This window comes from Echiichthys vipera, assembly GCF_963691815.1.
Source record: "Echiichthys vipera genome assembly, chromosome: 9".
NCBI classification, from domain to species: domain Eukaryota; kingdom Metazoa; phylum Chordata; class Actinopteri; order Perciformes; family Trachinidae; genus Echiichthys; species Echiichthys vipera.
In genome coordinates, this window is record NC_139834.1 from 24,666,401 (window position 1) to 24,954,758 (window position 288,358).

The 288,358-nt window shown below is 40.5% G+C and overlaps 7 protein-coding genes across 10 annotated transcripts in view; 4 read left to right on the plus strand and 3 right to left on the minus strand.

Annotated features, from left to right (window-relative positions):
* Positions 1-26,275: 26,275 nt before the first annotated feature.
* Positions 26,276-108,746, minus strand: LOC310951179 (transmembrane protein 26; the record flags this gene model as incomplete). The annotated part of the gene is made up of 4 exons (XM_083919302.1): positions 26,276-26,412; positions 105,105-105,753; positions 106,382-106,526; positions 108,553-108,746. 4 exons carry the CDS (start codon positions 108,744-108,746, stop codon positions 26,276-26,278), a joined length of 1,125 nt encoding a protein of 374 aa, XP_083775428.1.
* Positions 108,747-114,069: 5,323 nt separating this feature from the next.
* Positions 114,070-133,865, minus strand: gabrd (gamma-aminobutyric acid type A receptor subunit delta; the record flags this gene model as incomplete). Its single annotated transcript, XM_083920622.1, has 9 exons — positions 114,070-114,393; positions 114,914-115,125; positions 115,863-116,018; positions 116,738-116,875; positions 117,036-117,118; positions 117,925-118,145; positions 119,020-119,087; positions 121,723-121,838; positions 133,798-133,865. 9 exons carry the CDS (start codon positions 133,863-133,865, stop codon positions 114,070-114,072), a joined length of 1,386 nt encoding a protein of 461 aa, XP_083776748.1.
* Positions 133,866-140,213: 6,348 nt separating this feature from the next.
* cfap74 (cilia and flagella associated protein 74) lies at positions 140,214-191,674 on the plus strand (the record flags this gene model as incomplete). Its single annotated transcript, XM_083919303.1, has 38 exons — positions 140,214-140,307; positions 140,466-140,547; positions 140,902-141,066; positions 141,895-141,993; positions 142,068-142,172; positions 143,260-143,433; positions 143,807-143,917; positions 144,525-144,627; positions 145,648-145,805; positions 145,972-146,170; positions 146,444-146,596; positions 151,534-151,689; positions 151,821-151,939; positions 159,366-159,432; positions 160,532-160,621; positions 161,048-161,233; positions 161,332-161,452; positions 163,093-163,208; positions 165,113-165,235; positions 165,353-165,474; positions 169,983-170,111; positions 176,102-176,189; positions 178,133-178,306; positions 179,672-179,805; positions 179,959-180,211; positions 181,074-181,187; positions 181,528-181,661; positions 183,070-183,201; positions 184,358-184,467; positions 184,562-184,617; positions 185,785-185,904; positions 186,137-186,292; positions 186,433-186,559; positions 187,864-188,018; positions 188,109-188,241; positions 190,671-190,804; positions 191,138-191,272; positions 191,570-191,674. The coding sequence occupies 38 exons, from the start codon at positions 140,214-140,216 to the stop codon at positions 191,672-191,674; spliced, it is 4,932 nt and encodes a 1,643-aa protein (XP_083775429.1).
* A 6,682-nt stretch (positions 191,675-198,356) lies between these two features.
* gnb1a (guanine nucleotide binding protein (G protein), beta polypeptide 1a) lies at positions 198,357-237,885 on the plus strand. The gene is made up of 11 exons (XM_083920969.1): positions 198,357-198,718; positions 219,912-220,018; positions 221,570-221,608; positions 221,855-221,961; positions 225,437-225,500; positions 225,994-226,156; positions 227,870-227,936; positions 230,158-230,359; positions 231,044-231,260; positions 234,479-234,594; positions 235,719-237,885. The coding sequence occupies exons 2-10, from the start codon at positions 219,962-219,964 to the stop codon at positions 234,583-234,585; spliced, it is 1,023 nt and encodes a 340-aa protein (XP_083777095.1). The 5' UTR covers positions 198,357-198,718; positions 219,912-219,961; the 3' UTR covers positions 234,586-234,594; positions 235,719-237,885.
* Positions 237,886-242,997: 5,112 nt separating this feature from the next.
* Positions 242,998-266,102, plus strand: nadka (NAD kinase a). 2 transcript variants are annotated; one of them, XM_083920716.1, is made up of 12 exons: positions 242,998-243,136; positions 244,105-244,281; positions 246,349-246,432; positions 256,332-256,461; positions 256,564-256,672; positions 256,761-256,846; positions 256,950-257,052; positions 257,178-257,320; positions 258,326-258,425; positions 262,331-262,488; positions 263,402-263,484; positions 263,924-266,102. In XM_083920716.1, exons 2-12 carry the CDS (start codon positions 244,130-244,132, stop codon positions 264,069-264,071), a joined length of 1,296 nt encoding a protein of 431 aa, XP_083776842.1. In that variant the 5' UTR covers positions 242,998-243,136; positions 244,105-244,129; the 3' UTR covers positions 264,072-266,102. The 2 variants fall into 2 exon arrangements, with proteins under 2 accessions (XP_083776842.1, XP_083776843.1); XM_083920717.1 differs by lacking the exons at positions 242,998-243,136; positions 244,105-244,281; positions 246,349-246,432 and adding an exon at positions 252,060-252,310.
* Positions 266,103-267,959: 1,857 nt separating this feature from the next.
* On the minus strand, positions 267,960-277,036 carry LOC310951959 (uncharacterized protein). 2 transcript variants are annotated; one of them, XM_083920446.1, is made up of 9 exons: positions 276,898-277,036; positions 275,066-275,174; positions 274,623-274,797; positions 273,215-273,360; positions 271,756-271,908; positions 270,473-270,589; positions 270,258-270,344; positions 268,679-268,826; positions 267,960-268,434 (listed from the first exon to the last, which is right to left on the minus strand). In XM_083920446.1, the coding sequence occupies exons 1-9, from the start codon at positions 276,909-276,911 to the stop codon at positions 268,415-268,417; spliced, it is 969 nt and encodes a 322-aa protein (XP_083776572.1). In that variant the 5' UTR covers positions 276,912-277,036; the 3' UTR covers positions 267,960-268,414. The 2 variants fall into 2 exon arrangements, with proteins under 2 accessions (XP_083776572.1, XP_083776571.1); XM_083920445.1 differs by having other exon boundaries at positions 271,732-271,908.
* A 3,639-nt stretch (positions 277,037-280,675) lies between these two features.
* Positions 280,676-288,358, plus strand: part of LOC310952243 (solute carrier family 35 member E2A) — a 9,722-nt gene continuing 2,039 nt past the window's right edge. The window contains exons 1-9 of one of the 2 annotated variants that reach the window (XM_083920803.1): positions 280,676-280,922; positions 282,249-282,721; positions 283,611-283,746; positions 283,903-284,030; positions 284,539-284,659; positions 284,737-284,863; positions 285,753-285,898; positions 287,418-287,686; positions 288,284-288,358. The exon at positions 288,284-288,358 is cut by the window's right edge and continues 2,039 nt beyond it. In XM_083920803.1, the coding sequence (XP_083776929.1) occupies positions 282,442-282,721; positions 283,611-283,746; positions 283,903-284,030; positions 284,539-284,659; positions 284,737-284,863; positions 285,753-285,898; positions 287,418-287,646 (1,167 nt within the window). In that variant the 5' untranslated portion in view covers positions 280,676-280,922; positions 282,249-282,441 and the 3' untranslated portion in view covers positions 287,647-287,686; positions 288,284-288,358. Of the gene's footprint in view, positions 280,923-282,248; positions 282,722-283,610; positions 283,747-283,902; positions 284,031-284,538; positions 284,660-284,736; positions 284,864-285,752; positions 285,899-287,417 lie in introns of both variants that reach the window. The other variant, XM_083920802.1, reaches the window with a different exon arrangement.

Sequence of the window (288,358 nt, forward strand, 5' to 3'; positions counted from 1 at the left end):
TGGCAGGGGGTCCTCATTATCCGCTCACATCTCTGGGGTGGGGAGGGGAGGGTTGAGCGGTGGCTTTAGATAAAGTAAAATAAAAATCAAATAAAAATAGGTGCAACTGAAAGAAGGAAGAGGCGAAAGACGGAGGAGAATCCTGAGGCTGAGAGTTGTTCCAGAGGAGTTGGAGAGAGACAGAGACAGAGACAGAGGGGGGAATGAGAGTTAGCTGTCTCCTGCCGCTGCTCTTCTCTCAGACTGACGAACGACCTGCCTGCCGAGCGCCACGCTGCTCTGACGTCATTTTAAAGACAAATTTGTCATGTGCTGGAGTGTCTCACGTCACTTCAATCCCACACTCATGAAGCATGACAGGGGGCAGAACAGCACGAGTGAATGGCCAGATGAGTGAAGAGAGAAAACATAGAGCATAACGAAGTCACATGAGCTGGTAATCAGCACCCTTTGTCTAATGATGCATAATGTAACCTTTTGTTTTAGGCTCCTGACAATGTGGGGATGTTATGTGCTGTGCAATAAGGTTCAAAATAATAACCACGATAAGTAGAATACGACTCCCTCACTCCCAAAAACTAATTAAGCCTTATTATAATATATCAGATTATGGCAAATTATAGGCTACTCTCATTAGCAGCAAAACAAAGCAGTATAAAAGGTGTTTAAAATGTGCTTCCACTTTAAGATATAACAGGAAATCAATTAATCACTCTAACAAAGTAAATTAAAGCCCCACTGCTGATTTTTTTTAATTAAATGCTGCCATAAATTCTTCTGATTGCACACAGGTTTGTGTTTTTAAGTAGGCCCAGCGCTATCCAGCGAATCCAATTGAGAGTTAAAAGCGACGATGTCATTGGTACGTTGCAAAATCTCTTACGTTTTAGGTATTTATCGCTGCAGGGATATTATTTGATTGAAATAAGAGTGAAAATGGTGAGCAAAGAACGTGTTTATCCAGGTGTATTCAAAGACGGGCTAGTCACGTGTATTAAGAAACAGCCAGTAGGCCAGTTGAGTGGAGCGTCCTCCTCTGGCCAAGTGGTGCAATAACAACAACCATGTATGTCATGCGACAGAGCCAAAACAAGTTTTCTCATTGACTTATTGAAGCGATGTTTGCGCGATGTTTGCGATACATTTTTTGTGCATCACAACCTCAACAAAATGGTTCGTTTCAACATCAGAATTTGATCCATTATGTCCAGTGACATTTGGGAAGTCTAGAAGAGCAGCGTGATTTTCCTACGCTGCGCCTGCGACCTGGAACCAGCTCCAGCAGAGGCTGAAGCTGTCCAGCTTTATTTCTTTAGGGGACTTCAAACTGCTTGTAGGAAGGCTGTTGAGACAGTCTGTGGGGGTCTGCACTTGTACATAATTTAACTTGAACTTATCTTGTTCTTTGCCTTTTGCACTTTGTACTATAATATTTTACTGTTTTACTGTTTGTGTTCTGTGTTGTGTCTCCTGTGTGTTCAGTTAGTCTGTAACTTTGTGTTTTGCTGCTGCCGACATGAACAGGTTTCTCTTGCAAATGAGACCCTGGGTCTCAATGAGATTTTACCTGTATAAATAAAGGTTAATAAAAAAAAAAAAATCATTTAATCCCCATCCAAGTTAGCAGAGAGTTGTACTGTAAGTTTCTAGTGCACCTGCTCTATGGGCCCATGAGTGTGGAAGTAGTGCTGATCATCCGGGTGTTTTTAAACGTGGCAGTTGAAGTTCTTTGGCTTCATGCTCCACTGAGCAGCTTTCATAGGGATGAAAGGGGCCCCCGCCACCAGCGTTGTATGCACTCTCTTTATACATGCATGATAGAAATGCCCTGTAATTCTGCAGCTCTCTGAGGCAGTACTGAGGCACAGTGGTGCTTCGAGATGCATGCTAACATCCTGATGTTTAACAGGTATAATGTTTACCATGTAACTATCTCACTTCAACATGTAAGCAGACAAACATTTGCTATTTAGTTTTGACCTGATAATAAGATTAAATGAGATAAGATGAGAACTTTATTGATCCCACAAGTATGAGCTGAACTATGCTCCGATTGTAAATCCCCCTGAGGCATATTTGTGATTTGTGGTATGGGGCTGTATTAATAAAATTGACTTGACTTGCCGAGCATTTTCTCTCAGAAACAAAACTGCCAACCTCACGGAAGGAAATCAGGGTATCAGCAAAGGATTCTCATTATTATTAGGAATCATCTTCTGGGGACCATGAGCTTCAACTTCTCTGGAGAAAAATGTTTGTTACATATTGTAAAATGATTACAGATTCAGATTTTGCCTGTAGCCTTGAAGCTGGTTGAGATATATTTACTCTATACAGATTCTCACTGCTTCTTATCAAAAAAAAGTCATGATCTGCCAAGAGCTATGAACATAAAATCTGCTGTGGGATGGGAAAGGAGAATGCATTGTGTATATACTGTATGTCAGAAGTCAATGTCAGATGTCAGGATCCACCGTATCATGAGCTACAGAGAACTGGCAATTCCCTCAACTTAGGTTAACAGTGTTTTCTGGTAATATTTATCATCTGAATGCCGAAGCGAAAGGTACTTTCTTCCATCTTTACAATGTGACATGAATACAGCATTAAACTGTCATCCTGGAGGCTTTTTACACACCTGTACAAACATGTCAGTGGTAGGCAAAATCCATTTACATTAGAATCAACGTGCCGATTTGACCGCACAGCAGGGTCTGGGAAAATATTACCCATGACAAGATCAACTCTTGCGTGAGAAAAATAGACAATGTGGCGGCCTTTCATGTACACCTCGGGGTCAGAGTGTCAAACCAATGAACACATCACACCTGCTTTAGCCTTTGCGACTGCTCTAGCCTTTCCTGGGCAAAACATTACAGGGCTCAACTGTTTATGCTCGCTGTATTTAGAGTGTTTTGTGCACAAAACAAAATGTGTACTGGAGAAATTAATATTTTGAATCTGCAAAAAATGTGCTCCCCTTTAGCTCAGGTGTGCTATTGAAGCTCTGTCGGGCCTTGATCAGCATACTGTTGTAAGAAACGCAGACGCTCTCCTCCTCATCAGATGGATTGCAGCTGTTTATAAAAATGACTGCTCCAAATATAATTGTTGCCTTAAAGTACACTTGTGTCAAATACCCTCATTACTGCATTAGTGTGTATACATACATACTGATCCGAGTACCTCCGTCTGAGGGAAGCATCAGCAGCTCCCCAGCTGATGGAAGCCGTCGTTGCTCTCTATCACATTCTCCATCTCTTCTCTACCGACCCTCTCTCTGTCTCTGTCTCTCTCTCTCTCTGTCTCTCTCTCTCTCTGTCTCTCTCTCTCTCTCTCTCTCTCTCTGTCTCTTTCTCTGTCTCTCTCTCTCTGTGTGTCTCTCTCTCTGTCTCTGTCTCTCTCTCTCTCTCTCTTCCATGTTGCATGCTTGTGCCTGAACTTGCATGTGTTTGTTTCTGTTGCTTCCTGCAAGCAACAGAAGTGTGATTCAGTGCGAGCAGGCTTGTTTCCCCACAGAGGCACAGTCACAGGTTGTCATGCATGTCTAAGACCGTGGGTGGCTTCAGCTCACATGGACCTGAACGCAGCATACTAAACATCTGTTGTGTAAGCCATTAACACCCCACCACCAGAGTGTGAATTAAAAGGAAGAGGGATTTGAGTATTGCTGTTTATCTGCTAAGCTGGATTGAGTCATTCTTAAGTGTGCAGAGGGGGTTTATGGCTGTGGTCTTGCAGACAGTTGAGTCTGTTATTCCCAGTGAAGGGGTTGTCACGAAACTATATTTTTTTCAAAAAACATTTTTTCTTACCTGAGGGAACAGTTGGTTATGCTCACTGCAGCTGTCTGAAGTTTTATTCTGAACTGAAATCTGAAGTATTAAACTCAGAACACTCTGTTACATGGAACATGTAGATATAATAATATTCTATAATGATGATAATAATTTTAATATTAGATTAATTCACAACAGATTAAGCTAAACCGTTAATTGTCTTGTTCATCCATTGTCAGCTTAATAATAATGTTTAGAAATATTATTTTGTATTTTTTTTAAATGCATCTTATTTCAGCCTAAGGGTCAGAGTGTGGACACTGATGCTTTACTGTTATAGGTGCTTTAAATTAAAAAACCTTGTAGAACAGGCAGATGATAATGGTCTTTGGGTTTGCTTCTATACTTGACAAATCACATTACACCGTGTCATTTAATCCATTGTTAATGTAAAACTATTGATCAGTGTAGCTTTAAAGCTCAGGGACTGTCTATTCAGTGATAGGGTAGTTAGCCCAATCAGTAGGAGACAAACTTGATTTAGTACATTATTTATTTATATTAGAAACTTTAATTTCTACTTAATTACAATGCTCAATTTGTTTTATTTATTCATTTATTGCCAAGACTTTGATGTTATGGAGGGGGAAGAAGAAGAAGTTTAGAGAACAGTGATCTACAGTAGGTATTCTCTTACTGGGGACTAAACAAATGATAAACACAACCTCCTAAATGTTTACCATTATCTACAGACATACATTACCACACAGTTCAGAGCAATGTTATTGAAACTTACCAAACGGCTCTGTAATGCACAGATAGATCCTGAGATGTCTTTATGTTTAAAATGTAATTACAATAACTGAGCAGGGCTCATTCTTCTAATCTTCTGTTATAGAGCTGCTGCAGGACTATTATACTGCATAATGTTATAGGCTGTCCTCATACACTGTTTCTACTTAGACCTACGAAAATGAATGCATGATTCATATATTACCCACATAGCCATGAGCCAGGATGTGCACGGCTGCCTCTAAGGAGGAATTCAGGTGATGTAGTATAAAGATCAACGAAGTCTGTGTAGAGAGGAGGTCGGCATGGATGAGGCGGCCGCTGTTTGTGTCCCATTGGAATCCAAAAGTCATTGTGGACTTGTTTTATTGAAAGCACTTTGAATTGCCCTGTTGCTGAAATTTCTTATATAAATAAACTTTCCTTTCCTCATTATAACTGACTTTTGCTGCATAACCTACGTACGCAAGTTGCATAACAAACATACTTATTTTAATTCAAACCATAATCTTTTCCTGAACCTTACTTAGCAGTTTTGTTCACTAAACAGTTTCAGCAATGCAAGGGATGCAGGAGCACAGATCCCATGTGCATAGCTTTTTGTAATACATCATCCGAACCGCTGTAGGTGGATTGGTCGTAATTGGGGGTAGTGCTATCCAATAGCATGCAGTGATATTGTGGAATGCATGCGTGAGTTGGGAAGGTCTATCGCTCATTGCCAGACCCTATGTCTGGATAGATGTGGGTCCGGCCCCACAGCCTTATATGCAATGCTTAATGCAGACTCTCACCTTACTAACTAGAATATATCATAACTGTGCACCCCCCCACACACACACACATACACACACACACACACACACACACACACACACTGTGAATTTAAATTAATACTAAAACTACTTTCTTTAAAACATATTTATCCTTTATTATTACACTTCAGTATTGAACACAAATTTAAAAAATACAGCTCTTCCAGTTGTCAAGTCCTTTTGTGATCAGTTTGTTTCTGAGAGTAGAGCTGGCGGCAAAAGCTCAGCTTCTTCTCATTTACCCACCAATTATCAGTTCCATGAAAGTTGTGGTAGTGGCAACTCCTTCCATCCTTCTTTAGGAAAAGTCAAATTCTCTTTTCACTCATAGGGACCTATGCTGACACACTCTTTTCTCACCTTATCTGACATGGCCAATCAGCAGGGTCAATAGGTGCTGCCTGGACTAACTTGTTGCAGGCTGTGCTCTAGCTGTCCATCATGTAGAGGTGAATGTTTCTCCATCAGGAACTAATGTGGAAGGTGAACATGTGGTTGGTGGTGTCAGACATGCATGCACATAGTTATATACCCACTGTGTATGTTGCTCAGAAATATAACAGATTTTAATGATTATAAATAAGTATGCAACTGTGATCTGCAGTGATAATTACCGAACTCAGTTTCACAGTAAACAAACCAACTTGACTAGACGCACCTGCTGCAGGCAGCAGATGAAAAGTCTATACTTTGCCTACGTTCTCTCTTCTCAGTAGAGTCACCAGGCTGTGCAGTGTCAGGTTGTGGCTGCCCCAGATATTTTCATAAGCATCTAGAAAATAATGTAACAGTAATAATGTAACTTGTTAGCCAAAAACAAGTATATATGCACTAGATTAATTTAAAAACACACTGCAAAATGTATCACAATTTAATTTAAAACTATAAACCTTGTTTACCCTATAAAGTTGCACAAAATGATTTTATGTCCATTGGTGTAATTTATCATGTTCGACAGGTAAACAGATGTCACTGTGTTTTCTGTCAAATTTACACACATTTTAATTTCTAAAAATAATAAAAATGAAAAACAGTAGTTTGGGGTGGGGGGTTGTAGTTATAGTCCCCATATAGCAAAACTATGGCCCTGCACATTGTGCTGATGTTATTGTTGATTGATGTTATAATATAAGTTGATGTTTTAAGATTGTGACGAAAAGTCGTTTCTCATTTGTTGATAATGGTTTATTTTCACAGGTTGGTAGGTAATTTTTAAATTTTTGGGATATTACTATTAGAGTTTTTATTACTAAAGGTTTTTTGTACCAAAAATGATTGGGTATAAGCAGGAAGCTTTTTCAGATTTCATGCTAGACTATGTGGTGTGCTGTTAAATCACTGGATTAATTGAGCATACTCAGAATATAAAATATATTGTAATCTTAATTCTTGTCAAGTGATAGCACTACAACAGGTCTGTTCATATGCTTCTATTAGAAAAATCAATCAATCCTGTGTTTTGGCAGCTTTTCAGTTTAGCGTTTGCTAAACAACAGCTATCGACACTGTTTGTGTATGCAAAGACCCATTTATCCAGATATTAATACAAGGTGTATTTACACATGTATAACACTCTGCAGAATGTATAATAAAGCTCATGCTTTAAAGGGAGGGACAGGTCAGCCTGTATTTCTGAACAACTTCTTCTCAAAGCAAGAAAGCTAAATTCAAACTATATTTGAAAGAACAAGAGACAAATAAACATGAAATAGCTACACGCAGCATATCCTACGATCCTCCCACTGCACATCAAAATGATTCTGCCCCCTGTGATGGGCCCCTTGCAAAAAGTTATGAAGAACTGACTGAGAGAATTTTTTCTCAGGTTTCCAGATTTCAAAGTCATTGCTAGTGGGAATTTCAAACTGAAATTACAAGCACAGACAAAATATATTGCAGAGGCTGCAATATGGGCATTTGTTGGTTTCAGCTTCATGCTCCTGGTGGGTAAAGTGGGGCCAATCACAGGCTTCTCAGACTTCTCCCTGAAGCCCCAAAATGATGCAAGGAAAATAGTTACTGTCATGGGAGTCTCAACTTTTTACAGCACAAAAAAACTACTTCTGAAAATATAGTGTAAGAGACAAAAATGTCATATTCAGGTAGATTTACTGTGACTTTCCTAAAATGTAATGGAAGTCATTTGGATTCATTTCAAGCAAATATAGAACATTTACAACATTTACAGTAACGGCAGAGTTTTATTTTTCCTGGCAGACCACTGTGCCCACAGCTGTCAATGGTGGGATGAATGCTTCGAGAACAAAGTGAGAGAAAGTTTGTTGTGGGTCTATTATGTGTTTCTGGTGAAGGCTGGCTTGTGTAATTCCTTAGAAATGATATGCTTACTGCAGGATTTCTCCAAAGTGCTGATGAAAACAAACACATCAAGAGAGAAAGAGAAAGTGTTACAGATGACCTTTCTAGGTTTCCATTTAATTTGATATACTACATTATTTTGTGAGGTGCCACACTGAATAATGGCCTCTTATAGATTTGTGTTGCGTTGCACACCTTTAGTGTTCCAGGGGGGGGCGGATAAGCAGGGCAGCAGATTGTTAACTTAAATTGTTAGACTGCTATATACTGCTACACTTGATATTTACCATGGCAACCAAACAGCGTGCGGTTCTGACATAATCACACTATTTGATGCACCAAAAACTGTGGCGCATGTGTCTAAGAAAGCTGATGTGTTACCATGGCAACATAATTTGGATGAACAGCTCAGTGGCAGCTGCGATGAACAGTCTGACTCTCTAGAAATCATATTGGGGGTTTTTTCAACACATGACTTTTGGACAGAAGAGCCATGTTTCAGTCAACATGTTGAGATGCTGTTGCATATATGAAATCGATATTGTTTGGACAGAAATCATCTAGACAGGAAACTCAAAAGTGGCTTTGCATCCTCACTTTCTATCGACCTTTAGACAAGCGTCTTTAGGGTAAAATCTGCATGCATATGGTGACGCAAAAGTGAGTGTAATTCAATGTAGTTTGCAAATCTGGTGGCTAGGTGGTACTGTGAAGCACTGCCACACAACACCACCAAGAGCTGGCGCATGCGTAGAAACTTCCTTCTACTTCTCTCCCTAGTAGCGGAGAAGCAGGAAGCCATACAGTGTGACAGGAAGCCATACAGTGTGACAGGGATCTGCAGCCTTCCATCCAGACAACTTGACTGATGGAAATAGTCCAACATTTGTTATTTGCCTGTATTGCACATGGTCATGGCCAGCGTGAACAGATCAGAGCCCACTTTTGCCCTTTAGACAAAAACGCAACAGTGAAGCATTTTTAAGATCTCCATTCTGGAAGGTGGTTTACCTTTAAGGCCCCAAAAACTGTCACCGTCTAAATGAAACGCACATAGATAAAAATGTCATTTTCACCCGCAAGCGTTGTCATGTCAACAAGGCCTTAGACATGACTGAGGGAATTCTTTCTACACTTCTTCATACTGTGTACTGAGTTGTCTGTTAGCTAATTATTAAATGAGTCAGGACTTCTACTTTCACATCAACTGAGAGGAGACATTACCTGCATCATCTGCTGCCCACTCACTGTTGTGTGAGAGACTTAATGGATCTTACTGACAGTCTAGTCAGGAAGACCACTTCATGTTGGATGTTTTTTTTCTAATACTCCCTTTAAGCAATGCCTCCTGGCTCCTATTCACTCATATATTGCAATTTACTTTTGAAGTCCTGTCAGAGGACAGTTTAGAAGGCAGCTCCCTCTTGGTGGACGCCATCAAATCAAATAACCAAAGCTACAATGGTCTTTTTTAACCAGGAGCCACAGCATTACTGACCCATTGTGTATGGGAGATTAGAAATACTGAAACTAAAATCAATGAGACAAAGGAAAGTAAGTGAAATACAATACACTGTTTTAAGTATTTCCTTTTATATTTGCATTTGCTGTGTCATAACAAAAAATATTATTTATCCTTTTGTCTTTATTAGATGAATTAATAGACAATAGACAACTCACAAGAGTTGCAGGGGAGATTTTTCTTTAAATAAAATTTAAATGCAACATTGATGCCAAAATAAATCAAGCAACTGTCCAATCACAGCTTGGGTGGCGGAACAGCAAGCGTATCATTGCTGACCTTAACTTATGATAGTCCTGAAAGATGGCCTTTCACATTAATGTGGACAATATTTCCCTTATTTTCTTTATTCAATTTGTTCTTCTTCATAAAAGTATTTTAAAATGATTATGTATATAATATTAATATTAATATTAATAATTTTAAATCTTCCTCATTTGTGACACTGCCGCATGGATCCATCATCTTCAACGGCTTGTCCGTAACGGCTTTTGGATAGAGCCGATCCCAGCTGACATCGGGCATGAGGCGGGGTCCACCCTGGACAGGACTCCAGTCTATCACAGGGCACATGGAGACAGACAACCATTCACACTCACATTCACACCTACGGGCAATTTAGAGTCATCAATTAACCTAGTCTTTTGAGTGTGGGAGGAAGCTGGAGAACCCGGAGAAAACCCACGCAGACATGGGGAGAACATTCAAACTCTACACAGAAGGGCCCCAGCCCGGCTTCGAACAAAGAACCCTGTTGCTGTGAGGCGACAGTGCTAACCACCACACCAATAATGTGGAGTCAACAGGGCAAACAAGCTGTACAATGATCGGCAGGCAGTGAGTGATGATAAACAGGAATAGCTCAAGTGCTACGCTATAGTTCCGCAACATACACAATCAGGCCAGTGCATGTGAGACTGTCTCTGGATCTACACTACACAGGAGCTAACGAGCAAGCGAGGAACAGCTGTGCAGGGTGATGCATTCAGGTGAATCTGTAGTGGACGGATGGGGTACAGCAGGAAACACAATAAGGACAAGAGAAAGAAGAAGAAGCACAAGAGTGGGCTCACAGAGAAAATACAGATCTGATGATTATACTGTAAGTGGAATGAGTAAGTCAGCGTTTGAAAAGTAAATGTTGGCAAGGGCTCTGGAGGAGTCGTGTCAGTTTTGAAAAAATTGGAGAGAGCTTGTGTGACAAACTGGGCTGTGTAGTTTGAAGGATATGAGCTTTTAGGCACAAAGGGGCTAAGTGATGCATGGATGTATTAAGAGAACTGTATGCTGTGTTCCATGATTGTGCAGCGTTCATTCCAATGAAAATTGCTCACTGAGTGCAAACAATCAAAACCTTTTTCAGGCTTCCTCGGGCTTTCACACTTTTGGGCTCATAGAGCATGATTATGAGTTTCTTTCACTGGCTGAGAAGGTTAACTTCCTGCTGCTCAAGGCAAACATAAATGAAAATAATTTACTGATATGACTCTTTGAGAGTTTTATTGGCTCAAATTGTGATTATACAAAGAGTCATCTCAGGGTGTTTGTGATGCTCAAGTGTGCGTGGTGTTAAGCCACTATATTCAGATTGCCTCACAGTCCAAGTTCCTCCAAGCCTGAATTTAAGTTGCATCAATGGAAATGTTTGAGCCAGTGTTTTTGGAGCTCAACCCACATTTATGATGTGTTTACCGGCTCCAAAGCAAATCAGGTTGTTTTACTCGCACAAGTTTGATTGGGGGGTCATATTTGTAGTATTTGTGTTTACTAGCATTACTCACGCTGGTGCAGAGCTGCAGGCACCAACAACATTTCTATATCGTCAACCCTGGCAAGAATAACCACTATTGATGCTTTGTATCTGTTGTGGATGTTGCCAAAATTAATCAAGCAACTGTCCAATCACAGCTTGGGTGGCAGAACCACTAGTTATCATTGCTGACCTTAACTTATGTTAGTCCTGAAAGATGGCCTTTCACATTAATGTGGACAATATTTCACTTAATTTCTTCATTAAATTTGTTGTACTTCATAAAAGTATTTTAAAATTATAATGTGGATGTTTTCTGAATGTAGTTTGAATCGATCAGAGCTATGCTCACACTGTACAAATTAACCCACATTTTCTGACAAATTGTAATGATCGGACTAAATTTTTCAGCAAAAAATTCAGTGTAATTTAAAATTCTATTGAATGCACAAAATGTCCTCAGTTGTCCGCCTTCGCTTAGGCTGACATTGTTACTGTGACATTATTGTTCACAGGTTTGGTGAGTGTGGAGATAAAAGGATGACCATAGTGTGAGCAGGGCGGCCAATAGAGTGAGTGGATGAGCTACCTCCATCGATCCCCTGCCATCCAGAGCTGTGGTACTCGACACTCCCCAACAAGCTGGACATGCACTTATTCTGTCTCTTATTAAATACAGGCGCGCGCGCACACACACACACACACACACACACACACACACACACACACACACACACATACAGAAACAAAGCTTCCCTGTCCTCACACTGGGCCTTTGGCCAATGCCGCTCAACTAAAATAGCAGATTTTCAGTTCACATTCACCTTAGTGCACATGCAGAATTTGGCATGGAAAGGAAAACAAAGCATTTTTTAAGGCCTGAAAGAGACCTGGCAGTTTATGTCTTTACAGAAATCTTGGAGATGACTGCTGAAGGAGGAGGGGAGCAATTACACACTTACAAAATGTACCTGAGTGTTCACCTGCTCCGTCTGTCTGAAACAACTACTGTCGACTTGATACACTACTTTCTGCTCTCTCGCGTGCACACACACAGCTGCGGAGGAGTCAAACACATTTTTCACGTGTCAGCCGGAGAGGCGAACAAGTTCACACTGATGCCCTAGAGTTGCTGATGATGCAAACAACATATTTAACAAGGTGGATGCTCAGATGAAATCAAGCTAATTTTAATGAATGCAAAAAAAAAGGGAAAGGGAAAAGTTGAGTTTGAGGAGACTGTGAAATTGAGCATAACAATTTCTGTGTTTAAGCCATTAGCATATGCTCTCCAAAGAAAACAGACTGGGGTTCTTTTCATTTGGCATCTATGGATAGCCATAGACATATGCCTAGAACAAGCGAAGAAAGGAAACAACAAAGTGACTCGATCCATTTCACACGCTGTGCAGTCCTTGCTGGAAGTGGGAAAGATTGGCACGTGATAAATCACCACAGTGCTTGAGTGTTTTGCATGATTAGATGGTGTAGGGAACATTAAATCAAGCACGATTTGCTAATTGACTTTCTGCAAGACCCTTATCCCTGTGCATTTTCGCTGCAAGTATTTTCCAAGCATAAATGAAAATGATTGTCCAAAAAAATTATGCACACTGCCAAAAGTCTCCTATCAAGAGCTTATTGTTGTAATGCATGGCTTTGGAGGCTGTTGTGTGTAGCAGCACGTCTCTCCTGCTCCAGCTCTACGCTGTCTCTTTATATTTTGTCATTTTGTTGAATAATACAAAGGCAGCCAGATCAATCAGTTAAAACGTCAGCAAAGCCGGTGGAACGGGGGGCAGTGATGTGAAATGTGAGGAGCTGACCTTGGACAAATGTTCAATTTGTATTTGCGGTGGGGGCTAAATTCTGGTCAAACAGCGTATTCTCCGGGTTCAGAGGATGCCAAATATGACAATGGGAAAATTTGAGATGACATGATCATGCAACAAAAGCACAACTATTCATAGAAACATAATGTTGTGCTCGATTTTTATCATGTGTACAGTAAAAACATCCACCCCAGTCTGTTTCCACTTCTTTAACCCTTTTTTTTCATCTTAACACACAGAGACAAAAGTCTAAATTCGCTCTGGCATGTCGAATTTTAATGCCTGAGCCTTTCAACGGGATATCAATGAACATTTATTGGAGCACACTCAAGGACAATTGACTTGCTGCTAGAATATCTCTCTTTAGTCTAGCAGAGGAGCTGTAATGATGAGAAATTCTTCAGTGAAGCATTGTCACCCCAGCAGTGCCTACCTCGAAGTAGAGCGTGTGGGAGCATGGGAGTCATTGCTATGGAAACAAGCATAACGCTGAGAGAAAAGAGGCATACACAGGGCATATCTTAAAAGCAGGAACTGCGCTGCGGAGGATAGAATGCTCTAATTGATTGGTTGATAGCGCCGAAGAACGTGCAGAGAAAACCCTTATTCCATTTTCGCAGGTAACACATGTGCAGTGCATTCATCCCCATGTCTAGGCGGAAGAAAAGTTGTTGTAACAAATGGCGACACTGCTGTACAGAGACAAGCCTGGAGGGAGGAGCACTGTCTGTACAGGAGCTTGGAGCTGGAGGAATATGAATTAAGGACGTCAGGGGAGCTTGAATTCCTTTTTGCACAACAAAATATTAGAAAGTCATATCTCTTCTTTAATAAATACAGCACAGGCCTCTTTTTTACCCTAGAGAATTTGGTGAAAAAAAGCTCCTCGCCTCCATCTTGAGAGACAGAGCATTATGACCAGCGTGACCACCAGGGTAATTTGATTTATTTCAACTCACTTCTCTGCCCCTGTCATTTAGAAAAATGCTATCCTCTTGTAAGAAATTTGAGAGAATAACCATGGTTTCCTGACTACCGGTGAAGCAAAATAGTGCTGGAGTGCAGTGGATGGATCATGCCCATTGGAAAGCCAGCAGAGCCAATATCACACATGGTTGGCTTTGGTATTAAGTAGGATGAGATATCTATGGAGAGCGAGGGAGGAAGCAGAAGTGGACAGACCAGAGTACCAGTAGTAGGAAAGTCGATAAAGGACTGGCTTTAACTTAAAGAAAATGGTCCAGACTATAGAGAGATATGACCAACATTAAGAAAAATACATTTGTAGCTACTAAATCTTAAAGAAATTATTAGAGGAAGTAGTTGCACATCTTAGAAATGGATCTTTGAAGCTGCCCTGGGAACAATTTGTATGTCAAAAGGAATCATCCTCGTGGACAAACAGCGAGACTGTAACAGAATCAATCAGTCTCAAAACCTTCTATTAGTCTGATGATGATTTAACCTTTAGGGGCAACGGCTGATATTTGAGAGCTTTTGATACAGCCAGCAGATATCTGGATAACGGATATCCAGGCCAAAACTGTCTCTTCCGTGCAATGGGTCCGATTAGCAACTTGAACCTAATGGAGTTGGAGTTGTCTTCTATACAAACAGATATCTTCATAAATTATGTATTGATAAATTTGAACAGTAAATTGAAAATAACAATCAGGCCACAATGACTGTTTAGTAGCTGTTCCAGAGCTTATCTTTTATATGTATCACAGGAACCTTATCAGCACGGAGTTTGCTATCACGGAATTGAACATTTATTTTTTTTAACGACTTCTCATCGCTTTCGAAATGCCGATAAAAATTGTGTGCTTTTATTGAAAGCTCCAGAAAATTTGCTAAATTGATGCTGTGCTGCATTTGTTTTCTCAGTTTCTGTTTCTGAGGTTAAGAATGTACCTCAGTTATTAAGTCAACAAAACAATCTCACTGATATCAAACTACAGGATTCTGGCCTTTACACAACATGACACATAATGCGAAGATTTGAGAAACGCTTGCCTGCTTATATGACTGTACTCCATGGGGTGAAATGTCAGAAAACTGGACTTCTTGATATTCACACATTCTGCGCGAAAGTCCTCATGACAAAAACATCAATCCAGATAAATATAATGTTTTATAGTACCAAATATTGTCATGCCTGCTTGTTGTTCGTATTTTGACAGTAATCACTTTGCTACTTTGGGACACTGGGCTTTGTGCTACAGACACACGCTTCACTGCTGGCCACTTGAGCAGTGAGGTGATCAGAAGGAATGGGTTTACCCAGTGTGAGAGGTTTGTCACTGAAACTGAATTAGGGCAAATTGATGGTATTGCTCCTCAGGCTGCACTACCAGGATGGTGTAAATCACTTCGCTGCGGAGCAATAAAAAATGTCAGCCAATGGATTAAAGACACTCTGGCTATGAACTTTTCTTTACTCTTCTCAAGCTACGCAAATATGACATTTGGAAAGAACAAGACCCTCGAAGCAAAAGTAGCAATCATCCTTGTAAGATATCGGCCATACCATACCACCACTATTGTCTGCCAGGAGCTGAATAACAGTATGTTTAGATAAGAGCTTGTGTGCCACCAGCGTATTATGAGGCAGTTAATAGGTTTTACTTGCTTTCATCTGCAATTCAAAGGATTTTTCGGTACGAACATAATAATTTGCTTTTTCTGTCCTAATGCCCCCGTTCTGTCATATGTAAATGCAGATTTAACGCACATTCAGTCATTCTGGATTTTCACAGGGGGGCATTCAAGGTTGTGTTATTTGTTTGATCTCGTCTTGCCCCTCATCTCCACACCTATTTTCTTCTTTAACACTCCCCTGCCTCTGTGGGTTATGGCATTGCTGCACAAATCCAATAAGATTCATCACAGGCTCAAATCAGATTAGTTTAATCCAGTGTAAAGCAGGAGCCAAATGTACTACCTCTCAATGTGGAGCATCAGAACTCTAACAGAACAATAACGGCACATAATGGCAACTTGTTATGGAAAAGCCTGAGCATATACAGTAAATGTATAAAAAGTCTAGAAATATATGCAGTTTTTAAGGCATGGTTTAACATTAATACTCAGCTCACTCATCATTTGGAGAGAGGCATAACAAGTGTTTGAGAATTATGTTTAAAGGAACCAGCGAGAGTCACTTTTGTGCTGACACACGAGTCCAACAGCATGTAGAACAGGTTTTACCAGAAGCTTTACAAATACTTAACTGTAAAAGCTGAAATCGGCACATTCTGAAAAAAAAGAACTTCCTCAACAAATCAGAGCTGAAAGATAGTCTCCTGCCCTTTTCTCTTACACCCCTGTTTCTCCTTGTTCGCTAGCCTCCCAGTGTAGCAATTCACAGAGACACTGATTTAATCACCTTGTAATATTGCCTCAGTTCAGCTCCCTCTTCCTCCACTTATTCATTCCCCTCTCTGCGCCATTTAATTTATCCTCGATGCATCGATTTAAGATCAAGAGTGCAGCCAGCCTCTAACGATTCTCCCAAAATTATTCATATGTTTATTGAGAGGCTTGTAAAGCTCACTCAGACTGCCCTAATGCCGCTGCTGCTGCCACACTGCCATCGCCACCACCACCACCACTTTCCCATTCCACACCCGGTGATAAATTCCTGCAAGGTTTCTAGACAGGTGATTTGAATGATTTATATGTTCCTTTACTTACACATGGCTTTAGTTTCCTTGTTAATGTAAAACACTTTGGTGTACCCTGGCACTTTGCTGATTGGGGATCCACTTCTGCTGAATACCTTTGCTGTGGTCGCGTTTGTGGGTTATATTTTACCATTTGCTAATTGGCAACGGAATAACTACGAACTTTGAGAAGGCTGCGTGGCTGCTTGTGTCCTCTTTGCATGATAATGTCATTTGATGATCCATAAAAATGCCTTTGGTTATGACTTAAATGTCATGTTTGTATGTACTGATGATGATATGGCATGCTAGGACCAGTCACCACAGTAGTGCAGTAGCAGTGAGCGTGGCATACAGTAACATTAGTTTTGTCCTTTTCCTCTCTGGTACCATGACCTCAGGGCTTCCTTTGTATTTGTCTCACATAGGGTCCAGTTATCCGAAGGATGGCAGACATACGGTAATGATACACAGACAGGGTTTGGTAAGTGGTCAGACAGCTGCGAACTGCAAAGCAGATGGACTGATGTACCCTTTACTGAGCTGAATGTCATTGGCTGGCATTTCCCACCATGCCTCATGGATAAGACTGCTGAAAATGACCTCGAACAAGAAGGAAAGGCCCACCTCAGACTAAAGTACAGGGTTGTGATCAGATGCTTTACAATTACATTACACAATGATCATACATTTATTTATAATAACTTTGGAATACAACTGTTGCATATGTTGAAAATGCTGCTGGCTATTTAATGTGACTAATGAATCTCTAAAATGCAGTTGATTGTGCTGTGTGTATGGAATGGAATTATATTTTGGAGTAGGTTATTTTTATTTGCTCACAGTCGGTCATTGTGGTTGTTCATGGGATCTTTCTTGGCTGAATCCGAATGAGCAGACGTGTCGTGCAGTTGCAGATTTATGGACATGAGGGATGCATATCTGTGGTGTCCTGAGTGCCAAGGACCTTAAAATCCACAATTTGTAAAATCTGTATTTGGCCATCTGGACTTCCTGCAAACGTTCTGGAGAGTCTGCTATGGGTACTGACTGCACCACATGTGATCAGGAAGGTCAACCATAATTCATACCTATATGGCTGTGTCAATGTATCATTGCTCTTAAAGGAGATCTCCAATCCAACCTGGACCATATTTCCCCACGTATTTCTGTGTAAGTGACAAATGGCAACAACTTTTTTTTAAATTGGCCCAGTATTGAGTGCGAGCACTACAGTCTGACCACTGCAAACCGCACTGTAATGTAATCAAATGGAGCATTTCTGCACCATCAATATAAGTCCACTAAAAGTGATTGGTTTTGTATTTTCTTATTAAACAAATAAATGAATTTCTGATTACAGTGATTACTATTCATCTTGAGGGGAACGTGAATGCCCTAACCAAACTTCATGGCATTCCATCCAACAGTTGTTGAGATATTTCACTGAAAGCAAATGTGAACCTCATGGTGGCACTGGAGGAAAAGTCAGTTGGGTATAGAATCTAATGTATCCAATGGATGTTGAAATATTGAACCCATGTGTGAATACAACTGCACTTTTTCCAGTGTATTCACGATGATGACGTCTCTAGTCACTACTGGAAGAAAACAAAACAGGGTGAAGAAGAAGGGTGATTTACTCTGCGGGTGATTTACATGAAGACAGGAGGGATGACGAGATCTAGGAACATCTGTCGTAAGGACGCTGAAATCATCAGACAAACTCAGGGAGGAGCAAGAGACTCGGTTGTTTATGGCCAAAACGTTACCGCAGTGTAATCTGCATCTTGTCCTGCCAGACACCACCCCTCGTCTAAAGTATTTTCCAGTAAGTTGAGAACATGTTTGACACAGACGATCTCTTTTTGTGCACTACGAGTTAGAAAGGGAAACTCCAGACAATCTCCACACCTTATGCTCCTGACATTGTTCAGAGTTCATATGAGAAAACAGCTTTAGTGAAAACTTTAAACTGCTGGTGGTGGTACAGTAGAATAAAAGTTGGGGGATCCCTAAGGTTAATAGGATTCATTCTCTAGATTCCATGAACATGTTTACCAAGTTTCATCAATCTGATCTACCCAACAGTTGCTGAGATATTTCAGTCTGATTTGAAGTGATCGACCGACATGAACATAGCTATGAATCTCATCCCAAAGTCACTGGGCTCTACTACAGCTTTCGACTAAATGTCTTGTGGTTCAAAGCTCCCAGAAAAATCTAGAATTTCCGTCAACACAAATGCGCCATATTAAGTTGATATATTAACTGACTTTCTTTTCTTTTTCATATTGATCTGTGTAGTGAGGCAAATTCCAATGTGCCATTTTCCATTCAGAACATCAGTTATAATCCTGGCAACGATTGAGGTCTAAAGTCCTTGTAACGCAAGCAATTCCCTCATGCTTGCTCTCTCTTGCAGACTTAAGACACGTCAAAGTATGAATGACTAAACTCTGGAAGTGAGTTGGAGTCTGGTGGGTGGACATTTGAAATTCATAACTTCTCTTTGCCCATATTTGGATTTTTATGGCCTCATGACTGGCTGAGTTGGTGGTGAGTGGTATTCCAAAATCCAAGCTTTAAAATGTTCCTCCAGCAACCATTGGCCAAAAAGAGGAGTCAATAAGCTCTACCTCTTCTCATTCAGAAATTTTAAGCCAAGGACATTCAAAATAACGTCACCTGCAAGCTCTGTCTGTAACACCGAAAAATAAAAGTGTTCATAACGAAGGGTAGTGGAGGGACGATAAGGTCTAACTGTTTTTTATCCTCCTCCCTACTTTAATTTGGAGACTGCCGTTGGCAGTAGCAATAACTGTAGATTAGCAGTAGGGGGATTTCTCTGGGGAGAGAGGCTACTGAGGAAATCGTTCCAGGCCGTTCCTCAGCAAATGTTTTTCTTTCCAAAGGCCAGAACTCTCTGCTTCATTGTCTTTGCAGCCCCCGTATTTCCCCCAGTTTTACAGCTCTTCCGAGGGACAATTTGTGTGTTGGGCCCTGGTTTTATTTGTTGGTGCTCGGCGAAGGGTAGGAGAGGATGTCAAATGAAACCCATTAATCACCTCACAGGCTATAAGAGATAATTGTGAAGGGAAAGATAGAAAGACATTGAGAGAGGGGGAATGAGTGAGCGAGAAAGGGGATGTAAGCGAGGGAAAGAGTCAAGGGAGGGGAAACAAAATAAATCAGCAAGTGTGGTGTGGGGATTCTTACATATAACAGCCTTTGCCTTCAATTTCCTCACTCACTCTTTCTCCCACAGCGCTGCGAGATGCTTGATTGAGTGCAACAGAAAAAGTGTAATATTAGAGTAAATACATGACTTTTTAAGCCCCCATGATGCTCTATTTCTGAGGCCATGTACCATTTGTTTAAATTACACAGCAGCGTTGAAGCTAAATTTAGAGCCAGCTGACATGGCACAGACACGCACTTTAAGAATGAGTTGTGAATCTGTGGACTGACTCTGAAACAAAGCAACAATAAAGATGTCACCTGCTGGGAAAGATACTTACTCTTTGGGACAATCAATTACAATTATGGTCAAACAGCCATAACTCCCTAGATTATAATATACACATATATGTGGCACACATAGCTTTTTCCTGTTGACAATTTTCAAGTTTTGCGGCTTAGGGTAATGATGAATGGAATGGATTTATATAGTGCCTTTCTCAGTACTCAAGGCGCTTTACAATGTCCAGGTTCCATTCATTCACACAGACATACATAGTGTTGGTAAACTACGATAGTAGTCACAAACGTAGTGATGAAAGCGTGGCTGCTAATCAGTGCCTACGGCCCCTCGACAACCTCCTCAAACATACAGCAGTCATTCACATTCACACGAGGCAAGGTGAGTGAAGTGTCTTGCCCAAGGACACAATGACAATGACACAAGTTCAGCAGGGCGGGGATCGAACCGCTGACCCTTCAGACATTGGCTGACCAGCTCTACCAAGGATTATCAAGATTGTTTTGGTCAATATTGAGATCACAATTATTTAATACAGTCTACCCCAAAGTTGGGGTGAAGGCCTAAAATGGCCCTATTTTATTGTGTGAGTAAAATGTATAACAATGCCGTGATATGTGAATTTATTTTTCCTGATTCAAATAGAAGAAGAGCTATGCTAGTCTCTTCAGGTCTGATGCTGTGTGTTGGACTGTTTACACCCAACAGTCCAAACAGTTTGCACAGAAAATTTTGGGTACCCCTTATTCAACATGGTTACTTGCTGACTTTGAATACATCATACATTTTTTGAACTTTTAACAGTGATTTTCTTGAACTTTAATTATAATTCATATGAAAAACTAAAATAAAATAAAAAATAATACATTCAAATAAGAATATAGACATTCAAATTAATATTATAGAAATAATGCATTACAAAGAAATAAGACCAACAAATATAGTAGTACATGGCCACAACCTATTGAAAACTACTAAACATACAGTATATTTGACATTTCTGTAAACTGTATTCAACATATTCCAGTCAGTGAAAATACTTACTTTTGGTTTCACACAGGACACGAAAACTGTTCTCGCAGGTGAAAGGTCTTTGCTTGACCCATCCATCACCCCAGAATTCCCCCTTCATATGTAAAGTTTTCAGTCTTTGCAGTTGAGCAGTTGCTCTCAGCGTCTAAATAATAAACACCATTCTATTTTTTTTTATCTTTTTTCTTTATTACATAGGATATCTAAAGTTTCAATGCATTAAGCTGACTGTGGTGACTGTGAAGGCCTCACGATTTACTAGATTTTTATAGTCTTTAAATCACTCAGTGACCTTTGTCTCTACCCAAATATCCATGTTTTTACTAGTCACCTTAGCTACAAACTCAAAGCTCACACCGCTTCTTGAAGTGTCCACAGAATACAAAGTATCCTAGATCAGCGGTCCCCGGACCTGCACCGGTCGGCAAAGCATTTTCTGCTGGGCTGCAAGAACACAATATTATTTGACAAAAAATTATGAATACATGAATAATAAACATAATTTTCAGCTATTTTCAGCTATTTACATCTTTCTGCGCTGACCCTGTCACACCCACAACACAACTACTGTGCATGTGTCAAGTGTCATCACCCTTGACCTACTACATGTGCAGTGCAACTACTGTAGCTAGCTAGTAAAGACAAAAGGCAAAAGACATGAAGAAGGGGAGGAGATAAAAAGAGACCGAAGACTGCGAGTCTGCTAAAAAGCAAGAAATCTCCCTTCAATAGGAAATACAATGAGTTATACATAAAACATGGCTTTAATGATGCCAGTGATTTGCATGCTCCAAGCCCCTTGTGTGTGATGTGTGGAGACACACTCAATAAAGCATTGAAGCCCTCAAAACTGCTCCGGCACCTCGAGTCCAAGTACCCGGCACTTAAAGACAAACCTTTCGAGTTTTTTAAAAACAAAAGGCGCAAGCTAGCGGGACAGAAGCAATTGCAGAGAACCACCATCTCCAGAAAATGCTGCAGCCCTAAGAGTGTACTTGATGGCTGATCGTATTGTTAAGGCTAAGAAGCCCTTCACTATTGGTGAATACTTGATTCTGCCTGCCATCAAGGACATGTGCCATGAACTTCTGGTAGAATCTGCAGCTAAGAATGTGGCACACATTCTTATTTCAGCTTCCATGGTTTCAAGGAGAATTTATATTTTAGCGGAGATCAAAGCTCAGCTGTTGGAGCGGCTAAACGAGTCACCATGGTATGCTGTCCAGGTCGATGAGTCTACCTATGTTGAAAACAAGGCAATACTGCTGGTATATGTGTGCTATATATTTCAAGAGGATGTGCATGAGGATATGTTGCATGTGCTGTCACTGCCAATCAACACAACTGTGGCAGCAACAATATTGTGAATATTGAAGTGGTCCGTAGTGCAAAAAAGGCTGCCCTAGATGAATCCTTAAACCAATCTGATGCTTTACACTAAAATGAGAGAATTCTTGTTTGAGAAAAGTATTACATTTCTATATGAATTGAAGTTAAAATATTCAGGTTGGCGCTCTGCTGCTATGTCTTCTGGGGCAGAGTGCAGAGTACGCTTTGCCGCTCTGAGAGTGTGGTGCTCTGAATAACCGAATAGTAACCAAATGGTACATCCGTATTTAAAAAAGGTCCAGTTTGTGCTCTGGTGCTCGAAATGACTAAAGGCACCGCAGACGTGGATGAGATGAGGAGGGGCCGTGCTGTTTGAGCCATTTTACATTGTTTGCTTGCCTGTGCAAAAGATATACTATAACACCAGCTCTACAAACTCCCTCCATCCTTTAAAGGCTTAAGCAATGTCACTATGCACCTTAGACAAACAGGACAGATAGCTCAGGGGTCTGAGAGTATGGACCAGAATAACTGCACTGCCAGACCAGCACTGCCTGTTTAGAACATTTTAAATCTTAGCAGCAATTGGGGTAATAGGAAACCCTTCCTTGGCAGCTCTTGCAGTAAAAGCCACTTATTTTGTGCAAAGAGCCAGTAAAATATGACTAATTGCACCTTTAATAATTGTACTGAATTTATTGGGTCACTGTTCGAACTGAACTGAACATCATCCTTTTTATGCTCTTTATGATCTGCTCTTTTAAGGAGGGCAGGCTCATTCACTGAGTACCTGCACACTGCCTGTGTTTAACACATTGTTCTGTTTAAAGCTTCACAATGCTTGACTGGTGTTGATCATTCTGCATATGAGTCAATGTCGGTGTTATTTCGTGATATAAGAGTCTCCCACTTACCGTGCATTGTGCCAGCCCTCAGCATTCACGAAACACACATTTGATTTAGACAAGAGATGTTTCTCAACAGAATTAGAAGGTTGTCAGTGGCTGCCAAACTTTTGCAATAGGATATGCAAATGTACCGATGAGCTTGAGGAAAAGAGGTGGATATGATCTCCAAATACAACACTCTGAAGCAAAATAAGTGTGAACTGTCACAGCTCGTTTCAAGAGTCCCTGTTCCCATGTTACTCCCATCATTCCAATTGGCTAGAGCATCAGCGTTTTTTGCCACTTTTATGATGTCTATTTATTGTTGGCTGTTGAATCATTTTAATGATCCACCCTCTAGATATGTAGCCTTTTTCACTGTGAGGCTTTTGATTTAAGGCTAATTAACACAAAAGCATGTTTATAACTCTGTGCATCAATGATGCATTGACTTATGGCTCAATTGGATGTTTACTGTTGCCTCATAGTGTACTGTATACATACTGTAGTACAGAAGCATTCTGCAAACTGGACCAAGACCAAATCAGGGGTATTTTCTCGTATTTATGGCTTTTTCTGTATCTTCATTTGAATTTATCATCAAATTTAAAAAAAAGTAAATTTACCATAATTATGAAATGCCTACATTAATGTTAACAACATCAAAAAAAACAGTTTTGTAAGCATTTCAAGAGGAAACATTCAGACATCCGGACTAGCCAAACTTATAAGAGAAAATTATTGTGAATTGAATAGATATTTGTCTATTGTAATAATACATCACACTTGACTTGACTACAGATGCGGTCCTGGTTTGACGGTACCATCGTATGACTTTTATTTGCCTGGATAAAGTGTTTAACTTGTTTATTGTCTACCTGTGGCCTGGTTGTTCCCTTGTACTTCAGTCAGAACCGTGTTATGACAAACCAGAATCACATTTAAGCCGCAGTGTCAGCAGGGCAGGGTCCTGTGCAGGTGTGCTTAAACTGCAGTATGCTGCAATTGGCCAGCTGTGAGGAGGTGAGAAAAGACAAGGGTTTGAACTTCTCTCTCTAGTCCTTCATTATTCACAGCTTTGTCCTCTCACCTTTTATGTGAACAATCAAGTGTAACACTTCTAATGCGTTCCCAGAGAGTCTGTCTGAAATTATGTGCTGTTATCCCTTTATTGAAACTCGAGGTTTGGGTAAAAAAAAAAAAAACACTTCTTGGATGCATCACAATTCTCTCTTGAATTAAGTCAAAAATCAAAAATTTAAACAAAATAAACGGAAAGTCAAGTCTTTCCAGCCCTGGCATTCAGGCAGCCTCCCATTGCAGATTTGGACCGTGCCAAAGGGTTTATCGCTGCATTTATGCAATCACACTCACATATACTGACTCACATATACTGACTCACATATACTGGCATAGAGAAATGCCGTAGAGAAATGAAAGCATATGGTCATAGTGCTTAAACCCGGCTAAAATGTGCCTTCACTTTAGTATGTCTATTGTGCCTGCCCTGTATAAACACGCGCAAGCTGCAGATCAGGAATTATCAACAGGTCAGAGTCATATGATGGAGCATTACTGATGTTTATTTCTTTCTTATTGACAGTGTGCCAACATTTGAGTGCCTTAACTCATACAGTAAGATTTTTGAGCCACCGCTGGATGTTTGATCTTTTTTCTTTTTAAATAAATGAAAATCGAATTTTTCAAAATAAAATTAGGCGAAACCTCAAATCTTTAACTGTTCTACAATTGACATGCAGTGTGGCTGCTCCGTCCTGTTAACATGGATGCCGGAAGAAAAGCAACAGGTTCGTTTTGAGCATCGCCTGACACTTACTGCTTTGGTTCACATGATGTGTGTGGCAGTGGGGTGTGGTTAAGGTGTCGACTGCTGAAGGAGAGGGAGGAGTGGCTCGGCCGGTGATCAGACAGCTGGACAGAATCAGGTAATCAGTCAGCTATATAAGCACGTTTGTAACCTGGTTCTGTCTCTTGCAGTAGACTGGGTCCTATGGGAGGACCAGAGCGGGGACCGAATAGAGAGGCAGCAGACACCGGACCACGGCCGTCAGAGGGACGGCCGCTCGTCCGTACAACGTGAAAGACGCTGAGTCACGTTTGGGGGGGGGAGAAGAAGCGGAAAATAAACAGTTAACCGCTGACAAACGCTGTGTCTCTCATTGTCCGTCTGTCCGGTGAGCAGGGAGGCTCACATCTGGCGCCTGAACAAGGACATGTCGCAAGCCCAAAGCCCGCTGGCGCTGGCCCTCCAGCACCTCGCCGCGATGCAGGACAGCACCACCGCTCTCCAGCAGCAGCAGTCCCGTGCCCTGGCCGACATCGCGGCGGCCCAGAGGGAAGATCGTGCTCTCCTGCAGGGGCTGCTGCAGCGCCCGGCCACCCAGCCCGACCCGGAGCCCAGTCGCGGCCGGCCTCCGCCTGTTGCCCTTCAACGGATGACAGCAGAGGATGATCCGGAGGCATTTCTGGACATCTTCGAGGGCACGGCGGAGGCGTGCGGGTGGTCGGAGGAGGAGAGGGCGGTCCGGCTTCTCCCCCTGCTTACCGGCGTGGCGCAGCTGGCCGCACACAGCCTGCCGGCGGCCTCTCGCCATGACTTTGCCCACCTGAAGAGAGCCATCCTGGACCGGCTGGGCAGTACGCCAGAGGGACACCGGCGGCGGTTCAGGGTGCTCTCTTTTGAGGAAGCCGGCCGCCCCTTCGCCTTCGCGCAGCGGCCCCTCGACGCAGCGAGGCGCTGGCTCCAGCCGGGGACCCACTCCGCCGAGGACGTCGTTGGACAGGTGGCGCTGGAGCAGTTTATCGCCGGCTTACCCTCGTCCACCGCCAACTGGGTCCAGTGCCACCGTCCCCCCACCATCGAGGCAGCGATCGCCCTCGCGGAGGACCATCTCTCCCTTCCCCGGCGGAGCATGAGGGAGGAGGCCAGGCCAGCGGCGATCCCTGCGGGCCGTCCCACCCCGGCCCCGAGGAGGAGATTCCCGGCGGCCGCTGCACCGCACCCTGCCCCGCATACGCCCACACACCCGGAACCCGCCCCGCTCTGGTCCACTAGTAACGCACTGCCTTCTGTTCCGCAGGGCCCAGCCTACGTGTCTGATCGACCGGCACCCCGGGGGGCTCCTCAGACGCCAGGGCAGGGGTGCTGGCGGTGTGGGCAGCCCGGCCATCTCCGGGCGGAGTGCCCCCTCATGGAGGTGGGACAAGTGGTGCGGGTTGCGGGACCGCCAGCTCCCTCCCCCGGTCCGGAAGGGACGTACCGTATACCGGTATGTATACAGGGGGGTACACACCAAGCTCTGCTGGACTCTGGTTGTGAACAGACCATGATCCACCAGCGCTTGGTTCGACCGGGGGCTTTGCTAGAGGCATCGTGGGTGAAGGTGAGGTGTGTGCATGGGGATATTCACGATTATCCGGTGGTGGCTCTAGAAATTCTTTTTAAAGGGAAAAAGCATAGAGTTAGGGCTGGAGTTAGTACTCGCCTCACGCACCCTCTAATCTTGGGCACGAATTGGCCGGGGTTTGCTAGCTTAGCGGGGGAAACTATGAGGGTGCGGTCACGTACGTCAGGGGAATGCGAGTGGTGTGCCGTGCTTAGTGGTGAGACGGGGGTGCCGCATCCCGACGCCGTCGGGGGGGGGGGCGTGGGGCCGGCGGGGCCAGCACGGCTGGCTCCGGGGGCCCTGCAGATAGCCCCCATGGAAGATTTTCCACTTGAGCAGTCTCGGGATGAGACCCTCCGTCATGCCTTTAATCAAGTGATGAAAATTGATGGGTGCCAGGTCCACCCTAACACAGCACTCACTCACCCATATTTTGTTGTCATTAGGGACAGGTTATACAGAGCGAGTCGTGACGCTCGGACAGGCGAAGAACTCACCCAGTTGTTGGTGCCCAAAAGCCGCCGGGAAACAATTTTCCAGGCGGCTCATCATAACCCCATGGCGGGCCACCTAGGCTATGAAAAAACATTGAACCGGATCATGGCCCGATTTTATTGGCCGGGCATTCGCGCAGATGTAAGTCGGTGGTGTGCATCCTGCCGCGAATGTCAGTTAGTCAATCCGCCGGCCACCCCAAAAGCGCCGTTGCGCCCACTACCACTAATGGAGGTCCCATTTGATAGAATTGCCATGGACCTCATCGGGCCATTAGACCGGAGTGCACGGGGATATCGCTTTGTGTTAGTCCTAGTGGACTATGCAACCCGATATCCCGAGGCGGTGCCTCTGCGCAATATCTCTGCAAAGAGTGTTGCACAGGCACTGTTTCAAGTTATCTCCCGAGTTGGGATCCCGAAAGAGATCCTGACGGATCAGGGCACATCCTTTATGTCACGTACACTACGCGAACTATACGAATTACTGGGCATCCGTTCAATCCGGACTAGTGTGTACCATCCCCAGACCGACGGCCTGGTGGAGCGGTTTAACAAAACACTAAAGAACATGATTCGTAAGTTCGTGCACGAGGATAGCCGTAATTGGGATAAATGGTTGGACCCTCTGTTGTTTGCAGTGCGGGAGGTTCCCCAGGCCTCCACGGGATTTTCTCCCTTCGAACTCCTGTTCGGCCGAAAACCGCGGGGTGTCTTGGACCTGGTTAAGGAAAACTGGGAGGCGGGTCCAAGCACCAGCAAGAGCGAGGTGCAGCACGTCCTGGACCTGCGAGCAAAACTCCACTCACTGGGTCAGTTATCACGGGAGAATTTGCTCCAGGCCCAGGAACGTCAACAGCGTCTGTACAACAGAGGGGCAAAACTTAGACAGTTTTCACCGGGAGATAAAGTGCTTGTATTGCTACCATCATCTAGCTCCAAATTGCTCGCCAAGTGGCAAGGGCCCTTTGTGGTCACACGGCGAGTGGGGGATGTTGACTATGAGGTTGTACGTTCAGACAGGGGCGGAGCCACACAGGTTTACCACCTCAACCTCCTTAAAGCCTGGAGGGAGGTGACTGCTGTTTCTCTGGCTACTACGGTGATCGAGAGAGATGAGTTGGGGCCGGAGGTGGCAAAATCGAACTATTCAGCACCGGTCCCCTTTGATGACCATCTCTCACCGAGCCAGATAGCAGATGTGGCCTCGTTGCAGCAGGGTTTTGCGGATGTGTTCTCGCCCCTGCCAGGACGCACAAGCCTCATACACCACCACATAGAAACAACCCCAGGGGTGACCGTGCGTTCACGACCCTATCGGTTGCCAGAACACAAGAGGAAAATGGTTCTGGCAGAGCTTCAGGCCATGTTGGAGATGGGGGTAATAGAAGAGTCCAACAGTGACTGGTGTTGCCCCATTGTGCTGGTTCGCAAGTCTGATGGGTCAATACGGTTCTGTGTGGACTATCGCAGGGTCAATGAGGTGTCCAAATTCGATGCCTACCCAATGCCCCGGGTCGACGAACTCCTGGATCGGCTGGGCACGGCTCGCTTTTTCACGACACTGGATCTGACCAAGGGCTACTGGCAGATTCCCCTGTCGCCGGAGTCCAGGGAAAAGACGGCCTTCTCCACTCCGTACGGTTTGTACCAGTTTGTCACACTTCCGTTCGGGCTGTTCGGGACCCCAGCTACTTTCCAGCGCCTCATGGACCGGGTACTGCGGCCTCACTCTGCATATGCTGCGGCCTACTTGGATATTGTAATCATTCATAGTGAGTCCTGGGAGCAGCATATGCAGCAGGTGGGAGCGGTGCTCGAGTCTCTGAGGAAGGCGGGGCTCACGGCCAACCCGAAGAAGTGTGCGGTTGGACGGAGGGAGGTACGGTATTTGGGGTACCACTTGGGGGGCGGGCAGGTGCGGCCACAGGTGCAAAAGACCGCAGCAGTGGCGGCCTGCCCGACACCCAAGACAAAAAAGGAGGTCAGGAGGTTTCTGGGGCTGGCCGGTTACTATAGGAGGTTCATTCCGGCCTTTTCGGAGCTGACCAGCCCCCTCACCGACCTGACCCGAAAGGGTGCCTCAGATCCGGTCCAGTGGACGGAGCCGTGTCAGCTGGCGTTTGAGAGGGTGAAGCGAGCCCTCTGTGGGAAGCCACTCTTGTACACCCCTAACTTTTCTCTCCCTTTCATCCTGCAGACCGATGCCTCGAACAGTGGGCTGGGGGCCGTTTTGTCCCAGGAGGTGGAGGGGATCGACCGCCCCGTACTGTACATTAGCCGAAAGCTGGCTCAGCGGGAGGTGAACTACAGTACGGTGGAAAAGGAGTGCCTCGCCATACGGTGGGCGGTCGGGGCCCTCCGCTACTACCTCCTGGGGCGCTCATTCACCCTCTGGTCGGACCATGCCCCGCTCCAATGGCTCCACCGCATGAAAGATGCCAACGCGCGGATCACTCGCTGGTATCTGGCATTACAGCCGTTCCGGTTCAAGGTGATCCATAGGCCGGGTAACCGCATGGTCCTGGCTGACTTTCTCTCCCGCTCCGCGGAGGGGGGGGGGGGTGGGCTTGCGGCCGGTGGGATCCCGGCCTAAGTCGGGCGGTGGGGGTATGTGGCAGTGGGGTGTGGTTAAGGTGTCGACTGCTGGAGGAGAGGGAGGAGTGGCTCGGCCGGTGATCAGACAGCTGGACAGAATCAGGTAATCAGTCAGCTATATAAGCACGTTTGTAACCTGGTTCTGTCTCTTGCAGTAGACTGGGTCCTATGGGAGGACCAGAGCGGGGACCGAATAGAGAGGCAGCAGACACCGGACCACGGCCGTCAGAGGGACGGCCGCTCGTCCGTACAACGTGAAAGACGTTGAGTCACGTTTGGGGGGGGGAGAAGAAGCGGAAAATAAACAGTTAACCGCTGACAAACGCTGTGTCTCTCATTGTCCGTCTGTCCGGTGAGCAGGGAGGCTCACAATGTGTAAGCTAAATATCAACTGAACAAAACACTTTGTCGCATAGACCATTTCATTGACAATTTTATTTCAGTTTGGCGGTTGAAGCAGGTTGCAGTTCTAGATAATAATTGCCTCCTCTTTCTTTTAGAATTGTATCCACACACAAATCTAACACTTGTGCATTGTACATCCATCTCATGAAGGGAAGACAGCATATCCAATTAAAGCCACGCATAGATGACAGTGCATCAGTGTGCCCCAGTGAAACTAACTAATACATGAAAGCAGCTTGGATGTGTAACTGTAGTCCAGCATTGCCCTTGTTGAGCCTACCGGCTGACTTCCTTAAAGACCCCGGTCATTACTTAAAAAATTACTTTGGCACTGGGAGATTGTCCTTTAATATGCTTATGAGCCATCACTCCTCAAGAAAGTCTTTACAATTCTAAAAGTGGGCAAATGGTGAAGTCTGTCCTCCTTGTAATGAGCACACCACAGACATTATTCTCTTATGAATATAGCTCTCAGGCTGCCTGACCTGTGCAAAAATAATGGTCATAGATTGATGGTAATGAGTGAATTTAATCACAGCTTTCGGCCTTTTACAAAACACGTGATATAAATTTTAAAACGAGCCACTGCCACATCCTGGGAGTATGCAGGAGTGGAGCAAAACTGAAATAAACTGAAATCCTACTCAACTTCCCCAAAGCCAGACAAACAATGAAAACACATCTACATATTCAAAAGCAGTACATTTTGTTTTAGTTGCTAGTTAATGCAAATGTAACCCCACACACACCGAATACCTGAGTAGGAGAAAGAGAAGAAGGAGGAGCACCGGTGTGGGTCCCTGTGTGTTGACAAGCATGATGCTCTGATGCCATCCTAATCCGCTTCTAGACACCTGAAATATTTTCATTCCCCCACTAGGCCGCTACTTTTTAAACGTATTTATTTATTGATATATTGATGAGTGTTTTCTGTAGAGAAAGCTACAATTTTAGCCTCTGAAATAATGTAGTTACTGTTCTGCATGCGTGTACCGCACATTTTGGAGAATGTAATTAATATTTTCCTCATTTATGATGTATTATTTCACCTATATGCTATTCAGTAGAATACTAATTTCTATTACCCGACCGACTCGATCTGTGGATAAATCACAGTATGTGCATCACTGCTCTTACTTTCTAAACAATGCACCCTTTACATGGCAGGAAAATACTCTACCTTTGACTTCAGACTAGGCTTTGAATGGTCAATGGCAATCACTTTCTGTTGCCTCAAGATAGCAATGTACCTACATGGTTAAATCTTATTTTAAGACTAGCACAACCATAGGTGCAGAGACCATGGGTGTAAGTACATTTCTCTGATGTTGATTTGCACAAAGAGTAGAGTGTGACATGGACAATCTCCTGTTGTGCTGCATGTGAGTAAGGGCTTCGAGATTTGTTAATAAATCTCAGTGCTCCACAGTGGACAGTATCCAGCATCTGTAGTCATTTTTAAGGATGCATGCATGTATAAAACACCGCCATAGTCCAGCACAGACAGAAAAGTGCAATAGTTCTGTTTCTGGCCTCTGGAAAGCAAGACTCATTTCTATAAAATGATCCAATTTCAGCTGTAGTTGGCGATCTGGATTGGCCCAGCACAGGTCACTATGGACATGAAATGTGGTTGTGGTCCCTACTAGATGATTATAAATTATGTTGGTGATCATTTATTGAGTGATCCTGTCAAATACAAATTTACACCAACCATAAAAAAATACCAACATCTAATTGCCGCATTAAATTTTGCTTTCGAGAAGGAGTTTGTCTTTCACCCATACATTTTAGGGAACATCTGTCCCTCTTCAGATGTTCGCTATATCAAAGTGCAGATCTCTTTCATTCTGACCACAAAGACAGGAGACACAAGGTTTATCGCCCTATCTGTCTTAAGACCTCTGAATGATGCTCTGGACAAGAACCTGTTGGCAGTAAACTAGTAAAGCTGGCCGGCACATATATCACCGTCGTGACCTTGTGCTGCCACAAATCATGGGTGTGGAGGGGACACCAGATATTTCACTGCAGTAAGAGGACATTAGATTTATCACAACACAAACCTTGTCTGACAGTAGAAGGGAAACCCCTCTTTTGCTGTCAGTTTAACCCATATACAGTACCCCCCCCACCACCACCACCACCACCACCACCAATACATGTCTATTTAACTATATCTTGTTTTCTCACTTCTCCATTGACACTGAGGTTAAAGCCATTAGCCAATACAGAGCGAGGTATGTGGCAAGAGTTTGATTCAATAATCAATCTCAAGTGTTATCAGAGTATGAGTTGACCTGGTCTGTATGCTGACAGCCTAAATGAGCTCAGTGGCTTGGAAGAAAGTGTTCAGCCTCACTGGATAGCAGGTCTCTGGTCAGAGCAGCCAGATATACACACATTGGAATTGTATAAACTGTGTGGAATATCGTACATACATTGTTCAAGAGACGCTCTGTACCAAATTTGGTTATGATTGCTCAAAGTTTGAAGGAGGAGGAGTGAAAAAAAGATTTGGAAACAATTCAAAACGCTGGAACATCTATCCAGACGCAAATGGACGTGGCTTTTATGGATTCTGTTTCTAATACTTAATTCAAAAGTTCCAACATAAAAAAATATTGTTTGCTGTTTAAGTGCAACCATCTGACTTAACACAAAGCATTTCAGTGGATCTCTATACACCTGCCAGGTGGGAAGACGATGGGATGGACGGTTTCAAGATTTGCAAATTATACACAAACACGAACAAAAAAAAAATGTACTTGTTTTTTAGTTATACTGAACCAATGATAATGCTGACTTGATGGCAACAGTAGAAACGTGAAGGGCTCACACTTCATCCTATGGGGAACTAAATGTTTTCACAGTTTCACAGTAATAATATTTTTTTATTCTAACGTTACAGGCTGGAAAACCAAAACAATACACTAAAAAAATGTTAAAAATGCTTGATAGAGCTGAAGTTATTTATGCTTCACTGTGTTGTAAATGTATTAAGTGATACATTGATCTAGGTTTCATTTTATTGTGTATTGTTTATGTTACTATCATTTATTATCACGGTCTGTGAAGTACCACATATGATTTATTTTAATCGTACCATCTGGCAAGTTGTTATATTCTGTATATGCCAGCCGCTTGTGAAATTGTGCTGCGATGTTAACATGAGTTTGAATCAACAAAAGACAGCAACTGTATCTGATTTCTGTCAGAATGCTGTCATTCTGCCTCTCTCCAAGTCTGTCTGAAGTAGCAGCAGCTTGTTTCGTGTTGCTACAATGAAAAGTTGCAATGCATTTAGGAAAGCCTTCAAACATGTTATCATACATTTTTGATATCGTATGCGGACAGAAAAATTGCAAGAACTCGGTCTGAAGTTGTTTCTGTTTTTGTCTTCTTTGTTCCAGAGCGACTGATGTTGTTTAATTTTGCAGAGTTTGATGAGAGCAGTCAGATCTGGGGTACGATAGCTCCAAAACCTCCACTTAAAACCTACTGGAATATTCATGAGTTTGGAGGAAACGTGGACATTAAATATAAACACTTGTCTAATAGGCTGAAATGGATTGAAAGCCAAACAATATACCTCTAAAAAGCCTTAATGAGCCAGATAAAAATTGATTCTGTCCTCTAAGGTTGACTTGATTATGTATTATCTGTAGAGCAGTTTATTGATTTGCTTGTGTATTTGGTTTGATGTGTTGTATAAGCACATGTGAACTGAACGTTTCCACTTGCACCTAATAACACTGAATTTCCGGCACTTGTCACCTGTTTGGGTTTAACTAGTGACTTGACTATGAGCAACTACAGCACATTCAGCTGAGCAGGCTGCTCTCATTCACTTTTCGTACTTATATAACAATGAAAAGCAATGCGCAGTCATTTTTGTATTTCACATATTCATTTTGTGTGTATTTCACATGTTTGTAACTTATAATACACTGTACAGTCATTTGTGTTTATTTAACATATTTATTTTGTGGGTATTCCATGCATTAAAAGTGCGGGACGTAGTATTTGACCACTAATCTTAGCTTAAAGTGGCAGGTTCAAGTGAATGGGTCCCACAACACAGGACTTCCACTCGGGCAATAGAGGTACCATAGGTGTTCATTTCTCGAAGTACTAAGCCAAACCACAACATTTTTTTTCTAATCTTAACCAAGTCACCGTCACCTTTGGTTCCCTAAACTTAACCAGTCACGTAACTGTAGTTTTGGTGGCTTAACCTAACCGACTTCTAATGTAACCACCTCAGCCAACCTCCGGTCGGTCGCAGACGGTTTCCAGTCGCCGTTTGAAAAGATATCATACAAATTTTTGTGCCGGACTTTTCATATGATACCATACCAACCTGTTGAGGAGATTACCTGAGCTGAGTCACCAGTTAACACCGGCAGTTGTTAAACCCAAACACCAACTTGGCGAGTACAACCGGCAATTCAGATTCAATTCAATTCAATAAACTGTATTTGTCTCCGAGGGGCAATTCAAGGGAACATAGGGCAGTTGAATACACACAAAACAGAACAAAAAAGGCAACAGCAGCAAGAAGTAAAAGTAAAAAAGTAAAAAAAAAAAAAAAAAAAAAAAAAAAACGAGGCGAACGGCTGAACAGAATAAATGAAATGATGCAAGCATCAGTTCAAAATGATTACCATAACATAGTTTAAGGTGCAGGTATGTACAAAAAAAGAACTGTAGTAAAGTGTTAGGCACATTGTGGGCAGAAAATGAACTGGGTGAGCTGGATAGTGGAGAGTGCAAGGGTTGCTAGGAGCTGAGCAGCTGAACAGTTTTAGGGACAAAGGTTGCCCTTCTCCTCTGTGCCCTGCAGTTCAGGCAGCGGAGCCTGTGTCTTGAGGGGAGCCACTCAAAAGCAGGGAACAGAGCATGGGAGGGGTCCTGTACAATCCTGCTCACTGTCCTCAGAGGTTTGCTTGCACATTGTAGAGAGTGCTCTGACAAGGAGTCAAATAAGTTTGCAGCACGCTTTGATTGTGGCCTGCAGACGGTTTCTGCGTTTTAGACTGAGGGAGTGGAACCAGCAGGTTATGGAGAATGCATTCGATTAATGATTAATAGAAAGGGATGAGAATGTGATTTTTGACTCCAAAAGAGTTGAGCTTCCTCAGGAGATACTGCCTTTGTTGACACTTCCTGAAGATCTCTGTGTTGGAGGCAAACTTGAGATAATGGTTGAAGATTGTGCCCAGGTACTTATACTCCTTAACTATCTCGACCGGTTTTCCCTGGATCGAGATGATAACAGCGATGCAGGTGATGCAGCTACCATTACTGCTCAAGCCACTTGACATGAATATTTATAAGAAGTTAATGAACCAATCGGAACCGATTTTAAGAAGAAAGGGAATTAGAATTGTGTTGTCTGTATGTCTGTATTGTTAACATCCATGTTCATCCATGTTCGTCCATCCAAGCCTTCTGCACTGCCATATGCTGGTGCATGTTTTTGCACATAACCGCAGCCAACTGTTCTTTAATGAAACACATTAAACCTTTTGCACGGATGTGTATCATGTCTTTGTGTCCTAGTGCACATGCACAAGATACAAACACAATGGGGATCTGCTTGTAAAAACATAGCTCAACAGGATTCCTTTAGCTGTGTGTGTAACAAAAAAAGGCCCAGGCATGCATACACATATTCATGTTAAATAGATCTTGATTAAACCTTTTGCAGCATGTACTTACAGTATAATGTTACTTTGCCAACTGCACTACTACTCATGGTCCTGGGGTTTGGTTTAGGTTGTTTCCTGCTTTATTTTTAAAGTTACTCTCCTCTTTTTTCATGTCTTATTTTATTATCCTGTCTTTGTGTTTTCCCACCTGTTTTCCACCCCACCTGTGTTAAATTAGTTAAATAGCACCTTGTGTATTTTACTCTCATTAGTTCCAGTTTGTTGTTTTCCTCCCCGGTGTTTGCAGCCAGTTCTGTTTTTGCCTTTGTCTGCCCAAAGCTTTGTAATGAATCATCACTTTCTTTAGTTCCTGTTCCTTTTGCACCTGTACCTGTACCTAAAAAGTTAAGTAACCTTTCTGTGAGTAAGTTCTCTTATGAGAAGTGAGAAGACCTCTTACTTTTGGTTTGTGTTGAAAACACATTAATATTCTGCCCTTGCCACATATCTTATACAGTACTTGCACAATGATAATTCCCCCGACTGATTGGTGTTGGCTGTTCTGTCCAAATTGATTTTGTCCTCTTTTCCCATCAGAAAGATAATTTATTTGACTCTATGGCGTCACCTTTTTCATCCGCAGCTTTGACAAAGCTGCTTTGTCAATAGTTCATGTAAAGACTCAGACAACAGATCTCTGTGTACTCTGTCTCCCCTGCCAGCTGACCTGAAAACAGACCAAACTGAAGGTCATGATGATATATGTCAAGTCTTATCTCTCATATTGATACCCATTGTTGTTTGCCCCGACGTCTCGTGAAAGTTGGCATGTTGAAACGTCCTGAAATCACCTTTGTCAGGTTTGTGGCCACTTTGTGCTTGTTTAGATGATCTCTGTTTTGTTATCACAAAAAAACAGAAATCAGTAATAGAATGAGGACACCCTTTTCTAACAACTTCCCCCTGTTTTGGAGGAGAGATAAAATCTAATTAGCCAATACAGATCGCTGTAGTCTTGCTACCTGCTTCTAAGAGAACAGAAGAAGAAGGCAGCACCGGCTCTCTGAGGCCCACATCTCTTGTCTGGTTAATTAGGGAAATGTGTTTTCTGTTCAAATAATTTCAGCTACCAAGATGAGTTGACACTGAAATACAGAGAAGCACACACTTCAGACAGAGACTTTGCTTAAAGAGTAATTGAAGATCGCAACTGGGTTATATTTTGTGTTTTTCATCAGTATACTTAAAACTGAAGAGTATGTTTATATATAAAATGATGCTAATCTCTTTGAGAGAAAAGAAAGTTAAAATGAATCCGGGTACTTTTACTTTAATATATTCTCAAATATGAATCAAGATTCTGTTACTGCATAGTCTATTACTCGCCTCAAATGCTTTCAGAAACTTCGTTATTTTACAGCTGATCTCACTCCAACATACTTCCAAAAGGAAATTCCTGTATTGTCAGTTCCATTTTGTGTACAGCATCTGAAGGCAGCAGGACTGATGTGTGGATAAATCTTCAGCCTCTGAGAAGTGTTGCACTAGAGTGCAGTGCCATTACACACAGCCATTCACTGTATTTACTTTATTAAAGTGCCTAAAAGCTGCTATAACATACACACCTCGACACACATCAGTCGGTTATAACTTAACATTCTGCTTTTTTTATTAAAGAGATGTTTGGTTACAGGGGCTCATGAGAACCTCTGTTCCTTTGGCCAAAGTAGCATCTCATGTTTTATCGTTGAAACACTACAGTACAAACAATGAGACCATGTACATGCATAGCTACAGTTGTACATTAGAATTATTGTTAAAATATATAATCATATAGACTGTTACACAAACAATTTTCCTTATTTCTTATTTATATCTTTATGGGAAATCATAGTCCATCTGTCTTAGGGTTAAGATTTGTGGGGATGCGTTCATGTTGTGTCGCTCTGAAGCATCCAGACATTTCCTGAGGTAAAGCTTTCTGTTTGCTGAGCTGTCGTTATTACATTTATCTGATTGGCTCCGCTGTTTAGGAGCTATGACCAGAGATGTGCCTGAGAGTGTTTAATAATCACCATACCTGCTGATCTATATTCACCTTCAACCAGCCCTTTGCACATTGCACTGATTGATTGTATGTAAATAAAAATAGACCATGTGCAGATGCCCCAACAGTCTGTGTGCCTAAGACCCAGCATCTTGTGCTTGGCATTTATTATTCAAATTTCAATTGAGGAGGCAATATATTAAACTGCGGGTGCAATGCATGCTTTTCCCCCTCATAGATCCAGGCATGAGCAGGGCCTTGCAACCCACCCTGTGACAGCCCTGCTTCAATCTCATCTAGACACACATGCTTCTGATAATGGGTCCATGTCATCAAACCAGTTTTAATTATTTTAACTATTCAGAGGAATCATGTATCTGCATTGTCATTTGGGCATGGCTCTAAATACTACAATACCCATGAGCCTCTGTTGCCATTGGGAAGAAGCCAGTCAGAGTCGCATATCAGAGTTGTGGCAAAAAAGCGTCAAGGAAGCGCCAGTAGGTGATTTGAGGGGGTGTTGGCAAAATTATCAAAATGCATCTTAATCTGCCAACCCCCTCTACATCCCCCACCAGCAGAGTGGGTGCAGTGCAGAGGGGTTGTTCAGTCTGTCTGTCCCATTGATCCTTTATCTGACTGAGGTTTGTTGAAAGAAGAATCTATGGCCCTGACCATGGCCCTGAAATACCAGCAGCTTAACTATGCCATGATGAATCCATAGGGCTGTCTTTGGTGCTGAAGAAGCAGTAGAACAAAACTCCATAGTTAATGAATACAGCAAAAATTAAACCCAGAGGGAACTGGTTCCAGCTGCAATTTTAAACTCCAGACCAGAATTTTATGCTCAGTAATAAAACCTTGCTTGTAGAAATGCAACGCAGGAGTTAATTAACTTTTGTTCCAAAATTGTATGTAGACAACCTTGTGCCTCCACTGTTTTTTAATCAAAGAACCAGATCTTTTGTTGCATAGTTATTAATCTTTTGGACTGATGAATGTTTTGTCATTTAAGACATGAAAGTGCTTGAGCTGTGCGTCATGTAACATTGTCTGTGTAAAAATGTCTTTGACTTCTGGAACAGCGTAAGTAGGCTCCCTGCCTGATAGGCTACGTATAAAACACGTCATATCAAGACATTAAAAAACACACCATATCTTAAATATTGCTTACATGTTAATGCATCAGTATCATATAATAATTTATCATTAGGATGTGTCCTAATACTAGCACTGACTGGGGCCAGTCGGGCTGCTTTATTTTAGTATTTTTACTTTTGACCCAGTGAAATAAAAAATACATTTTCCTAGTTTTAATCCTGCGCCCCTGTTTTAATTGTTCATTTATATGGTATATTCATATATGCCAAACAATCATGATCAGAGTATTGTAATCTGTCTTGTCTCTTCCTGTAAAACAAAGTTAAATGTTGGATGACTCATGCTTCACTCAGGGGCATTTACTAAAGTCCATCCAATCAAATGAGACTTTGGATAATTAGCTAGCCACACCGGTCATATAAAACCTCACTTTACCATTGTTTTGGATTGTAGAAGCTGACAGAGCAATGGGTGATGTGCATTTGGATATCAACAGCCAATCAAATGCGAGATTCAATACCAATCTGTCTTGTAACTGCCCATATATTCAGTTTATGGTATGGTAGAGACTTCACTGTACAGAAGCTAAAGATTTTCAAACATATCTCTGATAGTAGTTGGTATTTTCCAGGATTAAGGTATAATCCGGTTCTGTGTGTTGTGTTACTGCATGCCAACAGATGTATGTTATGCATAAGGAGCACAATTGCTGCTGTATTTACTGCATTAAATCCCATCAAAGAGACAGCAAAAGGAGGATGTGTTTAAAAACTATGCATTTAATAATGAGCAAATAAAACCATTGTGACAGAGGAATTCAAATACCCTTATTAGCAGAAGATTATCTTCAAGCAGACAACATTCAAATAGTTTCAGAGTGATGCAACAACAACCACAGGCAAGCTATTAAAACCCTGATACACGTTTTAGCTCCACAAATGCTACCAGGCGAGGGAATGAGGAAATTCATTCTCCTGTTATTGCAAAATTATTCAAATGAGAATACCGTCAATAATAAGATTCCCACAGAGAAAATCCCCCATAACAGGTCCAGTGGGATGAGAGATCTGATAAGAGGCCACGTCCCGCTGGCACAACATAATAAAAGGCTTTTTGCAGCCCAATGGGTTCAGAGTCATAGATGCTCGAGTCCATGATGGATGCTTGCCCTTCTTTCTATGTTTTTTAATGGAGGTTTTAATGACGCCACAGCACCAAATGGGGTTATTCACTAACCTGCCCTAATTTTTTCCTTACCTCTACAGGACGCAGTGACAACCCAATTTTCATTAAATATAATCTGGCAGTTTAACATTTGCCATAAAACCCAATGGGGCAGAGACAGGTATGGTGCGGGTTTTAATTATCTCACGATAGCCTCCAACAGCTGCTGTGTGTTTATTTCTCTTAGCACTTAAAGGAATGCTCTCTATTCTCCTGAATCACAAACAGTTTTCCCTATAGACACCCCACTGTCATGTTGTGTGGACTTTCTTAGATTATTCTTGCCTGTTTTGTTACTTTATCCTGTGAAATAAATTAGACAGAGCCATTACGATCATCATGCTCAGCTTGCGACTGACCTCATTGTATCACATTGTCCGGGCTGCAGGCAGGATTGAAGGGAATTGCAATACTGAATTGAAGATTGTGTTGTTGCAGCTTTTAATTGGTGTGAAATTACTTTTTTGGTGAAGGCTCAAGTATCTGACTGCGTTGGGAATAATTGAGTTTGATATGGTTGACAGAAACCCCCATGAAAGTTGTGCACAGTTTGATAGTGGTGTCGGCCCGACATAAACAAAGAAATGTCATAGGATTCCAGCAGAGGCGCCATGAGGAGACAAGGCGATGGTCGCTCACCCAGATGGGCCGTCACCTCGCCTCATGTGTCCTGTTACATGTGTTGGTAATAAGCCAGTCTTTGCAGCTCGCCACTGCAGTCATAAATACTTCATTATGGATTCACCTCTTGCGTACAATAATATCTAATTCCAGAATGAGAGAAGAGAGGTTGATTTGATTGATCTGTAAGAGTCTTGTAGAAATCTGCCCTTACGGTTAGATCATGACATCAGTGTGATGTCTAAGATGGTTGTCTTCTGTTTGCAATGAATACGAGAGAAAAAAGCCATACACTGACCTTCACTGCACATGAACAGAGCTGTACGAAAGCCCAATTTGACTTGAATTGCTTCTTTAGAGCCTGTCATTTTATTACACTGGATTATGGAAGGTTCTTGACCTACAGTATTGAATCAGTCTGAACACTTTGACAGTGCACTAACACTTCTTCTTCTCTGAGAATATTAAACCACTTTGCTTGCGGTTTGGCGCTTAATTGAAAAAACCCACTAAACAGCAATAACAACAATCAATTCATTAAACGGGATTCTTTCTTGAGCAGAAGATATGTACATTAAATATTATTTTACCGGGAGGTGTTGACACCCTTGGCTTCCAAAGCTCATCCCGCTCAGGTCTTTATTGATAGAATTGAAAATGTGTCCTTGTAAAGCTCTCATGTACAGAAAAGACACAAAACACCAGGTGCGAGGTTGTGTTCTTCAGATGGATACAAGAAAATCTTTCATGTGAGGCTCATGATTATTTTATTGTACTTTTTTTCAATTTTTGGTGCATAAAATTGAGACAGGATTGTTTTATCAGAGACACAAAGTGAGGCGGTGTACCCCCATGATGGCGTTTGCATAGATTTTTATTGTCAGAATAATGGAGTAGCCTGCAGAGACTGAAATAGAGCGAGGCATCGAGGGAAGCCACCTGGAGGTCTGCCGCTGCGTATCACAACATTAACGACAAGAGAAAACACAAAGCCGCTAATCAAACACCCGGTCCAGGTGGTCAAATGTAGGTTACATTTACAATCCTGTAAATCTTTGACACCTTTGAATAGCACTAAAGTAGTGATATATAGTGAGTACTCCCCCATGGGCTTTTACTTGAGCTTATTTTTTTATGTGTTTTCACAATGGGATTCATGTTTTAAATATGAATGCCTTTTTTATCAGGACACAACTAAAAAAGTCCCAATAGAGGCCCCTATAGACTGGAATATTCATTATAATATGCAATACAAAAATCCACAACCAACATGAACCTTTGGGATTAAGCTTTGTCCTGGGGTTGACATTCGATGAAAAGGTTTGACAAACATACATTTTATTTTCTCAGTTTCCCCGTGATAACAAGATCATTTTCTTTTTTACAAGATATTTAATTTGATAGATAATGAATGAAACTTGATAGGCCTGAGCTTTTCATCATCCCTGACATGTCATGCTTCATATCTTCAGCCTTCAGAGATATGTGATGGGTATCGATATTCTCCTGCTCCTTCTGATATTGCTACACTGAATGATGTTTCCTGCACTATTACTATACTATACTATATACTATAAACTATTGTTTTGTTTTCTCCAGATCCCAAATAATTATCTTGTTATCATAGGAAAACGGATCAAAATTATCTCGTTATCATGGGAGAACAGAGGAAAATGTATGTAATCTATGACCCTTTAGGGCTTCCATAAATATTTACTCATGTAATACGTAAAAAACGTTTTAAACCAGAATCAGAAAGGAGTTCAAGCGTGCCAAGCGTGTTTTCGCATACAAGGAATTTACCTTGGCGTTCAGTGCACACAATAAATACAAAGAAATAAACATCAGGAATGTCAGCAGTGCTACCTGGCCTTGTAGATCAGACTAGCGGCAAACTGTTGATGTAGAGGTCCTGGAGGGATGGCAGATTGCAGTCAATCACCTACTAATGCTGACTCAAGTGACATCGGTTGGTTAGTCAGGACTGAAAACAGGTTTGAAAATAATTCTGGGGGTGTGGAGTCAGAAATAAGTGAGCTGAGGCCTCTGTAGCCTGCTCTAGGCTATTGGCTACATTATCCACAACTAGCATTACACACCCAAATCCCTTGCCAAACAGTCAGTGGTTAAATTGCATTGTTGGTAATGTACTCTAGGTGCCAGGTTTTGACAATGAAGAAGAATGCATGAAAGAAAGTCTCTGGATCTGCTGCAATTTTAATCATTATTTTAATTGACCATTGTGACTGACCGGTGGAGTACCAAAACAAAGCAAAGATTTTTTATTTTTTTTGTCAAGTAGATGTAGCTGAAAATGAGGTAAATTGTACCAAATAGGACACACACTTACCATTCAGGGCCCCATTTAATGACTGTAGTTTGACTTTAATATGTTAGTAAAACTAAACATTGTCAAAATGTTGCTGTCAGCATTCAATGTCCATTAGCAGGACTTCATCTGAGCCATGGTGATTGACACTTCATTGAACCACATCACACCTATTTATTTATCACTTATATAACTGGCCCATCATTTAAATCTAGTGTTGATGCCACTGAACTACCAGCAACAGTGCAGAACAGACCTGGCATATACCTATTTAGCGAAGCCTTTTATCTGTGTCCAATCAAAAATAATTGCCTCCTCCTTCCAGATCAAGCCACCTATACAGAGGAGCCTTAAAAAACCCCAGCAGTTGGAAGCACATATCTGAATATGAATATGTCAATGTTAAATGGCTGCTAGAGATTAAATGCACACACACACACACACACACACACACACACACACATAAACAAAGAGGTCCACCTCCTCACACCCACTCCAGCATGGATTCCTTTATAAACAACATGAGTCAGTCAGGTTGGCTTTTTATTACAGCTGTAGTTCTCCACATTCCCGTCCTTGGATCAGACTAAGCCAATCACGCCTGCAGGAGGGAGGAAGATGGAAGCAAGCCGCAGTCATCAACAGCTGACTAGAAATGGGCTGTGGACAGTCTGACCAGGGGCTGTGTTTCTCTCTGGTAATTGGCTCAGTTTTAGATCTTAATACATTCAACAGATGTTTTGCCTGAGCCCTGAGCCATGGAACAGCCAACTGTGGAGGAATTTGCCCTCTGTGCTGTGGTGTCCTTGTTTTCTGCAGCTCTGGTGCCTTTCTCTCTGCTTGACTCAATTGCAGTGTATACAATGTACCATACATCACAGTCGAATTCGGCTGCATGTAAGTTGGAGCAAAATAAAACGCTTTGTCATTTCTCAACAAAAACAGACTGTTATAACAGTGGGGTCCTGGACTTTCCAGAGGTTGAGTAGAATTTAGTGTAAATATTACACTAAAATGCATAAGCACTAAACTGTTCATATATAGCTATAGCTAATTGTGGTCAATGACCCTTATTCACTGCAGTCTGTAACATGTTTTTTTATATATGCATTGGGTTTGTTTTATGGTACTGGACAGCATCAAATCTCCATCTTAATCAAAGTTAACTTGAATCAAGAAACTTAGACTTACTTAGCCCTATAAGCTTAAATGGTAGCTGTGAAAAGTTTTCGCTCAGTCCTTGGAGGATGGCAGCTGTAGTCAGCTTGGATTCACAACAGTTACACCTGATTACAATAGAGTCTTGCAGTTACTGCCAGAGAAAAGTGTCATAACTTATCAAAATGTCCCAAGAAACTACTTAAACCACTCATGCAACACAATCCACTTCTCTGTTGTTTATCTGTATGCTTAATTTGTTCTATATAATCAGTGCTTGTAGTAAATGGCTAAATGTACCACTGCCGGAAACAGCTACATTTAAATATACTTTTGTGTACATTTAGTACAGAGCTGTTTTCCATTGACTAGGCCCTTTAGTGCTACAGAATAAAATGATATCCCAGACATCAGTGTGCTTCCCACTTCCCAAGGTCCTCTCCCTTTCCAATAAAGCAATGCTCCCAGGCACAAAGCGATCTCCATTCAACTCCTTAAGGATGAACTGTAACATTGAAAGATCACAGTTTGGATTAAAATTACTACTTTTTTAAAGTCAACCTTCGTTGCCATGGTTACAATAATTACTATGTGCTTAATCCTGGGGTAGGCAGTATATTAATCGTGATGTTGGGTTGAAAATCCATAATTATCTTTCATCATGAATTTCATTTCAGTGTTCTGAGAGAGAATTAAACAACTGTACCTCTTTTTCGCTCCATTTTCAGGCTTTAGAGGATCTAGCTGTTATGGGAGAGCTTCAGGAATTGGTCTCACTCTTCTTCAAATTCTGTTTGTTTTATTGTTTTTTGTTGGTATTTACCTACTACCGCTATAAGGATAGGGAACAATCATGGCCGTTGTTTAAAGAAACCAAAGTTGAAAGTAGGTATGAAACTCCAGGTGGTCTCATAATTCCTATAGCCCTCTCGTGGCTGTCGTTTCAATGTAAACTTGGTTTTGTGAGACTGATCCTGTTGTCTTTCTTTGGAGGACAGTCTGGAACACACAGATTAACAGGTTAGATGTGGCTTAGGCTGTGGAGTGGTTTGAAAAGTTTTTGTAGCCATTGCTCTGATCCAAGCTGATGGCAGGTGCCATCCTCTGCAAAAGGGCAAGCTGTAAACTCTCACTCTCATATTTTATACTATGAGTGAGCTTTAAAAAATATTAAGAAACATGAATGTCAGGTTGCTTTAAATTATTGCAGCTCATTGTAGACTAGTGCCCTGACTTAAGTATCCTTGAAGAACCTTTCTTTATCTGTGTGCAAGGCGGTTGGTAATGAAGTGACAAACTCTAGATAAGGGTGGCCGCTGTTAAAAGCATGACTCTTTTAAAGCCCTATAAACACTCTCCTACCAACAAAAGACATAGTTGCCTGGTGTGTTTTTTTCGAGCATGGCCTTCTCTGTAGTGGGTGGTAATTAATTCTTCATGAACAACAAATTTTTATCAGTCCCACAAGATCCATTAAACAGAGCCACGCAAATGGATTTCTGTTATCAAAAGAGCTTGCTTATTTCTTGGCTATAATGCGTATTTTAATGACGAGAAACAATATCTCACTCCTTGCACAGGCACTCACCTCGATCATCTTTGATTTCTTTGAAGTCCACTTGGTTACAGTCTCCTTTCATTCTCTCCTAAGCCTTTTGCCCAATGTTCTCTCATGACCTTGACAATGTATTTTCCATCATATCAGCATATTCCACATCTCCTTATCACATTGTGATGCTTTGGTATGACAGTTGCAATTGTGTTTCCTCATAATTGCTTCAAGACTGTTAACCTCTTTTATTATTGGTGACTACATTTTCAGTGAAGCTGGTCTCCGAGGGTCACTTTTATTGAATCGTCTGTTTGAATCTCTGTCTGCTCTAAATGGAAATGCATTCAGCATATTTCATTTATCATAAGCCTATAGTCTCTGGTCGTCTCCGGTCGTCTCCACTTTCCCTCCCATCGCTCATAAAGAATTGAACAAATCATTTTATCTTCAGGAGGGTTATGTTAGCTGGAACAAGAGTGGGCTGCAATTTAACTGCATTATTTAAGATACAATTAAATACTTAAATTTAATTACACAATATATGTGACATTTTTAAAGCAAGCAGAGCTGTTTTGGATGCTACCCTTTATATTCAGGAACCCTAGGTTTTTATTACTATATGTCTTTTACTTGTATATATTGTCTAGGGTTCAGCTAATGTGCTGCAGCTCAAAATATTTTTTAACTAATAAATATTAAGAGCTCTTTGTTGGGAGGATATTAAATGTTTTATATTTTCATTGTGCATATTGAAACAAAAAATGTTCTCATTCTTGTGTTAAAAATCCATTTTTTCCAATGCAGATTTTATCTCATAGGCTCCTTAGGCTGCATTGAAACTGAGAACATCCCATTCTTCATTTTTAGCTGTTGTAGATGTTCCTTATGGTTATTATGTTGGTATCAGATGTGGTAACTGAGGGGATTTTTCTTGGCTGTCAGGAATTCATAAATTCGAACTTCAGTGCAAAATGCTTAGAGTTATTCCGATCACCACTTCCACAACATCAGCCAATAAGGAGTAGACTTTAGGTCTGAGAGGTTCACATTTTACTTATGTAACTAATGTGCATTTCTAGGTAGAGAGGTCACCATAATCCAAGCTTAAGCATTAGCACCGATGTCCACTCAAAGGCAAATATAATGTTTACCATGTTCAGCATTTTAGATTAGCGTGTTAGTATGCTAACTTTGCTTATTAGCATAAAGTGCAACTGCAGCTAATGGGAATGTCAATCGTTTTGCAGGTATAAATATCCTTTAGAGAGTGGTATCCTTCACTCTGCCTTTCCCGCCAATGAGTCAGTATGCAACATTAGATTTCAGCATTTGTTCTGATGGTGACACTACAGCTGAGCTCACCGGTATTTGAAAATACAAATGGTTCATCCTCTGGGAAACATAAATGTGCACATTCGATTTCATGGCAATTTGTCATCATGGTTTTAATTTATTTTTAGTTAAGGGAAACCTTTAGCTGAATGGTGATGGTGAAATTGTTTAGGATCAACCTATGGTGGCAGTTAACAGTATTCTCTCCAGCATAAGTCAAGATCTTTTTGCCTGGATCAAAGTTACACACAAGTGGACAGGCTGACTGACCCTGCCGCTGGCAGAGTAAAAGGGATAGATTGATTACACACTAGCACTCCCTTTCTGTACTAGAGAAGAAAACATCCAGACTTTGTCAAACATCTGTGAATGAATCCAGTGAACCTAAAACAAGAATATCTAATACGTTGCATTCTGGTCAGTGGAAAAAATAATTGGATAGAGCGATCCATTTTATAGCAAATCACTGTTACCCAGTCAGGTGCAGGTTACATGGAGGTGAAAGTTTCCCAGTTGAATTGCGGCCCAGGATTTATCACTGTACCTCTATAATCTGTATTTAACTATCCATTCCTCACCATGACCATTATGGCATTAAGATCAGAGAATTACTCTGCAATCCCCTTCGCAAGAGAGAAACTTTGACATTATGAAGGACTGAAGGCATTCAGCCATGCTTTTGAGCAACTTCTAATGGTATCAACTTCTCCAGAGTGACCAATTTTCATTTTACCTTTAAAGTCTTTCAAATCATCTAATGATTCCTAATCAAGTTTTAAGGTAATTCTTAAATGTTACTCAGGGGAATGTAATTACCATTTCTTAATATAGTAAAAGTTATATATTTGAAATTTTTCTTCACCAGGCTTTAACTGTATGTGCCAATCAGTCAATTTAATTCCAGGAATTATTTTGTTCAAGTATTTGTCAGTAAAAAAAACTCAATTATCATGCACAGTGGACATGGAAAGCTGTGAGTGTACCCGGTGGCTTGCTCATGCGAGGAGGTTGGAGGAAAACAAATCATAATGGGCCTACAACTCCACGATTAATGCCCGCCCTTCTGGGTATAACTGCTGCGCCACACATCTTGCATGAGCAGTGTGTGGGTCATTGTAACCTGTTGCATTTTTCTTCAGCGCCCATGTTGACAAGTTTGAGCAGCCACCCTGCCTGTCACATGGTTGAGACCTGGTTGGGCTACGTGTTGGTTGAAGTACATCTAGAGATTCAAGGTTCCAGTCACACTTTCTATTTATGTTACATTTGCAATGAAATAGAAGAAAAGAAAAAAGAAACATTATAGTACTTATGGACATTATCATAGGCAAACTGTTGAAAGGTGTCTATCTGCTATCTGTTAATACCACATGCATATGTAAGCACTAGCTTTAGCACATTGGGAAATATATATGTTCAAGTGCTTAATCAAGGTACTTCGTTCCGCCTTGCTTCCGCCTCGACTCCACCTAGCTCCACTCAACCATCTGGGATCGCTCCATAGGAAAGTCATTTCAGGTGGTCGAGCAAATCAGGACAGCTTGGCAGGGGTTTTATAGATGGCACGTAGCCGGGAAGCGACTGTTGTGATTTAGACAACAATGGCGGCTCACATTGAGGTCAACATCAATGCTGCTATTTCATTCATGTTGTCCAATCTAGCGAATATTTCTTCTTTCAAAGAACACCAGAGAACAGCTCTGATGGCTTTTGTTGGTGGAAACAATGTTTTCTCCCTTCTCCCGACCGGGTTTGGCTTTTCCCTGCGTCACTCATCAGCGTCACAGCTTGGTTTCGATGTGAGTGGTTGAAGTAGCACGTCAAAAGGTTTATCCAATCATATGCAAGGATTTTTGATAAGATGTATCAGTGAAGCAAGGTGGAACGAAAGTCATCTTGCAAGAGCCAAGTTACCGTTACTGCCCCCTACTGTACTTAAACTAGCTACTGCAGAATGGGAAAAAACTGGGATAAGGTCACGCTGATTAGTGGAGGGCTACACATGCAGGCTGTAGTAGTTTCAGGGATATAGCCATCAGGCACTGCTGACGCAGGATGAGCGGCTTGGGTTTGTATTTTAACGCTCTTAGTTTAACTTTGTCAAGTTGTTTGTGTGTAGGCATTTGGTGGAGTATTAGCTTTCTGAAGGCCAGTCCGGATAGCTTGCGATTTACGGCCAAAATACATGGGGCGCAGACCTGGTGTGACACATCTCTTGTAGCATGCCTGCGTGTCCTTTAAAATCAACTAAAGCTGCTACATGGACCACGGAAGCCTGACTCACTGGCATGGGTGTCGCGACTCTTCTGTAGTTTTATCTCACTTGTCTTATTTGTTTCTATATGTGCTGCTAGGCAACCCCCCAATGGTTATAAACCACACAGAACTGTGTGAGAAAAAAACGTTCCATTTACAGATGATTTAGGGCGCGCTCACACTATCCTCCCGGACCGAGACCCGGACTTTAGGGTACTTGTCCCCCCTCCCTCTCCCCCCCGCGCCCCAGCCCCGTTTGTACTCACACTACCAGGGCCTCGGCCAATGCTTCTTGCTGTCCATACGCCTTCAAGCCGTAACACGTCACACGCATTGATCGCGTGTGTGTGGCTTTGTTTACAAATCTTTCCATAGACCTCGGAGTTTTTGTGCGTCTTGTCGACTGTTTTTGAATATTTTCATCCGACCAAATCTGCAGTAAACACTCCACCTCCGCACCACACCAACATGAACCTTTCACCACCATTGTTGTTGTTGTTAAATGTCCGCGCATGGTCCGTCCTTTTATTTACATGTCCGAACAGGCGGACATAACGCTACTGCCGTAGGGCTCGTGCGCGTGCGCATGCACGTGCGCACGCTCGTGCTCGTACATGTGCAAACGGCTCCGCTAAAGCCCACCTCTTTCAAGCGGGCCGTGGAGGGCCAGCTGGCCCCCACTACTTAAAGGTACTAGACTTTAGCTGAAAAACCGGTTTTGGCCGCGGCCAAAAGGATAGTGTGATCACGCTCTTAGATAAATACAAAATTTCACCAGAGGCAGAAGAGCAACCTTGTATGTGTTTTTACATTTCACATTAAAATAAATAAACCAAATCATTGTGTATCCATGATCCGGTAGATGAAACGATCCAGTTAATTAAATCAGTAGCACTTTATATAGTCTACACCTCCAAACCCTGCATAGCCAATTGCATAATCACTTGGCAAAACTCAACGAACACAGTGAAGCTGTCAGCAGACACACGCTACAAAGAGGGAGTCTGTCTGGCAGGTATAAAGATGTGGTTCGCCATTCCAGCCGTTAGTCTTGAACCTCTGAGATCGTTTTTCAATTTTCAAGGGATTTTATCATCAACCGTAGACCAAAACGTCTCTGCACAACTGGATATACCTACAATCAATCAGAGCAAAGAAATATATGACGCTTTCAGAAGTATGTGGGGGGTTTTGTCTTATTTGTGCAGGTTTAGTGTCAGTAAGAGCTGCACAATCCTTTTGTGACCTGTTGTGTATTATCTCTTCAGCTGAGCTTTGTGTAATGGCACGTGTTGTTCAGTAACAAAATGTGAAACGTGTCAGTGTTCCCTACAACGATTCACCAGTGGAGCTATGCTAAATCCTAATCTGCAGCTTGAGGCATTGGATGGGAAACTGCGTATGATCTGTTGAGGCAAAATATCCTAATGCACGTCACAAAACAATATAGTGTCAACTTAACGATGGGTCCCCAGAATCATTTTTCTGTAAGTTTGAGTTAAAATTTGGTATGTACCTACAGTATTTGTGCTTGATATGCGTGGGGGTTTTCCTTTTCTTAGTGTGTGGGTGGGTGATAGTTAAATTAGGGGAATAAACAATAACACTGCCAACTGATAACTGAAAAAACGTCATGCTCACTTCAACTCAAGCCCTAATGGAACAAGAGGAGCTACAGCAAATATAGAAAGCCATGCTGCTCATGCAACCCACAAAAGTGACATGTGACAGATCCTGCATTCACATGAGCTTTACATATTAATAAAGCTGCTCTGGAAAGGAACATGCCTTCTCCATCAACATGTTTGGCCTTGTTTCCAAGCTTCATCGAAGGATTGTTTTGCCTCCTGTTCAAGATAGTTACAACATAGTTATTGCAAAGAAATAGTAGTGGGCAAACTTGAGGGAATAATATTCATCTTATCAGCTGTTAACTGCTGCAAAAATGAAATGGAACAGCAATCAAACATGAGAAACGCCTGCCTACAGCCAGACATCACACATGCTTTATCTTGCGCTGTTTGCAACCTGGAGCTGCATCACTGACATTGACTGAGCTGTGTTGATTTATTGAGCTTTTGTTTTTTGGTTTGTTATTTTCATACCGCATGGGCTTCATTTTAGAGAGATAACTGAACCGATTGAGAAAAAAGGACCCATTATCCCCCCCTGTTTATTCTCATTGGAGTATTGCTGAAGGACCTCTTTTTTCTCGTTACTGACTGAGCAGGAAGGAAGTGAATGCTTACCAAAATAAATGGAGCACTCTGAGGCCACTGGAAAAAGTATCAAACATGGTTAATACAATGCAGTAGGTGTATATGTCAACTCTGGTTTACTTCAGTTGACTTCAGTTACCATTCACCTCTGTCTTTAATATAGACGTCAGAGGTCAATGTAATCGGTCAGTCATTACTGCTACAGCTATGTCCATATGTTATGTCCATGAAGGTAATAGTATGTCCTGAAGCTCTGTGTTGCTGTTATAACGTAGAGCATTGCAGTGAACAAGTGGTTGGTCACATGATGACTGTACAGATGAATGCATGATTTGAGCGAATGAAACACAATTACCCTTGCATCTCCCTGAGCACTTAACAAGGTCAAGCACCCCTGCATGAAAGCTACCAGCTCTCATCAATAAGTGGCTGTTCCAAAATAAATTTAAAAAAACTAGGACTGTAGTTTAGATTGGTTGCCCCTGTATGGTAATTAATGACTGGGGGATTTTCAATATACTGGTCCACTGAACATTTTTTCCCCATTAATACCAACTTGAAGGAGAAACTTGAAGGCGGGTAGAAGAAGCTAATAGATGAGGAGCCTCTCCAATCAGAAAAGCAAATCATCTTGATTAATGGAACAGTATGGTATCTTGCCTAGAGTCATATTCTATAAGAAGAACAGTCAACCATGTTTGTCAGAAGGTGAAACAAAACAAAACAACAACGCAATATGCCTTAAATTAAGCCTAAAGTTTCTCAAGGCTTAATTCATCCTTAGCTGAGGGTGTGTTGTACAGAAACCCTCCCAAGGTTTTTAGTTAAGGAAAATGTTGAGGCATTTAGTGCATTGAAAGTGATTACACAAAAGTAAAAATCTACCATTGGCCTTTATTCTATTTGTTGTATTTACGTAAATGTGTACTGGAGTTGTCTATAAGTTGAAAATGACTAGATCAGCTGGAGAATGACAGGATAGGGGGGAAAGAGAGGAGATGCCATGCAGCAAAGGGCCACAGGGTGGATTCGCACCCAGGCCAATGCTAAGGACTCAGCCTTCAGGGGGCAAATGTTCTACCAAGTGAGCTAGAGGTCACCCCATCCTCTTCCCCTTGTTTGGACGGAGGCTTCACCTCAGTGAAACCTCAATTTGAAATTTAAACCCTTAGGTGCAAGCTTAAATTGGTACATCACTAATCCATGAACCAATCACTGTTTAATATGGGGCAACAACGGGGGAACTACTTCAACACAACATCGGCAAAGAATTCTGAAACCTCCACTGCAGAGCGGACTGTCAGAGAGAAAATGCACTGCCATCAGAGCTGTCAGCCACTGACAGTTAAAAGCTAACAAGCTTACAAACAACAGAAACTAATTAAAGATGCTAACTACACTTACCATTTTGATACATCTGCTAGTCAACGATTTATAACATATTTCTCATCTGAGTCTGGGTCTGATTGACACCGGGTTCAGGACGCCCAAACTAGAACTTAGTTGCAGATTGCTAACGTTAGCTCCACAGACAGGCAGCTTGGACTCCATTCACCTGTAGGGCTCCAGGAGTTGCACCTGCCATACTGCGAGTCACATTCCCAAATCTGAAGCCAACTTAAACATGTAAGCCTATGATATTAATTTTATTTTACAATTCAAATTGAGTTTTTATACATTATATGTGGGAAATCCCTGTTAAATAAATTACTTGTCATTTTCACAGTATTCACTTCAGTTTGTGAATACTTTAACACATGTCTGGAGTGGGACTTTAACTTGAACTTAAACTTTGGGAAAATTCTTTACATAAGGTGTTTTGTGAAACCAGGCAATGGTGAACATCCTCTGTTAAACCTAAAAGTGTAACATCACTGTCTCTATAATATTCTGTCATCCATCTCCATGCCTTTCACATCTCCTTGAATGCCTCCTGTTTGAAATATGGACAACTTTGACATTTTTAGGTTTTTTAAAAAGATTTTTTTTGTGCTTTTTACGCCTTTACTTGACAAGACAGCTGAAGGTCAGACAGGAAAAGTGGGAGAAAGAGAGGAAGGGCTGACATGCAACAAAGGGCCGCAGGTCGGAGTCAAAACCCTGCAGGCCAGTGCAGCAAGGACTCAGTCCCTGTATTTAGATGCCTTTCCACCAGATGAGGTAGTGGTTGCCCCACTTTGACATTTTTTATCATCTAACTTTTGTGCTCCTTATGAAACGCCTGAAATGGCGACCTGCTTATATGTGTCAGACAGCAGGATTTGAAGCGCAGGGGTTTCAAGTTCTTTTACTATGTGACATTTTTGTGAATGAAACTGGTTACCTTGTATATCAATGGGGTAGATTATGCTAATGATCGTGGGCAGGTGGCATTCATCTCACATGCTTGCACAGTTCAAAGGGTTTGATGAATCAGAATGTGAATAGTTGCTTTACGAGCTTTAGTGTGAAAAAGTAACAGAGAATAAAAATATGAACATTTTCCTTCCTGAGGCCCATTGTTCTTTCAGAAACAATTCCATATGGTTGCCCAAACAGACACAATTTTAGAGTGAAAGCATGAATAGGATTTGAAGTATGTCCCCTTAAAGAATATTTTAAATCAATCCCATATACACCGTGCTTCTGCTTTAAATACTAGTACTCATACTAGTGCACTTAATGCATATTATTCCACGGCGAAAATCCCATTTAAATTCACTATTCCTGCCTGTTTGAAATAACGTTTGCTAAGAAACAACAGTTTCCAGATGTTTAAAGAACACACGCATGATTTATATACAGTTTATTGGAGATGTATATGCTTGCAATGTTTTTGTTTTTTCTTTCCACGGCAGTGTTTCTTTAAGAGGTTTAGAGCACATTTTCTTTTCTGTTTGTGCTTTCTCTCATGAGGTTTGTTTGTCCTTGGAGTCACTGCAGCTACATTGTTGAAGTCTCTCAAAGCAAAGAAGACAGGCACACACGAAGCTAACTATGAAATAAATGAATAGTATGTCAGTCAATCAATTTGTCAGATTGCATACAGGATAATTGTCTTTCAACAACAGCGATACACAGTTTGACTATTTATCCTCATTAGGTTGTCCACCCCTTACTAACTGACCAACTGCCCTCTTTGCTGTCTGTATTCAGCACTGTACTGGGATGGTAAACCATTTAGTCACACTGCATTTTGGAGGAAAAATGTACGCTATTAGCGTTCAGTTGTCCGTTGAAACTTAACCACATATTGCACCTCATAACTACCTTAAATAGAAGGAGAGCAGCAACACATTTGGGCCTCCTCTGTGTTCTTGTTTGGGAAGAAAAATTTTGGATCCAAGCCTGTTCTTAAAATAGCTATGTGCATACTGTACCTACACTCTTTAGTCATTGGAACTATAAAAGGAAGCAGAGATATGCAGGTGAACACAAATCAGAAGTGTACGTCATCCTGGTGGATACAGGCCAATTTAGTCAGTTTAAAGTCATCCATGCTGGACTTTTAATTGTAAACTGTATAAAAAGCTTCTCAGTCTTCATGAATCATACAAAGAACTGACCAATAGTGTCCTCCATGTGATTTTGCTGAATGTTTTACATGCATAATGACTGGATGTGCAATATTTGAAAATGTGACAAACTTCATTACCCATCGCTCTATAATAAGGTGACATCAGTGAACTCAATTACAACTCAAATTCCAACTCTGGACTAGCCAAACTGATTTCAACTGCACGGACATATCTACATATACAGTATATCAGCTAATAAGGAGCAATACACTGCAGTGAAGAAATGTCCAAGTTATATTTGAGGTCATTTGAAAATGGTGTCATCATTACATAGTTTGACCACAAGAGAGCACTGACAAGTTTATTTATACTTGGATGGCTCTATATATGGCTTTGGTAATTCAGTCCATGTTTTCGGTCCAGATTGACATTACTCGACAACTTTTGGATGGAATGCAAGTACATTTTGTACAGACATTCATGCTAGGAGGAATCCTACTGACTTTGGTGATACTCTGACTTTTCCTCTTGCCATGAGATGAGTATTTATGGCTTGGACTGGTATATAGTTAAATGTATTGCCCTGAAGTTTCGTGAAAACACAGTTATGTTGCCCTCTGGATTATTTTTAATAACTTTGATGATTCCCTCAATTTTCATCTACAACTTGAACAGGGAAAGCAAACAAATCTGTCCATATAATTTACTCTGAAAGTCCTGGCCTTTGGACCAATCACAACCATTTACCTCACATTTGCAAATTAGTCTGGTAATGCCAGGCAATCAACTACTGACTTCCCTATTAATTTTAGTAGTGCTTATTCGCAAATGTTAGCGTGCTAACACAGTAAACTTAGACAGAGAACATTGTTTGCATAACTGCAACACCTTGGCACATTAATATTGTCATTGTGAGCATGTTACTGTGTAGTGTGTAGCCTCAGAGAACCACTAGCATGACTGGAGACTGTGTCTACACTTACACTATTGTTTATGTTCGGTGTTATTTTGATTGATCAATGTGCTGTTATCATATTTTTGAACTCTCATATATTGATGGTCAAACAGCTTCAAAAGTTCAGCATTGGTTATTATTCATCTACGAGGACCAAGAGTAAAAACAATGCCCTTAAAATGAGAAGAGATGGTTTATGTCAGGTATTAGCCAGTCCCTAGGATGGTAAACAGAGCAGTCACCACTAAGACATTCATGTACACCCAACACCATTATAGCCTCTATTGCACCAACAATTCTACAGACAGATCAACAAGTGCACAACAATAACAGCAGCACATTCAAATCAGTACAGCAATGACAACTACAACATTAATTACTCAAACTTGAATCACAGTAAGAATGAATGTCAATATGACCATGGGAAAAAGAATGAGAGTCTGTGCAAGTTTTAAGATAATCCCAATGTTTGATGGAGGTAAATGAAAAAGCAGATTGTGCAAAGGCAGTCTGCCATAGTGGGATGTTTAAGCCTGAGTTTAGAGCAGATGGAGAGGTTCTGAAAATAGCTCTTCAGTGGTGGGGAAGTAGCACAAATTATCTTGTATACCAATTGATCTTCTGAAAACAGCAATGAGATTTTCAAAACATAATTGGTTTTATGTCAATACTATGTTACATTGATGGTGGTCAAATTATTTCCTATCAAGAACTTTTAAGGCTTGTTTTAAAATAATCTCAGTTGGTTTGAGTACAGTCTTACTGGCCTGGGACCAGCAGAAGCATACAGTATACAGTCATCAAGATTATAGACACTTCTCTGGACGGACTGGACAGACTCGATGGACTTCCACAGTGATTCCCAAGATGATTGAAGAAATAAAAACAAGACAAGGCGTTTTTTCGCCCAATCCCAGAATAATAAACCGGTGTAGCTAGACTGCAGGGCTATTTAATTATATTGTTCAGGGGACCACAAAAGTTAAGAGCCCTGGGCTGGATATTTTCCCTGAGCTGTTATTCTCATTACACTTGACACAACTTGTCACCACATTTTCAGTAATAATTAGGGATTAGGGTTTAATCAAGTGAGATTAGTCAAGTGAGATATTGCATTTATATAGTTCTGTATAAACTGAGAAATATCTCCATGGAAACTGATCTCAAATATCAGTAAAATAACATAACATATTCCTGACATCCCAATACTGAGTGAAGTTAAGAAAGAATAAAGAACACAGACAACAGTCAGCATCAGTCCTCCGTTTGATGAGCAGCTGTGGGTAATGCCAGCGGTAGGGGTGAAAAACAAGAGACGCAAAACAAGAAACCAGTCAGTCAGTCTTATTTCGAAGAACGCTCAGTTTGGCTCACATGGTCTTCTGAGGATTCGGCCTTCATTGACTACTATTGCTCATGTCCAGCTCTCAACAGAGATGGGAAATCAGCAAGAAGGCTCACTTCTTCGATAGTTTCATACACTATGACTCTGTAGTTTACCTATTTTTGTCATATATCAGATTAATGTGTGCTGGGCCACCAATTGAAAAGGCCTGTCATACCACAACACAGGGCTGTGGAGGTCTGGCTTTATACGACTAGTAAAATGATAATCCATAGATCAAATTACTAATGGATTAAAACTAAAATACATCACTTACTGCATTCCAGAAGAGGCGTTTTTTTCTGGTGGAAAATGTGTTTTCCCTAAGGGGATTATTAGGGGGGAAGATTGACTTTGATAAGTAACAAATAACCTGACAACTTCCTAAAAGAATTCATGTTTTGTTACTTAAAACATTACATACGATCAACACCAAGAAGGGTCATTTCTGACCATCGAGAGACAAGATACGTATTTGTATTCATGAAATGCTGTTTCAAAAGCAATCAATAAGGAAATAAAAACATTAATTGATGTCATTTCTTGCCTGGTGTGAAATTGAGAAGACAACCCAGGGGTGAAGCATTTATAGGCAAAACACTGTGAATCAGCTGTTAGACAGCAAGTATTCACAGCTGCAAGTGTGGAAACTTTTATGAACTGTGTGTGCTGTGCCGCTAGGTCAGACTTTGTTAGTATGCACTCCATCGGTCTCATGAGTGGAATAAGAAAGCTGCAGGCATTGAGAATAAACAGTGTACAGAATAAAATGGGAGTCTCTCACGATCTACACAGGAGGGACAGCACTCAAGCAAAAAGCCATTTATCTGCTAAACACACCCTCTGGATTATTTATGGCTGTTGTACATGGCACCTATCCGCTGGAATCTCCATGTCCTCCCAGCTGGCTGCTCTGCTCAGGTAAATCAAAGTGACTGTTTCACTGAATGAGGTATGTTAAACCATTAGGGCAAATTGCAGGAACCAACAGGGGCTGCTGCATTCCCCACGTTCTGCTGAGAGAAGAGAGAAGCTGTGGGCGTTGTGTGTCACAAGAGACACATCAGCTCCGAAGGGTGAGTTCATGCTGTTGAGGTCGCTTGTCACATAGGATGCTTTGTATTAATGTGAGAATTCTCAGGAGAGGCCTGACTAATGGCCTTATATCAATGCAAAACCACATGCCTTGTTTCACTGTGACCTTTAAGTGTTAATCCCATATGCCATGGCTGCTGGAGCATCATGCATACTTCTGGTTATTTAAGGAGTGGCATGGATGGTTCCTGTGTCTGTGGGTTTGAATAAATTTTAACCTGTAATATTACTTTACCTGAGCAGGTGCTGTTGTTAATTAATTTACTGTAGATTTTAAGCCAGTGCAGGGTGCGCAGGAGAGGTGTAGTGCAGGAAAACTAGGCTAGGTTGAAGGCCGGCATCGCCACTGCATTCTATGAGTTGCAGATCCGACAAGCCACAAGGGAGTTGCAGTATTCTAGACACGAGATGACAAGACCCTGAACCAAAACATGCATTGGCTTCTGAGTGAGGAATGGACGTATCCCCCGGGTATTGTGAAGCACGAAACTACAGGAGCAGTGTTGTTGACAACAAAGGCCAGCTGGTCATCCAGTTTCAACCCAGGTTCATTGCAGTCTAAGCTGCAGACACCAAAGTTCCCGATGTTGATAAAGAGGTCAACATCCACTGAAAGATGACATGCAGCGATTTGTGCTGGCACCTGGGTTTCAGACTGAGGAAAGGAAAGAATCTATAGACTGTCAATTGCATAGATGTGCTAGGAAAAGCCATGTGAGTGAATGACAGAGTACAGTGTCTGGGTGTGCAGAGAGAAGAGGACGGGACCCAGACCAGAGCCTTGAGGGACACCAGTAGTGAGGTTAGAAGGTTCAGACACAGATCATCTCCATGGAACCCAGTAAGGGTGGTCTTTGAGGTAGGATGTAAACCTCAGACTCCCAGTTCTTGGAGGGCAGAGAGGTGGTTCACTGTGTCAAAGGCTGCTGAGAGGTCCAGAAGGATGACAACAGAGGAGAGGGAGGCTGTTCTAGCAGTGTGATTCTTTCTGTTACTGCAAAGAGGTCAGTCTCTGTTGAGGGTTCTGCTTTGACTCAAGGCTGGTGAGAGTGGAGAAGGTTTTTCTGCTGGAGATATGCAGACACTTGAGTGAAGATGGCACGCTCAAGGGTTTTCTCAAGGGTGAAAGAAATGGTAGAAGAGAGATCGGTCTGTAATTCTTAGCTCCATGCCGGTACGGGTCTCTAAAGCCGAGAAAATAATTAATTTGATTAGGGGGGCGGGTAACGGGGGGTGGTTGGTGGGTGGCGTTGGTATTAGAGCTGTCCACAGTGTCATGATACAGAGTTGCATTAAGTGAAATATTGAATGCATGAGTTGTGGTGACACTGTGGTGATGCTTTTTTAACTGCTGTAAAATAATTTCCAAACTTCTTCCACAACGGCATACAGGGCATGAGGGCTTCCTCAGTGGTCTGATGAGTATGAAAATGATGTGAGTGATATGCTGTGGACTTCACAGTCACCAGACCTCAAGTTGTTCATCTATGGGAGATTTTGGAGCACACAGTGCTCTCAACCTTCATTGCTAAAACACTAAATGCAGGAATATCTTTTGACAGAATAGTGTTAAAATGTGTGCTTACTTTTGAATAGAACCTACCAAAAAGTGCAGTAAGTCCAAACCATGGCAGACAGGCCTTTCTTTAAAGCAAAAGAAAAGTGAAAAGTGTTTATTCACTGTTTTACTGGGGATTATGTGCAGAACCATATCTCGGCTCGCTCGCAGTTACCTGGAGGTTTGATATATAACCCACAGTGAAATGGCAAACTGTCATTTTTGCACTTTGTTTTTTGTATGGATTAAACAAGATATATTGTGTTAATTACTGAGCTTTAAAACTGTCGGTAGATGGATTTTGTTAACATCTGACAGAGCAGGATATCATTTCCTATTTCGTGTGTTTGTGCTGAGCTAAAATAACAATATAGTTATTCCTAAGTGACAAACAGAAGAGTGACAACAATCTTCCTATCTACTGTAACTCCCAGCCAGAAAGCAAAACAATGTGTATAATGATAATAATAATAATAATACATTTTATTTGTATAGATTAACAATTGGAGTATTTTTCAGCCCATATGATAGCCGATAATTACTTACTTTGCATGGCCAATACCATACCTCTGACCTAAGGGCCTGTGTTCATAAAATGTTTTTCTCTGGCAGAAAGGTGCTGGCAGACAGCTGGGGAGTGCTTCCACCAAGCACTTCAAAGCGTTTCCCGACATTAATACTACACTTAATGTTATGTTAGCAGAGGGACTACACGACCAACAACAAGCTTTCACTGCTGGGTCCAGCGTCTTTTTGCTAGGTGGCCACCAAGGGAACAATTGAAAAAAGATGCTAGCGCAAAGAAAAAAAACAACAAATAACAATAATTTATCCTTACTTATATTGTGCATACCTATCCCAAAAGTGCCCGATATAAAAAAGAAAACGTAAAGCATAAAAACATTAAAAACCGCAGGCACAGACAGTGACAGACAATGATAGACAGTGATAGACAACAGGATTTCCAGCAGTAGCAGTTGTTGTTAAAAGCATGTTCAAAAAGTTGTATCTTAATAACTTTCTTAAACTGAAGAGACTGGTGCAGGACAGAGCCTTCCAGAGGACAGTGAGGGCGCTGCAACAGAAGGCTCTGTCGGGCCATAGTTCAGCTTGTACCGGGGTTGGTGGAGAATGGAAGGGTGTGTACGTCTGAAGAAGGTCACAGAGATAATGAGGATCTACAAACAGCTTTGTAAAGTAGATTAATGTGAGGATTTTGTATTCAATGCAGACGTGAACAGGAAGCCAGTGTTAGCTAAGTAAAATCTGAGTATATGTTAATGTGGGGAGGTGCATGTGAGAATACAGGCAGCACAGGTTACCAGTGATAAATGATTGGAGACTGAAGAACAAAGCATTGCAGTAATCTACTCTGGAGGTTATGAAGGTGTGCACCAAATTTTCAAGATGGTGGTGACTAGAACAGTTTAATTTCAGTTTTAAGTTCAGAAGGAACAGTATCAGTTAACAGGGAGTTGTTGTTGATGGTGGTAATGTGTGGGCTAACTGTAGGTAAGCAATTCGAGTAATGAAGTGGGAACAGGTGGTGGCTCTCATTGTAAAGGCGAGTTTGGAGTTGTAATTAACAGTAATTGTATTGAAACTGGATACTGGAGGGAGGGCAGCATTTGGGGAAATCAATGGACGACAGGAACAGAGCTTATGCTGCTATTAATTTCTGCAATTAAAAAAGTTCAAAATGTATTGCATTGCTCTGTAGACAGTGATACTGAGGGGCTGCTGTCCGACTTTTTGATTGTTGAGAATATAGATTCGGGGTAACCATTAAAGTAGTATGATGACTGTGCCGTTTTCAAAGCATTATTGTAGTTGATCTGACTTTGGTCATATATTTGGAAATGGATGGTTAGTCTGGATTTTCTGTCTTGATATATACCAAAATGGTGAACTGTTCCTTTAAGGTTTTATCTACTTCATTTTCAATATTTCTTCACATGACCTGAAGGGTGGATAGCACAATATGAAATGAATCAATATATGTTGCACCAAGGAAGATGATTTGTAACATGCTATCGTGTGGATCAATATGCCATTACTTACATTGAAACACTAATATCTTTAATCCAATACAGGAAAAGTAACACGATTACAGTACAATAGGTCTTTATTGATTAAAAATGGTCAAACATCTAGATTGTTCCTTCTTTCGGTCTTTCTTTCTTTCTTTCTTTCTTTCTTCATTAAGTCAACTGGTGCTTTAGTCTCCATCTTTGCACCAACAAAGTCGCATTTAAAGAGATTCACTGTTAGCTTCTCCTTCTATTTGTACTGTAAGTTTTGACTAATGCCAAAGTTGATCTGACAGACAGGCTGTGTCCTATAAATGCCCTCTCCTCTCTGCCCAAGTAAAAACTCACAGATACAGGCACATTATGTCGTGTGGAGCGGCCTGTGCTGGGACATTTTTCAGATGTGGACATTCACTCACACTGCTCGTCATATGGAAGAATTGAAAACTTCAAATCTTAACCCAATGTGTTTCCAATCAGGTCTCCAAGTGTCTGGCCCTATTTTCTTATTTTATTCTTAGTTGATGCTAATTCTGTCCCAATAGCAGAAGTAGGTTAATGACTTAGTTGTCAATAAGTTACCCTCAAGTTTCTTTCTGCATGCATCTCAGCCAATGATACTGATGCAACAGGTTCCTTTTAAAATCAGGTAGGTTTCATCCATCTCCTACTTTATCTATAACTGTTACCTAACTTCCATTTTATTTTGAAGGTTGAAGTAAATTGAAATAAACAAAATGCAGTAAACTGGAACTGTTCCTATTACTTGTATTTCTGGTTGGTTGTGCTCAGAACTAGGACAGGCAGAGGTTTACATGTCTTTGTTGCATTTCTGTTTTTTTTTTTGGTGGGTTTTTCATGGCTACCTGTCACATCTACTTAGACTGAAACGAGGTGGGGTGCTTTCTGAACCAAAGTGCCCTTCTGCTCGGGCAAGTACTCCCTGGGAATAAAACCAAAACCACAGGCTTCCACTCCATGAAACAATTCTCTCTGCCACTCCTCAGAGATCTGCCACTACAATCTATTGAATTTCAAAACAGACTGGCAGGGAGACAAAAGTTCAGGCCCTGATGCAACGTGTTTATTCTGGGTAATGAAATCTAGACTGTGGTGAGGTCTTTAGCCCTTTAATCAATCCACTGAGAGATGGGGCTGTCCGCACATTTAGGTTCACCCCACGGGGGTGCAAACCCAGAGAAGCTGCTGACAGTTGAAGGGAATGAGAGTAGTCACCAGTTGCCTTTTGGCCATTTTGGGGCTTTAGGCCTTCTCACGCTGACCCAGAACACACCACTCAAAATAAAGCTGTACTCATGAAGTAGAGCATCCAGACACGGAGAATTATATTGGAATATGTGACGCAATCAGCTAAAAAATATATTGAACAACAGTAAATAACAACAGCTCCCTTCGAAGGAGACCCGTTACTTTAACTATTATGTTGTGAAAAAGCATGAGCATGTATGAAAAAGGGTGCTCCTGCAATCCATGCACTGTACAATTCCCATGTATCAGATAAGGCACGAGTGAGAATGAGACATGCAGTTCCCTAACAAACATGGCATGCACTGGCGGGCTGCGGAGGCCAAATCTGACTGGAGGAGATGAAGGGGTGAATCCACACTGTGGTTCTCTTCAGCGGTGCAGTGGTTCTCTGACTGCCTAATGAGGCCTTATTAATTCAGATCAGGGTGAATGATTACCTCATCATTCCCATTCTCCAGAGAGCTCTCTCACCCTCTGTACTCTCTCCAGTAAATTTACAGCACGGTAATCCAGCGAGACTTTTATGTGGCAAACGACATGAGCTAGGATAGAGCTCTAATATGTACAAGTCATACATGTTCCTGTGGAATTCAGCAATTACTTAGGAACGTTTTATGTCTGCACTAATGCCTGTTATGTGTTTCAACTATTTTATTATCTAGACTCTTTTTGGAGAGGCTGCACTCCCACCAGCAGCAGATCTCTGACAGTAAACACTGAACACCCTCCCCATCTCTGTGCAGGGACTAGTTGCCTAGCAATGAAGTGTCTGATTTTATGGTCTGTGAGGCTAACGAACGCAAGAAAAGGAAAAAAAATCCATCAGGATTAGATTTGGAGTACTGTAACAACCAGGCTCTTACTGTGTTTTATGTTTATGTGGACAATATCAGGCGGCATTTCTTTAGATATTGACAACAGAAAGAGGACAGCAAACAATGCCGCATGAGCAAACTGAAGCTTAATCCTCAGCGAGTGACACATCACTCATTGATCCGACTCCATGGGAGACAGGGCCCTCCCCGTCTTCTGACAGAGTTGATGAAATATTAAACAAAACTTAATCTCCGAGGCCAGCACATGGTTTGTTGTTAATCAAATTTTCAGTGATTGAATTCAGAGCTTCAGAGAGGAAAAGAGAGACACTGCTCTGTCTATAATTTCCCACACCATCTCAGTTGATGTTAACATTTTCATGGTGCTAGTTGTTTACAATATAATGGCTGTATGTGTGATTCATTGGTCCGTTAATTTCAGTGCTCCTGTGAATATGCTACAACTATCACAGAAACAGATTCCAGGAGACAGTGATCATTTGTTCATATCTTGTTCATATTTATCTAACAGAGACCTCTTCTGCCCTTTCACATTTTCCCTTTTGCATCTCAGAAGGAGCGGTAGAAATAGCCTGATGTTGTTACAAGTAGTTCTTATTTAAATATGACCTATTGTGCTTTTCTTCATTTCTTCATACACTCTGAGAAATAAAGGTGCTAACTCGAACCATATAAGGTTCGTTGACTTGTCCACATTGGAGAACCCCTTTTGCTTCCTGGTAGAACCTTTTCATTATGGTTCCCCCTTGAACCCTTTCAGACGGTTCTACCTAGAACAAAACATAAAGGGTTCTACCTAGAACCATATATTAAAAGGTTCCACCTGGAACCCCCAATGAAAGGTTCTACAGAGAACTCTATGGCATAATGGTTTTACCCAGAACCCAATCCAGAAGGGGTTCCATCCAAGACATTTCTACTTTTTAATAATGCTAACAAGAACCAACCTGGACAGAGGGTGAAGACAGATGACAAAAAGTTTCATTAGCATCCACAAAGCAGTGCAAGGGGAAAAAACAAAGGCACACCAATGACAGCCTTTAGTTGTTCAAACAGAATAATGTTTCAACATCCGTATGTTATGAATGTTAGCAGCCTATAGAGCTCACACAGAGTTAACAAAATTATACAAACATGGCTTATTGATCAAGAGTAACCATTGACCAGAGTTCCAGTCCACTTAGAATGCTACGAGCATCCTCTGTACAAACCGAGGGAGAGGTCAGATTGTTAGTTACCAATAACAATTCAGCAGTAAACAAGTTAGCTAATTTACCAGCCTGCGTTGTTGTTTTTAGTCTAATCAGGAGAGCATACCTACATATTTGGGTCATTCATAAAATGACCATAAAATCTGTGTCACTCTGTCCAAATGGTCTGATTGAATTAATAAATGCACCCATATAACTTTATTGGGAAAGTTGCAGCTACGATGAAGCCACCCACTCCTCCCTCTACTACCCACTTGCTGGTCCAAGCCAAAGACAAGCCCAAAGCCCCTTCATGATTATGAGCCAGAGAGAGAGTGACTGTGGAGAGGTTGAATAAGCACCACCTAGCTGTGGCCCGGTTTATATTGAAAGGCCTACACCCCTGCACAACAGGGTAGCGAAAAAAAACTGGAGCCAAGCAAGATTTTAGCTGTTAAAAACGTTGGCAATTTAGAAGTTTCTTTCAAGTGGCTACACATCATTCAAAAAAAATTTGTTTGTTTTTTACACAATGACCATAAACTGCAAACCTCCGTGAAATGTCAGGATGGTTTAAAGGTATGATACCACCCAAGAATATGGGTGACGCAATTTTAATAAATAAATACTGGGAAAAATAAAGAGTTAATGGATTTCAGAAGGAAGAAGGGGGTCTGCCTAGTGATTTAGAATCAGCAGATAGAAATTGTCCAATGACGCAGAAGGTCTTATGTTCCAGCAGCTGTCAGATTATTTCATGAGTTTTAAGGTCTTTTCAGATGGGGTCAATCGACGCGCCTAGTAATTCATTTTCAATGAAAGGCACTTACCGTATGAAGCCCATTAGTGGTGTGGTGTAGATGTCCTTTTTTAGACATTTCAGCTTTTGATCATGTCTCAAATGGCTCTTTATGATGGTATGTATTTGTTGTTATTGTTGTGTACTTTGAAAGTAATTTCTATGTTGTCCCGAAGTTTATTAAAACCTCCCCCTTGAACTGAACTTCAGTGCATTTGGAAATCAACTTGAATGGAAGACCTGTCAACATGGACCTACTGGTGGGATACAGACTTGTGAAACAATCTTTTTTAATAAACACGCTAACAATGCCATAAACTTATTTGACATTCTAACAAAAAAAAGTACTCTCAAGTTTTCTCGATGCCACCAGAAAGAACAGACGACAGCGAGTGCGGTCAGCGAGTGCGGTCAGCTTGTAACGCCCAATGAGTACAGCGATGATTTGAAAATGCACTTTATATGACACATAACAGAGAGAGCGTGAGAGCGCCTGCTTCAAGAAAAGAGTCTGCCGATGTTCTCCTGCATTTTTAATTAATTTCATCCTTACACTTCACCCCCGCTGCATCTCCCAGTTGCCAAAGCTCTTTAGCAAAAGAACCACTGGGAGAGATATCTTCATCACATGCTGCTGAAAGAGCTGCAAGGTGACACAGCCTTTTACACTGGAACCATAGATAGTGTGTGTGTGTGTGTGTGTGTGTGTGTGTGTGTGTGTGTGTGTGTGTGTGTGTGTGTGTGTGTGTGTGTGTGTGTTAGTGTGTGTGTGTGTGTGTGTGTGTGTGTGTGTGTGTGTGTGTGTGTGTGTGTGTGTGTGTGTGTGTGTGTGTGTGTGTGTGTGTGATAAAATACTGTAAAAGTCTACACATTATTTTATAGAAGTGATGAGCAGCACGTCCCTCACTGTAGGAAAATACAGCTCTTTTTACTAGTTAAGAGATAGCTCTCTACACAGAGCAAATGTTGCCTTCTTTTCTCCTCCTTGTGGTCTATTTCTGTTGACAGCATGTCTTTAGCTGTTTGAGCACAGACTTTTGGGTAATTCTCCAAAGCATACTGTGAGCTGTTAGATTGATCCTTCCAGGTAGCCCAAAAAAATCATATACAGTATATATATTTTTTTTACCTTTTCTTCATCTTCAAAGGTCCATGCAGTCCAGTTGGAATGATTAAATAAGTATCTGGTTCAAACCAATATTTTAAATTATAACATTATTGTGTTGGATTCAAACATTTTTCTGTAATGTTACTGAAACCACATCTCCACTTTTTTTTTTTTTTTGCTGTAAAGTTTGTCTACTGTCCCGGTTCATTGGCAACTACTGTACCTGCCACACAGCTCTGACATGGCAAAGTTTGTTAAGAAATGGGATTTGAAAAATTGGATTTCATAATTTAAGATGAAGACATTTGTGAATTCACAGACTTGAAGATGCTGGCAACATAGGTAAATATGAGCTTTACACTAAGGGGACTGAATCATGGAGTTACGTCCTGCCACCAACCTCCCAGGTAGCCACTGGTATCACTTCATTTCAGTACAGAATGTATGCCTTGAGCATTTCTTGAAATAAATTGGAACATTACTTTGTATCATTTTTTTAATAACACTTCTGATCTAACTGATCTGACTTCAGTAGCTACACGCAAACATGTAGTTTTGTTGGGCAGTCATTTTCCTGAAGTATGTGGACACAAAGGTGAGAATAATAGGAATGATGTATTTTAGATGATTGAGTTTCTTTCTTTGTTTTCTTTTTTTTGACTGGGTCATTGGTCTTTGAAAGACCACTTAATTGTTTAATCATGACACAAGTTGTCATTGCCCTAATCCCTAATTTAAGAACCTTGTTTCATAAAGATCAACTGAGAAAGCCATGAACGAATCTGTCTCTTAATCCTGTTCCATGACCAGTAGACAAAATGTTATGAGATGTTAGAATTAATGTCTGAGCACACTGAATCTGTATTTTTCATATACTTTTTTAATCCGTCATCTGAAAAAAATAGTTATGCACAGAAATATTTTACATACTATCCATTGCGAGATAGATAGATTGCAAGTGAGTTTTCTCCAGCTGATAATGGAGCTGCGCCATTTCCAGGACAGCGAGTGAGGTTAAGATTTCTTGAGACAATACAAAGTTTATCGAGCCAGTCAACCCATGTCCAACGTGACCGTGTTTGGTGCAACAAATTCACAACTCCCTGCTCCAACATCGGCCAAATCTATTTTTGTCGGAGAAGCTTGAATTTGTGTAGTGGTATGTTTGCTTGTTAAAGTAAATTAAATCCTGTATTTACATTTTGGATGTAAGGTGGTCAAGCGACTCTTTAAGGGCGCAGAAAAATGCAGAAAATCCAAACTGTTCTGGAAACTTTAATGATGTCCGCAAGTTTTGGTGTCCTTTTTGAGGTATATGTTTTTAAACATGCAACAATTCCAGATGAAAAATAGAGATTTGATGTGCAAAGATCTTCAGGCATGTGAAATAAGTAGAATATGTGGGGTCATCCCTATGTTCCCTTGGTCCTATGTTCTCCGTCCCATAAGCCTATGTCTTTACTGATTTAATTCAGCATTTGAGAAATTCGGCACTGATTGTGGAAAAAATAAAAAACAAATGTTCCCTGCTTTTCCCAAAAAGGGTCCTATGTTCCCTGGTCACATACAACGGCAGGAAACATATCTACGCTCCACATGATAACAGTGAGGGGGCGGCATGTCACAGATATCAGAATAAAAGGTTAGCTGCATGTGTGTGTGTGTGTGTGTGTGTGTGTGTGTGTGTGTGTGTGTGTGTGTGTGTGTGTGTGTGTGTGTGTGTGTGTGTGTGTGTGTGTGTGTGTGTGTGTGTGTGTGTGTGTGTGTGTGTGTGTGTGTGAAGAGACAATATAATGTCAAGTGAGAGTGATAGAGCATGTATCTTGTCTTTACACTGCAGTAGATCTCATTTCCCCTTGTGGTGAAGTGATGTGCAGAGCTAACAGTGCGTGTAAAATCGACCATGAAAGACGCTCAATTCAGATCAAAGTCAATCCAGCCCCTCTTGCCTGTTCAATAGAGTCAGTGTATTAGAGGTCAAGGCTCAGAGGGCTTTCTCCCCTCTCCAAACTCCAGATGAAGGCCCCTGTGCTTCTATAAAAATAGATGAGATGGAGGGGTACATACATATAGATAAACAGTACATAAAAGATTTATCGCACATGAACAGACATTCAAGCCCAACCATTTGTGACATTATTACATAAGATGAGCCTTTATTGATCCCCAGAGGAGAAATTTCAGCAGCTCAAAGACAGAAATGAACACAGGCAAATACAGAAAGTTAAAAGAAAACAAATTATAAGTATATAAAATAAAAAAAATAGTATACATAGAAACTTTACAAGAGCAATTAAACAATAGAATTGAAGGCAAAATAGTAGAATATGTTTAGTACACACTTAAATCAGTGCAATACTTTCTCAGGCAAAGTGACTTCATAGCGTGATTAGATCAAAGTCATGTAGAATAATATGATACCATCAACAGTGTACACCAGAATAGTATATAATAAGTCTAAGTAATTCAAGTTGAATGTATGAATATAGAAATATGATGTAGTAGTAGAAGCATCTTGACCTGTTAAGATAGGATGGATCCATGCTTTCATGTTGTTTACGTCAAATTCTGACCCTCTCAAACCAAGACTCAGATAAACCACTACATTAAACGGAAATATGGGTCATAATAAACTGCTTGTACAAACAACCTATAAAGGTTTTTTTCCAAGCCCCCACATCTCCAGCAGTCTCCAACACTGAAGTGCAAAAAACTGCAGTTCTTCAAACAGCCACTTGAGGTTGGCTCTAAAAGCCAGTCAATCCCCATAGATGTTAAAAAAAAGTCAAACTTTACAGCAGAAATAAACAGCCTGGTACAAAAAAATATGTATTAGGCTTAAAGTTCAGGCTTCATTCGACCTGCATCAGCTCCAGCCACGCTCCATCTCTTTGCCCAGTTTTGGATTAGCCAGGAATTAGGCAGCATCAGGCACTGCCAAGATGGTGACAGTCGGAGCCACTGGCTTTGTTATTAAATGTTGAAGGATTCAGAGGATTTATTGGCAGACATTATGGATGTCCTTTTGTCCTTTATAGGTGGTTTGGTTGTTTGTTATCAAAGAAAATGCCAGTATTTGTCATGATCTGTTCCATGCTGACCTTGCTTGTTTAGTATACAGTGTGTGTTCAGCTGTCATTCAAAGCTAACAACACCGTCCTTTTTCACACTGCATCCTATTTCATCCTGAAGTGCTATGTTTGCTGAAAGCAAAAGTTCACTTTGAACTCAATCACCTGAACATCAGGGAACCTTTTTTATCTATTTTTCTGAATGAGTGATGGGAAATAAAACATCGTTTAGGAAACATTTGTGAGTTTTTATAAAATCTGCCAAACTGTGGCCACAAGAGCTACTGTATGTATTAAAATGTTAAACTTCCGTCTGAATCCTGTCAAGGCACTTAAATTACATTTACAAGAAGACTCACTAAGAAAGAATGGAGGAAGAACAAAAACAGCAATCAACAAATTATATATACGTATATATGTGTGTGTATGTGCATATGAGTAATCGCTTCAGTGATGTTCTGATATATATATATTCTGGACCTGTAGCAACATTATTTAATTTTAACCTTCAACTTGAATGTTCATTACACACAGGATAACAAAAGTTACCCACTAGTAAGATTGTAGCAAAACTTTTTGTTGGTTTAAAGTACCCCTCCAGACTTGTGTTAAAGAATTTACAAACTACTCTGCTGTGATTAATATTTTGTTAATAATGGATTTCCCACATAGATAGTAAAATAAACTCAGAGATGGAGCTGGAAGCACATCTACTCTTTATCCCTCACTGAAAGTTTTTGTATCTGGCTTTGCTCCGCCCTCTGAAGCCTGAGCTCGCACCCCTGCGCATACTTGTGGTAGCTTGAGACTCTTCAGTAGCTATGTTCTAGCTTTTACCAGTGATTGACGAGCAGTCCAGAGGTTAAAGCATGCAAACGGCTCATCAAGATCACTAAACACATCAGAGAGAATCAGCCATAGGCCGACATGTTTGAGCCAGCTTTAATCAGGAGGTGGCTCTCGAGTGGGATCGCTGACTCGCGGTATGGCAGGTGCAACTGCTGGAACCCTACAGGGGGATGGATGTACACGGAGCCTAAGCTGCCTGCCCATGGAGCTAACATTAGAGATCTGCAACTAAGTTATAGTTTGGGCGTCCTGAACCCAGTGTCAGCCAGACCTAGACTCAGATGAGGAGTATGTTATGCAACAAAATCAGTAACTAGCAGACATATCAAAAGGGTAAGTGTAGTTAGCATCTTTTACTAGTGTCTGTTGTTTATTAGCTTGTTAGTGGCTGACAGCTATGATGGCAGTGTGTTTTCTCTGTACTGACAGTCTGCTCTGAGCTGAAGGTTTCAGATTTCCTTGCCAGCGTTGTGTCAAAGTCATTCCACTGTCGAATAGTCTTTCACATATTAGACAGCGATTGGTTTGCGGATTAGTGAGGTACCAACTAAAGGTTGTCCAGAACTTGAATTTCACATTGCAGAAAAGTGCACAGACATAATCTCCTTCAGGTGTAACGTGAAAATACCTCACTGGTTACAGAATTCGCTCAAATACGAGTCTCTATAGTCAATGTCAAAGGATATGAATGATACACACTGAATATGCATAGAAATGTTGACACCTTAAATTAATACTTCTCCCTCAAAATAGCCATCCTGAATTTACCTTACTTATCTATTTCTTCTGTTTGCCTTCCTGTATCTGTCGTGTCCAGACATAGAAGAACATATGAGTTTGTTTTTTATCCATTATGCCTTGATTATTGAATTGACTGGAGGACGGTCAGACATTGAGTAGCTTAAAAGATGCCCCCTGAACAGGCCATGAATGACAACTGACACACTGAATCCCTTGTGTTGAACAGTGCTTGATGTAAAAATCAAAGTGAATATTTTAGAAATATAAATATTTATCTACAACTCTACAAAGACACTTGGCTTTTTAATTAAAACATGAGGAGCTATAGAGCGATTTTAGTCGGCCGGATTAAAAAATGCTTTTATTGCAAAAGACTAAAAATCACAAAATATCCCTCAGGGTAACAGAATCACTTTAGAAAATTACATGAAAGCTGTTAACATTCATGAATGTCTGAAAGGCTGGATGAGACTAAAGGAGTGTCATTGTGAAAATAGAAGTGGCATGTTAGGCTCAGTAAAAAGCACGGTGCCGAACGTGAAGTCGTCATAATTTATTTGAAAGCTTTCTGCTCTCTGTATTCAGCTGGAATCTGTCCAGGTTGCTGCAGCTGACTGTTTTTGTCTTTTTTCCATAAAACATGAGCTGAGACACTTCTTAACTCCTCTCAAGCAATTAAAACACAGAGCAATATAATTTGTGTCCCCTTAATTGCCTGAAACATTTTTGTTTGAGGATAATGTTCTAAATATCAGGAAATATTTAAATTGCATTTGGCTGGCTAATTAATGTGAACGGTTAAAAAAGCTCATTTATAACAGTGTTGATACAACTTACTAAATTATGCCTGACTTCAGTAGACCTTAGAGAACTTTTCCACAAAAGCACGACTGCAATGCCTCACTGGTTTCACTTCTCTGTGCATCCAACAAACTTCAGTTCCACATCCCTGACTTAATCAGCATTTTGTTTGTTTCCACTGTCCAGAACATTAAACAGGAGGCCAGATTGATTAATGGCATTTCATTTTTCCCAGCATGCATCGTGAGAAACCCTAGAGTGTTCTGAGATATGTCCTCTAATTAGAGCGAGCCAGCTAATGAGCCTCGTTTGGGCTCGGAAAACTAATAAATAAAATCTAACACAGAGGTGATGCTCTGTTGCAATTAAATAAGTTACCAGACAAGCACTATTTTTCAGAGCCCTTCTGTGGGGCTTCAACAGAAGGAAAACACTGTTAAGTGTCTTCATCACCTGAGATGAATTTATCCGTTAAAGTTCATAATTGATCAAGATTGATTGGTCTAAAGACACTTGTGCCAGCTAGTGTGGCTTACTCATAAACGCTGTCAGATTGCTGTTGTGGACATTTGCTTATTTAAAAAAAAAGATAAATTCAACAACCTCTGTCACCACCCTTTTTTTTGTTGTGTGAAATATTTCTGCTCGGACCACAGACTGTATATAAAGTTAGAAGTGTCTCCACTTCCTCCCACTGGACAAAAGTGAAGCCAAAATATCCTGGATACAGGGAATTTTGTTGTAGTTTTGCAGTAATTTTGCAGTAGTGATTGGCTATCATCGAAGTCCCGCCCCTACACTCGCCCAACCCAATCCCAAGTGTGCCAGACCTTGAGGCCAATTTGTTATAGTGGTCAAACAGCGGGATGACAACTTCCATGTCATGTGATGCTATTGGGTCCAAAAAAAAATGTCATTGATTTACAGGGGGAAAGAGACATCTGAGCATCACACCCATAGATGTATAAAAAAATGTTTGTAGCATATTCGTCGAGGTTTGTTCTCTCAACTGCACCTCATTTCCTCTTACCAAAAAAGGGCATGTATGTGACGTTTAGGGGACGGGTATACATTCATCTGGCTGACCTCCGAGGAGAAGTGAGGGCCAGTGGCTAGATGTCAATCGAGAGACCACGCCCCTAATTATTCATAAACTTTAACCTCCAATAAAATAAAAACTTGCCTGGTACAAATTCACCCCTCTCAGTGTTGTCATGGAGATATAACCTAAACAAAGACTGTGATGTTTTATCCACCAGGCCTTAGAAATAGGTTTAATTATGCTGTGAAAACGGTTATTTACCATGGGAGTCGATGAGAAACTGTTCTATTATGAAACCTGCCCCTAGTGGATACTCAGAGAACTGCAGTTCTCGGCACTTCCTTATTGGATCAGCCAGGAAGTCGCTGTGGTGGGGGCTTGATCCCAACCCACAAAATGACTCATGTTAATATCAGAATTTAATCTGTGCAGTGTGATAAGATTTCTAAAGTCTAGAAAAAATTTAATTTTAAAATAATTTATTGGGCTTCATGAGCCACTGAGCAACTTTCATGGGAATAAACTGGGCTCCGCCTTCATTATTTCATTCTTTATTTCTTTTTTGGATGAATAAAAACCTGATTGTGATAGTTCCCCTGGGTCTCCTCATGCCTGCCAGGTTGTTCCAGAGGCATTGGTCATTCACTCATCATTCAGTGTGATATAGTGTTCATGTTAGCCTTTATCTGTTTTGGAAGGGAGGTAGTGACTGACATATCCGTCCTGTCATTGTCATTTTTAGTTAACAGTGAAGCGCCAGTAGCAGTTGCTGGGAGCAGTTAGCTTTTGTCATGTCGATCAGATAAATGTGACAGTTGTTGTTTCTGTAACTTGCATTACAACAAATCCAGGCCCACTGGGCTACAGGGAGAATTCCAGACGTTCATTCATTGTGTGGAGTGCGCGTGGCTGAGCAGTGTGGGGAATAAATGGACAGCACAGGAGAAAGAGAGGAGGAGAAAAGATTAAGCTGAGAAGGAGCACACTACTGTAAAATGAAAAAAAGGCGCCTGAGGCTTTGGAGAAAAATGCAGCTAAATGCTGCAAAGTTATATTTTCACAAAGCAAGGGACATTTTTAGTGTTTTAAAGTAACCAGCTAACCAGCAGCTACACGCCATATCAAAAATACATCAACACATATTTTTGTTATGTTGGATAGCAGGAGATACATATACATGGAAATAATATTGAAAATAAAGACTCATACATATATTATTTTCTGTGAGATGAAAATGCCTCCTCTTAAGATAGGTGTCCACAGGGACTGTCATTTCCCCGCTTGCCATCCTTTGTCTTAGTGAGCAGCCGTTAATGCATTGTGGTAGAGTGGCTGCAAGTTTGGATAAATGTGATCCTTATTTGCATAAAAGTGAGGTCCATAAAGACAATATGTATGGTTTATTTCTTGTCAAAAATGTGTGCGGAGACACATTGCGGTCAACTATGAAGAGAAAGTTTCCAATCCAGCTTCCATGTTGGTCCAGTCAGCCCAACAGTGAAAATGTTTGTCCAATCAGGTGCAGCCATTGCAGTTGTAGTAGCAGGGTTTAGTCAGGGTTTTGCTAGTGGTAATGGAAGAGAAAGTTATAACTGCTAGTGACAAGCCCATCATGCGTTGAGTGCTAGGATGCGGTGCAACCCCTCGTGTCCAAAAACGTGTGAAAATGTACCATTACTTAGAGATACCAGGGCCTGAAGTGCAAAACAAAGACTCCAAAGTGCCCAAAATTATATGAATATTTGTTTCTGTAGCCTTATCATACACTTGGCCTTTTGTAACTGACACCGATTTTTTTGAGGCAGTTTTGTGTGTTAAAACTACAAGATACTGGCATAAACAGAAAGAATTTCAACAAAATGGTGCTGTACATGTAGTCTGCTGTAAACGTGTGGAAATTGTGCTGGGCTGAGGTTAGATTCCCGGCCTGAAGAAGTCCTGAAAAAGTTTAGTGCTTCTCTGCCACTACTGTGTGACTTATGCTTCTCTAACAGATACAGTAAATATTTGCACAGTTCCAAGAGGTCCTCGTCTTGTAAAATGTAAACATTTTATGTGCTTGACCAAATTAACAATTCTGTCATTTTTTGACAATGTCAGACAATATGAGATACTCGATAAAGCAACAGGACTCTGGTGTGACACTTAAAGGATTAGCATCACAGCAAAGGCAGCTCTATGTGGCATCAGCAGAACAGGCCAGGAAGAGGTTGATGCTAAAGCATCCTGAACTGATTGCTTCAGGGCTCACTGCTGCTCAGCCGATGGCAGCGAGGGACAACATAATCCTCTCAGTGTTGAATGACTCAGTTCATACCTCTAAATGTGTTTGAGTCATAAAAAATAATGGATACAATGTACAGTCTTCTGTGGTGTTCTGTTTCTTTTGCTCTAGGGCACAATATGCTGAAGAAATGCTGACTTCTCCCAGAACCGTGTTTTTGTTCATCCTCAGAGCAATCACAGTAGTTCCATAATTTCTCCACATCTGTTCCTCATGCTGCAAAACAATATGAAAAGGCTTGGGGGGGGGGATCACTGGGGTGTGGACATTTAAAGGATATGAGAGATCATACAAGCTCATTGACACAACAGTGTAGTACAGAACGAAGAACAAATGATCATGACAATGGGATCTAATGAACCCATTTACCGCATGTTGGTCCAGGAGACAAAATGTGCATTTCATTTCAATCAGTGTCCATAATACTGGGAGTTCTATGGCATGTGTGGCACAGCTTGCCCCATTGTAAGACTAAGCTATGAGATTTGCAGAGGTCAAAGGAGCCACTGCACCGATATTTCACATCAAAGTCTTAATACAAGTCTAACAAGTACTACTCCACATATTCCTCCAGAGGGAGCTGCACAAAATCTGCTAAATTCACTAAAGTATGGTCACTTAAAGCAGCCTTGGTTGAAGCCGAAGACTGGTTGCAAAAAGTTTGAGAAGTTAAAAAAAAAGCTCTTTACATGGGGCGACTGCTCTAACAACTCAGTCACCGACTGCCCGTGCAGTGCGAGGAAGTAGAAGAATGCGAGGAGGGAAAACGATGAGGTTTCCGCTTCTGTTGCATCGATTTTGATCCAAGAAGAAGATTTTGTCTCCTGGACCAAGGAGGATCAAAATCGAGTGTGTCAAAAAAGTAAAAGGCTAAATCAGTGGAGGGCGCTTTTAATACAGCAAGACAGCTTTTGAGTAAAGCTAAAAGACTTAGTCATGTTCCGCCCTTAAAGTTGCATTAATAATTTTTTTGTACACTAGTGGGGGGCAGACAAATGTCAAAACAAACTGAAAGACATGAGTCCATCTCTTTACAGGGCAACAACAATTTTCCAGCAGTTCATAAACCAACACCGGTGTTAACGATTTCTTGTCTGGCTTTTGCTTTGTGGCCCATTTTGGCAGCTGCAGGGTTGAGACAGGAGGTGGAAGCACCACAAAGCCCATTTGTGAAGTGGAATGCTCCCTTTTCATTTCGACGTCAGTCAATCTGCGGAGCTGAACAGACTTACAGCAATCTTTTCAGCGATTTGTGTTAGTACTAATCCTACCAGAATTGATATGAGTCCTGTCAGTTATCAGTGTGTGTCAAGACCATAGACTGTATAAAAAGATGGACGTAGTTATTGTGACGTCACCCACTGGTCTGTGGACTACCGTTTTGAACCCTTGAGTGTGGCATTTGGGCCGTGGCCATCATCAAACCGGACATGACCATATTTGGGCGAGAGGGTGGAGCTAAGCATAAAGTCAGTGTTGTTCTAATGGCTCTGCGCTAAGCCAAAAGATAAAGAGGGAAAGTGATGATTACAACAAGCTGATGTAAGTCATGTCATCCAGCAGACTATTACAGTACCAACAGGTGAGCAGGGAGCTCTGGGTGTTGGTGTTGTGTTCATCTGTTTGTACTGCAGTGACACACAGGTTGTTGAAAATCAGCAGTTTCCCTTAACACCATGTCCCAAGAGCATGCAGGTGTCAGACTATCGGGTCGCATCAAGGCACTCTGTCCACACTTGATCATAGAATTTGTGGAACAAGCTGTAAAATATGTGCTGTGTCGCTAGCGGACAGTTAGGACATTCCAATAGAAAACAATGTAATCCAAGTGATTTTATCGCTGACACTTGCTGTTAGTACAAGACATTAGTTACCAGCTAATGCTAATGCTAGCTAGGTAACAGTAGCTTTGTGGTGTAACCAAAATGCCGAACAACACATAGTTGGGTGACAAAAATGTTACGATTAACTTTATTGAAGGGAAAACACACTGAGAGAGTTTCAAAGTGCTCCGATTTAATTGACAGGTTGCTGTGGAGCCATGCCATAAAGCATACCCAACTTTATGGTCTTTTCTACTCTAAATAGGACCATTACATACAAAATTAATATCATACTGTATCGAAGAAGACTTGGCAATTGAGAACATAAATAACTGATTAAAGAACACAACAGATTGTGAACTGGAATTGTTACTAAGCTGTTGCTTGTCAATTTTGTTTTGTTTTTTTCTGTACACAACATAGCACTAAAATCACTTGTACCAGATCTCGATCCATTTTAAGATTGTGAATATAATTAGATTAAGACATTGAAACAACCCCCTACATCAGAATTTTGGATTGCCAGTATGACACTATATATAATGTAGCATATAAAATCTTTCTAGCGCACGTTATGTCAACACCAATATTTAATGCTATTTAAATGCTTATGGATTAAGTACCTAATAAACTTCTGATTATGCAATTTATAATGCACAGATGAAATAACAATGATTTGAATGACTCCTGAAATGAGATAATTAATGCACTAGACGGTGGTTGTGGCTCTAATCTTGCGTAAGAACACACCAATGAATTAAACAAATACGTGTATGAGTATTGTGCAGAAGATAAAATGAATTACATGTAATGTATTCATGTTTAACTAATAAGGACTCTGGTCATAATTTAATAATAATGGTATTAGTGTGATTAAAGCTCATTACCCTTAAAAGTAATCACTGATGGTCTGGTGAATTCCATTATAATTAATTGTTCGTGATGTAGCCAGCTCTCCCAGTGTCAGTGTAAACAGGCCAGACACATACTGTAGGTACCAGCAGTGAACTGCACTACTTTTGTGTTAATAGCTCAGAAAAAAAGGAAAAACAGATCTCCGTTTTATATCGGTGGATGGAGCCTACACACTCAGAGCTGAGCACCACGCTGTGGTTTTGTTTTGCGGTTGCCAGGCGACTGCAGAAGAGCTGATGATCTGCTGTCAGTCACACGGCCAGCTGTTGTTTATTGTGCTGGCGCTGTGTGATTTGGCAACACAAGTATTATATAAAACAGGAAAATGGTTACAAAACAGCTTTTATTTGCTTACAAGCTGCTGTAGTCCCCCCAGAAGGCCCATCTCTGCATTAATACCACCAGTGAACAGAGGAGAGAAAAACAAAAACAATGGATTTGTTTCAACTCGGGAGGCTCACGGCACTCCTCCAAAAATACAAGGTGCCTATACAGCAGAGAAGTGCTAGATGCAGAGCAGCCAGGGGCAAACACATTTTATATGAGGCCCACCTTACCTTCTGTTACTCAACACTTTACCTTTCACACCTGTTTTGCTGCAGGTTTTCACTGTGCTTTGCTGTGCGGCAAAGGTTCAACAGTTTTCTTGTATTTCATCAGTTAGAACAGAAATATTTTGTCATTGGAGACAGCCCTAATGAAGGCACCTCAAACTGTCAGTGACTGAAATTGATGTACATGTTTATCTTGTTCACCTTCAGCATTACTGAGCTGAAATGCAAACTGGACTAGTAAGTAATCATCACATAGGAAAGAGGAGTTTCCATCATAATGTTCATCATCATCATTATCATAATCAAGAACGCAAGGCTAATGCCACTGAACTAATAACACATCTTGTTCCAGCAGCAGGTTGCTCTTTAATTTACTGCAGATAAAACAGAACTGGGGGCATTCATACGCTCCAGGCTTTATTACAGAAACTGCCTATCTTAACTTAAGACTTAGGATTGGAAGTTTCTTTAATATGGCTAATTCCTAAAGCAAATCCTAACTTTAGGAATTCTATTCTCTGGTTAGAAAAACATAAAAACTCAACCTAACATGGGATATCAACTTCTATGTCTGTAACCTAGCAACCAATGCTACTTTGCCAAGCTAATACAAATGCTTAACAACTTTGTAACCATGTTTCTTAAAAAAAAAAAAACAACAACAGAGAAGTCAAAAGATGTTCTTTGTCCACTCACGTTGAATAAATAATATATATAACCCTGCTGTTGCCACCTCTGCATGACATAGCAGACAGGGATACTTTTGCTAAGTTGGCGACTTAATTCTGAAAATCTCCTTTGCGAAAAGAAATTAAGTGCATTCATCAATTCGCCCTGTGTCGCTGCATCAGCCTCCCCAAAGCTGTTGCACAGCTAAATGCAGGATCATGGGTGATCTATGAAACAAGCCTCTCACTAAATATGTTCTGCCACATTTTACTGGCAATTTTTATTTCTCTTTGTTTGGTCCCTTATGTTCTTCTTTCTTTTCTATACTGTATGTCTTGTGGGCTGTTTTCATATGAAGTGGGTTTGGTTTAGGCTGTGAATGATAAAATGCATCACTGCCAGAGCGTAAAGCTGTTAGAACTGGCCTGTCATGTAAACACTTCACAGCGACCCTTGCTGGGGTGGACGCTTTTTAGACTAAACCACATTTTCACAACATTTCAGCCCATGATCACTCAGTAAACATTATTCTAATGAGTGTATGCTCTCAATAACTAGTTTTAAGTGAGTCATATTATGCTTTTCCTTAGTTTCTGTCAAATACAGTATATCTTGTTATAATGTTGACCAAAGTCTCAACTAATGAGGTAAACATGTGTATGGGTAACCAGTCTAACCCCCCATGAGCAGATCTGCTCAGGATTCAGACAACTGTCAATTCCTTCTTTCAGACAGTTTTTTCAACTTTCTCTGCGGTCTGACATCAAGCTATCTCAGATTTTCAAATAAGGTAATTTGCTCCAAGGTGCTGCTGAACGGAACATGCTGCTTTTTACTACATGTAGCTTAATGCTAGCAGCAAAGAAGGCTTTAATATGTATTGCTGGTGTGGCGCCACCAGATTTATAGGTTTTTAAAGCCAGTAGGTTAATACTGAATTTGCAGTTTCCTTCTTTAGCGTTTGGCTTAGCACAGCATCCTTTAAAACGATAGCGGAGAATAGCTGTAGCTACTTAGTTTTCCTCCCCAGCTCCTCCTTCTTGTCCAAATATGGTCATGTCCAGTTTCAAAAAACAAGGATGGCAACGGTCCAATTCCACTTGGTTTGTAGTCCACAAACCAATTGGCGATGTCAGGGTAAATACGTCCATCTCTTTTATACAGTCTATGGTCTCGAATAATCAGTCTCGGATTATTAGTCCACGCTGCAGGCATATATATAGGTAGGTAGTAGTGAGTAACATTTGACCCATTACGTGTACTCAAGTAACTTTTTCATTGGTCATTGTTTACAGTCCAATTACCCAGACGCAAGAATGGAGTTGGGGTTGAGAGACGGTGTCTCAATAAACATGACTGCAGATAAAAAATGACAAAAAGCTAATGTAAAACTAAATAATGATCAGACAATAACAGATTCTGAGATTGCATTTTGGCCAATGCGTTCCACCTTACTTTTTTTACTTGCTTACAACCAAAGCTTTCTCAAACATGACTGGTCACTACTTGGGCTTCAACCGAAAACCAGACTGTTTCAATACCCAAATCTTGTCCCGTTGCCTATAGATCGTACATTTATATGCATATCTGTTGTTGCGATATTTTAAAATCTGGGGCATCAAATAAAATATGGGAAAAGACTGTAGTGTGCCAGTGTTTTTTCTTTGTTAGTTTTTCCTTGAATACAAAAACATGGCTGTGCAGTAAAAGTCTCCGGACCATTACCAAAGATGCATTCAAGTGTACAGCAAAGTTATACACACCTACAGTATATATGATCCCAGTTCCTAAATTCAGTTCCAACGTGTGCTGTAGTCTTTCACAAGAATCAGAATGTGCAGATGGCTATGGAGGTGTATCTCTGCCATGTCTTGTGTAAAACCAACTTATCCCCACAAACTGAGAAGATTGCAGCATTATATTAGTCAACGTGAGTTTATCTTGTAGCAAAGTGATTTATTCCACCATGTCAAAGAGCGCTCCAAATAACAAGGATGAGTGAAGAGAGTGGATGCAGAAATGATATTACTACCCTGTAGGAGTCGTTCACTTAAATTGTCCTCTGTTTTAAGCTCAGGCTGTCAGCAGAAAAATGCTGGAATATATCTGCTTTAGATATTGCAGACTGAATAATTAAAAACCAGAGCTTCACACGTCAAGAGAGGTTGATGTGTACATCGCTTTGAACAACCAACAGAGAAAAGGAATAAATACATAAATTCTGTGCGTCTGTGTGTGTTTGCGCAGCACGCAAGCAAGGAAGCCACCGAATTTAAATTACACCATTGGAAGAAAGTGAGAGGTAATTTTAACTTAAAGCATGAACTGTCAGAAAAGCATTTTAACTCTTCAACAGTCAGCTCGTTTAGGCAGAGCATTGGTGAATGATAGAAAACCCCAAACAAACTCTTGAGTTTGGTGGTTTCCTTTTATAACTTCACAAATAACATTTGACTGCATGCTAACACCCATATTAAGATGATTAATTTCTATAGCAGCAAGTGAATAAATATACAGATGTCAGTGGTGTCAAGGGCAGCTATTTGCACCCCAGACTGATTAAAAGTGTGCGTAGTTTGAAGAGCTGAAGCTGTTCCACTAAAAAAAGAGCTGAACTTAATAACACTCTGAAACACTGACAGAGCTTCTGTTTCACACTTCAACCTGGAAACCGCTTTGTCTATGTGTGTGCGTCAGTGTGTGCGTTGATGCATGTTGTTGCAGTCATTTCTCTCAGCAGCAGATCGCGCTCTGTTTGCTTTTTCCTGAAACTTTCCCTCTCTAATTGCTCGCATTTGAACTTCGTTGTAGAAGGCAGTTTGTTCTCCACAGGTTGAAGTTTCTTCGATAATAACAAACTCTTTCTTTCAGAAAGGAAACAAATTGCACCGTGACAACTTCCCCTTTAAGTTTCTGTACACTCAGAAATCAAAAAGGGTAAAGTTTGAAGACGAACAAACTTTTCTTGAATTATGTTTCTGTAGAATTATCCATTACAATGTTAAAATGTTTTAATATGAAAAGATATCAGAAACTCAAGCACCATCAGCAGAAAATGACAAGCGAATGACATCACAGTTTTCAAAGTTTGATTGATGAAAAGTTAGTTCTGGGATACGAACACTGCAAGGTGTTGTGGGGTTCGTATGATATCTTACAAATCGGTGAACAGAAGTGGAACGAGAGACAATGAATGACCGGAAGTGGACCACAACTAAGGTATTAGTTTGGCGATGCCCATGCATTACAGCTGTTGGATGTCAGGCCCCTTCTGCTATCAACACTACCTGTTTTGTAATGGCAACGCTGTTGCATTCGGGACATAGCGCCACCCAAGACGAGTGTGATTGGTTTAAAGAAATGCAAACAGGCCAGAATGATAACATGTGCAGCCAGACCATAGTGCTTGTGTATGGACTGGCTAATGCAAGACTAGTTTTGTCATAAACCAAAGTACTGAACTCATGGTGTTGCTGGGGGGTTGATGATTGTCTGTACTTCACAGTAGTCCATTCACCCATTGTTGAGATATTTCATTCAAAATCAAAAATATCAAACTCATGGTGGTGCTGGAGGAAAAGTAGGAGGTAAGGACAAGTGAAAAGTTTGATCTGCGCTAGAGGAGAAGTAATCCATTCTCAGGAGACCATGGAGCTGCTTACAAAGATTCAATCCATCTAATAGTTGATGAGATAATTCAGTCTGGACCAACACAAACACTGCCATAAAGCCTGGCTAAAAACGATTTGCCCTTTTCATGACCTAGAAAATTCTGTGTTAAGATTCTTAGTCAGCAAAATCCCCCAAAATGTTCAGATCATGCATTGTGCATAAATGAATTTGTTGTAAATGTATTTTTCAAGTTAATTGGTGAGACACTGCTAAAAAGAATCAGTTTATACATTCTTTGTACAGTGCCTATGGAAAGTCATGATATCCTTTTGAAATATTTTTTTTGTTTTACAGCGATAATACATAAACGATAACACATAAAATATATATTTTCCAACATGATTTACACAGTTTTTCTTACTACATTCAAGTGATTATTTTTTTCAAAATTTCTGAAAATTAATAGAAAATGAAAAACTAGAATAGCAGGGTTAGAAAAGTGATGAGTCCCCAGATGTAATACTTTGTCGAGGCACCTTTTCCTTGAATTACAACCATCAGTCTGTTTGTATATATCGCTACCAGCTTTGTGCACCTAGATTGGGAAATATCACCTCATTCTTCCTGCTGAACTGTTCGAGTTCAGTTGATTTCTGTGGTGAGCAGCGATGGACTGCACTCTTCAAGTCCATTCACTTTAGGATTTAGGTCAGGGCTCTGACTAGGCCACTATAGGACATTTACCTCCCTGTCTTTTAGCCACTGACTTGTTTTTATGCCGGTGTATTTTGGGTCATTGTCATGCTGGAAGGTGAACCACCTGCCCATTTTCAAGTATCTAGCAGAGGGCTGCAGATTTTACTCAAGAATTTGGGTGTACTTGGCAGCATCCATTTTCCCTTCAATCCTGACCAATTGCCCAGACTCTGCTGAAGAGAAACAAGCCCACAACATAATGCTGCCACCACCATGCTTCACTGTAGGTATGGTGTGATTTTGGTAGTGTGCTGTATTTGGTTTCTGCCACACATAGGGCTTAGAGTTCAGCCAAAAAAGTTCAATTTTGGTCTCATCTGACCATATAACCTCTTGCCACATGAAATCATGGTATACTGTAAACAAGACTCAGTGTGACGTTTTCTCAGAAGAGGCCCTTTCTTGCCACCCTGCCTTGTTACATATAAAGATCAACCAACCGCTGCCATTTAGACTTGTAACTCCTTCAAGGTCACCATGGGCCTCTTGGTAGCTTCCCAGATCAATCTTTTCCTGGCTCGGTCATCCAGTTTGGTGGGGCGACCCGATCTAGGCAAGGTCTGGGTGGTGCCGTATGCCTTCCACTTCTGCACAATAGTCTGGACGGTACTCAGAGAGATAGTTAAAGCCTTTGAAATCTTTTTATATCCTTCTCCTAACTTTTGCCTATCCAAAACTTTGCTCTTTTGAAAGCATCTTTCCAACTATGGTGAATTATTTGTGTCACCATGCACTACTAGGAGTGAAATCCTCAAGCTGAACATCAGATTTTATTCTGAAGTAAAATCAAAAACACCACCATTGATGTCAGGTGGAGGTCAACTAACTTGGTGTGGAATTTGAAAGGGGATTGATTATACCTGAGAATGTTTATATTGGTTACTCTAAAGGGACTTATCACTTTCCAACACTGCTATTTTTGAGTTTTTCATTTTTTTATTCATTTTCAGAAATTTAGAAAAAAAAAATTCACTTGAATGTTTTTTTTAGGTATTATCATTTCAGGCTGTAAAACAAGAAGTGACTATTTAAAAAGGATATTATGACTTTGTATAGGCACTGTACAATTAAAAAAAACTATGATACTTCCTAAAAGCCTGCAATTAGCAGTTTTTCCCCCTCAATTGGCGGCAGCAGCGAACACATCATTGACATAGTAGCACCCGTTAAGTTGATATTGTGAACTTGTTAACAAAGCTTATTTAGCTTATTTTCAAATTTAGATGTCTGACCGTCAACTTTAATCCAGGAGGATACTCACGAACACGAAAGACAGCTGACTGAAAATCGTGTTAATGTCACATCCACAAAACTTGATAACGTCACATTGTCACTGTTTCTTAGATTGAGTATGTATGCGTGGCTTGGTCACACAGAAGTAACACAGAAGCTATTTAGTTTTGTAAGCCTGTGAATGTTCTCATATGTCCAGGTCATCGTTATCCAATGTTTAGTTTTGTAGTTTTTAACCATTATTTCACAATAACTTTTTAGATTCATGTCATTTTAACTACATATTTTAACTGAGGAAAATGTTTTAGTCATCAGTCTTATCTCCCCTCCCTGCTTTGGTAACGTGAAGTACAGTCGTATTCACCATCTACACAGCTGGCTGCAACAATGTCAACATCATTTATGTAGACAATTTTGCTTGTTTTCTTAACAGAAAGCTAAAGTGGTCGAAACAAAGTCAAGTAGCACAACAAGGTTGGCAAAACATTTTTAAGACCCCGGTCTTCATGGGGAATCTCGAGAGTCAGTAACGTCCCTGTTTCACCAACATTTAAGTATTAAACAGTTATGTCTGTTAAGTTATCATTATGTTAGCACCTTGATATAAAAAATGCTATTGAGTATCGAGTATTTTCCTGGGTTTCGATATCGACTTCTAGTATTCTGACAACTCTACTCTACGGTTTAGTCGAGAGTTTTCTCTTCTCCAAATTAATGCTAGGATGGATACTACACACTTTTTAATATTGTAGCTCCTATCTTAAACAACTCCCAGCAGATTTATTTCATGTAACCTACTCTCAAAGAGCTTACTCCTGCTAACGAAAAGGGCAACATGACACCTCATATAAGACAACTCCAGCCAACTAAGAAACTGTTACTTCTGATTCTTTTTAATTCCACCTTGTTTGAGCAGGTATCTCAAGGCCAGGGGGTTGTCTCTAACAATGTAGCAGACCTGTCACTCATTTCCTGCATCAGTGGGGTTCCCTTCACCCATGAGCCCACCTCCTTCCATTAGGCTGAGTAAATGAGGTGCCAATCAGGCAGTTGAGATTTTGACTCTGCACAGAGCCCATAAGTGCCCCTGTCTGCTTTCTGGTTATAGTGAAATGTTGGTGAGGACAGGCAGGGGGATTCACTTCACTCTTAATGCATTGTGGGAGTCACAAACAGAAGCACTCACAGTTGTTACAGGCGGGGATTTGGGTGTCTGGTTATTTTCAGGGTGAAATGGATTCAGAACTGCAAGAGAAAGATAAAAAAGAGTAGACAAAAGGGAAGAGAATGGAAGAAAAAGGCCACAGCTATGACATGTCCCACACAAAGAGTTCTATGCTAACCCTAACCTTCTGTGCCAATATATGTGCTTTTAAATATGTTTGAGATGTATCATTTATTCCCTCAAAAATTTCAGACAATCAAAATCAGAGGTGTTTGCCAGGGTCTGCAAAGCTGGAGGAAATGGTCATGGTTAAAATAAACCAGGCATGGCTGTTGATAGGAGATTGGATATTTTTTTCTGCAGTCGAGTTTTGATTTGACTGTACCGAGGATGAAGTTTCTGTATATGATATTGAGAGCATTCATATAGCAGTAAACCAATATTTGTCATGCAAAGATAGAGTGAAGTAATGGCGTCCTGAACAGATAATGATGTCACTATCTGAGTTTCTCTGTTCTTTGTTATGGTAAACACACATGCATGTTAGTGCATATGAGTAACCCCCTTTGGCATCTGCATTTGGCGACCTTGGATGGGTTGTTGAAGCTATGGGCTCCTCCCATCATGTTTATGTCTAGCTAGCTGGCTAATCGCTGGTGACTTGCTGACACTCTGCACTGATGCTACAGGAGACTGGAGCTCATACAGAGGTTACCTGGTTAATGTTACCACTGTCCAAGACCTCCTGATCAAGGCCTTATCCTAATAACTTCCGCCCGCCCAACCACCTGCCCCCTTGACCCCATCCCCTCTTCTGTCTATTGCGCCTGACAATCTTCCTTTTCTCACCTATCTTCTTAACACGTCTTTATCTACTAGCTGCTTCCCTAACTATCTTAAAGAGTGAATCCTCTCCTCAAAAAACCCACCCTCTACCAATCTTAAGGAAATAACTACAGACCTTGAGCGTGCTGTCTTCAACCAACTCTCTTCCTATCTCCAACTGAACAAGAAAGCAGCACAGGTTCTAGTCCAGGCTCTTTCCATCTCACTTCTCAACTACCGCAAGTCCCCTCTGGCTGGTCTGCCCGCACGTGCCATCCAAGCTCTGCAGCTCGTCCAGAATGCAGCAGTGCGACTGGTCCTTAACCTACCTAAGTTCTCTCACATTATGGATCAGGCCTACCTTAAATCCAGAACATCGTCACCTCCGCTCTGCATCAGCCAATCGGTTTGCTGCTTCCAAACTATCACTCAACAAAATCATGACTGTTTGCTGTCCTGTCTCCCAAATGGTCTAACGAGCTCCCCATCGACATCCGGACAGCAGAAAATCTATACATCTTCCGCTACAGGCAAAAAACGCATCTCTATCTACTGCACCTTGGCTAAAAAGATAATGACTTATATAAACCAAAAAAAATAGTTGCCTACACTTATTTGAAGCACTCTGTAGTTTGGCTTATTTGAAGCTAATGCACTTACTTAATTCTTGCTGTTCTAGGTCTGTACCGTTATGGTTGAATGCAGTTATTGGATGTCGCTTTGGATAAAAGCGTTGGCTTAATGAAATGTAATACAATGCAATGTATTGCTGTTGAAAAACCCTCTCCAGCAAAAGCCAGGTGGTACAGGTGAGTCCGAACTAACCATGGAGCCAACTAATGCTCTGTTTGCATTGTAGCTTTTAGCTCTATTAGCGCCAACCTCTCCCTTCATGATTCCCTGATCAGCAGTAACCTCCTTATGCCCCGATCTCCCACATCAATTAGCGAGGCAGTAGGAGTACTATTGCCATTGTTAGCTCACAGCTAGCAGCCATTAAGGTTTAGCAAGCTCTATGTTTGCTTGTCACGTTTGACAAGTTTGTTCACGTCAGTATTTTGAGGAAAAAATGGATCTCTAGTTAATTGGCAAAAGAAAGTGAATCAATGTGTTACCATCCACTATTAAAACATCTAATATTGTTGTTGCTGAGTTTGGCTCAGTCAGGTGTCTTTAATCCATGCAGAAGAAGAGTGTGCAGCGAGATGACGTGACTAAAAGAGCAGCAGTCAAACCCTAATGGAAATATGGCATTTATTTTTGTTCCATGTATTATTTTGACAGTCTAGTCATCAGTCCAAACATACCTGATATATTCTGGCAGTGATGTTCAAGTTGAATGTTTCATAAGTGTCATGATTTATGATTACTGTCCCATTTTCACAGTTCCCATTGCACTTTATTTTTATCGATACACCAACTGTCACCTTTTTGTGATAACAGAATTTCCAGCTGTTTTTTATGCATAAATTGAAAATGCACATAAAATTGATATTCCAGAGAGTTTCTAATAGCAGGCAAATAAAAAAGGATAATGAAATGCAGTGCATAAATCACAGGATACAAGTCAGACCAAAGCCCCAAGCATGGGACAGTGCTCCAGACGTGCCTCTTCTCTGTGCTGTCATGTATAGACACTGATAACCCTCCTGAGTTTCCCTACTCTTTCCTCAGGAAACATGGCAGACATGCGAAAGACATACTGTATCAGCTTAAAAAAGCCCTCTTTGGGCAGATGATGACTCACTGCTATAAATTGTGTGACAACAGATCAACCAAATGTGTGTCTTTGTTATGCTATATGGTACTAATTCCAGCTAAATTCCAGCAAGTACAATAATACCTTAAATCCCCTATTCTTAACATAGAGATGGTAAGATAATCTCATGTCAGACAGTAGGACAAAACTTTATAGCAAGGTGACAGAGGGAAGTCATGCGGGGTGGTGGGACGCGCTATCGACTGGCCTCTGGCCTGCTCAGGTGTTAATTCATGAAAAGCCCTGTTGAGCTCTTCCCTTCCACAAGTGGCGGAGGCTGCTCGCCGAGCGAGATAGACCAACAGAGATTAATGTGGTTATAAAACCAGTTGGCTAACTTTTAAGTGTTACACTAGATCATCCAGTGAGGGAGCTCCACCATGTGCACTGGAGCGACAAAGAACTGGGAGCTGTGAGAAGTGCATCGGAAACAAGTCTCTCATCAAACTTTGATGTAAGAAAAACTTCTCTGTCGTCTGACCTAGCTATGAAAATCTTTATTGCCCCTGAAATAGTGTGCTACTGAAGTAATATTTACTGTCCATCATACAGCTGCTGTTGTTAAATTATATCTTTAATTAGTATTTTATTTTAAAGGGGCAATAAGTTAGAATAAGACACAATACGGCCGTAATATATGTGTGAGGAAATCACAATCGAACCCTCAACCTCACATTTACAAAAGCTCAACAACAGACAAGAGTCTTTAATGTGTGAAGGCTAAAATAGCAAATTCAGAACCCAACAAAGCAAATACATTAGTTATACTCCCAGTTTTCCTCTTTTAGCTGCACCAAATAAAATTCTAATGGGCTGTCAATCATCAACTACACATTTTTGAACGCATTATGGTGTGACATCCATATCTGGACAGGACTCTATGTCCTCTCTCTGCAGGACTCTGGACATTGGTTTCAGGTGGTCAGGGAGGTTCACTTCACCTAGACAATCAAAGTATATTCTCAAATTTCATCTGAACAAGACTCATTATACCTCCTTTCCTGTGTAACATGTGGAAAACTCAACACAGTGACAGACACTGGTCGAGGCTGAGCTGCTGTGACCACCTTTCTTCTGTAACCGTGCATTCACACCAGAAGCGATGAAGGCGATTAAATCATCTGGAATGCAAGTATCACGTCAATTGCTCACATTTGTCACATTTTTGATCATCGCTTCATCGCCTCAATTCCAGGTAGCAGCCAAGGCGACTATCTAACTGAAGCTTACCCCCCGCTCAGGCTACTCTGCTGTTTTGCTAGTGCTAACCAAGGGCCTGAATGCTTTTTAAAAAAAAAAAAAAAAAAACAGAAATGGGCTCTCAGATGAAGTGTGTGGCTCTTAAAAGAGCCATTGTGTTGTAGTGAGATCAGGCCATAGCTGATAACCATGGATGTTTCACGGACAACTTCGATGACGCCTACCGCAATCTCAAAGCTGATTGTCTGTCGTGACACAAGCAATGGGCGATGGACGCTTCATCGCATCGCTCTTAGCGCTCGGAACGCGCCCCAAAGCATCATTTATTTTGAATGGCAGCTTGATGCTTTCATCGCCTCGATCGCTTCTGGTGTGAATGCACAATAAGAACAAGGATTTATGTAGCTACTGTAATGCTGCAAGTGATACGGTAAACACAAAAATGCAAAATGCTTGCCTGCCGATATTCATACTGGATTGGCCTGCCAGATTGGCTCAACAGTTATAGTCTAGGGCTTTTATTGTTAAAGGTAGGAACAGAAGGAGTGCATCTGGTAGGTCCAGCCTAAAAAATGCACCAAAAACACTGTGTGGGTGTAAAGGCCTTAATACTGGAAAGCATTAATTAAATACAGTATATAGACTTTAAATACTGTACATATATAATGGCTCTCTCAAGCCATGTCTAAACAACTTTGGGTACATTAGAAAAGTGGAGCTTTGCTATCAGAATGTGTAAATGTTAATTATCTGCAGATATTTGCCTTTTGTTCATGGCCTCTGATACTGAACAGCAGTTGGCAAACAGTGAGAACAAAAAAGCAGGGAGCTGTTGCACCTGGTCATGCAACTATCAGCAGGTACACAGGTTCCAGTTAGAAGAGTCTGTTTGAGAACAAGCGAGAAATCAAAAGAGGCAGGAAAAAATATCTTCAAGGCATTTTATTGCATTGCACTCTGCTAAACACAAAAGCTGTAGGCCATGAAGGTGGGTCCTACAGAACACTTGAAAGCCAACCAAGTCTGTCTCCTTTTCAAGTGAGAAATCCTTCACTGAGACACAAACTGGTGCTCCTTATCACCTTATAAAGACCTATTTTTGTGGAATAGTATTACCTGGGGGCCTCTAGTTATTTGTAATAATTTCATCAGTCATCTAGGATCTTAATCTGCCATGTCCATGTAAAAATTCCACCTCAAATTACATACAATATTTCACCAAACACAGAGGTGATGCTATAATAAGTCCCATGTGACTTTGCATCTCAGTGATTTGGGGTCGTATTGGTTGCTTTGTTGTTCTTAAATCTGAGTAAAATACAGACTCCTTTTCATTATCCTGTGCAAATTTCCAAACCACATGAGGTTCCCTGGTAACACCAGTCCTGTGCAAATATGGTTTTAAGTCAATTATTTCAAAGTTGATTATAAGAATATTGGAGTATACCTGTAGATAATGGATGAATCGAAGAGTATAAATCTCACTTTAACAAATCATGGACAAATTAAGGAAATATTGTCTATTAGTTTGCATTTATCAAGAACTGGAACCAGTTTTCAATTGACCACTATAGGTCTTGCAGCTGACTTTGAGGTTTAATTTGAGGCTGTAGTCCTAAACTGTTCACTCATCATGTGAAGGCCTGCTGAAGGTCACTACTTTATCCTCATCGTCAATATTTCACTTCCAATCCAAAGCGCTGAGCCAAAACAATGAAAAACACTGCATCACTGTCCTAATCCTCACACACTGCACTATAGATATTGAATATAGTTTTGGAGTTGACTTATCATTTGAGGTTCAGTGGGTTTCTGGTTAGACCGCAATTCAATTAATGGACATGTTAGTAGAGATGTTCCGATATTAATATTATTTATTTTCTTATTATGGATGTGATTTGATTCCTATGATTTATACAGGACATACATATACTGTAATTAATACAACATTATTTCCTTTTACTATCTAGTTTGACAATCATTCCAAATGGAAAAAGTATATGAATAAACTGTTTTAAGGTCGATATCTTTCTGGACAAAATGAAATGGTATCAAATCACTGCAGACTTGCATTCTCAAAGATACTGATAACTGCATTTTAGGCAGTGGAGGCATTTCAGATACTGATATAGGTATCGGATCAACTTTGCATGGTAAAGCTAAACCCTGCTCGTTTATTTTTTCTGTCTCTACTCTAATATACATCTAATTGGGACAAAACGAATCGCCTATCACAGACACACCGTTCTGTATTGGCATGTTTATGTGGTATATGAAATTTTTTTTACAGAACATCTAAGGCAGAAAATGGTACTGATACTGAGCATGTACAGATGTTTATTTAGCTCTTTATTTAATATAGTATAGTTAATATAGCTTTATTTTTTGAGCGTTCATTTAAAGTTATTAAAGTCCCTACATTTGCTGCCATATCCGTAATAACTCTCCGTCCCTTTAAAATCAGTCTTAAAAATCCCATATCAGTCGGACTCTGAAAAAAACTAGCACTGCTGATGATTGTGCTGTATATTTTGACAGTGGATTCACATTCATATAGATCCAACTCTTCTGCATCTTTCTGTATTCATATCAGCCCCGAAGCGTTAAAAAGGCAAGTACAATTATTTGTTCGAATATAAAGGATCAGCTGTTCTGGATTAAGCAATCTTTTATTTAGCTGTGGGGTGAACCTCATAGCATGTATACATGATAAACAATTCACTTTGTAAGTGAAGCTTAGATGCTGTTTTCCTGCTTCTTGTTCGTGCAGCTTGCATATTCTTCTAAATACATTGTGCTGTGCAGGTTTATTCCCCGTATATATAGAGGAGCAGTGACACACTGGTACACACATGCACTTCGAACCTCTCCGCTTGTTATCCAATGCCAAGCAATCTGTTTGAACAAAGTCTCTCGCTGCTGTACATATTGGATTCATGTGGGCCAGTATTGACAGTGACATATGAGGCCTGGTAGTTGTTTTTTTGTGTGGAGAGCTGTAGCTGGAGTGGGGGATAGATGGGAGGTGAGCCACATTACTGAATCTCCTTTCCTTCGTGTTTCTGCGCTCCATTCCTGGAAGAACACAGGGGGATGTTCGAGGATCTGCCTTCAAAGGATTTTTTAGCATGTACCTGCTGTACATCAAAGCCAGTCTATCAATTATAATTTAAGTAACAAATATTAATATGCGTTTACATACAGACACACATACACACACACACACAAATGGTTAACTAATATGTACAGATGCATGCATGTTATATAAATCTCGGCGTAGACCACAAGCCCCTCAAATCCATCTGCTTGTCAAATTGTTTTTGACTGGCTTTGATTCAGCTTTTATCCTTGTCTGTCGCTCGGCAAGAGTGAGGCGAGGCTGTTATCATGCAGTGGAAATGGAAATCAGGTCTTAGCCCAGAGTACAATTGCATGGGAGGCTCTTTGAGTGGGACATAACAAAGAATACGCTTTATCAATTCACTGTAAGTGGGTTTCAAGGACAAGTCCAATAATACTCCAGCAGCACATTAAGAATGCTATGACTGAATTAATGTACATAGATTATTTGGGTGTTACATCACAAGGACTTCAATCTCAACATAATTTGAGTTCATTTGATGGTTGCCTGGCTTAATGAACTGCACAGGAAGTTTTTTGGACTCCAAATATAAGGAGTGTGTGTAAGGAGTGTTGTGAGTCTAACATTTTGGGAAATACATTTTTCAAGATATGCTTCTTGTCCAGGTAAGGATAGTGATCTCAATCCTTTTTTTGTGCATTGAGTAGCTGGGTTCTGTTTAGCCCAGCTTAGTATAAAGCCTAGAAGCAGGGGGAAAATAGTTTGCTTAGTGTTCTGTCTATGTGGTCTCATACAGGCATGGTGGTACTAAACAGGGAGACCTCACTGTGACGACAAGACTTCAGGCTGTTTACGGTCGAGCACTTGTTCGCTAAGAAATCAGTCCAATACGTCACCCATTATGTCATAAAGTGCATGTCGAAAAGAGTGCATAAAAACATTTACTGTAGTACTGGATTCATAACAGTTCAGATGGAATTGTTGTCCTTTTCACTCCACTACATTTGTGGTTAATGGTTACCAGTGTATTTGTCATGTGATGCTTTACATGAAAGCAGTGTCCAATTGCAAACCTGTCTCCTGTAGAAGTCCAATTGATAAAGCACAAACTGATATCCCAATTACATTGTGGTGATAAACGTAATCACTGTCCAGATTACATTCAGAGGCGACCAGTGATGATACTTCACATTGGATCAAACTGTCCTAAATGCATTTAGAGTGATTACAACTAGCTTCATATCATCCAGTTATGATAGTACAATGCAACTTACAGTATGTATCCTATTAACCTCTCGATATGCCGAGGTGGCCATTTTAAAACATTCTAGTTTTTTAAGTATTTCTCATGAACCCACTGAGAATGAATCTTGCATTTTGGATGTTATCATTATACTGTCTGCGATGTATTGGCGTTTTTGTTCCATTACTCTGCGCAGATCTGACCCCCGCCCGCCTGTCTCTTTACTCCCGTAAGCTACGGTGGCCTGGCAAAGACGACAGGTCCTCGGGACAGCTGGTAGATAATATCCTTATTTTTACATTCATATTTGACAGGATTCACAAATATATAGGATATTACTGCATATTTTTACATCTCAATGTCTGCTGTTACAGCTGGTCTGATTCTGACCAGAAGCCAGCAAGTTTGGTCAAGTAGTCTATGGAGGGACGTGCAGAAGCACAAGCCCTACACGGCATGATGTGCATTTCACATATACATTCGTTCCTTTAATTTCACATAAGGAAAAGTAATGACTATACTTCCATTTCAAGAAGGCTAATTTTTGGCATTACCTGGGCTCGCTGTTGCTGTTGTTGCTGTTGACTCAGGCTGCGTCCACAAGAAACCATTGAAACCGACCCAAAACGTTGTCGTACACATGCCGCACCTCTATGTGTCACTGTAACTCTGCCACCGAAATACACCAACAACAGAGAAGAAGAAACACTTTTGTCATTGTTTGTGCAACCATGCCTGCTTTTGTCAAGTAACACTGTTATTTTTTTGATTTATCACTGTTACATAGGTCAACTTTAGAGGTGTTGTGCATTTTTTCACATAGGACTGAGAAAAACTTTAAGCTAAGTTAAGTTACTAATAATGTCCAGCCTCCAGACCTCAGTCTTCCCAAGTTTGCAACTTTTTCTTCATTTCTTCATGCTGTAATTGTTTAATTGAATCCAAAGGATTGAGCTACTATTAGTGGAAGTTGTAGATAATTACATCACTGCATGCTACTAAACTATTTTCCACATGGGTGAATATAATGCATGACATACATTTACAGCAGTAAACATACAGTGTATTAGTGTTACTCAGAGATGTGATATGGTTTATCTCACTATCTACAGACTCAGGGACACCAGAGGCTGCATGGTGCAATAACAAATATCTTAATGTGTAAAATATGTGTTTATTCTCTGAATCAAGCCTCTTCCCCTCACCACTAACCCACTTCCTGAAATAGATCTGCTCCATTCACTCTCTGAAGTCTTCCAAAGAGAAAAAGCGCTTCTGGCTGCCCATGTCCTACATAATGTAATTATATAAACCCATCCAAGAAAAAGAACCCGCACACAACACAATCTACCGCGCAATCAATGGCAGATAATCATTGCGAGAGCTATAAATGTGCAGAAATGTATTGAAGCATACCACAGTTCTGGTTGAATAAGGTGCTTCTGTTCTCATCCTGATGAAGGATACCGGGGTATTAGCTGGTATACAGATAGTATTCATTAAAAATGTATCTTTATGGATGAAAGAATTCAATGTTTCTTCTTCAGTGTGTAGTATTGAGTGGCATCTAGTGCACACTACCAGCTCCGTACGGGAAACTCGATTTGTTTTTAACCTATCCCCTGACCAATGGGCTATCCTGACCCTAACCATTCAACGTCAATGCCTGACCTCACAATATATTCTCATCAACAGGTTCGTTGGATATTGTACGAAAAGATCCGCACAAAAATTATTCTCTTGCGAAACGACGAACAGAAGTCAACCGCAAAAACGAAGACCTTTGCTTTTGCTGTCGGTTAGGTTTAGGCATCAAAATTATCGCTATGTGACCAGCCTTTCAATTTATTGCAATTTTGCACGAAAGGCACTATAAAAAATAAATGAGGATTAAGTTTAAGATCCCTCTAAACCCTACTCACTGCTGTTCTTAAGTGTAAATGTAAGAGAGCTCTCCAGTGTGTCTTCCCTGACAGCTGATTGCTTTCTCAAGACCAAAATGACAACGGCTATTTTCTGTCTGTTCAACAAAACAATTTGGTGGCTCAATCTTCATGAAATGCCCCGTGAAAGAATTGCTTGTCATCTTGTGTATAGGCAATGGGCTGCTGCCATAATATTCTGACACACACACACACACGCAAATGTATCCCACTGATGTTTTGTAAATTGCAGGCCAAACAGAACAGTTGTCACACTGACCACTTTAAATGTGGACAGAAGACAGAGCTGAGGCAGGGAGAGAGAAGACAATAGTACTTTACAGCTTTGTATGTCTTATCTGTATTACAGCACGTGTGTAACACAGCTCATTGGTCCAACCATTTAAAGAACAGACTCTCCTCTCTCAGATCCATTGATTATATTGACTCACTTGCCATTACAGCCTTGTTCATTCTGCAAGTGACTACGGCAGTCATTTGCTTTCTCTTTTTTTTTTAAGTGCAGGGTTACACAGAGCCTATTGGTGCCATTACAACCGGGGGCATTTTCCTCAGCTAAGCCTGTCAGGTCAGTGACAATACACATAAAGTGAAGTGAAAGCCCTCCCTTTGACACATTATATGTTCACATAACAGATCATGTCAGAGCCTCACCTCCTATACAGGCTATGTAACTCTCTCTTGGTATTTTTTCAAAAGATGTTGACACTTGAGTGAGTGAGAAAGGGATCCAAAGGATAATGTGTTATGTACATATACTGTATATATAATGTATATCTATCTAACATATATATATATATAGAAACACCATTGAGGCTGGACTACCGTTTCATAAACTCCCAGGAGCATTCTCATCTAATACCCACGTTGTTTCCAAGAAAACTGACTGAACTGAAGTGACAAAGAAAACTCTTTCTCTGTCAGGTTGGATTCTCAACAGCTAAATGTCACATCTAATATGTGTCTCGACTCGTTACTTTTAAAACATTTGTTATATTTAAAAGGATATCTGAAATGTGTAGGGACGATCTATGGAATAGATTGGTAGCCCACACTGGCAATGGACTTGTACTTATATAGCACCTTTCTTGTCTTCAAAATACTCAAGGCGCTATACACTATTAGTCACATTCACCCATTTACACAGACATTGATGGCACGGGACATCTACATACCATCTATTCTAATCTAACAATTCACACCACATTCACACACCCATGTGCAGCACAGGGATTCAGTGTCTTGTGGACCAGAGGAGCCGGGGATTGAACCGCCGATCCCACGGATGGTGCTGAACCGCTGGGGCACGGCCGCCCCTGAGTCACTGGTCAAGTCAATATCAGTGGCGCATGTCACTGCCAGAGTTAAAAGCTGTGGTAAATCAAATCCGACTGTTGTTGTTCCCCGTAGGGGTTTTATGACCAGTAACACACTGATAGCAGAAGGTGAATGGCCGGACGTCAGGTTTTATGGGCTGTTGATTGACTGTTTGACTGACAGGTCTCTCAACAGGTCACAGTCAAGCTTCCTGGCTATAGCTCACTTTTATGCCCTCTTTTATTTTTTTCAGATTTCAGGCCCCTCTTCAGAAGCCTTTTCTTTTTTAGTCTTAAGGTCTTACATTTTATATACCGTATGTGTTTACAAAAAAGAACAGAATAATAGTAATGACAGTGAACTAGATTGGAATACATTCTCCATTATTTAAGTTTTAGTTCAACTTAGAACCAATGTTTTATATAATGCACTTTGCATTTGGCAGCCACAGTGAATTTTACATGAAGGTACCAGTCTTTCAACAACACAAACCTTTTGGGCTGCATCGGTTAGATTAGTGCAAATGAGTAAGGAGCATCCAGTCCCCTTGTGTGGAGGACAGAATTAGGACATGGCCATCACACTGCAGGGATATCACCAAGCATATGGCTCAAACAACACTTGAGCTACATTCGAAAATGTGTTTGTTCATCGAGTGCTCTGAACTGTCCTAATTATGTCGTTCAGTCAGACAGTTGACTGTATTCCCTGATTAGAACTGGTGTCCCGAAGTGGCCTCGGCCTCTATGACCAGAGGCCATGATGTAGATTGGAAGAGGGTAAAGTGGTAGCTCTCCCAGCTCAGAGGAACTGGGGGATGGCAAAGGAGGCGGCCAATTAATATTTCAACAATACATCCTCTGTGGCCAAAGATTGACTGACTAAACTGTTAACTGTCAGAGCTGTTATCTCCAAAGCTGCCATGTGGAATTCAGAATGCTCTGCTTATAAAGGGATTTCATATTCATTGCTCACTTTTGCATTTCGCATAGAATTGGTTACAGAAGCAATTAACAGTGGAGGAAAATGAAATGAATATAAATAAGGATGAGAGACAACAAGTCAAAGTTATCAGACACCTGAGAAGCTAATACACCCCAACTTTGGTTTGTCTTTGAATCAGCAGTAAAACTCAGCAGACCTATTCAGAATATGAGATGATGCACTAACCAACAACTGTCAATATGGGTCTTTTTCCAATGTTGATTATTGAGCCCTTTTCTCATTTGAACTCCAGACAATGTCCAATGAATCAGGTCGGGACACAGTAGATTCCCTGTGTCAGACTTATTCTCACTTATTGGAAATAATGTGTTGGGTTTAGGTGAGGGGTGACACCTGGGTAGAGTGTGCAGGAGGCAGGACATGACGCAGATTACATCACAGTCACAACATTGATGGATTACTGAACAGGCCTACCCCGCACAGGCCTAAAGTATCAGGGGCACCCTTGGCCTTCACCTTGAAAAATTCCTTCAAAGAGACACGTACCATCGACGAAGAGGTGCAAAATGACCACAAAGAAGCCTAACAATAACAAAAATCCCAAGGGCCTATCATCTCGCTTATGGGTCACGTAGCTGGTTCATGATCGAAAGAAGTTCTTGAATCTTTTTGTCTCTCCAGTTAGACATTTCTGTTGGCATATTTGTGTAAATCCCCTTCTTCTTCACCCTCTGAGGTTTGTTTTCTTCCAGTTTCACACGAGCCACATGGTAGAAATGTTATCAAGACCCAGTCGCTCACTGTGAATGCTCTGGATAATGAACTGCTCATTTACACATGCTCAATCAGATATTACGCAGGGAAAAGTCTGTTTAATGTCTGGTCCAGCTGATTCGGACATTTGTCTTCTCACATACAGCTCCTCCGGGTAATCTCCAGAAAAGTTCAGGGTTGCAGTGCATCTGTCAGACGCCTAGCAAAACAGAAAGCAGAGCAACTGGCAAGAAAACAATTGGAATAGCATATCCTTTAGTTGAAAGGACTTGATGGATCTAGCACTACAGCTTGGGCTTTTTTGTTGTTCCACAGGTCTATCACCCTGATATTCAACCAACAGGGTTGAATTCAGCTCTACCTTTGGTAGTTACACCTACCAGAGTCTCATATTATGAGTAAGAAGACTGTTCTTGTTCCTAGAGCCTGATCTCTGATGTGCATTAGAGTAAAGTTGTCACAACATTAGCATTTTAAACTTTTATACAATACTGAGTGTGATGACATTGGGATTAAGAAATTCAAAAAGGTATCTTTCTGTTTTAAACCTAATATTTAGACTTCCCATTGCTATTAAAGGATTTCACATACATTATCTTATAATAAAAAGATGAAATGTCTTCTCTCTGTAGGACATCTGAACTCTTCAGGGTAGAAACAGTGTTGTTCCTCATTAAAAGAAAGAGCTGACTGAGAGGACATATGTTTGTCTGCACTGGTCCACGGAGGTATCATAATAATAATATGTCCAGAGAAGTTTAAATATTATCAATTGACATAAGTTTAGGTATACATGATACGGTATGTCACACTGTCACAATACTATGTGAGAACAAGACATGTTACATATCCCTGATTCACAACCAGTGAAGTAAAGCTCATTATTTTGCCCTCCCTGGCGTTACATGAGGCAGTTTGAGAAGGATCCTCAGCTGCCTGTCAGAAAGTTGTAGAGTTCATTTGAAGTTTGCTTTTGTTTTTCCTCTTCCTGTAACATTTCAGCGGCATGTTGACAGGCTTATCTGTGGGATTGGAGGCTGATGAGGCACACCTTGGTATGTTTGGACTTCCTGATTAGTTGACACAAAATAGGGAAATTGTGGCATGTGGTGAAAACACTCCACGCTGTCATGGGAATGCACCTGCTCAGGTTGAGCGAATTTCTTTCATTTCATTGTAACTTCTGCAGCCTTCAGGTTCTCTTGGAAATATCAACACCACGTTTCCTTGGAAAATATAATGAAGTGGTATGTCTAAAGCAATTATCTTCTTTTATTCAAGACACCTAATTTGAAGCTTGGAGCATAACTTGCTATTTATATTGTGTTAATATATAATCAGTGTCAGCTATTTGACATCGCTAACATAGACAGGGCTGGATTAAAAATTGACCCCAGAGCCTCAAGGGCCCCAAAAGGAATCGCATTCACTGTGTGGCCATTAGTTTGTGGCAATTTGCTTCATAGTTTATTTCAGAGTGAACATTCATTTTTGACCTTGCAAACAGCAGCTGGACAAAAAGATCCACTTAACAGCCTTATCAGGAGTTTTTACCACATCACACGGTATTCAACAGTTTGAGAAAGCACATCACTTGTCTTTATCAAGGTTTTGTGAAATTCAAAATTTGTTAGGGAATATAAACCAAAAATTGTGTTTGAAATCCAATTTCAATACTTTTCCGTTTATTCAGTGGACATTGTGCCTATATGGTGCACATCATAAATAAATTTGTGCTGAATCAAATTATCACACACTGGGCGCTTTGGGCGAAGTGTATAACCCAGTGCAGTCTGCTGCGTGCACTGTACCTAACAGGTACCTAAATGTAACAGGAAAGTTACACACAGCGAGCAGCTCAGTTTTGCCCTGGGGTGGTTTGGGAACTTACCATTGGCCCAAGTCCCAATATTCTGAAACGCTAGTAGTCTAACAAATGTCCCATCGGACCTAAAGCCCATTAGTCTGACTGGTTGTTATTCTTGCCCTCTCCAAAGTCCTGTTGGTCCAGAAATACACACTGGGGTTGTTGGAGTCCAGTCACTGCCGGCTGCACCACTGTCCAGACTCCATTAACATATTTTTCACTTTAACCGATCTGAGTTCCCTGTTACACAGATGATACTCCTAAATTAAAATGTATTAGTAATATGTATGGCTCCTAAAGACTTCTCAACTTGGCTGATGTTTAATCTAACAGCTCTTTTGTGAACTGAATTAAATAAACTAGGTATGTAAGTACCTAGTAGGATGTGTAACATTACCGTTTGACATCCCACAACTCCACCAGTCAGCAAGTCCATGCAATTTTGTTTACAACATGTGTTTTCATGAAATCAGAGTTCTGTTTTTTGTAACATGACAGATGTATCAGAATAACTTGCGAATAGTCAGTTTGATAAGTGGATTCCCAGTGTCGTTGACAAATGTCGCCAAGAGGTCGACTGCAGCCGTCAGACAAATTAATGGCATGCTTTAACTGATATCTGCTACCGTACAACAATAAAAGTGGGAACATTTAGACATTTTTTGTTTCCAAAGAAAACTGGAATGTGCAACAAGTATCACTATCTATTGCAGACACACAAGTCTAAACTTTGATCTCGGCTTGGGAGAACAGCAATCAAACTAAATCTGTCCAAGCAACATACTGTAACTAAAACTATAAGAGCTTCAGTATGACTAATACTCATCTCTCCAACCAAATGATATGTTGTCAGTGATCAGTCATTCCACTTTATCCTCAGAAACATGATCAAATAAGGAGGCTTGACAGAATTAGTATGCATGCTTTGCTTTGCTTAATGAATTGATCCAAACAGAGATGAACTTGTAGCAGCTTTTAAGCAGCACCTGGAGGCAGCATCACTCTTTTTCTGTGTGAGCAGATATTTTTCAGTTGAGGGCTTGTGAGGGTTGATTTTATTTATTTATTTATTTATTTTTACATCCATGTGCAGTGGAGTTGCAGGCTTTGAGTTTCCACGCTCTCTTCCTCTCTATCTATGTAGGGCAGCCCGTGGATCAGCTGACATCCCCATCCTCCCACATGCCCACACAATCTTGTTAAAGCATGCAGTTAATCTGAAGAGGAAAAGGACTCTCTTCACAAGCAAGCAGCTCTTTCATCACCCTCTTGTATTGCCCACATCACATTGACACGCCATTATCGGATTCTCCCAAAACTCAGGTGCTTAAAGAAGCAGCGCCCTCGTCTCAGCTCTGCGTGATGTCATTTGCCTGGGAGTGACTGTGTAAATTGGGCATTATCTCGCACTCCATGAGCCCAGACAGCGTCATGTTGCTGAAAGAACCAACATCTCAATGGGGACTCTCCATTAAGTTTTTTCTTCTTTCTCTTACAAGTTGGCTCCACCATCAATAATTTAGACCCAAGATGAAATAAAGTAGTGCTCTCCAGCAAATTTAAATCCACTGGAGGAAGTCTACAGTTGTCGATTTATGTTCTATGCATTTTCATAATCAAGTACATACAACAGAAGAAAAAAATGCTCTCTACTCTCTGGCTCATTGTGTTTCCGCCTTTCTTTCATTGGCAGCTTATTGAAAACAAAGAGTTGCTCTTGTTCAGAGCCTCAGCTGCTTTTGTCATCTTGCAGGCCAAGTAAAGTTCAGCAATCTGATGGACACAGGATAGCACAAGAAAGGCGTCTGATTGAATTGCCACTAGCTACCGTGACTGATCTTCATCCCAAGCCTGCCCAGCACGGTGTAAGAGACAGAATGAGAGGGTCATCCATAAATGCAGGAGGGTTCTTTGACAGGAGGGGTATTGTCTGGATGGAGGTGAGGGTGGACTGTGCTGCTGCTGCTGCTGCTGCTGCTGCTGCTGCTGTTTGTCGCCACTGTGAAGTGGCTCGAAATCTTGAGACCCAGAGCTTCAGCTCAAGCATTTATCTGTCCTTGTGGGCTCTCAACGAGTCTCCTGCTTTTATAGGATGTGAAGGAATATCTCAAAAGCACCTTCCATCTCTCAAAAGAGAGAAAGTGAGAGCAAATCATGTTGAACTTGAACAACTCCTACATAATCACGAGTGCACTTTTTCAGACATAATAAAAATGCACAGAGCTCTCAAACAGCTCTCCATGGGCTGATTGTGCTCAAGAGGAAAATGAAGCAAACCTCTTCACTCTCCTCCTACTTGTTATACAGTTTGAGGTGTCTCTAAATTGCCTACATCAGACTATTCATCACATAAATGCTGCCTGAAGGTGAATAACCCTTTTTAAATACTTTTATTACACGCCTTATTCTTATTCACTGGATTATCAGGTCTTAGAAAGAGATTCATAAAGCAGATGTCCATTCCTAGAACCAACAAATGATGAAGCCCAACACTGTCACTTTGCTACTGTGTTGCTGTCTCACAGTTAGTTTTTTTTTCTGTGAAACTGGCATACATGTTCCAGTCAAGTAAACACTGTGTTCTTATGTGTTGCTTTGGTTGACTTGGCAACACTGCCATCTCATGGTGATCAGAGTAAAAAAAAAACTTGAGAAAAACAGCACAGTGCTTTTCTGAAGCATCTTTATTAGAAAAGGTTTATTAATTAAGACATGTGATCACCATCTTCTTCTGCCATATTAATTTAATCCAAATATTGTCTCCTGTCAGAGCCGTCATTCATTACCATCATTTTATTAAAAATGCACATGCACAACATAATGAAATGATATCGCAATAAGCTGCTGCTAATTAAAACAAATGTGTCGCAGTCAAAAGCACAAAGCTATGCTGATTTTGTTAATTCTCTCATAGATCACAGATTGACAGTTGATGTTAAACTTGCTGCACTGGTTTTCCTCAGTGGAGAAACCTCCTCTAACTGAAACACTGTGCACTTTTTGGAAAAAGGTTTTATCAAAGGGGGTTGCATAAATTCCACTCTAATCTTTTCAGTGGGGACTTTCTTCTCTTGTGGTCTATTTCTAGTCACTGAACCTCCAGAGAGCCGAAACTGTCTCTGAGCGAGGCTAAGATGCAAGAGATGGCAGATGGGTTCGACTTTTCTCTTGGTGTGTGAAAGCTGTCCTCGCCCCCCGAGGGCCTAAGCCATGCCTCACGGCATTTTGAGCCTTTCTATACCTGGACACCTCTGATCTTCCTCCCTCTCAGTGCACCTCTCTGTGTCTGTGTGACAGCTCTGCTGCTCTCCACCTGCTTCCTCCTCCACCTTCTCCTCCTCTTCCTCCTCATCCTTCTGGGTTCGACACGGGAGCACTAAAGCAGCACACCTCTCCAACCCTGATTCTCCAACTGGCTGCTCGCACTGCACCACAAAGATTCTGTAAAGCTCCAAGAGGACAATGAGGATGTTCTTGCAGGTGAAGAAGATCATCAGCTGGTTCAGTACCTGCTCTTGGATCATGAGGTAGAGCCGGTAAAGCAGAAATGGGCCATCTTGCAGTCCCACCGTAAGAAGCAAGCTCCACACTTCACTAGAGCAGCAGGAGGCAAAGGATGATGCATCACCAGGGCAGCAAGAGAGACCATCCTTCCTCTGTGGAGGCTCACCGATTGGGAGTTGGGTCTGGGTCAGCACCAGAGGAAACTGCATGAGTGCCCAAGAGAAGAGGCCCAGGCCCATGATGACAATTGCTCGGTTGGTTTTGACCTCAGGTTCCTTGAAGGTGTCGAAGATGTCCAGGATGTCAGCACCCAGTCCCACATAGACCATGAGGAGCTGGGAGAGCTGGTCGCGGGACATGTCCCCTTTGGGCATCAGCCAGCGACCCAGAACCAACACTATTAGCATTGTCTGTTCCAGGCCAGCCACCCAGTTCTCTGGGTCCAGCTCCACGATGCCCTGGGTGCAGGAAAACAGCACAGTCTGGTTACTTTAAAAGCATTCGCTATTCATTTTTCACCGTTTGTGTTACAGAGTAGAGAATCTCCTTTGAATTCTCACCGGCTTTCCCTGATATTGAAATCATGTTTCCTTTATACCATAAAGATATTATAATGTATCTTGGTAAATGAAAAAGTTACCCATGTAATCAATGAAACACGTTCAATAAAGCCTCTCTATTCTCAATTTAATCCTGATGACTTGCGAGTTAGCTCCAGATTGTGTCGGGGTTCATTGAGTTTATCCTGAGAGCACCCCTTGACATTTCACAATGTTTCTGAAACACTACGTCTTTAAGTTTCAAAAGCTGCCACCCAGCCTCGAGCACAGCCAAGGGGCAAAAAAGTTCCCAAATCCTACATGAAAGAAGCTGCACTAAAACCACCCAGGAGGGTAGAGATCTGACAGTTTTTCTTGCAGGAGACTATCTGGACTTCATCTCAATGTGTCTATTACACATTTCCTGCGACTAATAGTTTATCCACCCCCTTGCTAGATTTGAATCTTATCTGTTATCAGGTGTTGCTTTAATGTTGCTGTTGTGGAGGGTGAGGCGGGGAGGGCAGTTTTGTGCTCGACCGCCTACCGTTGTGATCGGGATGCGAGCCAGCAAATGAAGCTCAGGGCCGGAGGAGTTGTTGACAGGAAGCTTGGACTGCAGCAGGCTCAGCTCCAGGAACCAAATGGACGGGATGACAGTGCTGAGGTAGAGGAACACCATGGGGGAGAACCTAAAAGGGGACCGCCAACGGAGTAGGGAGGGTGGAGGGGGAACGGTGGGGGGAGGTTATTTTTAGTGACGTGCTTTTTTTTTGCCACCTGCTAAAGAAGAAAGAGCGCTCTTTTCCCCCCAAAAGAAGCATTGAATTTCAGACAGGCAATTATTCTCATCATATATGCAAATCCCTCTTGACAGTGCAAAGCCTTCTCCATGAGCAGAGAACTTCAAAGTAAGACTCAGTGAGAAAGAGAGAAGCCTGAAGAAAGCTTCATCTGAGGATGTGCATGAGAGCTAGAGCTTTTGAATGAAACGCAGCTTGATGTTGAATGAGGTGAGACACTAAATGCTCATATCCTTTGGAGACTCATGTAATAAAGGTTGGTGTCGGTTTACATTTTTACTGGTCAGAAATTACTTGAGCCAGCAGCAGACATTTTTTCCCACGAATCGATGGGGCCGACTGTGACAGAGGCGTGAGTTCAGGGAGAGATGGAGCAATAACACAGCAGAGGAATAGATTTGTTTTTGATAGACAGCGAAAGGGAGAAGAGCAGCAGAGGATAACAGAGAATATTACACAAGCTGCCTCTCATGCACCACCCTGGGTAGATGGGTTGTAAAGTGTTCACACAGTTACAAGTTCAGAAGTTATTTACTCCCCGCAAAAAACAAGTTTACAAAGCCTGTCTGTAACTGCTCAGTCCTCTCTTTAAGAGCAGAAGCAGGAGGTTTGAACATTATCACAGCTGATGTTATATTAATGAGTTCATTATTGTTGTTTAATAATTAAAAGTGCACTGAGGAAGTTTAACACACCAAGATAAGGTCCTCCTTCACTGCTCAGCCCGTGAAAGGAGTGTGTCTCTGAAATGAACCCTGATGATGTCATCGGTATAACAGTATGTTCTCATGTCAGATTTATAGGGATGATAAGGCCAGTCCACCACACAGTCCGCCAGATCCACCACTTTTATCCAGGCATTGATAGACGGCTGCATTCACACCAAATGAGCGCACTGTTGTGCAGCGGTGTGGAACTATCACTTAAATGATCCATTCGTGTCTACAATGGGTTTTGTCTGATCGCTGGGGAGGTTACATGATTGGCAACTTCCATCTGACAACAGGTTACATTTCTGGAAAAAAAAAGATCCAAATCATTGACATCAATGTACGTATTCAGTGTCCAAATGAAAAAATTAACTAAAAACATTTATGCAAAAACTGGTTCTGTTTCAACTTTTTGCCTTAGGTCTCTGCAACTCCCCCAGGTTCTCTTGCATATCAGCTGGATTCTGGTGATATCATGGATCACCGATCACGGGATCACATATCACATGAAAATCCATCTTGTCAGGCTTCAATTGATGTGTTTGTGTTTGAGCCACCATGGACCAATCAGCTGAGGGGGCTGACAACAACATGGAGAGGTAGTGGCAATTTTCTTGATGGAAAATATGTATTCACCCTTCACTGACTGACTTCAGCAGATACGCAGATGGTTCATCCATTCACCTGCCAGGTATTTTATGAAAGTGCCCGCTCCTTTCGGAACTGTTTCCAAGGATGGTTTCTCAGATGGTTCTGTGTCAAAAATCATCTGACATGTCAGGGTAGCAGTCCCCACCACTGCAGCCTTAAGGCACTACCCCTATTAAAATGTATAGGAGGACTGGCATTTTTGCAACGTCTGATTTGGTGCGAATGCAGCCTATTGACTTTGGTAAGTCTGGCTTTTCTTCTTTTTAATACATGCTAAACTAATGACATCATCAGCCTCAACTATACTTTGTGCTTAGTGTTTAACAGCTGCAAGCAAGCTCACATTTGAAGATATTATGATCAACATACCTGCTAAATATTGGTGTTAGCATTGTCAGTTTAAGCATCAATTAGCATGCTGATATTAGCATTTAGCACAAGGCACTCCTGTACCTACGTGCAGCCCCACAGAGCTGTTAGCATGTTAGAGACGGTAAAGGTCCAACATTAGCTCCAATCGTCAGTACTGTTTGTGTTTTGTGACCTATTGTTACCATTTCCACTCCGCATGTCTAGTGCACTTCAGAGTGACAGCCATTTCCACGCCGAGCAGAGCCACACCTGTCAGCAGCAGCCAATAGAGCGGCTCCGCTTTAACGGCCACCACTCGCCACACTGTCACCACCCCGTGGACTGCAAACAGGAAGCGACTCAGCAAAGCCAGCAGGACGTTCAGGAGACGACACATCGTGCACCACAGGAAAAACCTGCAGAGGACAGTTTTATTATGTCTGAGTAGGATTTATAAGGCCAACTGTCACTTACTCTAAATGATGGAAATGTGTTTTTAAATCAAAATAAGAGCGTGAAGTGAGTTTAGGCAGATTTACTGTACCAGCTAGTGCGTGGTGTGCATCCCTGGATTTTCCTCCAAAGCTATTACTAGATTGTTTGGGGTTGTTTGATCGTGCCTGATTTACAGGATGTCAGATACTGGGACAAGCAGTAATACTAAATGAATATGGGGAAAATCCTATGTGTGTGCCATATTTGCTTTTCAACAGATCATTCATGCAAGGTTGATGAGTTGAGGCTTATTCAGCGTTTTGTTAATGTCTCAAAAGTTGCATCAGTAAAGGCCTTTTTTTGTTTTGAATCTCATATAGTTCTACTACAACATTACAAGGCCACTTCAATTTGAAACCAAACCAACCATGAAAAATTAGTCAACACTTATGTAAGGGCGTGCATCATTACACATCATGCCCCCAGTCCAGTGTTCATTATCAATAACTATTGCATGATGTCAGTGTGCAGAGAGTCCTCGCTGTCAATTAGTCAGCTCAGGATAAAAGCTTCTGAGCTTTTGGGGGAACTCAAAGCAAGCAGTGATTAGTGAGCTAGAGTTAGAGAAACTCATCTGCAGCTGATATTAAAGGACTCCATGAGGCTTTGCAGGAGTTTGCTCAACTACTCTGATCTCTGGATCTCTGTGGATTATTGTGATGACTTGAAAGTGGTTGCCTATAAAGATGAGTACCATGTAACACAAGTCAGATCCTTCTCTTATTCCCCGTGTTTCCTGTTTGTATCTAACTCTCAGCATGAAATAAGGATTAAAAGGGATCGAAATGTGTGGCGCTAAATAACAACAACTTTTTGGGTTGCTAGGTTGTAAAAGATTTCTGTCTGTAGCTACAAAAGTTAACAAGTCATTAAAAGAGGGTTGTGTTTTTCTTGCTTTACAGGAGGCCCAGGGTGGGGGGGCGGGCTCATTACAGAAAAAATATCCTAACAAAGTAATAAAAATTTAACTCATCGCTGCCTCCTCTCCTATCTCAAACCTTGCAACTTAAGAAATCCAACTATAACTGTAAATGTGATTATTCAATCAACAGTCATTATGTCAAGTCTGTATCTAGTTGCACAGGACTCCCTGCATTTTTTTACTAGAGACTCCAGATGGACAGACAGCTCTCACTTATCACCGGCTAGCTATTATGGACAAAATAAGACCTCTGTCACAACCCAATGCCTCCTCTCTAGAGCCGGAAGTAGATATATATCCATTAATACATGGTCCAGGAAATGGAGCACGTCATCATACCATTTGAGAAGCCTTCTTTAAATCATTATATTTTCATGTTATTCCCATCTTCATTGTCATTGTCATAAGAGTTAAAGCTATGTACACTAAAATAAAATACAATAAAATATATACACTATAAACACTTTCCATTTATACTCACACAGATACGCACATGCAGGATGCGCAGGAAAGATTGTGTTGCACCAATAATTGTTATACACACTGTGTGTAGCTTGATACACGGAGGACACATAATGTAACCTAATTACATAAGATATAGACAGGAAACTACCATACAGACCTGACAACAGTATGGCTGTTATTTTGAATTTAGGACAGGGTATGTACATCTAACGTAGTCCTATCCTCAGCTCAGATTGGATTTTTCCAAAATGCAGTTAGGAAACAATTTTCTGTAATATCAACGATCCTGCACTGAGATAAAATGTGATTCTGTGGTGAGGCCTCAGTTCTCTCACTACCAGTGGGTATTGTTTTTGCAAGATTTGTAATAAATGACATATACAGTATTGTCAGTGAGCATTTTACTAATACGTTCATACACAACATTTACTCATTATGGACAACAAAAGATAATCCAGTCTGCATTATGCTCCCTTCATAATAAATTTGCTGTTGCACATTAGCTGTATATGAATGTGATTTCCTGGAAACAGGGCTGCCACCCACAACGGAGCATTCACCATTCGATGCTGCCTTTTATGAAATCACATTAATATTAATTTCTTACACTGCATGGTAACTTTTATTCTTGTATTTTATACCTGTCTTATTGGCTTGTTTTTATCTTATATTCTTGTTAATTACTGTTTTTAAATTTTTTATACTGTCTCCTTTATATTTTCTCTAAAGCACTTTGTATTGCCTTGTTGCTGAAATGTGCTATATGGGGTAAATACAATTGCCTTACCTTGGCTTGAAGATAAAGCATTTTTATTGGACAGTGATGAAATCTTATTAAGTCATTAATAAATTGTCACAGGATTCTCACTTTCTAACAAGCCAACAGCAAGAGTCAGTAACAACCCATTGGACATTTTAACAGCCTGGCAACCCAAATTGTGTTGTTATTAAATGTTATAATAACGCACTAGGAAACAACTTGTTTATGACTGTTTTTAACGGGTCTGTTGCCTTTAACAGAAGTCATGCAGTATGTATGTTGCAGTACAAACCTGCAGTGTGAACCGGAGTCCTTGCTCAGATCAGATTTCCCAAAATTCTCAGATGCTGTTCCAGAGAAAATGGACACAAAGTGACCGGGCAGGTTTAAATGACAGCCGCCTAGACCTGCTGGATGTGTAGGCATGTGAGAGGTGTGTGTGTGTGTGTGTGTGTGTGTGTGTGTGTGTGTGTGTGTGTGTGTGTGTGTGTGTGTGTGTAGGTGTGGGTGTGTGTGTGTATGTTTAATGCCTGCTGTGCAAGTCCAACGGAGTATCAGTGTGTTCCACAAGTGTATAAGTGTGTGTCTCAGTCCCCTTGGTGCCACTGCAGGAGATAATGCTTCCTGCTCCCTGCACCCACATCTTCATCGCCATCCGTCATGATGTCATCTCTCCTGGCCCAGAACAAAGTTATCTCCCTGGGAGAAGAGAGCACCCAGCCCTGCTCTGCTCCCACCCATGTCTGCTCTGCCCCTGTGCTGCTTGCCCTGATAACAGCCTCGCTCCCCGGCCTTTGCACTCGTATTAAACATGGAGCAACAAGAGGGGATGGAGACGCCGACGCTGAGCCGCCACTACAGTAGTGTGTGTTACTGCATCACAATGAGGAGGCGGCATGGGTCGAGGTTTTCCAGGAATTTAAAACCCACTAAACCTAAAAAGTGGAACAAAGACAGACAGCTGACGAGATTCTTTATATTATTTGATGTTTGAGTTTGTAAAATCTGTAGAGTGGTCAGATATCTGGTGGTATATTTGCCTCAGAACCAGAGAGATGTTGGTTTGAGCCATTGTGACTTGGACTCAAGTCACTGTTTTTGATGACTTGCAGCTTGACTTGGCTTGATTTCATTTATTTCACTGAATATCAATCATTTTTAATTCAAACTCAATTCATTTCCATGCTTTTTGAACAGGTTTGACAGATATAATCTGCATTAGCAATTTGTTTTGTATACTTTCGGGTAGTGGAAACAGGCTACAAGAGCACTAATCTCAAAACTCACCAGCTGTCTGTCTGATGACAAATTATAGGCTTTAGAGGCATCATGACTACATGTAAAGTCAATGCTTGGATGTGAACAGACAAGTATTTGTTTTTGAGGCAAAGACATGTCAGTGAGAGTTGAAAATGATTCAACTTGAGAGAAAAATTCACATTCTAACTTGAGGCTTTATGCAGCTGATGTATGAACATTGAAAAGGAGCAGATTGTATGGTAGCATTACAGAAAAAAGCTTGAAGATCAGTCAGAGTCTGAGCTGTCACATCAATGTGTTGTGTTGATGTTGAAAACCATGTGGTTGAAGTGTATACGAGCAGCTAACAGAAGAATGAATCCTAGATTTGTCCTGAGCCCCAGACCTTTTCTGTAGTCCCACTGTGAGGTCAAGACTTTTCTTTGACCAAGATCATGTCCATGGAAAGCTGCTCTGATAACTTTTTTTTATTTATGTGAATATTAATGGTATCAGAATCCTGATGTTTTTGACCTTTCCTGACACCACAAGGAAAGAAATGTCCCCTTGTACACAAGAAATATCACAATCTATTGGACAGTTTGCTGTGAATCCTATATGGCGCCTCCTCTGAGCAAACTTTAGCTCTGTCAGACCAGATGACGTTTTTAAAATAGCATCACACCCATATTCCTGGTGGATGTAGCTTTAGACTTTCAAAGTGGTTTGTGATACATTATATAATACCTCCTAATTAAATTTCTAACAATGTTTGCTTAAACCCTAAAAGATCCAATTAGACTGTGGTAAGACAAGACACCTGAGAGTCAGTGATTATCATACTGTAGGGGCGATGCCGTGATGTTGAATCTAATAAGAAAACTAGGTCATTCTTTAACTGGAAGCAGAAGTGCTTTCTCATCCCTAACTTTACTGAAATCAATTTCCAAGACAAAGGACAGACAAGAGTCTGAAATTATTCATTAAGCACAACTCTTGACTTCTGTCTGTGCTCAATTATTCATAATCTCTCACATTCCAGTCTTTTTTGAGCCTTCTTGTTGAAATAATATTCACTGCGGGTAATGTTTTTGCATTTGCCAGAAGGCTTTTTCAGCATTTCTTTTCTTTTAATCATATTTCGATTTTAGGTTCAAGTGACCATTTGAAGCCTGGAAACACACACATACACACACACACACACACACTCACACACACACAGGTAGTAGAGGAAGTACTTTAATGTTGAGGAAACAGGCAGAACTGGCAGAAGGAGATAAGACACCCCCAGACGGCGTCCTGAACGAAAAATGAATTGAAAACAAAATGGGTGGAGGGCCAAAGGAGAGAGAGGAAGAAAGGGGGAGGCGATGCCACGGGAAGAGGGTGAGTGAGTTATCAGCCATGCAGAATAGCAGTACACCTCATCATGTTATCCTCTAGTTTGGGCGGCGCTTTTGCTTTTCCAGATAACAGGCGGTCACTCCAGATAGTTGCTTTGAGTTAGTTAAGATAACTATGCTTATTTGTGAGCTTGTGGTCAGTGCTGAAGGGACCTCCGACAGGCAACACAGTCCTTTGCCTTTACATATCTCATTTCTACATATGTTTGTATTGAAATATATAAAGTCCTGTTATATTTAAACTCATAACTACTTCCATTAATTACCATATTTTCATACTCAAAGGCCGTAACACTTCATTTCTTCTGAAGTTTTATACCTGCAGTATACTGTATTTCAGCTGCATCAGTCTGCCAGCACTAGAGTGGCACAGCTCCAGCAGTTTCTTATATACAGCCTGAATGGCAGCCATTTGCACAGAGCTGCCACCTCCTCTTCACATGGTGTACGCCACCCAGTAGATCACGTTCACCACAGCGAATGTGAAAGGGAACACGGCCCTGGCGTAGATGTCGATGGTGTCGGCATCAATGGGCTTGCAGACGCACTTGGAACAGCACTTCTTCTCCTCCGTGCTCTCCTCTGTCTGCCGGGATCTTCTCCTCCTCGGCTCCGCCTCCTCGCTGCCACCCTCCCCGGGGATTTCACTGCTGGAACGCTGGGGCCGCCCGTGTCGGTTGGAAATCATCACGCCCTGGTTCATGCCGGTGACTGATAGCGAAAACAGAACCATAGCCTGTTTGCCGTTCTTCACAATGGACTGAAGGGAGACAGAGAGACAGATCTCTCTTACTTATCATAGAAGTACTTGTGTGTTAATGAAACATTACAGTCCAGAACTACTCCTGAACCACAGATTATTGATTATCAAACAAAAATATATTTTATTCTATCTTGGGATGTCATTGTATTTTACCTCACATCAACAATGCGCAACACTAAGATTCAATGTCACTGACTTCAGTCGTCTTGCCTCGTCTTTGTTCTCTCTTGTGTTATCAGCACGTTTACCATTTCTTTTATTTCATCTGAATGATCAATTTACCTAAGATACCATAAACAGACACATAACAATGGCGAGAATCATCCCCTGAAGGGAAATCTTTCTATGTATTTTTCCATCATGCTCTACAGAGATTCACTGTGGTGCTGAAGGTCAGTGGGATGGATGCCTGTATGAAAGTCTATGTTTGAAAGGCGTGCTCATTACCCACAACATACCCTAGAGCTCTACCTTGTTATGTTCTGATGGGAGGACACGACAGGAGTGATTTCCTCACCTCAGAGCTGAGCTTGTTGGCCTTCACCTTGGCCTTCTCTTTGAGTCGGTAGTCAGCATTGTAATGAGCGAAGGCGTACTCAATGAGTGCCGCGAACACAAACACGTAACAGATCCAGAAGTAGACGTCTAACGCCTTGATGGCTGACGCTCGAGGCAGGGAGGAGCGGGCGCTCACCATCAGCGTGGTCATGGTGAGAACAGTAGTGATCCCTGTGAAAAGAAAAGATTGGATCTGTGGCTTTTGAGCAATGCAAACAAAATATCGAAATTCTCCATCTTGGGGTTTTGGAGCCAGAGGGGATCATATTTAGACAAGAGGGTTGAGAAGGATGGAACTGGGTGGAGCTGGGGGAGTGTTTAGTCGCTGTTGTTTCAATGGTACTCTGTAAGCTACATAAATGCTAAAGAGCTAAACTTTTACAAAGCATCCCCTGCATTATGGTCTATTTTATTCTAAATGGGACCAAAATTTACTAAATGAAGATAGTGCTTTATTGAAGAAGACTTGAAATTAGAGGATGAGACCATAAACTTATATAATGACTGTACTTGATAAACATGTAAACAAGTACAGTCATTTTCCCATTGACTCCTACACAATTGGACTTCTTTTTTGATGCCCACTGCTGGACATTTGAAAGTATACAGGTTTGACACGTCACCATTGGCTTCACTTTTCTATGTCCATTATTTTTTTACAGTCCATGGGTGACTTTTAAAAAAGCCACAGGGACTGGGCTTGCTTCAGGCACACTTTCCCAAGCCAAGGATGTAGTTAAAATGCCTTTATTCGTTTAAGGCATAATGAAGTATAAAATCACAGAGGCGAACGCCAAACTGGTAGGGATGATTTATTGTATTCATCTACTCTAGATGTGTAGTCTTATCTGCCTATCAAGCTGTACCGAAACAAAAAGTTAAAACAGACCTCATCAAACCATACCAACCTAATGATACACGAGCAGGGACTGCTGATTGGCTGATCCAAAAGGAAACCCAGGACATGGCTACCAGTAATATGGAAGGCATGTATGACTGGATGATGTAGACGCCTCGATTACGTCTCAGCTCGAAGCGAAGGCTGAGCCTTGGAAATCGTCCCGCTGGGAAGCAGAAAACAGTGTTTAAATGCTTTCAGAAGCAACTAATTGTCCAATTGAACCTTGTAGACATTGACTTTGTTTACATGTGCAAAATGTTCTGTTTTTTGCCCTCATTCTGAAAAAGATAATATCCCTACTTTACTAAGCTGTTTAGATGGCTAAATATTCCAATGCTATTGCAGTACATGCAGTAGATATATAGGTAGGTATATTCTGAATGTCCTGTATACATGGCCAACAAATCTCCTAAAACTTGAATAACATTGAAATATCCCACATGCCTTAATATTAAAATGCTACATACAGAATGAGGCCTTATTCAGAATATCTAAACAGAATATGTTGTTTACAAGACCTGTATCAAATTCTAAAAATTGTCATATTGAGAAAAATATTGGAATATTAGTGTGCATAAACATTGTCACGCTGGTGGCAAAGATTCAAAGTGTTAGACATAAAGAAGTATTGCATAGTAGTATAGCACATGTATGTTCCCAGCAGCAACTCCTAAAGCTCCTGCCAGAATCAGCAGCAAGCGTGACTTGATACATTCCTTCTATGCTTGGAAAATAACCACAGAAGGGCCTGGAGTTAAAAAAAAAAAAAGTCCCGAACTCAAAGTGGTACATAATGCATAAAACGCTCAATCTTTCAAACCAGCTCTGCTGGAGCTTACAACAAGACAACAAGAAGAACAAGAAAACACAGTGGAAGCTCACCAGATTTGAAGTTCATCATCTCAGTGACAAACCGATAGTCTGTGATGGTGAACTGGGATAGCTCCAGTTTGTCCAGGCCGTGGATATGTTTTTGACTCTCCGACCAGTGGTACACAATGTCCTCTGAGGAGTAGCCGTCTAATGAACAGACAACAAGATGTTTTATTAGTCCAGCCTGCAGAGATGCAGTACTGTGAGGAGAGCAGTAGTAGCTTAATGGAGAAAGCTTGTAACAGTGTAACCTTTCCTTGGTGTCACTTTACTTTGGCATGAACACGGTGAGTGAATACCAACTTACAGCTTTCCAGATCCAACATACACTCCTGTTCATCCATGGGATACTTGGTCAGGTCCATATCACACGCCACTGTCGAAGTGATTCTAGGAACAAAACACCCCAATTAATCCAAATGTAATGTTCACCATTAGAGTTGAATGAACAACTTTGTTAAACAGATATAACGTATATATATATATATATATAACACATAACGTGCCTTGTTGAACTGGTCAAGATGTCCCTGGCTGCTGATTCAGGATCAGTTGTACAGAAGGTTGCCTAAATTCTATGATTGATTAGTTTGATGTTTATGAATCCATATGTAATCACTATATTAGCATCAGAAGACACTATGCCCATTATTTTCTGGACTCAGTCTTGACTCGGACTCTGGTCTTGGACTTGTCCTGGACTCGATTAAGCATGGAGATATGTTTGTGTTAGGTTGGAGGAGCAATAGAACGTTTTTTAAAATGCCATGTATATAGCCAGTAGTAATTAGTAAGCCCTGTTTAACTCTTTTGGTGATTCTCCTGAATCCACTTTACTTTCACCTTACCATATCCCCCTACTGTACGCTCCCTGTGCATCAGTCTTGTATAAGCAGGAGCACATCAGACATCAGAGAAGCTTATGAAGTCACCACAGAGAAATCAGTTTAGTCTATGATCATGGTATGGATCATGACGGATTTTAATTCCCAATTACAGCAAATAAGAAATAGTGCTCTCATATGCTTTCTGAAGGCATGAATCATGAAAAAAAATCATAGAAAATGCTAAAATATTGCATTGCTAAGATAAGAAACATGCAACTTTTTAATTTAAAGAAGAAGGTCAGCATACTGTCTCGCTGGTTGTGTTGTCTGACTGTGTGACTATACAGAAAATAGTCAGTGTGCTCGTACCGGCTGCTGTAGAGAATGACTCCGTTTGGCTGCAGGCGAATCAGCTTGTTTTCCACAGTGACATCGTGGAACCAAGCAGATTTGGCATTGACGATGAATGTGTCGGGCACCCACAGCTTGTCCACGAATCGACTGTCCAACCCCAGCGTCTTGTTGGTGTGATTGTATGACAGGCGGTCATCATGCCAGCTCTGGCGCAGGAACACGGTCATGGTGTAGTCCTGCCAGGAACAACACACACAGACACAAACATTAAGGCGTAAGGAAACACTCTACTGAAAGAAACAGCTCTGACGCTACAGTATTGGGGAAAAAAAGACTCACTTTGTGTAAAGAATGAAAACAAAACCAATTCAAATGTGTATGGTTCGATGTCAGATAGACTGAAGACAGAATTACAGCATTAAATACAAATGCATTTAAACCTTGAGATGTAGATCAGCTGAGTTATGAGCAGAATTAAACATTTGAATACTGTATTTTGTGGCTGAGTTTTCGGCACCTCTGAGGAAAAACTGCATATGGGGAAATGTAGTATTCTGTGGTTTTGGAGCTTGACCACCAAATGTTCAAATGTTAGTTGGGCCAGACATTAAGCAGAATTTAAAAGGACAGATGTCGACTCAGAAATGTGTCACTTATGAACTAGATTTTAAGTCTAGATTAGTTAACACTTAAAATCAAACAGATGCTGTCAGAAATAACCTACCATTTCAGGTTTTAAGATTTAACATCAACATGGAACATGTTCTATAACTGCTCTGAATACTGATCCTAATGTCATTTCTACTCTACGTCTGTATCCAACCTATTGATTACTATTTGTAAGAAAAAAATATTTTGGCAAGTCTTTATTTGTAGGTGGATTTTCAACTTTTGAAGAGGTATTTGTTTGGCAAAGGATCTTCCCAATAGATTTGGTTCTTACCATACAAAATCCCTGAAAGTATCAAATGATCTAAGAACTCATCCAACATGACATGTTCACACTGAGTACTTCAAACCCTCGAGTGGGATAAATCAGGATTATGCAAAATAGCAAATCTTTGATCTCGTTGAGGGATGACAGAGAATCTCAGTGACTGTATACTTTACCATGTTGGCTTCGGAGATGTGGTCGATGCTGGCCACTTCTATAGCCATGGACACATTCACTGGTGGACCTGTGGGGGGAGGACGTAAGAAAGGAAAGCAAACACCCACAAACACACCGTCTCTACTCATTCTGAACGCATCCGTCCCTCCCATCCTCACCCCATCACTCCATCACCCATCTGTTTCCATCCCACCTCCCATCCTCCCACTACTCAAACACTCCCACAGTGCATAAAGATTAAGCTTCATCCGATCTAACCATGCTAAGTGGCACATCATACTCTCTCTCACACACACACACACACACACACACACACACACACACACACACACACACACACACACACACACACACACACACTCAACAGTTTGTTGTATGATTAGCATGGAGTGTGTCTCTGTGATCTGAATGCTGGAGGGCAGAAACTACAGAGGAGCTCACTGATGCACAACAGAAAGGCTATTTACACTGAACATTAAGGAATCATACATTACCATTTCCCACCATTCAACACCTTCCCATAACAATCATGATCGTTCTGCCACACACTGGATGTATACTGAGGTGACTTACAATGACATGTTTATTGCACATCAAGGTCAGTAGCAGCCATTTTAGAGGTGATGCAATAACGGGCATGTTTCACACAGTATCCTCCAGTGGATCTGCACACATTTATAATGCATTTCAAAGACATACACTACATACAGATGTATGTTTACTAATATTTACATAGACAATTTTGCCATAAAAATACTGCAACATTTATGTGGCATTCATTTTGTATCATAAAACGTCAAATTAATAACATGAATCTTACACCAACAGTGTTTGGCTTGTTGCTAAAAAAATGTAATTTGTTACGTTTTGCTCTCCTCAACAGTAACGTTATTACTTTATTTATTACTCCCTGCCAAGAGTAATTATTCATTTTGTCACCTTTTGTTTCTTGAACTTAACCGTCATGGTAGGCATTAAATAGAACGTCATATTTTGTAAGATATTATACAACTTGTTGTGCATAAGTTTTCACCAGCAATTTTTTTGCAGCCTAAAAGGCCAAATTACATTTCTGATCTTCTGCTACGGTATGAGCCATCCAGACCTCTGAGGTGGCCTGGGACAGGTCTGCTTTCTGTCCCCAGAGTCACAACCAAACATGGAAAAACAGCAGTTTTTATGCACCACATATCTGGAACAAACTCCCAGAAAACTGCAGGTCTGCTGCAACTCACAGTTCACAGTTCTTTTAAATCAAGGGGGAAAACTGTTATATTTATAATAATAATTAATTTCTTACACAACTTCTTCTTATTCTATTTAAGATTATTTTGTTTTTTTATTGAATTAAATGTCTTTTATGTGAAGCACTTTGTATTGTGTTGTGTGCTATATTAACAAACTTGCCTTGCTCATGAATCCATAAAAGTTACAGTTAGATAAAAGCACAGCTGGCTTAAACTGAATGAATCCTGGGATGTGACTGGACGTTTGCGGTGACAACAAAGGAAAGGTTTTACTAAGCTTTTTGGGGGGATAACTGTAAAATGATAACTAGTTGTATTATTAGGTTGTTACAGAACTTGTTACTGGTGAAAGTAATATTGTTGCTGTAACGCGTTGCTAGTAACTAGTGACTGCGCAACACTGTACGCAAATTCACTGAGATTCACAAAGAATCACAAATGCATATTACAAATTCAATAAAGTTGCAAATAATGTCCACAAATACTGTATTTTTGGAACTCTAGAAACTGATATATATATATACTGCATCCAAGAGAGCTCAAAAGAGAAGATATAGTTTAGTCTACTCTGTGTACTTGTTCTTGTTTGCACTTTCATAACCAGAGGATTATAAATTATGTTTGTGCATCACCTCACGCGGGAATTCTTTTGAAGTCATATTTGTGAATTCAAGGCATTCAAGAAGCAAAATACACGTACTATAATACAATATAAATCCTGTTTTTAATTTGTGGAAATTTCATATTTTATTAGACATATTTATTTGATTGTGTAATGACACAAACATGACTCCATAAAGAAAGGCTATGGGGTGTAAGCTGAATGATGGGAATGACTCTCAATAACACTCATGATTCCTCAGTGGTCAAAAACTGCCTGTCCTTTTATAACATCACATAAAAAGGAACGCAGTCACCACACGATGATGTGTATTACAGCATGATGGTGTGTGTGTGTGTGTGTGTGGTGCACAGGGCGATGTATGGTGATGCTCCTGCTCCACATTTTCACCTCAGCTCATCTGAGTTAAGCTGTGAGATTGAGAAATCTATCGCTGTGGTCATTGGATGTTTCACATCTTGCAGCCATTCTTAGCACAGTCTCTGAGCAGTGCTCATTGTTTGCACCACCCGTCTCCCTCTCGTCCTTGAAGGGCATCGTCCTCGATAATCCCCTCGGCAAAGCTTCTCTTCACCTTCATGCTTTTTTTTTTGTGTGTGTCCTTAACAAATGATTTGCCTAACTGAAGAGCCAAAGCAAGTATTTACATAAATACAGCTTTGTTCTGATGTAGTATATGAAAAACCAAAGACAGCTCTCAGGATAATGGAATTGGAAAATGAAATGTGAACGTCCATGTTGCTGTAACTTTGGGTGGGTGATGCTAAGGATGGCTGTAAATGTGAGGGGGTGAAGAGCAACCCAACACCACGAGCAGTAGATCTCATACTCACCTCCTATCCCAGGGCGAAAATTTCTGGCATAGCCCTTCATTAACTCATCCAGATTAGGTAACCAGGAGATTTGAATGTCTGTACCTACATAGTCCCCAATGTCACTCAGCATGGCCCTAAAGGAGACAAACAGCAAACACAGCAGCCTTCACACCACAGAAAGCCTGCAGAGCCTCACATACAGTCGGAGAAAAACAAACTTCCGGATGAGAGACAACTGTTACAAGAAACAAAAATTAAGTCCCCAAACTTTTCTAGTGCCTGCATGACCTCATCTTTAGGTTAAACCATCAACACATCATGAACCAAGAGTCCTCGGGTTGTCCTTTGAAGCTGCATCAGAGTCCTGCATCGGGTCGGGTACCCATCATAACCTGCAAAAAAGTATATTTTCGTGTGGTATTTTGCTTAATTTGATTCCCGGGTTCGGTTCTAGGTAGAAGAAATAACATGGGGGTCCGATCATGGCGGGTGTTGGATATATGTGTACAATTATTGCATTAATAACTTTTACTGTGTTTTATTGATATAATTGATTGAATCAAATGTCAAACACGAGGGCTAGCGAACAAACTTACTCTTGTGCAGTACAAGTTTAAAGCGACATGAAATGGAATAGAAAAGAATAGAATATAAATACTTTATTGATCCCATGCTGGGAAAATGGAAACCCCCAAAGTATGGTACCTCAAAAATGGTGCAGCACTTGAGTAAATGTTATATTCTAACACTGCCCTCAACATGTGATACAACAACACAATATTTGCTGTGTTATTGTTAATAAACAAACTGAATGATTATTGTGATCACCAAACAAAACATAAAATATTAAGTTATAAGCTGTGTTGGTAATTTTTGCGGAAATACAAACAAGTAAACATACCATTTATGTATCTTTGCCACACACTGTAAATCCAAGTTTTCTAAATCTGTGAATTATTATATTATTAAATTTGGGGATAGTCTCTCAAACTTACAAAAACAATAAAAATGTGTACATATAAGTATTTAAAGAGTGAAGCAAAGAGAGGGAAAAGATCAAATTCTACTGATACTGAATGTCAGAACAAAACACCAGCTGTCAGCTGTATCCTCTCAAACACTACCATACTTGTATTAGTGTCGGTTAAAACCTGTATTCATAAGCAATAATTCTTGGTTCCGATGCATTTATGCACAAGGCTAATCCACATCTACCAGCTCAAACTGAATATCATGTTGTGCCTCCACACCTTTGCAAATCTGAATCAAAAAAGGTTCTCATTAGATTACATATCCACATTTAATAAGGCTTTTAAATTAGCACCTCATCACATTGCTGTCATTAGTTAGGGGAAGAAGAACGCCTCAATTCAAGCTGACCTCATGCCTTTCCCATTCCTCTAACCACTCAAGAGGGGAATAATTATCAAATAAAAACCATTAGTTGGTATAAAAGGATTCCTCTGAGGCGCCTGGAACCCTTGGGGACCGCTGGAGGACCCGGAGCCCATACTGACACACTGCCTGGGTGGAGGATTTAACAAGAGCAGCACAGCTCAGATTCCACCAGGTGGCACTTTTGCATTCTGAAACAGAGCCTGTAAACAGACGACATGCACAGATATGCAGATACCATGCAGATAGGGTTTGAGTTGAAGTCAGGTCAGTCACAGCCTGTCATGAGAGACATTTACAACACAGGCATAGCTTTAACATTTTTATTTACACACTGGGGTACAGTATCAGATTTTAGTCAGAGTTGAAAGAGCTGACTGATGATCAATTAGTTGGATAAAATTATATAACCTTTATTCAACCAGGTAAAAGTCTCATTGAGATAAAAATCTCTTTTACAAGAGTGACCTGGCCAAGACGCCGACATAAACATTGTTACAACAGGAAACACAAACAATACAGATGGCCACACACTATATATCAGTACAAAATCCAGTTAAAATGCAATATAAGGAAACTGTCACAAAGCATTTAGGTGCCAATTTTAAATGGTTTCGGCAGAGGGAAAACTGAATGTCGGGTTCTTCTGTACATTATTCCAGTAAGAGGAGGCAGCGTATTTAAATCATTTTTCTCTTCTAGCTTTGGGGACCAACATCTGGATTACGAGAGAACAGGCCCTAGTGATTTTTGTTTATTACACATGCATGTACAAAGGAACCTGACCTGAAGATCTGCAGACTTGCAGAGAGGGTTGTGTGGCAACATATAGAGTACAGTGTTGTACGAGGTTTCCACAGCCAGTAATGAAACATAAAGCACATTGGCATCTAACTTCTTCAGGCACTGCTCAGGTGCATACATAAAGAGCAGATCACCATTATCCAATAAAGGTAAAAATGTCACTGAATCAAAAGTTTCCTTGCCTGGAGGAAGAAACAGGACTTTTTTTTTTTCCTAATTAAAGGTTTCACTGATATTCAAAGTCACACAGGCCGGTGGTGGCTTTGACAGGGAAATGGATCGAAGACGTAATTATTGATCAACAACAAAAAGCCATCAGTGACCTTTGAAATGAAGCTGACATTTGAAGAGAGTCGACTTCCTAGAGAGCGACGCATTACACTCACGCCTCCGCAGCAAAACAACATGAACAATCATCCAAAAAGGAAAGAAAACAGGATTTCTGCTGTGCCGTGAACATTTCACTCATGAATCCATTTCATAGTGGCAGAGGCAGTATTTTTAGTCTGGCAATCACTGTCATGTGTGAAATAAATGGGAGCACCGAGTGAATTAATTACCACTGTGTGACTCCTGGATTTCTGCACTAATTGGTACTTTCTAAATTTGGAAATAAAGAGCTTTTGCTTCAAGAAATCCGTTAACACACCAAGGTCAAACAGGCCTGCTCACACGGAGGGACGAGACAAATCCTGTCGCCTGTTTATTGTAACTTCAAATGGCTGCATGGTGATGACGAGTTTATATTAGTGTTAGTATTATATCCCTGTTTCACTTCACCTTTAAAAAGCCTGTACTAATCACACTTTTATTCTTGTGTGAGGTGTATTTATAGCGACAGATGACAAATGAAAGATTACCCTGTGTCAGAGACCAGTAACATCTCTTTTCTTGGCCGTCTTGTTGATGAATTTTTGATCTGCTAATACAAAGCACTACTTCTGTTGATTCTAAAATCAGGTGTGTGCCACTTCCTGTGTAAGACTTGGCAGACTTTCACTTATAATGTGAAAGCTTTGATGGAAACCTGCAAAAAAGGTTTAATTAAATGTGTCTGACTATGTAAATTGATGATGTTGGAGTGCTTGATTTCCTGACCTGATGTAGGACTTTAATGACCACAAAAAGCCAAACAGAAAAGAAAGAAAGAAACATCACTGTGCGCTGTTAAAAGACATGTAAAGGGCTGAGCATTTCATTGCTCTCTATGGACATTCACTCACGATTGCACCTCTCTATTTTCTCAGCCCCCCATCCATGACAAACAGTGGAGAGAGTATAACCAGACGCTTCTGTATTTCACTCTCATTAAACGTCTCTCCCGAGGTCTGGGTCTGTTTATGAGCTAACATTAAACAGATGGGGAGAGGAGACGACAAAGAGCAGCCGCCTCGCTCAAATTTATGGCGTCTTTTGGTGAACATAATGTGCAGCGTGGACTAACAAGCCTAATTAGTTTTATATACTGACACTGCTAGCTACCTGAGCACGAGCCGAGAGCCAGCTCCATGATCCTAACTCTCACTCTCTTCATTTGTTTTATTGATGTGAGGTCAAATATGAGCATTGGACCAATTGGACAAATAATAATTACTGTTATGACTGTTTCTTATCTGTGTGTGAGTTTGCCGCATTAACTGACAGTAACAAGTAGAAAGAGATTGCTTTTCATTCAGCAAACACATCAATTTATGGACTATTACTGTGTTTAAATGATGGGCTAAATAAGAGGTCAGTGACCTTAACTATTAAAATCCAATCCATTTTATTTATAAAGCACAATTTTAAATAAACACAAAGGTTACCAAAGTGCTTTACAGTAAAATAAAAACCATAAAAAATAATAAAGGGGCAAAATAGATAGAAGACAGAATACACAATAAAACAAAATGGAAATATCTTGCGCACGTAAAATCAGCAACCTAAAGGAAAAGAGCCATTCATACATACATTCGTACATATTTAACATATGCGTGACTCATGACATGATATGAAATCACTCTCTTTGTCTCAACCTCAGCTTGATACATTTGAGCTGGTTCTATCAATATTTGTTCTTTTTTTTTTTGCTATTTTTTTCACTGCAGATCAAGCATATTGATAAGCCAGCAGCTTTGGCGGTGAAACCAGATTAATCTGCCCATGGACTATCAAATTCTCCATATTCCTCCAAGACCTCTCTTCTTTGGATTTTGCAATCCACGCCTAGTCTCTGGAAAAATAAGGAGGATAAGGCACTGAGCCATAGGTATACATGTACATAGGCTATGACGCACAATGTTATGTAAATGCAATAATCACTTTATGTCTGGAACAATGAGTGGAAATTAAAATGTTAAAACAAAATAAACTAAAATAATTCACTTCCATATCATTCTTTGTCGATTCCACAGGGAGCGACTGGAGTGAGGCTAAAGAACAGGCTAAATACCCTGTTCTAAATGACTACTACATTTTTCATCTGGTCACTAAAGTAATCTTTCACGGTTTCTTTTTTTTATTATTCCTTATTCTTGATGTCTTTGATCCAGGTACATTAAATGTGTCTGCAGCACATCAGGACAGAGTCACTGCCAATCTCCCAACACCTTTTCATCCTACATCTCAACTCTTACTGAAAAAAAAGTGCCGTAGCACTGAATATGCTTTGAATTATTTGTTTAGAAGGGATATCTTCATGTCTAGGTTCCCCACACCCTTCTTATCATCAAAAGAAACTAACTGGAAATGTGGGAAGATTCAAATGTCTGCTAAGTAAACTAACTGTACACTGATCAAGGACAGGTGCTGAGCCTTGCTAGGCAGTGACCTCTGGTGGCCATAATAAAGTCAAAGACAGGGGAAGGAAGGGGAAGCAGGGGAATGACGGTCCTTTGGAGCGCATACCCTTAGATTCTGCTTTCAGTCTTTTAGTTGTGTCTAGAACTTAACCCAAGATTTGTGAAAGTCTCCTGAGATGGTTGAGGTTAGATGGTTAAGGTTAGGCATTAACCTCGAATGGTAGAGGTTAGATGGTTAAGGTTGGGCATTAACCGTGAATGGTAGAGGTTAGATGGTTAAGGTTAGGCATTAACCTCGAATGGTAGAGGTTAGATGGTTAAGGTTGGGCATTAACCGTGAATGGTAGAGGTTAGATGGTTGAGCTGAGGCACTGAACCCCGCTGTTGTTGCTCTTTATCTTACAGCGCTGCAGTTGGGTAGTTGAGAAAATGGGGGCTCCAGCTTACCAATAGAATAGATAACAGCCTATACTGAGCCAACTATAGGATTGAGCAGGGCCATGCCCCTCATATCTATGGCAGAGATAACAACTGATAACAGCCATTGAATCAGCTGACGACTTTAGTACCAAATGTTCCCTAAATTGGTCAGAATGGACAGAGACACTCCCTTTCCTGCTTGGGACATGATTTGATTTACATGAGGCCTTGATTTCTACCTGATAAAGATGATTTTTACTTTCAGTATTGTGATTATGGGATGAAATATGTTCACATACTGGATTTCACAGCACTCGAGAAGCTGATATATTCTGAAGGACTTTCTTCATCTTCAGTTAAAGAAGACATGGATGGTCCTGTCTGTCAATTATTCAATCAACAGAAAAGTAATTTGTTGAATTTGAAAACAGCATTTAACATGTCAAATATGAGCTGCTTTTCTGTTTTATACCCAAATGCAAAAGTGATGGTTTTTGTTTTTTGACTGTTGGTTGGACAATCACTTTACATGTGATGAGATCTTATTTTTTAACAAAGGAATTAACTGTTTAATTTGACCAGTCAGAAAAAAATCTACACTCTGAAATGTTCATTCTTATTCTTTCTCCACCTACTTTTTTAGTACTAGAATTATTCATCATTGTGACTCCCCTTTTTGTCTGTTTCTACTGGGTGTATACAATACAAAGCATGATTGCAGACATATTATATGTTATATAAATATAATGGGCATTTTGTTGTTTGTACTGTTTTATGAATTTATTGCAATAAAAGCATTAACAAAAATAAATCAATATTATTAACCAACATTAAGATGAAATGCTATCAGAGCCTTTTCCACACTAACATGAATTCGATTCTGAAGGAAAATATTAAAACTTTTATTGTATTCCGTCCAATTTTGATAAAAACACATTTAATAACAGTTATATGTGCTGATAATAGTTGATTCATCACATAAAACATCTTTCAAGTTCTTAATTTTAGAATGAATACACCTGTTCAAATTTCCCAAAAAAATAAAACCGACCTTAGTGTCCTCACTTTTAGCTACAACCTACAGTGTTGTTTAATGAACTCAATGACAAAAATAGATAATTCTATGTATTTATGTTTAGTGTGTGATTCACTGTATTAAAGTCCAAATAGTTTTGGCATATCATTTTCAGATATGGTTGTCAGAACTGTTGTGCTCCTTGAGGGATTTTAGATATGTTATTTATTTATTTTTAAGAAAAGAAAATCCTAAATAAATTAATTATGTATTTGATAATCATATGTTTGACGTGAGCGTGTGAGTGTGAGGCTTTCAGTGGAGGTGTCCCTCCAGAGGCCCGCCCTGCTACTGATGTAAGCCAGGCTTATAGAGCCAGTGCATGCAGTCAGAGGAACATGATCAAATCACTGTGTTATTGGGAAATGTTCTCCTCAGGACAGGAGGGGGGATTTAACTGCTGACTCAGCCTCTTACACAGATTGGTTAGGAGCGCTGTGTCACTGGAGCGCACGTTTAAGGACGAGTGTGACAGGCCAGATTAAATCCTGATGACACATCACGCTAAACGATCTCATGTGTACACATCAAAACAAAATGTCCTCTGTTTGAAAGTGCTTAAACATGCTACTGTGCATTTCTGTCCAAATTGTACGATTCATTTTTGGACTGGAATATTAAAATATGCTAAAAATTTTCAAGCAAAGCATTCAACAACTACAGCTACCATGCAGGGCTCCTATTGACCCTGAATCCTCCCACTCTCCGTGTACTGTGTATGCATAGTATCTTATCCACATTAGACATTCATAGCTTGATTTTTATTCCATATTTTTGCAGAGAGCCCAGGAAAACAACCGTATGTCATGGAATACGTGCACTGCCACACTTGTTTCATCTATGCTGGTCATTTGATGCCATATTTAAATGAAAAAGTATTTCACTTCTAATGTTATCCAACTGCAGGCAATACCAAACCATTGTTGGCGCATCCATACATTATCAGTAGCTGACATTGAGAGAGAGGCATGGGTACACCCTGGACAGGTGCCATACAATCACAGGGCTGACACATAGAGACAGACAACCATTAACCCTTGCATTCACACCTACATATGGGCAACAATTTACCTAACCTGCTTGTCTTTATAATGAGTAAGGAAGACAGAGAACCCGGAGAAAACCCACGCTGCCACGTACAAACTCTGCACAGAAGGGCCCGAGCTGGGCAGCAAGTTCAAACCCCTGAAGCAGAGACAGTGCTAATAATGCACCAGCGTGCTGCCCTCTGTTAGCGTATTTCATCAGAACTGGTCAAGTTATAAATATTGCAAGGGAGGATTGTTCTGACATGTTGATATGTTATAGCAGGAAAGGCACAAGTATAATAACATGACTGCAACTAAATGGAACAGAGCAATAGTTAATATCATTAGTGACACCTTGAACAGGTCACACTGTTTGCAGTGACAAAGGTCTGTTGACACTTAAGTACAAGCCGGGTGATGTTATTCTATATTTTTTCTTTAAACAAATTTCTTTAAACAAAGTCACTCCCTATTTACCATATTATCCCCGTCATCCATTTTATTTTTGTCAGAATTTTTGACGTTGAATTGATGCACAATATAGAGCGTATGTGACATGTACACTGTTTTTTTTTTTTGCAATCCCACAATGCAATACGTTGCATTTTATTGATTCGAAAATTACAGTCTTGCAGAGTTGTAAATGCAGGCAGCGCAGGCAGTGCGGTTGCACCATGGCCTGTGGAGTGGAGATGGGGGTGTGGCGTAAAAAGAGAGGGTAATACTCATGACTGGGACTTTATTGGATGGGGTTTATGCAGACTTTGTGTAACTGGCCAGTTTTTGGAACATGTTGCTGTTTGTTTTGTATTGCAGCTCTCTTCTGTCTCACCATGCGCTTTATTTTGCTCTCATCTTTTGCTTTAATATCAATATCACACTTGTGAGGTTATTGCATCAAAAACTGTTTTGTTCAAGTGTGTGGTCATTTCAGCACCACAGTGAAATAGACAGCTCCTGCTTTCACATGACTCATTGATGTATTGTATACATAACGTAGATGCTGTATCTGGCCTGTCAGATGGGTCTCAGCGGCTGCCATCTTGCTTCCAGGTTCAGACTTCTTTTGACTATAGACCATATGTTAGGACTCATAGAAAACAACTGTTGTGCTGCTTTTGGATGTTCTAATGAATAAAATACCAAAAATGAGCAACATCGAAGAACATTTCACAGATTCAACCAACCTGTTGAATTTGCTATATCACATGAGGGAGGTCCTAATTCTTCTGTAAAGCTGACATAAAGTTAAATTGAGTGTCCTGACTCCTGATACTAAATGAAGCTAACACTAGCTTATGGTATTTGGTAATTAGTAATATATCAGTAAGATACTGTAAATGATGTGATGTTGCGGCAACCTCTGGGCTGAACTGCAGGTCCTTGAACAGCCACTTTTAACAAAAATTATATTAATTCTTAAAGCCTAATGGTTTTTTTTCAGCATCTTTTTTCAATTGTTCCCTGAGAGCATATGTAGCCACCTAGAGCAAAGCACTGGGTGCAGCATTTTTTTTCAGAGCGCTCCGCTTTTTTCTTGCGACTGCTCCTAAAGCTAACTTGACTCCGCCAGATGGATTGATTCGCATAATTAACATTTGCTCAGCATATCCATCTGGGAACTCTCGGCTGGAGATCTTTTGGGAAGAGGCAGAAATACTGGTTGCTGATTGGATAAATCATATCACCACCAATGTTGGTGGTTCGCAGGCCAAATCAACCAATCAGATCAAACAAGCGTATGACGTAATAACAGAGCGTCAAGGCAAAGTAAACAACATGTCGGTAAAGGGTATTTGCCGTTTTTGTGACATGAATTTACGGATAAATGCACAATGTCAGGTGTCCAGTCCATATTCCAGCAGAAGGATTCAAGAGAAAAAAGCATTAGCGAGCGGCTTGCTCGATAGCTGTGCTCATCTCATCCACAGAAGCCACCATGTTGTTTACATTGAACAGTTGCTTCTCGTTGCGTCACACTTCGAGATGCCTCAAAACCAACGCTGATTGCTTCAGTTGCTTGGGCAACCTTCTCCAAGTTTTCTCTGCCGCAAGTTACCAGACTGATCTGCGAGTAAAATACAATGGAACTATCCTAATGCTTCTTGTTGGAAAATCTCTCTTCAGGAAGCCTCTGGTGTAGTCACTGTCAATCAACACAACAAACGACAGAAGAGCCCATGTGTGGGAGTAGACTGGCTGGACACAGAATATGGCTAAGCTTGTTGCTACCTGTGTAGTCACGTAATGTAACAGAGCATTAAGACAACTGTCAGTTAGGGACTTAAATCTAAATGTACTGTGATGAAGCGCTCCACAGCACCCTTGCCAGCGTCTTTCTCCCAGAGAAAAACAATATATATGGACACACACCCAATTACTAACTAGCATGCAATGGTGTCAGCCGTAACTACTGTACGCCACTGTGCTTGTTTGACACCTGCTACACCTATCAGCTAGGGTCTTAAATCTAAATGTACTGTAAAATAACGTATCTAATAAAAGAGTAGTTGGTTCCAACTGAAGAAATAACTTTTTAAAAATAGGTCAACATGTAGTTTGTTTTTGCAAACGTATTATCCTAGATCAGCTGGGAACTGTAGTTTCTTACTGAAATGGGTCATCAGTGCATTTGCTGTGAACTATTTTCAGCCTTAATGTACATTTGGATTGCTGATACTGTAACCATTTGCAGCATCGCGATCGTGTTTATAGGAATAGTTTTCAGACAACAATTAAGGCACAGAGGAATACCGATTTGGCTCCATATAGGCAGGAAGCATCACTTTAATGTGACTTTGGTCATTTTATAAGATTTGTTAGAAATATATAAAACATCAAAAACTGTATTCCTTCAGTTATCGTTGTATTAAACTTAAACTCCAGACAAGGATGTTGTTTGCTGTTAGTTAAATATTATGACTCCATTAAGCTCTCATTTATAGCTCTACCTCCAAAAACTTCACCCTACAAAACACCTTGACTCTCATCCACTGAGGTTCAAACAACCAATGATATTCTGTGTCACCAAGAGACCGATTCAATCTGTGTACAGTGTGTTGGTTTGTTCCATATTCTCAACACTCTGGTCTATAGGCTACAGTATTTATAGCCCATACCTTGTTGTCTCTGCTGCAGATATCTGTTAGTCTGATATCAATTAGATGCAAATTGTGTTAGGTGAAGTGAAGGGTAAGTGCCACTTCAGCTGGAAAGAAAAGCTGTGAACACCACACCAAAGGTGGCAAGGCAAAACTTAACTAAGCAACTTTGTGAAAAGGATAAACGAGGAGCTAAAAAGAGAACTGGAGTGATTGTGTTCAGAGCGGGGAGCGAGGGAAGGAAGCAGTTTGCAACTTCCAACCACCACAGGCATAACAGCAACGTGTGTGTGCGTGTGTGTGAGAGGGAGAGTGAGCTGACACATAATGAGGTGTAAGAAAAAAGCCTACACTCTACATTGTATTGAGAAGACAATAATAATAACGGCAGTGGCTAGTGGCAGAAAATCCCATTACAATAGCTGTTACTCCATCTGCTGGTGGACAGCCAGGAGGGACAATAAAAGCGATTTGTCCAAAATTCTCCCAAAGCTTAAGTAGCTTTACCCTTTGCCCTTTCCAGCCGAGGCACTTGCCAGAATACAGGCTTTGGGGGAAAGTGGGCGCAGCGGTGGACGCTGGTTATCCTCAGAATTAGAGGTTGTAAAAGCTTGTGCTGCACACAGATCAGATGAATCTACCGTAGGCCTCTACTGAAAACATATATAAAGACTAAAGCACTAAAACTCACCATCTGGTTTAGCCATCTGACAGACGCACACTGTTCTGTATTCAGGAAGGCTGTGTAAGAAGGTCGTTTATGACACTGACAATCAGAGGTCATGCATTTCAATGTGAACACTTTAAATTGCTTCTGCAGGGTTTAACCTGCTCCTCTCACCTCGCTTTAGGTCCACAGTTGAGTGAATGATTCGCTTCTTAAGGCTAATTTTAGCTAAATGTGCACAAAACAGGAGATGTTGTGAGTCTAATTCAGTGTGATAGCATGCTGTCCATCTGTAAATGATCTCCTTGTTCTTTAAACTGTTTGTTATACTGTATATTAGAGGAGCTGCACTGTTATAATGCACTTCTTCACGGAGAGGCCTGTTCAGATCTGTGTGCACCGAACAGGACTCACCCACTCTCCTCCCTTCACCTTCATCTCCATAAAAAACATCATCACCTCGTCCGATGCATATGCATAATGCAAATGTCATCAAGTCCATATAGCCTGAAGTAAAACAGACTTCAGGTCGTGGGTGTGGAGAAGTGTAGAGGGTAAAGCAGCTGTAAGCGTTCTGCACATTAATAAGGTAAAGTCGTGGGAGGCGATACACAGCGAGGAGGATCAGACTAATTTTAGCTTCATTAATGTTGATTTTTCTCAAGTATAATGTTAATTCACCTTGTTCTGCGTATGTGTTCTTTTGCCTTTTCTGATCACACTTTAGGTTTGCGTTTTATCCAACTTTGTATTCACATATCTAAAAAAAAACACGCTGTAGTAAGTATACCTGCAAGAAGTAAAAAAGCAAAGCTGATCTCACCAGGTGAAAAGATCCCCTCCGAGGGAGATCAGAGCCACACTCGCCAGCAGGAAAGTTGGGAACTCCATTCCGCGCGTTTAGTGTAAATAATTAAGTTAAAAAAATAAATAAATAAAAGTTTCCCGGAATGGAAATCGACGACGAAGCCACAGAGTTTTATTTCAGCGCGTACTCCTCGTGACCCGGCGCTGCAGAGAAGAAAGTAAAGTGTGGTGCTGATGCTGCTGATGATGATGGTGGTGGTGGTGGTGATGGTGACCCCATGATCATGGTCCCCAATTCCTCCCCGTCCAGGAGCGCACAGGAGCAGAGCGCACCGAGGAGACGGAGAACGACCGCACCAACGAGCCGATCCAACGATGCTGCTGCCGCCGCTGCCTGTCCCCCAGCAACATGAGAGAGAGAGAGAGAGAGAGAGAGAGAGAGAGAGAGAGAGAGAGAGAGAGAGAGAGAGAGAGAGAGAGAGAGAGAGAGAGAGAGAGAGAGAGAGAGAGAGAGAGAGAGAGAGAGAGAGAGAGAGACGCTAATCTGTCATTTTCCTCAGTTGCTTAAACGTTAGATTCAATCTGGCGGGGTGGAGGAGTGGGGGCGGCAGGAATGCATGTCACGAACACAGGACTTCAGTAGTATGTTATGTAATGTTTGACACATATGAAGCCCATCCATTAGCTAATTACTATCTCAAATAAAGTCGTGTTTCACTATGGTGGGGAAAGGACAAGCAGCAGAGGCTGTCATAGGCGGAAGACCTCCCCCATTAAACAAGAAAGTGAGGGTCTTTCACCAAGATGCTTAACTGGTATCAGACTGACTTACATTGCATGTAGGCCTGTATGCTCATTGGGAAGTTCTCTAAAATGAAACAATTCCTTACCCTAAATCACTTAAAATGAAACAAATGTACGCTCACATTTCACATTCTTCCCATTTTAGTTTCACATCTAAACAAAATGATTGAAATGGTGGAACAAATAATGTTTGACAAATATATTTCTGACTCCACATTCCATCTCTGCTCTCCTCCACTACAATGCAAATGAAGGGGTTGTTTCTTACCCAGATGCTGATGATCAGCAGGCTTTAAAAAAAAGTGCTTCATATTTTCATAAAGTAGTCCCACACACTGGGAGAAAAGGAATATGTTGAGAAGAATCGGGTGTGAGGAGACATTACATGCCCGAGACCCTTAAAATCAGGATTTACTAATGTAACAGTTAAGTTAGCAGTGACACGCTCTGTTGGTTGTTTAGGACAAATAAACAAGAAAGGTCAGCACAGTAAATTATTCCATGTGCAGTACTTTTTAAATGATATGGCGAGTCTCTACGAAGTGGTGATTTATGGTGGAAATGTGTGAGTTCATACAGTCAAAAAAATATTATCCTAACTACCAATCCTGACCTCAGATCTGCACCCCTTAAAACTAGGCTACCTTAAATTATAGAAACCATCTTTTGGAAAAATGTATTTGAGGTGTACTTTGTACTTTTTAGTTTGGCCTGTTCACAAACATGGAAGGGGTGGGACTTATACCTATAGCCTACTGCCAGGTTCAGGTTCACGATCAGGTTCAGGTTATTTATTTATGCCCTTCGTTAAATTTGGTTTGCAGTACATATGGAGAAGAAAAAGGCATCCATTTAAACAAACATCTGAAAAATACACAAACAATACAGAAACAGTACAGAAGAGCTCTAGCCTCAGAACAGGGTCGGTATTATATTTTATTTATGCAGTAACATCCTATTCATATGAGCGAATGCCGTGGGAACAAAACTGGGACATTTTGGGACCGTGAACTTCCGTCCAGAGGGTGCTGAAATTCACCACGTAAAGGGTGTGAGACGTCATCTATAATTAAGGTGGTTAACCGCTGTACCTCTCCAATGTACAGGAGCTCCAAGTTCATCTGTGTCTCACCAATTCACTTACCAGCCAATCTTACAATCTGGTTCAAGGAGGTTTGGTTTTTCAAAGACAAATTCCCAAACCATGACACCAAAGAAAAGGATTAAATTGACTCAGTAAAAGCATGATAAAACAGGTTCCTCATGGTTTTGTCAATCTGAAAAGAGAACAGTTTGTGCTGGTGACTCTTGTTGCACACTGCTTGGCACGACGATCAAGACTCTGTGGCTTCTTTTGGGGAGCTGTACATCTTTAGCCTATATACAATCTATAGTTGACACCATGGTCCACACTGAATCAAGTAAGCATTATTGCACTTCCTGTTCCCTGATCTCAAAGTCCCTCTTGAGTCTCGTCATTTTGAATTGGTTTTCAGTTAGATACCTCATATAATGTGGTAAACACAGGCTCAAGAGATTTGAATGGCTAAATGACCCACTGAATTTTGAAACTTGTACACGTCTTAAAAAAGGCGGTTGCTAAGAAGTAGTTAAATGAAACTACAAACGTCATCATGCCGTACATGCAAAATCCTTTGGATGTGAGTGGGTGTTGTAGTTCATATATAACCTAACGTTAGCTTTTTGCTTCTGGTGATGGCATTTAGGCTATATGCTTCAAAAATAATAAAAGTGGTGCTCATTTGTGAAGATTTCAAACTTTTTCCACAAAGCTTGTTTTCTGCAATTATCCAAAATCCAGTGCAGAAATCCCACTGGCTTTTTGTTGAGGGAACCAGAGTGATAAAGTCAAGGTGTCAAGCTCAACTCAGTCAAACGCCAACAAGAAGAGGTGGTTCTTAAAGGTTTCTGCTCCGTCACCACTGTTTTTGTGTCTGTCATCCAGGAGCATCTGATTGGCAGACTTCACTAACTTGAGTATGTAGATAATGTGAACCCATTTTCTTTGGGAAGCGAGGAGTGTGAGGTTTCAGCTCAACATCTGCACCCCAGACTGCTGTATCTTTCTGTTCTAATGCACAGTCATATTTCTCATTTCAGGCTCTATTATTGCAGCACAGAGGTGATTACACTTGAGGATTAACTTCATATTGTACTTTCAGAATGTGTGTGGAGAGACAGATGTTTTAAAAGTCAAAACTGATGCAGATGAAAAAAAGCCTCTTGGCCTATTCTGGCATTATGACTCTTCTAAAATAAAATCATCTGAAACTGAGTATGCAGTTATGGCAATACAGATCGAGATCAAGGAAACCAAATAATCAAAATCAATATATAATAAAAATAATAACAAATATAGCTTTATTTGAATAGCTCCTTTAAATACATTTTCAAGTGCTTTGACAGGCAGAGCGAAGACAAAAGCACTTAGAAATCCATACATAGAGTATATGCACATCAACAGGGGGAGATAAACAGTAGGACGCTTTTAATAACAGTAAAAACAATAGATCTCATCTCATCTCCTCTTCAACCGCTGATCCGGGGTCGGGTCGCGGGGGCAGCAGCTTTAGCAGGGGACCCCCAAACTTCCCTTTCCCGGGCCACATTAACCAGCTCTAACTGGGGGATCCCGAGGCGTTCCCAGGCCAGTATGGAGAAATAATCTCTCCACCTAGTCCTGGGTCTTCCCCGAGGCCTCCTCCCAAAACAATAGTTGAACAAGAAAAATAACATTAACAGATGATAAGGTAAGAGGACAGCAAAAAGACCATGAAATAATAAAATGAATAAGTAAAAGTCTCAAAAAAGTATTTTAAAAGAAGTCACTGATTCAGAAAGCCTTAACTCCTCGGGCAAGTTGTGCCTGAGTCGAGGGGCCCTGGGGGAGAAGGCACCAGCACCTCTGGTTTTGAGCCTCGACTTTGGAACAGTTACAATAGAAAATCTATAAACCAATAAAACATAAATCATTAGATAAATAAACATCTGTAATGATCACCAGACACCATTTACATAAATACTAGATGCAATTTTAGGAACAAAGACAGCAAAATATCTGAAATGTCTAAAACTGATGCAGTAATTTGTTCTGAGTGGTGCACCTTCAGCAGATGACTTCTGTTAGTCATTTCGTTGATTTGAACACTTCAAGTGTTGACTGTTGTCTGACTGGGTGTATTCACATAATTGGCCACAGTGTTTATGATCAGTTGAATTATATTCACGTCCTTTTCCATGAGGTCTTCACATTATCTTGTCTATAAGGTCACCAGAAGCCCTGACATGTAAAGTTACAACACATGAATTATTAGTTTTTTACCTTGAATTTGTATGGTTTGTTGGTTTGGCAACCTCAGCATAGTCAACTAAAATAGACAAAAGACTGACTTGAATGATATTGCATGTTTATCGAGTTTGAGCTTATCAGAGGGCAAAGGCATCCAATGCTGCCATCAAGGAGGAGGTACACATTCCGTCAGAGGGCAAAACACACATATAACTGAAATCATTTGTTCCCTCTACTTTGGGGTTTTAAACAGCCTAAAGTTTGCCATGCTTTATATAGGGCTGATGAAATCTCTGTGCTTTTATAGCTCTTTGCAATCTTGTTACGATGACTTCTACATTGTATATTTATGTCTTCATGTTTTGCATGATGTGTATTTGTTGTGTTGACCATTCAAATAATCTGGAGTCTTTGTTTCCATCCAAGTCATTCTGCTCTGTCTTTATTTCTGCAACAAAACCTGCCCTCTATCCTACATCACAGGCACACATGCACACTCATATTATTTATTCATTCATGGTGATGGAAAAATATTCCTATACAGTAGGAGACAGTCTTCTTTCCTTCCCCTTCCTCTAGATTACTCTTCAACAATATGGTGGAATGAACGACTGCTCTATTGGGTCAAATAAAAGATAAGTTTTCCAGCAAAAAGCCTATTGTTCCAGTGCAATAATGATCAACTACAAATTAACATTTTTCTTCAGGGTAAATCAGATAGGGCCATACGGTATATTCCATGCTTGACAAAGCAATTTGCACATCTCACAGATTTAACATTGTTTCTGAACCAGCTGAGAGATTTTCTGCTGAGTGTGTTGACTGATATCAGCCAGAAGAAGTAAACCAGTGTTACAACAGAAAGTCACAAAAGATCACTGTCTGCATGTAAAATAAAATGTCTGCGCAGTGTTCATTTAGTATTAGAAAATACTTTTAATCAGTGCTCAGATTGGAAGAACAGTAGGCTACTATACATTAGATTGTATAAGTGATTTCTCCTTTACCAGACAGCAGCCTATACTTTGCTGCCATAAACATTTATTTTACATTTAACATTTACTATACTTTTTTGTTTGTCTGTAGATTTCTCCTGAATTCACCAAAAGTTAGCATTAGGTAATACATTATTCGGGTATTTAAACATAACATTTCAGAAAACTTGTTTTAGAGAAAACAAATTGTCTTATTGTATGCTACAAGTAGGCTAAGTAACTGGGAAATAGTCAAATATTATTTTGAAGGTTTTTACAGAGGGCTTTTTCTCATATGAATCATTCATAACCTGATTTATACGACATTTTATTCTCAAAAACATGAAGAATGAATTTATTTATTCTTTGCCACTCAGTGTTTTCTGATTTATGGGATAATAAAAAATAGATATCCCTCTGTAAAAACCTTTGACTCTAATGTCAGCAAAATAAAACAGACATTTGGAACTTGGCCTAATGTTCACATCTCTGTTCTGTAAATAAATGCAAAGTAGCACATATTTAATAAGTAAAACACTAATTTACATGTATAAGCTTAGAATATTCTCCATTTAATGTCTTATTGGGTAATTTCGGCGGTCCTTGTGGGTCATAATGACAAAAAAATATTACATTACATAACCTTTAAAGTTATAAAAATAAAAAAAAATACGTATTATTACATATTAGAGTATTTATGCTTATCAGCCGGAAGCAGGTGTCAGTGTTTTCAGTTGACAAAGCCCCGCCCCTTGCGTCCCGTCTCCTTGGAAACAACAACAAACATGGCGGAGTAACTTTATTTGTCAGAAAGTCATTTGAGAAGACGAGACAAGAGAAGAAAAGCATAGCTCAGCAAGGTAACGGCTCAGTGTTCCTTAAATTGAGCTTTTAACTTTTTTTACACGACCTACATTCAGCATTAATTGTGCATTAACGAAGTTGCCGAGCTTTCTATCTTTCTAAGCTAAGCTGGCCCCTGTCGAGAAACGACACGCCGAAGTCCATTCAGAAATGTGGTGATTGAATGTTAATCTTAATTAGTGGCAATGTCACGCACACCTCAAAAATACGAATAAACATGTGCTCTGTTAAATAAGAGCCCAGCTTTGAGTCGGCAGATCTATAATCCATCAAACGACAAAATGACATTTCAACTTTTTAAATGAGTCCTATGGCTGCTGGAATAACGCTATGTCTGCCAATTGAGAGAGGTGGCTTCAAACGGTTCAGTAAGCACGTTTGTTAGCCTTCAGCAGATTCTCGGGACAATGTTAAAGTTATAGCTATAAGGTAAAGGTTTGTCTAATGATATACACCTGTGTTATTCATAAATAGGGTGAAATGGACGTCGAAGACAGAGAAAGTTCATTGTATGTGGCGTCAGACAGGTGTGGACTTCTGGGTCTCCACCTCAGCAGTGATGAGGAGAATGAAGGCGAGTGACTACAACTGTAGTCTCTATATTCTCTTAAATTCACAGTCACACATGACAATATCCTTTTGTTTTAAATGAGTTTATTAATTATATCTCACAGAGGTGTATGTATATATATATTTACTGTATACATACATCTAATTAATATTATCTTTCAGAAGATTCTACAGACCAACAGGCCTTTACAGATGAAGAACCAGCCCTTCCTCCTGATTTGAAGTGGTTAGAAGAGGTTTATGAGTGAGTGATTTTGTTTTTCTGCTGATCTCATCAAATAAAAAAATTAAAATGTCCATGTATTAATCCTTAAACCCATATCCTTAATTATGTTGCCTCCCTCTCAGTATTTAAAACCTCAACTCACTGTCATTCTCAATATGATGTTTTTATAAAAAAAATGACAAAACTCAATATCTTTTATTATTTTTTACAGAATAGATTATTATTTTCTCTACATCCTAAAACATCAGCTTAGTACAAACACATCCAGGCATAATAGTGGTATACTATTTTGTATGTACATAATGCATAGTCAGATTTTACAACATCTAAACATGAGATGTTTCCTAAATGTAGTTGTCCATCTGCCCGAAGAGAGGATGATGGTGAAGGTGATGGTGATGGTGACCTTGCGGGTGTGGCCGTCAATAGTAAGAGGAGGAGTTATGCCGAGACAGCACGGATGTTCAAGCTGAGACGAAACCTGGACCAGCTGGACTGCTATCACCGACAGAAGGAGCATGGCGTGCTGCAAGCCAGGTCTGGACCTGGCATCAACAGATCCTCTAGAGCCAAAGTCACATCATATAGAGATCCCTATGCCTTTCTAGACTCTACAGGAACCTGTATACGTGATGGCAAACCTGGAATTTTTTTGTTTTTGTCAACGGTTGTTGCATTGCCGAGAAAAAAACACAATCTTTTCAGTTTCACTTTTTTCCCAGAACTTCCCAGATCTCTCCCCTCTCGCCCTCTTTACACAGGGGGCAATCATTTCTGTACCAATTGTTTCATCTATTTGCAGGAAATCGTTTCAGCTGAAGAGAGAACATTTGCCATAATGTCCTCTCTTGCTACCTTTCCTTCCCCTTTTTATTTGTCCGCACTGCGAGCCATTAGGCACCCGATGAACTGTGATGTGGTCCCCAGCAAAAATGGCATTGGCATGTAATTTTCCTTTGGCTCAAAACATCAGAGGTCACAGTTGAGCTGTACTGTGCTCTGATCTAACATGAGTTTAATGGAACCCAAGCACACCTGGCTTTTAATCAATCTACAGCTTTTACAGTACCATGTGCCACAATTTTCTTTTTATGACAGTCTTTTCCCCAGTCACAGATTGTCCTGTTGCAGACCATTAAACTGCAAAAAGAACATTTGGCAATTCAAAGTAGTTGAGGGGTGTGTGTGCGTGTGTGTCCACTCTCCGCTTTTCAATATCTTCATTAGATCATCAATGGCCAAAAGAAAAGTCATTAGCCTGGTGCTCTGAGCACATTGCACACAATGTTCCTTGTGATTGGCTTTGATCTGGGATGTTTCTATGTGTCAACACTTGAACTTATTTCTCTTGTTTCTTTTTTCCAGAGAAGAGCTCAATTTCTGTCGTCAGAACATTGAACATTTGGTGGAGCAGAGAGAGAACTTGGAGGAAGAGATAGAGCGACAGAAAGCTGCAGACAACAGGTGACCTGTCTGTACTTTGTATTCATATTCAGATGTTTCTGTACCTTCCACTCTTTGTTTATTTGACTCTGCAGTGTGGCAGTGTTTCGACTGCGAGCCCAGCATAAGCATCTGTGTGAAAAGCTGCAGAGTGAGGAGGAGCTGGAGGGCCACATCAACACCGAGCTGAAGCAACAAGAGTGAGTCCACAGTTGAGAGTAAGGTCTTGTTCTTACAGGCATTTGTACTGCAGCCCCCTCATTTATTTCACACCAGGGGAGCAAACAAAAAATGGTCATCCATCCAAAAAGTTTAACCTGCCCAAACTTTGGCCGCGACAGTTTGTGACATCATCCAAAAACAAAGCCAATCGGAAGGGCCCATTCTACTATGATTACTGTCTGTACTAAAATAGTGTTACAAGCCACTGTTAAGGCGTCTGATGAACCTTGGCTGAATCCAAAAGTCTGTGAAGCAAACCTTCTACCGACTTCCAGAGAGTCCACTCGCGGTGCAGGCTTCACCAGATTTCAATGATTTAGTAACCCACAGTTGATTGCAATACAGACGCAACATTGTAGTTTTTCTAAATGCCAATTATTTTTTGCCTCCTATACTATATCTCAATCACTGTGACTGTTTATATGATATCCTACCTCTTTTTAAGTACAATAATGCAAATATTTTCATCCACTGTGAATGCTAATTAATTGTCTTACGTCTTTTAAATGCAATAATGCAATTATCTCACTCAATGTGACTGTCTGTTTCCTCTTACCCATTTTCATGTGCAATAGCATTGCTATGCAGTAACTTTTCAACCATGCTGGCTCCACTACTGGCTCCACTTACTTCTGGCAGTAGACACTTTATTATTTTATTCTGTGTATACACATTATTCATTTTTTTTTAAATAAATCTTATTTTTTATATTTTTTTGTATTTAGTACTCACTGTTAAGCTTGTATAGTGTTATATTTATTGTTTCATCCTTACTGTAATGGCATCTACAGGCTTACTCCTGAAACAACATTTTATTTTTCTTTGAGCGAGGACTAGAAAGTAATGCAAGTCCATTTACCATTTAGCATTTAACATTTACTGTTACTTGACTTGACAATAAAGGTGTATTATTTTATCTCTTAGACCAATGGATGTAGTTGATTGGTCTGATCTTAATCATGATTTAAATAAATGGTCTATCGTCTCACTGCTACAGTCAGTGAATGTGCTGGTAGATAATATACACCATCAGTCAGCATGTTAAACTTCCTCTTTGCTCCTCAGACTGGAGCTGAGTGAGGTGGAGGTGGAGCTTGGCAGGTTCTCCTCGCTCCGACAGGAGGTGCAGGAGGAGGAGCGGGTCTTCCGGGCCCTTAAGAACCAGAAGGCAGCGACAAGACTGCAGCAGGAAAGGAAAGCCAGCCAGAACCTGCAGCTTAAGATGCAGCATCTTAGGGAGTAGGAAAAACAACCATGGTTTACATTCACTGTGTATTCTTTTTGTGCGTGTATGTACTACCGCTCTGTTGGACATACAAAATTATTCATCTCAATGAATAAACAAGGCAGTAGAAGATGTGACATTAACGTAACTGAAATAATGCTTACAGTACAGTATATGCACTTCCTAAAGGATGATAAATTATTCATTTTAGCACTGAAATGAGATCAAATACAAGCGCCTTAAAGTATATCCAGCGTATCACTCCCCCTGTGAAAGTATTGTTTTTATTGGTTCTTTTTGTGAGAAGCCTGTTTAGGGAGTCAGATATATCAACCTTCAATATCCAGACTGATATGTGTATAAATGTTTGTGAATGTGTCCTGACAGTAAACAGGCAGCCATGCTGAAGGAAGAGGAGGCTGAACGTCAGAAGAAAATTGAAGAAAGCCAAGCAAGCCACAAAAGAGCTGCCAAGTACTTGAAAGAAACCATCAAAAGGTAATGAGCTTTTAAGCCAATAAACAGGGCTTGGACTAGAAAAAGAATCTGGTTTATGTATCTCAGAGGACTCGTCCTTCTGGCCACTTAGTCATATATTACCAGCAAAATAAGTTGTGTTTTGTCCACAACCCAAAGATATTCCGATTTATGTCGTTGAGAAGTAGAAAAAACAGAAAATATTCACATTTAAGAAGGTTTAACCAGAGAATTTGGTCATTTAAAAAAAAAAAATACTCAAAACCATTAATTAATAATCAAAATAGTTTAAATCAACAGTTACCGAAATCATTTAATCTAATTTACATGATTGCAGCTCTTATAACCGCCATAGTTGTAGGTAGAGTCCCCCTTGTCTCATAACTCCATCCACCCTCATACATTTTGTTTACCCAAAAAGAATATTTATAAAAAAAATGTTGCCTGTCAGTGTTTACCACCTAAAAGCTATAGTGAATGGTATTTTCTTATGGTTATAGACAAAGCTTTTCTCTGAATCATTGTTGTTCAGCTCCTGGACGTTTCAGTCCAGGGCAGTATCGGCACATTCATTTTTCTCTCTGTACTGTATTTGATCATTCCCATGCTTTGTCCCCGTTTCATTCAGGATGCATCAGCAGGTGGCTGAGAAGGAGCAGCAGAATCAGGAGTTCCTGGAGAAGAGGATGCAGGCTGTCAAGTCATTGAAATCTAACATAGCAGCCACGCAAGTGAGCAGCATCACCCACCCATACTGATAGTGGACCAGCATTATGGTTGTTGTTTTACCACTGATGAGAAACACTACGTATTATTAACAACATTTTATATATATCTACCCTGCAATATAAGATCATTCCAAAGTGATCAAGTGTACAACCCTTTAAATGAAAACCATACCATATTTATGATGCATTATATTCTCATAAACCTTTAAAGACATAGTGATACAACTTTGCCCCGTGTGATTTGTGCTACAATGGCACACATGTAACTGTATATGAAAATGCATGTAATAACTGTGTCGAGTGACGATTAGTTGACTAGTCAGTTACTTTTCAGCTTTTCAAACTAACTGGCAACTATTTTGATAACTGATTAGTTGTTTTGAGTCATATTTTAAGAAAAAAAAAGTCAAAGTTCTTTTCAGCTTTTTAAATGTGAAGATTTCTTTCCTCTGAACTTACAGAAACTGAGTATCTGTAAGTTGTGGACAAAGCAAGATTTGAGGACGTCAAATTAGCCTCAAAGCTAAAAATAAATAAATAAAAAGCAACTCTCTGCCCACAGATGAGTTATTTGTGAATTACTGCAGCTGAATTACTACTTGAATTACTGTTTGTGTGAACAGCGCATAATACTCAACTATAATTGTTAGCAGGCTTTTTTTTTACATGTTTAGGGGAAATCTAACTGCATCTAAACTGTAGATTTCATTTAGATAATTGTGTCAGCTGTTTGATTTTCACTGCAGTAACATCCGGCTTCACAGATGTTTATGACTAACAGCAGCCAAAGAATCAGAATCAGAATCATTACTTTAATAATCCCAGGGGGAAATTGTTCAAAGCTGGACAGTTCTACTGAAACAGCCAATGTAGCATCACAACTGTATAAACATGAGTGATAATCAATGGTACCAATGTTAATGCAGAATTTTTATACCATCCACTGTGACCAAATTCTCTTCCAAGCTGGGTCAGATGTCTTTTAACTTTCATGGCTTCATTAATCTCATGTTGTTTCTTTAGGAGAGCTTACGGATCCATCAGAGCCGAGCCAAAGCAAACAGCCAGAAGAAAGAGCAGCGACAGAGACAGCAGAGAGAATCCCTTCAGGCCCAAGGAATCAACAGCATCAGGCATTTTTACCAAGAGAAACAACGAGAGGAGATAAAACGAAAGGAAGAGTACGTCCCCTCTCTCTCCTTTCCTCTCCTCTCCTCTCCTCTCCCACATGCATGTCCTCCACTCCCACTCCATGCAGCAGTGTGTGGGTGTTTTCACTCGCTGTGTGCTGATGAATACATGACCGCATTTCAGTATAATGCAGTGTTGTTGATTTGCCTTTCTCAGGGAATTGGAGGAGAGGCAGAAGTCAAAGAGAGTGGAAATTGTAGAAAAGCTCCTTCAGGAGGAGCAGCTGGTAAATAGCAGAAAGAAGCCTAAACCCTCAACCACTAACAAGTTCCCATCTCTGGGGAAAGCACGAGAGAAGCTCTTGCACCACCTGGATCACTGCCTCCCCTCATCCACCGGGGAGGGAGCCACAGTCGTGAGTGGTTCAATACATCTGAGAGGATATTTGTGAAATTACTGTGTAAAGAGATTAACAATTATAACCTAACTGTGTGTGTGAATGTGTGTGTGTGTGTGTGTGTGTGTGTGTGTGTGTGTGTGTGTGTGTGTGTGTGTGTGTGTGTGTGTGTGTGTGTGTGTGTGTGTGTGTGTGTGTGTGTGTGTGTGTGTGTGTGTGTGTGTGTGTGTGTGTGTGTGTGTGTGTGTGTGTGTGTGTGTGTGTGTGTGTGTGTGTACATTTGTCCAGCAGTCAATACAGTTCAGTGGCAGCAGCAGCTCATCGTCAGCCTCTTCTGATGTCGAGGACCTGGAGCACACTATGCAGCAGGAAGTGGACCACCAAAGCCTGGCTGACAGCCTAGCTGAGCCTGAGTTCTCCGGTCTGTGGGACCTGAACTATAAGGTGCACTAAAACAACACTGCCAATGCCAACCAAAAGCAAATCCCTGCAAGCTGCTAAATTTAAACCCTCATAAATCACAGCAGCCACATCGTTTCTCTATGGATGTGCTTATTGCATATTTTTCAACAGCTGCCCACCTGCAAACTGAAGCATGTGCATACACTGGAGATCAAAATTAGAGAACAAAGTATTAATACTTGATTTATTCTGAAATTCTGAAAAAAAAAATTGCCGTTCAGAATTTGATAGAATATCAGCTGTGGCTATACCACTGCTGTACTGGCGTGTACAGCAGTGGTATAAACATTGAGCAGAGTTAGAGAACAGTAACCAATGTGTCAGAAGAGAAGATTTTCTCACACTGCTCTGGTTTGATCTTGGTCCATTCTTCAGTCTCTTTCACAGTTCAGTAACTGCAATGGGTTTCTTAGACTTTGTAGGAAAATATCATTTGGAACCATAAAAAATAACAATATTTTAGAATAAATCAAATATTAATACTCTGTACCAACCAATATTGAATTGATTTGGAATTCTATGTTAACAACAGAACTGATTAAACTGATTTCTTGCTCACTGCTTTAATCAGGCTGGATGACTGGATGAGTAGGAACAGACAAAAAACACATGTTCAATTCCCTGTAGCTGTACCTAAACACACACACTACATAACTCATGAACAGAAGGGAAGACATTTGGTTGGCTACTGAATTGGGGACACTGTGATGCTGGGTGGAAGAAATATACACTGAAAACCTTTTATTAAATTCCTTCAAAGTCTTCACTACATATATTATGTAAGCCTGGACAGTTTGAATGTAAACTGCAACTTGCCGGGTTGGTGGAGGCATACAATCGCAAGGCAGTAATTCTAGTTATTAGCATTTTAAAAAGAAATTCATGAGCTGTAAGTTATGCACAGCTGAGGGTAAGAAAGGCTAAGATGGATGATTTAATATTCCATAACTCTGACCTAACCACATTTTACTGACATTTATATAGTTAAGAAAATTTCATAGACATACAGTACTTAAGCTGTAATAGAGCATTTGAAATAAAATTATATGCTTTGACATAATCTATCAAATCAGAAAAATCCCTGTTACTCAGTACATGTTGATGGGCGGATTGCAAACCTACTTTAAAGGTACATACTTCCAGCTATTGTATCGGAGTGTGTAGATGCCGTGATCATTAAGTCAATGAAAACAATTTGGCTTTGTATTATCGGCCGGTATTTTATTAGCTATAATTTCATTTTCAGAATAACACACACGGTGCTGTGTAGGTTAGCACTGTCGCCTCACAGCGAGATAAACGGTATATCATGCATCCCTAGAAATCCTCCCTGTGAAGCTCATCCCTGGCAAATAAAAAGAGAAACCATAACAGCATAGCCCCTTTCACACATCCTGTTCAAGGCAGGGATGGCCTCGCCGTTCGTATAAAAGCAAAAAACACAGAATAGGGGGACAGGGTTGTTCTGCTGTTGAGCTGGCAGCAAAGGTAATAAGTGGAATCCACATCACGGCACAGCGGGACGACAGACACACACACACACACACACACACACACACACACACACACACACACACACACACACACACACACACACACACACACACACACACACACACACACACACACACACACACACACACACACACACTAGAAGCCAACACTGTTCTGTTATCAGTTTAGTTTCAAAATATATATATATTTGGATTTAGACTGCCAGGCAAAATAAGACATCTGAAGATATCATCTCAGAATCTCAGAAATTGTATTTATCATTATCACTTTATTGACTTAATGATGAATTAATTTGTAAAAAAGAAAACGATAAACAATAAAAATAATTCTTCTTTGCAGTATTACTGATTAATCAAATGGCCGCTCAAGAAAATATTATCCACCAAATATGGTGCACAATTTTTGGTGGTTATTATTTTTGGGGCATGGGTGCTACAGTACTTGTGCGTGTTTCCAGCAGCTGGAGATCCTGAGTTGGAATAGCTGCATTATGTGTACCACAAGTATCTGTGTTAGAACCTGTGTTTTTCATACCACAGAACATGATACTCTGACTGGTTGGAAGTTTGACTCGGCCTTCACTCCGCAGCTCTTTATCTGTCCAGTCAACTGGCTGCTGATACTCTTACATCTCCTTCCCTGGTTAAACTAATGAATGCATTAAAACCCTTCATTAATAGGATAATGATAATACTACTACCACTCTAATTGCAGTGATGAATACGATGATACAATAATAATGATAGTCGACCGCATAAATACATGGGCTCATCAAATCAGATAATAGTGTCTGTCTTAAAGGGTGACAAAGAGTTTTTGGTCAACTGATTTTTACTTATAGTAATAATAGAAGTATCACACTGATACTGACACTCTGTGTCCTGAGTAACTTATTAGCATACAGTACACCGTGTTCCTCTTGGCAGCTAGCACTGCCTTTCTAACAGTCTGAGAATACTGCAGATCAAATCCAAAGTTGCTGTTGTTTTTCTTCCATTTTGCTCAGCATATTGAGGCTTAGTTGTCCTAAAGCTGTGTAGTAGTTAAGAGCTTCCTATAGACAACAAGTGTAGAATTGAGGAGTTCTACAATAAATATGTAATTAATCAAACTCCATCCCTACAGTGTTGCACCACAGTGATTTTTCTTGAATCTGAAGTTGAAGTGCCTTGCTCACAGGCTGTTCTGGAGGCAGTCTCCGGCTCACTGGCTATCTGTCTCCTCCAGCCCTCCTCACACTTAAAATGTGGGGCGACAGCCATCACTTTTCATTGCACTGGTGTCTTTGAGGACTCCGAGCGAGCGGCTTGCTCCAGCTTAGAGTGACAAGTGGAGTGGAAGAGATTTCTCCTCCTAACATACAGATCAGAATCAAAGGCTACTTCTATACACAGTTCTTCTATCACACAGGCTTGTGTGATAGATGAGCACAGCAATGTAACAAAGCTAATAAGTAATTCATGAGTCCGAGAGTGTCACTTCAAGTGCTTTATAATACAGAAAGAATAAGGCAAAACTATAGTGACAAAACCATAACAAGTAAAACAGAGCTCTTTAAAATACACTTTCACATGTTCCAACACTATTTAACTATTTTATCTTAAAGGGATGGTAGGAATTTTGTTTTTGTTTAAATCCAAAGTCACACAATAGTATAAAGTACGTAATTGATCAAGGCACTGGTAGACCATTAACTCCCGTATTCTGTGAGGTTAAATTACTGTTTTTGTCAAGGAAGTCTGGTGGCTTTGACAAGAGCATAGAACAGCTTCAGTTAACCCTGTGTAAACTTCAACAGGGCTCTGACAGCAAGGTTTAGGTGAAAATATTTTAAATAAACCGTACACCTGAACTGACATAGGTTTTTTTTTTTAGGGGTCTAAAATAAGTTTAGCTGCTGCCGCCTTCCACAGCTGCACATTGCTTAGCTTCCATGTCTGTATTTCTGTTTCTCCAAACTGGGGGTGTGCCGACCGCCATCTACTGTAGTAATGCACTGACGATGACAACCACACTTCAAAATATCTGAATTATCCCTTTAAGTAGTTTTAATAGATAATGTTATTCCTCTCTGTCTGACAGCATGTCATGTAGACTGGGTGTCGACCCTCAGTACTGTTTTAGTAGTGTCTAAAATATGTACCGATCAAATGCTGATTAGCAATACCATTCTTCGATTTAAATCATAACTTTGCCAGTTTTAAAATGTATCATATTTAGACAGAGTTCCTGTATGGCTGCTTACGTTTAGACAGCATTTAACATTTAGAACTTAAATGCTTTTTTTTTACAAGAAAAACAAGGTGTTACGCTTATATTTCTCAAAGCATCAGTAACTGTATGATACAGTATATGGCCAGATATTTATTTTTTTTAAACAAATAAATAAATACACATATATTAATCATTATATATTTGTAAACATTTAAGGAACCTACAGGTTTACGTTTCACTGGAATTGTATTTGATTTGTATGGGATTTCATGTGACAGATACGTTGATAAATCAATCAAATTATTCGATTTTCCTGATTTTCCTGAATTGCCCCCCGGGGACAAATAAAGTTTTTTGAATTGAATTGAATTGATAAACATATTTTGATATATATATGATGATATTTAAGAATTGATACCACCATATGAACAGAGTGGGACATGTAAGTGTTGAAAAATGAATGTGGCGTGTTCTCTGGTGAACAAATATCACCTTTTCTAAATGACTGCATTTCTGTACTTCAGTTTCTTGTTACCTATCAACCTATCAACAATGTTATGCCTATACCAATATATTAAGCTAATATCAGCCATTATATACTGTATATTGATAATATACTGATCATAAAAAAGACCATGAACCATATCAATATAATATATGATATATATATAATATTTGAAATTATATATATACAGTATATATATATATATATATATATATATATATTGATATTTGATATTATATATATATATATTGATATTTGATATTATATATATATACTGTATATATATATAATATCAAATATGATTATAATCAGTGGAAAAATGACAAGGTGTCAAATGTACTTCAGCTACAGTAAAGATAAAGCAACATGTTCATATGCATCGGTAGCAGCAGACTAAGCCTATAGGAAGTGCATTGTTTTATTCTCATAATAGGATTTCATAATTGTTCATTAAATTATATTTCATGTCACTGTATGACATTTGACGCATATTTACTATGAAAGTTGGGAAAATCATAGTTCATACTCTCAAAATACATTTCCCACTTTAGCCTTTTCTTTCACCTGTGTTCTATATAAAGAGGCTTTTTCTTTGCCAGTTATATGTGAGTTTATTATATTATGCTGTGACAATTAGAGTTTTATTGCAGTGATTATTTATAATGACTTCCCTGTGTGGTTACAGAAGCTCCTGAATGAGAAAACAGCGGTGAAGACAGAAATAAAGCAGGAAAAACCTGCGATGCCCAGTGTAAAGCTTAACATTGCTCCTAAAAAGGATCATGGAAAAGAGATGAAAGGACCTCCATTCATCAGCAAACCAGAGGTCATCCTCTTCAAGGTACTACACCAATGACAACACTGTGATAGGAATTCATGTCTGTAAGCAGGACTGTTACTAATGAACTATGTTAGTCTTATGAACAATTGATTGAAAGACAGATTGATATAAAGGTGAATGTTCTATTTAAGGACTTTGAAGTGGGGAAAATGTATAAGAAGAAAGTCGTCCTGACTAACATCAGCTACTTCACCAACCACTGCAAGCTTCTCGGGGTCTCCGCTCAGCTGAAGGATTTTATCTCTATCAGGTAAGATTATTACATCGTCACAGTCTATTAACAGGCTACAGTGCATGTGATACAAAGGTGTACAATGTGCACTCTACACCAACACATTTACAAGAACATACGATATGCAATATATAATATACTGTACAGGTATATACTGTATACGGTATATATATATATATATATATATATATATATATATATATACATATACATATCCCACATGTCATATATCCACATTTGGTAATGATATTGAAATACTATATTTGTGTAATGATGAGCAGGGAAGTTCTTTGGTGACCTTAGAAACAAACAGTTAAACATAAACACAAGTAGTCACAACTAAACAAACTCAGCGAAGCTGTTTTCTCATATAAACTTCAGGACAATGTCAGGAGAAGCAGGTCCGGACATTGTTTGAAGTTGTCCATTCTCACATGCAACACACAAGAGGAGATTGTCTGTGTCAGATGCGTTCTCACTTGCTGGAAATACTACTTTGGTTTAGGTGGGGGGTGGCACCTGCGTAGGGCGTGCAGAGGGCAGGACAGGATTACACAGAGGTCAAGTAGCCGGTTCTTAATTTGGTCGGTGGCATGGCTTAGAGAATTGTTTTGAATATCCAATGTAGTTATTTGTGGTATTGTGACAACAGTTGTGCTAGAGGTATGTACAAACCCAAATGTAAGAGCTGAACTCACTACAGCTTTGGTTATCACATGGAAGCATGTTGATGGATCACCACTCAGGAATTCAATACAAGCACTTCTTGTCATTTTAAAAGAGGATGGAGTGGATATATCCTCCCACATAGAGACGGCAACTTGGATCACAGCTCCTCTTATGAGACTCAGCTCAGTGAGTCAGTCTACAGCCCACAGGCCGAGCACAGATGCGTTGTTCTCCAGGTCACTCACTGTGTATCACTTTCCTATCGGCTCCCCCGTGACTTTCTGCCTGACTGAGTGAAGAGTCTCCCAGGCTGTAGCGCAGTCAGCTGCAAACTACTGATGCTGTTCTTTGTGCTGTACCACTTGTCTGATCAGATCGCCTTCTAGTCCTCTGTTCTTAACTCACATGTAGCAAACATGCACTTTCTTAAAAACAGATGAATGCACACATACTATTGTGTCCATTATACCCATGCAACTCCCTGTTTCTCTTAACTGTACTATACACTAAATCTCTCCTCAGATGTTTCATGATTACTTTCAAGGTATGCATATTAACAGAAAAGCAAAATGAATCAAAACGACACTTTGGTCCCTGCCTCAAAGTGACCCTGGGAATGACACTGAACCCCATATTGCTACCAATGGTTGGCCAGCACCTTGCATGTTAGCTTGCTGCCATTGTGGAATGGATGAATTAGAGGCTGAATTGCAAAGTGCTTTTGATAAAAGCTCTTTATGATACATATACTATATAAATGCAGTGCATTCACCATTCACCTGTTTGTCGCATTGACATAAATGAAAGGGTTAGGTATTTACAGCCTATGTACCCACAGTCTTTTTCTTAGAAATGAAAAACTGTATGTTACATAGGCCTACTTTAAATGTAGTCATCTTCCAGTAATCAGAAGGCAGCTGATACTGTACATTGGATCCATCATATAATCTTGGCCTACTATTAATGTATGTTGTGTTTATGCACATCCCACTGATTATTCACAGGATATTGGAACTAGTCGTGACCAATGGATGACTCATCCAGCCTTAAAACACAACAACAAACAAGACATTGAACAACATAGGGTTTTCTTATTACAAATTGAGCCAGCAACAATTCAAACTGACAAGTGGTTGCCTAAAATGTATGAAATGAGAACATTCACAGGCTTAAGTAAAAATAAGGAAACAATAAATATATCATGTTTACATGATACTACTTTAAATTGTATATATTCACACATACCACCATCACTGCAACAGGATAATGGACATAATAGTGTACAATCAATAAAGTTTGGCTTTGTAGTGACAAAACCAAATTTAAAAACTTTTTTACTTACGCATGCTGACAAACTTGCCTGTTTCTGCCACTGTACCTGTGATGCAGTGTGCTTTGTGTGTCTTCAGTTCCGAGATCAGATGTGACAACTGCAAAGCCTTCATGGCTCACCCAGCTGAAACCATTAGCACATCAGGGGGGAGAGAAACATGAAAGAGAAACACACTGGGCTTCTTCACACAAGCCAATGAATCCCTGTACACCCACTGAATTTCTAAAAATGGCTTCCCATCCCATGGGATAAAAACCACAGCAGCCCAGGCTTGGCAGACTTGGTGAAAAACTTATTGTGTGGAAGCTGTGTTTATGCATTTAGTGTAATTTCCCCGCATTTATTGGAAATGACTGGCTGAGAGGAAGACACCCCTCTGTGGTCTGCATACTCCTGTTGTGAGACAAAACCGGAGACTGTAGTAGAAGTGGTGGTGCTCGACGACTAAGGGTGCGATCACACCTACAGTTTGTTTGATTTGGTCCAAATCATGCAGGATCCGGATGAGGTACTTATATTAATGAATGACAAAACTGCTTAAGCAGCATACCAATTCCAATTTCTAACTGAAATAAAATGAGATGTCTACTACAGCCTTTAGTTGTAGAGGTCTCCATGAAGCTGTGATTATACTGTCTGCGAGAGTTCGCAAGGGTCTGTGTGACGTACATTTCGGCATCGGAGAGTGTGCACGTAGACTGCACAGTGCAGTGATGCAGAGATCCATCACTACCCGCATCTCTTCAATTCACCTTGAATACAATTTTAAGACAATCAAATGTGCAACAATTGATAAACTGTCAGTAAGGAACAATCTATTGCATTGGTGAAAAACAGTTTCCACCAGAATAAGTGGAAACAGAACTACAATGTGTCCGTGGTGTCTGACCTCAGCTGTCCGTGTACATGTCCACCTGGGGTATATTTGGGGCTTAAGTCTTCTGTAACTTTTCTGTATGTTGGGTTGTTTACCAGGAACCAAAATGACCAGACTCAGTGTTCTCTTTCTAAAAAGATAAGTATATTAAAATTGAGACATTTGTATTTTATATTAAAGGAGACATAAACAAATGTCAACGTACCACATACAAGTAGAAAAGAAACAGCCATAAGAGCGTTTCCATGCTATCCCTGTGCATCGTCTGCATACCTGCCCCCCAGGAGAAGCAACCCTTAGTCACAACACAACAAGACCACCCTGAACATACAGCCATGCTAACAGCTCTGTGAGGCTGTGTTTAGTACTTACTTTAAAGCAAAACATAAGCCTGATAATATGCTCACAATTATAAAGGCTAACATCCTAGTGTTTACTGGGTTATATAAGCTATGTTAACCATCTTAGTATGGGGGGTTAGCATGCCGACATTTGCTAATTAGCTCTAAACACAACATATAGCTGAGGCTAATGGGAATTAGCTTGGCATTGTAGGTCATTAAAATGTTGACCTGATGATGGTGCTTACATAAAAATCTCCAAGCTCATGACAGATAATTAGTTTCCAAGCTCATGTCTCATTCTTATTACAAGTTTAGAGAGTTTTCTTCTGCTGCACCTTGGATTGCTGGATAAGATTGATAGATTAGCTGGATATCAAACAAATATCCATTATTGAACAGTGCACTTCTAACATACGCTGGCAGGCTAACTAGCTAAGGAGCTAGTCATGTAAAACACCTAGCATGGAATCCTTAATCTTCAGTAACTCGGCTAATAACTAACTGTCTGTTCTTGGCTTGAGCTATAGTTACCAGTGCTCACCAGTATGAACAGTGTTTACATTGTTTCTCTGTGCCCCTGTTGGCTCAGCTGTCAATCAAAAAATAACAGTATCACTTTCCCACCCACTTTGAGACTGGGAGAATAAAGTAGCATTCCCAAGGTAACTCCAAACCTTTTCAACGTTGTTTCAGTAATAAAACAAATATTAGCAACACATTTGAAATTCACTTTTGATTTGAGAGCACAGATCACATCTTGAGAGCCAACAGTGACAAAATTGTTAGAATAATAACCGTTTTGATCCCAAAAGAGTTAAAGAGTTAAATAGCAGGAGAGCTTTTTATTTGCTTGCTATGATCTCAAATTGGGAAGTCTATATGCCCTGCATGCAAACTCCAATTGAGATCAGAGCAAACCCCACTTCATTTTACCTCAAGTGAAGTTCCATCTTTTTAGAGCCTTCTTCAAAGTAAAGTGGTCCATCAGCCTTTTGACTCGTCTCAGAGGCTCAGAAACAGATACAATCTTGAGAGCCATATATAATATGGTTTTGTCCCGTTGGGAGATGTTATCCAAAAAAGTTGTTAAAAGCCTTTTCATATTCTGAAGTGCTTTTAATCTGTCAAAGGAATGAGTGACATTAAAACACCATGTTGGACTTAACGGTGCTTGTTTTATTTATCTTCTCTGGTAGTCTGCTGACTAAGAAATAATTTAATACGAGCATTCGTCAGAACTGCAGTGGAGCTTTATTTCCCTTTGCAGACCATATGTCTTACCATTTTCTTTCTTAAAACAATCCTCACCTCAGACCATTTAAATACCATCATTTTCACCTGTTTAAAGAATCACCAGAAAGAAAAACGTTTGGATAAATTAACCTAAGCAGCTGCCCTTAAAACACTCATCATTTTTACTTTCATGGCTTTAATATAATTCCTTAAACTAAGGGGCAGACATATATTTTATGTTGTAGGAACAAGAGAACAAGATCTACTGAAATAAGTATGACAGCAGGATTATTCTAAGAATATTGACACAAATCGTCAGAGTTTTGATGCTTCACTGTAGACGTGGTTCTGAGTGTGTTTTAGCTCTGTTGAACTGAATAATAAACTGAGAGTGCACATTGATTTAATGTAGGAGAAGCCAGTGGACCCCAATATAAAATGGAACTGTACAGCCACAGTCTCAGCTTTATCACTCCGGTGTACTGCAGTAGATATACTGTACCGTATGGCCTCGTTTGTATATAGGGCTCAGGCTTTTTCTAACACTGCCTCACTCAGAATTTAATCCCAAGTGAACTGTGCTATTTCTTTCTTCATGTATTTTCTTACCACCTGTCTTGAAGCTATAGGAAAGAAGAAAGGAACCAATACAAATGAGAATTATCCAATCGGGGTAAAGAAAGTTCTGATGAAAGTGTGACATTCATAATTAGCACCAGATTTACCCAACCAGGTGGGATGCTTTCATACATGTCCAGGTCAGAGTGGTGAGCTGGATGGCAGCTTCAGACAGCTGGACCAACAACATCAAACAGGATGGCCCATCGCCCCGCCGCCCCACTGGTGCTGATGACAGTATGCACAGATTGCTAATTATGTCTCCATTGTCAAGTTTTTACAAGTACTATTTTTTATTCTAGCTTTCCAACAATGAAGCATGAAGCACCTTTTGAGTTCATCAACTGGAATTTAAAGAGGTTCACTGCTATTCAAACCAAGTTTCAATCTTCTTTTTCAGAGGGATTGATCATTTCTTTTTATTTTCAACCGTCCATTTCATAACCATTTCCAGTGACAACCCAAAATGTCCATTGGATGCAGCTGGGTCACGTTCCAGTTTAATGTTGCTCCATGTGCCGTCTTGTCTCTGTGTACACATTTATAATATTGTTAAGGCCACTTTTCAATCGCAGTTACTTTCCCTTCAGTCAAAACAACTTTTCAAGGAACTATAAGGCTATTTCAGACCATTGTTATCTGTGTTTCCATAGCTCTAAAAACCTGATGTCTGCTGATGTTATGAATTGACATGATGCCACGAGGGCTGCTGGTGGTCACACTGGTAAACACCGTCAACCTGCTTTTCAGTGCGGCAGCCTGTTTTATCTAATAAAACATGTTGAGACAAATTTTACTTAGGTTCCTCAGAGATGTTTGTCCTTGCAAATCCCACCCCGTACGTTACTCTCAGAAAGTACTACCCTCTGATCAGGTAAAATGGCATGGAAGATATCCCCAGAGCTAAATTTAGACCTCGGTCCCTGTGGTCTAAATGCAATGAGTTCTTCAAAAGATTCCTAGTCCCTGGGGAAAGTTGCTGCGGTCGAAAAGTGGTTGTTGTTCCTATCACAGACAGAGTGGACAGCAGTCTGCTACACAACACAAGAACCACAGACTCTGAACAGCAACCCACATTAACTTTACTCCTAACGTCTTGTCGAACAAGCCACCAAACAAACATTCATGGCATGTGAACATAGTCAATAACATTCAGTAACAACAGGCTGGATGCTCATGACTTGTGGCTACAGCGCAGGTTTGTTTTTTATTTGTCTCTGGTTTTCCCACAGTGTATTGTGAAAGATAGTTTAAAAGACTTTTCGAGTAAGTAGAAAGAAAAAACTGCACTTTAAAATCTAACTTTCACATTTGCTTAATAAAATAATGTTGTTTTACAGTTTGTTGTATTTGCAGTATTCTAAGTGCATCAGAAAGTTAGAACTGAATACACTTTAAAATCAGTTGTTTGTTTGTTTTTTTTCGTTATCGCGATATTCAACAACATTATTGCCTGAATTCTTTTTATTTTGGACACTTCTCATAATCTACACATGCTACTGCTGCATGATCGCTCTCACATTTAAATTGTTCCAACTTTGTAACAAAATAATATCATTACCAAGACCTGATAACAACATTGTTTGATATACATTATATACTGTATTTTATTGATGCACGGAGTTGCATGTTTCCAGCTTTGTGTTTATCTATTGAGTTTTGCGAGTCCTCCTGTATTCCTGGCAGGCTGCCTGCTATATTCATATCGATCGGCTCTCTTCTTGTCTCTGGAAGGGCGGCGGGTTGTGGAGCTCCTCGGGCCAGTGTTAGGGTTGGTGTAAACGTGCTGTGAGATACACATGTTACTTTGAAATAGCTCACAGTCCTCATGTTTCTTTTCTCGCCTGGAAATAAACTTTCTGTTTCTGCTCTTATTTGCAATGAATAATAATGCTGTTCCTCACAACAGTGTGTTTCTTTGTTTTCTGCGCCATGCAAACCGAGCATCAGGTTGACTTTTGACCTCGGCTCTGTCCTCTGCTTATCTGCTCCAGTCTCAGGAGGTTCATCATCATGCTTCAGCGTTTCATCTGAAGCTGCTGGTCTTTTGTTGAATGCAGCATATTTCTGGCTGCAGAGGCATGTTCATCCTGCGGAGCTTTAAGACCAAAGTGTTTTATTTTGAGGCTTCTTCTATGTTATTGCTGTACACATATGTGTGAGGCCATGGAAAGACAAAAATAAACACTGCTTTTACATTGTGTTACTCATCAGAAATATATCTAGCAAACATTTGACTGCGTAATATCCAGCTTCATAACCCCAGGAATAGCAGTGTGTTTTCCAAATGCAGCAAATAAAAATGTCATATTAAACAATGTAAAAAATGCAGATATTCCTATTCCTAAGTCATTGTGATTTGTGTTTCAGCTTTGAAGCCCCTGGTTCTTTATCTTCTGGGATGTCCTGTGACATGCAGGCTGTTTTTCAACCTCTGGTTAGTAACACTCCTTAAGACTTCTGCACTGTGCATCTATATAAAGGCATGACTGTGCAACTGTCATATACATAACTGATCGTAATACTGTATATTATTTTACACTACTTTGCTTTATCTGATGCTGAGCCTATTGAATGGGCATTATCAGTTGTTATCAAAGCCACAGATATGATGTGGTATGGCCTTATCATCTATTCTATTGGTAAACTGGATTACCGCTTTAAGATGGCCTATTATGCAGAGCAACAATGGAAGGGAGTAGTATTAAAATACAGAAAACAACACATAAGGAGGAAGGTTTGAGTGGTAGGTGGCTTACACAAACACAGGACCCACACCTGAAGAGTCCACATCACACATGAAACTAAAAGTCATTATTTTAAAATAATTTGTAGTTTTGTAGCCTAAACATTACGCTACAAATGTTAGTGTTTTAACAGAGGCCACAATCTTTTCATGAACCTAAGTAGTTCTTTTTTAAGTAAAAAAATGATGCCAAGGGGTTCTGACCAAGCTAACGGTGACCCCTACCATGTGAATAGATGCTAACAGCCTTTCTGAATCAGTCGAAGACTGGTGGAAGTCGAAGGTTTCTTCTAACCCATGACTATGAGGCTGATGACTACTGATAATATCCATTCAGTGGTGTGAAGTGGGTGTCACACTTCATATAGCTTTGCGATACAGCTTTGAATTTATTCCTTTAATACAGTGCAGTCAGTGGCAGATGTTTTTTTATCTTTACCACACTGGATTTTTAATAATAATAAATAAAATAATGAGGTTAAGGTGCTGTGCAGATTTAATTTGAGGGCTTTCACACCCAAATAATGAATGCAAGAATAACACAATGGAGTGTCTACTTATTTCTGTACATCTTTGACTGATCTGCTTATTGGCGTTATGAGCTGTTGTTAACACATAACATATAACAGGATTTCATTTATTGCTTTTTTACTCATCCTTATCGGCCGAGTCAAAACTCCTTCTCTGTTTGTTTGAGAACTTCCGCAGATCTAATGTCAAAGCTTTATTCCGAGTTCAGTGTCCTGCTATTATGAAGCAACACATTGTCCCATTTTCCGATCCCTAACAGATCAATGAGGACCTGGAAGGAGAGGTGCAGTTTGTATCATCAGCGGGTCCCTTCTCTGTGCCCGTCAGATGCACCATTAAAAAATGTGATGTAAGTACTGTGCTGTAGCCATTCCAACACACTCCAAATGACTTCCAATGTCATTGTCATGCTGTATTGTTCTGTCTGTCTTGAAAGTACATTTCTTTCTTGCTATGCCTTTATAAAGGTACATGCTATTGTTAGGGAGCTTATAGTTATATACAACTTGGATTTTGTTGGTCATATAGTTGTAGCTTTAGGTTGCTGAAGTAATAATGCTAAAGGAATAATAATTAGGTTCTTCACAGACTACGTCAGTGAGGGACCCATTGTTTTTTTTAACATATTTTTAATCACCAGACCACAGAAGTACAGCTGACTGGTCTTTCTATCCCAATACAAGAGTCTAAAAATACTCATGTGCCGTGTAGTATTTCATGCACTGTATGTGCAGTCTGATGCTGATTACTCTATGTTAATGTTTCCCCTCTCCAGCTGGAGGTTGACAGCCAGTTTATTGACTTTGGTTCGCACGTAGTGGGCCAGACTATTTCATGGACTATCACCCTGACCAACAAGGGTGCACTGGCCACCCTCTTCAGTCTGGACACCTCCACATGTCTCAGTCCAGAAACTAGCCATGTCCAGATGGCATCCCAGGTCTCTGCCAACACCTGCCAGGTCAGACTGTCAATCCTCAATAAAAACGAGGTCTAAAGACCTATATGAATCAACTTTTGTGTACGAAGTCCAATGTATATGTTGTTGTTGGCTGACAGGAGAGGAGCAGTCCAAATACGACATGTGAGATACAGAGCAGCTCTGTATCCAGCAGCGGAGAAGTCCAACCGAAGCAGGAGAGTGAGGAGCTCTCTGAGGAGCTGCAGCAGGAGCATCCAGGTAAAATCGTTATACAAAATGATTATTTAATGCCAGTGTTTAGCCTGAATTAGACTTTTTTTTGAATACATCGTCATACTGCAGAATATTTTAGAAATATTTTTGTAATTAATAATATGCTGACGGCATGACTCTATGGATGCCAATGACAGTCTGTCCGTCCACCACTTTGGATTTAGTTCAAAGCAGAGCTATGCCTCAGTACAGCCTTGAAAACGATGCTGACTAAAAGCGTGCAGTAGGATGAATATTTAATATTTACAAGCACCCACAATCCTCCCTCATCTTAGCAAAGAGTTTTGAGTTGATATATAATCGTTCTTATGTTACAAATGGGTCGTTGTAGGAAAACAAGACTAGGTCAAAGACAGCTTTTGTTTGGAATCAAATATTTTCTATTAAATATATAAAATATTAAAATATTGCATGTAAATAAATGAATTACACATTAGTAATCAAAATAGGTGTATTACAGTATATGAGACCATTTTATTTATATATTTAATAATAATTTTCATTGATTTTGGCAAGTCAACACAAAGGTATTGAGGATATACAGAAAACAGAACCGTTGCAAACACCACAGAGGACTGTCAGCGTCTATGCATTTCAAAAGAGCAATGGCAAATGAGGTAACACCAACAACCATGTCACTCACTCACTCTGCCCAATGGTGATACAGTCAATATAAACCAATGCCATGTGAATGAAAACCTCGTCTGAGCAGCTTTTTGTTACCTACAAAACATATTAGCCAGTGCAGTTGTATATGAACATCATTTGTAGAAAAATACAGAAAATGAGGGCTTCTTCTTTCTCTTCCAGTGAGAAGAATTAGTCCTATAAGAACATTTTTTAAAAACACAGGAACATACACACAGGAAGTGGAGAGTTCACCTTGCATTCACAGCTGATGAGGAGGAGGCATCTTCTCTTTTCTTATCTCTCGGATCAGAAGTCTTCATCGCTGCACTCAGCACTTTCCTCCACTGATGCTCTGATAAGCTGTTCAGTCTTTTGCCTCTGCTCTGCTAATTTGGAAACGACTGTGTCTATTCATTTCTAATGCCATTGTTGTGGAAGGCTGTCTGATCTAGGCCAAATGTTTAGGCTGCTGACAGTAGTTTATATTTGCTTTTCATGTCCAAGATATCTCTTCAACTAATGGCCAGATTGGCATCAGATTGTTTATGTCCAGTCAATCCCTAAATGACAAACTCCCAAAACTGTCAGGATTCTCATGAGCTACTGTATCTGTTTGTCCCTTGCTCATATTACACACTATTTGAAGTGCATACTCATACTGTTAGTAGGAAGAATGCTGCTGGCTTTTGTGACCCTCATGAGCTTTCCCTTAGTGCCACCATGAGGCCAAAGTTTGGCTCATAAAATTATTCTTTTATCTACTGAGTTCACATTTTTTCTCTGTGTTCTATTTGGATGGTTGAGCATTCAACCACGCAACAGTAAACTGATCTAAGATATTGCTGTGTGTGTGTGTGTGTGTGTGTGTGTGTGTGTGTGTGTGTGTGTGTGTGTGTGTGTGTGTGTGTGTGTGTGTGTGTGTGTGTGTGTGTGTGTGTGTGTGTGTGTGTGTGTGTGTGTGTGTGTGTGTGTGTGTGTGTGTGTGTGTGTAGCAGAGTCAAGGGATTCTGCTACAGGTGCAGAAGCTGTTTCTAAAACTTGTGTGTCGACTGATGTGGATGTACAAATGGACCCGAGCTGCTCAGACTCAGGGGACATATCCCTTGGAAATGTAAGTATTGAGTCCTGCTGCAAATACTCAGTTATGTCTTACAGTAACACAATTATTTTGGTGATCCCCTGATTTTTCGTCTACCAAAATTGTTATTGTTCTATACTTTGATTATAGACCAAACCCCTGCTAAACTATTGCCACTCCCACCAGCCTCAGCTGTTGTCTGTTTATTACAAAGTAGGCTTTCACATACTAGGGGTTTGCCTTGGGTTAAGTGCTAATTAGCAAATGTTAGCATGCTAAACATTACACCTGCTTAACATCACCATGTTAACTTTGTCATTTTAAGCATGTTAGCATGCTGACGTTAGCATTTATCTGTGTCTGAGTACAGTCTTACAGAGCTGCTGGCATGCTGCAGACTCTCAGTCATGTTGAGATATATAAGGACTAAAGTGTTGACGTAAGTTTTGACCTGACGTTGGTACTGGAGAGAATGGCAGGGAATCAATTAGTAACCTTCCTGTGGGGACCATGAATATACATACAAAATTACATCTTTCTTTCTAGTAGTTTTACCTGGTACTATTTTTGGCATTACCTCTGTCGAGGCTCCAAGCAAGCTGATGTCAACAGACTGCCGGCCACTGATTGAAAATGACATCGCAACAGTTTTGCGCAGCAATGCTATGACTACCCCGCCCACGTTGAGTAGATACTATGAGAAACTACAGACAACGAAAAACAATGTGCCTGGTACCAAAAGCGAGTAGAGTCGAGTCGAATAGAGCTACACTGTGTAATTAAAAAGAGGTTTCTAGCTCTTTCATTTATGAATTTTTAATTCATTGAGTTTTTATATTTCTAGAACTTTCCTTAAAGCCCAGAAAAGTGTTTTAAGACATGTGACTTTGTCAAAATGTAAAGTCTATGAGCCAAGTGGAAGAAACACTACTAGTGAGCTGCAAATCACAGAACTAAACCTGGAACATGGTAACTTTTTTGGCGTGTGCCAATTAGATAGATCCGGTATCTAGTTGTTATATTACATCCATGGTCACTAAACTGCAGAGAGTAGGTTGTACTACTTACATTGAGGTTGTATACGACATCCCCAAATGGCAAAAAGGCAACCAGATGAACTGCTAAACAAAAAATTGGATGTGTGGGGCATTGAAGGATGTAGACAAAGTGAGAATAGAAAGTAACAAATGAGGCACTGGGTTATTTGCAGGATATTATCACATGTATATTAATATATACAATATCACACACATATCAATATTTCACCTTCACGGTTATCGTCAATACTGCACAATACATTGCTCTGCGTGTGTAGGTGGACTATCAGAGAGATAGCTGCTCTGTTTCTGAAGTGTGTTTGCCTCTTTGTCCTGTTTTTAGCACTGAAGCTGTGTGTGTCAAGTTCTGGAGATTTTCAAGGTTCATTACGTCTCTCTGGTGGGGGGCTAATGGTGCACTGCCTCACCCTCTGTGTCTGTTATGGCTGTGTGTGTTGCATGCCCCTCCATGCCCGAGGCTCAATTATTGTCATTTTGACTGATCCTTTCCCATTGTGGGATAAATGGCAGCTTATCCATCAAACTATTGTGGTCCCACAGTACTGAGTTGGTAACTGCACGAATGGCTTAGTCTTCTCTTTTTTTTATTATTGCTCTCACCACCTTGATGCTTTGGAGGTTGATTGCTTGCCGTTTAAAGTTGCACAACTGAGACATTTCAGTTTGCGAAACGTATATAGAAATGGTTTTGTGTCATGAAGTGAAACAGTTAAATTAAACCTGTAAATTGGCTTCACAATTCAAACTGAGCAAGCTCTTTGAAAGTATGTAGAGGCCATAGTCTGTTTACTATGTTTACTACTACTTCACTATGTTGACTGGTCATTTTACATGAAATACATAAAATATGTAATCAAATGTTTACTGTGCCCTCCTCAGGTTAGAAAGGGGGAGATTGGACCTTTTGAAAGCATCAAACTGGAGGTTGTTTTCACTCCAACCATCCCAGGAGATGCCAAACTGGACTTCCACATCAAATTCTCTGACAAAACCAGCAAACCAGTAGGACACCATATGTTTATTATAGTGTGAATACCATAAGTAAAAAAAAACAAGATAAGGGTGGTAGTTCTAAAAATCTACAGAGCCATAGAAATGTATCTATATTGGTTCAAACAGATACCTATCCATGTAAGAGGTGTGGCCGTCAGCTTTCCTGTTTGGGTGGTTCAGCCCAACATTGACCTGAAGATCTGCATGTTCGACCGCCTCTATCAAGACAGTATCACAGTGCAGAGCAGGTGGGTCCCAGAGACTTTTGCCATATATGATACAGAACCTGCACTGTGACACTCAAAGATGTATTTATCTTTCCTGCCCGGCTTACAATCAAAACCCAGAATGGAAGATGCAAGATAATAATCCACGCACACAACAATACACTGAGTGTGTCACTGATTTAACTCTGCACAAACATGTTGCTCTACTGTTACTGCGTCTACCATCTTCGTGTGCACTTGTTTTATGGGGCCGACCAGCCTTTTTTAAGGAATTTAAATAAATCTGTGTCCTTGTAAAGTTTCAATATTCTTGAAATCACAGACTTGGAACATCCAACCACTCTTGCAGTGGCTGATCCCTTTGGCCTTCATCTGGACAACGTGCTATTGAAGGGTTACAGTCACCTTAGAGCGGCTTGCCATCTTGCAAAGTAACCAGGAGAAGCTGCCAGATAAATAGGGTCTGTCAAACAATTAAAGCTAGGTCTACATTCTGAAAATCTGCTGTTTATCAGACCGGGGACATTCAAAGTCATAAGCCAGTATTGTCACAGACTAATGGAGGCTATTAATGTAACATCTACCACAAAAAAAACCCCGCAAAAATGACCTGTTCAACAAAAAGTCTGATGTCTCAGCACGGGGAGATGAGGGGATTGGATGGAGGGTACGAGCCATTGGGAGCCATTGGTCTATTTCTATGCAGGTGTACGGCTGATAGACTGAATTGAATTTTTTGGTTCTTTTCGCTATTTCTATTATGTAGATCGGACTACAGTACCATAATCGACGAATACATTTTGTTAATATGAATTACCAATAATCCAAATCGTAGACCATAGCTTTAGGTCAATTTTCACCAGGTGCCAGATTAACACCAACAACTGGGAGATATTCGAAAGTGTTCTCTAATTTTGCTCACTGCTTTTTTCACAAAAAAATATTTTTTGTTGTAGTGCCTTGATTATTTTAAAAAACATCCTAGTACACAGTGGTTTAGCCACAGCAGGTATAATAAAAAATATATATTTCAGAATAAATTAAGTATTTATAATTTGTTCTCTAATTTTGATCTCCAGTGTATCTATATATATATACATACAGTATACAGTATACCTACTGTATGTATACATACAGAGTAGTCTTTCTAATTAGGTATTGTCACATTCTTATAGTTCAACAGTTTTTACAAAAAACTGCAACTTTCCTGACCTGCATTATGATCTTGTAAATTGACATACGTCATATATGTGATTCATGGCTCAATTCAAACGGAATCAAAACATAATTTCTCACTCTCCGGTCCCATGGTGGTCCCCCAGAAGGTGGAAGGACGTCACCTCTCTGTAATGAACTGAATAGTGTTACTTTAAGCTGTAAGAGGCTGTATAAAGCCCCTCGCCCCAATGAGACGACTGCAGAAATAAGTGGTGCATGTCATATTTCCATTAATTTATTGTCATGCTCGGACATACTCTTGGAATAGAGTTTGGAAAGTGGCATGGACTGCTGATGTAGCATGCTGGCTTATCTGCTGAATGCAATACTAAAAGTCCCTCACACACTCAGTCTTTGCCAAAACAAGCATTTTCACAGAAAACCGGCTCATGGAAATCCCTTAAAATTGACAGGGCCAGCTTGGCCAAACATAAAACTCTCCTAGCTACGCTCACAGCCAAGTATCGAGATATTATGAGACATAATAAAATAGAGAGGCATCAGCTGATGAGTTTTCCTAAACAAAGGGTGATGCAAGGGACAAAGCAGTAAGCTCACATTCTCACAATCCTCTTTGGTCCATGCAATAGCATAGGACGACAATAAATCCTCCATGATCATGGATGTGATACATTATGATGCACACACGAGGTTAAGAATTCACCGGGGTCAGTAACATTTGCAGGCGTTTGGTCCACCACCTAGCCAGCCATTGTGTCACATCATGTGGGGGAGGGAGTGCATGTATGTGGGTGGGGGATTTGTGACAACTGCCATCTGGTGCGCCGACACACCAGCACATGTGACAGGATGATGATGACAGCATCAGTGCAATATGTCACTCTGCCTTCAAGACAGTCATTTGAACACAGAGTAGCTTGGCAGGCTTTTGGGGGAAAACAATGAGCGAGCTGCTGCTGTCATCGTACAATTTGTCACTTTTTCCTTTGAGTAGATGAGCAGATATCCCACAAGTCCTGCTGAGTGTGTGACAGCACAAAGCATAATTAATATGTCCCTCTTTTCTGTGAGCCAGTGATTTGAATATTACTCCTACTAATTGAAAGATTTTTAAGAGACTTTAAAATGTGCAGTGTTGACTTTTGCTTGTGAGCCAATGGTTGGAGTGTTGTTCAGACAGTTGGCAGAGTTTGTCTTTTTGGGAACAGTGAGTTTTTTTTTCTTTTTTCAAACCCTCCTCCACTGGCACAATTCCTGCCCAAACTCAGGCCACAAAAACACAACCAACCTGTTTTTTTTCCTTCACAAAGCCTTCTGTCCTCCATTTCTCTCTGTTTACTGTATGTATAATGCCTACTGTGCCTGTGTTTGGCAGGAGGAATGTAACTGTGCTGTTGATGTTGGTTTGGGTACTAAACAACTTTTTTTATTTTGGGAATGATAGAACCATAGTTGCTTATTGTTCTTCTAGCTGGTTATGTTGAAATATATGATATGGTATAAAGCGGACAGTGTTGCATTATGGGGACGGTTGCCTAGAAGCCTTGCTGTGAAGGCTCAGAATCCCATGAGGCTTTGGAGTACATGTGGAGTAAGCAAGCACAGCCACCTGGCACCTACAAGAGAGGGCACTCCTGTAAACAAGGACACTCAGAATGCAGGACATTTCTTTGTGCATTTTCTGTGCAACAAGACCTGACACAGCTAAACCTCAATGGTTATTATGAATGTTATTATAAATGTTGTTGTTACATTTCTTTGAGGCAGTAAACAGAGAGAAATGGGTATGATATGCAGCAAAGGTTCAAATGTCTGACACACGGAAGTCACGTCAAGCTCAAGTTCCAAGGAAAGTTATTTTATTTCAAATAAAATGTGCATGGGGGTAATCTCCTGTTAAAACAGGAAGGTAGTGATCTTTTTGAACGACTCTTTTTAGTGTCTGGTATGTACTGGGTCAGCCTGTTGAACATATTGAGTTCTTTTCTCACTCATACGGCCCACATACTCCCTGTTATCGTATGGTATGGTGTGGTTATGCAGTGGCTGAAACATAGGAAGAGGGACTCGTCGACTTGAGACGGCCTGGCTACTGCACACTGAACAAGACTGAATGAAACATTTTCTTGAATTGTGCTGTTGGCTACTTTCCCTGGAAGAACGACAAATCCATGACGTCGAATCACATTGACATGTATCAACTCACCAAAAAGTTCAATAAAAAGAATTGGTCCGGCCATCACACGAAAGGACCTTCACCAAACCGTTGCCAGAATTTTTGAAGCATAAAATATTATTGTATGCCGCAGCATTAAAATTTCCCTGAACTGGAACCAAAGGGCCTAACCCCTAACTAAGAAAAACCTACCCCAATCCAAAATTATGGGGATATAGTACGTTTATTATAAAATGCCAATAATGTAAGCTTAAAAAAGACAACATGTTAACTTTTAGAGATCCATTTTGGAATCCCATCCATCACATCAAGAAGTTGTTTCACTGAATCCAGCATCTCTTTTAAAATGTACGACTAATGATGTGGCTGTTTTACTGACCTTTGAATCATGAAACATTAATGCAGAAATAAACTGGTCACAGGCAGCCAGTAAAAAAGACAGCATCAGCTAATGGCCCCTGTTATTTAAAATGCCTAATTGCCCTAAATGATTATGCGCCCATGAATACTCCTCTGAGAGTGATTTAAAGGTTATCATTTGGTCGGAGTAAAGATAGCGAATTAATATCCCCCAAGTGTCCCTGAGAGTCCTTGCCTGTGGGAAACAGCCATCTGGTTTACCTCGCTGTTCGAACTAGATCCTCTTATTTGAGAGGGTCCCTCAGTCTCATCACTCACACTGGTATCTTTGAGCAAGAAAACCGACATAAACTGTTATCACTGTCTCACCTCCAGCGAACAGAACGTGTTTGTGCTGCCATTGTGTAACGAAGGTGTGTGAGTGTGGGCTGTGGTTGGTTGTGTGGGAGAATTCCCGAGGTGAAGAGCCATTTATATCGCAGGCTTCAGCTATAACGAAGGCTGGTAGCCACAGGCAAAACCATCTGTTGGAGCTCCTGTAAACTGGGTCACCTAAATGATTTGGACTTGGGGTGCATCGCGCCATACAGGGCAATGTTTGTGTCACTCAAACCTTTCTATGTCCTTGCTGAGTCCCTGAGGGTTCAGAGATTGTGTTGTGCCTTCTATCGTTTCCTGTGCATTACCACCTGAGTGTTACTGCCTGTGCATTATTTTCAGTTCACAGTTCAGATTCTTTTCTCACCACATTCTTAGCGGAAATCTCTTGTTGTGGTATCATGAAAATGATGAAAGCATATATTTTGCATACCAGAGCCAGCACAGCCTTGAAGCTGACCTTTGAGGTGTGCCAGGACATGAGGAAACACATGCAGATCCTTCCAAAGACGGGCTTCATCCAGGCCCAATCGAGCTTCAACGCCCAACTCAAGTTCCTGCCAAGGTAAGGAAGGACACACAGAGGATACAATGATAATGGAATCACTGGAGCGTTAATAATCTTATTTTAGACTGTAAGCTTGTTGAGATCCTAACAACTTTCTATGAAAGTGCAAACTGTTTTGTGACTTTCCAGCTTCTGCTTCTTCAACAGAGGAGAAAGAGAGCTTTCCTGTCGCACAAAAACTGTACACATAGAAGTCTGTTTTAAGTGCTCCTGGAGATAGAGAGAGGTGTTAGTACACAATAAACCATTACACCAGAATCAGCCTTTAAAGTATTATTCTGGTCCAATTTTCAAATTTTTTTTATTTTTAATATTGTTTGCATATATTAGTTTACTACAAATATGATAGATTCGCCTTTTGAAAGAAGCAGAGCACAGTGCAAACCACAGCCATAGTGCAGGAATATGTCATCAAAAAGTGCATACAGTAACAGTTGTTATTTCATTGGTTGTGCCTTTATAAGGTCAGTGGCAACTGAGATCAAAGTTGAAATCATTTGAACTTTGAGCACACCTCAAGGGTAGTGTTCTGCCTAACTGTATCCACTGCTCTCCCCGTAGGAAAACAATGCCGCAGCCAGCCAAAGCGTTATTACCACTGATCATGTGTAGGAGGCTTTAGGGTAACAGTAACCATCCTCAGATGCAGACCAAAACAACCGCAGCAAAACTCTTTCGAGGAGGTCGTCTAGGGGCGGTTGGTTTGTGGTGAGAACATGATCTGGCCTCAATCTGACCCAACTACCACGTGTAAGTTTGAGCTAAACGGTTCCTGTAGTCAGGTCTGCTTTGCAGTCCTGGATGCAGCAGAGCACACAAACTGTAGCAGCTTGCATAGTAGTAGTAGCTAGCCGGAGAACGTTTCTCTCACAGAAATATGCACTATTCAAGAACACAGAATCTTCTTCTTCTATTCACTTTCTTGCTCTTGCCCCAGACACATCTAACCAATAAACAGAGTGAATGTTCTCACGTGGTTTTTAGGGATGCATTTTGGTTCGCTTGGATATTTTTCAGAGGAGAAACTAAGTTTACAAACTCATCAACTCATGTGGATGAGAGCAAACCAACTATTAGTGTGAAAACTCCCTCACAAATGGCAAAAATCCACAGCTAGTTAACATCCGCTGGGTATGACAGAGTTGCTTCCACATACCTGCACTCTGAGTGCAATGGTAATGGTTTCTAATGACTCTGAAGGACATGGTAATTCTTTCTAAAACAATACAGGCTCTATATTTAGATGGAGAGGCAGGAGTTGAACTGCGGTTTGAATGCCAGGAGAGCGGACAGGGGACCCCCAGGGCAGATGTGAGAGGCGTGCAGTATGTAAAAACTCAGCGTGGGCGCTCGTATTCTTCTGCCCACCCTCCTTCTTTCCCTTCACAGTACGGCAGCTTCGTGTATTGATAGCTGAGAGGATATCGATAATAATAACAGGAGGGCGTTTTCTTCACACATGACAAATACTAAGGGCATGCAGTGGTCATGTTTCAGCAGGGTGGCTGCAAGGGAAAGTGGGGAAATGTCAGTAATCTGGCTGAGTGAATCAGAGGTTTTAATGCGAGGATTAGAGTACAGCATTACTCGTGCAGCGTTCAGCCCCCGCCCCCTCCCTACTCTCTGTCTCCTTCTTTCTCTCTGTGTTGTCTTCTCCCACTCTCTCACACATACTTCTCTTTTTCTTCGCCTCTGTGCTTAACTATACTTCCCTCTCTTTTTTGCCCATCCCTACAAGCGTCCATCTCTATGCTCCTTCGCTTCCCCTCTTACTCGACTTCTATTCTGCCTCTCTCTGTTACTCTAAAACTCCTCTCATCCCTCCATCATCCACCATCCACCACTGCTTATATCTGATCCTGACTCTGCTTACATAAGCAGAGACAGCAGACTCACTCTCATTTTGTACATTAGTGTCATTGATTATGATATGATGATCACTTCACTATTTATTCAGGCATTTTGTTCATATACAGTAAATAAGCAGATTTCTGTTTTGTTATTTTGTTTGCGAGGGGTTCTTATTAATTTATTTTCAAATCAAACGCAATGTCTAAAACATGAACATGATAATAAACCGTGCCCTTAATGATCCCCACCCTTCCTTGATATTACGAGTAATACACACCTAATATATTATTAATAAATAAATATAATGAAAAAGTAGATTACAACTATTAAAGTAATTAAAAAATATTATTATTATTAAAAAATAGGTATCAGCAGTTCACTGATAAGTTACATAATAGAATAAAATAAAAACAAATAAAATAATAAAAGTGAAAGTAGAACAAATGTAGAATGAATTTTCAAAGTAATATATGTACATACTATATATTTTTTTCTAACATATATGTATATATAGTATTTAGTTTATATATATATATATTTAAATTTAAGATTTCACTATACATGTTATAAATTTTTTGTACTAGGGAGCTGGTTGGGTAAAGTCTGTGTAATGTCCGGTACAACTGATTTCAGGTAATCCATATCCATAAATTCAGGGTTGCAAAGCTTAAATGTCCTCCACCTGCACCACAAATTCACACAGATCACACTGGGAGGGTAAGAATTTTCTAGCATGTCAGCAAGATGTGTTCCTGCAGGTTTCTGTCATGGTTGGATCCTCTAATCTGTTGATTTTTGTTTTATGCCGTGGCGGTGTGTCATTTAAAATGGCAATGCCAAGTCTTCCTAGCCAGAGCTTGTGATTAGATTTCAGAATCCTCATTAGCAGCACTGCCTTCACTCACTGTCTCATCCCCACACACACACGCACACATACACACGCTCATATACTCATACACTGTTAAATCTGGATTCCAAATGACTCATAGCTTTCATTCTTTACACAGGTGTTTGCTTCTTGCCTTCCCTCCTCGGGCTGAGCACATTCTTGCTTCCTGCTCTGGAGGATCGTGCTCATCCCTCTCGGCCTGTCTGCCTCCACTTTTATTTGTCACCATGCAACCCACATGTTTCTCTCACATATCCAGAGCATTGTTCCATACATTTCATAATCCCCAGTGGTTCACATGTTTGTGATCCTGTTCAGCTAAGAGGAATTATTTACAGCCTATTGATCAAAGTGAATTGCATTTATTTATCCGGACATCGTGTTTGTGTTAGCCACTTTCTGTTTGGGAGAGAGAGCGCCTTATTTTGGTATTTTGTCTCTCTCAACACAGAAGTTGGAGCGGTTTACGTTTTCCAAGATAACTTGAGAAATTTAAGAGTTATTATTTCTGTAAGATATAACCTACAGTTGGGTCATCTCATCTATGTTTTTTAGTCCTTTTTGTGGCTGTGAGAAAAGTTAACCAATGGCTAAAGTGAAGAGGCTGTAGTCTTTGTGTTGTGTTCAAGTGCCCAATTCTTTGGGCGAGGGGCTTTGTTACCATCAGTTTTTTTTATGTCAGGTTGGTGTGTCTGGGCCTTTAATACTGTTAACAGAGCTCTGATTGGTCAATTGTTTCTTCAATCAGCCATCAAAACAGACTTATTGAAATCGCTGCATAAATTGAATGTGTTTTCACTTCACATAATTTATCTTTTAGTGCCCTGACTTACTTTATTCTGGCTTTAAAACTGATGAACTCCTCCCAAGAGGTAGAAAAAGAATTCATCTTTTAGGGTCAAGTAAAGCAGAATTTTAGTCTAATGTGAGCCTGATGACCTGAAGTCATCAGAAAAGGATGGATGGCTTGAATGAATGGTTTTAGGTGTAATCCCTGGAGAGCGAGGCAATGTGTCCCACGCCGCCAGTTCCGGCTGATAAAAGGGAGATTACAAGGATGATTTACTGCAGATTACACCAGACAGCTCTAGCAGTATTTTTGCTGCTCCTCACTACCACCACACAGTGACAGAAACTGTCAATGATGCAAGGTGTTGCAAGAAAATGAACAAACAAAATAACCTGTTTTAGAGAACATGATTTTAAAGATTTCTTTCAGTCATTTACTGTATGTTTTTCCCATCCATTTCCCCATAGTAAAAAATCCCTAAGCCTCTTAATCTGTTTTGTAATCCTTTTCATCTTCGCTTTTTTAATGGTGAAGTGAAATCCAAGCAGGAGTCCTTATTGAAGAGGAATATATATTTTAGGGCTGCAACTCATTGCATCTGTCATTCATCTGTGTCTCAATTGATTTTGGTTAAAGAAAATGGTGAAAATCAGTGTTTCCCAAAGCTTAAGATGACAACCTTAAATTTCTTGTTTTGTTCACAGCTCAAATATATTCACTTTACTGTCATAGAGGAGGAAAGCAACCAGAAAATAATAGAAGAATACAATTTTGACTTATTATCATTAAAGATGACTCAAAATGATTGATTGATTATCCAAATAAAAGTTGACAACTAATTGATTATTCTTTGCACCTCTAATACAAATATATTGTAAAGGAATCACTTAAGTGGCCACTTTCCTAAAATCAAATGCTCTTGAAGTTATACTTCACCGTTAAAATGATCATTTGTATACCAGTTACTCACCCTGTGTGTGTTTCTCTCGCGTGCCTCTATGGTGAACGAAGAACAAAGACTTTTCTCCATTTTTGGATTCTTCATTCACCGTGGAGGCATGCAAGAAAAAAAAAATGTCTTCATGGCAACATGAAGACATTTTTTTGTAACTGATTCTATCATTTTAAGGGTGAAGTATTAAAGATTCCTGATAAATGTCTCTTTGCTCTCATGGATCCCCATTAGTGTCTTTTCTTTGACTTTCCTTTTTTAAGGAATGATCACAAAGATAAAGTAGATGAAGTTTTTTTGCCCAGTTGTAATTTTTTTAGGTTAAATACTGAAGCTCTCTTAGCAGTACCATATAGTTAGAACCACTATTTCAATTTCTCCTCTACTGATGTCACAAGTATCATTAAAGACTATGGAGGAGAATTACTTTTGGATGAGGCTGTGGATAATCTGTACAGGACACTGACAGCTCTGAAACACTCCATCCGCAAAATTCTCCCGAGCATATGGGCCTGGCGACATCCCACCACGCTTTTCCACTCTGCCCTGCCAAGCTAATTCAAGAATGAGTCTCCAGCAGCGATTCTATTTGCAGGCAGTACCAGAGCTTCCTTAAATACACCCCCTGTGCTCATTGGTCAAGCTATAGAGGGGGGAAAAATCCTTTTTTTTCATTATTTCCTTCTGTAAATGAGGGGATTTAATTTTGACATGCGAAGAAGCAGCCTCTCTTCGAGCTTTGAGTCATGAGGGGTGTCTGAAACAGCAGCCTGTTCTTGAACCTGAAGCTGACAGAAATGTTGGTTGTAGCACAAAAAACACACTGACATCTGGAGAGCCTTAAAACCACCGACATTTACAGCATTAGCTTTCTAGCTTTCAACCAGCATTAAAGAGAGAGAGACAGAGAAGACAGATGAGCAGAGAGACGCAGAGGAAGGAAAAGCAGCAAAACAGAAGGCAAGAGAAAATGAGAGGGGATGGGGGGTGGGGGGTTCTGATCTGAGCCACTAACTGCGTTTGACATTTGACAATTATTATGAACTATACATACATACTGTACATACATACATAAATATATGGGGTATATGTTATACTGAAGGACTTGAGTTTTACATAAGCCTGTGCATGACTTCTGGGCCTCTTTGAATCATACTTACGTCTCCCATCATCACCATGGCTACAACCTACAGTAGTGTGTAGGCAGGCGCGCTCTGCATCTCTCTGCTGCTCTCTGCTGCTCTCCCTGGCGAGCCGATCCTCCAGTTGTGGGTTAAAGAAAAATAATGGGTGTGCAGAATCATTATCTCTCTTTCAAAAGCTCCACAGTGGCTCGTGGCTTCTGACTGATGTACTGAAAGCAAATGACCAGCCTTTAAAATCCCTGTTTATTAATTTTAGTCTTTGCTGCTCTCTGTTCATGAACATGTTGTAAACATAAAAGATGAGAAATAACAGTGTGTGTTCTCACAGTGTACCTGTCTTTTTTCCCTGCTCCCTCATAGGAGCTCCTTATCCAAAGATGCCCAGAAGCTTTTCGACAGAGATACAGGAGTCCTGGAGGTTCCAATGACAGTGCAGGTAGCAGGCCAGGTTTGTATTATAATAACCCACTGCAGTCACTGAAAACACGTTTCTTATCACGCAACACAGGACGTGTGTCCTACTTTGTCCCTAACAGAGGCACAGCCACAGAAGGTTGTAACCTATTTTGCTGGTAACGAGCTAAAATTATCTCCCACCCTCAAGGCCCAGTTACTGCATGGGCGCTAATAAGCCAAGCATAAAGGTTATCCCATGTTGTTTCTCTGAAAATGTCTCAGGAAGCTCAAAACAGGAAAGTAGAAAGAAATCTGCATTCTCTTCTTAGTCTATAGAGTAGAGGAGAGTCGGCATAAGTGTTACATTTTTCAAATTATTTTTTTTCAAAACTTTGTGTAAGGTATGGGCTTTTTGTTTTTGTTTTTCCAGTGTTTTAAATTAGTGTTTTAAATTAGTTTTTTTAAACAAATATCATATCATACATACACTTGTGCATGAATGTGTGCATAAAATCACATGTTAAGTGAAACACAGCTCAGAGAGAATTATAAAGTGCAGATGCTTAATCTTAAATCACTTTATACCAATAATTGATAACCTAATGATAAATGTTGTCTGAGATAGTGATAATGATATGATAATATAACTTTAGACAGGTCCACCTCATAGATTTGTTGTTATACTGTAGCTTTTTGTGTGCATTGCTAAAGAGACTATCTGCAATTCAGTGACAATCAAAAACTCATTCCTCTCAATCTCCTCTTCTTAAGGTCAAACTTGTTTTTTGAAACACGAAAACAGTCGATTAAGGAGCCCTTGAAGTGGAAAATGAATCCCTTCAGCTTGTCAGCAGCAGCTTTTATTAAAAAGTCATACAGCAGCTGCGTAAACATTCGTGCTGCAGTGATGCCAGTCCTCTTTCTCAGTAAATCTAAATCTGGTCCTTCTTCTTGCCAAATTGTCACCTTCCACTCCCTCCCTGTCCGCCCATCCAGCTCCTCTTCCCTGTCTCTACTAGGAGGAGAGTAGAGGGAGACGAGGCCAGGATGCTCCTGTGGAGTATCAAAGCTGTTACCTCCAGCCCCCGGCCCTGAGCTCCTGGCACAGAACCACACACACTACTATATGGTCACCAGACGCCACAGCAGCCAGGAAAGCATTGGTGCAGAGACCAATAAACAAGGTCGTCTGTGAGCACTGACATGGTTAAAGCGGCCGATATCTACTTGAGAGAAAAACAGCTCACAATATGACTTCTAATATAGAGCTACACACATACAGTAATAAAGAATAAGGCTGATGATGCTCTGTAATTTTGTTATTGTCCCATAAAAAGACTAAAACAAAGCAACAAATGAATTGATCCCGTATTGCCTGTGTATCCAAAGATAGATTCTTCTTCTTCCTCTGTGCCTTGTTGCTCCATTATTGTCAAAAAAATTATTAAAAAGACATCAATGAGCCACAGTGTTTCACTACTGACATGTTTTTTCATTACCATTAATCTCACCTACACTATGCTGCAGTAAATACTCACATTCACAAATATATAGTAAATACTGTAATAGTCCCCAAGAAATGCACAGTTTATGCCTCTTTGAGTAACAATTCCCAGCTTTTTCAGGGAATTATTCAGCCTTTTTGTAAATTATATTATAGTTGTGTTTAAAGGTTTACTTCCTGGCTGAGGGCCAAAGATAGCGTGGGGAAGAACATAGTGTTGGTTTTGGTCATTTCATCGGGCTTTCATTGACAATAAGAAAGACAAAAACCAGCCTTGCATGGTCAGAACAAAACAAAATACAATATATCATAATAATTCCGGGGGACATTGCAATACCACTGATAAGATAAGATATATTAGTCCCACAGTGGGCAAATTTGCACTATTGCAGCAGCAAAAAATGCAAGGTATAATAAATACATAAATGCTTCCTATGTGTGTGTTCAGGTGAATAAATATGCTTCCTGTGTGTGGGCGTGTTTGTGTTCAGGTGAAGCCAGTCCACTTCACAGTCCAGGCCGTGGTAACATCCTCAGAGCTGCAGTTTGACCGAACTGAGGTGGATTTTGGCTTCTGTTCCGTTTACCAGACGGTCAGGAGCAGTGTTCGCCTCACCAACCTGTCCCTGCTGCCTCAGGACTTTGGCTTCCTCACTGTTCCAGAGGTAGTGCAGAATGTCAGAATACTGTGAATACTGTGTTAAATGTTATGGCGTAAGGTAAACTGACCACACATACTATTGGAACACGATGTTTGCTTCAGCGCTGTATTTCTACTTGATGTCTGCCGGAGACTCATATTTAGTCATTAACAGAAATAATACTTTCACTCTTGGAAACTTCCATTCACAGGCTTACAGTTTTTCAGATTGGCTTAGTTTGTAATCCTTAAGATTCCAGCTCTGGTTGATTTGGCAACTGCACGGTTACCATGGCAACAGGAAAATGCAGTTTAGCACTACAGCAAAGAGCTGTTGAGTAGAGTACTTTGGCAGAAATACAACAAATACAATACAACAGTTGGATGTCTTTAATGTGAAGCAGCAGCAGCAGCTGCATTAGCGTCACCTTAATACAGCTCTGAGGCTGTTATCATTTAGATCAAATTACACTGGATTACATGCAAATATAGTTTGCTTTAAAGGGAATTTATATATTTTTCAGCGTAGACCCTATTTCCCTATGTCCACTTTCAATGTGCGTCTACTAAAAGTGTTTTTGTCAATGACAGGCTCAGATTGTGTATTATAAGTGTCAGACGACATTATGGAAAGCTGGGGAAGTTGCTATTATCCTGCCACGCTTTTCATATGTAGCTATCAATGCCAGGTCAACACAGTAATTTAAGCTAATAGCATTAGCCTATCTCGGCTCTGTCTGCAGCTCTCCACTATTGAAACAGTATTTTTCTACAGGAAAATGTGATTAAGTAGGATTCTTCTACTCTACTCTGGCTGACAGTAATCATCCTGATGGTCTGCAAGGCACGGTTTATCTGGAGTGTAAGGATCCATTTGAAGCACAATTTACCACAGCGTCAACCTATCTAAAAGGCCCATAATGACATCTTCCAGCAACAAGTTACCTCGCCAGATTTTAGAACGAGACATCACCATCTTTCCATAATGTCGTCAGACACTTATGATAACATCTCAACCTGTCAGTTGGAAAAACAACCTTTAGGGGACATACATGGATGATGCACCTTTGCCCGTGGGATTAAATAGCAGCCTGGCAGCCGCAAACCAGGCTGCAGGGCTCTTGCTCAATACTGGAACAATGTCAAAAATTGTTGTTACCAATTAGTAATTTACACAGAAATACATGGTAAAATAGGGTCCAGGTTGAAAAATACCCAAATCCCCCTTTAAGTGTGCAATGTGAATTACAGATTCAGAGCACTTCCTTGTTGTCAAAAGAGAGATAATCACTGAATGTTAATTCATTGAATGGCTATTATAAAACTGTGGGTTGATTTCATGGAAATCTTGAGGATTATAACCGTTTGTGGTGTTTGTTTTGTCTCACAGTTTATTGAGGTGCAGCCAAATGATGGCTTTGGCACTCTGCTGCCACAACAGACCCTGGAGATCGATCTGATGTTCAGTGCCAACGAGGCCAAAGACTACAACTTTCAGCTCAGTTGCAAATCAAGAATTAACAGGTTCACTTTGAATCTTGCATTGCGTCTAAAATGTATATATGTAATTTGTAAGACTCTGATTTTATGATGGTTTAATCTGTGTCATTGTGTCTGATATGATCCATTTTAATTTATTAATATTTAATTAAACTATGTATTTTTCTCTGTCCTCAGAGATTTCCTTCTTTCCTGCCGAGCAGTGGGTGTCCGCCCTCCCCTGCAGCTCTCCCATTCTCTGGTCCAGTTTGGTGCCACAGCTGTAGGTGACCAATCCACAGCTGTACTTTACCTGATCAACCATCAAGCCCACCATAACCAGCCTAAACAACCAGCGCCTCCAGTAGCTCCCCGGCTGTTCTCCTTCACCCCGCCAGAGGATTCAGACATCAGCATCACACCTTCAGCGGGCTCCCTGCTACCTGGAGAGGTAGAATACCACATACGTTTACATATTAAATGTCATAAAGGTCAGATTGTTAAGGTTTGTGTTTGATCAGGACCCAAATGCACGACTCGACTCTGGTTCAAAGCGCAACAAAAAATCTTTAATATGAATAATAACGAGAAGTAATAAATATGCACAGAGGTGTAAACAGTGTGTGTCAACAGTCAGTGAGTAAATAAGGTAAAGTGACACTGGTGGAAAGGTGATGAGCTAGAATTTCTGTTTCTTTGCGTTGGAAAGTTTGTGCACTGTGGGAAAAAAAATGTTTATTTGCTCTCAACCACTTGTAAAATGTTGTCTCACCTCAGAGAAGAGCAAAAAACATTAGTGAAACCCTTAAACTAATGTTTACAAACAAAATAAGAACAAATTATGGATGCACACAAAAATAAGAGAGAATGTGTTAATGTATTTGTTCGTATATCGCTTCCTGCATAAAGCCCAATGATCACAGAACTAAGAGATCTCAGAGGAAAATCTTTGGATCAGTAAACAGAACTACAGTGAGACAAACAGCCATCACAGCTGCCACTAGTGAACAAGTAAGAGAACATAAGAGCGTAGAGCATCAAGGTGTTTTGAAAATTGTTGTTGTTTATTTTTCTGAGTTGTGACAGTTAAGAAGTTCTCTTTTCCCTCAGTGGAATACTGTCCTCAAGACTGTGTTTATGGGAACAGTAAATCCATTCATTTTTACAGCTGAGTAGTCACAGGGGCCCAGTGGGAGAAATCTAGTAAATAGCCTGCATCAGGAAAACAGGGGTCATCATCAGTCAATCCACTACTAGAGAACTAGTGTTACCGCTGGATCCTCTGACGTGTTCCCATCTGTCCTCTCACACAGAGGTGTCTGGTCCAAGTGACGTTTAGACCCATACTGCTGGACCAGAACATTAGAGAGATGGCACTGCGTCTCCATGAGAAGGAGTCGGAGAGAAACAGACACTTTGAACAGGAGGTACGATGACACACACACCTGCTGCAGGGTCAGTCTTTACTGCTTCAGGGGCTTTACATGTGAGCACGTCTTCACCAGCTTCCTGATTTATTCACCTTTATGGACATACTGGTGTTTATACAGACTATAGACTATCCATCACCGTTACCTTTATGTGTGTGTGTGTGTGTGTGTGTGTGTGTGTGTGTGTGTGTGTGTGTGTGTGTGTGTGTGTGTGTGTGTGTGTGTGTGTGTGTGTGTGTGTGTGTGTGTGTGTGTGTGTGTGTGTGTGTGTGTGTGTGTGTGTGTGTGTGTGTGTGTGTGTGTGTGTGTGTGTGTGTTAATCTGTCTGTGTTGTAAGACTATAAAGGAGAAGCCAGTAGAAACCAGTAAAGGAAAGAAGGCATCTGTGATTCAAAAAAACAGCAAGGAGTCCGACTGTCCAAAGACCGACCAACCAACTGCATCACCAGATCCTCCCGACATACAGCCGGGGTACAAGCTTTTGATTTGTGCATGTCATCAATCTTGGTGCTTTCTTTGGAAAAACATGCCCAGCTCTCTGAAGTGAAAAATACCAGTGAAGCAAATATTAATTCAAAATTGTATATAACAAGATATCAAAGAGTAGCTCTGCAGAAGGAGAATAAATAATTATTTAAGATAAATCCTTCAGTAACACTTTCTACAAAGACAACATACCGTATATGGTGCATTATGGGGGCTTTTATGGTGCATTATAAAGCCTTTATAATGCTTCATGGCTACACTCATAAACTCACAGAATGCTGATGCACCATATCAACAGTCATAAAACATAGATGTGACTTATATATAAATTAAATTATAGTTCAAGTGTCTTTCGGATGCTCTTGACTAGTTATTGATTAGAGGTTGACTAACTGACCTATACACACCTCAACAACCAGCTGTAAGGACTCACAGTGTGTTATAATGGTCCATGCAGTAACATTTTAACACGGTATGTGTTTAGTAAAGGGAAATACATACTGATGCATCTATAAGAATACATACACTATCATAATGTTTCATTGTTGGTGGTAAGTAAAGTCTTATGCATTGCACACAATGATTGTACAGCTGATTGTCGGGGTGTGTATTGGAATGTACAGGTCATCATAATGTATTATGAGCCCGATCAGTCAACCTCTGCTTTATAACTAGTCGAGGGCATGCAGTAGTGTGTCACCAGACAGTATTTAGCTAAAGATCTAACAAAAAAGATCTGTTTAAACTACAACTATAAATGATTTTGTAATGCTTTGAGTTCATCTGGTGGTGTAAAAAGTCTAACTTCTTACCTTTCTAACTGAATATTGTTTGAACTATTAAATGTCAACAAAAGGCCACTAACACCAGTGAATTAGCCGTGCGCTAGCCTTGGCTCTACTGGGAAACCCCTATCCCCTCTGTCTGTAAACACTGAGCACCTCTGGTCTTCCAATTAATTATCAATGCCGTCAACACACCCAGGACTGTACTTCAGTCTTTCACAATACAATTATTTGCTTCAGCAATTCCAAGTGATGCAGTTAAAGCTCCTTCATTTCCATCCCTTTTGGGTATATACCAGCACCTAAGCCACTCAGACTGAGAGTCGCCCAAGTGTTCTTACAGTTTTCTCTCATCAAAGTCACTTTCATTTACTAATTAGACATGTAAATTAAATATTTAATATTGCCCAAATAAATAACTTTTTATAAATAAATAACTCTGGGTTTGTCTGAAATCTACAGCACTAAAACAAGTTCTGTTTCCAGGGGTTTAGTGATCTTATCAGTATTCCCATTTCTTTTCGGTTAGAGTGACCACTCCATTATTATCTCAGCAGAGCTGGAACACTTTAATGAAAAGGGTTTCATTCACAGTCTTTTCTTTGCAGGTCAGAGCTGTATGAGGAGGCTAGGGCCTCTCTGCTGCACTCCTTCACCCGGCGCTACAGCGAGTACACCATCCCCTGCTTTGTGTCAGATGGAGAGCCTCTAGAGGACCCACAGGCCCAGCCGGCATGGAGGTAACAAAGCTCTGTACGACTCACTGTCGTGTGTTTAATCTCTGGGACTTCACTGGACCCAATACAGAATTCACAAGGTCCTTTGCAATAGTTTCACATTTATGTGTGTGTGTGTGTGTGTGTGTGTGTGTGTGTGTGTGTGTGTGTGTGTGTGTGTGTGTGTGTGTGTGTGTGTGTGTGTGTGTGTGTGTGTGTGTGTGTGTGTGTGTGTGTGTGTGTGTGTGTGTGTGTGTGTGTGGGTGTGTGTCTGTGTGTGTCTGTGTGTGTCTGTGTTCCTTAAGCCTGAATGTGACACAGCTGACAGCCTCATTCTCTAGACATCCACTGCTTTTTTCACAGCATACTGTGATTCATATAGGAAATAAGGTCTAGTAGCATATCAAGTCCAGATCAGCCCACCACAGGGCAACGTCTTATTTCACCCACAGACCCCCCAGTAAAAGTCTTAATACTAAGACCCATTTAAGACCCGTTGCATTTCAGCTGGTATTGTGTTTTATTCCAAAATTTGGAATTTGCATTAAATGTGGGTCTGTCAATGGCCTGAGGGTCTGAGTTAAGTATCCATCTCAGCTGTGAATTGTTGAGCCGCATTTAACAGCAGGAGCTTCTCCTTGTGAATCAGATGTGTGAGATTGTGCGTGATTTAGTTCTTTGCAACATTATATCTTATTTTATTCCTTTCACAAATTGTTAAAGGATTAAATCCATGTGAAGCTACGGCACAGTTTTACAGATAAGGAAAGTGTGCTAACCGTCCGTTACTGTTCTCTTCGGTAGCCCAGCTTCTGTTGAAAAGGGAAAAAAGACGTGTTGGTCCGTCCCATCTCTTTCTTCTAGTAATAACATTTATTTTTTAAATGTTGGGGAAAATGTACTCTGGGAGAAGACAGACACACCTTTGGTTTAAATCTAAGCAGTTCAAAAGAAGTTCATATCCTGAGGATACTCAACTTCTGAATGGTAAACACTCTTTGTACTATGAGCTCAACTCAGCATAGGAAAAGACTAGAGCTGCCCCCTCTTAGGAAAACATAAGATATATCTTTATTTTAGAATGTGCATAGAAATAGTTATTGACATGATTTTCCATCATTAATGTGCTGTGTATGGGAGTTGTTAAACACACTTATTGCCATGTCCAACATCTCCACAGTCCTATCAACACTCTGTACTTGAAGCTGCAGTGTCCTGCAGTACAGCCCCCTCTAGTGGTCACATCCAACCATGGAAACAGGGTAATAGCCTTCAATCAGGTGGCAGTGGGTGAGTGATGCTCATTGGTTCTATTTCATACTCTAAATGTCCACATACTGTACAAGTTTTTATCGTGTATTATATTTGTGTCTTCTGTCTTTAGGAGAAAAGGTGATCAAGAGGTTCACAGTGCAGAACATTTCAGAGGAATCTTTGGATGTATCCTGTCAACAAGTCCAAACACAGAACTATGGAATAAGAGTGATGCTTTAAACAAATAGATTATCAATAGCTGCAAAGACCCACTTGATGGTATCTATGATAAGGTGCACATTCTGTAGTCTTAAATGTATTAGAAAGATAGATATGTTGTGCTGCAGGTCATTGTAACTTTCAGTTCTTTGAGAAGTTAAATAGATGGATGAATATAATTAACATGTACAAGTATTTTTGTACACTTTAATATGTAAGTGTGTATAAAAGGGTCAGTACAAAGATGCTTTTCTCTCTTCCCTCCAGAAGTCTCCACCTAAATACAGCTGAGGTCAGTGGACTTCTTTGTGGAGCTCACAGTAATGAAGATTCAACAGCAGTATTAGCAGTACTTATGCTGTATTTTGGGGCCTTTTTCTACCTTTATTTGAGAGCAGACAGTAGACAAAAAAAAGGACATGAGTGGAGAGAGAATGACAGGAACAAAGGTCTCTGGCCAGAGACGCGTTTAGTCCCTCGCAGTTTTTATATGCTCTTGTGTCGAACACCTTTCTAAAGAAACCTGATGAGTAGTGTACTGTGGGTTATACAGAGATACATGTTGCTCTTAGGAATTTGAAATGAATATGTTTTGATGCTGTGAGCACCATATATGAAATGTAGTTTTGTTAATTGTACTGAGACTCAGTGTGCCGCGATGGCCTCCAGATTCACGTCTGGCTGCTGAGGGCCTTTGTTGTATGTCAATCCCCATCTCACTTTCTCCACAACTCCTGTCTGTCTCAATAAAGGCATGAACGCCTCAGGGGAAATGAAAGACAGGTAGCTCTAAAACTCGACAAACTCCTTTGACGATGGGAGGTTCTGTCAGCAAATAAATGTGTCAAAGTTAAGTTTTCTTAAAACTTCCCATGATTATGAAGATACACGTATGAGGTTAATCCAGGGAAAAAGTCTTAGTCGTCAGTAGATTTACCTTTTTTTTATAATGTATACATTAGACATATAGTTACTTTCATGTCCATATATTAAATATCCAAATTAAGTGTATTATATTATGTCTTTAACTGAAATTGCCAATACTACGAAGAACTTTTATTATGGAAGATACTATTACAAAAAACAATAACAATACCAACTGTTTACTACTACTTTTCTTTGACCATTTCCAAGCTGAGTTCATCCGTGCTGGATATACAGGGTCCCTTTTCCCTTCTGAATTCTCTCAGATCTATCAGACCTGGAGAGAAACACACTCTGGTTCTGGCCTTCAGTCCATCTCTGCAGAAAAAGGTTGGTTAACCCTCTGAGTGTAGAATTGAACATGAGGCGATAGAGCTTAATAAACATATGATCAGTGTGTCTCACTTTTTTCACCACCAAATGAGCTATAAGTCTCCGAATAACGTTATTGTTATCCCATATGAATCCTTTGATTTGTCCTCATCAGGATTAGTCAAATCCCATAAAAAATTGACATCATGAATGTTGAGTGATACTTTACTCCCACTCTACTGTTCTCCAGTACTGTGAGACTCTGGAGGTGCACAGCCAGAAGATGACTGTGGAGATGACTCTGTCTGGGGAGGGTGTGGTCCCAGCTGTCACCTCCTCCCACCCTGGAGGTCTCCTCGACTTTGGCTTCGTGTTGGAAAAGGAGAGCACCTCACACATCCTAAAGGTCAGTCAACAGCATGCTAATGGCAAAAGGAAAAGATGAAGTTCAATTGAAGATATTTTCTGTTTTTCAATGTCTGATTCAGGTCCACTATTAGAAAAATCAGCAGGTTGAACTGACATGAGGTCCTGTTTTGCCTGCAGTTGCACAACAGCTCAGCGCTGGTGGTGGGTTTCAGGGTGAGGTTGGCCAGTCTCTGTCCCTCACTGCCTCAGGGTGGAGCTGACAGCGTGGCCTTTCTGCTGGGCTCTCAGCTCCAGCCTACTGTGGGTAAGATGTCATACACACTGCAGTTATTCACCCAGGAACCTCTTTGACTTTTACTGCTACAGAGTTCTTAAATGAAAAACTTTCAATTTTCAGCACCAGCTGTCCTAACATACAGGACAAACCTGAATAAATGAGAGGAGAAACAACGAACGCAGACACTTTGGCTTTGTTCACACTGCAAGCCTTAGTGCTCAGTTCAGATCTATTTTTTTGTTCGGCTATTCACATAATTTTTTAATGAGGCCCATATCAGATTCTAGTGTGAACTGGTCATGGTTCTGAACTGACCTGCATTCGCAAAAGAACAATAACAAAAATGTCACACACAGTACGCTGTCGTACAGAAGTAAACAAGGAGGCCACTGGAGTCAGTGTTTACAGTTTCATTTATAAGTTGATGTGCTGTCAGTGGGAGTCAGCCATTTCATGGTCAGATGATAATGAGGACAAGGAGAAAGAGAGACAAATCTTTAATTATTGCTTTGAGCAATGGATACTGCTTCTGTAAAGAGGTGTGTGTGTGTATGAGGGGTGGTGGGATCAGGACGTGGATGGCTACACTGAAACAGATCCTTTTAACCACGTCTGAGCCTCTCCACAAGACTCTTGTAGGAAGACTCTCAGTTCAGATCCCCCATATCCCTGAGAAAGTGTAGGAGTCAGGTTGTATTGACTGGCAACAGGGGTGGGTGAAGGAATGAGTGACGTCAAAGTCACATGGGTATGAGTGTTACTGTGGTCACACTGGAAAAAATCAGGTTCTTTATTCACGAAAAATCTTAAGCATGAATTAAAATGCTGGGTTACCAGGGGAAGCCCGGAAGAGTAAAATCAAAAAGGTAATCAAGCAGAATGGACACATTGTTACATTACTTTTACACAGAAACATTAAAAAGGATTAAATTGAATGAGAGGAATGCAAACAAACACTATATTACACACCTCATTTATCCATGAACATTTATTTTAGTTTTTTTACAATTACCTCTCGTCCACCTCATTGACTCAAGAAGACGTCCCAATCAGGTCGTCGCCCCTTACTGTAAGTGCCTTGGTCGAGAGCAAAAGTAACGAAGGTAGAAATAGAAAATACAACAAACCCAGGATTGTAACGTACGTCAGATGTTTTGGCATCGTCAAGGTAACGTGATATCTCCCATTTCTGTTTATACCATTTCAAGCACTTTCAGCCTCTGGCACTCAAACACTTACCAGGTGATGTCAGTTATGTCTGTTCAGGCCTTAGGGTTTAGGGTAGAGGTTGGGCCACAGTAGCAGCAGTATGCCTTTTGTATCCTGAACAGGAACCCAGAACTACAGTGGGCTGTGTGTGTTCAGTGTGTTGCCAGGAGAGGGCACCATCGCTCCAGGACAGAGCCAGGACGTCACTGTCACCTTTCAGCCTGACCACCCGTCTGTGCACTACTCTGACAGACTGACCATAGAGCTCATGAATAAGGTCAGTGATAAGTCAATAACACTGATTCACACTGTGGGAGCAAAACTCATGATAGAACAACCTTAACCCTGTGCCCTCTCCGACCTTCAGAGTAAAGTGTGTGTGGCTGATCTCAGGGGTGCAGCCTCTTCACACAACATGTATCTATGTGGAGGAGACCTGCGAACAGTTCCCATTGAATCCCTCCTCCCTCCACTGATGACTCTTCAACCTGAGCTCTCAGGTATCCGAGCAGACAACTTTCAAACAGTGTAAAAAGACTTTGATATATGTTTTCTCCCATTTGGTGGGTGTGTAAGAGGTGTTTACCAATCAGCAGCGATCCATATAAACCTGTGATATTAAAAAAACAGGGTGTTTTAACCAGGAAAAGGTCTCATTGAAAAAAATAATCAATTTTTCGAAAGATAGGCAGCAGCACAAGTAACACAGTTCCATAACACAAACATATAACAATTACTAAAAACATTCTTCTAAGATATGAAAACATAATTCAACTTTTAAAACATCTACAGCCAGATGTGACAGCTTCCAAGTCTTTCAGCATCTCCTTAAATGCGTCCAATGGGACCAGCTTCTGAAGATTCAGGTAGTTTTGTATCTGGTTCAAATCAGTGAGAGCAGCATACTTAAACATCCTTTTTCCTAGTTCAGTATGGGCTTAGAGACAGTTAGAATAAATACATCCTGGGAATGAAGACAATAAAGATGTAGGTTTGTAGGTAAGGAAGCAGTCCAAGAACAGCCTTATAAATAAAAATAATAAAATAAAATAGACCAATGGTTGAGTGGTTAAGGACAGATAAGGCCGACCATTTAACCCCATCATACAAAGAACAATGGTGAGTAAGAGCTTTGAGATTTGTGATGAATCTCAGTGCTCCATAGTACACAGTATCAAGCATATGTAGGCATTGTGCAGATGCATGCATGTATACAACATCACCATAGTCCAGCACAGACAGAAAGGTGCACCAAGTCTCTTTTTGGACTCAAAGTAAAAAGCAAGACTTTTACCAGTTGCTGAATGTGAGGCTTAAATGCGAGCGATTTATCAATTGTTAATCCATCATACGTGTACTGAGATACAGATTCAATCCCAGAGCCCTGAAATGTGGTGATAGGTGGAAGGTCCTGTGGCTTTGATTTTGCATTTAGAAACATCAAAAGTTTTGTTTTGTCTGTATTCAAACAAAATTAACTCACACAGTATACGTTGTACAGTATTAAAATCAAGTTGTTGCTGACAGAGAGCCTGTTTCCGTGTAGATGCAGAGCAGTATATTATAGTGTTATCAGCATAAAAGTGGAAATTTGCATTGGAAACATTTTGACCCAGACAGTATATAAATCATTTTTCTTCTAATTGCGATTCATATATGCAAATGAGACATTATCTAATGCTAACTTTTGATGAGTTTAGGAGAAATCTACAGGCACAAACAGACAGTGTTGTGTTGTAGTCTGAAAGAAGACATGTTATGTAAGATATAATATAGCACAGAATCTACGCATTAAGAGGTGCATGAAAATGGCACCCGATCATGGTGTTGTGAGGCCCCTGTGCTCTTCTGGAGACCCCGCTTTTTCCTATTATGTTGTTGCCTTCCTACTTGCAAAATATTGCAAATAAATTGTCAAAATCTATCTGTCTGACAAGGTCCGACTCTACCGACAAAGTGTGAGCTGAGACGTGTTTGGCACATGCTACTCCGCAGCTAATTTTTTATTCTGCCTAATGGCCCTTTCAGACATAGCGTGATAACGGCACCACTGTGCTCTGAAACCCGTTATTCTACTATGGCTGGGCCATGCACCGCACTCAGCCTGAAGCTTGGAGTGCCCAGGGCACTGCCCCCTTTGGCCCATAATCTCAAAGATACCGAAGGCCCCATCCATGCAGAAGACATAAAGACTCTGAAACTAATATGACAAAAAACACAAAGACACATTCCATAATTTATGTATGTGTTATAGTTATCAATGTAAATCAAAGCACGCAGATCATATTTCACCATGACATCCATGTGCGAAATAAAATAGGCACAGTTTCTAGACTAAATCCAAGTGGTGCTGTGCCTTAAAATAACATCATGCGTGGCGGCCGGTGGTTAGAGCCCCATGTAAAGAGGCTGAAGGTCCTCGAGTCAGTGGCCGCAGGTTCAACTCTGAACATGTCTTCCTTTCTCCCCCCCTCTTTCTCACCCCATTTCCTGTCCGTCCTAGCTAATAAAAAGGCTTGAAAATTGCCAAAAGAATATTCTTAAAAAAAAATAAAAACATCATTGCTGCTATATTGTGTCAAAGTAACAGCACTCCCATTGACACCCAGCAACATTGCAGTTTGTGAAGTCTGCATATTTGATGTGTCTTGAAGAAGGAAGTGAATGAATCAATACAGTGTGTTTGTGTGTATTTTTCCTTCTAGACAGCCATTGGTTTTCAATAATTAGAAAATCAATTAAAAGACTCTCTACGTGCTTGAATTACGTAGTGCATTAGGGCAGCATGAATGCCACAATCTCTGTGTGGCATCATGTGGTCAAGTCCAATTCATAGTTTCCACAGTGGCGTGGCTGAGGGTCCGCATGATGCGAAGTTAAGTGAAAATATGTATGATTTGTACTAAATGGGCTGAATCTTATGTATCAGAGTCAGAGGCGATGGAGAAGCCCAGCATCTCAGTGCTGGTGACCCTACGGGCTAGCTACAGCGCAGGAGTCCTCACAGCTGCAGAGAGGGAGCTGCAGGTGGGCTGCATCCGCTCCACACAGCCCAGTAAAAAGGTACTGCGATGCATCACGGAGAGAATCATGCACAAACACTGTGAAATTCAATATCATAATTACAGTGTATATTAATATCTTCATTTTACCGCCACCCTGTAATGGATTTAAACCCCAATTGATGTGACTACTCCATCTGAGCCTCTAACTAGAATGTACGTTTAAAGAAAACTCAATCGGTTCAAATGCTGCTGTCATGTTTTTCCTCCTTTTGCCAGCAAAAATATTCATAGATTAGAAAGTGTCGAAGCGTTAATATGTAGATGAAACATCACCATGCTTCAAGGTAAAGGATTGGTGTTCATTTTGTCTTGACTGTGTGTTTTGTCTCAGAGTGGTGAGTTTCACGTGGATAACGTGGCATCTCTGCAGCAGCTCGGCTTCAGTGTGGAGCCGTGCAAAGGCACCGTGGAGACAGGACACAGACGCCCCATCACTATCACATGGACGCCCCACAGTGGATACAAAGTGAGGAGAAGTTATTTTGTCACTAAAACGTCCTTTACATGAACAAATGTTTGCATAAAGATGCATCTGTTGAAAAATATGTTTTACATCACGTGTGTGTGTGTGTGTGTGTGTGTGTGTGTGTGTGTGTGTGTGTGTGTGTGTGTGTGTGTGTGTGTGTGTGTGTGTGTGTGTGTGTGTGTGTGTGTGTGTGTGCGTGCGTGCGTGCGTGCGTGCGTGCGTGCGTGCGTGCGTGCGTGCGTGCGTGCGTGCGTGCGTGCGTGCGTGCGTGCGTGCGTGCGTGCGTGCGTGTTTCAGCCCTACGAGGTGGTGCAGACATGTGTGTCTCTTACCCTGAAGGGGGATGAGACGAGTGTCTACAGAGTCACCCTGATGGCTTTGGTCTCCACCGATGCTGACTGACCTCTGCAGGACCTAGACGTCTGTCTCACACACACACACACACACTCAAAATGAACAAAGCATTATTTGTGTGGCCAACATTAACAAAGTTGATTTGAACCATTTTATTCAGTGATTGTATAGCTCATACAGGTTATGTTATATGTTTTGATACATATTGTATTATACCACCAGGGGGTGTGTATGTAACTGAATTGAATAAAATACATTTGAAAATATAAAAATATAGGACATCTATAAATAAATAATATATGCATAGCCTCACCAGGAGGTATTATATCTGTGTACAATATTTGTCAAAAGAATAAAACGCAATAAGCTTAGAAGCTATTTCCACTGTGGTCCTTTGTGTGTGTGTGTGTGTGTGTGTGTGTGTGTGTGTGTGTGTGTGTGTGTGTGTGTGTGTGTGTGTGTGTGGTTGTAAGGTTGCTTTTACCTGAAGCTGCCACTAGGAGCCTCTAATGTCACAACCCTCCGGTGGTTATGGAATTCCTGGAATGTCGTGGAATTGAAAGTGTTGTAGTGTATTTGGGGATATTGACGGTCCTGGAATATGAGGGTGTATTATGAACTTTAATTGGACTGAAGGAGAGCTAAAAAATAATCTGCACTAAAGATGAAGACATACATGCACACTGCTCAATTCTTCTTTTGTTCTTAATGCACGTGACAAAGTTTCAACCAATGAATAAAAGCCTTTAAATCACCACAAATACAAAACACACTACATCACAATATTATTTCTGTACATAACATCTGTTCTCCAAAAACAGGGATTATATGAAGTCAAAGGAGGTATGTGTTGAGTGTCCCTGACACTGTACATTTACAAAAGCCAGCCTCTGAAATGAGCTTTTAATAGATTTTCTTAATGTTTAAAAGATTTCCTTGGTGGGTTTTCTAAGGACTGCATATTATATATCATTATTTCAATTCAGTTTGACTCCATGGTGCAAATACAATGTGTAATATCAAAAGGTGGAAAGTGAATATGCTGTGGATGGATATGAAACACATAAGATACTTTTTTTGTACACGTTTAGACTTTTCTAAGGATCCTAAATACCAAAATAATTTGTCAACTCTTTAGCGTTCTGCTCAATCGTTTGGTAAGGCACATTTTGAGTCACTTTCTTATTGAAAATACAGTCTGTGCTTTAACCTGATTGATCGTCTCTACACTTGGTTTAGATGTGTTGTGATGTTGCTGTCTTTAAATAGTTTTCAGTTCGCCTTCTTCAGGTCAAGTTAAGAACAGAAGAAGTAACTCCAGTCATGAGGAGGACCCTGTGTGTTGGAAGTTTCAGAGAACATGTTATAATTTTAAAGGTCTTACTGAACAGAGTAATGTAACTATGTGCAACAAAAAAGTCTAATAAGGGTCAAATAATGTTATAAAAATGTGCTCTACCAATTGGTTGAATTGAGATGTTTCCAAAGTAAAGTAACAGTAAATAAAAGACAAAAAAAAAAATGTATTATCGGCCCAAGGGAGTAAAAACTGCAAAGAAAAAAATCTATCACTTTTTTCTGGAGGACATTAAAGGGTTTAACATTAGTCTCAAATCATGTGATTGATGCACATAACTGTATAAAACAGTTAACATTTAGTAAAAAAGAAAAATGCCTTTATATTGTTTTATATTAAGCATAATCCAGTTTTGATGGTCTCTGTAATTCAGAGTTTTTACAGCAGTCAGTCTCATTTAAACTGTTAAATTCTTCCTCTATATAAACTCTGTCCATCCTTATACTGTATCTGTCTGTCTATGTATCCCTGCGCATGTGAACAGCAGATGTCAGTAATGCCTCAGAACGGACCAATAGGATGTGACCTCTCAGAGATACATGCTGTAAGCATTTATCAGAGATTGTAGGAGATTATGCTAAATCAGATTACGGTACCCCAACCTGCCTATAAAAAGCAAGGTCATTATGGGCTTAGCCCCGTGTAATGTCACTCGTTTTATGAAATGCATGAGATCATATTGGACAATATTTGTGTTGCCATTTTGCCTCTTTTTAATCTGATTTCTATGATCTCTGTTAATACTGTGAGATAGTGCTACTTACGCTCCCTGCTCACTCTGTGAGTGTGTGTGTGTGTGTGTGTGTGTGTGTATGTGTGCGTGTGCATGTTTGTGTGTGTATTATACACAGTGAGTTAGTGAATGAATGTTACTCTATAAAATAAAGCAGGAGAGTTAAAATGCTCTTAAACGCTGACTTTCTGGTCCATGTTAAAGGAACACTTCCATGGAGGACTGAACCTAACAAAATTAAAAATAAATACATATATAAATAGATAAATGGCTTTATAAATACATGAATATACTATGGCTTTTAATTCAGGCTGAGCATGACACCTGTCTACTGTACTTTATGTGTATTTTTTATTCTCATTGTATTGTATTGTACTGTTAACGAACTGTACAGTACTTTAGTCAACTGTTGGTTGTTTAAAATGCGCTCTATGAATAAAGTTTGAGTTGAGTTTAATTGAATTAAATGTACCAGAATTAATATAAAAAATGTAGGCATTGATTAATTGATTAAATGTGCTATACATTCATGATTCTGTTCATTTGCATCTTTATTTATTTACCTTTGGATTAATTCCGCTATTTAATTACTTTCTTAATACCCTCTCTTCGTTTATATCTCTATCTTTCGCTTTCTCTGTGAAAAAGAAGCTGACTTCAAGTGCGGTCGGAAATGTCAAGATTATCGCAACAATCTGGGGGAAAACAATACCCCAAGTGAAATATAGAGTCTGCTCAGGGGTCTAAAGAACACAACAGGGCATCACACACACGGGCCACAAGTGACATTCCCACTGACAAGCGTGTTTTTCTCTTATGTCTCCACGGTGAGCGAAGAACAAACATTGTCTCCGTTTTTGGATTCTCTGTTCGGCGTAAAGATACAAGAGAAAGTTTCCTTCATTAAATCAAGGCAACACTGATAAACAAATGGTAGTTTTGAGGGTGAAGCATCCCTTTAAGTATTCCATGTATATAGATTTAATATATTTAAACAAAAGACTGGGTTATTTGTCATCATCAGAAAGTGAGTGATGCTAATTATAAAAAATAATGAATGTATAACCTCTTACAGAAGAACATAGAGCAATTGTTTAATGGTTTGGCTCATGATGATCATTATTGTCGACATATAGTTTGACTAATTTATTCTACTGCTTTGTCTCATCATGCTCCGGACAGGAATGAGCTGCAAAGCATCATGACCTTCTTTGACAACTTCACATTATCCTTTCGCCTTCCTTCTTTTACCATTTCCTTTGTGTTGCTTTAATGCATTGTACGTGCTCTAACATGTGAAACTAATTTAATGTCAAACTGCTTATGCTGCCATCTTGACCACCACAGGGTTCCTACACCTTTTCCAAATTCAAATCAAGCATTTGAAGTTGCATTTTCAAGCGTTTACTTTGCTTTCTTTCTTTCTCCTTCTACGGGAGGGCGACATATTAAAGGCAAACCCAAACAGATTTTCGTGTTTCAAAATGTCTCATTGGTTTGTAAGTAGACTTGCCATCCTGTATAACCTAAATTTCAAGCACTCCATTCAAAACTCCAGGCACTTTTCAAACCTTGAAAACACCACATTAAAATTCAAGTGTTTTCAAGGATTTACAGCCACACCTCCTGCAGAAGAGAGCTTGCATCTCAATTGGCTCTTCCTGGCTAACTAAAATAAAATAAAAAAATATTAATTGCGACCAAATTACGGTGAAAACACATGTAGGTGTGGATTGTTCTCTCTCCTCCTCTCTCCCCTGAAGCTCGGCTCAAGATGCTTCACAACACACCTATGCAGACAGACAGACAGGCAGGGAGGCAGAGTGTATCCAGGGGCAACTAAATCTCACCAGTATTAACCTGGCTGGGCAGATGAGTCCCGGTGGAAACACAAGCGTGCGCACACACACACACACACACAGGGGTAGTGTTTCCAACTCATCCTGTCTCTATCCACCACTGTTGCTTTAAGTTGCAGGCAATAAGCAGTGCATTTTAAAAGAGAAAGCTAAATTAGGGAACCATAAGAAATGTATTGAACACTAATATTTATTTAATGCAAGTGTTCAGGACAGCTATGGGGAATGTACCTCTTGTATGTGCACTGATGTGTGGTTACAGAGGTGACCATGCCACAGCAGAGGAGTGTTCAAACAGGAGAGCGAGTCAGTTTTCCCCCCCAGGTTGAAGGTTTACGGCACTGTCAGGAACACACGAACGTGTTTTAACTGATACAAGCTTCTTCTGAGTGCATACATAGATCATTTTAACAGCAAAATGTTAATATCAAGAGACAACAGATGTGGCATAAACAGTTTATCCCCACTTGCTCGAGCAGACAGGACAGAGCGCTCTCTCAGGGGCCGCTCTTGCCTCTGTCTTCTCTCATCGGACCAAGCCCATACACACTTTGTTGTCCCAGTGGACGCCAAAGTGTTCCACGTCTCCAAGTAACGACTTAACCCACTGAGCATTAACCCCACCTCTGCGCACTCTACCTAGACTACTGGTGATAATGATCAAGTGATCTCTGTGCTTCTAAACACTAAAGCCCCACTGATTTCTAAGCTCCAACTGGAGCACAGGGACATCACTAGAGTGTAAGGACGAAGTTAGTGTCAACACAAAACTTTTATTGACTAGGGCCTCAACAAACAATCCTTTTCATTATCGATTCATCTGCTGATTATTTTCTAGATGAATCTATACATCTTTTAAACCATAAAGTATCAGAAAATATTGAAAAATGCCCATCCCAGTTTCTCAAAATCAAAAATAATGATTTTAAATACACGTTTCGTCCAAAATCTTTAGATATTCAGTTTAATGTATGTATTTTCTGTTACTGAAGTATTGTTAAAATACTAATGTGGAAGAAGGAAGAGTGGCTACTGTTACAATGCAGTAGTTACAGTGCAGTAGTTAATGGATTGACATTTAAGGCCTTAAATGTTTCCCGCTCAAATTAACACTTGCAGTGATTTCAAGGACCTGTGGGCACCACGAGAGATCAGTAAAAGGGTTTTGAGATCACAGAACTATTAGTAGAAACTTCGCTCCCGAATGTTTTACTGATTTTTTTTAACATTTTATTAATAACTGATTAATTTCTGGCAACTAATTCTTGACTTTTTGATCGATCTCTAAACCAACAGTTCTCAAAAAGTGATCGTCTGGAGCCACTCGTTTTCATAAATGCACACCGGCGGGGAAGAACGTCTGTAGGTAAATTTGAGGTGCAGTCTGGTTTGGTTTGCAAATGAGACTGTTAGAGCTTCAGGTCGGTTGCTGAACTGACATGAAAGTCACATTATCTTCTCAGTCTTTGGATATGTTTATATCACACAGACAATTTTGTAAGATCGCAGGGTCTCATGTTTATTTGGGCTTTTAGCACACTATATTGAGACACTATTGTGGTAATACACACTAGTCATTCCTGAATATTAAAATGAGTTACTTGAAAATGATAGTAAAAGTACTCCATGGGACCTGTAGAGTTGTATGCAAGTTTCAGATTTAGTGACTTAAGCCTGCTTTAAGTCACTAAATCTGAAACTTGCATACAACTCTACAGGGTGTTGTTTTAACGCCACTCTGGCAGGCATAAACGCTCACTTCTGTTTTTAACTCTTTGGTTGAGCACACTTTCGGCATTAAAAGCAGTGTTTTGGCAGGTAAACGCCAAAATTTGAGGTGCAGTCTGGTTTGGTTTGCAAATGAGACTGTTATAGCTTCAGGTCGGTTGCTGAACTGACATGAAATTCACATTTTCTTCTCAGTCTTTGGATATGTTTATATCAAACAGACACTTCTGTAAGATCCCAGGGTCTCATGCTTATTAGGGCTTTTAGCACACTGTATAAAGAGCCAACAAACTAGTCATTCCTGAATATTAAAATGAGTCACTTGTGGTAAATGATAGTAAAAGTACTCCATGGGACCTGTAGAGTTGTATGCAAGTTTCAGATTTAGTGACTTAAACCAGGCTGGGTGTTGTTTTAACGCCACTCTGGCAGGCATAAACCCTCACTTCTGTTTTTAATTCTTTGGTTGAGCACACTTTCGGCATTAAAAGCAGTGTTTTGGCAGGTAAACACCAAAATTTGAGGTGCAGTCTGGTTTGGTTTGCAAATGAGACTGTTATAGCTTCAGGTCGGTTGCTGAACTGACATGAAAGTCACATTTTCTTCTTAGTCTATGGATATGTTTATATCAAACAGACACTTTCGTAAGATCCCAGGGTCTCATGCTTATTCTGGCTTTTAGCACACTGTATATAGAGTCAACACACTAGTCATTCCTGAATATTAAAATTAGTTACTTGTGGTAAATGATAGTAAAAGTACTCCATGGGACCTGTAGAGTTGTATGCAAGTTTCAGATTTAGTGACTTAAAGCAGGCTGGGTGTTGTTTTAACGCCACTCTGGCAGGCATAAACCCTCACTTCTGTTTTTAACTATTTGGATGAGCACACTTTCGGCATTAAAAGCAGTGTTTTGGTAGGTAAACGCTGTGTTGGTGTTACCAAAAATGGCAGCATTTCCTGGTCTGTTGGTCGCTAGCCGACCCTTTGCCGTTGCGTTGTGACGCTGCCGTAACGTGGGGTTTCCCAGACCTGAGTGCAGGGTTACCGCGCCCATCTCTGCTGTTTGATGGCCGGAGGAAGAAGCGACTGAGATCCTGGCGTGAAGGAAGAAAAAAAGAGGGACGACGACGGTGGGAAAGACAAGAAGGGATTTTGCTTTGAGTTGGACGGGAAGACGGAAGAACGCTTTAGCGGGACTGTGACACGTCTTTCTGGGTGAACACCACCTCGTCTCTGTTCCTCTGTGCCGGTGTGTCTCCCCCCTCGGCGGGTCAAAAACTGGGTTCGGGGAGTGCCGCTGCTCGGTAGCTAAACCAGCTCAATCTTAGCGCCTGGGCGGAGAGAGGAGAGACGAGATTTTGCTGTTTCCAGTCAATGTGATATAAACAACGGATACCACCGATTGAAAGCGGGTAAGGATATATGTAGTGTTATTTAACATTGCGCTTTCAGGAAATGCATTAAGTGTGTGCAGTCGGCTAGCCTGTCGAGCAGGGAGGATGAGCCAAAGGGGTTAAACTGGGCTGTTGGTTAGCTGCCGTTAGCCTGCTGCTAGCTACAGAGTGGGTGGGGGTCACTGTTGGAGAAACTTAACGCACTGTGTTAACACCTCAACGATATTTATATGGATTAAGACTAACGTTAAAGGTTGTGTCCGGCAAGTTGGTAGTTAATGCCCGGTGTTCGTGTAGATTAACGGCAGAAGGTTAACAGTTAGGTGGTGACAGCTCGGTTAGGTTAGCCAGCACCCCTCTCCAACGTCCGGGTGTCTTTCTCTCTCTCTTTCTCTTAAAAAGAAATAAGATGCCTGGGTTAAACTTTTAGCAGTTCTGCCTTAGTAACGTTAGCCATTTCATATTGTAATCCAGGGTTCACTAAAGACGAACATTGAGCCCAGTTATCATCAACATGTCGGCCCACATTGCACATCTCTACTCCACAGATAGCTGCTGTTTTACCTGGTGAGCTAATTCAGCTGCTCGTAGTTTACGTTGATTAATCCCCAGGTGAGCTGTTCTTTTTTTTTAGTTTTTTTTAAATGATGGGGTGCAACTTCTTGCAAACAAACGCGAACAGGGTTTTGGATTTACTTCCCCCCCATGTTGAAAATGTTATGTAGCATCATGCAAATGACAACGAAGGGAGTCTAAAAATGGCTACTTGAACAGAATCACCACCCCCACTATTCCGCACAAGTGAGCCAGCAGTGGCCACAGCCTGTTGGGGCTAATCTGGGTGTGTGTGATCCGAGCAATCTGCCTGTATCCTCGCTGAATATGGACGTCGGTTCTGCGGTTGTTTAGTGCCGCTTTTTCTGTAAGACTTATGCATTGAAGCGGTAATGTTTGCCTTGCTCAAATCTCACACGCAAGGCCGAACTCCCCAGTTGTGGACACCCATTTGACAGGCTGTGTTTAGACAGGCTAGGTGAACGAACAGCGTTGAATTCATTGAATCGAAAGTCATTGATTGTGGCTACCGTATGTAACGGCTATATGTTAACATTTCCTCGTTTAGTCAGTCATCCACCGATAGTGCTGACAGGGATAACTAGTTAGCGCGATTCTTCCTTGGATGTGCATTAAGAGGATATAAAGGTGCAGCTATATCCAGCTTTCAGATCGCATTGAAACAGGCATTAAGCGCCGCGGTGGATCTGATAGGGGCAATAGCCATTTTAGTTTCACGAGTGTTGAACCGGCGTCTGTTTGCAAGCACACAGCTCGACCTCAGTGTGAACTTCTTCTTTTAATGCTGTGAAAACGAGATTGTCTAATTGGATTTTGACAATCTGTTTATCTCGATCACGGGTCCGTTTCAGGGCAGGTTGTTAGCAGCCACAGTCACCATGCCCCTGCCGGGCCGCGTTGCTCCTCCACACTACCTCAAGCTCCAGCCCCCGGAAAACGGGCACGCTTTATCCACGACGGAGCGCAAAATCCCAGTTAGCACGCCAGCGTGAGGTGTCAAAGTAGAAGAGAGGCGTTTGTATTTTCTACATTTTTTATTTCGATAGGTTTAGTAACGAGTCCGCCGAGCTGTCGCAGGAAGCCGAGCCGAGCGCCTCCCCCAGATATCTGTAGCCGAAGTTATTGACCGGCAGTGTTAATAAATGCCATCTACAGAACCCGTTACTGAAAATAGCCTGATTGCTATGCGTTTATCGGTGCTTCTTTAAAAGAGCCATTTGTATTTACTGGTTCACAAAGATGAATTCATTTTGCCAGTGTGCCCCCTCCCTCCCTCCGCCTCCTCGAATGAATGGGTTCCTGTATTCAGGGCCCAAGCAGCTGCAATGAACAAGATGGCGTTCAAAGCCTTTTTCATCACCGCTTTTTCTCAGACCGAGAGAGACAGATGCCGAGCATCGGATGGGCTCAGGCTTGGCAGGCTAGCTTTCTTTGAGTTCCCCATCGTAAAAATGTATAGATTGTATTAAAGACGGTTTTAAAGATGATGAATCCGATATGTGGTAGCTCAGATACAGGAAAACATGGTGGGGAAGGAAGGGGTGTTGTACATCTAGACCGTGAACCTGAATAGCAGGCAACATGGGGAAGCTATGATTGAATATTTGTATGATTTTACAAGAAATGCATCACTTATTTTGATGTTATTTTAATGTATTATATCAAACATCTGCAATCGCACATCAGGGAAGTGGGACATATTATCCTCAGTCCTGACTAGTACTTACAGTTAAATGTATAAAAATACATTTTCAAATGTAAATGAAAAATCCAGAGATAAAGATTTCAATCAACTTAAGGTGCAGTGATTTCCCCCCCACTTTTTCTTTGTCAAAGCACTTCAACATGTGACATTTATTCAACTTTATTAATAAAAAACCCTGTTCTGTGTGATTTTACATGTCATATAGATCAACCACATCTCTTTTTACCAGAGTTAATGTTAGTATGCATTTTTTATTTGCTTGTAGGCTAATGCCAATGAATGACCTAATTCCAGTTATATTTAATTGTCAGTCATTGACCCAAAGCTCACAATACTGACCTATTTTTTTCTGTCCTTGTAATTACTCACAGGATGGTACCACCACACTTGAGACCGTTAACTGTTAACTCAGGGATGTCTCTCAGCTTCACAGGGATTTTAGATTTAGTTGACTTTTATCAGATTATTTCTTTGTGAATGAACTGGTGCAGCACTTGAGGCTTTTAGCCTAACCGCTCCCACCTGACAATGTATTTATGTTCCAGTGATCCTGGTGGACAGTGATTCAGGCATTTCTCAATGTTTTTATTGCAGTCTATGCAATGATGAAGTGGTGTATGACCAGCCTATCTGGAAGTCTTCATAGCAGTGTGTGTGCCTGAAAGACATTTGTCCCTGGGTTTATACATAGCAGAGTTTGTCAGGAGGATGAGTGTAACCACAAGATAATGACCATGTGTTTAAAACATGAGTCATTAGTCTTTTTTCACTGGGAGGGGGGTCTTTTTTTTAATAAACAGGATTTTTATCCTGCTAATGTGTATTTTTTTCTCTTTTTAATCTGTGAGTGCATGATATGAATAGGATTAAAATCCTAGTCTGTGGATTTCACTCTTTGGGATTATGTGGTCAGTGATAGTGCTGATTTCCCCTCACTTCTGATATGATTCCTTTTTACTGTATTTTCAGCAGGCATATCTACGTATAAGGCAGAATATTTGCGAACAAGCACCTGAAAAAACATCTGCAGACACTGAGTAGAATGCATTACGATACATTTGTAGGTATACATACTATTCACATACAAATACAGGTGTTAAAGGAATACTTACCCCTCAAAATGTATGTTACCCCGGAGTGTTGCCTGGAATTCTCAAAGAAAATGCCTCCACGATGAACAGAGAATCAAAAAACGTATTATGAAATGCTTGAACAAGGGTCCACGTTTAACAACAGCAACCTATATCAACACATCTGTTGACAAACTGCGCGTCTGCAAGTTTCTTTAATGAGTAGCAGTGTTGTAAATAGTAACGTTTTTAGCGAACATGCATGCGTTTGGGAATTATCGACTCGTTATAGTATATACTAGATACATAATAAGGTAAGTTAAGGAGTAGCTTCCCTTATATACCTCCACCCATTTCCCAGGTTAAAGTTCATAAAGAACCTTTAGTGTCATCCAGTTTGCTCAACATCCCCAACCGGTACGGAACAGCACATACTTTCGCCAACATCATGTGCTTTATGATGATGGCAGCATCTGTGTTTAATTTCAAGAGTCATAAACAGGGCAGCGCTTAGTTCACAATAGCCCAAGCAACACTTGAAGAACCAGAGCGCTGGCTATCTGGCTCTGACTCTTAGTACCAAACCAAACTTTAAACCTGTCAGTGTGAAAAATTTACATCCAACTGGACCCAAATATTCAACTATTCAGAAATTGTTTGTTGGTATTCGGATATTGATTCTTTTATTTTCAAAACTGTAGAATAACAGAATCCTTGAGAAAATAATGCCTTTAAATAAACCTAAAAGCACATGTTGCTGAAATTGCTGAAATTCATTGCAGTATTCTGATATATACAGTGTAAACACTGCAGCGCTGTGCTTGCCAACTCAGCCGAGAATGGAGAAATGTCTGGCTGAGTTGCGTTATAAACGGTCAGTCTGATGTGTGTGGAGGTCTGAATGTTTATACCGTAGCAGCCTGGTATTGTTTTCAGAGGGTAAACACTTTTAACGGCCCTGTGCAATGCCAATGTGCTCTGGTGTGGCGCTGGCTCCTTCCTGAGTCATGCTGCACGTCAAGGGGTGTTTTCACTTTCCTCTCCTGACTGATTGTGCCTCACAAATTCAAACACCAGTCGCTGTCTTCTAAAAGAAACTTAAAACCTTAAGCACAGAGTGAACTGGCTGTACAGAGAGAAGCGCACTGTTGTCGTACTTGTGTCAGCTACTGCCAGTTACAAGCTAACAAGCTAACAAACAACATATTCCCCCCCCAAAAAAAACAGGCTCACCATTATGATATGTCTATGTGGCAGATTTTGATGCACAACTGACTCCTCATCTAAGCCAAACTGACAGCGTGTTTAGACAGAACAGCCAAATTATTCTTTTAGATCGCAAGCTGCCCGCAGATGGAGCCGACCTAAAACTGTGTAGTATCTTATAGGGGTGTAACGATGCACGTATTTGTATCGAACCATCACAGAACATACACTTCTGGGCGGTTACAGAGGTGGACCACAGTCCGTAAATGTGGCATACATAGCGTTAATATGGCGAATGAACAGGGTTGTTTTTTCCCCCTGGATCATTTAGCTTGCAGCTTGGCTCGCATGTGCGCAGTAGCAGCCAGGCAGGCGTAGCCATAGCCCAGGAAGCCCTGCCGCCGGCAACCACAGCAAGCGAGACTGTGTAGATCAATGGCTAGTGAACAGACCCCCACCCCCCCATAAACAAATTTAAAAAGGCACCATCAATTCAATAAATAAAATAATGTATAACTAATTTTTATACATTTTATTTGTATGTTTCATACAGCTAAACTGTCCAACTGTTGTGTTTAATTGTTTACTAATTGAACTTATGTTTGTTCTGACAAACAAGCAGTTTTTTCATTTTCCCCCTCAACTATGAATCGTACCGTCCTGTACTGTACCGTGACTTCAAAACCGAGGTACGTACCAAACTGTGACTTTAGTGTATTGTTACACCCCTAGTATCTTAATTACTCAAAATATAAGGTGACTAAAAGGAATGAATGAATGTATGATTGTTTAGAAATAACTTTGTGTCATGTGATCAGTTGAAATTATAATTACGAGCAATTTTATCAAATGCTTATTCTTTGGGCTGTGCTTTTAAAGGCGTAGCTCTCTTTATTCACAGTGGTCTTCATCAAATAGCTTATTGCATCTTAATTTAAATGGACCATTAGTGGTGGCCTCTGCATTATGGCTCCCATTACTTTACTTTTTGGTCTGGTGTTCTTGTGGTTGAGCAATCTAAATCCTTTTTCCTCTTCACACACTAAGCCTCCTACAGAACACAACTGAAACACTTTAATCTGGGTGTGTTTTGCACATCCATAGGCAAATGAGGAACTGAAGATTGTGTGCTTGTAGCTCTCTGGTGGAAGAAAGTTCACATTTCATGGTATGTAGTACTGATGTAATGTGTTTGGTACCCCCCTAGATCTCTTGGACACACACAGTTATCCCTAGTTGCAGTTGTACTTGCCATTTTAACCCTGAATGCTGACTGAAGGACTCCAGAAATAGATTTTCAAAATCAATTTTGGTGTATTTCTAAAGGGATGGTTCTGATATTTTGATATTTGTTCTCAAATTGTGGTTTTATGAGGTACTTATCCATTGTATTACCTACAGTAGACGGCAGTTGGCATGCTCCCAGTTTAAAGAAGCAGGCGGGAAGCTTCCGACACGGAAGCTAAGCAATGAACTGCTGTGGATGGGGGGGCAGCTAAGAAAATAGGTCTTCAAAGCCACCAGACTCTTGACAAAAACAGTGTTTTTACCTTGCAGAATACAGGAGTTGCTGGAATAACTTTGCTTTGATTGGTTAGGTTGTTTATGTTATTGTGAAAGTCAAGTGTTTTAAAGGGTTATTTCCGATTCACCAAACTCACTCAATAACACATACCAACCAACCAATCAATGCAGCTGCAGCAACTCCAGTGTTCTGTGGGGTTAAAATACTGTTTTTGTCAAGGGAGTCTGGTGGCTTTGACAAGACCATAGATGACTGCTTCAGTTCCCCTGCATTAACTTGTATACTTAAAGTTGTAAGTCGTAAGATTTGAGATTCGTTGTTCCTAGCGATAAGATACGGCGTGTCTCTGGGACCTCATCTTCCAGAGTTCCTTTCAAAACTGAACATTGTCGACTGTGTGACGTCAGTAGTAGTTTGGCAGCTGTCACCTGTGCGATGCGACGTGATGCCTATACATGCTCCATTCTGAGAGGAGTTCGGAAAAGAGAAGGGGAACGACCTAAAATGCGGCACTAACCTTGAAGTGCATTTGATTTTAGCGCATGAAACCCGCCACAGGTACTAGGATCGTATTTCGCAGCAAAGCAGCGATTTTCTTAGTGGGTCATATTCTCACCATTGTTTTAACTCGCTCTTTGATAGATAGTAACTTAAAAGACAATTAACGAGATTGGAAGTCTTACGGACTTCAACTTTAAGCCTTTTTTGTGTGTGTCTAAAATACGTTTCGCTGCCGCCTCCATCCACAGCAGTACATTGTACATTGCTTTCCCAAACTTTATTCCTCTTCCATTCTTCTGCATTTAAGATAATCCAGAGATTTTTAATTAATACTGAAAACTGTAATGAACCCTTGACTTCCTATAATGTTCTAGGACATAGTGAGTGAAATCGTAAACTGTACCATGGAAATCACAACAATCATAGCATATGTGTCCTTCTGGATGCTGATTCAAATGATTGGTTTCTTCCCAACCTGTCTGGCGTTGATTTATGTATTAATGTAAAACTAATAGTACGGCATGGTAACGAATTGCTGTTGTACATTGGGGTTATGGATGAATTTCTGACTGGAGGCCTGAGATCATTGTGGTAACTTTTTGGGGTCACTTTGAATATAGTATACTGCCAGCCATACTTTCGATGCTAGCCTCTAAACCCCACCAATACTACCACTAACTGACTGACACCAGGAGACGCATCTTCAACACAAATGATTTTTAGCGCAGACTACATGATGTGACCAACCACGTGTGCCATATATTACTAATTTCTTATAGTACAAGTTGGTTGAGGTCACACTCACTCATCACTCATCTATAACCGCTTATCCCGGGTCGGGTCGCGGGGGCAGCAGCTCTATCAGGGGACCCCAAACTTCCCTTTCCCGGGCCACATTAACCAGCTCTAGCTGGGGGATCCCGAGGCGTTCCCAGGCCAGTTGGTTGAGATGTGATTTCTACCTTCTATGTTTAAGGTCAAACACCTGATTCCAGTCAACTTTTGATTAATGGAATCCTTGAAACAAGCTGCCATCTAGTAACCTCATTGGTTGTAATGTGAGGTACGATGTAACCGTCACTCCAAATATGCTGGGTGGTGTGGCCAAAATCTTCTGTACAGTATATAATCGAGATATAGGATGTTTTCTGGTAATTCAATAAATAGTATATATGGTAAATCCTATTTTTGCATACTTCTGTGTGAATTAAATACCCAACAAATTTTAATTTGAAAAAGAACTGAATTCCAAAATTAAAATAAATTTCATGTGAAACAGTAGAGAGATAAATAGAGAAAAATCAATAGCGTACATTGACTGTTTACACACATGCGCACAAATAGTGTGATGTAAAAACAAAATTATGATCTTCAAATTATATTCCCTCAAAATATTTCACATCAGATTTTCTGAAAAGTGTTAGTATGTGACTTAATCGTATATTTGAATATTTCAATAAATAGATCTGCCATATATCTGTTATGTAAATTGTACATTAGTCCCACTAAATGCCCCACTAGACAAAACTTATTTACAGTAACGCATAAAAACATGTGTGTGCCTGAATCTCGGTCTTGCTAAACATGCTTGCCTGTTGTATATTTGTTTTTGTTTTTTTCCGCAAGCTATTCCCCAGGGTCAACGTTACTCTGCAAATTCTACCTAAAGTTTTCACAAAGTGTAGTTGGCCGTAGGTGCTGTTATGCATACATGGCTTATCACCACTGGCCAAAAGGTCTTAGCCAGTGTTTTGAATAGTCAAAGTAAGTGACACCAGAGCAGCTTAGTGACCCACACACACGCCTGTCACCACTCAGGCACTGTGTAACGCTGCCGAAAGCCCATCACAAGCCCTGGCAGTGCTTTGCATGTGCACCACTACGCCTGTTCTGCTTTGAATAGAGACGGTCTCTCTGTCTATTTACATTCTAGCCCTTACATTTGACTGCCACGGGGAAAATGTGACCAAACCTGAATCCCGAGGTGACGGGGAAAGACAGCCAGTATTAGCGAGTTTTCTTCCTCTTTAAAGTGAGAAAGGCCAAAAGAGTGGTCTAGCTGTCCTGTGACTCTTCACACACACTTGTTCCTCTCTTGGAGAGAAAGCACGGGGGGAGGGGTATGATTATTAAGGCAATCAAAGGAGTGTATTTTATGTTTTAAATAGTCATGCTTTTGGCTTCGGGCTAGTCTGACCTCCCTTTCCTTTTTTCCTAACCTCTTTTTAATTTTAACTCATTCATTTGTCTGGATAAAAAGCTGCTTGTGCAGCTGTGCCAATACAAAACATACCCTTGTTAATGTATGTGACTTTATTATTTTCCTTTTCAACATAGATTTCTCAATTTTCATGACATTTGTAGAAAAATCAGCCAACATTAGTGCTAGCCTGTCTGTTTGGGTTGAGCCCTGTTGCTCAGAGTTGCTTTACAGAGGACTGTATTATAGACCAGCTTATAATGAATTATGTTGTCAGATATTTGTTTGCATTTAGCTAGCCCTGCTGCTATTTGTACTAACAATGCACCCTGTCTAGTAAGAGTACATCGCATCATGGAATGTTTCACTAATCAATCAATTAAACTCCACTGTCAGTCCCATTGATGTTATGTCATCTATCATCAGACATTACCCACAGCAGGCAACCACATTCAGGGAGCATACACAGTAAATTGTGTCCAGTCGAAGGGACAGTTCACCCAAATTCCACATCTAGCTTAAGTAATGTTTGCAGGAAGACTTAAGCCAGTTTCAATTCATAGTGGAACAGCTGAGTTTGAAATAAGTGTGTGTCAATATCAGGTATGGGCATTTCAAGCAAAAATACTATTTGATATTTACCGGGAACTATTGAAGCACTCCACTAGTGTGGTTCTCGAACTCGACAGGCATTCTGTTTTTTTTTCAAGCTCAACACAGTTAATGAAGCACTGAGTGTGTGTTCCCCAGTCTAGAGTCCGTGTCCAAATATCTGCCTGCGGGCGCTGCTGAAGCTGTGTAACTGGGGGCAGAGACCTACAGCCAATATTTTCATTAAAAAGAACTTATGCACCATGTCAGATAGGCCCACCGGACCTAAATTGACTCCCTGTCGGGCTTAAGCATCAGGGATTCTTAACGAAGAAGTATTTTCAACAGGATTTATAAACTAAGTTGTACTCCGTTTAAGGAATGCATATTTGTGTGCATAATGCGAGCGATGGAGATATTTGACTTATTTGTCACTGACTAAATATTACAATTCCTTAAGACCCAAGCCAAGTTCCTGTGTCTTTGCTTGCTGCCTACAGATTTAAGTGAAGGGAGTTAGCCCCGAAGCTAACAACAACAACTTCAGCTGAGGCTCACTGGACCGACCTTTAAGGTGGACCGGCTATTCTCAATTTAGCTACAAGCCACTCCTCTGAGTTTTGCTCTGCCACATATACAACCTTATATTCACATAATTACAGTTGGAGTCATCAATATACCTAAACGGTCAAACATTCTATAAATATACTTTCAGCTAACTCCTCAATTGACAGAGCGCCATTTTTCTTTTAAGCTTTTCGGTAGTGTGACTGTTGTTCAGGAACTGCAAGAGGTTGCCCCTGGCTCCAAGTCCGCTGATGTGGAAAGGTTTTTGTGTTATGCATACAGCTCCAATATGTCCTGTAAAATGCTTTTTTCTAAAGCCAGCCCCTCACCCCTCCTGATCTATGGGGCCTCAATGGAGATGATATATCACAGAGATTGAAAGCATATAAAGCAAATGTATGTCAGCTGTTTTGTTAATGCATGTGTCATTCCTCTGGGCCCATGTTTGTCCTATATGGATGTTTCAGTGACCAAATGTTGACTTACCATGAATAGCTGAATAATGAAGCCATCTTTCTAGTACAATTCCTCTCAGTGGACGCCAGAATAGAAGGTTCCACATTTGCTCAACAACAATTCGGGGGAAAGTAAAAACAGCCTCTTCAAGTTAGAAATGAGCTGAACTGTACTATTTAATTTTCCCCTAAAATGAATTCTTCATCCAAATTCAGTGGAACATCATGATCAAAACTGTGCCAGCTTATGCATACTTGTTTGTAGCCTTAGGATTTTGCTCCACTTTCAATGGAGCAAAATGGGTTATGGGGCCCAAGGCTATTCATTTTCAGTTCATCCATTCTTCTTAAGATCCATAAGGATTTGAAATCCACCTACTCCTCAGACAGCGATTAAAGGAATATCCCATCATTTGTCAACCTTTGCTTGTTGCCGGCTGTAAATCATTCAGACGAGTGGACAGTATGTGGTACAGTGCTTATCATCACACTCTGCATTGTCAGGGCAGCTACGTAGGGTACATCCACTAGGGATGGGTGATATTGGCCATTGTTGATATATTCGACAGTGGGGTTTTTTTTCAGTGTTGCTAGTGGTCCTGACTCCTGGAAGAGTTAAATGTCCCAGACGGTGGGAGAAAATAAAACCATGGATAGGCAGGCTATACTCAGCTTAAATAAAACGGAATTAAAAACTACGCTATTTGGGGGAAAAAATGAAAAAATAACCATAACCTATTGATGACTCATTTCAATTTACTTTTCGGGCAACCTTTTTTTTTTAGCAGCATTTTCACCAGACACCATGACCAGAGAGATTTTAATTTATCAGACTTCAGCAGATTTTACCGGTCAAAAAGATGGAAAAAGCGGTCCACCGTCAGCTTGGAGATGTGTTGGAACGGCGAGTTCACTACGTTAATTGATAAGCGAATAAACTCAAAATATCAAGGGAAGACATCTTCTTATACTTATTTTCCTTATCAAACAGAAAAATACTAGCGTTCACCTTCTGAATTTAAGTTTTTCTCTTTGACCGAACCAAGACATTACCGTAATGAGCTCGTTAACTCATCAAACCACACTGCATTCAAACTGGCAAACTGAAAAAAACACTGAATAAAACTCACTAAACCCATCCCATTTAGTCATTTGATTTGATAATGTGCCAGGTTTTAACAGTTTTTCCCCACTGTTGAGCAGCTGTCCACTTGTTCAGTTGATGCTAGCAGCTATTGGGCAGTTAAATTCTGCATTTTATAATGTGTTGCCTACATGTGCAGGAGGAAGCTATCATTTGAGCAATTTGCAACAATTCCTGCATCAAGCAGCGTAATTAACCCTGTTTACAGACAGAGGTTAGTTGGGAAACAGCGATAAAAAGCTCATAAATACAGAGATTGTTTTTGCCTTAAAATGCCGTTTAATAATGAAAACATTGTGTGTATGTAACCTCAGACATCTCACATTGCCTTTATGTTGATGTTGTTGTACAGACGCCTTTTTGTAAGTTTCAGTGAGCGTGAAACATCATGCTCGCCGCTTTTGCATTGCAATGCACATTGCGCCTTTGTCCCCTGTTTTCTCAGGAGTGACCGGAACATTATATTAAAAAAGTTATAAAAATGATTACATTATATTTTTGTACTGCCTCTCTCTAATGTGTCTCTGAAAATCAGCCTCAAACATTCCACCATATTAATACGGTTACATACCAATGTCTCTGTTTTTGAGAATATCGCTTTAAACATATTTAAAGCAGTAATTTGGTTTAGTAGAATCTGCACACAATTTTTTTACCAGGAAAAACAGATTAAAAGCTTGAAATGATTACTATTTACACTCAGCTTTTTGTGGTGATAAGGGAATTAGAAAAAGTGAATGTAAAAGTAGCGTAGTTGAGTTGGCATGCATTGTACGTTAGTTTTTGTATTGATTTTGTTTTAGTATTGGAAGTCTTTGAGTTTTCTTGTGCCGTCATTATAACACTTCAGAAGATATTCATTCATACGGATGCTAGCCATACTGTAGTTGCCTCCTATAGTTTCCATAGAAAGTGTGTGGGGGAGAATGACAAAGTGAGTGGGATGGATGGGGCTTTTAAGAAATGTCCAGGAGCAATCCACCCCCCCTCTTCGCTTACTGCATCATCAGACCTCTTGTTCCTGCCTTCTTTGTGACCTGGTTGTGTTTTAGCTACATTTACCATGCACCACTTTCCCATAGCACTTACAAGGACGCTCCCTCACCCACCAACCAACCAGACAGAAAAAAGACACATGCACTTACAGTTAATTTCAGTCTTTGTTTTGTACTTGTAAAAACGGTCACAATTTGATATATGGAGAATTAAAATTGACATGAGGTTATATTTTTGGTCAGGATTGTTATGATTATCAGATTCACAATCGGAGTCCTTTTTATATTGACTAACCAATACTGCCAATATCAAATATGATCTGTGTGTTGTACTTTTCTACATCATACAGCTTCACAGTGCACATTTAGCCCTATTACGGATAGAGTAAATTAGTGAAGCAAGCTTAGGGATATGGCAGTAAGGTAGGATGTCATGTCTTCATCCCAGCCTGGGCAAACATTTAGAGGTGTGGTCCAATTCAGAAAAGTAAGGAATGGAACCGGCATTATCAAGCCATCACACACAATCCATCACAAATAGATATAAACTGCTAGCTGTTATATTTGACATTACTTTGACTGATCCTAATGTTGCCAGTTAGCTAGAGCTGGTCAGTGGTTAAGCTGTCACCACTAGTTAGACTGGAGGTGTTGAGCACAATACTAGATTTCCCTAACTCGAGAGGGAACAGAGGTGGAAGAATGCTTTTAAATATATTGCAGCGTTTTCTTCCGATGGATGGATGGATGGGGAAGACGTGAGGCGGTTTCTTTCCAGACAGAGTGCTTTTCTAAAAGCCATTCCAGTTACATCAAGACGTAAAAGTGCAGTCCCATTGAAAGCCAGGAATAGGAGGTTTTAGATCATCATTCTGGCTTTGAACTCCGTACAATGTGCTGAAACAAACAGCTTTTCATGGCTTCTTTAAGATTTGATTTATTTGTATTTTAAGAATTGTATTTGTTTCACAGGCATCCTATGCTGTAACTATGACCAGACACACAGCCTCTGTCTTTTCTCGGATAAAATGAAAAAAGACGAATCTTGGCTATTTGAAAATTAACAAAATATTTTGATGAGATATTTCAATTTACTTTTAAGCCAACCTTTTTTATCTCGGTATAGAAGATTTTGGCCATATCGTCCAGTCCTTACATTTGTCATGTTAATTGTGGTTACTGTCGCATACCTATTGGTTCCCTGTTTCATTCAGTGACATACTCCCAGTTGCTCAGCTAGTGATTTGTCTCATGTCATCTTCACTCAGTATCCTCAGTTTCTTGCATTCAGCCAGTCTTGATTATTTCTTTACCAGCATGGGTTAGCCCTAATCAAAGTCAGACTGACCTCATATTGTATAGCAAGTATCAGCCTCTCTCATACACAGCGCCTCCTGCTGACCTCCACCCTCCTCCTTGATTTTGTCTCTACATTTGTCTGTTAGCCTAAACCTGCCTGTCAGGATGTCCTGTGTAACCCGTTATTGTAATGCAGCTGATTGCAGAGCCTGGTTCAAAGCCTAGATGGACATTGGCAAGTGCAATGTTAGAAACAGAAACCACAGAGCAAGTGTATTTGTAAAGTGTGTGTGCTGTCGCCACATCCGCTGAATGTTTTGACAAAGGGAAGAGAGAGAGAGACGAGCACAGCTAGGGAAACACCCATAAAAAGGAAACGCCTGCTTAGAGGCGCTATGTGCTCGTATTAAGGTGGAGGCAGCATGGCGACATAGATGACCCAACTATATGCTGCTGTACCTCCTACTATATTCTTCTAGGAGCAGCAAGTCAACAACAACCTAAATGGGACTCTAAAGCACTAGAATATAAAATCCCAAAGAGAAGCGAGTGAGCATGAACAATCAGACCAGGGAGACGGGATGAAGGCAAGGGGTGGGGCAGCTGGTATCCAGGCAGGAGGGCGTAAATTATTAAGCCCACCATTTACCCCACCTTTCCAACACTACTGTGTGTTTAATGGCTGTGCATCGCTCACTCACAGCTGGTCAATATGTAAAGGGAAATAATGATCATGATGGTTGAGCCAAAAAATATTGGAATAGTTGATTGCCTAGTCCTATACAGTCTCTTCATATGCAGCAACATCATGCAAACTTCCAATGTACACTATGTCCCTGTCCACACTGTCCTTTTTTTATCAGTAAGGTTGTTCCAATTACTTTTTTTTTGTCTTTGACATTTACAAGAAACACTTACATGCACCCTGACCCCACACACCAAACAGAAAACATACACAAAAAAACAAAATGTCCTACGTAAACAGAATAAATGGTTTGGACGGACTTTTACAGCTTCAATTGCATTTTTGTTATTACAGAAAGAATAAAGTACCAAAAAAAGATACTGGTGGGTACCGGTACTATATTCCAGGTTCATGTATTGGTTCAAATGTGAACAGTACCCAACCCTGCTACATACCAAAGTGAATCTGTTCCAACTCCTTGTTATTTCTTCTATAGTTCACAAACAGCTAGCAGAGTATCTGCTGTCAGTTATCATCTGACCTACCCAGACAGAGTATACCCCAGAAAAGGGGTTAGGCCCAGTGAAAAGTGTCTTCTTTGACAGAGGCCCAGCCAATTTCATTGGACCCTCAAGTAAGTCAGTGCTAAAAGCTGACTGGATATTTGAAAATATGACCATTTTTTTCCAACCAAGCTGCCCACTGTAATTTTTAAGATATAAAAAATATGTTAAAAAATATATTTTTTTAAATTCTCAGATGATTTGGCCCGATGAGAAAGTAAATTTAAGTCTGGTGGGCAGGGGTTGTAATATACTGGGGGAAACCCCGCTCAAAGCAAATGGACTAGGATTTGAGATGGTGCCATGGTAGTATAGTAAGTACTACTCTATTAAAAAAACATGCCTGTATGTCCCAAATCACAATCCTTTGCCAACAATGACTCACATAGCAACGTCACACAGGGAGCACTGCTGTTCTTATTCTGCTCTGTTGATTTGCTGCGGTAACCCAAAGACGTAAAGAAGTGAAGAACCTTGTTATGGTTTTGTACTTTTTTTGTGGTATTGTGTACTGTACATGCTCATTTGTATAGAGTAATGGGCTGAACACCACATAAGAAAAGATGAGATATTTTGGGAAGGCCAAGAAACTCTGGACAAAGTCACTGTAGGCCTCCTTTGCTCAGTCTCTAATGCTGGGAAGCTTACCGAGCCTTGCTCCCCTTCACCAAAGGGTTAGCAGCTCCCCTCCCAATTGTCCTCTGCTTGTTCACTCTCATTAGTTTAATCTGGCTCTGTCCTCCAGCTTGCCTCTCTTGCCTCTATCCTCTTGTGCACCAGAACATCTCACTGCCTACCGCCCTCCTTATGTCATCAGGGTGGAGCCTTTCATCTACCCCAAAAACCTACTGGCAAACCCATCTGGACCGTCCTGGGATCTATATCCCTTCACAACTCCTCCCCTACTGTCTTTATTAAGTCATCCTTTGTTCCATCAAGTTGTCTTCTAGTATTGATTTTATTTTTCATTTAATTAAAGTATTGGAGATTGAGAGTCCTCAGTGTAGTTATCAGAGGTCCACTTTTGGTTATTTGTGCAAATAAGGTCAGGAGTACAGTGTGTTGGCTGCAGTGAAAATATTATATTTTATTGAGCTTTAAAACAGTTGATATGCAGGCCGTGTTAAGAATGACACCATGTAGATTTTTAATATTTTGTATTGAAAAGTCGGCTACTTTTGTTCATATGATTGTCCAAAACAAGTCCTGTCAATAGACACATTGCATGATAATGCCATTTTAATAATAAATACATAAATAAATATTGCGCTGGTCAGGTGTTGCCGACATCATTGCACACCCCCGTTACACTCGTACTTGCTCCACAGTAGGGAGAGGCAGCACAGTGAGCCTGGCCATTGCACTGGGAAGCTGTGATGTCCGTTAGCCGCCCATCTGTGTTTCACAAATTCTACGTACATGGAAGTACATTAAAAGCTGTAGGACCTCTCTGCTCCAATCCGTACGGAGCACCATGCGCTGTGGGCCCTAGGAAGTGGTGAGGTCCCGGAGCACTGCTGTACATCCATCTCCATCCCGGGCCTTTTCAAACCAAACTAGCAGCACCCCGCCACCCATTGATTAGTGTAAAAATATTTTCAATTCATTTTTGAACGCAGTGCTTCGCTACCTGAAGTTTCACACTGCTGGCTTCCGGGAACAAATCTTGAGATTCCCGAACAACACTTCCCCATCTTTCCATAATGTGATAAGAAACTTAAGATAACATCTTGAGTCTGTCAGTTGCAAAAAACAAGCACTTTTAGTGGGTGCATGTAGACAGTGCGCACTTGCGCCATTCAATTACATTGCAGCCCAGTTCACGGAGGCCAGTTTGCTGTGTTCACACTCAATACTGGATCGATTTTTTTTTTTTTTTAAAGTTGTTGCTATTAGTACCTTTCACAGAAATGCATGGGAAAACGGGGTCCCGGTTGAAAAATACGAAAATTCTCCTTTAAGTCTTGTCCTTTTCCGCAACACATCTACGGTTTGAGAGCTATGAAAAAATGTGTCCAAAGGTTATGAGTTGTGTCTTTTTGTAAATCACATTTTATATATTTTAGATTTTAAGTTTGATACAAATTACTTTTAAAAAGATTAAACCATCCTAAAATGTCTTTCTGAAATCCACACAGTACACGGTTGATCTCATCCTGTGCCCTGTGTAAAGAAACCTCTGCCGAAATGTCCTCTGATTAAGAAGCTCCTCTAGCCCACCAAAAAGTCTCTGTGTTACGAACAAGAACGGTGCATGCACGAGCACTGCCCTATAGGACGGAGAAATAAGGAGAAAGAAGTGTGTTAATGTGTTTGGAGTCAGATTACACTTCCTCTCTCCTTGTCACTGTTGTGCTCGAGATGTGGAGCTGATAGGAGTGGCAGGAAAATGTGAAGTCTGCTCCCCTCCTCTTCTTTCTCCTCCTCCTCCCCCACCACCTCTCTAAAAATAGCCGGCAGAAAGAAAAGGCAGTGAAGTCCAGGCTCTCTCTGTTTCAGTGGTTTCAACACTCCCACCACCAGCACAGGGGAAAAGAGTCCTCTGAATCACACCTCTAATACTAATTGCTGGTAAAGACTACTGCCTTATTTTATGTTTTTGTCAGTAGTCATTTTTCTACATTTCATTCATTAACCTTAACCTGATGTGGGATTTTTTTTTGCATTTTAGAGGCCAGGTTATTTTTGAGCACTGAGGCCAATAGGTAAAGCATAATTATTTGTAATTCATTAATGCCAAGCAGTGGGAAATTGATCCAATTTTAGGACTGTTTTTTTTTTTTTTTTTTTTTTTTTTTTGAAGGACCAACCATTGATCACCTGACATCAGCCCAACTGAGCATGTGTTTCACTTGTTTCAGCCAGAAACAAAAAGCCCCTTAAACAAGAAAGAAGTGAAGATGGCTGCAGGGAATTACCAGGAAACATATCAAGCCTTTATTCGTGTCCATGGATTGTAGACTTCTGGCAGTTTTTGCAACCAAATATGACTTTATTTAACTGACATGTTAGATTATGTATGGTGCTCTGAATATGGATTTAGAGAACGGCTACACTGCGATTTTAACAAAATTGCAAAGTGGCTAGTGCAATATACAAATTGCAGGGGGGGGCACCGTAGACTAAAGGCAAAATGTGTCAAAATAACATTCTATAAGTATTGTGGTGCTGCAGAGATGTTCCAGCCTACAAGTCGTACTCTACAGACAAAAATGTTTTTTAAGCATCCTGTAGTCCACTCTTTTATCAGTAGAGGTTATTTGATACATCTACAGGTGACTAATGAACATCTTGATCAAATACCTAGTGAATATGATGTGGTCATAAGATTTCCAGACAGATTTACCAGGATTTTCTGAACACCTTAATAAACAACTTACTATCCCTCAAAGGACTTTAAATGGTATACCGGCAGCGTGGATGCTGTTCACATGCAACATACGTTCAGCAACATTTAGCCAAGCAGACTCCACCCACACTACTGAGCCATGGGAAAACACTTCCTCACGTGCAAGAACGTTTATGGAAGCAGGATCTGTGGCCCTTGGTTTCATCTGCAGAGATAGATGAACATATCAGAAGTACAAAGATTGGATCTTAGGACTGACACACGCGCTCCAATTTGTAAATGAGATTCTGAAACGGTGACAATCGCTCGCAACGTCATGGAAACCAAGAGTGTGTTCCTAAATAGAGTACTGTTGGAATGCACCTGTTTTTTTGTATATTCCCGTATGTAACAAATGAAAAGTATTTTCTCATTTTATTAACAACTGGAGTGCAAATAACACCATAACATTAAAGGATCGGAATGTAAATATCGTTGTAAGGCAGGTTGGTCGCTGGTTTTTAGATATTGTGATATGCCGTGTCCGTGCACCACAGTGAGTGTACTGACATTCCTGCACTGTGTGCCCTATGTACTGAAGTGATCACTTGACTCAATTCCCCCAGTAAGTTCTGTCTAAAATCACACACTTATGCCCTGCACTTTGTGATCCTCTTTTTGCATTTATATAGTGAATCTAGTTGCGCTGTTGTTCCGCCATTTTCCTGTTTGAATTAAGTCCCTCCCCTGCTGCTACGTAGACAAAATGGCGGCGATCGAGGGAATTGGGTGTCCATTGATCCACGGTGTGGCCGTTTTTAAGTGCTCAACCGGAGAAATGCATTACACTGCATTTTATGGACTTCCGGCTTGAACGCATTTCCACTTTCAAAAAAGCCAGTTGGAGGGTGGTAGTGCGTAATTTGGGTCACAACAATAGAAACAATATAAAAAAATATGTACGATAGGCATTTCTGTATCGTTTTGACAATATATATTTGGGCATCCAACTAATTGGCATAACCATTAATTAAAACGGCAATGTTCAACTGATATTCTCTCTAAGATAAAGTTTTCTGAGAAATTTGAGTTGATGTGCTTTTAATTGTCAATTTAGACGCCATAATTCTATCCGAAATCTCAAATTCTCATATTGAATTATTTCCCAGGCTTAATATTGTAATATGATTTCTTTTACTGTACAGTTGATACATGTCCTCAACTCAATATACCTTTTACAGATGTTCAGGTTCCAAAATTTGTCAACCAGCTGATAGTTTTTTTTATTCGAAAGGCCACCGATGGGTTACATTACCTCTTGGAGGCCTGTACGAGAGAATACAAGAATTAGCCTGTGATATTACCATGAGATGTTTTTATCACCAAGATTAGGGGTTAAGGCGCCTTGCTTAGATGCAGACCCATTTAGCAGTGCTGGCCAATCAGGTGACAGGTAGCGACTGAGGTGTCAGGCGCTTGAAGGATAAGGTGTTCATTCAGAAGGTCTCAACACTCCCCAGGACAAAGGACCTGTATCGAAACCCAGAGAAACAGGCAGGTAAGGTGTGTTTGCAGTTAGCTTGTATTCAACAGATGAGCATGGATGTTAATTAGTTACATTAACTCTTAAGGAAATTCAGTTTTATAAAATCGTGAGGGGGATTGGCCCTTGTGGTGAGTGAGAGGAGAGCGCATCAAAGGAAGACGGTTGCTTAATTAACTTCCCTGGATGTATTATGAATCATCCTGGAGTGAACCGTTTCAATGGACAGCTGTTGTGGAAAGTTTTGTCTGCTGGCTTGCTGTGACTTATACAGGAACTCAAAGTCGCACCGAGTTACACCTTTACTTACACTTTGTCTTTAATCTCTCCAACATGCCTACAAGCCTGTACACCGGAGTTTATAATTGTAAGAATAGTGTTTTTCTTTTTTTAGTAGAATTTGTCTTCTATGGAAAGTAAAAGTGTGAGTGCTAAGAGCGTCAACCAGAGGATTGGGGTCAGCGGGATAGCCACTGCTTTTAGGATCATCAGCAGGTTTTGTCTTAACCGGATTTGGCTGGAGGAGCTGAATCAACTGTGTCCCAGGATTACAGGGATGACATTGGAGAAGTGTTTAGAGTCCAGAGACCAGAGCATTGACAGCTTCGTCAAACCCAGCCCCTCATCAGAGCACCTTGGGCTTCCAGTAGTGCAACAAAGCCCAAGTTAGTGTCTGGGTCTGCCTCTCTGCTTTATTGACATCAGGACTCCTAATCCTTGCTTCTTTTGACAGACTGTAAGGGGTACATTTTGCTCCCTTATGGCCGATTGGACCTTTTTAATAATTTGTTTCTGCTTTGGCTGTTGAGGATTGGTTATCAGCTGCTCAGTGTGGTCCGATCTTTGCCCAAGGGTTTGCTATTGTTTGTGAGGGGAAAGAGAACAAATTCAACATCATCCTCTAAACTGTTATCTTAATCCTAAAGTAGCTGCTGAGTGCTTGTTGCTAGGTAACAGTTTCAAGCTGGCAAGGGCGAGTCTTGAGCTGTGTTGGGCTGTTGTGAGTCCCTGTGACTTTGTCTGAGACTTACAGACACTATGTGATCCTCAGATGCATTTGGTTGAAGTAACCATGTCCATGAATTCATCACAGAAGACGAAGCACATAATGTCTTTACACTTTGGTCTTAGGTGTAACTTGATGCACTATCATTCAGAGTAAAAAAGCACAGACCTGCACATTTTGTGTATTACGACCAACACGAAATGAGCAGTATGTGGTGTGTATGTTGAGCCTCTTGTTTCTTGTCTCTTCCAGATCTGCAAGTGTCTAGGCGGCGGAGCGAAGCACACCATTAGTAGAGGAAAATGAGTGAACTGGATCAGCTACGCCAGGAGGCTGAGCAGCTCAAGAACCAGATCAGAGTAAGTCCATCAATATCCTCAAGTCTGCCTGTTTTTCGTTTTTGTCCTGCTAGTTTACAAATCCAGATTGACATTTGTCAATGAAGCTTTATGCTTTAGACACTGATATTCCAAACTAGAGTTTGATGAAAGATTTTTCACTGAGATATTTCCCCTGTCCATGTTGATATTATAAAGGTGTAACACAAACTAAGCCATTTCAGCCATTCAGAGTTCAGCCTGCTCGATAAAGGTGTGTTGTACTTCAAAACACAGGTCTGTCTTGGTTGGTGGTTGGAGACCAAAAAGCTTTACAGGTTTTATAGTTAATGAGAGACAGGGATGTTAATACACATCATCATTGGCTCAAGTCAGATTCAATGACATCATTGCCTACAATACTGTAAACTTAGCAAGCAACAACCTCAGAGTCTGAGAAATGAAGCGGAAGTGCCAATAACTGCAGTTCCCCATAGATCCCCGATGTAAGAATGCCAAACTTAACGGCAGAAATAAACATGTTTACAGCCTAGTTTTGGTCTTTGTAGCTCATTTCCCAGTTCATGACAATTATACAGGCAGTGAATATTTTTAATAAGTCGTCTGTTTAAATATACTGAGGCTTAAAGTTACAGGTGGGTACCGTCACAGGTGGCAAGCATAGACTGTAGGCTTCATCTGGCCCGCCTGAGCACCATCGGCATTAGGTTTCTTTGCCCATTTTTCTTAACTGGGAGTTAGATGGACAAGCACTGCCAAGATGGCAACAGCTGGAGCCGCCCACTTTGAGCTTCAGAAACCTCTAGGTGACATCACAAAAACTGCGTCCACGTTTTCTACAGTCTATGGTAACTAGCCACCAAAGACTTAAGTAGAATGACAATATTCCATCAGGAGCCACTGTTTTATATTTGACAGATGATTGGTGCAACCTAGCTGTCGGCTAAACCCATTAGCATCATTGCAGTGTTCCTGCAACCTAACGAGAATGCATGTTAATGGTTACAATGCAGAAGTTAAATAATGTTCCTTTTCTTCTTCTTGTTTCACTTGTTTGGCTTACTGGCTTTATTTTTTTTTTTTTAATGGTTATTAAGGCTACAAACCATGCAGTTAAGCTGAGATCACACAGTTTGTGACAGAGACAATTTGTACATGGGTTGGATTTTACTACTAATAACAAAATAAAGTGCAACTCAACCATCTCTGTAGTTGTTGAGTATTAAGTGACGTTTTCATTCAAATATCTTGAGGTCAGAGGTGAGGGGACCCCTTTGAAAATGGCCATGCCAGTTTTCTCCCTTGTCAAAATGAAGCCCAACTTTGGCGTGTTTAACCCCCATTCTAACAAGCTAGCCATGACATGGTTCGTACCTAAGGGTTGGTACCCTTAGGTCTTCTAGCTTCATATGATGAAAGGATCTTGAATTTTTTTTTTTTAAACCCAGCCCTGTTTATTATCACTCAAAAAGCATTCAGGTTGGTGACAGAACCTTTCGGTTCACTGATGTTAAATGAATTGTGAAGAGTTTGTTGGGTGACATGGATTTGACTGAGCTTTCTGTGTTTCAGGATGCCAGGAAAGCGTGTGCGGATGCTACCCTGTCTCAGGTAATATGTTTTACCGTGATCATAACTCACCTCAGATTTATTATTTAACTCTGTTAGAATCTTTTATAAAATATACTAAAGTTTGCTTTAATGTTTGGAGTGGGTGGTGTGTTTACTAAGTGCATGATAAGTCTTTTTATGTTTTTTGTCTTTAGTTGTGTTAACAGATAGCAATTCCACCTCACTTGAAGTTTTAAAAGTATATAGCGGTGTGAGTGAATCTTTTGTCGTCTTAATCCTGTTTAGATCACAGCTAACATCGACCCTGTTGGCCGAATTCAGATGCGCACTAGACGGACACTGAGGGGGCATCTGGCTAAAATCTATGCCATGCACTGGGGCACTGACTCGAGGTAATCTCATTCAACTCCTGTCCATTAACTAAATATTTCATCATGTCCGCCCAGCCCCCTTGCCCAAATACAGGAAATGGATATAAAAGCAAGCTTTACTGTCTTTGTGCTACTTCGCCTGAGGGTCCTCGTCAAATCATGACCGTCAAATAGTTCACCCTTCCATCTAAAAACAGACCTTCTTCTTTACATCTGTCCAATGCCATCTATCACATCAACATATATTTAGTGCTCTAACAAATCAACAGCAGGATATCTGGAAATGCTGTTTTGTTGAATGAACACTGGGCATGCATCAGTCACACTATCTGAGTGTGTACACTCTCCTATGTCTGTGTGTGCTGTGTTTGTGTGCATTGGGGGTGGGGTATATGGGTAGGGAAAATACTCAAAATGGAGTCAGCCTTTGTTTGGCTGTGTTGAGGCAAGATAGCCAAGGCAGATGAAGCAACACTCCTCTTCACATTGAATGCCTTTTCCCTGGAGTTGCACACGCCTCTCACCTCAGGAACCAACAAGTTAATCACTGTGGTGCTGCTGTGCGTCAGTCCGCAGAGAGACCATTGCAAACTGCTATGTCACCTCATCATCTCTTCGGTCAATTTAATTCACAAGGCTTTATTGGCATGACATTTGCAATGTGTTGCCAAAGCACAATTACAAGATACAATGCATTCAATTGACACAAAATAAGATAAATAACTATGCATTATTATATCAAATAATATATACAAGCAGAAGGGATGGCAGTGAGATCATCAGAATATGGTACATTGTAGTACTGTACATTCTACTGGTTGCCTCTTTTATTGTCCCCAGTCATGTAGACTAACAAAGGTCTACCACTGTGTTTTCCCACCGTAAACTCTTTCTGTTTGTTTCATCTGTTAATGTTTTACCTCCCAGGGAAGTTGGGGTAGTTTGGGACTACCTGCTGAGATTCAGCCACCCAGAGACAAGGTCACATGAAGATGGTTTGACCTGTAGTCGAGGCTCAGTCTGCTATTTTAAGCCCAACGGAGACACTACTTAGATTCAGTCTGGGAGTTGGAGTTTCCAGCAGTTTGAAAAAGAAAACCATCAGTTAGTTTCACTTCCCTTTATTAACCAATAATATATGAAGTTAAATGTTCAGGGGGTAGTACTCTGATGATCAAAAATGACTGTCACTGTTAATCATCTTATTGGTGGATCAAACCCTGTGCAAACACCTTTCATGTCTCCGCCATACTGATATGACATCAGGCAGGATTACATTACTGTATCAAAATTGATGGTTGTCATATTGTCTAAAGTTGTTTAAAAGAACTTTTCTGCCCAAATGAAAGAGTGACAGGTGCGCTGGAGGGAAGTGTCATCTTGAGAACAATAAAGAAAAATCCTGCACACACACAGGAATATTTAAAAATAATAATAATTTCAGTCTGTCCGACTTCTTCACCTCATGAAGGTTACAAAAAATGAAACTTTTATAATAAAAGATTTCTAGCTGTAAGCAGACTGGAGTCTTGCTTATTGTTCTTAACTAGGTTATTAGACAATATCATTTATTTTCCAAAGCGATGAAGTGAGCTGTGCGTTATTGCGTAGTCTTGTTTCTCTCTTCAATTAATCACCAGAAAAACAACTATCTGCTACTATTAATTACAAAAAAAATAAAAAATGTCCAAATAACGAAAATGAAAATTGAATAATAGGGTCCAGCCTTATATAAATTGTAAAAATGTTGTACAATTAAGTGCCCAGCTACTCAAAAACTGTAGCCAATCACTGCCCTGAGCTATCAGATGAAGTTGTTGTATTTGTTTATTTTCTAGTTTTATTTCAATGCATGTGAGAAATCTGACATTGTAGTTAACACTAGTATATAGTAGTTGGTATTGGCATCAACAGAGGGAGCTTGAATGATGACCTAGATAACTAGATAACCTTGATCCTCATGAAATAGTCATAACTAGGGTTTTGTACTGAACTCGGTACAGTACGTTTTTGTTATTAGAAACAATAAGGTACAAAAAAAGGTACTGTTGCGTACCAGTACTGAATTCCAGGTATCGATATTGGTTCAAATGTGAATGGTGCCAGGCCGAAGTCATAACTTATGTCCTTCATGAAGACTACGGCTAGATCTCTCTTGTGTTGAACCACCACCGTAACATAAACATGACAGTCCATAAGTCCATAAGAAAGTCAACACTGTCTTTTTTTTAGACCAATGGAAAAACAAACTAAGCACAGGGCTAAAAAATACATTATTGCCACACAAAACCTTAATAAAAAATGTAATTTATACAAATATTCTCTTTCATAGACACAGTGTTGAGATTCTAACATAGTATATTGCAGCTGTTATATGACAATACTTGGATGATAAACAGTTATATTGATGCTGAAAACCTAGGACAATTGATAAAGTATTGGACCATAATCAGTTATCTCATGTTTTTTTCTTCGTTTGCTACAATTAACCTTACAAGTGATTAAAAGTGCAGACACCGTGCCTGCTTTCAGGTAAAGAGCCGTTTTAAATCTATCTCACAAATAGTTTCCTACTTTAACCCCTGAAGGCACACACACACACTCTCCTCTCCTGGTGTTTGACTATGACAGCATCACAGTTACTCAAACAGACCTGACGAGTGATGAGCAACACACACTGATTGTAAATTCAGAATCAAGGATTTCCAAATATTGACTGAACCCAATCGTGTTGTCAGAGCTCTGTTCTGACTAAAAAGTGAGCACTTAAACACATTGCATCACTGTCTACCAGCTGGCACACACTGTCCATTGCACCAGTTAATGCAGGTAGTACATTTTCCTGCTTTTGACATGAATTGTTTATTTCATTACAGTGTTCATTTTGAGGCTTTTCTTTTAGACTACAGTCCTCAGCACAGCCCATTCTGTCTCTGGCTTATTATCTGCTGGAGTGTGCACATGTAAGCACGTCCCCAACAGCCTGGTAGTTAAGACTTAGAGAGTCCCTGCAGGCCTCGGTGTGTTCACTGTGCTCCTGGTCCTATGTGTATTGGGACCGTCGCTGTGGTTACTCTTGTTGGATTCACCCAGATAGCAGAGCAAAGCCACTGAGGTACCTGAGAGCTCTCTCTCTACAATGCAAAACAGTCTTTATGGCAATTCCTCTATAATTGGGAATTGTGCTTACCACGGAGGCTCAGCAGGGTGTGTTTTTTAGGCACGTAAAACATTGGAAGTTAATAAACGGTCTTGGAAGTACTTAATGTGTATTAGAAATTATTCAGTATGCTTCAGCTCTCTGGATCAGATTAGTTAGTGAATGTCACAGATGACAGGATCTGAGAAAAATATCAAACGTCAATATACATCCATCACACAATTAGACGTAAGATACCATTTTCTATGTGTGCTAAACTACCCACCAAACATGAGCAATGGGCTGGTAATTTTCAATTGTTCCATAGTTTGAGCTATGTGATTTTTCTTTCATCAGGCTTTTGGTCAGCGCCTCCCAGGACGGCAAACTCATTATTTGGGACAGCTACACCACAAACAAGGTAAAAACACCAACATTCCTAACAATAAAACAATCTCAATGCTCTGTTAATCTTGTGTTTCCTTGGAAGAAAATGGTTGCATGCAGCTTTTGAACGTTGTCTGTATGCGTATGCATTATCAGTGTGTGCAGTGGATGACGAATGCTCTTTGCTCCAGATAATAAAAGAGAAACTGGATATTTAAACTCTTTATTGATGCCAGAATAATGAGTTGAGGAAGTGTAAATGTGAAAACGTTCATGGTTTTGCTATCACCAGGTAATCAACCCCACCGCCCACAATGTCTAGCAGCCAGTTTCATTTAAATAAAAAAGTGTTGAGTGTATTATAAAATAATTCACAAGTGTTAAAGTACCGCTATTTATAGTGTGTATTGTGCCCTTGAAAGGTTAAGTTAATATTGCACACAGGCTTTGTCACACGCCCTCCTCCCCTCTCTCTCCCATCTGTCACTGCATGCTATCTAATATTAAATCTTCTTTCTCTCTTCCAGGTCCACGCCATCCCACTGCGCTCCTCCTGGGTGATGACGTGCGCCTATGCCCCTTCTGGGAACTATGTTGCCTGTGGAGGCCTGGACAACATCTGCTCCATCTACAACCTGAAGACCCGTGAGGGAAACGTGCGTGTCAGCCGTGAGCTGGCCGGACACACAGGTAGGCCAGACACATCCATTAGCATGTACCCATTTACCCATCAATCCCAGGATTTGTCAGCCGATGGAGCATATATCATTATTACATACTGTTAAGTTGGACAAGGTTTTCTGTCAGGAACACTGAAATTTCATTAGCGCCCAACAGTTCCTGCTGATACGTAAAAAGAAATTCTGATGGATAGCAGATCCTCTTTAACCGTTAACCGACAGGCAGGTTGTGGAGTCCCAGTTGACCTGTCCAGGAGGCTTGGACATACGTTCTGCATTCAGTGTTTACAGACAGCTCCAGACTTGTGCCGGTCATACAGCCACAAGGTTGCTTGCATGCATTGTTGTGGACACATGCTTGCTCAACCACGCAGCCCTTTCAAATTTGCAGCTGTCCACTGTCCAAAACTGTCTCCGCCTCATGTACCTGCGAGGTAGTCAAAGGTGTATCCGCCATTCATACTCTGTATAGAACGAGTAATTTAACCAGCCCATCCTCATCAATATAGTAGCGTGTGTCCCGTAGCTCTCTGTTATGAGCACCATCAAGCAGTCGGTCGGTGTAGCCACAAAAAATGAGCTTAAAATGCAACTCGCTAGTGCAAAGTTAGCACAAGCAAGGTAACTAGCAGTTAAGTAGATTATAAAGTCTATTTTTCTTTTACCATGCAACAAACATTTTTAAATTACTTAAAATTACTTTAAATGTAAACTTATTATAACTGATTAACTGTATTATCAATCAAAAGTACTTATTTCCGGTTAAAAGGTGAATTATTAACATCCCTGAATCATGCAAGGACTGTCCCCCTCTTATCAACTAACTGGTGGTTTTGCTCTTTGTCGACTAAGAGGCAGTCATTTTTCAACATGTTTTTTTCTTGCTAAATACTTTTTTAAGGAACATATGAACACATCTCTGGTAAACACAAGATTAAAAGTGGTGCTTTTGTGCAATTCACCATGGAGAAACTCTGTTTTCACGATCTGTCCATTAAATCAAATAATCTAATAGAGTGTTAGTCAAAGAATTTCTTTAATCAAGGACAACCCTAAATCATACTATGCTTTGCAGTAATAATCAGGAGAATGCATATGGATTTTAATGAATTAATGTTAAATCTAAGATCTGCACACATGCGCTTGCCCAAATGGCAGTGAGAATTAGCTGGAACATGTGAAACATCAATGGACAACACTAGGCAGGATCATGTTTACACCAGTTCACACCAGTGTGCACTGCTTTATACAAAATGTCCAAACCTTATTATTTTCATATCTTAGAGATGCCGGTCACATGTTGAGTGTTTCCCTTTAAGACCAGAAGCTGGTGGAGCCGTGTCCCAACTCGGACTAAAGAAAGTGTTGAGCTCTGAGGCAAGGAGCATTCATCTGATCACTGTCACATGATGCAGGAAGTGTGTCAGCATTTCACTTCTAGTTCCCTCGCCGTATGTAGTGCACACTCTGCCAGATAGTAAAGGGTGAATTATGGAAGCAACTCATGAACCGGGAGATACCCTACAGCTTTTTTTTTTGTGCTTCTAGGAGTGAATCAGTCAATTCATCCCACACCCAGCACCCACAGCATTCTCTGAGGGTGTGATGATAATTTGGAATGTCTTTCCTCTGTGCAGACACTGAGGATCTGCATACTAATACTGCAGAGAAGACAGTCCTACATGAACAAGTTATTCAATCAGTGTGTTTGGATTTTTGTCAGGTTACCTGTCCTGCTGTCGCTTCCTGGATGACAACCAGATTGTCACCAGCTCTGGAGACACCACCTGGTGAGTTGTGATACTGCACCCAATACAACACCACCACAAACAACCGCCTCAAAAAATCAATGAGTTCACTCAACACCTGCAACTTGATCAAAGATTCAGCATTATATATTTCATTATTGGTTGAAGGGCTATGGTTTGCATGTACATTAAGTCTGTGGGTTTTTCTGGTTGTCAACTTTATTTCTGGAAACATATCAGTTCCCCAGATTAATATTGAGACTCAGTCAGCAGCGTCTACATTAACTTGTGAGCTACAATTAAAAGTCAACCTTAAAGGCCAACAACAGCTTTCTTTTCATGTTTTTCATATGGAAACACCCACTCAGCTGTTAGCAAAAAGCAGTGACGCAGGTAACCAGTGTAAGCTAATCAATAAGGTTATGAATAGGGATGCTCGATATTGGCTTTTCTGCCGATATCCGATATTCCGATATTGTCCAACCCTTAATTTCCGATACCGATATCACCTGATACCGATATATGCAGCCTTTTTCCACCAAAATTCATCACATATCACCTATTATGGAATTAACACATTATGCCTAATTCTATTGTGATGCCCCACTGGATGCATACATAAATGCAACATGGCTTTTCAAATGTAAACACAGTCTGTACAAAATAAGTTATTGAAAAAAGTGCCATTCATTTATTTGTTTGTGTTTTTAGAGAGAATATTTTGCCTCAAACACACTACAGACATTATCAACACAAGGAAGATGCATAGCTTCAGTCCAGAGTAGTAAACAAACATAGTTCTCTTTTTCCAGACTGAGTAACGACTGAGCCGTAACTTGGCAAAAAATACAATCAATAAATTAGCAGTTAAGCTCAACATGCTAACCTGCATTGGATCTAACGGATACAGCACCAGAAATTAGCTTCTCGACGTGACTGTAAACAATGCTGTGCAATTCGGGTAAGCACTGGTCTGAGAAATACTTGCGACTGGGCGTTATACAGACATAACGGGGCTCGAGGAACTCCACACGTTTGGTGAATCCGGCATTTTGAACGATAGAAAAAGTTTTTTTCTCGGTGTCGGCTGTTGCTTCTTTCCATCACTTTGCTGCACAGATGTAGCGTATCACTCCGCATGATTCTTCTTGAGGTGGGTGATCAAATTTGATGTTCTAAAGGAAGACGCCTTGCTTCCTCCTCACATTACCGACGCCTTGCAGTCATTGCAAAGCGCACATTTACTGTTAGTAGATGACACTTGGAAATACTTCCAAACCACGGACATCTCATGCACCGGGAGAGCTGAAGCTTGTTAGCCACGGTTAGCAACCTACAAGTGAAGCGTGTTGTTGTGTTATACGTCATCAAGCATGCGCCTGTAAACGGCCCGTGTTGCATTCAGGTACACTCGGAAATGCTGAAGCCTACAGAACTAACATCGGATGTAAAAACCCGATACCGATAATTCCCGATATTACATTTTAACTCAATATCGGTGGGCCGATATTATCGGACATCCCTAGTTATGAATAATGTGAAGCTAGCACTAGCTGAGTCAACATTAGCTGTGCTAAGGTTAGAAACAAGAGCACAGAAGCTAAGCAATTCAACGTTGCTGCTCTGGGTGCAGCTTTAGGCTGACGTGGACCAGCAACTCACGTGTTCTGTGAAGTAAAATTACTGTTTTCATCAATGGAGTCTGGTGGCTTTGAAGAGAGCATAGATAAAGACTTCGGTTCTGATGGCAAGGTACAGTGTGGCTGGTCTACAGCTGTCTCAAACGGTTAGTGTATGTGTGTTATTGGGAGTTTCAGATCGAACATATTGTGGCGTGCACAGAAGTACATTGCTCAGCTTGTGTACCGGTACTCCTGTCTACTTCTTCAAACCGGAGGTGTGCTGACGGCCATCTAAGTTACTGTACTGTACTGAAGCAATGCCATCACACAGAAACCTACGTCAGGCCATGTGGAAAACAATATTTTGATGCTAAAACATACTTACTTCAGCCAAAATGTTAATGTTTGGATTTCAGTACATTAGAAACACTACTGGGAATGTACAGATTGATATAAATACCTCCAAACAAACCAAAAAATAATGGACCTGCCCTTTAAGCCCCAAGTGCTGGGTCTGCCAACATTACATCGTGGGTTCTCAGTTTCATTCTTGAATGACACTTAGACATTTCAAGGTGCTCTGGGTATTGTTTTGTATACTGTAGCTGCAATTTGCCAATGCTCTTTCTGCTTTGTTGTAGCGCTCTGTGGGACATTGAGACTGGTCAGCAGACAACTACATTTGCCGGTCACACCGGTGATGTCATGAGTCTCTCTCTGGCGCCCGACACCAGGCTGTTTGTGTCTGGAGCCTGCGATGCCTCGGCCAAGCTCTGGGACATCAGAGAAGGAATGTGCCGACAGACTTTCACTGGCCACGAGTCGGACATCAACGCTATCTGCGTAAGGCCACACACAATCTAACATGTTTTATACTTATCAATTCATGGTGTCAAGTCCAAGTCTGTCTGAAGGTTCAGGTACAGTCCCAAGTATTATAGGCAAGTTGAAAATCAAGGTGCGTCATGTCTGTGGATGCTGATCAGTAGAACGATGCTGTATTTGATTGTTTCCCTTACAAAGCTGTGTTAATGTGTTTTTTACACAGCAGACACCTTTCAATGCATTTGAATGGAACTGTTAGTTAGCTTCCTGCTTCAAAAAGAATTAGCAAAGATAATTATTACTGAAATACTAATCCATACACTTTGCTCTCTGAAGACAGGGACAAGGTGAATTCACAGAACTAGTTTTGACGAAGGCCCACTGTTGCGTTACCTTACATTGCCTGTGTCCCGCCTAAAAGTTGCACTTGAAAACACTGCATAAGAGTGATTTCTCTCAACCACAGGCTCTGCCGCTGATTCAACAGGCCAAATAGACCAAAAATAAAAAGTAGTGCCTGTGACGGCCGGTAGTTGGCTTGGTATGTCCCTGCGTTCAGGGATGACTGGAAGGACTCTGAAAAATGAATCAAATTAAATCACAAGGACTAAATAAAGGCATATGAATGATTTTTCTGCAAGTAAAGGACGTATGCACAAAATCGTTTCCTCTTAAAGAAATCTCCCCTGACCTTTGTTGCAGTTCTTCCCCAATGGCAATGCATTTGCCACGGGTTCAGACGACGCCACCTGCCGGCTGTTTGACCTTCGTGCTGACCAGGAGCTAATGGTTTACTCACACGACAACATCATCTGCGGCATCACCTCCGTGGCATTCTCCAAGAGTGGCCGCCTACTGCTGGCTGGCTACGACGACTTCAACTGCAACGTCTGGGACACTTTGAAGGCCGACCGCGCAGGTGAGCCATCGTACAGGGCAACAGAGCACAGCTCGATGAATGCGTCATGCTAAAACCTGCACACATCAAAAACATTTCTGACAGACACTGCACACCTGGCCAGTTTCTGCAGAAAGTGGGCGTGGCTGCCAATTTTTTCTATTTCGGAAAGTTAAACATTTTGGGCAAACACCAACACGACAAAACGGCACAGCATGATGTCCTGGAGTATGTACTGTATCTTTACTCCTTGCTGAATAATAATAAGTCAGGGATGTTCTCTGAGATTTATTGTTAGGCATGCTGAAAATCACTAACTGAAGGAGAAGTATCTGAAGTATGCTGAGGGACAACGAGTATACCAAGACGCCAATTAACACAGATGAACTAAATGTATTGACCTTCACACGTTGACAGCTGTAAGAGGATCTTGGTGTGGGTTTTTGCTCTACTGTGAGGCAGGTTTTACAGTAAAGAGACAAACCCCTAATTAGTTTGCTACGGAGCTGTCATGATTAGAAATATGGTTAAAATAAAGCATCTACCACAGTAAAACGCAAAAATGACCTGTTCAACAAAAAGTCTGCCGTCTCAGCATCTTTCTTCAGTCCCAAATCCTGGCGTAGTCTTCTCCACCGGTCAAAGGAATCTCGATGTTGACTCGTCTTTGGTTCCTATGTAGGTCACATTTCCTCTTAGTTTCTCGATTTTCCTCGGTCAACTTACATTTTCTTCCAACCTTCGCCGTTGCGGCGAGCAGAGGCCGCTTGCTGGTATCAGTCTTTTCCTTGTCCATAGTAACACAAGCTCCGGTAGCTGAGCTGCATGGCTAATCACTAGTCACTCAGAGTTTACAGGTTTTTTTAAAGTTTTTTATCAGGGAAGGAACATCCTGACATCGAAGGTGGAAGAACTACTACGTCATGATGGAAAGAAGACATTTCCAAAGAGTTATGAAAAGTTTACTGAGTGAAGCGGTTTAGGGAAAGAATACAAGAATCCCTCCAGCCCCGCAGAGTTTCGGGACCCTCTGGAAGAGTTGCAGGGATGCAATGGGAGACAAAGTCATACAACAACTCTCTGCTGGCAGCTTCACAAGTCACAGCTTTATGCGTGTTGGACCCACTCACATGACATCTGATTAGTGTTTGCCAGAAGGCAACTCTTGAACACAGGGGAAGAAATATTATTGGTATTATCAGACAGAAGTTTGCTTTTTTTTTGGGGGGGGGGGGGGGGGGATCTTACATTTGCACAAGTAAAACATCACATGTCAGAAGAAACACATAAGACATGCAATGCTTGTGAAGGTTGTGTGTGACATGATTGCGGCAAAATATAGACAAGTAAAGCCTGCTGCCAGCAAGACAACAGTGTTACACATAAAACTGCACAGGAAAGGCTTCAAAACAACTTTAATATCTCATGACATCAACAGTGTGGTCAAGTCAGAGACCTCTTGTTGCTAGAGAGGATTTGGGAAACAAGCAGCGCTCTATACACACACATTCTTTACATGTTCAACATTGATACCCTTTTGAGAAGAGGTTGAGTTAACCCTAAGAATATTTTTTGACTTAAACCAGAACCAGAAAAAGTTTTTGGTATTCTTTTTTGGGAAAACACCGGTCCTCCCATTCATTTTGAATGGAGTAGTGGGTTAGGGCTGTGTTGTTAAGGGGCCGCAGGGGGAGCCTGCAGCAAACACAACCCGACATCCGGATGCGGTGACCAATCGTGTAATTGACAATCAAAATTGGGTGAGAGATTAACGGTACAGTAAACATCCTGCCTCTATTGCACCCACGGGGCGTGGCTGAAATCAACTTTGGTACAAGAAAGCTTTTAAAAAACCTAGGGTAAGAAAAAATGAAACACAAGCAGGGTCCCTAAACCGCTGGATACACTTGGTCTGACTAGAAAGATGAGACATTTGTGGATTCAATGAGCCCAGTTTTATTCATGTGTGACGACTTTAGTCCCCATAGTAGCAACATTTCAATGTAGTGAGACCATTTTTTTAAACTTTTACTGTATAAAATGAGTCGTTGTGACCTCTAGGATAATCACAGCCTCATGAAACTTTACAACCACAAACTAGAGACCTGGAGCATTCAGAGGATTGATGAGTTTCCTGATTTAATGACAATAAGGGGGTTTCTGAGCAGTTTACACAAGTGCTTATTATTTCAATGTAGCATGAGAATAGCCATCATGTACCCTTATACACTCTTAACTTTCAACATATGAATAGGCGCCACTTATAATGTGTCTGTATGAGACAAACAGGAAAAGGTCCCTCGTTTCGTTCTTCCTCAGTATAGAAGGCACTAATGTACATCTGGGAGAGCAGCGAGTGTCCCCTGCTCCAGCAGTGAGGACCCCCTGTGGAGACATGAATACTTTACAGATATTGACTGCATAGTGGATCAGGATCAGAGGAGGCCCACATCTCAAATTCCCTCTCTCTCTCACACACACACATACACATACACTTTTTTGATCCATTGGTGGGAGGAATATTGATTATCAGCATATTGGGTCACTATAATAGCGTGTCTTGACTGCAGAAGTCACGCTTGCGGGCCGACGGTGTTTATCCAACATTGAAGCGTCTATAATGGTTCCGTCTGGTCTGTGGATTTCAAAACGTCCAACAGCAGTGCAGACAATGGCAGAAAGTGAAATTGTCTGTAAATGTTCAGTGTAGATTACAGTTTGGCTGTGAATAAAGACTGCAGTGTCCGGTGTCCCCACGTCGTGCCTCCCGGCTGCTGGGCAACAGTGGAGTCTGTGGGATTAAACCGAAGCAGAGTGGGCTTCAGTCACAGCACGCTTTGCTCCGCCCAGGTTGCAAAATGTAAATAAACACTTTTTTCCAACCTTTTTATTGGCCATCAAACACACATTTTTGTGCATATTGTAAAAAAAAAAAAAGCAAGCCTGATGGAGCTGGTGCAGACAGATTAAAATGAGTGTATCTGTTCTGTGAGACGTGAGTGAAAAACGAGTCTGAGACGCCTGTTGTCTAAACACCGGGTATGTCTCAAAGCTCAGCCTAGTGGTTTGGTTTGTATCAGCAGCTTCACCTTATTCCCCATGTTTCCCTTTTTAGGAATCATCACTGACACGACCTCTGATATATCCAGTAACTCTGTTATCTTGGGCTAACCTAGCATGTGGTCACCATCAGACAGAGCAGGTGTGTTGCTGTGTCTCAGCCTCTGGTGTCTCTGCAGGTGTCCTGGCTGGTCACGATAACCGAGTGAGCTGCCTGGGTGTGACTGACGACGGCATGGCAGTGGCAACAGGGTCCTGGGACAGCTTCCTCAAGATCTGGAACTAGAGTCTGAAGGTAAATGATGGAGTCTTGTCTAGAGTTTGTATTTACTGCCACCTGGGGGTCAGGAATGGAGGTGCAACATCGAGAGAAACCAAAGATCATCATAATTTTACCTGAGGGTATCTGTGTGACATTTATTTTACCGTGTTGTGCCTTTTCTTGGCCTCATTGCTTCAGTGATGTGGTTTTAAACACATACGCAAGAAAACAAACATGTGAGCAGCTTTTGTCTTCAGTCGATAATAATCAACCTTGGAGAAAGGGATATTACGCACATATGATGAGGGCTGGGTATCATTCAAAAATGTTCAATACCAGCACTGATTCAAGACACCTTGACTTCGATACCAGTTTCTAGGCGACATGTTTTTTTGGTATGAATTTTATAAAATCCATTTAAATTTTTGTTTTAATTTGTACACCGTTGTGTAATGCTGTAGTCAAGCCTCTCAAAATACAACTACACAGGCACACACACACACACACACACACACAGCCCTGTCTCTGTGCATAACAACAACATAATTATTGTGTAATATATGGTACTGGCATGCTGCATGCTTAGTGGCTCACTGACACTGAGATGGCTCTGCATGGGCTGTGCCGTCGTTTTCCTACGGGGAGAGCAGTGGAGGCAGCTAGAGTGTTGAATGTTAAAATTATTTCAACTTTTACCTCGTTGCTGCTGACCTTTTTTAAAAGCGGAGGTAGCCAGAAGCGATGACGCCGTATACCTGCACTGCACCCTACCTCAGGGTTTTATCTTTGATCATGTGAAGCCTGCTTTAGGTATTGACATTTGGTTTTGAGGGTCCCCCCAGTAGAGCAGGGGCCCATTTACAAAAAGGTTAAGTCCTTCCCGCAACGGCCCAGTGTTTGAAACCAACCCGCAGCCCTTAGCTGCATGTCATCCCCTCCATCTGCCCCTTTCCTGTCTATCTTAAGTTGTACCTACGATGAAGGCAAAAAAATAAAAAAACCTTGGTTTGGTTTTTAATGACGAGGCTTTTTTTCTACACTCGATACTATGGAGGCAGTTCGGTCCATCTAAAAGTTTCGAAGTGATTATACAGTCGTCTAGTGATTGTGTTGAACAATGCTAATCAAATAATGTGTGTTTGTTTGTTTGTTCTCAGATGGCATCTGGACTCCAAAGTTGAGTGGAAGACCATTCCAACATCACAATGTTCAATTTTATTGCATATCCAATCTTTTCAAAAACACCATGATACTGACTCCAAACCCCAAAAAACTATCAAGGGCAAAAATAATTCTCTCTCTCTCCTTCTCATTTTAAAAGAGCACAATTGTTTGTCACTCATTCAGCTATGAAAAAAGAGATTTAAAAAAAAAAAAAAAAAAAAAAGCTTGAGGAATTTAGTGGTTTCAAAATGGAACGGAGGGGGAAATTGTGCATTCCTCCCATGACCATGGTCTGGTATTGTAGTAAGTAAAATGCAAACACCCCACCGCTGCTGCCGCCGCCGCCGCCACCGAGCGAACGTGTCCTGCGTCCTCATTATACACAGGTCTGAGTGAAGGTTATTACACGACAGTGATCTAACTCTTAATAGCTTTTTGGCCATGTTTTTTTGTTTTCATTATTCTTATTTTTTTGTTAAAGAGAAGTAGATCAGTGAACTGTCGGTTAATGTTTAAAATGAGGATCAAAGCTTTGTTTTATTTCCTAGTCTTTCCACATTTTAGAGAATGTTTTTAAAAGTTTAAGACCCCCGTCATTTTAAATCCAGCTTTATCCCACTGGAGAACAAAGCGAGAGAATTGAGCTTCAACAGGGAGTCCTCAAGCCGCTTCTGGCCCTTCTGTATATTTAGTCCCATGATACTTTTACTGTTTTTTTTTTTTTTTCTCCAGTGTAGTCCACAAATCTTTGTTTGCACAAAAATTAAACTTTGCATATATAGAATAATGTCTAAAGAAAAAAAACTAACCAAGCACATGCTGTTTATGATAATGAATGCTCGTTTTTAAAACGAAAAACAACAAAAAAAACAAACCATTTTAACCATTCTTACACCTTTTTTGTCTGGCGACAGTGTAGAATAATTAAATGAAGAATAACCCATCGGATCATAATCCACCCCGCCCCTCTTTTTTATTCATTTTTTTTTCTCCTTTAATTTCAAATTTTTGGTTTCCCCCGGTTTCCGTTGCCCGTGGTTGAGACCGGTGATGTGATTGGTCGGGTCGGACGAACCTCCACTTTAGCCCGGTGTCGATCCGGACGTTTCTCTTTTAACAGAGGTGCCCATTCCGTGCTTGGAAATGCAGTTACTACTCTGTGAATGACATGTTGTATAAATCAATGTTTGAAAATAATGATATTGAAACTTTTTAAGTTAAAAACGAAAAAAAAAAAGATTTTGGTTGTCTGCCATGGGTGGGTTATCTCTTAGAATCGCATGCTGTAGAATTGCTTAAAAAGGTGCATATGGAATTAAGTCCTTTGATGTTTTTCTTTAAGAAAATAACCTGTTGGATATATCAATACAATGGTATTTATATTTTTCCTTTCTCTTTTTGGTTTCTTTTTTCTTTCCTTTTTTTTTTTTTTTTGTTTTTGTTCCTTTTTGTTTTTGGCTACTCCGTGCATACATGATTCAACCGAAATGTCAAAGCTATGCACTTGAGAAGCGAACCCTGCAACACAAACGGTTACTCGGTCCATACCTTGGGAGGGATTCCACCAATTTAAAAAAGTTAACGTAAATGTTTAAAATTTTACACACATGCATACGTACATCCATCCACCTAAACATACACTATCTCCAAAATGGAACAAATCAATTTTTTCATTCCTTCTGTAGCAAAACAAAATTCCACTTACAAAGAAAAACATTTTATAACAGGTTTTTTTCTGTCCTTTAATAAAAAATGAAAAAAAAAAATCTTGCAGCATCTGAATGGCAGAACTTTCTGTTGTTCTCCTCCTTGTAAACAGAGACGCTCTTTCTTTAGCAGTAGTGACATTTTTTTTTCTCCCATTCTGTTTTTTCTCTGCGACATTCTGTACAAAAAATGTGCTGTAATTGTGCGTTAGGCCTGGAGTTGGCAAAAAATAAAATGAAATAAAAAATATTAAAAATTAATTAAATCCCCTTTCCTTTTCTCTCTTTCTCCATCGAATAACTGTAGAGCTCTGCACCCCCACTGTTCCCCTTTTCACCTTTTGTATTTAATTTTAAAGTCAGTCAGTGTACAACCGAAAGCTGGATGCAAGATAGAAACTATATTAAAATGTACTGTTATTTAAGATGTAATAAAAAGCAGTTTGAGATGACATCCTGTGTTGAGTGTGATTCACTTAGAGTGGTTTCCACTGAAGCTACGATGTTGCAGACTGTTTTGGTTTCCTTGTAATTATGTTCAAGTCAAATAAACAATTTCTTATCCACCGTTGAATCGGCCTGACTCCCCTGTCTTTGCATGTCGGCAGCCGTGCAGTACAAAGGGACACCTGAGAGTCCTCTTACTGTTATTGAATTGAATTGAATTGTCTTCGTCATTGTACCAGTACAACGAAATTTACAGTACAATCTCTCAAAGTGCAGAAATAATTTAACATTAAAAGCATCAAAAAGAATAGGCTAGACCTTTAAATGACACATTTACAACGACAAGCTTACACAGCAACACGCGCACACACACACACCGTAGCAGCTTAAGGAGACAAAACAAAAACCAGTAGATTGCAGAGACCCTGAGCAAAGAGCATCATGTACCATTATAGGTAAAGGTATTTGCGGTGTTAAGCACTTATAGCATTTGGAATAAACTGTTCTTAAGTCTGTTAGTCCGAGCATTTAGAGACCTGAAACATCTGCCCGACACTTGGTGACACTGGGGGAAAGTAACAAAGTACGTTTGCTCATGTACCGTACTTAAGTACAAGTTTAAGTTTACTTGAGTATTTACATTTTGTGCTACTTTATTCTACTCCACTCCATTTCAGAGAGGAATATTGTGTGTTATAATGCACTACATCTATCTGACACAGTCACTGGGTATTTATTTTTGTTGCATTAAAATAAAAAACAACAAACAAACAACTCTTGGGGAAGACCCAAGACCAGGTGGAGAGATTATATCTCAGAGCCGCTGCTCCTTTGCGTTGAAAGGAGCCAGTTGAGGTGGTTCAGGATCATCTAGTAAGGATGCCCCCTGGGCGCCTCCCTAGGGAGGTGTTCCAAGCACGTCCAGCTGGGAGGAGGCCTCGGGAAAGACCCAGGACCAGGTGGAGAGATTAGATCTCCACACTGGCCTGGGAACGCCTCAGGATCCCCCAGTTAGAGCTGGTTAATGTGGCCCGGGAAAGAGAAGTTCGGGGTCCCCTGCTAAAGCTGCTGCCCCCGCGACCCGACCCCGGATAAGAGGCTGTAGATGAGATGAGAAAACAAACATATGATGCAGTATTACTGATCTTTCCACTTATATAAAGTATCCCATATTTGGTTGGTAAAGATCTACAAAATTCAAATGTGATTTCCATGTTTTAGTGCTAAAAACAATAATATAATATTCAAAAATTCACTTTGAAAGCAGCCGTTTTGCATAAGTGCTTTTAATTATTAGAGTACATTATGCTGACTTCTATACTTTTACGTTAACATTTTGGATTCAGGGATTCTTGTGATGGTGTATTTTCAGACTTTTTTTGTTTTCCTTTACTTAATCTGTTACCCTTTATACTTGGGGTCAGTTCGACCCTGGCAGCAATTTGAACATCCAGAAAATGATCATAATCAAAGTTGTTACACAAGTTATTGTGTCAGGTACTCAGTGTTTACTTGTGACTGCCTAAATAGTCACTGTCACAAACCTTAATGTCATCTTAAACAACCAAAACAAATGTGTGTAAAGTGTTTATACTTGTGTGTTTCATACAATTAAAACAGCCTGAGGTCAAACTGACCCCAAGGAACACTGATGTGACAAGTATGTGTACAGGACAATGACAAATTATAATCGTCTCAATTTTAGGTTTTCCCAGTTCATTCATTAAATATGAAGCCAAAACAAAATGTCAGCCATGTATTTAGAGATGTTAAACATTGAATGGGGTCAAATATAGCCAAAAGAAAACAGCAGGGTTCAGTAAAACATCTGAGTTTTTCTGTCACCACTGCTGACTGAGCACAGCTGGCCTGTGTCGCCCCCGACTGGACAAAAGTATCAAATGCAACAAGGGGATAAAAAAACAGACACACAGATTTAGTAGGAGAGTCCATAATAATCTGTATAGTTTTAACCTCATGTAACATGATTTTAATTATCATACAGTACTCGGTAATTGAAAGCACTGATGAAACTATCAAAATGAAAATACTGTTGTTGGTTTGCACCTTATCTGTCACGCTTTGATGTGTGGAGATAAGAACTGATTACATCAACAGCTCAGTACCTTTAACCCCCTTCACCTGTTTCGTTTCTACATTTAAAGAATATCTGCAAACTTACAAAGTATTATTCCAGTATTTTACATAGATAGATAAATAGATAATTACTGTATTCATCTCCGAAGAAAAAATATTTTCTTGCAGCTGGTTAGCACTGTCCCCTCACAGCGAGAGGGTTGCAGGATCGAGTCCCGGCCCGGGCCTTTCTGTGTGGAGTTTGCATGTTCTCCCTGTGTCTGCGTGGGTTTTCTCCGGGTTCTCCGGTTTCCTCCCACAGTCCAAAGACGTGCACGTGTTCGGTACATTGATGACTCTAAAATCACCCGTAGGTGTGAATGGTTGTCTGTCTCTGTCTGTCTCTATGTGCCCTGCGATAGAGTGGCGTCCTGTCCAGGGTGTACCCCGCCTCACGCCCGATGTCAGCTGGGATCGGCTCCAGCCCCCCGCGACCCCGACAGGGACAAGCGGTTGAAGATGAATGAATTAATCTGGTACAACTGAATATGATACAACACAATAGAATAAAAGTAAGATAAGATAAACAAATAAAGAAGGTTCCTGAGGTTGGTTCCTGAATGAGCTAAATGAAGTGACAGAGGTGTGTGCAGGGCAGCCAGACGGTGGCGCTGTCCTACTGTGCACTGGGCTGAAGCTTCTTTACTGTGTGGTCCACATTTCTGCTGTTTGGGAGAGAAGAACCCAAAGTGTGTCAGACTGAAGCTGGATTACAAACTGAACACAGCAGCACAACAGCTGATTTCCTACATTTTAAATATAAAATTATAAACAATTGAGCCATATTTACAAATACATGAAGGGGAAACTCCTGTTCAAAATATTTCATATAATTGATTTCATTAAATTGATTTGATTGATTGAATGAATGAATGAATTTTTAATTTTTTTAATGAATTTTTATGTTTGAAAAGGAGGCGGAAGAAGCATTAGTTTATTCATTCCTACCCCTTCTCCACTTAGTATCTAGTACTATAGGTTTGTTTGTTTTTTTACGCTAAACAAAGCAAACAATCACCAACAAACAACACAATAACCGCTTGTGTAAAAATAAATAAATGACAAGTGTGGCAAAAAGTGAGAACCCTAGTGTTGGTCACACCCCTCTTCTTCCCTGTACCACGTAAACACCATCCGTTTGTACTGTTGTTAGAATTTGCTCCTGGTTGGACATTGTCTGAGCACCTCTGCTAGTCTGTTCCACAGTTTCACTCCACAAGTTCCACAGTTTCACTCCACAATCAAAAATGCACAGCACACATGAGAATACATCAAATACAATTGAGGATAAAAAACACAATAAAGTCCAGGACTTATTTCCATTGTTGTCCTCAAAATGACTGTATTATATAAATATTGTGTGGATTGTCTTTCATGTTGACTGCTGATGACAAACTTGACTGCAATAACTACTCTGGTGAAATGTTTTTTTTTTATTTATTTAAGTGCAACAATTTTATTCATACCAGTAGATTTTTTTTATTTTCATTATAGTGCAATAATTACATTCATACTGGTGAAATGTTTATTTTTATTTTATTGGAATCATTTATTGTAGTGCAATACTTATTCTTGGGACATAATCATCAGTTCATTAAATGTTTACTTTTATTATATCACCTCCTATTTTAGTGAAAATAACATTGGATGTATTCATTAATTTCACTTATTATGTTTTGGAGCATGGACTGTGTCTCTTGAACCTGTGTTTTGGGCCGTGGATGTTTTGTTTGCTGAAGTAGCTTTTATTTTGATGGTTTATTTTTATTGCACTGATCAAAAGTAGCGCTCCTAATATCGTATTCTGTACAATGACAACAAAGAATTTCTCTTCTATTTTTATTTCTATTCTATTTTATAAAACATTTCTATTGACTTATATAATAATCATGGTTATATTATGAGGTGAACTTGAAAATGTAAAATAAGATTTACCCGACAAACAAATAGTAAAGAAGAACTGTGTGTTGTAAAAGGGGAATTGAAGGTTTGGTGCATGTTTCTCCAGTCGTCCCCCTTTACACTGAAGACAGTCAAGTTTGGTGTTTGTGTTGAAAACAGGAACTTGGACTTTTTTCTCAATATTGTGTTTTTTTATACATAAATGTATTTGATTTCACCACTAGAGGAGCTGAAGAATAAGTTCCTGACACTTAAAACTCTTAAGTTGTTTTAAAATACTAATTATGATCCTTTTCTGGATGTTTAAATTGCTGGGGTCAAATTGAGCCCATGGATAAACGGTGTTAGTATCTTTTGAGGGGAACAGGAGGTGAAGTTGGATTTGTTTTTGTGCCGTTTTGAGGAGAAGTTGAGAAGCTCCAAAGTAGTTTACAGTTTTAACAGGTATGATATGCAGGCTTTGGTCCTCAGTTTGAAACAAACACATCCTTTCACACTTGGATTAGGCACGCTCTGCTATTTTTTTTAGACTTATAAAATATATGTATATATATTTCAATAAACAATACAATTTTAAATTATAATGACATGACATAAGTAAGAGTACTTACATACTTAATAAGGCAAGGCAAGGCAAGGCAGCTTTATTTGTATAGCACTTTTCATACACAAGGCAGACTCAAAGTGCGTAATAAAGTAAATAAATAAATAAATAAATAAAAAACAATAAATAAGGCAAAAATAAATACATAAAAATAAATTAAATTAAAAAGTGGGCTATTTTGTTAAAATTGTTATCCTAGTAACTGTTTAGTGGTATAATTACATTTCTTATTATTAATAATTCGGACAGACTCGAAATAGTTACGAAATTCAATTTTGAAGGGATTCAAGTTTGGCAGAGATTTGACACATTTAGATTTATGGATATGAAACTTCCCCTGAAGAACTAGTAAAGTGAATTTCCACTGTTTTGTTTTGTTTTTGTTCTCTTAAAGGCACGCGCCGCTCAGTGTGACGAAGTCGTCCAATATGACGTCATCAAGCAGAGAACCTCCGATTGGTCGGTCCGTACCAGGAAGTGCTGAGCTGCCTGTTGACAGCTCCGTGTTGTAACACTGTTGTTATCTAATGAAATAATGTCGAGACATTGTTCCCTGTGATCCTCCGGCAGCCTGCGGCCCCGCATCTGTGTCGACCCTGTACCGTTGTGGTGAAAGGTAACTTTTTATTGACCGCTTTGTGTCTAACGGCTAAGCTAACTACCTAACTAGCCCCGTTAGCTCCCTGTGAACACTCGACCATCTGGATCACCGTTCATCCGATTAACAGTCGTGTTTGTAGGTGGAGGTGTGGTTTTAGGACACGGGGGTCAACTATGAGACTTGATAGCTTCCTATGCTAACGTTAGCTATAAATGACAACGGTTTCTCACGCGTTAAACTGTGTGTAACGTTGGTTAGTTACAGCTAACTGTAGCTGTGTATCCAGCCACAGGGTGAAACACCTCTCTGTCACTTATCTGACATCACACACGACCACACGTGACTTTAGCACCACTTTATAATCTCAGATTAAAACAGAAATGTCGGCAGCACTTTGAACTGCAACTAAGACTTCAATAGTTTCACTTTATCAGTGGTGCATTTCTATAATCTGCCCAGAACATGATATTAGACCGATATTGAAAGTCAAACATTAGCCGAGTTGCGGATTGTTTCTTATTCATCTAAGCATACTATATATAAAAAATAATTTCTCAGGGTTCCTACGCAGTAATGTAAAAGTATGGAATTTAACTTGAGTCATTTCCAGGTCTGGATGAGTTTGGAAAAGAGAAAAGAGTGTGGAAAGATGTTTGTGTCGTTTCCAGACTATTATCTCACTTTCTATAATAAAATATATGAATATATTCAAATCAAAACAACACAACAAAGCCGACCTTTAGATAATATGGAACTGATGACGAGTTATTTTTATTTATTGTTGTTTTATTTATTTACAAGTATGTTTACTCCATCTAAAGCCAATGACGCACATACTTATATTTTCTTTTGTAGTTCCCTGGTTAATTGTGCATCCCTACTGTTACTATCTGTAGTGGTTACAGGTTCACAGTTATTCATTTTCACTCTTTAAGAATGGAGAGAAAGAAGGAGCTGCATTATTAATTGAACTGTGTTGTCAGTTTACTTGTAGCCTGGCTGTCTGAGATGGACGGTGGAGAGGATGTGAGAGTGGAAACTGCCCCGTACTGCTGTTCCACCTGTGATGGAGGGGAGGTCTCCGGACGCAGCCTGGCTCGACGCAACAGGAAGACCCGCAGCCTGAGCACCTCCTCAGACGGCAGCTCCTCTGAATACAGGTCGGTGTTGAACCCATAGATCATATTTATTAAGCTGTTGTTTAGCTTTTAATGATGTTCTCACCGGCCTGGTGTACTTTGAACTAATGTGTTTCTAAAAAAATTTAGGGGACAAATAGGTAATACAGTAACAGAATCTTGTTTCATATTTCATCAGCGTTGCCTAGTTTGAAATTTCGATCTGAGTTTTGTGATCCTAGTAAGTTGGACTCGACTGAGAACCTTAGTTACGTTAGTAACTATTAGGGCTGCCCCCGACCAAGGGTGACCACTGAGGATGTTCTTGGTCGACCAAGGACATCCTTGGTCGACCAAGAACATCCTCAGTGGTCGTCATTTAGAGCAATTACTCGACTAATCAACGTATACCAACCACCCCCAAAGTATAGCCTCAGCAACTAAATAACATAATTCAGCATAATTAATAACAATTTTTTGGTCATGTGCACACAGCCGCATGCTTTAAGTCTGCCGCCTGTTAATGACATCTTCTCCTTCTTACAAGGAGAAGTGAGAAGGCGTAACATGTCCTTTAAAGGACCAATCGACATCGTCCCATATGTGATGAGGAAATGTCCCAGATGTTGCAATAGACTCCCACAGACAGTTTTATTGAGTTCTTCCTAATTTGGCAATGACACTTGTGATTTTTGTGACATTTGACAGAAAGCTGTTGAGGTAAACAAACAACTCTGTAGGAAACTCTTATGTGACTCATGAAGTGGGTTCCCCCGGCTGAAAGCTTCTCATGATCTGAATCTATGTTGATTAAAAAGTCAGAGGCGTCGCTCTCCTCTCACAGTTCTTTGATCATCAAAGAAAACAAACTGAATGAGTGATTTTATCAGGATATCATTTGGTATGGCTGGGGAATATATCACATTTTATTTGGCTCCCGACAATAATGAAAACAAGATTCCCAAGACAGAAACAAGCTCTTGTTTTGTTTTGTGTTATAAGTCCATTTGTGTTATAAAATATTGGATCAGCGCTGCCTAATTTCACACTTTGATCAGAGTTCATGAGCAGTTATTGACGCTGCGTCAGAGACTCCTCCGCTCTGATTGGTTGTAGGTCAGGCACAGTGGATCTCAAAGGTGATCGGACAGAGTGGCAGAGCAACATGACTTTTACACAGGTCATCTGTCTCACTGTGCTGTCAGAACATAGTGACAATTTCAGATTATATGAAAAAAAGATACTTTTTATAGCTTTAAGTGTACGCTATAATTAGAACGTTTTAGCCGAGAGCCAGTAAACAGCAGACGTTGAATTCACAGAACCAGACAGCTAAGAGGATTTGTTGGCTGAGTGAAGTGATGCACTGTGAAGGCGTCTGTGGTTATATATTATATATTAATAGCCGCAGCCATCTTGTAGTGCTGCACCATAGCTCAGTGTCACAACCTTTCACCCCGACACACTCGTATTGTTTCAACAGAGTGTACGCAGACAGGGTGTGCTGGGATTTTTCCACTGTGGTCCAGAAATATCTGATGTGTTAAATGTTAATCGTTATTAAAACTGCTGGACTTTATTTCCTCACTTACTGATACAAGTGTTTGTTTTACAAACATTTCACAATTTGTATTATTACCACTTGCCAGGAATTGTGTTGACACAGTTTGGGCACCAGAACCATTGTTCAGTACCAAAGGTCAGAGTATATGTAGTTGTTTTATGTATAACGTTTAATGTCATGTAATACATTCGATAAAAGACTGGTGGTGACCACAAAAATGACCCACAGTGTATGAAATAACCTCATATACAGTATATCGATGATTAAAGAAATCCTTTTGCTCGGATACTCTAAAGGGCTTCACTTCTTTTTTTCCCTCAAAACAGAGAAATGAAAGTGCACTTTATTGGATCAGAAATTTTACATAAAGAGTCATTTAGAACTGAGGAATTTTAGAGATGTTCTCCGGCTTGCCTCACAGCGTCCTGTAAATGACTCTTTTCAAATACCACAAGTGAAACTAAAGGAAACTTCTACTGTTTCAAAATGCACTTTGCACACATACCTGTCTGTCTCTTTAACCTAAATATTTGTCTGTCTTTTAGGAGGACTCAGTCACTTCATGGACCAAGCCCTGTGACCACATTCGGCCCGAAGGCATGCATGCTCCAGAATCCACACACAGTAATGTAAGTCGGACGGAGCCCAGTGGGTTCTGTATCATAAGAAGTGTTTGTACTTGTTGTTTTTCTCAGTCACGAGTAGGGTTTTCTGAATTAACTGGTTTTGCAATAATGTCACGGTTTCATAACTGTAAGAATTATAAAAGCTATGGTACCCCGATGCTTGTTATTTTCCTGTGAACACAAGTCCTCACGTTTGGGTGTGTGTACCCGTGTGTTTTGTGTGTGAGTAGTTGTCAGACTAGAGTGAGAAATAGGCGTTGGGTAGAGCTGTAAAAATGTCAGAGGGAACTGACAGCAAAGCAAACAGATTTTTACTGTGATAGATTCATGTTGAGAATGTTTTGTTTTGTCAGAGATGGACCGAGTGGGTGGTACCATGTGTAGCAGAAGTTAGCCTGGACACGTGGTTTGAGGATGACCAATCAGGCCAATTAAACTGCGACTGTATTGGCGTTCGTTTGAAAGGCAAATGGGCCACTATGGCAGCCTTATATCAGACTGAAAGACTGAAATTGGCAGCGCAGGGGGATTTTGGATATCTAATGACCAGGGAGTTGTTGTAGAATATTGATATCCAATTTGCAAATTGGCTGTCGGAAGATGACTGCAAAGGGTCCAACATCTTCAAGACAATCATCCAGCCCTTTTATCAAGATAAAAAAGAGTGAATGTGACGTTACTAAGCTGGACCAAAACTGCTTAAACTCTACCAGAGAAGTTCACAACGTGTTACTGTTGTTACTTCTTGAATCTTGTGAGGATACGTAGAGTACATGCTCAGCCTTCTATTTTCATTATAAAGCAGGCTGACATATTTATTTTGCAGGACCAAACGAATGTCGTGCGTAAAAAACGATAAAATGAGGACTGGTGCTTTAGTTTAGAAAAGCGCTTGTTTGTCGTCTTTCTTCCATTGTGTCGAATGATAAATTCCCTGATTAATGATCGTGAAAACCGCGACATTTTCTCCCTCAATAATCGTCACAAGTCTTTGTACAACTTTGCACAGTAGTGTCACTTTAGTCTGTGCAGCGCCAAAAACCATGAAGGCCGCTTGCTGTCGCATTTACATGTTTTGGGGCAAAACTCTGATGCTGGGGCTCGGTTGTAACACTTTTGCAGAATATCAGATCTTTCTTTCCATCATTTTAGCTAGAACAGTTAGCCATCGAACAGCGCTTATTTATTTTGCAATAACTTTCCGTGTAAGCCTGAACAGCACTTTCCCTGTACTTCATAAAACAGTGGAACTCAAAAACATTTGTTGAGATTTGGCAAAATGTTTTATATTTTAACACGTGTCGTTAAAAAGAAAAGACATGTGACAAATAACACACACAACACCAAGCCGGTGCAGCTGTGAAAAACAAACTAGTTTGACCGTCCCTCCCTATTGTGAGTCAATGGGCTGTAAAGTAATGTGACGTCTTTGGCGTCTAAAAACATCGAACCCGTTCTTCGTCAGTGCTCTTGTGCAGTTTGCTCAATGCTAAAATAAACAGTCTTCTCCTTATTAAAGTTTTACTTGACCAAGAAAGAAAATGCATCTAACATTAACTGACCATCACAGTGGCAGCCATGGAAGAACACCATGAGTTCAATTTTCCACAAGACATTTCGTCCGCGATGTCGTTCTTTTAGTAACTGCTCAAAGCTCATGTGGGGATGGGATTGTAGATCCGGTAGAATCAAAAGCTGCGCCCTAAAGCTCAGCTCCCTCTTCAACAGTCTGGTACAACGCCTGCAAATATTGGCCGAATCATTCAATCAGGCAAATATGAAGAAAACGCCATCAAACATGTTCTTCGTATTTACTTTTGGCTCAAAAGTGAACAGAGCAGCTGACGACAGCATTTTTAAAACCCATTCTCCCTGTAACACCCGTTTACACCGTCGCCTCCTGCTAAATCGGTTGTTTTTGAGAAGCTGTTAACCTCATGAGCCAGTCACCCACTGACATTTCTAAATATCCTCTTTGTAACTTCGGGGTTGTCAAAAAAAACAAACACTGCACACTGTCTGGCAACAATGTGTTTGCATTCACGACGGAGCAACGCCGACGCACCGTCCTCATCAAAACGTCTGTAGTCCCATACACAACTCTCTCTCTCTGTTGCTGTTGTTTAGTAACCTGTGGCTCCGCCCCTTCATTTATACTCGCCACAGTGTGACTGACTCGCCAATATTTTTCTGTATACCATATGTAGATGGAATAATGCTACGTATCGCACTTTGGAGCCACCCTGAATCACTGCAGGGGAAATCCCTTCTCTGTGGTGGCCCCAGTGTCCAACCTCACATTTTAGCAGAGGGACTTCACCAGCTTCCCTTTGCGTTTTACACGCAGGTGTCAAAAAAATGCCATACACTTGTATTATCTACATTTTTAATGCCCTCTGCAGTTCATTTCACGATTCACTGAGTTGTTGTCACATGACTGTTGGTCTCATTTGAGTCAAACACGCCTTCCCAGTCGGTCTGAGGACCAGATATAAGACATGATCGTTTTATTTAAAGTCATAATCTTGACATGTTCACGGTTCCTTTCTTTTTTTTTGCTCTTTTGTAAACTTTTTTGACACACATTCACCTCTCTACTTCCAGTTCATCACCTATATGTTACCCTCTTAAATCCATACACACACACATGTTCCTATTATACTTCTGCCCTCACAAAAGCCTGACTCAGAAGTTGGATGTTCCTGATTTCCAATTACAAGTGAACGCAGCATAACCGTTAATGACAAGCTCAGCTGGCAGACCAACCGCTGTCAGCAGCGTCACTAACATGGCGGCCTATTTACATTTAGCGAGGTAATTTCTCCACAGACACTCAGATTGGAATATTTGGTAAGGAGGCAACAAGTGCTTTCATTAGTGTCCCATATGATCAATCACCATTGTTTTAACTCACTCTTTGATTGATAGGAACCTAAAAGACAATTGACTAGATGGAAATCTTACAGATGATAACTTTATAGTTTATGGTAACTCCAATTTTTTACGTTTTGTTTTCATAAAATTGGGCTTTGTACAATTCCTGCACTGTCCATCCGATGTGGATGTAAACAGCTTCACATTTCAGCTTCAGGTTAAATCCAGTGTGTGAGTACAGAGCCGTAAGTGTCACTTTACTTTCTAAGAGAGTGTTTGAGTGGAGACGAAAATTACTTTTTCCAGACCTCAAACACACACACACACACACACACACACACACACACACACACACACACACACACACACACACACACACACACACACACACACACACACACACACACACACACACACACATGCACACACACAGGCACGCACGCACACAGGCACGCACACACACACACACACACACACACACACACACACACAGACACACACATGCACACAGGCACACACACACACACACATACGAATATTTTTGCAATCCCTGTTGGAAAAGGTGTAAATAGCTCTGATAAAACACTAGTAAGCAAGCCCTTGAGATTACTTTGTCAAACACAGATATGTAGTTTGCTATCACAAAAGTCAAATAAAATAAAGAAATACTCACATTTGAGATGCAGAAATAACACTAATCTAACTCTCAGTGTTTGCTCAGACTGTGTGAGAGAGGTGTTGGTTCAGTCTGTTGATGCAATAGAACACATCTTGTTTCATAATGCCAACACAATCATATCAGCATTATTCTGACATATAATCAACAGAAGCTGGACCCTTAACAAAAGCCTGCAGTATTTATTAATGGTTGCATTTGGATTGTGTAATAGATAGCAGGTGTTCATTTTAATGTCCACCTGCAGTCACGTAAGTGGCTGCTCTTTTTTTAAACTTAATTGACACACATTCACCTCTCTACTTCCAGTTCCTCACCTATACCATACCCTCTTAAATCCATACACACACACATGTTCCTATTATACTTCTGCCCTTGCGAAAAGCCTGACTCAGAAGTTGGATGTTCCTGATTTCCAATTACAACTGAATGCAGCATAACCTTTAAAGCCTGCAGTATTTATTAAAGGTTGCATTTGGATTGTGTAATAGATAGCAGGTGTTCATTTTAATGTGCAACACTGTTGCAATGAGTCGGTGCGCAGAGATATGAAAGACTCTTGGTGTTTTCGGTCTGTTGGCCTCTTGACTCCCTCTGTCACTCAAGTGGCTGCTGGCACTGTTTGCAGTAGTTGCTAGAGGGGGGGGGGGGGGGGGGGTAGCAAAACCGGGCTTTCTTTATCCTAAAGCAAAGTTTGGGCTGCAATAGAGAAATACTGTCCTGATGCGTTTTGAATTTTTGAACCAACAAAGAAGTCGATTAGGCGCCAAAATGACCTCCATTCATTCTCTACGGAAGGGTGTGGTGATGATACTGCTCAAGGTACAGCTTTGTGTTTTTTGTTTTTTTTACATCAATTGTCGTTCAACTACAGACAGAATCTCCGCCCGCCTTGAAACACACCCTGAAACAAACCTGACAATGACCCAAAGAGACATTTCAGAGCCAGTCTCTTCAGCACACTGTGTTCCACATTTAATTTTTTTTTTTTATGCGATCTTTATTAACTGGCACACTCCAACTGTTGCTGGCTTTCTCAGATCACTGTCACAGGTGATGCTTAAGTTATGAAGGTGACTGTATGAGACCGTAGGAAGCTCAAGTGCTTCTTGTTGTATTCCCATAAGGCATAATAACGTCATCTACCCTCGTAGCCCTGTTTTTGTAATTCACCTGGCACTTCCTCTTCCTGTAGCCCGTCACGGTCACTTCTTGAAAATGGGTCCTAAAATAAAAAGAAGATATTTGTGGCAGGCTTTACATGAAAACAAAGTTATTTATTTATTCTTTAAAGGAAAACTTTTGACGTTGACATTTTATTAAGTGGAGGATATCAATCTTTGTTTTTTTAATAAATAGAAAGTACAAGTGACTAATCTGTAAAGCTGCAATCATTAGTCGATTCATCGATCAGTTGTCAACATTAAATTAATGGCCAACCATTTTAGTAATCGGTTAGTTCTTTTGAGTCATTTATTAAGAAATTTTTTTCTAATTCTCTGATTCCAGCTTCTTAAATGTGATATTTTCTGGATTATTTCCTCCTCTGACAGTAAAGTGAATATGTTTGAGTTGTGGACAAAACAAGACATTTGAGGATATCATCACTGGCTTTGGGAAACACCGATCCACATTTTTTCAACTACAACTAATGGATTAATCGAGAAACAGATTGACAGAATAATCAATAATGAAAATCCGCAGTTGCATTTCTGTTAATCTTACACAGAAATGCAGTGTGAGTTGTCCATGTAGCATCTGTCATCCTGTGGTTTCTTAGGTAAATAAGTGATCATGTAAAAAAAATAAAGAAGAATAAGAGAGATGACTTATCAGGTTATAATACCTGTCATTACACAGGAACAGTCTGTCATTGTTGCGTTGCAGTAAATCCCACCCATTCAATAAGGAAGAGCTTTCCCTAGGATGGGCGTGTTCAGCAGAGTGGGCTGGGCTCAGCTGAAGTCGACTTTAAGATGAGTGAGAGCAGCAGAAAGCAGCAGGAAGCTTTAGTGTTAATTCCTCATTGGGACAAATATAGCTTCGGGGATCCAGCTGATCCCGGAGCAGACCACAGCGTCTCGCCCAGCCTCTCGGACAGCCCCGGGCTGACTCACCGACAAGTGAACTGACTCAGTTGCTCCTGCTGTTGTTACAATGTGTTTCAATAGAGGAAGTAGTTAGAGGTAGAATGAGCAGAGCAGGCCACCGGCACTCCAGCTGAGTCAACCTTAAACAGCATCCTTGTTACATGTGGACAGCCATGAAGTTCAACCAGTGCGTACCACAGGACACTCCTGGGAACCTCAGCGACAACAAAGTGTGGAAATGGTGAGAGCATCTTCTTCCCTGTCTCTCTCTCAAAAGAGAATCTGTTTGATATGTGACACATCAATCGGCGATGATGAAGATCAGAGAGCGTCACTGCAGTGAGCGATATTGTGTACGGTGACTGTTATCGGGGTTTAGTAGTTGAGAAGTGTCAGTGTTTGCTGGCTGTTGTAACAGCATGGTCCTGTGGTGTGGACAGAGTGAAAGGGGAAGGTCAGGGTGTGGATGCTTTGAGGTGATCAGAGGAGAAACTGCACATGAATAGATCACAGCTCATCACTGCTTCAAATGCTAATGAAGTTTTGATTTGTATCCCTTGTTTGTATTTGAAAGCAGAACAGCACAGCTGGTCCATAGTTGGTCTAATCAGGTTCACTTCATTAAGGCAATGTTTTGTTAGATTTGAATATTTCGTTGCAGCTGTGGTACCTTTTTAAAAGTTTAAATGTAGAAGGGTATTGACACAATAAATTATGTGCGGTACAATATAATCTGATGTTAGTAATTACTGCCTTGTGATTGTGTGATGTCAAGGCTTTATTTGGTTGGGCTTTTGTATTAGTTTTTTTTTTTTTGTTTGTTGGACAAAGAAACAGGAACAGGATATGTTATAATGATTCTGTGTTCTCATGTTATTTGTTGGGGCTGAAGAGTTTTGTGTGTGTGAGACGGGGCTGTAGGACTCCAGACCACTGTTTTAAAGACTTGAGAACTGGTCAAGTTGTTCCTGGCTGCTGATTCTTGATCAGTTATGCAGAAAGTTGCCTTAATTCTTTGCATTGATTAGTTTGATGTTAGAAGATAGGATGGGTCTATAAACAAGAGTGATCAACAGTAACTCCTTAATCACTATAGTAGAATAGGAAAGACACTATTGCCTATTAGGGGGTGGGCGATATGACGATATTAGATTGTGAATGGATCAGAACGTGTTGCCAATCTGCCACAGCCGAGAAATCGTAGTATCATCTATAGGGCACATCCTATCCACTGCTGCTCTATGCTCTGCACAGACACATGGCATACTGTATTCAGGCAGTGACTGGGATTTCTCATCCCCCATCCTGTTTGATTGAGAGAGTAGCAGAAACAAAATGAAAACAAAGCTACGGTGTCCTCACAGGTTTACACTATCGTGTCGCATCAACACTGTCTGTTCACACTTACTCACAGAATGTGTGGAACAAGCTGTAAAATATGCTCCTGACAAACAGATAAATGCGCTGTGCACAGGCAGACTACTACTGTGTTTAACAAAGAGCGAACGCCATCACTTAACAAACGCCCAAATCTGCCACAGACACACAGTCCCACACACACTGCAGTGAGAGTCATTTCCTCCAACTTTTTCTGAATGTACCTTATCTGGCCTGTTAAGCTTCAACAATACATTTATTTAAGTTTCGTAGTGAAATAAGGGGGTCTTGTTTCGATAATTTATCATCTCAACTTCATGATCAGCTGTTCTCCGTCCATGGGCAGCGGCGCTTTCAAAGCGTGCAACATGAATGCAATTGTAAACCAGGTAGTTTGCTGAGAGTGAAGCGGCGAGTCGGCAAAATTGCACAAACTGATTCAAATCTGATTTGGCTTAAATGCTTTGTTATACAGTATATTTTCTCTTTTAGGGCTTTGGTTTTACACAGGGAAATACTTTGATTGCACTGTTCATTAACTTGCAAAATAATTAAAAATCAATGTGAAAAACTGTGACAAAATTGTGATTCGATATTTTTGCCATAGGACTCGATTTGCTCTGGACTCTTGACTCGACTGGACCCTGTCTTGGACTTGACTTACATCTCTGGTGTGTTTTATCCCAAACTATGGTTAGTGTCGTAGAACACCTGCATGCTCGATTGTATTACTGAGTATGGTTCCTGATCATTTCAATATTTAAAGCTAGGGCTGCGCGGGAATTCAATATCTACCTCTTAAAATAAAAAACTGAAAAAACTGAATCAAATAAAGAGTATATGATATTGATCAATCATTTAACACAAAAGGTTATGACGATACAGTAGATCACTGTTGACATACAAATAATGCTGTCATTCAATTATGTAACTTAAGAGGATTAGACGACTTATGCAAAGTTACGAACACTTACGCAAACCCGACTTGTGCCAAATAACTTCTGGAATAAGTGACTTTTTATCCACTACTGTGACAGACCATGGGGAAGAGTAAGCCACAAACATTTGAAAATCTTAGTGGAGCACACAGAGACAGGAAAGTTTGGCTGTGAAGGGCCCTTTAATTCAGTAAAGCAAACTCAAACTTACCAATAGGGAATGACTTCACGAGCTAGGTAGAATTTGATTCAATCGAAACAGACGCCATCTTAAAAGCTTATAAAATTACCTTAGTCACTCTGTCTTGTGACTTGGACAAAATAAAATGGTCTAATTCACACTGTTGACACAGGCCCTGAAACTACAGGGATAGGGTAGGATCACATGATCTGTTCAACTGAGGATGTAGGTGATTTTACCAGAGGTGGCCTGGTTCATGAAGAGCTGACTTAGGCAAAAAAAATGGCGTATGCCATTATTTTAAGAAGGTGACGACATGATCATTTATTGTCTTTCAATGGATTTACATCAGTATGAATTAAGATATTAGATTTCATGATTTCATGTCTAAATTGACAATAACAAGCACATTAACTCAAACTTCTCAATAAAATGTTATCTGAGATGCCTGAGGGAATATCTTTTGAAAGTTGTGGTGTTATAATCACAATAGTCATATCGACCTGTAGACGCCCAGATCATGAAAGCAATATAAAAAAAGTCTATCGTTTACATTTTTCTACAGTATTTTATATAGTAGTTTAGATAAACAGCGGCGAACTGGGTTATGATGATATTTGCATCATTTGGACAACGCTTTATGTTCTGATCCTTGCACGTTATGTTACTTTTACATAAAATGAGAAAAAACTCATTTGTATTTAATTCACACAAGGCTGCTGGGAGGACCTCAGCTGGTCTTCACAGCGAAACCAATGTGACACGGATGAAGCACTCAATAGTGTATGAACTTGAATGTTCCATTCATGTTTTCTGATATAATATAATCGTTTGTGTATTTAGGAATCAGCTCCTTCTCTCCTTTAGTCTCGGTGATTGGTACGGTCTTTTGTAACTAGGCTTGAAACCACCATTCCCCACAAGTGATTGGTGTAAATGCCAAACCATTTAAAGCAGAGCTAATGGTTGCCAAATGTAGACTGGCCTGTATGATGTAACCCTGCCTGCCACAACTAACAATTTGACTTGTGATGGCCTCATGTGTACGACAGACTTTGGTATTGTTAAATAATCCTTGGTTCAGCCCTGGGGGGTTTAGATTTTCATGCCTCCAGTTTTAGCTGACACATTTGCATGTTGTGTCTATCCTCTGGGTTCGTCCTCACAACTCGTGGCTCTTGGCCTGCCGTCTCAGAACACACACAAGAGCTGAGTTTTTGTCCTCTTTTTCTTCTCTAAAAAAACATTGTGCTAATAATATCCCTGACTCTGTGCTGTGATGGATTGAGATGAGGTGAAGGTCCATCAGGGGGGCCAGCAGTGCAGGCTCGTTTCCACCAAGCAGTCCAGTTCCGTTTAGTTTGCTACACGCTAGAACGGTTAGTTTAGCATTTACATTGTCAGAAGTTGTGGATGGTACTAATAGAACCGCTCCATTCCGACCTGTTTATTCGTTCCCCTTCTTTTAACTACCCTGTCTACATCTAAGGCATCAGGTGTTTAGGTACATGTCCGCAGGCGTTACCTGTGGTTTTAAAGGTACTCTACCCAAAGTGTTGGATGGAAACACAGTGGCTACAGAGCTGGACTTTAAGCTCGAGGCTCTAATTGGATAAGCAGTCCTGGTTATGATGAAGAGTAGGACGCTTCGGTTAGTTAACAGATCTTACATCAGCCACGATCCGAGGCTCAATGCTCAGCTCTACGCTGATGTAACGCGGGAATCCTCATCAAGTGATCGTTTAAAGATTTGTTTGTGTGTTCAGGCACATTCAGGACCCCGCCAGCCAGAAACTGACGTGGAACAAGCCGCCAAAAAGTGTCCTTGTCATCAAGAAGATACGAGATGCCAGTCTGCTTCAGCCTTTCAAAGAGCTCTGCATATTCCTCACCGAGGTGTGACCACAAATTCACCGACGTCAACAATGAATCTAACTGGAAGCGTTTGGGATAATGTGAAACCACCGTCTGGCTGATCCGGGTTTTTGTGTGTTGTAGGTGAAAGACATGATTGTTTATGTGGAGAACAAAGTTCTGGAGGACCCCGCCATTTCAGACGACGAAAACTTTGGGGCCATTACGAAGAAATTCTGCACTTTCAGAGATGGTAGGAGATTCAGCAGGTTTTCCAGTCACTGTATTTAAAAAAAACAGGATCTTAGATGAGTTATTTTAAAGGTCTCTGTATTTCTCAGATCTCGATGACATCTCTAACCGCGTAGACTTCATCATCTGTCTTGGTGGAGATGGAACTTTGCTGTATGCATCTTCACTCTTCCAGGTATTCAGCCGGGTGTTCCTGCTGCAACGTTAAAAATACAAATGCAAATAATAATTGAGTGTTTTTACACAAACAGTCCTCTCTTTCCTCTGTGCTCGTGTAGGAGAGCGTTCCACCGGTTATGGCCTTTCACCTGGGCTCGTTGGGTTTCCTGACACCTTTTAAGTTTGACACCTACCAGTCTCAAGTCACCCAAATAATTGAAGGTACCGAATGTTCTCTAACCTGTCTGTCTGCCTCTGTCTCTCTCTACAGAGTAAACATGTCTCTTCACGTTGTGCTCCAGTTTTCACGAGTCAAAAGATTCTTCATATATTTCCACTGTTTATAGGTAATGCTGCCATCGTCCTGCGGAGCCGCTTGAGAGTCCGGGTGCTTAAAGAGAACTGGGAGAAGAAGGCCAGAATTGACGAGAAGGACATCATCCTGACTTATGGGGAAATTGAAAGCAGCCGGAAAGCCGTGCAGTATCAGGTAATATCTGCAGCTTAAACCAGCTCTTTGGAGCACATAAAAAAACATTTTAGCGTTCGGGAACATTAAGTTTCTCAGTCTCCTTGCCAAGATGTTCATTTTGCAGAATGTGGTGTAATCCACTCACCAACCCTGAGGGCTGTATCATGACTGTTGAAACTGCTCAACAGTTGCAGATAGTTTGCACCATGATACTTGTTACGGATTCAGGAAAAACACTGTTATGACAGAAACTGGCTTGTGTGTGTTGTACTGTAATGTTGTAAGTTTTTCTCATCTAAGTACAAACTTTAGTATAAAACTGTTTTAAGGGAAATTATTACAACAATTATATTATTTTAACCAGGAGTTGGGTTCCAAGCGGACCTTTACATATTATTATGTTACTATGCAGAGAACACAGTCCTGAGCTGTGTGCACTGTTGTTCTCTGGGCAATGGAGCTTAAAGGTGGGAGGAACTAGTATCTGAAAGGTTTCCAATGTGTTCACAATGAACTGTGTGATGTTAAAAAAAAACCTGTCAATCTTCAAATGACATTCCCTCAAATTACTTCACATAAAATGTTTCTGAGAAATTTAAGTTTAAGTTGTTATCCGCAGACACCTCGCTCTGACCCCACTGACCTCAATTTGCACAACAGCATCATATCAATCTGTGAACAAGTCAAAACAGCTGAGTCATTGTGGTGTCATCCTCATGACTCACCCAGCTGCCTGAGGGCCCGTAACATGTTGTTAAAGAACCACAAAGGTAAACACTGTCATCATGTATGAGGTTAAAGGTCTTTTTAATGTGCATGTCATTGTACCTTCAAGCTCATAGCTGCTGCTGTGAGGCTGCCCACTGCTCCTAACCTTTAGGACGGGTTAAGTGCAATGATTGTTCTGTTTGATTCTGCTTGACAAATGAATAACGTTTCTTTGGTGTGTGTGTCTTATCTTGCCCAGGTGTTTGAAACATCCAGTCGAGTAGATACTTGTTAACACGTAACTGTGTGTTTCAGGTCCTGAACGAGGTGGTGGTGGACAGAGGACCCTCCTCCTACCTCTCCAACGTCGACCTCTTCCTCGATGGACACCTCATCACCACGGTGCAGGGAGACGGTGAGTGGGCAGATCATCTCATGGAAATGCTTTCATGGAGTCAGTTATGTTTGCGCTGTATCACCACCATAATCCCCTCTTCTTCACAATAAAAGTCGCACGTCGTTTTGTTCAGGTTTATTTTAACTTAACATAACTCCTATACAGCTGAAAACAAACATGAAAGGATAAAATAAAGCTAAACACAGGCACTTTTAAAAACGCCTTTCTCGCTGCTCTCCTCCACAGATCGCTGCAGGCAAACTTCCTTGTTTTTAAGTTCATAAAATGTGCTTGAAATATTCCAGACATTACACAAACAAATACCGCTGTTGGACAGAGAAAACCTACGTCCATCAGCACACAGACGAGCTGTACGCAGCGCTTTTTCACAAGTCATCTCACATTGCTGTAATAATGATTTTTGTGAGGGTAACAATTGAAATTCACAAACAACACAATTACCAAAAAAACATTTTCATTAATATTTGAAGGCTTTCTGTTGCTCTGCTACCAATATTAGCAGAAAACAGTAAAATCACACAGATCTCTACACACATCCGACTGCTCTGTTATAACGTGTCTTCAACAGCGGTATGTGTGCGTGTGTGTGTGTGTGTGTAATGTTTGGAATATTATGGAAGCACATTTTATGAACTTAAAAATAAGGATGTTTGCCTGCGGTGATCTGTGGAGGAAAGCGCAAGACGCTTTTAAAAGTGTCGGGGGGTGGGCATTCATTTAACGAGACAATGTGCACCATATGTACCATTTAATATCCTGGAAGAAGTCTGTAGATCATTAATATTATCCCACCTAGATTACTGTTCAGTGGTCTGGGCCTCAGCCACGAAAAGAGATCTGACAAAATTACAAGTTGTACAGAACAGGGCTGCTAGGCTTGTTCTAGGTTTCTCGTCTAGAACTAGCACTCTTAAAATGGAGTCTAGCCTACCATGGCTCAATGTGGAAAACACAGTGAGAATGCACAGACCGGAGTTCATGAGAGAGCAAATTATTTTTGTAATACTGTGCATAGACATAATACAAGGAAGGCAGGTAAGGGTGATATTGTGCAAGCTCACCTAAGAACTAATTTGCGAAAAAGAACAGTACTTTATAGAGCGAGTAATATTTAGTGATTTAATGAATTACCACTTCATCAGTCAAGAAAAAAGCAAAATATCCTTCAAAAAGAGGTTAAAGATGCACTTTTTCAGTGGTTGACTCAGGGTTAATGGTTAATGCGGTATTGTTTTTAATTATTTCTCTAAAATGTTAAATGCACTATGTGCTGCACTTCTTTAAGGTATTTTGTAACGTACTTTTGTGCTGCACCCTTGTATTGTATTTAGAATGTATTTTGTAATGTATTTATGATGCATTTTTATTGTTAAGTTGTTGGACTGTATTGAGTATTTTCTGTTGGAATGTGGACCCCAGGATGACTAGCGACCTGCTATGGCATAAGCTAACGGGGATCCTTTAATAAAACTAAACTAAACTCCGACAGACATGTCTCCGTTCACGGCTGTAGATGGACGGCACAGTGCGTCAGTGTTTCAGTGAAATTTATAAATAAGAAGCCTATTAGTGGTAATCGCTCCAAACAGTGCAATTAATTTCAGCATGCATGCATGTCTTATAAGCCTATCGTTGAAACAGAGCAGCTGATTTAGGTAGCATCGCAACAACTTAGGGACTGAGAGAAAAGAGAAGAGAGAAAAGAGGAGAGAGAAAAGTGACCGTAAAAAACAGCGAAACACATTAAAGACTCTCACACTGAGCTGAAATATAAACACACTGCTGCAACACGTGTCTTTCAGTTTAATTAAAGCTCTTTTTTTTAAGTATTGTGTTATAAAAAAACGAAACAATATCCGAATCACCAAACTGAAAACCAATACTTACCCAACGAACGAATGAACAAACTAATGAACGAATAGTTGAATATTTGGGTCCAGCCCTACTATCGATATACAAATGGAAATCATGTACATGTTTATTTGCATTTCACTGCGTGAAAGTGAGAGCCAATAACAAGTGGTCACTGAGGACACATTCTGCTGCGAGGTGGGAAAAGACTGAGAGCTGTACGCTTGTTATCGGATGTCAAAACTAGGTCAAACAGGCCCATATATCACATCAGTCTTGGAACGCTGTCAAACGTTTACACATCCACACATAAGTTGTATTTAAGACTCTCTGAGTAAAACCTGTCTGACAGCCCAAAACCAGTCTGACAGCCCAAACAAGACCGTCTGTGACGAGGCCGGTGTTTAGTCTCTGCTCCTCTGACCTTCAGTGGGTTTTCCACACGTTTCTAGACGTTAGACTTCAGACTTTATTGTTCCTGAGGGGAAATTCTTTTCCACTTCAACCGTACAGTTTATGGGCGGCACGCTGACAGTTAATAAGGACAAACGACAGAGTAAACATGACGACAGAAATATGGCAGAGTGGGGTTGTAGATGATGTTAATATGGCGTTAGAGAGAAATACAATATATCTATAAAACTGTAGAGTAACATTAAAGCAAAATATTAAAAGAATATAAAAGATTCCCATCCATCAAAAGAGTCACTAATGTCTTTGGGAAATGAATCATACATCACATCACATCACATTGTGTCCTTGAGTCTCTTTGGCTCGCACAGGCAAACTGCAGGTTGCATGAGCGTCATGCAGCTAACTACACAGCATGTAACAAATAAACTCACACGGTGGGTTAAATCAAATATTCATTTGCAACTAAATATGCACATTAATCCACCATGTGAGTAATCATGATAATAACGTAATTGCCCTGCACATGCTGAGACCAGTGTGAAATATTTCACAGGTAGCCAACCAAAATACTCACTGCTCTTTTAAGAATGTTGGTGTGGTATAGTAGTTTAATTCATTTATTTCGTTCATGTCCTGTATTGTTGTTGTGCACCGCCCTTATAGTGAGTCACACACTGTAATTAATTAAACTAAAGTGTCCTTTCTTCACTTCCTTTTGGGAACTTGATGCATAAATGATCTAAATTAGTGCTTAAGCAATTATTATTAATTACAATAATGAGTTAAAAGTTAAAAACCTTTGATATTCAATCTGTTGTTTATCAAGTGAAATGCCAAATGTTTTCTGGTCCCAGCTTCCCCGATGTGATGCTGCTTTCCCTGCTTTATATCATCTTTCTGATATTTAATAGATTAAACAACTAATGTATTAATTAAAAACTATTATGAAAATAACTTTAAGTTGCAGGTGGCCCAAGTCTAAATATTCCCCATGTTTTCCTAAACTTCTCTATAAAATACAGGCCGTATCATTTGTTTTTGTGTCATATTTGAAGTGTAATTCCGGCTCAGGGCAGTACGGTGAAGGCATTAAAAGGCTTTTTTAACCACTAATATTGCTCAAAATAAAACCAAACCTCTGCTACTGCAGAGGTTTGGTTTTTAGAGTAACACCAACAACGTAGTTAGCGAACCCGTAATTTATTAAAAGAGTATTTTTAAAGACTTACAAACTGGCCCCGATACCAGCTCCTCCTGTAGTCCATTCAAGTAGAATACCAAATACAAAAAAGGTTAAAAAAGCCGCTTTATTGCCTTCACCGTACTGCCCCGAGCAAATCAGTGTTAGCCATGTCAGACTGTTAGCAACTCTCCCGGATGTCTCGGTTAATAGTTCATAAATGAAAAAAACTGTCTCGATGGCTTATTTGAAAAAAGACCATGGGATGATTTTGGGTGAGTTGACATTTGTGGAGATGATGCTTTTATTGTGAAGGAACAGTGATGGTCATCCCAGTAAATCCTCGCCCCGAAAATTCTTGTACTTTCACCCTTTAATTTAGACCCTGGTCCTTGCAATGAAAACACAATGAGTTCCTCAAAAGGTCACTGAGTGTGTCTGTGTGTGTGTCTCTCAGGTGTGATAGTTTCCACACCTACAGGGAGTACAGCGTATGCAGTGGCAGCAGGAGCGTCCATGATCCATCCCAACGTCCCCGCCATCATGATCACCCCCATCTGCCCACACTCACTCTCCTTCAGACCCATCGTGGTGCCTGCCGGGGTGGAGCTCAAGGTATTTATTTAACGTATTAAGTTTGGCGGACATCAGAAGGTGCATATGATATCCCACTTCTACAACCCAAATTTAAGATCCTAGTAATCAATCCTAATCCTAATCCTAATCAATAATTGTGTTTGTCCAAAGAGAGACAGGCAGGTTTATCATGTTAGAGGTGAATGAGTCTGACTGCTGGATGAGTTTCAGTTAATTCAGTTATTTCAATTTTGATAAGATTTGATTTTTATTATTAGGTCATGCGTAAGTGATATTCCCAGCCCAAACAGGTTTACAGGACACCAATATTTAGAATAAGAGAGCAGAAACCAGAGTAGCAACATAAATTACAAATAATAATTAACAAATAAGCCATCCGGATTTTCTTTTCAAGCTTCAGAAACAAAGGTAGCCAACTTCTAAGCATTAACAACTTAACTTATCTAGGAAAATGTGACTCATTCTCAACTTCTCCTAATGCACACGACCTGTTTTCTGTTTGGATGTGTTTAAATCCTTAATCTTAAACTTCATGGGCCAGAGGAAGGATTTCAGACCTAAAATTGGCCTCAAACAGAAGGTTCAGTGCCAGGATTGTGCTTGATTTAAATATATCTTTGTAAATTTGGTCTGTACAAGATATCTTTTACCCATTGTTCATGAAATCTAGCAAGCAACTTTAGTCTAATGATCATGCTGCATGAAACATTATTACTGTAAATATATCGTAATGCTCTGTAGCAAATGGAGAATTGAGTGATTTACTCCAAAGAAAAACCTTCTGCTTGACCCTGTAGTCTTGAATAGTACTGAATACATCTCTTTGCAACTGATCATTGAGGGCAAAACATGTTTTCTCTCAGCTGAAAAACAAAACAAAAACGTCTTCTCTCTGTGACTTTTCTGCATTGTTTGCTTGTTGTTTTTGTAGATAATGCTGTCACGTGACGCCAGAAACACAGCCTGGGTGTCGTTTGATGGAAGAAAGAGACAAGAGATTTGCCACGGAGACAGGTCAGTCCGCATACCGAGCTGATTATCATACGCTAGCCTCACAGACGGCAAACACACAGAGTAAACGAAGCACAAAAAACCCAGGGACTGTGTAATGGATAATGAGTTTAACCCCCCATGCAGCTGACAGGCTTTGTTGCGTAACCTCATAAACCTGTGTAATGGGCTTGAGGTCGTTAGTGCCCCGTGTGCAGATCCAGGTTCTTCCTTTATGTAACTCATCTAGAGATAATCATCTTCCTGCTTCTTGAAAAGAGCTGCCCGTCATTTCCAGTCATTGCAGCACACTTAACAAATACCCAGTGTTGCTTCAGAAGGAAGTAACCGCATCTGGTGTCAACACCTCCTCTTTTATTCTCTAAGATTGCACGTACCTGGACTTTTGTTTCCCCGTTCGGGTGGAGCCTTTGTGACACGAAACCTTATTCTTTCGTTTCAGTATTACCATCACCACTTCCTGCTTCCCCGTTCCCTCCATCTGTTTCCGGGACCCGGTCAACGACTGGTTCGAGAGCCTGGCCCAGTGTTTACACTGGAACGTGAGGAAGAAGCAGAACTACCTCAGCTCAGAGGACGAGGAGTTCTGAGACCCGAGGCATCTTCGAGGTCTCAAGGACTCTGTCGTCTGGGTTTTTAGCTCCGTGCCGTTTTCTCTTTTATGGATAGAAGGTCACAACAAACTCCATTCAAAAACACTTGTCGTAATAATGTTGCCCTTGATCTGGTAAAATTGTTATTGGGATAAATGTGTGAGAATATGAGGTGAACTATGAGACCACAAAGTGTTCTATTAAATAAAAGTAAGTAATTAAAATAGACATATGAATTAATTGAGTAATATATATTAATCAGTACCTTGTGAAATAACTTATTAAAACTCATATCACTATTATAAAAATGTTATATCATCGTTCTTGTTTTTATAGTACCTGTTTTATTTTGAATTAAAAGTTTTTATTACAGCTAGCTCCCGTTAGCTAGCGCAGCATTCAGACAGTTTTTGGCTAACATTGGATAATCACAAATATAAATGATTCTGTAATGTCTTCAGATCATTTAACGGTGTAAAGCTAAAGTTTAACTTCTTACCTTTATAACCAAATATCATTTTAACCATTTACTTTAGCTTTGTCTTTACAAGAGTCAGAAAAAGGCCGCTAACACTGGTGTATTAGCATTGCGCGACACTTGGACCTACTTATCAGTACCTTTCTGGCAAGCGATCGTAGCGTCTGCTGAGAGGCTGGAGACATGCTGACGCCACCGTTATCATGTAGAAAAATGCTAATATAATATAAATGCAGACTTTTGCAAAAGCACATTTGTAAGAAAAACGTATATAATGACAAAATAATTGCTAAAAAAAAGTAAAATAAATGAAAAATTGTCGAGTTTTAACAATTTATATAAATATTTCAAAGGTTATCGGACACTTTGAGGTTCCATAGAAAACTAATTTGAACGTTGAGCCTACTCAAAAAACTGGTAACAGTAGCAGCATTAAGGGACTCAGAAGATAAGTCATGTTTTAATGTGTAAGCACGTTAAAATGGTGGATTTTTGAATGGAGTATTGTCCCTGTGTAATTTTCTTCTGATGCAGTTTGTAGAGAAAGTTTTTTGACTTGGAATCAGAAGGAAATGCACGTCTTGGGATGAACGTGGACTGAAACTCTGAAGGTCAAGTTGTGGATGGCAGTTGTTGCAATACTCTTGATGGTCTGTTTTAGCACTTTTTAGTCTGTAAGACAGATGGCAGGGTCACAGCTACTTTATAAACAACACAAGCTAGTTCCCTCAGTAGATCTAAGGGATCAGCTGCACTTTTCTGTAAAGTGTATCAAACTTCTCGAATTCCCGAATTCTGTTCAACAAATCAGGAAACGCTGATGTAATGTCATGAGTGAATGGCAGATATATTTTTGTGTGCATCATTTTTACAGAATATCTATTCGGCAATAGTCGGCCAACTGTAAAGACTGTGCCTTAAACACTGGTATCATTAATGTATAGAAATCCTTTCTCTCGAGGTTTACATCACAGTGATGATGTAATCACACACGTGCACAGATGTGTGATTTGTGCATTTTAATTGTAACCACGCGTTGTCTTTGCTGACACTCGATTGGCAGATTGAGTTGTGAAGTTTGTGTCACAGCCTCTGTTTCTGCAGTCAGTGCGTTTCGATGATGACGTGTTAATTCCAGAAAAAGAGCGCACAGTTCAGGCGTCCTCAGTGTCTTTTTAACATCTGTTTTTTAAAATGTGGTCGAAGCCATAGCTGAACTCTGACTGTGGGCGGTGGGGATTTAATGGTTTGGGTTGAATTGAATTTTTCAGACCATGGTCAGTTTCCTACCCGTCTGCCACCGTGCGGTCTTTGCTGAATACTTTAAGGTGGCCTACCTTACATATCTGTTCACATATTACGTCTCTTGTGACGTTAATATATACATTTTGAATTTGCTCAACAAACTGTCAGGGTGAAAGAAAAAAACCATGAACCTGTTGTAACTCACGTGGACCAACTGAGCTCGAAAAGGCAATCATTCCTCTAACTCTAAATATGTATATGTGATGCTTGAATAAGATGTATTTTGTAAAGTCTATCTGTTTATTAACCTGTTTACAATGTATCATTGATGAAAATAAATCTATTTGATACTTTTTTACATTAATAAGTTTATTATTTAAAGTTTCAGCAGTTCTGAATCACTCACAGGGAAGTACTCGTGCATTCAAACGGAGACCGAGCTTATAAAAAATGCATTCAGGGGCAACGGGAAGTCAAATTTTCACACAGAGTTCTTTAATCGGATCATGGAAACAGATCTAGTTCCTCGGTCTGAACTGGTAAATCCCAGTGAACTCCACTTCCTTGACTTCTCTTTTCTCTGAAGCATTGTCACCTCCTCTCTCAAAGTGCTTTCCGCTTTTGTAACACTGCCTTTTATCAGTACGTTTTTTTTATATAATAATTAATGTTTCTAATACGAATCCTGCTATTTTTCTTTCCAGAACACTTTTAATAAACAGATCAAATGTAACCAGGAAGTGCATATCCTCCTGTTTGATCAATGGGTCTCACACACTTTGTTAGAAAACACATCCACTAAAACAATGAAGCTCTGTGAGTAATGTATGTGTCTCTTGCGAAATCACACACAAATAACTTCCTTTTCCTCATTGCGCGAGAAATCGAAATATGAGTCTTGTTTTGATATTTTATTAAGAACCTCGAATGAAAATAAACACAAGTGCATTAAGGTGCAAAGGAGAAAGTAAAAAACATTCCAGTGTTGCCAGAAGAAGTAGTCTAGACAGTGCGTTTCACAAGATTTAAGTTCCACTATTATGATTTCAAGAAGCGTGAATGTGATTTACAGGAAGGAAACAAAATATCTCTGAAGATACAACCTCCTTTTGAAAGACGATGTTGGTTAAAAAAAAATGGACCAATGGATTAAGACATTACAGTGCATGTTACGGTCAAAACTAAGATTATACCTACTGGTACTTTGAAATGTATCCATAGATTTGATTTGACTCCCAGGAAATGCTTTGGACACACAATGTCATAGTAACGAAATGGGAACATATTTTCACGTGATGTGGCTCAAGGGTTACCCGTGTGTTATCTGATGTAACTAGAGCCTGTATTCCTAGTTTACCTAATGTTTTACTTCTCAGTGATGATTCAGTAACTGATGTTATGAAAGACTTTTGGGTTCAACAGGCGCCAGAAAGTTGTTAATATCCAAGTGGAGGCTTCCCCATTAATGCAGCTTTCTCAGTCTTAGACATCATCTCTCCGGAGCTCTCTATATGGAAATACAACCAACACGTTATCCAAGGCACTGGAGAAAGTTATATGAAGTTATAAAACCCAGACTGTGACAGAAACGTCTGACTGTGTACAAATGTTCCTACCAATACCAAGATATGATCTACATTGTTTGTGGCAGTTTTTGGCATTTCTAACTTATTTTTTAATTTCTTTTATTTGTTTATTTTGTCTCATTTACTATTATTATTACTACATGTTTATTTTTTATTATTCATCTTTCTCTACCCTATATACTGTGTGTATATATATGTATGTGTGTGTGTGTGTGTGTGTGTTTGTCTGTGTATGGTGTGTGTAAATGTATATATATATATATCATTCGTTCATTCATCTTCAACTGCTTATCCCTCGCGGGGGGGCTGGAGCCGATCCCCTGACATCGGGCGTGAGGCAGGGTACACCCTGGACAGGACGCCAGTCTATCGCAGGGCACATAGAGACTATATTTATCAAAAACTAAATAGAGAAGTTAAAAAAATATGTATATATTTATATACTGTATATATATAAAACTATATATATATATATATATATATATATATATATATATATATACATACATATATATATATATATATATATATTACATTTAAATGTTTAAATCTAAACTTTATTTTTAACTTGTCTACTTTTTAGGTTTTTTGTTTTTGGGCTGTCTTACCCATGTTCCCTCCAGGGTGGGGGGAGAGATATTATAAGAGCCTTTTGTCAAGCCGTTGATTACATGTTATGATTTGCGTGGCTAAACAAGAATATCATGTTTGTATACTTGTGTTAAAATCATCCACGTTCAGTGTTACAGATGATGACGATGTTTTGCTATTTTCAATCTAACCTCCAGTGTTAAAACATTTAAAATCACAAAAAAAATAAGTAAAAACAACTATTGAAAATGATTAGGAATCCAGTCTACAAAGGCATTTGGTGCTTCACATCCTGAAGTTAGATTAAAAAACAAAATAAAACACAGCACGTTAGGCCGGTGGAGCTGGTGTCTATAAATGTGAGCTCCAGTCAGCAGCTTCTTAATGATCGGCCCTCAGCGTGCAGCTGCGTCCTTGGTCCACCACCGCCAGATGTTTTATCACTTGCTGGGTGAAAACACTGCAACAAAAAATAAAGTAAGGGTTAACTACAACATTTTGGCGTTCTGACACCTTCTAGCCAACATAAACACGCTCAAGGTCAGTAGAGCGGAGAAAACGTTCAGAATTAGGGACGTGATCAAGACAACGTGAAGAGGGAAGTCGTTCGGCATATTTAGAAATCTGCAAAGATGAGTTAATATTCCTCTGGTGTTGGAAGGGAGGAGCGTTTGAAGGACTGAAACATCACGCGGTTCACTCACTCCTCTCCCGCAGGCCCTGGCCGAAGCTGTGCACCAGTCTGATGAGGCCCCAGAATAAAACCACTTTAATAAGCAGTGAAATCGACGCTCCGGTGACTGCAGCTGCCTCCAGGGTGTACGAGCTGTCCTGGAACCATTTCATCACCACCTGTGATGAAAGAAAAACCACAGTTTTTTCTGCACTAATACATTTCTGAGCATACACCAACGAGAGACACAGCTACAGATACTTCTTTGTCTCTTTGGGGGAAACTCCTACAATTCTGACTCAATCACTAAATTCACCTCTCATTCACCTTCTCCTGAAATAGTCCACAACAAACGCTCTTTTCACTCGTGTATCTCAGTTACTGTGTGGATGTTTGGGCCAGCAGCTACAAAAGCACCCTGCAATCATTATCCATAGAAAGCCATAAACAACGTTGGATATCTGGATCACACTAACAATCTGTATTTAAAGTCCCATGCGCTGAAGTTCATGGATCTTGTTGAATTGAAAACTGCACAAATAATGTAGAAATGAAGAAACAATCTCCTGCCTGGTTACATACAAAAGATGTTCTCAGACGAACAGGGAATTGTTATTTAAGACAAACATAACATTTCCACTTTGAAGATATGTGCGCTTCAATTTGTGGGGTGAATTTGTGGAGTGGTTTGAATATAGAGCTTCAGCTTGAATCAAGTCAAGAAGATGCTCTTAAATAATTCAATTCCCCTGAGATACAGGGAAAAGGGAGGGTTGGCAGGATGAATGTGAGGTAACCAATAAGTTGTGTTTGATGAGACACTGAGAAAGTTGTTTGAGTTGTATAAATATGATTTAATTGTTTAAGTCATCACCGAAAGAACAAAGTCGTGGGTACAAGCGGCCGAAATGTGTTTCCTCAGGAGGGTGGCTGGAGTCTCCCTTAGAGAGAGGGTGAGAATTCAGCCATCCCTGAGGAACTCGGAGTAGAGCCGCTGCTCCTTTGCGTTGAAAGGAGCCAGTTGAGGTGGTTCGGGCATCTATAAAGGATGCCCCCTGGGCGCCTCCCTAGGGAGATGTTCCAGGGACGTCCAGCTGGGAGCTAAAGCTGCTGCCCCTGCGACCCGACCCCGAATAAGCGGATGAAGATGAGATGAGATGAGATGTTTAAGTTATGGAGAAGGGTTAGGACTAAATAAGGGAAAGAAAATCCTTCCTACTCCTTTTGGACATGCAATATTTATTTTGTTGTGTATTTATGCTGTTAGAGAATATTGTATATTGAGTTTTCTATATGTTTACTGTTCCATTTGATTATATATTGGGCTTTTTAAATTATTACATGTTCAAAATAAACTTTTGTTAAAAACTACAGTGCCCAGCTGTATTAGGACATTATTATTGAGCCTTTTATACTTCTGTATATTAATATTGTATTTGAGACCTGCTTTTGAAAACCTGCTTAATTACTAATTTAACTGGTGGGCCTCACCTGCAAAAGAGGTTTTATTCTCGATGTGGAATGTGTTATGATGTAAAATGTCTTGAGGAATGGCCTTAAGATAAATTGAGCACTGCGATCAGTATTTGTAAAAGTCGTTGTCAGCTCACCGTGTACAACAGATAAACAAAGAAGGCTAGCTGAGGAAGGTTCTGCACCATGAAGACCCACACTAAGACCTTGGATTCCTTTAAAACCTGGAAGACAACAAGCAGAGATGAACACCATGCATGCTCCTGATGATTTAGCATGGTTGTTTCTTATCGTTATATGGTCCCTCTGTGTGAAGAGCAGTTTTATAGTGAAGATGATGAAGAGCGCTCACCGCAACAGCCCCGACAGCGGCGGTCAGGCAGGCCCACACCACCCCGACGGCCAGGATGATGCTGCTGGGAGCAGAAATGGCAGAGTCCGACGTTGTGATCAGGATACAAAGACACAACTGAAACACAACAACAACAACAACAACACGTCATTAATGAAGTCACACATGTTTCTGTTTCTTTCCTCTTGCGTCAAAATCACACAGAAGCTTCTCTGTTGAACCAACTAATGTTCGACCTACATGAGGAGAAACGTGTTGCAGAAGAGGCACACACACCAGGTTAATATGCATATACATTAAACAGAGTGTATGCAGGCATCCTGGAGTTATATGTAATACCTTTTAATGACCAACCGGTTTCATGGGTGACGCACTTTAACTTACATTTACTGTAAAATAGCACAGCTAAACAGCTGGATCAATTTATCAATTAATTTCACTACATGTTCTTATATAACCAGTATTTTACCAATAAACTGCCATGAAAAATGACATAAAAGGGTTATAGTATAGCAGCGTATTTTACACTGGAGATCAAAATTAGAGAACAAAGTATTAATTCTTCATTTATTCTGAAATGCTGTTATTTTTTACTGTTCAGAATGTGATAGAATATCCTCTGTGACTTTTACCACTGCTGTACTAGGCACTTCAACAAAAACCTTTATGTTATGATCATATAACCTCGCCTATCTACTGAGAAATTAGAGCAACAGTCTTCTACATACAGTATATCCATAGTTTGAAGAAAATTACACAAAAACAGGGAAAACGTAATTCCGTCCCTACAGAGATACAACGTGAGCTACTAAATTGACAAGATTGGAGGGAAAGCGCCGTATAAATACGTCATTCATCCATCACTCTCCTGACCGACACACACACACACTCCTGAAAGAAGCTACGCTATAACGTCCTCTGCATCGATGCCAGTCTGTCACTGTCACACACCACGTAGGAAAGGATTTAACCTGGCATTCAGTAGCCCCAGAGGTTATCTTCAAACAGTGTATTGTATGTTTTCTTCACGAGTTGAATCTGATCAATGGTTAACTCTTGACCTATAGTGACAGGGCAACGAACATGTTTTGTAGCATATTTTACAAGAAAGGAAAAAAGGGAATTTTCTTTTTTCTCTGACGGGCCCCCTGGGCCCTCCAGTGTCTGGGAAAACTGCACGGGTGTTCCCCCCTTGACGGTGAGACCTTGTGTATCACATACTAGGTTCTGACTAATCTTGTAGAGGAGTGCACATGAACCTGAGCCTGTAGGTCAAAGGTCACCATGGAGAAACAAAGGTTGAGCAGGAAATACTGCTCCTGGACGCTCATCAAGGCCCCGCCCACACGGAACGCCATCATGTTGGGCCTCTGGATGAGCAGCGTGGTGACGAAGACGTGGATCACGCCCAGACTCATGGTGCACACAAAACGAACCTGCACACAAACAGCCAGGAAATGACTTTTGGTTGATTCAGTCAATAAATGTCACATCCGTCGTTCACTCGTGATGCCAAACAATCATGATACTACTTCTGCAGGTATTTGGTTGACCTGAGAGCGGGGCTGCGACAGGAAAAGTCAGGGCATCACCACCATAAATGTCACCATGTCACGGTCATCCATCCAATAGTTGAGACATTTCAAAACCAAAGAGATGGACCAACAGAGAGACAGTGTTTCCTGCAGGTGGTAAAGCCTGAGGAACATTACTCAGGGCAGGGCTCAGTAACTGCAGCATGGAGAGCCTCCAGGTCACTGATCAGAAAACTGTTTACTGAACAGGTGGAGCTGATGCAAACAACAATAGTGACATCAGGTGGTGGAACATGACTCCTTTCAACAGGCTGAAAGCTGTAAGGATTATTTCCCAGACATTAATAAAGTGAAAAGTGCTATTTATTATTTATTAATAAAGTTATTATTATACGGGGTCTTTAAACAGAAGTCAGTGGTGCTGATGACTGACTAACAACACTTAAACAGTCTACAACATTTAAACATCGGTGCATGTCAAGCTTGGTTTTAAATGAAAAATAAAAGAAATCGAGACAGTCTCCTTAACGTATCAATGCTTTTAGCTGTTCTAGGTAACAAAAAATGGCTCCCTTACTTAAAATTTAATTGCGATTCGGTATTGTTAATATCATTTTTTAATTTTTTACATTTGTCCTTGTGTTTTCTGTTTGTAACTCTGCTGCTGCGTGTCTTACCCATGTCTCCCATGAAAAAGAGATTCTTAATCTCAATGGGTTTCTCCTGGTTAAATAAAGGCTCTAATTATCATAATAATAATAATAATAATAATAATCATAATAATAATAATAATAATGATGATCTGTCAGAATCCAGAAGGGATTGCTGAGAGTATTGAAAACAGAAATGCCTGATTCAAAGTCAGGTTTCATATTATTGAGTTATTATTATTATTGGTCCATTTCTTAATGTGACGTATTACACATCCTAAATATATTTTACTGATTGTCCGTACAAATGATTGGTGTAATTGTTTTTCAATCTTTTCTGGTTTTCTCATATTCATTTAATAACCTGAGAACATTTGTATGATTTCATGTTTGTTTTGTAAATCCTTAAATCAATACATCAGTGAAAAGAATAAGAAAATAAAACATTTCAGTATTTAAAGAAGATTCTGAAACTTTTCGTGTCTTTTTATTGTTTTTATTACAATTATACAAATGTATATTCCTGTCTCAAGAGAGTGCAGTAGAGGGCGACCTACCAGCAGCTCCTGCTTGCCCTTCGGCCCCAGCACGGAGAAGTTGACAATGGACCGAACCATCACCAACAACACGCTGAGCACAAACACCACCAGCTCCTGTCTGTTCTCCTGCAGCACGCCCCGGCTGATGTAGTAGATGCAGAACACTGCAGGGAATAGATACAGAGAGGATTTGTGTCCATCATTTGACTCAATGACAGTCAGTTTTAATCTGATGTTAACCATAATGGTCGTGATCACAGGAAACCCTGAATTAAGCCCAAAGATAGCTGGCTAACCCACTTATTCTGCTTCGTCCAGTATACTATCCTCTGTTACCATCAGGCTGAAGATGCAACTACACCCAGTCCCAGTCACCAGCACAGTTATTAATAAAGGACCAAGATGTTAAATAAATGTGTATTGGTGTAGTGTCTGACGGCTTCTACAGGCACAGAATTAAAATCCAACTAACAATCACAGAGGAAACATTTTGGTGCTGAAAAGTAGTAAGAGCAAGAGGGTTCTTGGTTCGAATCACGGCTGGGGCCCTTCTGTGTGGAGTTTGCATGTTCTCCCCATGTCCCCGTGGGTTTTCTCCGGGTTCTCCGGTTTCCTCCCACAATCCAAAGACATGCTCGTTTTAGGTTAATTGGTGACACTAAGTTGCCCTTAGGTGTGAATGGTTGTCTGTCTCTGTTCGTCTCTATGTGCCCTGCGATAGACTGGCGTCCTGTCCAGGGTGTACCCCGCCTCACGCCCAATGTCAGCTGGGATCGGCTCCAGCCCCCCCGCGACCCCGATAGGGACAAGCGGTTGAAGTTGAATGATTGAATGAATGAACAAGTAGTCTGATCAATTCATCCTTAAGCATAAATGTCAAACATTCACCTTTTCAAGCTTCTTAAATGGGAGTATCTGGCTGTGGTGTGACTGCAATCAGGATCAATGCACTAATAATAATGTTGGTCCGTCCCTTCCCTCATGCGTCCCAGCTTTGTCTTGGCAAGTGTGGAAAAGCGTAAAGTGGGGGTTTCTAGCACAACTTCCTGAAATGTTCCTGAATGTGGTTTCAGGTGTGAACAGTGAAAATCTCTGGCGATGTCTGAAAGGTTATCCAAGTAATTTGAGGGGGGCTATGTGTGAAAGAGGCTCATGACAGTTGAAGATATTGTATAGGTTTAAACGTAGAGCGATGGACGTGATAGAGCAGAGAATCCATCATTACATCATCATCACTACGGACACTTATGTTCGAAGAAAGCCAGGAAGTAAATCCATGTAATGCAAAGTTAAAGCAGTTTCCATCACATGATAACATCAGACAAACTTCTGCTTTCGGCAAACACAGCGGCCTGCTGTGAAACGGGCGTGGTGTAAAATCCACACTGGCCGTTAGTGGCGTTCTTCCTTTTGTGATTGTACTCACAAATTCCAACCATCTGGATGAGAGAGACAGTGAAGTTGTCCTCATCAGACGCCTCCGCATCCATGTGCTGCTTGTAGATGCTGGACACGGTGAGGCCGAGCAGCGTCAGCAGAGACGCTATGGTGACGCAGAAGTAGAGCTTGAGCAGACATGACAGCTCCGACCAGGGCTTTATCTGCAAGGGGGTGGAGGTGGAGAGGACAAAGACTGTCAAACTCTCTGTGATGAGGAAAAAACTTTCATTGGAAGTATGAAAATATAAAGGCAGTAGAGCTGAGGGACTGGGACTTTTGGGACAATTGTATGTCAACAGTTTGAAACTAATTTAACAATAATTTAGATGACATTTGATCATCAAACAGCAAATAAAAGTGAAGTTGAGCTCGACTTTCAATGCTACTCGTGTTTTATTTTTAAAGTTAGTTATATAATAAAAAGCTCACCGGTCCACACGGTGTCGGGATCAGTTCCTGGTGTCTCGGCCTCAGGTTTGGAGACAGAAGGACTGGATCCTCCCGTGGTCGCCCAGAAGTCTGGTTTCCCAACAAAGGACTGCAGAGTAACGAAAAATAATAAATAAATGATACACAGGTGCAGTTTTAACTTTAATACACTGCAACTGACTAATTTAGCTACTGTAGCCCTGATATACAGATATGGACAGAATATTGGACAAAGGTATATATTCAATTCAATTCAATTAAATTTCATTTATAGTGCCAAATCATAACAAAAGTTATCTCAGGGCACTTTACAGACTAGGTATAGACCACACTCTATGACTTATTTATTATGTGTGATTTAAATATCTTGCAGAGTAACTGAGCGAGAAGTTAGGAAGCTCCTTACGAAGCAGGATTTTTGGTTAGTGAGGTAACTTCAGGGTTATTGCTGGGTTTTTCCATCTTATGACGGTGGTTTACTTCTTTCGGGGGTACATCGCCATGGTAACTTGGCGATGTACCCCTAAATGCTGCACACCTAAATGCTCTGGAGCAAATTAACATGCAGCACCGCCTACTGACCAATCACTTATACGAAGATAATAAGATTGTGAGAGGGGAAGTGTGCACGCACGCACACACGCTCACACACACACACACACACACACACACACACACACACACACACACACACACACACACACACACACACACACACACACACCTGTATATTACACATTGTCTTAAAATTGTCATGTATTAAGCCCTCAGTTTGAGCCTACATCTAAGCAACACATTTAGTTAATGGAACACACAAATGTGATTATAGTCAGATCTACTTGGGTCCTAAATGACTTTATGAAGATATTAGTAAAGAAACACAACTCCGGCACTCACAGACCATCAATCCCCTCTTTGTGCAGACACGTAAATGGCGGCGGGTTTTAGATTTTAGATTGTGATAAGAGTTAGCTTCGATAATTACAGTTTTAAACTTGGGTCTATATGTAACTCTTTTAAAATGTTGTGGTCTTCGAAGTATTGAAGGCATATTGTAACAACAACAAAAATCCAAAAGTCAACATTCATATTTCAGCAGACTGATCTATTTTCTTTTTAAGTTAAGACACACTACAGGGAATAGGCTGACACATTTCACTAATAGATATCACCATGACACTTCCCCTAGTTGATAACTTACATTAAGACTATTTTTAATTGCACGTTTTCTGAAAATGTATCTTTAAATACGTATGAAAATTACTTTAGGCATTATCTAATGCTACAAACAACGTGTAGAAGATAAATGTTTTTTTTTTAAAGTCATGTTATGTAAGATAAACAGCAAACAAAAACATAAATAAATCTATAAATTGACCAGTGTATGAAGAAATGTTTTCTCCTTTAGGTTCTTATTCTACAACACAGGGTTACATCACTCCATCTTGACATTATAATGATTTATTTTTTATTGTACTGTGTATAAACTCACCTAGAGATGTTTTTCATCGTCTCTCTTTTTTATGTTTTTTGTGTTTATGAGTGTATTTATTCAGCCTTTTAAATGACCACTTCAATAACTAACTTATGATGCATCATGTGCTACTTTAACAGAGGAACACAGTCAACAGATGATCTAAAGTGGCCCATAATACAAATTCTATAGAAATAAATAACATACTTTACGTGTAAAACCTACAGCCTGTGACTTTACAAAAAAGGAAATTATGTTAGATAAAAAAACATGGACGGGTGTCACGAGTTAGGTGAGTTTGCCTGACATTTCCTCACGATATAAACAATAATAAATAAATAAATAAATGTGTAGTGACCTTATCTCGTCCATGTCCTGGTGGAGCAGAAGCCTGCGGGGCCAGAGCTGAACGTTACATTCCGTATTAGTGTCTTTATATAGATGTGGTCTGTCTTTATCCACTTCCAGCTGTCTGTCACAACTGCACTTTCACATTTGTAAACAGGAACAAGAGTTCTTCTTCTTCTGCTGCTTATTTACATTTCTTCTTCTTCTTTTTTAATTAGGCAGACTAGACACAGCTATGCCTGCCGCTGCCCCCTGTTGCTTCTTAAAAGAACTACATCATCTCCTTTTGTACAATCCTGTTTTGTGAAGATAATCCACCAATGTATTTGTTTTAACCTAAGAAACACCCACTGATCTATAAACCCCCACTGAAACCACATCCAGGAACATTTCAGGAAGTTGTGCTAGAAACCCCCACTTTACGCTTTTCCACACTTGCTTAGGCAAGGCTGGGACACATCTTGATTGCAGTCACATAACAGCCAGATGCATCAGATCATAAATCCTCCCATTTAAGAAGCTTGAAAAAGTGAACATTCGACATTTATGCTTAAGGATGAATTGATCAGCTGACTACTTGTTCATTCATTCATTCATTCATCTTGAACTGCTTGGAACCGATCCCAGCTGACATTGGGCATGAGGCGGGGTACGACCTGGAAAGGACGCCAGTCTATCGCAGGGCACATAGAGACGAACAGAGACAGACAACCATTCACACTCACAGTCACACCTACGGGCAATTTAGAGTCATCAATTAAACACATGCATGTTTTTAGACTGTGGGAGAACCTGTAGAAAACCCACGCAGACACGGGGAGAACATGCAAACTGAGCACAGAAGGGCCCCAGCCGGGATTCAGACCAAGAACCCCCTTGCTCTTGCTGAACTTGCTGAACTGGCTATCTACCTCCACTCCTGTCCTCAAAGCTGTGAACTACTGGTTGATTCACAATTCCACTTATTCTGTTCACTCTGTTTATAATGTTACTGGACTGTTGCACTACGCCACTTATTTACTCTGTTTATAATATTACTCCGGTCTGTTGCACTACGCCACTTATTTACTCTGTTTATAATGTTACTGGACTGTTGCACTACGCCACTTATTTACTCTGTTTATAATGTTACTCCGGTCTGTTGCACTACGCCACTTATTTACTCTGTTTATAATGTTACTCCGGTCTGTTGCACTACGCCACTTATTTACTCTGTTTATAATGTTACTCCGGTCTGTTGCACTGCGCCACTTATTTACTCTGTTTATAATGTTACTCCGGTCTGTTGCACTACGCCACTTATTTACTCTGTTTATAATGTTACTCCGGTCTGTTGCACTACTCCACTTACTTATTTATTCTGTTATTATGTTCACACCGGACTTATTCTGTTACTCTGTTCTTACTGGTCCACTTGATTCTGTTAGTTATGTTAATTTATGGTATTAATGCACTGCTCCACTTTATTGTGTCTATCAGGTCTTATATTGTATCCATCACAGCACTATGGTCACTTTATTTTTCAGTATTCATCTGTTACACAGAGCTAGCATATACTTAGACTGCTGTTTTCCTGCCATGCACCACTATCACTTTATTATTTAGCTTATAGTTGTATATTATATTTATACTCTATTACTGCACTATAGTTCCGTTACGCCTGCTCATTACACACATGTATCATGTCTGACCTCATCTGAATCTGATCACTGTCCACTTATATCTTCTCTGCACTACAGTTCTGTTTATACCTGTTTCAACAGTCTACTGCATGTTTACACTGTTACCATCATATACACCCGCTCACATGTCTGCTTACATCTGATACACACATGTCTTTCTACATCTCACGCCGACGATGTTCTCTGTATCTAACCTGTACTAACACACTAACATCCTGACACTTATTCTACCTGTACTAACACACTAACATCCTGACACTAACTCTTCTTTTACACTTTATTCTTGTGTTAGGTTCAAATGTTTTTGTATAATTGCACTGTCGTTATTTGCTGCTCTGTGTGCCCTGAATTGCCCCCCGGGGACAAATAAAGTTGTTTGAATTGAATTGAATTGAATTGCTCTGACTACTTTTCAGCACAAAATGTTTCCTCTGTGATTGTAAGTCGGATTTTAATACTGTGCCTGTAGAATCCAGGTTTATTAAAAACAGTTTCCCCATGTGCCCCAAGTTTCCTGAAGAGAGTCCTTCTTTGACTGCAGTAAAACGCGTTTTACTGTCTCAATATCTCCACACTCACATTTAGCAACAGGATGTTTACCAGTCAGAGCCAGTCCCCTCCTCAGCCCAGCGTCCAAGTCTCAGTCTTGAGATTAGTCTTTTCTACTGCACCTGTGAGTGCACTTGTCTTTACTTACATGACTGCACTCAAAAATAGTCCCTTCCTTTCCTTCCCCCAAGACTTTTGCCACTTTTGCTTTAGAGACCTGTTTATTCTTTCACAATATTCTGGTGTCCCATATTGCAAATTCATCTGCACTCTTTTCTAAACAAAGATTGTAAACATTTCTACAATAAAATCCAGTCTGGACTTAGATTTTGCTTATTTTATTGTAAAAAAAATAGCTGCTGCTGAATCACTGCCTTCACTGCATATGACTTTACATTTCTATTTCTATTTCTATTTCTATTTCTTCTTCTTCTTCTTCTTCTTCTTCTTCTTCTTCTTCTTCTTCTTCTTCTTTTTCTTCTTCTTCTTCACCTTTTCAGTTTGGCAGCCCGGACGCGCTGCTGCCCCCTGGAGGACATCAGAGAGGTATCCAAAGGTGCTTTAAGGTGATACTTGCAGTGTATTTTGGGCAGTGGTGGAAGAAGTACTCAGAGCTTTAATTTAAGTAAAAGTAGTAATAACACACTATAGAAATACTCTGTTACAAGTAAAAGTCCTATATTCAAAATGTTAGTTAAAGGTTGAATATGTAGAATTTAATAAAAGCTATATTTAAAAAAATAATAATTCCCGTTTTTGACGGGTACTGAATGAAAGTATTGCTTTTTTAGTCTGAATTAATATTTAATTATTTTTTTTACAGCTTTGACAAGACTCCTGCAACATTAGGTGTCTAGCATTTTTACACACACACACACACACACACACACACACACACACACACACACACACACACGCACACACACACACACACACACACACACACACACACACACACACACACACACACACACACACATATATATATAGATATAATGTGACGCTGGTAATTAAGAAATGCAAAAGTAAATAAAAATGATATAAACAAATGTATAAAAAACAGAAATATCAATTGATGTCACGTTAAATCTCCTAGTGCTTAAATTAATTTGTATATGATACATTTAATTACTTGATAATTTATTTATTGAGTAATTTATTTATTCATCTATTTATGTTGTCACACTCGGTCCTCCATACACATAAAAACGTATTGTCAGGGCTCCATAATCTTTGGGCAGCATCTATTTTGTTTCGTGGCAGCTGCGTCAAGTTGAAACGACGAGGCTCACCGGATACGCAGCGAGTGTATCATGTAAAATAAAAGCTTTTTTGTATTCTATCAAAAAAGGTACTCAGTGTATGATATCTTAACAATGTCAGAGCGATCATTACGAAATACTGAGAGTGAACCCCCGCTCAACTTTACCCAACATAGCCCATGGGTAACCTTTACATTACTGTATTTCCGGTTTTATTTTGAAGGCTTTACCTTGTATCTTGTTGTTCACGGCTAGCTTGACGCTTGGCGGTGATTGTTGTTAGCCATATGGTTGTTAGCAGCCACGTCTCAGTGCACAGCCCCATTACAGACATGAGGAGTAACCCAAATTGATAACGTTTGAATGTGTGTTTAGTTTCATGTTGTGGAAAATGGCGGACAGGAGGTCCACTCCTTTGCACATCACGTTACCGCTCAAAAACAGCAGCTAGCTCACGTCAATGTGCAACTTCCTCTCTTTATAACGCTGCAGCTCGCTCCTTCACCGGCTGGCTTTGCTGTATTTTACCCACATTCAACGAGGTAAGAGTTATTTGCGTCTTGAATTTGCACCTCTCTAGCTAACTTCACACTGAACTTCAGATCTCTCTCAAGTCTGTGTGTTTATCGGCAGTTTCATTTGTTTGTCGCTGAGAACAAAGCTCAGGGTGTTTTAAAAGATACTGAACAGCTCACAGTCTTTGAACGTTACACCAAATAGATAAATGGGGGTCCAATGCTTCTCCTGGAGAGCTGCTGCCCTGCATGCTTTAGGTTTCCCCCTGTTCTAACACACCTGAGTCAAATGATTTTCAAACCTGTGTAAAGCTTCAGCAGATCTTTAGACTCAGGTGTGTTGGAGCAGGGAGAGACCTAAAGCATGCAGGGCAGCAGCTCTCCAGGAGCAGGATTGGGCACCCCTGGTTTAAAGTGATTTATGTTTAGTTCACCTGCTGCCTCAGTCCTCAGTAAGTAACAGGCTCAGTTTGGCTCAAAGCTTCCTCTCATATGATGGGGCTCGGCTGATGTTGTTAATCATGCAGCATCAGTGTTCAGTACATATGTAGTTGATAGTATGTGACAACAGTTTAAGTATGAATGTGAACTATAGAGATGATTATTGTGCTTTGTGTGATTGAAAATTATCAAACCAGCATTAACAAAACACTGTGTAGGTTTCTGAATGATGTGAGGACAAAATCTAGGTAACTTCATATCTTGATATATATATTTTTTTATATATCGTGATATGGCATCTTTTCTGGTAACTCAACAAATAAATAGTCTGTATGAAATAACCACATGGTTTAGCCTATGTTGTATGCTCTTCTGTAAATACTGTACAAATGAAAAGTGTTTTCTCATGTTAAGAACTTTAGTGCAAAATGAACATAGCAGTTTAAAGTTAAATTAATATATTTCTTTTTTTTCAGCTATACTCTGACTTTGTGCATGCATTCACACAAATACAGAGTAATGGGATTAAGGAAATTTAGTTTGTATGTGCTTGTTATTATCAGTTTTGATGACGTAACTGTAAAAAGACGATAAATTATCATATTGGATTACCGCCCAGCCCTACCCCCAGCTATTTCAGATAGTCTGTAAAGTGTCCTGAGATAACCTCTGTTATGATTTGGCACTATAAATAAAATTGAATTGAATTGAATAACATTTTCTTAGAGGTTTGAGTTAATGTGCTTGTTATTGTCAGTTTATACAATTTATTAAATTATGAAGACAATGATTTTGGTATATCACAATGCTCTACTTTGTGATTGTTGTAAAAAGTAGACGGACAATCTCTAAATGTGTATGTGACACAGTATGTTAAATGTGATCTCTACCTTTGCTTCTCTCACCTGGCAGAAGACTCTCCAGCTCCAGCAGCAGAGGACACCTGGACTCACATCATTCCCATACGTATTTACTGCAACACTGAGAGACTGATCGACTGCTGGACCAATCAGAAGATGGACTAACCATCAACCTTCACCGACCCCTCACCTCCAACTTATCACCCACCTGTTGGGCCCCTGGATGCCCTCAGACGACAGGTGCAATGCCAGGCGGCAGGCAGACTCCTAGGCACCCGCTGTGGCGCCTCCTGTCACCATTCCGCTCCAGGCAGGAGCGAGTGGTGCTGGCCCGCAGCGAGAGCCTGCCAGGGGAGCAGGTGCTGAAGATCACAGTCACAGAGACCACGGTGATCGAGGCGGAGTCAGGGGTGTGGAACTGGCGCTCGATGACCTACCTGGGCCTCTGGTACTTCTTCAGCTTCTGCACCTTGTTCCTCAACAAGTACATCCTGTCACTGCTGGAGGGGGAGCCCAGCATGCTGGGTAAAGAAAAGGAAGAATAAACTTCTGCTAATACAAATATCTGTATTAACTAGACTAAATAACGCATGGAAGTTGTATGTTCTGTATAAAATCTTATAGGACTATACAGGTGGTTTTGCAGGATTTAACCCTTTTATATATTGCATGTGTGTTTTGTGTTACTGCTAAACATTTATAAAGCATACCATGAGTCTTATTATTGTTTTGATTATTTGACAATTCATTTTAAAAAAGACACTTAGATGGTTGCAGTTCCAGTGTACATACACATTTAAAAGAATAACACAATAAAAGTGGAACTGGACGTAGTACCATTGTGGTGTTTATTGTAGTTGGATGTTGTAGAGGTGTGTTGAGATTTAAAAACAACTTGCTGACACACGCAGCTGTCTCTAGAAAAGTTATCTATTCCAGTGAGCAACCTTGAATTGTTTTGTCAACATTATAATATATGAAAAAAATGTATATATATAGTATACAATAATACTTTAATGTAAGTCCAAATACCTTTTTCATAATGTCCATAAGAGCTTATAGCTTTACTCTAAAATTGACTTTTACAACCACACATTGTCATTAGTTCTATATATTTAAGGTGGATTGAAGGTTTTGTTAAATTTTGAGGCAAATCTTATTGAAAAATATGGAATTATTTATTACAATGGATTTCGTAATTCACACATTTTATGTCATTTTAAGTTGATTTTTGTTTGTTGTTTACTGAAATAAATGGAAACCAAAGGATGTGCTTATCACCTATGCTGCTGCAGATTTGTCAACCTGGTAAATATTAGGTTACTGTAACAGCTCATGTTTATTTGACATTCATGCTGCAGGTGTTTGTGTTTGTGGCAGTAACTCTATGTTGTTGTCTCCATGTGCTCCCCAGGTGCTATTCAGATGCTCTCCACCACCATCATAGGCTTCCTAAAGATGTTTGTGCCCTGTTGCCTGTACCAGCACAAGTCCAGAACTGAGTACCCCTCAAACTTCATCATGATCATGCTGTTTGTTGGACTCATGAGGTGGGTCCCCTCTCTTTTTAGTAATAAAGTAAATCGCCAGTTAGAGACTAACTAGCTTCTAAGAAAGTAGTGCAGACTATATATTTACAAATACTAACGCAAGCTGTTGTTTTTCTAAAAGTCCAGTATTGAGTCACCTTTGTCCCCATTTGCCAGGTTCACCACTGTGGTCCTGGGCTTGGTGAGCCTGAAGAATGTGGCGGTGTCTTTTGCAGAGACAGTGAAAAGCTCAGCACCCATCTTCACCGTCATCATGTCCAGGCTGATCCTCGGAGAGTACACAGGTAGGGGCCACACTGATGCATGTCTGTATGAGGCTACTGTCTGATGTCAGGGCTTTAGAAGTGAAGTGATCTGAATATCTGATCTTTATTTTTTCTTTACAGAACATATGATGCAGAAAATGATGCTCAGGATGATTTAAAAATGGTGTCACGTAGTTTGTCCAGCAGAGCGTGACTGAACATGCAGTAGTAATGTTTATTTAGCTATTTATATTTATTTATTCCTTATTTTCTCAGTGTTTATTTGTAGGAGTGGTTGACAATGTAATATATTGTATGTACAATAAGTTACATTGTTAAATGTGAGGCAGATAATGATTTTAGTGACATATGAAACAGGAGATCTCAAAAAGCAGATCTATATCGAGTTCACTTGACGACACCTTTACCTTGGCATGAATGTGGTCTGACCAGTAGAACTGCCACAGGGAAACTAGGTCAACACTCTTTTGTTATTAATTGTGGTGACTCCTTTCACTGTGTTTGTGGTTTGTGCTCCAATATGCAGGGCTGTGGGTGAACCTGTCCCTGTTCCCTGTCATGGCCGGTCTGGCCCTCTGTACAGCCACGGAGATTAGCTTCAACATGCTTGGCTTCTCCGCCGCTCTCTCAACCAACATCATGGACTGGTAGTGCCGCACTCAAAACAATGAGCTATCCCCACGGCACGGTAAAACTTTATATAACACTTTACTTCTGATCTCAGTTTGCAGAACGTGTTCTCCAAAAAACTGCTCAGCGGAGACACGTACAAGTTCAGCCCTCCAGAACTGCAGTTCTATACCAGTGCAGCAGCAGTCATCATGCTCATACCTGCCTGGATGTTCCTCTTGGTAGGCTCACACACAGTTGCTACAAGTAGTATTGTACTGTATTATTGTTAAAGTTAAGAATGTTTACGGTATGTTATAATAACTAAAGCCTGTAGTCATTTGTGTTATTAATTATAAAAAAAATCCAATTTCTGTCAGATGTTAGGGCGCACTCACACTGTCCATCCGTATCGTGCTTTAGGGTACTTGTCCCCCCCTCCTTCTCCCCCAGCTGGCCAGGACCGTTTGTACTCACACTGCCTAGGCCTCGGCGGAATGCTTCTTGCTGCCTATACGTCATCACACTGTAACACGTCACATGCATTGATTGACGTCATTGCGGTGCGTCACTTTATTTACAAATCTTTCAATAGACCTCAGAGTTTTTGTGCGTCTTCTCCAACTGTTTTTGAATACACACTATAAACACTCCACCTCCACATCACACCAACGTGAACGTGAACCTTTTGGTGCCATTGATTTAAATGTCCGCGCATGATCCGTCCTTCTTTTTTCTATGTCCGACCAGGCGCACATAAAATGACGTCAGAACTGCCGTAGGCCTCGGGCTCGTGCTCGTACTCGTGCGCACGCTCGTGCTCGTACATGTGCAAACGTGCTTTACAAAAGCCCACCTCTCCCAAGTGGGCCGTGTCTGGCAAGCGTACCGCGCCTAGACGCACTACGGTTGCACTCACACTGTTCAAACAACTAGAGTTTACCCGTGAAATGTGCTTGGGCACTGTACAGATGGACATTGTGAGTGCACCCTTAGACAATAAAGGAGCAATATTGAGATAATAAAAAAGTTAATAGATTATTAATTAAATCTACAGGATGTGGCAGGACTGAGGGTCAAGGTTCAAGTATCAGTTGTAATGTTGATGTTTGTCATGCTCCATGTTTCAAGGACATCCCAGTGATCGGGAAGAGTGGGCGAAGCTTCGCCTTAAGTCAAGACGTTATCCTCTTGCTGCTTTTCGACGGCGGCCTGTTCCACCTGCAGAGCGTCACTGCCTACGCTCTCATGGGGCGGATTTCCCCTGTTACCTTCAGGTAGGAGACAGGCACAAAACCTATTTATAAAGCCCCTCTCACACATGCAGTCTTTCCCCTAAATGTGCAGGGACGTTTCCTGCATGGGGTCATGTGTCAATGGGAGCAGGGATCCATATTCAGAGAAATCTTTTCAAAGGCTGCACACGATTCAATACGTTCTTCTTACAAACAATACTAATCAGTGTTGAGTTGAGTTGATGTTTCTCCACAAAGAAGCATGCAAAAGCACCACTTTAAATCTTGTGCTTAACAGAAGTGTTCTCAGAAGTTTCTTGTAAATAAGCCATCCAGCATGACGGTGTCCGTCCTTACCGACAGAATTTCCTGAATCTCGTCGTCCCCCCAGTTAGACTTTTTTGTTGGCGTCTTTATGTGAATCACCCTTCTTCTTTCATGCAACACGCCCACTCCATCGCTGTGAATGCTCCAGACAATGAGAGGCTCTATTTACACATGGGCCTAAAGGGCATTACGCAGACTTTGTACTAGGGAGCTGGCAGGGTAAAGTCTGTTTAATGTTTGGTCCAACTAATTCAGACATTGGTGTTCTGACACACAGCTGCTCTGGGTAATGTCTAGACATGTTCAGCTTTACAATGTATGGCTATAGTAACCATCCAAGGAAAATGCAGATAGGGTTGCCATGAAAAGTGTGAGAAGGTGTGTGCGTAAATGTTCCTGAATGTGACTGCATGTATGAATAATGAAAAGCATTAGGTTATTGCAGTAATTTACCAGGGACTATGTGTGAAAGAGGCTTTACATGGCTCTTAATCTTTACTGAAACCGTTGACAACATGTTGTCACGTTTGGTAACTTGTGTCCCAAAAGGCTGATATACCAGCTGCAGGCTTTAGTTTCCTGATGAAGCTAATGTTGAAGATAACAGTGGACACTATTGGCCACTTTATTGGGTACGCCTGCCTGAATATGACCCCCTTTATCTCCAGTACAGTACATAGTGTAACAGAGTTTTTGATAAGGTTTATGCTCGGTTGGACTTCTTATGTTAAGGTCATTTGACTGAGCTGAAATCTCGGTCACCAGCCTGAAATGATGAGAAAATTATGACCAGACCAGAGCCCATGGCCATGGGAGGAATCAGGTCAACAATAATGACGTTTAAATCATGCTAAGTTAGTATTAGTCTGTTTGTTAGTATCAGTGAAATCAGTGCTAAGGCCAAAAAAACGCGACCACATATTTGTGCTGCTGATTCTGACTCATGCTCATGTACAGGTTTGGATCATCTTTATCTTTTAGTAAACAGAAGTGGTGTCTGACATGGTCTTCTACTGCTGGAGATATACATACACACTGCTGTGGCACTGTGCTCAGACTGATCTGTCCCTTTTCCACTGAACTCTTCTATTGACATGTCATGTTTTGACATACAGATCCATAACTAAATAGTTGAGTGAGCCAGGCATCTTTATAATACTGATCTCATCCAGGCCATGAATTGGATAAATTTGGTGTTAACGGCAACAGTAAAACCATCTCATCTCTTCTTCAGCGTGGCCAGTACCGTCAAACACGCCCTGTCGATTTGGCTGAGCATCATCGTGTTCAGCAACCACATCACCTTCCTCAGCGCCATCGGCACAGTCCTCGTGTTCCTCGGGGTCTTCTTGTACAACAAGGCCAGGCAGATCCAGAGAACGACCTTACAGGCCATGGCTGCTGAGCAGAACCATAAACCACTTCTGCAGGACCAGAACGTCCAAACCCCTCAGTCACACTGAGGACACTAAAGACTAAAATGCTGCCTGAAATGGGATCAAGGTATGAACAGAATTCAGTGTGCTTACCTGTCGCTGTCCACACCGGATGACCGTGCTTACATTCCAGTAACAGAGGACCCACCTTTTGGTTATTTTCCCAGGATCCATTTAGTGTCATGTCTTAGAGCTTAAAGGTGCAATGTGTCAGATATGGACAGATTTTTAGTTTAAAACATTAAAAAAATGAACTAACATAACTACAAAGTGTAAAGAAGTAATAGTTTCAACCTCGTCAAAGACATCTTGTGTTGCAGAGATAACCACTGAAATTAGCATGCTAACCAGCTAGCCCCAGCACGTCCTGTCTTGTTACACCACTTGTGCCTCCAGAGGTGGTAGTGCGTCAATGTAGCGTCCAGTCTGCCAACATTAGAGGACGAAGAAGTAGAAGCAGCCGTACCGTTAGTGTTAGAACAGTTAGCCGGTTTACACCCGAAACTGAAAAACCCCTACACCTGAACTGAGACTCTACTTTAAGAGACTGTTACAGTGAATTAATCTCAGTTAGTTTTAGAGGACATGGCAGGTGTTTTGCATCTAACTAAACTAAATCATGCATTTCTTGCACAAAGTGAAATGCTGCCGCCTTTCTTTTCAGAGCATTTGGCCTGGAACTACACATTTCACATTTTAGGGTAAAGTTTGGCGACTGGCTTGGTACAGGTGTCTGTTT

Bases quoted from the DNA above. Each gene is read 5' to 3' on its own strand.
- gnb1a (XM_083920969.1), top strand. From the start codon at position 219,962: ATGAGTGAACTGGATCAGCTACGCCAGGAGGCTGAGCAGCTCAAGAAC. The intron at 221,962-225,436 runs GTAATCTCATTC...TTCTTTCATCAG, and splicing joins CACTGGGGCACTGACTCGAG to GCTTTTGGTCAGCGCCTCCC. The intron at 227,937-230,157 runs GTGAGTTGTGAT...GCTTTGTTGTAG, and splicing joins AGCTCTGGAGACACCACCTG to CGCTCTGTGGGACATTGAGA.
- nadka (XM_083920716.1), top strand. From the start codon at position 244,130: ATGGACGGTGGAGAGGATGTGAGAGTGGAAACTGCCCCGTACTGCTGT. The intron at 244,282-246,348 runs GTCGGTGTTGAA...TCTGTCTTTTAG, and splicing joins GGCAGCTCCTCTGAATACAG to GAGGACTCAGTCACTTCATG. The intron at 257,053-257,177 runs GTACCGAATGTT...CACTGTTTATAG, and splicing joins AGTCACCCAAATAATTGAAG to GTAATGCTGCCATCGTCCTG.
- LOC310951959 (XM_083920445.1), bottom strand. The intron at 273,361-274,622 runs GTGAGTACAATC...TATTCCCTGCAG, and splicing joins CATCCAGATGGTTGGAATTT to TGTTCTGCATCTACTACATC. The intron at 270,590-271,731 runs GTTCATGTGCAC...GTTGTGTTTCAG, and splicing joins CCTTTGACCTACAGGCTCAG to TTGTGTCTTTGTATCCTGAT.